The sequence below is a fragment of the Chlorocebus sabaeus genome, chromosome 1 (assembly GCF_047675955.1).
Source record: "Chlorocebus sabaeus isolate Y175 chromosome 1, mChlSab1.0.hap1, whole genome shotgun sequence".
Taxonomy (NCBI): domain Eukaryota; kingdom Metazoa; phylum Chordata; class Mammalia; order Primates; family Cercopithecidae; genus Chlorocebus; species Chlorocebus sabaeus.
In genome coordinates this window covers 55,933,291-56,172,427 of record NC_132904.1, presented here as the reverse complement: position 1 = coordinate 56,172,427, position 239,137 = coordinate 55,933,291, and the positions used below count along the sequence as shown (strand labels likewise).

At 45.4% G+C, this 239,137-nt stretch overlaps 3 protein-coding genes and 1 long non-coding RNA gene across 18 annotated transcripts; 2 read left to right on the top strand and 2 right to left on the bottom strand.

Moving 5' to 3' along the window:
* Positions 1–1,745: 1,745 nt before the first annotated feature.
* Positions 1,746–178,431, bottom strand: DENND2B (DENN domain containing 2B). 10 transcript variants are annotated; one of them, XM_037999747.2, is made up of 22 exons: positions 178,292–178,431; positions 146,746–146,786; positions 119,129–119,217; positions 58,154–58,258; positions 38,146–39,405; positions 34,304–34,440; positions 25,886–26,037; positions 23,814–24,029; positions 22,820–22,916; positions 22,365–22,409; positions 20,889–21,073; positions 19,466–19,575; positions 19,184–19,253; positions 16,177–16,254; positions 15,483–15,623; positions 10,929–11,077; positions 7,607–7,784; positions 7,326–7,367; positions 5,950–6,061; positions 4,834–5,073; positions 3,862–3,948; positions 1,746–2,526 (listed from the first exon to the last, which is right to left on the bottom strand). In XM_037999747.2, exons 4-22 carry the CDS (start codon positions 58,231–58,233, stop codon positions 2,492–2,494), a joined length of 3,414 nt encoding a protein of 1,137 aa, XP_037855675.2. In that variant the 5' UTR covers positions 58,234–58,258; positions 119,129–119,217; positions 146,746–146,786; positions 178,292–178,431; the 3' UTR covers positions 1,746–2,491. The 10 variants fall into 10 exon arrangements, with proteins under 10 accessions (XP_037855675.2, XP_008005711.3, XP_037855678.1 ...); XM_008007520.3 differs by lacking the exon at positions 146,746–146,786; XM_037999750.2 differs by lacking the exon at positions 38,146–39,405 and having other exon boundaries at positions 178,292–178,418.
* Positions 26,287–27,740, top strand: LOC119624499 (uncharacterized). The gene is made up of 2 exons (XR_005240676.2): positions 26,287–26,438; positions 27,286–27,740. It is a non-coding gene; the product is annotated as an uncharacterized lncRNA (long non-coding RNA).
* A 35,321-nt stretch (positions 178,432–213,752) lies between the features above and the next one.
* On the top strand, positions 213,753–222,434 carry AKIP1 (A-kinase interacting protein 1). Of its 6 annotated transcripts, XM_037999742.2 has the most exons (6): positions 213,753–213,833; positions 214,054–214,281; positions 215,062–215,142; positions 217,468–217,572; positions 219,948–220,028; positions 222,010–222,434. In XM_037999742.2, exons 2-6 carry the CDS (start codon positions 214,060–214,062, stop codon positions 222,151–222,153), a joined length of 633 nt encoding a protein of 210 aa, XP_037855670.1. In that variant the 5' UTR covers positions 213,753–213,833; positions 214,054–214,059; the 3' UTR covers positions 222,154–222,434. The 6 variants fall into 6 exon arrangements, with proteins under 6 accessions (XP_037855670.1, XP_037855671.1, XP_037855672.1 ...); XM_037999743.2 differs by lacking the exon at positions 215,062–215,142; XM_037999744.2 differs by lacking the exon at positions 219,948–220,028.
* Positions 222,435–222,715: 281 nt separating this feature from the next.
* On the bottom strand, positions 222,716–235,335 carry C1H11orf16 (chromosome 1 C11orf16 homolog). The gene is given in 8 exon segments (XM_008007484.3): positions 222,716–222,804; positions 223,653–223,874; positions 227,826–228,308; positions 228,311–228,466; positions 229,266–229,500; positions 231,669–231,825; positions 234,437–234,621; positions 235,210–235,335. Coding segments are annotated over 6 exon segments (1,398 nt in total). The 5' UTR covers positions 234,604–234,621; positions 235,210–235,335; the 3' UTR covers positions 222,716–222,804; positions 223,653–223,674.
* Positions 235,336–239,137: the final 3,802 nt, after the last annotated feature.

The following is a 239,137-nucleotide window of genomic DNA, read 5'->3' as shown; positions in this document are numbered from 1 at the left end:
CCTATTCTAAGCCATTATATGCAAGTACTGATTTTCTGGATTGGGACCAGAGCTGCAGCCACAGTAGCGGGTAGGCATACCACTCTGGTATTCACGTAAGGGCATACTATATTTTAAAGATATGTAAAAGTGGCAAAATTTATGAATAAGGCCGGATGTGGTGGCTCATTCCTGTAATCCCAGCACTTCAGGAGGACTGCTTGAGCCCAGGAGTTTGAGACTAGCTTGGGCAACACAGTGAGACCCCATTAATGCAAATTTTAAAAAACATTTTACACATACACATCTTGTGATCTGATCGCATGTCTAAAGGTTCTTTGAAAAGAAGGGTGGAGGAGAATGGGGGAGGAAGGGAAAGAGAGAGAGCGCATGTACCTTTTAGGAATTAAATCTGTATTTTTCTTTTTTTTTTTTTTTTTTTGAGACAGTCTCGTCCTGCGCCCAGGCTGGAGTACAGTGGCACAATCTTGGCTCACTGCAACCTCTGCCTCCTGGGTTCAAGCGATTCTCCTGCCTCAATCTCCCAGTAGCTGGGATTACAGGCATGCACCACCATACCTGGTGAATTTTTTGTATCTCTAGTAGAGACGAGGCTTCACCATGTTGGCCAGGCTGGTCTTGAACTCCTGACCTCGTGATCCACCCACCTCGGCCTCTCAAAGTGCTAGGATTACAGGCATGAACCACCGCGCCTGGCCTGTATTTTTCTTATTAAGGAATCTGCTTCTGTGACTATCCTAAGCCCAGGCTGAGTTAAGAGTGACGAGTTCTGGAGGGAACTACATCCCACTCTGAGTCTTCTGGTTGTAATCCGTCTTTTCTCTTGATCCGAACTGAAGACTCGCGAGGCTTCAATCCCTGTCCTAGTCCTGGCAAATGGCAGAGCCAGAAAATGACTTTGCCTTCCCAGAAGACAAACCCTCCACTTTATTCTGTGAGGCTGACAGCAGGCCCAAACCATGGACAGGTTGAGGCCTGCAGAGGCCTCAGTGGAGATGGGGAGAGGGAAGAGGGGAAGGAAACTTAGGATGGGATCATCTCTCAACAAGGGTGGAAGGACAGGAAAACTTTACTCATGGTTCAAATCCTGTCAGACCCAAACACAATACCAAGGAAAACGGTTGCAGCTTAATGCCTCACTTGGGAGTTTGCAAAGTCTCTGCTCTCCCAAGGCCTTGGTGGGTGAAAAGCCTAAACCATCCTTATTTCCCACCTTGTTCCTCTCCTTCCTCTTCTGTGGAATGTAGCAGTACTTTCTATATGAAAACCTAAGGTTCCAATGGAAAAATGATTCACAGAGTGACATGGAAGAGTCACAGAGAGTGGGTCAGGGCTATGCCCAAGCCTGAGTTGGCATTAGCTGGGCTTCACTCCACCAATGTCAGGACACTCAAATGACATCTTAGGGGCTTCAGGCTGAAGAGGAAAATGTTAAGATTTACCTAATAATGGGGCCAACGGGCAAAGAGCATTCTTTCCATCACTGGAAACACCTAAGCACAGGCTGAACACTTGAGGGAAGCTGAACTACTGCAATGACTGGGTATCTTCTAACTCTTAAGACCAGTCATGCAACTTAGGCTGGAGAACTCCATTTCAGGGGAGGTCAGTGACTCACACTAAAGCTAACCCTTTAATCTAGTACTCAGTTCCCTGTGTGATGATGTTTCATCTCTGACTGGCCAGTCCCAGCCCACTCCAAGGAGAGAGAACTCTAGATAACAAAGCCAAGGAACACATGAGGCTCTGGGCCCAAACAACTGTACACTGTTTATTGAGAACACCCGTAGATGGGAAGGAGGAATGCCCTGTACCGCATCGTGGCCACCACTGACTGGGAGCCAGGCCCAGAGAGCACTGGCAGAGCTGGGGGTGGGCTTCCCATGACACACTGACCATCTCAGAGGCTGGGAGGAATGAGAGGACTAGGCCTAAGACCCTGGTGCCATGCTGCAAATGGGGACTGATTGGCCTTTGCCTTTCAAAAACAGAGGGTATGGGTATGGGGACTACCAGGAAAAAATAGAAACTCTTAAGTTTTTTTAAAAGGTCCTCCTGTACATAACAAGACAGCATCTGCTCTCCAGGGCCTGAGACTGGCAGCAGGGGCCTCAGGCAGGCAGGCAGGCCGAAGGCCTCCAGGGAAGATCAGTGGTTTGGCTGAGACAGTCAGCTGCACAAAACTGGCCAGTCACGAGCACCCAGCAAAACTTCATCCATGCTCTGGCAGGACAGGAAAGCACCCGGCCCCTTGGGAATATACAAATATTTACCATATTCTCTTTGCTTGTTACAAAAACAGTTAAGAAAGCTTACAGCAGATTATTTACAAACAGTATCCCGGGATATGATGAAGGCAGAGGTGGGCTGGCTTAGAGGATGGGATCTGTGGGGGCAGAGGAGCCACAGCAGCCCAGAGGATCCCAGGCTGGGCCTTCTCTCCAGGCTTCAGGCTCTGCAAGGCACTGGACTCTGCTACTGAGAAGGCGGCTTAATTCTTCTTGTGGAGGAACTTCATTTTGTTGCCTGTGGGCCAGAGAGGACAAGAGAGAATGTTCAGTGTTATCCCTTCCAACCTCCACTCCCTCTCCTCCTTGTAGCCATAACCCTCTTAGTGGGAGAGGAAGAGGATTAGGAAGACTGGATTATAGCTGTGATCTGATCCAGGGTAGGGAAAACACGTGAGAGCTCTAATTAGGGCACTGGTATTAATCGCTGTGTGGTTTTAGGCAAGCCACTTAACCTCTTTGGTCTCAATTTCTCTTTAAACAGAAACATGCTATAATTCTCTGATCTGACGGGCTGAGCACCCTGCAGGGAGGGGAGCATTTTGCAGGAAGGGCACTTGCACTGCTGTGTCTGCAGACCTGTTATGGTCTAGAGGAAGGCTCACTGGCTCTAATGGCCTTCATATTCATTCAGGATAGAGTGCACACAGAAAGACCTGATGTATGTGGGAACCTGGGATTCCGCTTTGTAATGCAATATGGTAAATACAGCCTGCCCTCCGTATCCATGAGTCCTGCGTTCATGGGTTCCATGTTTATAGATTCAACCAACTGGAGATCAAAGATATTTGGGGGAAAAAATGAATGGTGGTGTCTGTACTGAATATATATAGACTTTTTTTTCCCTCATCATTATTCCCTAAACAATACAGTATAATATCTATTTACAGCTGGGTGCACTGGCTAACGCCTGTAATCCCAACACTTTAGGAGGTCAGTATGGGAGTATTACTTGAGCCCAGGAGTTTGAGACCAGCCTGGGCAACATAGCAAGACCTCATCTCTACAAAACAAATTTTAAAAATAGCCAGGCGTAATGGCATATCCCTGTAGTCCCAGCTACTCAGGAGGTGGAGGAGGGAGGATCACATGAGTTCAGGAGTTTGACGCTGCAGTGAGCTAGGATTGCACCACTGCACTCCAGCCTGAGTGACAGAGCCAGACCTTGCCTCTAAAATAAAATAAAATATAAAATAAATAAAATAACACGGTTTATATTGTATTAGGTATTATAAGTAATCTAAAGATGATCTAAAGTATATGGGAGGATGTGCACAGGTTATATGCAAATACTATGCCATTTTATAGAAGGGACTTGAGCATCTGTGGATTTTGGTATCTTTGGGTATCCTGGAACCAATCCCCCACAGATATTGAAGGACCATTACTGTGCAAAATGCCCTTGGAATTCTGGCTGAGAACCACCTCATCACTATGGGATGTCTACATCCTGTTCTGTCTACAGCCCCAGTATAACACATGTGGACACTGATTTAGAGTATTTGGGGGCACAAATCCCCCAGCCCCTTCCTTCTTGCTGAACATCTATCTCATGAGTAACAAGGCTACTTACCCAAACCTCGGAGAAACTTATTCATTCCACTCTGCTCAGTGTCTGGGAGTTCTTCTAAGTACTGTTCCACTCGCTGCTCAAAAAGACCTGGGTAAGAGAAACAGGCACAGGGAAGAGAATAGTCATTGGAGGAAGGAAAGGGAAGGAGAGGCCTACATGAAGGGAACCATGGAGCACAGATGCCAAAAAACGAGAAAGCAAGCATCTGGGATGATAATTTGCAGGAGCATCTTACTAGAATTCAGACTGGCTCATCAAAGCAATCATTAGTGACATCTTGCTGGGGTTCGCTGCTGCCACCCTGCCTCCCCATGCACATTCCCAAGCTGCACTAGGGTGAGGAGGCTGCTTCTCAGTTCAGAGCTGCCCCAAGTGGACATCTCTAGCTTCCTTCAGACAACTCTACCATGTTTTTCCAAAAAGGTTGTTACACTAAATGGATAGTATTAGAGGACAGAAGAAATACTAACCCTGAGGTTAGAGAGAAAGATTGTGATGAGATGAAAGAGTCCTAGAATGAGCTGATGAAATAGCAAAAAGCGAGATAACCATCTGCCTTCAATGAAGACTGCCACCAACTTACAACAGCTGACCCAGTGCTCTCTAAGGGAATTCCCAACCCCTGGGTTCTCAGAACCCCCAAAATTGCTCAGTCTGTTCCTTTTCTCTGGATAGAAGGGCTTTCTTCTATCCTTCTCTTTGAGTAGGGGGTGGGCAACCAATAGCATGCTGCTCCTAGGCGGAGATGAGTCCCATCTCTAGCTATGTGGCTCAGCCTGTGCACAGCCTTGTGAAGGCATTTACTGGGACAGGAGGAGAAGAATGCTCCCTTGGAAGTTTCTAACAGAAGTAAAGGGATGTTAAGAGGCCTGGCCCTAGCTTGATGTCCAAGAGCTTCCATCATAGTGCCTGGTTCTTCAGCCCTGCTGTGGGTGAAAAAATTGGAGAAGAGAGCTGATAAACAAGCCTTACCCTTTGCCCGACACTTTCTTAGCTCCCTGTCTTGGATGAAGCCCGCAAACATCTGAGACTCCATAAAAACCTCAAGAAAGCGGCGGATGCTTTTAGAGGCCACAGATTTGCGGAAGGCCTCTCGCTGAAAGGCTCTCTCTCCCTTCTCACTCTGTGTCAGAAAGAGGGAGTAGTGCCCAACGGTCTCCACAAAGAACCGGATAAACACCTCCGACACCAACCCATTGAGGGTATTACATTCTGGAAGGGAAAAGAAAATCTTTGAGGTTCAGGTCAAGAGCCTGCAAAGCCTTCCTCAAATCTTCACCTGGTGTAGTCTTCCTCTCCCCAACAAGACTTCCAGCCAGTACCACTCTTCTGTTCTGGAAGCTCTTTTTGAGACTGAGTTTCACTCTTGTTGCCCAAGTTAGAGTGCAGTGGTGCCATCTCAGCTCACTGCAACCTCCACCTCCCAGGTTCAAGCAATTCTCTTGCCTCAGCCTCCCAAGTAGCTGGGATTACAGGTGCACACCACCACGCCCAGCTAATTTTTCTATTTTTAGTAGAGATGGGGTTTCACCATGTTAGCCAGGCTGGTCTCGAACTCCTGACCTCAGGTGATCCACCCGCCTCGGCCTCCCAAAATGCTGGGATTACAGGCGTGAGCCACTGCACCCAGCCTCTGGAAGCTTTCTCTCTTGTGCCCATGGCCTTGTAACTAGCCTACAAGCTGCCGAAGGCCAGAAACTATGTTCTGAACATGGAAATTGAAACATAATTGCTGAATGAATTAAAGTAGAAACCAGAGCACCACTTTTGTCATATCCCTCACCCTAAGTGATTTTTCTGGCTTCCAAGGAAGAGGAAGTTCCTTTCATCTCCTGCAATGGCTTGAGGTAAGGCCTGAGAGGGAGGAATAATTAGTTTTCTGTCAGCAGAAAGTATCTTTGGGGTTGCCACATGTCTTTGGGTTTTCATTCCCAAACCACCTGGGGTAAAGACGCTAGAGTGAGACCAAGGTCCTCATCAGCCAGAAAGGGTTTGGTGCGCAGAGGCAGAGTTCTGGCCCTATGGGGCCCTGACCCGGAGCAGAGGGAGCCTGGAGCAGAGCTGACCATGCCCGGGCACTATCCTCACCATCGTCGGAGTCACTGTCGGAGTCCTGGGAGATCAGCTCATTCTTCCTCTCCAGAGCCTGCTCCAGAGCTGCCTGTAACTTCCTAGGTAACAATGTGTCCTCGTCGTCCATCTGCAGGAGAAAGAAAGCAGTGACAATCATAGCTGACGCTGACCTCTTACTGTGTGCTAAGACCTGTTAGAAGAGCTTGAGTAGATAATCTCATTTATCTCTCCCAATAACTCATAACTATCATCAACCTCATTTTAAGATGAGGAACTGGAGCACAGAAAGGTTAGGAAACTTGCCCAAGATTACAGAGATTAAAAGTAGTAGAGGGCCAGGCACAGTGGCTCATGCCAGTAATCCCAACACTTTGGGAGGCTCAGCGGGAGGATCACTTGAGCCTAGGAGGGTGTTCGAGACCAGCCTGGGCAATTTAGCAGGTCCCTCTATCTGTAAAACACACACAAAAAAAACAATTAGTCAAGTATGGTAGCATGCACCTGTACTCCCAGCTACTTAGGAGGCTGACGTGGGGAGGATCACCTGAGCCCAGGGAGGTCGAGGCTGCAGTGTCATGACTGTACCACTGCACTCCAGCCTGGATGACCGTGAGACCCTGTCTCAAAAAAAAAAAAAAACAAAAAGGTGGTAGAGCCAGTGGCCTTTGTGACCAGGACTAGCCAGGGGTTCCTGATTAGGTCTCCCCAATTCCTCCATCATCAGCTCAAGGTAGGAGGCACAGTTGGCTTGGGGCAGGGGGACCGTGGCCAGCCTGTGTCTCAGGAATGAAGTTAGACTGTTGTTTCAGTCTCTACACTGTGTTTCTGTGTCCACATCACTATGCCTGGTACCCAGGGAGTCCTCAGCTCCATCACTGGTGTGTAACAGACAGTAAGTACATTTCCATAGGGGAGGCACTGGGTTGTGCTCCTTGGTAGAGAGCCAGGAGGATTTCCATGACTAACAAAGGCTTTTTGTAGTTCACAACAATCATTGCAAACCTGTACGTTACACAACAATCTATAGTTATTTGTGTAACCCCCAGCAACATTTCAAGGCAGGTGTTGTCACCACCTCTGCTTTAGAGCTCAGAGGAATTTAGAGGCCTAAGACCATGTGGCTCAAAGTGGGCAAAGTTCAGTGGTCAAGTCTGTGGACTCCCAGGCAGTGTTCTTCAAGTTCCCACACTGCCTTCCAGAAGCTGATGATGCCACTGGAAAGGCAGACCCTGCTGAGGTCAAGGATTCCAAGACTAGCTTCTCCCCACCCTTGACTAGTCTGTGAGTAGGTATGGAACCCAGAGAGCTCAACAGATTGTGAAGGTTGAGTAGTGTGTGTGATGGTGCAGGGTGCTCAGCAGCCTGATTCTAGCAAGCACCCACCCTCTTACCTGTCGGATGAATCGGTCAGATCCCAGATTCACCATCAGCGCCTGAGAAAAGGAGTCATTAGCAGAGTGGCTCAAGGCATGAGTCCCGCAATGCCCTCTGCCAGGCCTCCAGACCTCCCAGGTTCCCAGGGTCAGATAACAGGAAGAACTCCAGCCGGGGATAGACCTCCCAGGGAGAAAGGATAAGAGCCTGGTAAAGAGGCCAAGGGGCCACAAGTAAGATCCCAGCACCTGCTTCCCCTTCCACCCTTCCCCCCAGCTGGTTCCCCGTTGTGGCCCACCTCCTCCACAGGCAGCTCCTTCAGTTTGGGGAGGGAGCTGGAGAGCAGGCCAACCAGGAAGGGGGTGGGACAGCAGACGATGTCAATCATGGAGGCCGGGAGAACAGGAATGAAGGTGTGCTGCCAGGAGAAGGGGTAGAGCAAGGCCACCACCGCGTGGGAGCAGCTGGAGAGGGTACTGATGGGCAGACAGACAGAGAGACAGAGCACCTGAGCCCAGGCCCAGGACCTTAGAGTTCACTGGAGGCTCAGGACAGCCTTTGATCGTAAACCTCCCAGTGCAACAAAAATGCTAATGGGGCTCAGGGACCCTGCAGACTGGTGAAGCCCCCACTTTCCCACTGCGTAGCGCCTCAGGGACAACAGTGCTACTCTCGGGGAAATGCACTTACAAACAGCCAGGAAGGTATGCAGCAGCCCGCAGGACAGTCATCTGACAAAGATCTGGAAAAGGGCTGTCTTGGGTTTAGGGGGCACATTACTGGGCCCATGGCTGAGGAGGCAGGAGGTTTTGTAAACCCCTAGGGCCAGTGAATGCAGATCCTGGGTACCCTCTCCCACCCCACATCAGAACTAGGCAAGAGGGACAAAGAACTTGTGGAAAACCTAAATCATCATCAGCGGAACATGAGCTGGCTGGACCTACCCCTCCCCTCTCCAGCCAGAGGCAGACCCCAGGCAGAACAGGAAGGACATCTTTTCCAAGACCCCAAATTGGCAGAACTTGAATACCCGGCCAGGCCAAGAACAAGACCTTGGGATCATCCCTCCCAGAATGGTCCTGGAATGTGCTCAGAGGCAGCTGCAACCACAGGAAACAATAGCTGTATTCACAGCCCCATGGGAGCTGGGCTGGGGGGCGGGGTGGCAAAGAGGAGGCTCAGCCATGCATTAGAGGGTAGAACCTTCAGGAAAAGAAACCTCACGGTCCAGGCTCTCTTAGGGGCCACTAAGGTCAGGCCAGTCCAGGGCACCAAAGCCAGGCAGTCAGGGGCTTTGTTGGCTGACAATGACCATGGCTGGCACACAGGAGGGGCCTCTTGGAGCTGCTGTACCTAGCTCATTCTAGCTGTTGGGCTAGATTTCTTCACAGGGGCCTGATGGGCCCACAAAACACCTAGAACTGTGAGACACGGAAGCACTGAGGCTGTGATGGGAACAAGTGAGGGGCAGTTTTCCTTTCTAAACCCTGGCGCTCTATGGAAAAGTCAGCAGCTCTGGTTTTTCTTCCTCCTTTCTTCTCCTGGGCTGAGGATGGGCCTGGGTTCCTGTCCCTATGAGGGCAATCGGGAGTTCATTTCTCGGGCTCCTCTCAACTGCTCCCTGTATATACGGAAGGAAATATCCCAGGGATTCAGGACTTATTGGAGGGCAAACCAGAAGGGGGATTTTCCTTCACTGCCCTCCTCAGAGCACCTGACATTAAGGTGGCTTAATCAATGTCCAAATGACCACTCTAGAGAAGCCACTACTTGGGATGGATTCTTTGACCAAAACAATACATAACATGTTGCCAATAACCCATCCTGTTGTTGTAGGAGTTATTAAGAAATTATTTTATGCAGAGAGGAAAAGTTTTTGTTTCTTTTTAATTTTTAATTTTTTATTTATTTACTTATTTTGAGACGGAGTCTCACTCCCAGGCTGGAGTACAGTGGCACAATCTCTGCTCACTGCAACCTCCACCTCCCGGATTCAAGCGATTCTCCTGCCTCAGCCTCCTGAGTAGCTGGGACTACAGGCACCCGCCACCACACCCAGCTAATACAGGGTTTCACCATGTTGGCCAGGATAGTCTCAATCTCTTGACCTTGTGATCTGCCAGTCTGGGCCTCCCAAAGTGCTGGGATTATAGGCGTGAGCCACCGCCTCGTTTCTTTTAAAGCAGCTAGTCTAGAAAGCAAGCCCTGGCTCTTACAGCCAGGCAGGCAACCTTTGATATGCAAATACAGACCATTAGAAATTGGGTCCACCCAACACGGCAGTTCTCATCGTTGTCTTCTTGCCCTTGCCCCCACATGTGCCTAGCAGCATGGCTGCCCCGCATATTCCCACGTGTGTAGAACATCAGGCACCCTATATTCGCATATTAAAAGGCGAGGATGGGCGGGCCAGCTTTTTTGGGGGCCACATGAGTGACATGCCAGGTCAAACCAATCCCCTAAGCCCTATGCAAATCAAACACCGCCTCCTCCAGCCTACTTGTAAAACTGGCTGGTGTCCACAGCACTTGAGGTTCCCTCTCTTGGCTTTGGAGCCTCCCTCCCTCTGTCTCTGTACTTCTCCTTTCTGCCTTTCTTCTTTCCTTCTTGCCTATTAAACTCTCCGCTCCTTAAAACCAACCCCACCTGTGTCCGTGTCGTTTTATCTAAACCAGCATAAGAACCAAAAGCCCTAGTGTTCCTCCACTCATCGGAGCCGTATCACTCTCCCTTGCCTGTGTCACCCCCCAACCACCACTGACATAAAACTTTTTTCTTTTTTAAACCTTGGCCGTCTAGAAGAGCTCTCACTTCTTCCTTCCTAAAATGCCTCAGGTCCAGTGACCATCACTTCTGCCACCCGTCTCATGGCCACCACCAGACCTTGACACCTCTACCCTCTAAAGTCCTAAATGCCAGCATTTCAGACCAAGACTTGTGACCCACCCAGCTCTTTTCTTACTCCTCCTAAACCAGCTCCCCCACTTCCCTGGCACCTCCAGGCCCTGCACATCGTTTCCTGGTGTGGGCTGGCCAGCCTTCCTCACCCACTCTCCTCTCTGCACCTCAATGCCCCCATGGCATCCTTCTCCCCAGCCTTCCCAGTGCCCAGCCCTGGGCCACTGCAGTCGCCTTCTCCAGGGGACACCCTCCACAGGACCCTCGCTGGCTGGCTCAGCACTCCTCACACTGTCCTCAGTCAGTGCTCTTGCCCCTTCCTCACAGCGGCTCTTTCCTTAAACTCAGCATCCCATTGAGATGGCTTTGCCTCCCCTTCCAGAAGAAATGCAACCATCCGCCAAAAATCTCAATTTCTTAACGTTTCCCCTGTACATATACTGCCATCTGCACAGTCTTGGCTGTTGCAAAGGAAGAAATGTCCCTCCTTCTTCCCTCAGGCCAAGCCCTCCACAGGGTTCTCAATCCCGCCATCTGTGTGCTCCCAAACCCTTCTCCCTCACCCACGCAGGGGTGCTACCTTTCTACCTAGTCTTTATCTCCCTACGCACAGCCCCACTCCAGTACCAGCCAGCAAGGGCTTAGGCTCCTGAACACTTGCTGATTCACTTGTGGGCGTGCCTTCCCCCTCCCCTCTTCTTCCTTGCCCAGCTGGGCCCTACCTGAGCTTATCTGCCACAAAAATGACCCGGCGCTCCAGCAACAGTGAGGCAAAGATTCGGATGAGCTGGCGCACACTGAGGCAGGTAAAAAGGCACTCAAAGTCCACGTGCTCCAGCCGTGAGTCCATGGGCCGCCGCAGCTCTAACACCTGCAGGAGAGCGATGGGAAAGTGGGCCTGGGCCAGCCAGGTGGGTGCTGCCCTCCGGCCCTCCACGAAGCAACTGGAGGCTGCTTTCCCCTTCCCACCTGCTCTTTTCCAGGTCTCTCGCCTATCCTGCTATGCAGTAAACCCCTCTCCTCCACCCCTCAGACTACAGCTCTGCTCTCATAGCACTTGAACACCCAGGCTGTGGGTGAGAGGGCTGCCTGTGAAAGAGGGGAAGGATCCAGAAGGAAGGAGTTGAGGGACTATCCATCGGGACCTCAGGAAGAGAGGAGAGCTGACTGCTCTTAGGGAGAAGCAGGGAACCACACAGCCACATCTCTAGGGTCCTCCTGCCCACCTCCCCAGACAAAGGTCTAAGCCCTTAATGCTGACTAGACCCCACTGCTCTCCAGGCAACTCCGCATCCCAGGACTCTAATCCCAGCCACCTCTGGAAAGGCAATGCTGGTGTCCTTGTTGCCCTGTCCCCCTCCCTTTCCTGCTAGAAAGAGTTTCCTTCCAGAGGCTATTTGTCCTGCCATCCTGGCCTTTATCTCCATCACCCTAAGTCCTGTGCCAGGCACAAAGAAAACACAAGCAAAGGGCTGGCCATTCTGCAACCTTGCCACGAAGCAGGACTGTCTTATCAGGGCTAGGCCTAGCCTTCTTTCCTCCAAAGGCGGCTCCCAAGGTCAGTGCCACAGCTCAGAGAGCCACTTCTCTGGGGGCAGTCACGGGGGTGGAAGGTAGCGAGTGACCCCAGTGGTGAGGGCAGGAGGCACTGCTGACGCTCAGGCTGTGCCAAAGCAGCTGTCCCTGGGGTCTGCTTGGCCTCATCCTTGGTCCCACACCGTGTGTGCAGCATAGATGTGAAGGCCTCCTGAAAACTAGGGTGAGAAACCAGTTCTCTCTCACTGCCCGATGGCATCAAAGGTAATGCTTTACAAGGAGTTTTTATACCCACATCATCTCATTTGTTCCTCAGAGTCTAAGCAAGTGAAGGCATTCTGATTCCTAACTCAGCATCCATCCTTCTGGGCCCCAGAGAAGCAGCAAAATGGGCACAGGGCACAGTAGCGGTCTGTGTCCACTGTCTCTCCCACCTGATGGTGTACTCCTGGAAGGCCCGGTGATCCGCCAGATGCTGGGTACACCCCAAATGGTCAGTGAATGTGGGCTCAAGGAAAGAAGTACCACAATGATGCCAGAGCCCTTTATACCTGCTCCAGGCCCTGTCCCTGCCCCGGAAGTCACAAGCTCCCTGCATGCAGCCCAACAGGCTCTGCTCTCTAGCACCCAGCCCCACCCAGTCCCTACTGTCCCTGGGGCCCAACCCTCCCCGTTCCCCCAGGGATTGAGAATTCACACAGGCTGCTCCCACTCCCGGCCTTGTTCCATGCATCCCTGCCTTCAAGGAGATCAGGCCCAGGGGTCTGACGGAGCCGAGCAGTTACAGTCTGGGAGTCCGGTGGGTGTGACCAACATCTGCACAGGGACAGGCAGGACATCTAGGAGGGCAGCCAAGCTCATGTGCGTGGGGAGGGGTCAGGGAAGCCTTTCAGAGCACAAGGTACTTGACTCCCCAAAGAGAAAAGAAGGGAAGTGTCTTCTAGGCAAAAGGAAGTAGGGTTGAGGGAAGACTTAAGTATCAAGTCAGAAGATGAGAGCCCAGTGAGGTGGCCAGTGCCAGACCACGAAGAGCTCCCAGGCATGATGCTGGGCTATAAGGGAAGGGTCACCTATCCTGTGCCCCACAGCCACCACAAAGCCTAAAGTTCCTCTAAATGAAGGGGAGAAAAGAGGCGAGGAGAAAGCCCTCAAGCTAGGAGTTGCCACTGCTCAGCAAGCTTGGTATGCTTTTTTGGTCAGTCCTTCTCCCATTCTCTACAACTAATTTATTTACTCTTCCCTCTCCTAGAACCCAACATCCACCTGTTACTCTCAAAGAATGACCTTTTCTATATATATATATATATATTTGTTTTTTTTTGTTTTTTTTTTTTTTTGTTTTTTTTGAGATGGAGTCTTGCTTTGTCACCCAGGCTGGAGTGCAGTGGTGCGATCTTGGCTCCCTGCAACCTTCACCTCCCGGGTTCAAGAGATTCTCCTGCCTCAGTCTCCCGAGTGACTAGGATTACAGGCATGCGCCACCACACCTGGCAATTTTTTTTTTTTTTTTTTTTTGTATTTTTGGAAGAGACGGGGTTTCAACATATTGGCCAGGCTGGTCTCAAACTCCGGACCTCAAGTGATCCCCCCACCTCAGCCTCCCGATGTGCTGGGATTACAAGCATGAGCCACTGTGCCTGGTCTGACTTTTTCTATTTTGAGAAAATCAAAGCCATCAGATGAGAATCCAAAATCTACTAAGCCACTCCCTCCTCTCCTAATAAATGCCAAGCCCTCCATGGAGCCTAACACTCACATCTTCTCAGTACACTCTGTTAGCCCCTCCTCCTCCTGTAGCTTGAACCTCTTCCTCTGGCAGCCATTCCCACCAGCATACAAACAACCATCCCTAACAAGCTTCCCTAGTTCCACATTTCAGTTGCTGCCCTCTTCCCTATTTTTCTCCACAGCCATGCAATCTTGAGAAGATGTCTACACAGGCTGTTTCCACTTCCTCACCCCCATCACTTCTCAACTCACTCCAGCCCAACTTCTGGGCCCTGCACTTGTCAAGATCTTCCACACCTCATCCTGATCTCTTAGTGGTACCTGCTTCAGATCATGGCTTCCTTTTTGAGGTGCTCCTCAGCCGAAGCCCTCCCCTGGAGTTCCCCTCTCCTCAAACTTCAGGGCTGTGGCTCCTCTCCTGCAGGGTCTCTGCATGTTGGGGTTCCCCAGGACTGAGGAGGACTCCATACTGGGCTCTCTTCTCTTCCCTATTTACACTCTTTGCTACTACATATCTTCTATTGGGGGTCTCGGGGCATCTCAAACGTGACATGTACACATTTGGACTCTTCCTCCTCATTACCTGCTTCTCCTTCACGAGCTCCCATCTCAGTACATGGCTCCATCATCTACCCTGGGGCTCCAGCCAGAAAACTGGGAGTCAGCCTTACAGTCTCTGTGACAACTACGCCCTATTTCCAATCAAACACAAAGTGCTACTGGTCCTAATTCTAAAATCCATCTACTTCCCTTCTTCTTCTACCACATCTTAATCCAAAGCTGCCATCATCTCTTGCCTGTAGTGCCGCAACAGTATCCCTGCTGGTCTCCCTGTTTTCACTCCAACCATTAGCTACAGGGCTGCCACAGTGGGCTTTGAATACATGTATCAGCTGGCCGCAGGTGGCTCATGCCTGTAGTCCCTACAGTTTGGGAGGCAGAGGTGGGAGGATTGCTTGAGTCCAAGAGTTCAAGACCAGCCTGGGCAACATGGTGAAACCCTGTCTCTATAGAAAATACAAAAGTCAGCTGGGTATGGTGGTGCACGCCTGTAGTCCCAGCTACTCAGGAGGCTGAAGTGGGAGAATTGCTTGAGCCTGGGAGGGTGAGGCTGCAGTGAGCCATGATAGCACCACTGCACTCCAGCACCACTGCACAATATGGGCGGCAGAGTGAGACCCTGTCTCAAAAAAATAAAATGAAAACATGTATCAGATCTTATCATACCCCTGCTTTAGATAAAATCCCCAAATCCTTAACTTGGCCTAGCAGGGACATCGTGATTGGGTTCTTGCCTGCCAACCCACCCCCCTACCCCTACCCCGTCAACCCTCTGACCAGCACATGCACTTGCCCAACTTTTGCCTTTGCAGATGCTGGTTCCTCTACTTGGAATAATCTTCTCCCATTCATATCCTTCTCTTTCCGTCTCCCTCCTCCTGCTTCATTTAGTTGCCCCCACTCACCACTTAGGTCTCTGGTCAAGTGTTACTTTCTCAGAGGAGACCTTCCCTGGCCCCTAATTTAAAGCAGAACCCTTGTTCCACACTCTCATAAGGTCCTGTGCTTTCACTTGGCTCGTAACACATTTAGGAATTATCTATTTATATGTAAAAGTGTTTACTATAATATCAGTATCTCCCACTAGACTACAAACTTCATGAGGACAGAGCCGTGTCCCTCTAACTCTGACTCTGCTCTGAGGTCTGGCACAATCTCTGACTGTGAGATGGCACACATTCAGTAACTGTTCGATGAATGAACAAAAGGAAGGCAGATGGAATGCAGTTTAGTCCAAATGGGTCAAGGAAGGCCCCTGGGAGGAGCAGAAGGCTGGGCAACATGTACATTCCTATTGTTCGCTGTTGTGGTCCCTAGTGATTGGGTACACTGACATGGTTGAGCAAGGAGGAGCCGTGCTCTGCACCCCTCAAAGACTATGACCTTGGCTAGCGTGGTCCTCCTGCCACCCCAGCCCGTAGCCCAAGAGAAGAGGGTGCAGAAATCCTTACCTCATTGCCAGCACCTGGCAGGAATGTCTTCACTTTGATGGTCTTCCCTGGGGCTGGGAAGGGCGACTCCATGAGACTTCTCATGAAAGGATAGACCAATGCCGCGGAGATCCCACGCCGGCGCTCCACCTCATCTAGGACCTGTGCCCACCGCCAGCAGCCCAAAGAGGAAGGGTGTCAGGGCAGTGCCCTTCCCCCCTCCTGGCAGAGAAGAGGGCAGCCAAGCATCTGACCAGGCTGGCCCAGAAGCTGGGAGATGGGAAGGCGGTCTTGCCAGGATCTGCACGCTCTACCCTTCCCGTTTTCCTTGGCACTCAGTGATTCCTCTGTTCCTTAACTGGCCTTGCTTCAGTCCCCAAGAGCAGAGTAGCTGGGCAAAGGAAATACCACCCAAGAGTCAGCTCCCTGGGCGCTCTTGCTTCCCCAAGGACTCTGGCTCTGCCCAGGGCCCAGGGTGGGCTGTGACAGGGGCAGACACTGCCAGCACAGGAGCTGGGGAAATGCCAGCCGGCTGGGTAGAGGGCCAGGCTAGGGAATGGGAGGGCGTCACAGAGCTCACTGGTACTTGCTCTTGCATTCTGTCTCCCGCTTGCTCACAACTCACAGGTGGTTTTCTCATCTAAGCTGCCTGCAGATACTCCTGTGGGAGCTGTCAGCTGGGGGAGGGGGAGGGAAGCCTGCCAGAGCTTCTTACCTTGGAAAACAAGCCGAAGCAGCCAAGGCGGCTGATGACACAGTACACCTCTGGCAACCGGGGCCCTTTCCCACTTGGCTGGGCCAGGACAAGGAGGAGGAGGAGAGAGACAGACACAGAGAATGCATGATTACCATTTCTGGCTCCTTTTCCTTGGGAACTGAGGAGTAAGGACTGCGCTTCTAGTGGAGGAAGACTCTAAGCCTCCTCTAAACCTCTCTGCAACCAGGGCCCTGAAGGAAAAGCCACCACTCTCAGGACAGGCCTCAGCTCTGCAGGGTCTCCCAGCACCAGGTACCAGGCTCCTGCCAGGCTCCACACAGGCTCTGCCCTTCCTCCCAGGAGGATGCTGATGGGCTGGCAAAGGGCAAAGCAGTTTGGCAGAGGCTACAGGGTGATCGGTGGATTCATATCCCTGAGGCTGGGACCCCAGCAGATGGGAAGGACTAGGGTACATCCTTAGGAGCAAGCCATTGTAGCTTTTTAGCCCCATAGGGCATATTCGGCATAACATTCTTTTTTTGGTTCTTTTCCCCCTTTCTTGATCCACCTCCACTGTAAGAGAGCAAACTGAAAACAAGAGATGGGAGCTATGATTTATTGAACATTTGCTATACCTGACTTGGAACTCTACAAGAGATTTGTGAGACGGGGATTATTATCCCCTTCATAGATGAGGCAACTGAGTTCAAAAAGATTAAGCCATTGCCTAAGACCACCTATCTAGAAGCTGTGGAGCCAGGAGTTTGCTTTGGCCCTGTTTGGCTGTCTTACCCCTAAAGCCTGCTGCTTTCTGACAGGAAGGAAAGGAAACAAAGACAATTGGTAGAGGTTTGCTATGGAGTAAAGGAGCACAAAGAAGAACAGGACTTAAAAGGTGGGCATGGCTGGGCGTGGTGGTTCACGCCTGTAATTCCAGCACTTTGGGAGGCCGAGGCAGGTGGATCACCTGAGATTGGGAGTTCGAGACCAGCCTGACCAACATGGAGAAATCCCATCTCCACTAAAAATACAAAATTAGCCGAGCGTGGTGGCATATCCCTGTAATCCCAGCTACTTAGGAGGCTAAAGCAGGAGAATTGCTTGATCCCGGGAGGTGGAGGTTGCGGTGAGCTGAGATCACGCCATTGTACTTCCAGCCTGGGCAACAAGAGTGAAACTCCGTCTCAAAAAAAAAAAAAAAAATGGTGGGTAGCTGAAGGGGAGACATGCACTGAGAGCTCCCAGGCCCAGAGACCCCATGCAGGCTTCAGTGCCTTCTCCAGCAGGGCTCAGAGGCCTGGAGGGCCTGGCAAGTCCGAGTCGGGAGGGAGCAGAGCAGCAGGTGCTGGCCCCTCATGCAGGCTGCTAAGCAAATGCAGATGGGGCTATTTCAGTCTCCAAACCTGCTGGCCACACGTCACAGATCTAGAGAAGGCAGAATCTGTTTTTGTCCATATTAGGCCTGAAACTTACTCCTGTCTCTTTCCCTCTCCCCCGCCTCCCCTAAAGCCCCAAGTGATTAAATCAAGTATGTGGGATTTGGGTTAGAATCATTGTGTCCAATCTGCAGGAATGCCGAGCTAGTGCCAGCCCCCTTGGCAGGGACCCAGCCCAGGCCCTCTCTGAGCACGCCAGGACAAACACGCTCTTCCCTGGGGGCAGCAGCCCCACTGCAAAGGAGCAGCTCTGCTGCATCTATGTTCCAGCAAAGGCAGCCTTCGCAACACTCCTTCCAAGCCCAGGAGGCCCAGGCGGCCAGAAGCTTGCTGGCCTCTGCCTGGCTGACCACCTGGCATTGCTCGTGTGCATATGCCCTTCACCCCTCCCTGGGCACTCTACCTCCCAACACCCCCTCTCCCCATCCATCCTCTGCGGGTGATCCAAGAGTACCCGATTGGTGACAAACGACTTCCCTTCTGGTTCTGTGTGACCTTGGGCAAGTCATTCTACCTCTGAGTTTTGACTTCCCAATCTATGGATCAGGGATAATAATGGGCTATGGTGATCATTTTTTAAAAAAGACATACTTGAAGCATCTAGCTTGGAATGTGACAGGTTCTAAGCAATGTCTATTCCCTTGGCCTTTCTCTCCTGTGTTGAAAGTCCAATCTCCTGTAACAGGCCATCTAAAGTTCCTTGAGAGAAGATCCATGTTAAACTCATCTTTATATGCCTTTAGCACATGCCTGACTCTCAATAGGTCAGGGCTTCTGATAAGGGATGATAAGTGTTTCTGAATGAATGAATGACTGGCCCCAAATCCTTCCTTCAGGGCTCCTGCCCCTTCATCTACTCCTAGACTGGTATCTGGGGAGGCTTTCTCTTGCTAAGGCCTGGAAACCCCAAAACATTGTCAACAACCCAGTGCTCCAAGCGAGGAGTGCAGCAGGGGCCAGGCTCTGGGCCTCTACCCTAATCTATTTCCCAGGACTAATGGGAATGGAGATGGTGAAGGACTTCTCTTTACAAAATGGCTAACATTTTCAAAACCCAATCCCTTTCCCCTAGATTCAAGGTATCTCTCTCAGATTCCCAGAGAAGATATGTCACTGTCCCTTCCCAATCTCCAGCCCTACCACACCACAGACAGGCCTCCTCCCCACTACAGCCTGGCCAGGTTGGAGGTGAGGAAGGTTGTCCCTCACCTAATCTGATGCATATATACATACTGCTGGGGGTGATTCGATCCTGCAACCAGAGACCAGCAATCAGAGCCCACGATCCCAAGGGAAATGAAGAAAAAGTAGAGAAAAACTAAAAAGACACAAAAACCCACTCCCTCCCCTTATTCCAGATAATCTCCGATCCTAAGGCCCCCTCAGAAGCACCATTCTGAGCCCTGCTCTCCCAGGGTGGCCTCACCTGTGAAAATGTGTGTGTTGGCAGGGGGTTGGGGGTGGCCTCAGGGAGCAGAACATAGGATTTCATACAAGCTAAAGTTGCAGAAGGGCACACACACACACAAACACACACACCCTGACCTAGCCCCTGCCTGCCAGCCCGAGGACCAAATGGCCTCACTCACCAGTAAGCGCCTGCAGTAGCCAAAGCGTCTGCTGCCGTCTTCCCCAGTCAGCATGAAAGAAAAGGTCTCACTGGAACAAAGAGAGGTCTGGCGTCAGGGAGGTGTGAGAGGACCTAGGAAACAGCCCCCAAGAATAGGGACCGTCATCTTCAGGATTGGGTGAAGGGCCAGGTTGCTGTAGGAGAGGAGGATGAGACTAGAGCAGGCCCCACTCAGGTGCCCACTGCTATGGGGGTAAAGAAGGCTATGCCCCTTCCTCCCTCTGGTCAGGCCAGGCCTCACCTGCTATACTCTGACACAGGGAGCCAGTCCTTGGCATCAGGGAAGCAAAACTGGGGAATGGCTTTGAGCCTTTCCTCTGCCTCTCGCATCTGCTTGGTGGGTCGGTCCAGCTGCAGGGAAGAAGGAACCAGGAGATGACATGGAACCTGAGGGCGGGTGATGGTGGCTGAGAAACCCCTCCTCCCGAGGACCCTAGATGCCACTGACCAGTGGGCATGATCTCAGCAACCGTTGTCCCACTCCGAATTCTTACAGAGCCCTGAGTCATCATTCATTCATTCAATAAATGCCAGCAGAGTGCTTTCTGTATGGCATCTGACACAGTGCTGTGCGCCAGGGCTCTTGGCTCTCGACGGAAAACAAAGGGGACAAGGTCCCCGACCCTGCACATTCTGGTCAGCATAGTGAGCTGGTCAACCACAACATCTCAGAGTGGGGCTTAAAAAAAAAATAAGCAGGGTGGCCGGGCGTGGTGGTTCATGCCTGTTATCCCAGCACTTTGGGAGGTCGAGACGGGCGGATCACCTGAGGTTGGGAGTTCGAGACCAGCCTGACCAACATGGAGAAACCCCATCGCTACTAAAAATACAAAATTAGCCAGGAGTGGTGGCGCATGCCTGTAATCCCAGCTACTTGGGAGGCTGAGGCAGGAGAATCGCTTGAACCCAGGAGGCAGAGGCTGCAGTGAGCCGAGATCGCGCCATTGCACTCCAGCCTGCGCAACAAGAGTGAAACTCTGTCTCAAATAAATAAATAAATAATAAGCAGGGTGATGTAACAGAGCAAGCTGGGTAGGGGTGGGGCTCCATGCAGGCGTCTGGACAGACCTCCTGAAAGAGGTCCTACTTGAGCAGAGCCTGAGAAATGAGAAGGAGCCAGCAGCCATGTGAAGAGCTGGAGAAAGCACATTCCTGGCAGAGGCAATGGCAGTGAGAGAGGGGTTGAGTGTGAGAGGAAGAAGAGGGAGGCCAGGCTGGCTGGCGACAAGCAGGGAAGGCAGAGTGAGAGACAGGCTAGTGGGAGAAGTGTGGAGTGACAGCTAGTGGGTGCAGAGTTTCTCTTTGGGGTGATAAAAATGTTCTAAAATTGATAAGTGGTGATTGCACAATTCTGTGAATACACCCGAACACTGAACTGTATACATTAAGTGGGTGAACTGTATGGTATTCAATCGTTTTGGATTTTATTCTAAGCACACTGAGAGGTTCTCTCTCAGCCCTCATCCTTTGAACAAGCACTGGCCCAAACCCACCCCCGCTGCAGCCCTGTCTTCCCTCCTGGCCGAGAGGAGGCAGGTTCAGGGCTGTGGCAGCTCGGTGAGGAGGTATGACGAACAAGATCTCTCTCCTTCCCCAAATAGGCCTGGCGGATAGAGGATGGAAGAGGGGAAATATGGGCAAGGTTGGGAGAGAGAGGGCCTCACCTTGGGAAACTGGTAGGAGACTTCGGGGAGGTAGGTGTTTCGCGATGGCTTCTTCTTGAGGGACACCACCACAAAGTACTCGAAAAGCTCCCGCTCCTGCCACTCCAGCAGCTCCAGCTCCAGCGTGCGATAGCTGGGCGCGCGCTTCAGCATCGACTGGATGTGGACCAGGCGCTGTGTGTGGGCTGGAGGCAGGTTGCACATCAGGGAATGGACCCTCACAGGCCTCATGTTAGCTCTTCTACTCCTAGCTCAGGGCTCCATCGCTGTGGAGCACTTTTAAGGGCATAAGCCTAGTCTGATACCATCCCCAGCTTGCAGTGCGGGAGGACTGGCAGGCACGAGGTGCTGACCCCTGCACAAAGACTCTGCCCTGACACAGGAGGCTGCGGGCCTGGTCCTCCTGGAGCGTCTGGAGACTGAGCTGGGGCAGGAGGACTGCCGAGGCCACGCAAACCCAGGGATGCATCTTGGCACCCACTCTGTCCCTGTACCAAAAGGACCAGAATACATGAACATCCACAAAGGCTTCATCCCTGGGCCCCTAGCAGTACTTGAGCCTTGTCCGTGCTCCTACATCCAAAGTCTACTTGCCATTTGCCTGGGGATGAGAGGATAATCATCCAGGAAGGCCTAGGCAGGGTTTCCCAGTAGAGAAAGCACAAAGATTTATCCAAGGACCCTGGAATGTGAAGGTTCCAGAACCTTTTCAGGCTCCTCTCCGGGGAGAGGGGAGATGGGGGGGCGGGGCTGCAGGGCCTCCAGAGAAACAGTTTCTTCGGTCTAAGGCGCATTTCTTGCCAGAAGAGGTCCTTGTAATCTTCTGTACCCATCTCTTACCCTCCAGATCTACAACCTTTTTTTTTTTTGAAACGGAGTCTTGCTCTGTCTCCTAGGATAGAGTGCAGTGGCCTGATCTCAGTCAGCTCACTGCAACCTCCGCCTCCCAGGTTCAAGTGATTCTCCTGCCTCAGCCTCCCGAGTAGCTGGGATTACACATGCCCACCACCGTGCCTGGCTAATTTTTGTATTTTTTTTTTAAGTAAAGATGGGGTTTCACCATCTTAGCCAGGCTGGTCTCGAACTCCTGACCTCGTGATCTGCCCGCCTTGGCCTCCCAAAGTGCTGGGATTACAGGCGTGAGCCACCGCGCCCAGCTGAGATCTACAACATTTACCAGGCAAATCTAGCACCCAATTCCCATGGACAATGGCTTGGGACAGTTTGGGCAGGGCTCCACCCTTACATTTGGCAAAGAGAGACATCTGGATTTAACCTTACAGGGCTGAGCTCACATGTCTATAAGGACAGACTTCCCTGTGGCTCCTGCTGTGTTGTTCTGGTATCTGGCCTGTCTGTCGCCTCTCCACATCAGGCCAGTTAGGGACACTGGAGCCACACATGCATCGACAGAGAAGGCTGATTCCCTGCAGCCCTGCTGGGAGAGCTTCTGTGCTCATGGGAGCTGTGTCTCACCTTTGAACCTGTCATCAGAGTCGCTCTCGCTCTCACTGTTTTCATCTGGAAAAGGAACAGCAGAGTACATACTTGCTGGACCCCACAGCCAATGTTTTCTGCTCCCCTACCACCCCAGTTTTCTCACAGGGGATGGTCTCTACCTTCTCTGGGCCCATGGTCAGGCATCCTGCCTCCAGGAGGCCAAGATTTGAAATGGGAAACAGACTGCAATGCTCAGTGAGTCTGGCCTTTCCTTTTGCAGAAGCCGATTCCCACACCCACCTCCCTACTAAGGCCCTCACAGCCCAAAGTCTGAAGGAACCCATCCCAGACCTTTCTTCCCTCTCTGCTCCTCCCTCCTATGTGGCCATTTCCTGGCAGGGCTCTACCCTCCACAGGCAAATTGATGCCTCTCCCATTCCTAATGCCCAAGGGCCCCAGACACCTGAACCAGCTCCGGCACCAAAGCCTACCTCTCAGTGATGCTGTTTCAATGCTGGACATAGACAACTTTTTTAATCTCTTCTTTCCTCTCTTGGCATTGTAAATGGAGTTAATTCTTTGGACAAGCTGGGTGAGAAAAGCAGGGTGGGTGAGGTAACCTTAACACCAGCTGCCCCACTTCCAAGAAGGCTGAGTAGGAGCTCATCCCTGCCCTTAACGGTACAAGATTTCTGCATTGCACCCGCTGGGTCCAGGACTGGTCTAACTGCAGAACTGACCCCAAGTGGTGACTCACCAGCCATGCCTGGTAGCTCTCCATACACCTAGTCCCCCAGGAGTGGTCTCCTGCCCCAACACAAGGACACTAAACTTAGCTCCCCAGAGGAAGGAACTGTGATCAAACTAGACAGGATGGTAGCTCCTGGGTCCCAAGAGTCATTGAACCAACTGAGACAAAGAGCTTCTGAGATGCAATAACAGGAACAAGGATTCTAGCCTTTCCCCTCTGGGCCATAACCTGGGGCCCCGACAGGAAGAATCTAAATTCCCAATATACCCAAGCATTGTTTGCAGGCTAAAAATACCATCTGGCTAAATCCTGCTGCTTTGGGCTGGGGATTTGGGTCTGGCTGCCTATGTGTGAAAATCATTGCTGAAAACCCTTCAATGCTGTGAGTTATAGGAAGAACCCTTGTTTGAGTCCTAGGTCCTTGAAAGCCTGGAAATGCTTATGTGTGCAGATACCCCAAAATTCATACACCACACTTACTAATGGACAGCCTTGGCTAGCCTTTCCTTCCTCTAACATCTGAGCACCAAGATTCAGTTAACGCATCTTTATTGATAAGAAAGGATAATTAATCAGATGAAAAAAAGGCTAGTGTACAGACCCAGAATTTATTCAAAGGGAATCGAGGAAGCAGTCCACATTAGGGAAGGAAGGAAGCTAGGAAGGAGAAAGAAAGGCTGGCTGCCTGCCCGCCCACCTGCCCAGCCCCAGTGGGCTGCCTCTGGGGAGGGTACCTTGGGAATGCGGCGGGCCCGGCGGCTAGACAGCAGCTCGCTGGTGGTGCTGAGGCTGTCTTCGTTGAGGCTGGAGGGTGAGGATGGCAGGCTCAGCTGAGCCAGCAGCAGCATGTCGTCATGGCTGTGCCTCTTGGGTAATCGTGGCAGCCGGTGGCTCTTCCTTTCTGACCAGTTCCCACTGCGCAGGGACTGGCTGTTGGGTTTCAGGGAAAGCTGGCATGGGGGAGAGGACATGTGAGAGGGGCTCGCCACAGAGGCCTTGGCTGGTGCCTCTCAGCTGGGATGGGGACACAGAGGCCAAGGGCTGGTATCCCTGGCTCCCCACAATCTTGCCCTGGAATTTCCATATCTCTCTTAAGACTTTAACTACTAATCAGCCAGGTCAGGGCTAGATTAGATACTTGCCTTCCCTAAAGGAAGCTTCACTACTGCCAGCAAAAAATGAAAGCAGAGGCTAAAAACACCTGTGCTCTTATCTGAATGGAACAAAAAGGCAAAGTGGGAATTTTGGGGGCTCCTCCTGAGCTTTGGGACAAGGATTACTGGGTCTGGGTAATGCAGCCAGTCTTCCAGACCTCTGCCCCTTAGCCAATCCTAAAAGGTTTCAGACAGTAGAGGCCATAACCTAATGGCCAGCCTGCTGGGCTGGGAGATCCTGCAGCCTGGCCCTCCTAACTGCTCCCATGGAGAACACAGGGGCTCTGGGATCTGATCACCAAAGCTGGGCCAGGCAGGCCTCACACTGAATTGGCTCCCACATTCACAAGGCCCTGACTGCCCTCTTCCCAGCCCTGATCTACTCTCTGCCTCTCGCCATGTGCGCTGACCTCTCAGCCAAGGGCACCATCCTTGTTGTGGACCCTGTGGGGAGGCAAGTATCCCACAGACACCCAACCACTGTCTGGTTCTGGAATTGCCTCTCCTCACTCTTCAGCAAATCCTCCTTCCTCCACAGCCCCCAATTTCCTGTTCTCACCCAATCAATCTGGCAATGCAAACTCAGAGGAAGCCTGTTTGAACAGAGCCCTAATTAGAGGGTAAATCTCTCTTTTTTTTTCCTTTTGAGACGGAGTCTCACTCTGTCACCCAGGCAGGAGTGCAGTGGCGTGATCTTGGCTTACTGCAACCTCTGCCTCCCGGGTTCAAGCAATTCTCCTGCCTCAGCCTCCCAAGCAACTGGAACTACAGGCATGCGCCACCATGCCCGGCTAATGTTTGTATTTTTAGTAGAGATGGAGTTTCACTGGCCAGGCTGGTCTCGAACTCCTGACCTCAGATGATCCGCCCACCTCGGCCTCCCAAAGTGCTGGGATTATATGCGTGAGCCACCACTCCCAGCTATGGGGTAAATCTTTTATAAAAACAAACACCTTATTCCAAAGTCAGAAGAAATCATTTTTATATTATCTGGCCAATGCTATACAGATCCTTCCATTTGCAAAGATAATTAGAGTTACCTGGGGAGGTCAGAGAAGCCTTTCCACCTGCCTCTTGTCATCCTGGACAAGGACAGAAGGAGCTGAAGTCCAAGAGCTTCCTTTGGCTTTTCACCTTTCCTCTCGTTCTGCCTTCTCCCCATCCATTCCTTAAAGATTCATGTTTACTCTCTCTCATAGGAGTGGCTCCAGGTGTCACAGACATCTGTCTGGCTCTCCCAATGTGGTTTGGGGGCCTACAAATGGCCCCCTAATGCCAGTACTGAGATGACTTCTGGCAAAGTTGCAGAATGCCAAGACTCCCACTAGGCCCTGTCTTCCTGTTTCCCACAGGGTGATAAATAATCAGACAGGAGACTGCAAGGGCTCCTGGCTGAGTTTTGCAACTCAGAGCTTGTGTAGGAAGGGAAAGAAGATAGGACAGGATGCCCCTCAGAGCAGGTGCCAGTTGTCCACAGGGGTTTCGATATGGTGGATGTCCCTGAGTGCAGAGCCCTTTGCTGAGGAGACCTCCTTTATCAAGTACTAGTGAGGGTAAAAGCCTGAATGGAAGCTCGGCCCAAGCCTTGGAAGGGCAGGCCCCTACTGTGGCCCTCACGCGAACGCTACAGGCCCATGTCGGGGCTGAGTTACCTGTGTGGGTGGGCTGTTGTACTTCCTGTCCTGAGGACTCCACATCCTGTGCAAAGAGTCCAAGGAGTTCTCAGACAGTTGCTGGGATTTTCGTCCTGCTCTTCGGTTCTTTAAGTCCACATCCTCATATGGATTCTCCTTGGGCAGATCTCCTGCAGAGGAGGAAGAGTTAGAGAAGGGGGAGAAGGGAAGAAGGAAACACACGAACTCGCACACACACAAATAAACAAGCAGAATTCCTGTGAACCAAAGAGAATGGCTTCTGCCTGGCCCCTCAGCTCATGAGTCATGCAGCTGCCCGTCTGCAGTGGGGAGGCTACAAACAGATCCTGGCTCCAAGTCCAGCAGCAGAGCCCACCCCCCCGCCCCCTGCCGCCCCCCCCCCCCACCCCCAGCCCAGCTCAGCCTGGCCTCTGCTTTATAAATTCAGGGATTGCACAAGACTGGCTCAGCCACCCCTGCCTGTGCCCAGCCAGAGGACAAAGCCAGCACCAAGAGTCTTTCCTTGGCTCCTTTCCCTCTGCTGCAAACACCCCAAAGAACACAGTTCAAGGTAGGAAGGGTTTTCAGGTCACATGGCTGTCCCTTCACCCAAGGCTCAGGGGATCTCCCTGGGGACCTACTTTGGAGGGTGGGCATGGAGGAACTCACAGAACTGTCGAGAGCAGAGCTTCACCAGGCCCCCCTTCTCACCTACAGTGCCATTCAACAAGTCTCTTAGGGCAGGGTTTTGTGTTGTTCACTGAGGCAACCTTGGAAGGGAACAGTGATTAGCAAGGAGGAAGTGTTCGGTAATGCTCTGTTCAATGACTCTCCTACTGTAGTGTGTCTATTCCCTCTACCGCTGATCTCAGCAAAAAGAGAACCATCAACACTCCCCTTTTGGAATAAACTCTCCTGCTGTGACACAGGGGAGGTGTGAAAGGCTTGGAAGGAGTCTGGGCCAAAGGATGGGGGTAAGGGGAGTTCTTGCTTCTCAGGACTAGTTCTAAAAACTCTGGCAGCGGGCACTGTATTGGCATTACCAGAAAATCTCAGAGAAGTCCAAAACACAATCCCTGCCCTTCAAGATGTTGAGTGGCACTCCTTTCCACAAGCTGTATCTCCTGCCCCGACCCCTACAACATACACCTTTTCTAAAATACAGTAACAACATGGGCCGGGTCGGTCCTAGCTTGATCCTGGTGGCAGAATCCGTGGGGAACTCAGAACACAGCCCTCTCTGTGTACCCCTTTCCCCATCTTGATCCTGGTGGCAGAATCCCTGGGGAACTCAGAACACAGCCCTCTCTGTACCCCTTTCCCCATCTTCCTGCTGCAGAGCGGGACTCACTCCAGCACCTCTGCTCAGCAGCAGGATTGAGCCTGGGTGACCACTGAGTCCCACACTTGTCCTACAGATGTCTGAATGTGCCTTACGCCCCAGAGGAACTCAGACCCCACTCCTCAGGAAGCAGGCAGAAGGAGCTGGAGGACGAGAAACAAAGGCTGCCGAGAGTGAAGCTTTCCTAGAGAGGGCACAGAAGAAGAGCCAACCCCTATATGCTTGCAGATCCCTCCATTCCAAAGTGGAGCTCCCTCCACATTGAGGCATCAACTTAGGCAGAATCACAACGAATTTAGGAAATGCTCTTTCAGAGTCAGGGGGCAGGTGTGAAGAAGGGATTTCAGTGACAGCTAAATAGACTGCAGTAGGAGTAATATAAATCTCTGTAAATTTATGAGTCAAAGATGGGTCACTGGGATTTGGGAATGGATTAAGTGATTCCCAACTCCAAGCAGAGTCCCCAGCAATGGAGCAGACCTTTTCCTGTAACACAGTCATGCTATTAAAATGACTTGTCTCCATTCCAGAGCCCTGACTAAGCGGGGTTGGCCCAGCAGCCCTGTCGCAAGAAGCCAAATAGCAAACCTGGCACCCCCTGCATGTTTTCTCCAGCCTACCCCACCGTGGAGCACTTAGGGAGGCGTTGGGGATGGATTCTCTACTTCTTGGTCCTTCCGCAACATATGTCCTGCAGGAGTGAGGGGGTGGGGGGACTAAGAAGGGAGAATGCCAGAACACAGTCTTCCTGATCCCCTAAAACAGGACCAGAGCATCACTGTCCACATCAGGGCAGGGAGAACACTGATGCTAAGCTCATCAAATCCTTGGGCTGCATGATCAGCCAGGGCCTTTATTATCATCCCCAACCTATAGGAAGCGTTGTCCCAATCCCAGGGGTTTCTCCAAGCCACTGACATTTGGGGTTGAGTAATTCTTGTTATGGTAGACTGTCCTGTCCATTTTTAGGATGTTTAGTGGCAACCTTGGCTTCTATCCACCAGGAGACATTAGCATCTCCTTAGCTATAACAGCGCAAAATGTCTCCAGACACTGCCAGATGCTCTCTGGAGGGGGACAGAGGGAAGAAAGGAGGGAGAGAGAGGGAGGGAGGCAGGAAGGGAGGGAGGGAAGAGTGAAGCTTTCCCCCTACTGAGAACCACTGCTTTAGATAGAGCTTTCTAAACTTCCAATGGCTTCTGAGTGTGTGACATGAGTCCCAAGACTAGCCCTCTTTTTTTCCATCCTTTCTTCCTTCACCTCACTCCCTCCTTCCTTCCTTCTTTTCACTACAGTAAGAGCTTTGAATATTGATACAAAATTCAAAGCTCCAAGAAAAAGGTGTAGGATACTGAGGCCCAGGGAAGTAATAGATGTACAAGGCTGGTGCACATCACTGACAACCCAGGGGAAAACAGCCAGCAACAGCAGGTTCTCAAGATAGGTCCTGTCTCTGGAAACTCGATTTCAGGAAGACCTGCTCCTGCCCAGCCCCTTGTGCCAGCCTCTCTTCTCCAGCAATGTTTAACATCCTCTCTGATATAACAAAGCCACTAATCAGTTCTCCAGCAAATAGACGGCTGGCCCCAGCCCACACGCTGCCTCCCCAGCCTCAGCTTGGTCCCTTCACCACCCTAACTCATCTGCCACTCCCAGCTTCCTGGACCATTCCTGACTGCCCTGGAGGAGCTGTCTCAAATAGATTGTCCCAGTCATCTCTCTAGGTGGACAGAGGGCCAGGGCATGGAGACGCACAGAGACAAGTGGACCCTGAGTCCTGGACCACTAAACTGAACCAGCTGAGAGCAAATAAATATCAAAGCAATGGCTCAGAGCTGGAGGAGATGGTGGGCTGGGAAATGGTGTGCAGAACGTCCTACAGAGGACAGAGCTAAAGGAGCTAGGGCTGAATGGGAGATTCAGCAGGGGCATGAATGGGAGACAGGGAGCCTGGCAGATTGCAAATTTCTACCTGCATTCCTGCCCACACAGCTTTCTTGGGACAGTCCACACAACCCCTGGAGAGGGATGAAGAGGTGGACCCTCTTCCCTGAAGGCCTGGCCCTCAGCAGCCCCAGCTCATCAAGCCCAGCTGGAGAAGCCAGAGGTCTCAACCTTTCCCAGCTTGGATGACGAAATAAGGGACAAAGGCATCACCAAGAATTTCTGCTTTGCACTCTTCTAAAAGGGGTTTGTCAGAGCCCAAAAGTGTCACACTAATCCTCTTAAAGGAAGAATCCAGCCCCTCTGGGCCCTGCTCCCACTCCTCCTCACAACCCTTCACTCCTCCCCATAACTCCTTTGGTCTTAACCACACATACAACACTCCCCCACCCCAACCTAACCGGTAAAACCAGTTAGGAAAGGGGTGTGTGTATGCGCATAGGCACTGAGAATTTCTCCAAACACAGTCCTAAGCTTCCTGGACCACACCCCTCACTAGGGTCCTGGGTCTGCAGCTTCCCTCCCCAACTTCCTGTGGTTCCAACCAGCTGTTTCTCCTGGTTCTCAGCCTTTTTCCCTCTCTCACACAGGACAGAAAGGGCCAGGCTAAGAGCCCAACTCCCCAGCAACAGATCAGATTGGGGCCTCTAAGGGGCCGCTGTTGCCCACCCTCCAAGACTTGACACCATTTCTCGACAGCCCCGGCACCTTCCCTGGGCTGCACCTCTTGGCTGTTTTGTTTCCCACTGCAACCTCCATCCCAGTGGGTGTCCTCTGCTCCTTACTGTTTCCAAGCCTGGGGGCAAATAAGGGAAGCAACCAGAGACAGTGGAGGCTCAAAAGGCTTTTGCAGTCCAGGCTGACTGGCCCGGTCCCCAGCTTACATCCCACTGAAGTTCTTGGAAATGCTCCCTCAGCCCAGGCTAGCTGATGGGAGTGGGAATCTGCAGGAATGCAGCTCAGGCGCCGAGGCCACTCCACATAACTCCTTAACAAGCTGCTTCCTTGGGTGCATTTTAAGTGTCAGGCTCAGAATGCAAACATAAGGCCTTGTAGAATAGCAGCATCTTCCAGGGGCAGATGTCAGATGGGACAGGCGAGAAATAGCAGCCCCAGGAAGCAGCAAGGCAGTAACTTTCTTTCCGAACTCCTTTTCTGCAAGTTAGCAGGGTAAACCTCGGTATTTTGGGAGTACCCCACCCCAGCTCCTCAGGAATCATGCCTAGCGTAGGCAGGAGTCCAGCAAACCCCCCACAACCCCCATTGGAGTCCACTGCTCACAGAGAGACAAGTTTGTCTTGGGGCCAACTGGCCCTCCACCTCTGACAGACAGGACTCCAGTCCAATCACCAGGACCCAAGATGGAGATGAGCACTAGGCTCTCTGCCTCCCAACAGCTCCATCCCTGCATGCCTGCAGGAGCCTGATCCAGCAGGGTCAGAGTCATCCTTCACCCCACAGAGCACAGGCTGGGCCCAGACCAGACAGATGGCTCCCAGGAAGTCCAAGCCACTGATCAGTCCGAGGCAAGATGGGAAACTGCCATTCTGAGTTCAGCAATAAGACACTCCCTGAAGCCTTGTGGGGAGCTCCAAACTCTCGGGCTTGTCCCCAGGGAATGAAAAAGAAACCCACCAGAATCTAACAGAAAGGGACTCTTTTCCTCTGTGTTTCCCTCTGGCCTCCCTAGTCAGGTCCCAGAAATTCAGACTGGGCTGCTGTGGGGACATAAAAAACGAAAACATGCACAAGGCACTGTCCTAACTGCAGACTCCGGAAACCACCCCCACCACCCCACGAGGCCAAAGCAAAACCTAAACATCCGATGTAGTGTATTCCCAAACTGGTGCTTGGGTCGCTCCCCTCCCTTTCTCCCGCATCCTCTCCCTCTCTTCTTTCCTTGTCCTTTAGGTGTTCCAAGATCCAGAAGCCAGGTGAGCAGCTACCTCTACCTTTTGCCCACACAGCGCTGACCCCTAGCTGTACTAAGCCACCCAAGAAGCAGCCAAGCTGCTCCCATATTTTTTTAACTCCTCATGCAACACCCAGAGTGGAAGAGAGTCCTCCCTAATGAGTGGGGAGGCCACTCTGTTGCCCAACCCACTCCCTACCTCCTGTTGCAGGGTACATTCTCATTCACTCTAGTTTGGCAGAAACTGTACTGTGTCAGTTTGTTGCCCAGGACACTGGGAGCACCCAGTGTGGCTGCTGCTGTGGGCAGAGAGGACTGTGGTTTTCTGATGTCCCTTGACTATGCTGGGTGCTGGCAAGCCTGTGGTCCTCCCATTCTCTGTTCTCTGAGAAGGATTTCCTGTGGGATACGTTCTTGGATCATCTGAATTGAAATAATTTGAGAAAGGGACAGCTTCAACCATTTCTCTCTGTCCAAATTTCCACCATCCAGGGCTCTGTTCAGGATTTTTTGGGGCAATGTTTGGGGGGCAGAATTTTGGAAGAACTGAGCTGGCCAACAGAGCTGTTCCCCAGGCCTTCTTAGGTCAGGTTTGAGAGAAGGGAAAGAGGAGGGCAAGTGTGTCTAGGCCTCTGCCTACTCACTCATTCAGGAGGACTTTCTTCCACTCCAGGATGTTGGTATTGCACAAGGAGGTGAGAAATACAGGAGCAGCACTGGCTGCCTCTTGGGTGGCTGAGTAGAACTGGGGTATGGGCTGGAGTTGGGGCATCTTCCTTAACTGCCCACCTGGCTTCTGGATCTTTGGTTCTGATGCCCCTAGCTCTTGACCTCTTCTCTGGGTCGCCTGTGGGTACAAAGCTGTCTTTTCCCCAGGGATAAGGGAAAGGGCCTCCCTCCCCAAACTCTTTTGCTGTTCTAGGGACCTCACTCCTACAGTCTTCCAGCTATGACCCAGTTTTGCGTGACTACATACTATACACTCTGTTCCTAAGAAAGCAGTGTCCCTGCGGGTCCCGGCATGACTGCTGTCTCCCCAGAAACGCTGGCCCAGCAAGTGGCAAGGAAACGGCTATGAAACCGATGGCTCAGATCAAATGAGGGAACAGATGGCCCTCTCTTCATAAGACTCCAGGCTTCTGAGCCAGCTGGGCGCGGTGGCTCACGCCTGTAATCCCAGCACTTTGGGAGCCCGAGGCGGGTGGATCACGAGGTCAGGAGATCGAGACCATCCTGGCTAACACGGTGAAACCCCGTCTCTACTAAAAAATACGAAAAACTAGCCGGGCGAGGTGGCGGGCGCCTGTAGTCCCAGCTGCTGGGGAGGCTGAGGTAAGAGAATGGCGTGAACCCGGGAGGCGGAGCTTGCAGTGAGCTGAGATTGCGCCACTGCACTCCAGCCTAGGCGACTGAATAAGACTTCATCTCAAAAAAAAAAAAAAAGATTCCAGGCTTCTGAGAATCTGGAGGGTTCTCTCTACCCCGGGCCACTTCTCTCTCTCATGTATTAACTAACAGCACATTCTTCAGATTCAGGGCCTAAGACAGAGGCAAGACAGGGGCCCAGAGAGGGAGCCGGCAGGCAACACACAGCCTCTCTCCTCCCCACTAACCAACACTGACACCACACTTCACCTGAGCAGAATCAAAGCCCCTTACTGAAGAGGATGCTAACAGAATTGAAATGAACGCCAAACAAACAAAAAAAAACAAAAAAAATGCAACCCAGGCTAGAGCATCTATCTTTCGTCTGATCTGTGAACACAAGTTTACCAACACCATGTCTTCCCACCTGTTGGAAGACAAATCTCAATGGAGTCTTGCATTTCTGCCCTTCTTCTGAACAAGAGGAACTGACTGTTCCAGACTATATTTTAAAGGGTATTTATACAGCAAACAGCCTTGGAAGACAGAGATAGTGTCTCCCTTCAGGGCAGAGGCAGATTTGTTTCCTGACCAGAATGATAAAGGTAATGTTTTCTCCAAGGACCAAGGTTAGGCAGGTTTGCCAGCAGTCTCTGAAAAGACTGGGGTTTCCTACGCTTGGGCTCCCCAGCTGGGACATGGACCTGCAGTGTCTGCAGCTTCCACCTGGGCCTTCTCCACACCGCCCCATGGGACTTACGCACAAGGGGAAACCTGTGTGAACACGAAGCTTATGCTGCCTGCTATGCCATGAGTAATAAAGTCCTTTGTGACCCAGGGGTCTCATGTCTTCTGCCAGCACCCATGAAACTAGGGCAATGAAACTTCTTAGCTTGTACAACAGACTGAATGTTTGTGTTCCCCAAAATTTCTATGTTGAAACCTAATCCCCAATATGCTGGCATTTGTAGGTGAGGCCTCTGGGAGGTGATTAGGTCACGTGTGCAGGGCCTTCACCAATTAGGGCCCTTTTAAAAGAGACCCCAGAGAACTCCCTCTGCCCCTTCCACCACGTAAGAACACAGAAAGAAGATGGCCATCTCTGACCAGGTAGCAGGCCTGCACCAGACACTCAGTCTTATTTAATTCTAACAACAACCTTATGAAGTATTATTACTTTTTTTTTTTTTTTTGAGACGGAGTTTCGCTCATGTTGCCCAGGCTGGAGTGCAATGGCGTGATCTCAGCTCCCTGCAACCTCCGTCTCCTGGGTTCAAGCGATTCTCCTGCCTTAGCCTCCCTAGTAGCTGGGATTACAGACGCCCGCCACCATGCTCAACTAATTTTTTGTATTTTTAGTAGAGACGGAGGCTGGTCTCAAACTCCTGACCTTAGGTGATCCACCAACCTCAGCCTCCAAAGTGCTGGGATTACAGGCATGAGCCACCATGCCCGGCTGGAAATGTTATTACTATTACTGTTGTTGTTAATATAGTCACATCATCATTTTATAAGAGAAAAACAGAGTCTTCACAAAAGTTAAGTGATTTGCCTTAAGGACACACAGCTAAGGAAGAGGGTCTGTTGGACTTCAAAGCCTTCCAAAAATAAAGGAAAGGAATAATGTCGTTTTCTCCTTCTCGTGTCCCCAAAGGTCCTTTGGATTTCAGTTCATTCAAGAGCCAGGCTTTTAATCACAAAGCTGCTCTGTCTTTGCTAAGGTGCTTCGCCCGATGTCCCATTTCCAGGAGGAGTTCCAGAAGGTGGGACCATGCCTGCCCACAGTGAAGGAAGTCAATCTAGGTGTTTCCTCCTGTTCCTGTTCTTCTGTAGCCCCTGAGATGACCCAGCCGCCACCTCTGCCATTGCTTACCCACAATATCTTCATAGGCATTTTCTTCTAAAGTGCTTTTGGATCCAAACTTGGGTTGGTTCTCAGTACCATTCTCAGTGGGAGAAGAGGGGTACAGGGACTGGAGACTGGATGCATCCTCAAACTCAAAGGATTTTCTGTGGATAACAAGAGCAAGAGTCATTCCTGCTGAATTAGATCTCTGCTGCCTTGCTGGGGAATGTCCATGGCAACAGCAAAGACCATAGGCCCTCCTCATAAAGCCAGCTTCTGAAAGAACATCAAGGTAGGTCCAAACTTACCATCCAAATTAAGAGACAGATGGTCTGAAAGGCCCCAGCCTGGGTGCCTGCAATGTGCCTTTCCTGAATAATACTGATATTAGGTAACAACAACTACCCCAGCTTAAAAGCATGCTGTTCCAGGTGCTGCATCAAATGCACCTTTACATGTGTTATCTCATTAATCTTCACAACAGTGCCACCAGTATTGTGACATCTTGTGAAAGAGGAGATGGAAGTGACAGAGGCATGATTCTCCCAGACGATGTCTCACTCCAGGGCCTGAGCTGTTAACTATTAATTTTGGCCTCAAGCCCTAGAGAATATCCTCCTTGAGAAGTGTCTGTGATTACACTGGAATCGAGTGCCTGGTCTGCCTCTGGGGTCTCACATCCTCATCTGCATCCTAGCCAGGGACTCCTGCCATTGCACTAAGCAGGTAGGAAGGCTCAACACTGGGAGGGTCTCACTCAGGGCTGTCAGGGGGTTGGAAAAGCAGTCGTTGCTGGGTGGTTTGTTGAAGCAGGAAGGGCTGAGCCCTTAAAACAAATAAGACCACTGCCAAGGTGGAGCTGGGAGGACAATTTGCAGTCAGAAGCTGCTTCCAAGACCCAGCTTCCCTTCAGCTAGTAGTTTGCTCCTTTCCATCCCTTGGACAACCTTCCTCTCTACTGTACAATTTCAAGACCACAGCTTGCTGTCTCCTAAGACTCCCTGAGCCTACAGCACTCTCTGCTCCTCTCCTTCATCTGAGAGGTACATCCCTCATCTGAGACCCCAAGTGCATCCTCTCCCTCTCCAAGGCAAGTCCCCACAGGCTCCTGGGGAGGGAGAGAAGGCAAGGCACTGACTGGATCCCTCCTCCCACCCATGAACACCTCCTCTTCTTTCGGGCACCATCAGACCTTTCAGCCAATAGAGGCCTTTTTCTCTTGTTTCCTAACAGCTTCTCCTGAGAGTCCTACCATGCAGGGAAAGGGCTAAAAGTGTCCTGAAGGCTACAGCTTGTTCTTAGCTTGCCTGTCCCTGCCCTGCCCCAAGCACTCAACACAACCAAACACTCTTTATATTGGCATCTCCTCCCTGTGCCTCTATGACACATTCCCTCCTGGCTTTCAACTTTTCTTTTCAACTCCTGGCCACTACTTTTCAGGCTCTTATGAGGGGTTCTCCTTTTCCATTTGCTTTTTAAGTGTCCAGGTCTCTCAGAGTTCTATCTTAAAAACTCTTTCTCACTCTGCACTTTCTAGGGACCAAATATCCATGGGCCATTGCCATATCTACCATCTCTATCTTGATGACTCCCAAATTTCTGTCTTTCGCCCAGATTCTTAACTAGATAAACATCCAATGGCTGAGCACAGTGGTTTGCAAATGTTGGCCCAGGACCAGAGTTAGTATGAGAGCAAGTTTTCTTTGGCATATACAGTAGACTCAGCATCGTATGCAGGTAGCCCTCAAGTCAGTAAATAAGACACAAATCATGTTCAGTCAAATTATCCTTGAAAATCCCCCAGGAAGGTGTCATACTGAGGACCAACATGCCATCTCTCATTAAAACTAATAGTTTCTCCCCAGGAATTTTTTTTTTTGGGGGGGCTGAATTCCAGAAGAAACACTTGGCTAACATTTTACACACACTACACACACACACACATTTTTTTGAGATAAGGTCTTGTGCTGTTGCCCAGGCTAGAGTGCAGTGGTGTGATCATACCCACTGTATCCTCAACCTCCTAGGCTCAAGCTATCCTCCCTCCTCAGCCTCCCAAGTAGCTGGGACTACTGGCACATGCCAACACTCCAGCTAATTTTTAAATTTTTTTGTAGAGATGGGGTCTCATTATGTTGCCCAGGCTGTCTCGAACTCCTGGTCTTAAATGATCCTCCCATTTTAGCCTCCCAGAGTGCTGGGATTACAGGTGTGAGCCACCTCACCTGGACTGCATTTTTTTTTTTAAATAAAAAAGTATATTAAATGTAAGAATCACACTTGGTATAACAGACACAAACTTACCATCTCCACTCCTCATGGAACATGTTCACCATGTGAAACGGCATACAGAACAGACTGCACTTCTGGAACTGTTTCTCTTTTTCCAAGAGCACAGATTTAAGTTTGCTAAGTTAATTCTCACACGAAGGGACTCCTCCATATACGGTATATGTGTGTATATACTATATATAAATGCAGTGTGGGGTGGAATATGTGTAAAATCTTCAGGCTGATGAATTCTACCTCCACTCCCTTTGGTCACTTAGTAAACTGCTTTTGGCTCTTCTAAATTTAGCTCAGCAACTCCCTCTATGAGGAGCCTCCCTTCTCTCCCCCATCTAACTCACATGTCCCTCCTCTGGGTCTCTGCGGCCTCCTGCACTGACATGAGTTAGGGCACATATGACATTATCTATAATTTATCTGTGCATCAGACCACGAAGTCCTTGAATGGAAGAACCATGTCCTATTTGCCTCTGCATCCTCTTGACCAGCACACTCTTGGTGCACAGCAGGCTCTAGATGAATGTTTATATAAATGGATGAATAAGGACAAAGCAAACACTCTTGGCGGGCCGTTTAAGAATTAAAGAGCCAGTGAGAATTCTGGGGTGGACTCAAACATGGGATTACCCTTAGCCATGGGCTGTTCCAGCTCAGGGGTCTGAATCTTTGAAATTTCTTCCTTTCTGCACATGGCAGGAAAGTTTATATATAAGATGGGATATGTTAGATGAAGCCTGAAGTGTGGGGACAGACTAAAGAATCCCCAGAAGTGAAACAAACCTGAATACCCATCTGTCGTGGGGTTAGATGAGAAAGGCAGTAAGATGTAGGAGGATGAGTATTCCGAAGGAAGCTCACTCCCAGCCTTCCCTGATTCAGAGAATAAGACGCCTGCCAGGTTTCACCAATTCCAACAGCTCCAGCTCCAAGTTACTGGGGAGACAGCCCTTGGTAATCTGGGGTTAGAAATCCTGAGAATGACCAGGAAACCAACGTGAGCCTTGGAACAGGCTCATTCCTGTTTTACTCCTTTTTTCATCAATTTCCCCAATAATCCCCTCTTGATATAGGCCCAGGGTTTGTATATGGCCTGGAGGCCCTCAGGAGAGAGGGAAATGTGTTAAATTTGCCAATACTACCATGTTAATGACAAAATGCAGTATTCAGATAATGCTTCATTCAAAGAAAATAATTTCTAATGCTGGTACTTCAGGTGGTAGGGAGTCCGCAAAGGACTGCCTGCTTTACCTACTCCCAACAGAGGACTGAGGAAGCTCCGACAGGGGCGGGACACAGCCCAGCTCTACCCCAAAGGCCAAATCCAGCCAATACCTTCAGTGACCAGCACTCAGGTCCCAAGTATCCTGTAAGCATTCCCACTCATGTCAAGTATCTTGTAAGAGCAGAACAATCTCATTTTTCACTACCACAACTACCACCTAACAATTATTCAGTACTCTAGGGCTTACAAAGCACTTCTGATTGTGACCCACCCTACAATCTGTGCTTGCACTGTCCATTTAAAATTTAAAAGCAAGCCACGGTATTCAGCTACAACACATCGGAGGCGCATGCATTACCTGCTCTGGGACTTGCGGTGACCACGAATGTCCTTCTTGGGTCTCCGGGTGACAGGCGGGGCTGGGGTGGAGGGCAAGGGGGGTGGAGCAGCAGGTGTGGGTGAAGGAGGTAGACCATTGCTGGGCTTACTCTTGGGGTTCTTGTCAGCCTCGTATTCAAAGGTGCGCTTGGGTTTGGGGACAGGGTTCACAGCGGGATCGGGAGAACTCTTTGATGGCAGCCGCTGGGAGCTAGGGCTATTTCCAGGGGTCCCGGGTTTAGTGGAACCACTGCCTTCCCTCTCTGGGGGTGGGCCCGCCTCCCCGCCAACTCCAGCCACTCCGACTGCCCGGCTGCCAGCGCTCACACTCGCGCCCCCTGCCGGCTCCTCCAAGACGCCCAAGGTTCCAGTCTTCCTTTTCCCCCGGTCCACGCTGTAGCAGCTGCTGGGGAGCTGGGGGAGCCCCCGGCCTGGCTGCTCCTTCAGGGCCTGTTCAATTTTCTGGATCCGGCTCAGCACTGCTGAGCTCTCCTTCCTGCTGCCATGCCCCCTGAGGAAGGCGCTGGGCTCACTCCGGCCCAGCCGTTTCTCCAGCCGGTAGAAAGAGTCCCGGACAGGGAGTGCCTCTCCCTCCTCCTCAGTCTCTGGGTAGGAACACTCGGAGAAGGTCCTGCTCATCCTCCGGAGGCCCTTGAAATCAAAGGTCTTTTCTGAGCTGCAGGGGGACGGCACCACGCTGGGACAGCCCAGGCTAGGGCAGTCCTCACTGGCCGCCCACTCGCCCCCAGAGCCCTCCCGCTTCTCTCCACACATGCTCATCCTCGGCGACGCCTCTCTGCGACCTTCCCATGCTGAGATCTTCTCCCGGATGCCCAGGCTGTGGGCGCGGGTACCGGTACGGGTCAGCAAGACGCCCCGGGGGCCAGCCGCTGGCCCCGGGAATGGTGTGCTCTGGGCAACGGGGAGGCAGGCAGCTACCCCTACTACATCCTGGGCTGCGCCTTGGACATTCTCCTTCTGGGCTTCTCTCTTGCACGCCGAAGGGCTTCTGTCCAAATAACCGAAGCTGGCGGTCTTGAGCGGACAGGTGGGTGGGGAAGTATCTGGGGAGGGATCTTGAGGATTCTGGGGTGAAGGAGCTGGGGGGTGCCGGTCCTTGAGGAGCACCCGGGAGCTGGAGTGGCTGGGGTACCTGCAGGCTGAGGTTTCACTATCACTGAGTGGGTAGATGGGACTCCTTGGTGGGGAAAGAACTGGAGGTGGAGAGACTGACTGAGACCTGGGGACAAAACAAAACAAAGGAAAAGAAAAAATGGCAGTGAGTGGCTGACCAACCAGGGGCATCCTGTTTCATTCCTACAGAACTCAGCATCTTTTTCCTGGAGGACTCTCAAAGAGTATTCTATTCAAGTAATGTACCTTGAAAGCTGTCTTCATGGAGAGCAATAGCTCCTTAATCACAGCAGGCCAAACTCAACAGGCCTCTCTGCCCAAACCATCCCCAAGCACCCTGAGTAATGTCTGAAACACCTGTTCTGTGCCAAGCGAGAGTATCCCAAGAGTCTACATCTGCCAACAGGAGGACAGAAAGCCCAGTGGTGTGCTGCGACATGCTTAACAACCAGTTCTCAGAAGGTGTGGTGGCTCACACCTGTAATCCCAGCACTTAGGGAGGCACAGGCAAGATCACTTGAGCTCAGCAGTTCAAGACCAGCCTGGGCAACATAGTGAGACTCTGTGTATGGCAAAAAGAGGGGAAAAGGGACCAAAAAACCCAAAACCAAACAAGTTTGAACAACCGGCTGTCTGGGGGCAACAGCAGATTGGTAGCACTTGCCAATATTGGTAGTATAAATATTCCAACTCTGGCTGAGTTACCAATGTGACGTCATTGGCTGTGGAGTTGAGAAGAGATGCCACTGATCAGCTCTTGTGAACTGGTGCAAGATGGTTCTCCAACACCACTCCCTTAACAAGCCTCTGTCTCCCCTGGGACTTCTGCTACTAGACATACGTCTCGCTTCTTCATGTTGGGTTCTGACAAGAATTAGAATTCCTGAGGGCCTCAGAAAGGTCAGAAGGGCCTCTCAGGAAAGAGTCTTTTCCACTCTGTCAACGAGGAAGCCAATGGGGTGGGGAGACCAACTCCTTAAGCAGCTCCACCCTCCAGGAGTGGCATCACATCCAATACGCATCCACCATGTCCCAGCTCCAAATCTACATGCAGATCTTGGCAAATACCAGGAACAGTTCTGAATAAATGTTTTTACATATGTTAACTCATTTAATCTTCCTGAAAATTATATGAGGTTATTATGTTTATTGTCTTCATTTTACAAATAAAAAACACTAAGGCACAGAAAGATTTAATATCTCATCCGAGGTCACTCAGCTGGTAAGTGAAACCAGGACATGAACTTCCACTACACTGGGCTGCCTCTCTGAAGAGGCAGCAGTGCCTCTGCCACTTTCTGAACCGCCAGGGCCCTGAGGCAGCTCTACAGAAATCCCCACAGCACTTGGCACACCCCTGCCACAGCACTTGTAAGTATCAAGGGACTTCTTGGTCTTCCCTACTAGACCACAGTTTCTTCCAGGCCCAGGGACAAACAGTGTTTGGAAGGTGCTCAGTGAATGATGAACAGCAAAAGGAAGGGAAAGGTGAGCTTATTGAAGAGAACCATGAGCATACTTCCTCTTGGGCACACTTTGCTACTTGTCTACTAGTGTAACCACTGTCAACTTTCAGAATTCTTTACAAACAGTTTCAGTTCAAAAACAGCAGGATTTGCCAACACTGCACAGTACAAGGCCTACCTGACCCTAAGGCCGTGGCCCTCAGCTCTGGGCTGCCTAGCCTCTCAGGCTCCGGAATGCCATGCCATCCACAGGAAGGCAGCCAGCTGCCCCTGAGCCAGGCTGCTGTCACTGCTTGCTCACACACAGAAAACCGGAGCTTGGGTGAGTCAGGGATTGGCTGACAATTCCCTGCTGGGTCACAGGCCTCTGGCTGCCCCCTATCAACAGGAAACCTCAACATGCTTAAGTTGTTTTTCAAAGGGCAAGTCAAACAAGAGCCATCCCATGTGTATATGGGCACAGATGAGAGAAATGCAGTGCCCAGCCAAGCAGATGACCAAAGAGGCTCTGCTCAGTGAGAAGGTGTGAACAGAGTAAGCCCCGGCACTCCCTGGGGTAGGGAGCGGCAGGGCAAGGCGCCAGGCTTGAGGCAGGGGGAGATCCCAACTTCCTCACAACTGATGGAGGCCTCATGTCTCTCTTATTTTATAGAACCATAAATACAAAAAGGCCATCAGTCTAGCCCCTAAGTGAATGACTGCTTGTGCTACACAAAGGACTCTGTTTTAGTTCTCAACTGAAGATGCATTTGACAGAGGACAATTTCATTTGTTTCTTCCTTCAACAAATACTTAATGAGCACCTACTCTGTGCTAGGCCTGTTCTAGGAGCTAGATATAAGAATAAACAAAACAGACATAAATTCATGTCTTCATGAAGCTTATATTCTACTGGGAGATGGCAGGCACCTAATGAGACTCACAATCTCTTGGGAAGCCTTTTTAAACTATACCTGCCTCACCTGCTCAGGCACTTTGATATATGGTTCCCTAGGGCTGTGTCTTCCCAGCTGCCCAGGAGAGAATTCACCAGTCCATGGAACCACTGTTACTTATGGTAGTGTGGGGCATGGCTCCTTGGGATAGGAAAATGATTCAGGGCCTCTGGTCCATCTGATCCCAGCATGCTTTCAGAAAGAATGATTCTATAACTTCCCTTAGTGGTTCCAGCACAAATAAATCTACACAGGTTAAGAACTTTCTCTCAGTGCCTACCCCACTTGAACTGAGGTTTCATTTCTCTCCTCTCATGCAGTATAAAGTAGAGAGTAAACTGTCCCTTTCCTCTGCAGGTCCTGTCTTTGGTGTCACTGCTGACCTGGGGCCCATAGCTTCACGTGCTACCCTTGCCCCAGCCTCCCCACAGGCCAGGCCCAGTGCACTGCACCACAGAGGAGCTGCCCGTGCTGACCTGGAGCCCAGGAGCCCCGGGTTCATCACAGAGAAGGCACCAGTCACTCACTCCAAGGTCTGGTAAACAATAAAGATAAGGCCCTGCCCTCCTGGGTGTGACATTCTCACTTGAGGGTAGAATTCTCTGTTATCTGTCCGCATGTTCCTGATTCTACCTCTTATTAGCAATGGACTCACACTCTGAACATCCAGTTTCATTTCTTCAAAACCATTCCACATTTTACATCACAGGGTTGTCATATTGAGCCAATGAGACCATGGATGTGAAATGCTCATTATCATTAGTAGTTTTTTTTTTTTTTTTTTTTAAATCAGGTTATGGCTAGCCAGTCGGTCTCAACAGAGGGTAAGAACATCACAGCCTTGGTGTTCAAGATTCAGTGTAGCCACTTATAAGCTTCATGACTTTGAGCAAGTAATCTTCTCTCCCTAAGCCTCAGTTTCCTTAACTATAAAAAATGGGTGTTGGAAGATCACGTATCTTGGCTGGGTGCAGTGGCTCACGCCTGTAATCCTAGCATTTTGGGAGGCTGAGACAGGTGAATCACCTGAGGTCAGGAGTTCAAGACTAGCCTGGTCAACATGGCGAAACCCCGTCTCTACTAAAAATAATAAAAATTAGCTGGGTGTGGTGGCAAGCACTTGTAATCCCAGTGACTCGGGAGGCTAAGGCAGGAGAATTGCTTGAACCCAGGAGGCGGAGGTTGCAGTGAGCCGAGATCATGCCATTGCACTCCAGCCTGGGCGACAAGAGTGAAACTCTGTCTCAAAAAAAAAAAAAAAATCACATATCTCAGAGAATCTCTGTGAGAAATAGAGATAGTACCTGTCAAGCGTTGAGCTTGGGGCCTAACACAGTGTTCCAACTTAGCTTGATAATTACTAATATTCATATGGGGCTGACTCTTCAGAGTAATCACCTGGGAAACTTGGTCAGTTTGCCACTGTCCATGGATCCTGAACATTGTCGGGGCGGGGGGAGGTGAGCGGGGAGTAAATCAAATATGGCCATGAATTCTTGGCAGCTCAAGCTATAGAAAGGCGAAGTCTATTTCTCTGCCCCTCGAATCTGGGTTGATCTTGGTGATGTGCTTTGAGTATAATACAATGTGGCAGTGGAAACTAAAAGTTGTCCAAATTCTAAACTTGAGGCCTCAAGAGGCCTTGTAGTTTCTCCCTTTACCCACCTGGAATGCTGCCCTGCCACCATCACATAAGGAAGCCAGTCTAGTCTTTTAGAGGACAAGAGGTCCCATGGAATGTAACCAAGGCACCTCTGTCAATAGCTAGCCTACAACTGTCTGACTCATGAGTGAGGCCACCTTGGACCCAGACCCAGCCGGACACAGCTACATGAGTGCGCCCAGGGGAAACCAGCAGAGGAACCACCGGAAAACCCACAGAAATGTGAGAAACAATCAACTGTGTTAAGCCACTAAGTTTTGGGGTGATTTGCTCCACGGCAGTACTAAAAAGATGCAGGTGGGAAAGGCCACACCTGCGTGTCATTGGCCCATCCCATCCCAGTGCAGAGCCACTGCCCTGGCCTTCCTCCCCCACTTCCCCACAGGCCAGCTTAGCTTCCATGGTGTCTGGATTGGATCTCTCTCTCACTACTACAGGCTCTGATGCTCTTATGGGGGCATTCCCTGGAAGTGGAGCTAGTTCAGCCACCCTAAGAATCAGCTTCCATCAGTCTTTGCTCCCAGGCTGAAGGAGGGTCAGGAGAGTCTGTCACCGAGAGAGGGAACACTAGGGAAGCTTCAGGAGGGACACAATGGGGCCAGGTGTCAGGATGTCTGGATCCTCATAACAAAGAGTTGCACAGCAGGTGGCAACCCCTGGCATGGATAGGGGAGAGTGCTCATTCCTGGGCTTCAGTTCCACTCTGTCTAGTTGTTTCCTAGTTCCTCAAACTGAGACTGGGAAGGAAAGTAAGATCATTCTCCCCTGTTGGACAAGAGGAGACCACGGCCATGAGAAGAGCAGGGCCTGGATCCAGGTTGCCTTCACACGCCACCACGGGAGCAAAGCCACTGAGAGTCTCTAGCTTCACTTCTTCCTGGTTCCTAGGCCAGCTCCTTGCTAGCCTTCTCTGCATCTGAACAAAGGAAGCCACCTATCACCCAGACCACAGTGTGCAACCCCACCAGGCCGGAGATACATTTTGGCTATCTATCCATTCAACCAGATACATTGAGAGCCAAGTCTATTCCAGGCACTGTTTTAGGCTAAGGTGGGAGGACTGCTTGAGCCTGGGAGGTCAAGGCTGCAGCGAGCCATGATCGCACCACTGCACTCCAGCCTGGGCAACAGAGAGAGACTCTGTCTCAAAGGAGGGAAAAAAAAAAAAAGGATCAGCAGAGACTAAAAACAGACAAAGTCTCTTTTTCTATAGGTTACATTCTGGTGGAGGTACATGAAGTTGCCTTATTTGTTTAGAGTGAGTAGATAACAAATCAACTCTGTGAGATGGTTTGGGGACCAATAAAGAAGAATAAAGAAGGGGAAAGGGATCAGAGATGAGCAGTGGGGATGAGTTGCTGTTTTACATAGGGAGGTCAGGGAAGCCCCTCTTGCCAGGGGACACATGAACACAACCCGAAGGAAGTGAGTAATATGTCTATCCAGGGGAGGAATGTTCCAGACAGAAAGTGCAGTAGGGCAAAGATAACCACATGCTTACTGTATTCCAGGGGCAACAAGGAGGCCTGTGTGGCCAGAGTGCAGGGAAACAACGAAGTGTGGGCTAGAGATGAGCCTGAGAGACACCAGAAGCCACACCATGGAAGGCCCCATGGGCCACTGATAAGACTTGGGCTTATACTCTCAAAGAGAAGGAAGCTCTTGAAGGGGTGTGAGCAGGACAGTGACAAGATCTGACTTTACATCAGAGGATGACAGGCAGGGGTACAGGGTGGCAACAAGGAGACTATTTAGAAGGCCACTGCAGCAATCCAGACAAGCGATTATTATGATGACTTGGATCAGAAGGGTAGTGGTAGAGACGGAGCTACTTTGAGGGCTAGGCCAATGCAATTTGCTGATGGGTTAGATGAGCAGTGAGAGACACAAAAGGGAAGTCTAGGACAGCATCAGGATATTTGGCCTGAGCACTGGTAGAATAGAGTCTGGTTATAAATTTCAATATGAGAGTCATTAGTGGCATATAGAAATATTTAAAACCATGTGGCCAAATGAGATCCTCTAGAGCATAAGGGTAGTTAGAGAAGTCCAAGTGCTGGTATGTTCCAGTGTTTTGGGGTCTGGACAAGGAAGAAGAACTAGCCAAGGAGACTGACTGAGAACAGCATTTAGTGAGAAAAGAAGAAAATCACGAAGAGTGATGTCCTGAGACGCTCAAGAAACAGGGAGTGATCAACTGAGTCAAACCTGCCAACAACTAAGAGAAGGGCTGAGAAATTATTTGAAACATAGAGGTCACTGTGACCTGACGAAGAGAGGTTTTGGTAGAGAGGTAGGAAGGGAAGCATGACTGGAAAAATTAAGAAAAAGGGAGGAGAAGCAGTGGAGACAGAGAGTTCAGACAGCTCTTTTAGAGTTTTCCTAAAAAAGGAACAAAGAAATGGGATAGTAGTTGGAGAAGAATATGGCGTAATAGAAGCTTCTCCTCTGCTCTCTTCTCCTCTCCTCTCCTCCCCTCTCCTCCTTCCTTCTTTCCTTCCTTCCCTCCTTCCTTTCTCTCTCTCCCTTCTCTCTCCCTCTCTCTCTCTTACAGGGTCTTGCTCTGTGGCTCAGGCTGGAGTACATAGCTCACTGTAACCCCAAAATCCTGAACTCAAGACATCTTCCCACTTTAGCCTCACAAATAGCTGGGATTACAGGCTCATGCCACCACGTCCAGCTAATTTTTTTTTTTTTTCCACAGATGGGGGTCTCACTATGTTGCCCAGATAGGTCTTGAAATCCTGGCCTCCAGTGATCCTCCTGCCTTGGCCTCCCAAAGAACTGGGACTGTGCAGACGTGAACCACCATGCCAACTTTGCAACTATAATTGGAATGATCCAGTAGAGAGGGAAAAGTTGTCAATGCAGACACAGAGGGCACAAATGCAGAAATAACATCCTTGAGCAGGCAACGAAGAGATGGGGACCCAATGCCCATCTAAAAGGGCTGGCCTTACACTAGCACCCTCTTTCCCATGTGCCTGCGCTGGACGTCTGCTCTCATGGTCTCATTCCCATGTTGCTTTATGCTTCCACCTCCCCTGGCTTTTACTGCTGCATATTTTCTCCAACTCATTCCAAAGAGGGGATAAAAGGTCAGAGTTTGTTCCCCTCCTGCTTCAAGCATCTGGATCCAGCCCTCTCCCCAAACCCATTGATCTACTTGATGACTACGTCCTATCAATTCTACTTCCTAACATCTCCCAGGTGTGTCCCCCTCCTCCCCATCCCTACTGCTACTGCTACTTCTTTGGTCTCTTTCTGCCTTCAGTCTTAAATCAGTTCTGGTTCATCCTCTCATCTTCTGACCTCTTTCCAAAATGAAAAGCTGATCATGCTTGAAACTCCTCATATCTACAGAATAAAATGCAAATTCACTGGCATTGCTGACAAGGCCCCCCATGAGCTGGTCCCTGCCTATTTTCCCCTTCATCACCCCACATTGTTTTCCCTTCATATCAATCCTGTATCCCACCCTTAGGCACATCAAACTCTTAGCTTTTTCACACCCTACCCCCTTTCAGGTAGAGATGGCCTATGCAGAGGCCTCCACTGGGAAAACATCTACGATGGCATGTATAACACTGCATTGCACCAGACTGTTTCCTCTCCCTTACTAGACTATGAGTGAGCTCACCTGAAGGTGGTAACAGTATCTTGTTAATCTTGATATCCCCTGCAAAGTGCCTAGAACTTAAAAGGAATTATTATTTGTGTTGAGTGACTAAAAGAATGAAAATGTAAATAGTTAAAAACCTAGGCCTCCTGTATGCCTGCTCACGACATGACATTGTATCTGCAGACTTCCCCGCCTCTCTCTTTGTGGTGTATGGGCTAAAGAACAACAGAGAAAGGTACACAAAGCACTCGGTGCAGTCCAGTATTGCCGCCAGTCCCCGAAGTCCTCTCCCACTAGGCGTGAAAGCTACACACTGGCTGGGTCCTGGTCCCATCACTTTCTGGGTGTGCTCATGGGCAAGCTCTCTAAGTTCTCTGTGCCTCAGGTTTTTAAACTATCAACATGGACAACACTTAGTCTGAGTATCCTCACATACTAGCTGTGTGGCTAAGATGATGCAAATCTCTAACAGTGTTTGAACACTATAAATCATTCCATAAAGGTAAAATAAATAATTTTTAAAAGTAAATACAAAGCAGCCATCAGACACCCAAGACTGCTGTTCTCTCTTATCATCTCTCTGTTATTCTACAATCCCAGAGTATGCCCCTGGGAGGCAGGCACTGTGGAACTGGGCACTTGTGCCATGGCCTTGTCAGCAGGCAGCCAGTTCTGCCGCTCAACACAGGCATGGATGCCAACACTGCAGCATGCGACATGCCAGAAGCAACATTTTAAGGAGAGATGAAGTAAAATGAACAGATAAAAGAAAGCAGGGGAGAATGCAAAGGATATTTAAAAGAAACAGAGAACCATAAATGCACGCACACACACACACACAAATATGTAAGATACATAATTAGGATGGAAAGAATATGAGCTACAGTATGGAAAGAGAAATAAATTTAAAGAAAAAGTACTGTGGGCCAGGCATGGTGGCTCATGCTTCTAATTCCAGCAGTTTGACAGCCCAAGGTGGGAAGATCACTTGAGCCCAGGAGTTGGAGACCAGCCTAGCCAATATGGCAAAACTCCATTTCTACAAAAAAAAAAATTTTTTTTAATTAGCTGGGTGTGATGACACCCCCCGTGGTCCCAGCTACTCAAGAGGCTGAGGCAGGAGGATCCTTGAGCCCAGGAGGTCAAGGCGAAGTGAGTCATGGTTGCACCACTGCACTCTAGCCTGGGCAACAAAGTGAGATCCTGTCTCAAAAATTAAAAAGGAAACAAGAAAAGAAAAAGCATCATGTGTATGTGTGCACATGCACATAGACAGAAAGTGAGAGTTAAAGTGCATAATATTCCCTCTGGTACTGTCTCATAGGAACACGCCCCAATCCCCGGGCTAGTGATACAGGCCCCTCTTCGGTAACACAAGAAGTATTTGTGCTAAGGAATATCCCATGTATTGTCAGGTGCCACGAGGAACTTTTTTGGAGGGAAGGCTGTCTTTAGTTCTTGATGAACTTGGCATGCTCCAAGTTGCTCTGCTTTTTCTGGTCATAGGGCTACTACAAGTGTTAGTAACAAGAAGGGACCAAGCTGGAGCTAGTTGGGAAAAAGTCCTAGTAGTCCTGGAAACAGCCTGAGAGGTACCAGGATGTGTTATGAGTGCCATGAAGTAAGCCTGTCTGCAGGTGAAGGTTATACAGGGCTCAGTGTCCAAAAAATGCTTCCATCCCTACTAAGCAATGTCTTGCCTGCTTCAAATGAAACTGCCTGGAAGGTGGCCAGTCATTCAGCATTCTTGGGCTTCTCAACTAAGGACCCTGTTGGCTTAGCGGTATCACCATCCTCCTGCCACCCAGTGACTGCCCCAGTTCTGGGGATGGCATTCTCACGGCGCTACCCCAAAGCCATACTCTGAGCATGGAGGAGGAGAAAAAGGAGGAAGGCTACCTGAGTCAGCAAGTCCAAGAGTTTGTTCCCTAGCCTAGAGCAGAAGCTTGCCCAGTAACAAGACATAGACATCCCACTCCAGAAAAGTCCTGAGAAAAAGTCAAAGGACAGGGTGATACTCACAACTTGGCTTTCTTGCTCCCAAAAAAAAGCATCTCAAACAATTGCGAGTCCCCAACAGGGTCCAGGGCAGCCTCATCCCCCAAATGGGGCTATATCTAGGCCACCGTCTATAGAGATTCTCCAGGTCCCTACGGCTTGTCAGGGTAAGTGAAAGGTAGTGAGAGTCACGGCATAAATTGAGTTGCCTTTTCACCTCCAGAAAGCACATCTAAGAATCTACGGAAGCCGCGCCTGTCTGTCCCCAAGCTGATTTCTAAGAAAGCACCAAGTGGACTGCTGAGTTCTTCTCTGGAAGGGAATGATGAACCGTCTAAGTAGCAGTGGCAAGTGAAGGCAGAGAGAATACTGACATTGCAGAAGCCCTCTCTGAGGTTACCCATCCCTGACAGGAACATCCCCAGTGCCTCAGTCCAGTAAAGACTGGGCTACTGTATAAAGCAGAGCCAGGCATTAGACAAAGCCAAGAGGGAGGCAAACCTAATTCCAGGAAACCATGCAAATGGCACTTCTGATGGCTTTAAAACGTGGTCCCCAAATTCTTTGACATGCCTCCTGTCAAAATAACCCCTCCTCTTAAACTTGGGCTCTGTGACTGCTTGATTGATAGCATACAATACAAGTGATGTGGTGCTACTTTTCAGGCCCAGGCCTAAAAAAATCAGCAGCTCCTAATTCCCGTCTCTCATGCTAGGAACAAGCCCAGGCCATGTGGAAAGGGTACATGTAGGTGTTCTGGCTGCCAGTCCCAGGTAAAGTCCCAGCAACGGCCAGCATCCCCCTGATGTGAGGTTAAGACATTGCCAGGTGATACCAGCCCCTAGCCCTTGAGCCGCCCTAAGCCTTGAAGTCTTTTATTCATTTATTTATTTATTTTTAGAGACAGTGTCCCACTCTGTTGCCAGACTACAGTGCAGTGGCAAGATCTCAGCTCACTGAAGCCTCGAATTTTTGGGCTCAAGAGAGCCTCCCGCCTCAGCCTCATGAATAGCTGGGACCACACCTGCATTCCAGCACACCGGGCTAATTTTATTATTATTACTAGTTTTTGTAGAGACAGGGTCTTGTTATGTTGCCCAGCCTGGTCTTGAACTCCTGGGCTCAAGTGATCCTTACACCTCATTTAAGAAATTCTCATTTCTTAATTTGAGAATTTTTTTCCTGTCCAGAGAGACTGTCAGTGAAAAACAGTTTTATTTTTTGATCCAGCAAGCCCTTTCTCATTTGTAATTGCTTTGTAATTTTAACAACGAAACAGCTCCTTCTTAGCTTACCTGTTTTCTCTTTTTTACTATAGGCAGCTAGAGCAAGTCAGATGGCACCTTCAGCACTTTGCCTGCAAATCTCCTTAGCTAGTTCATCAGATTTATTAGCTATATTTTCTGTTATCTATGTTACCACAAGTGACAGACTTTTCAACACTATTAAGGGTTCCCTTTCCTCTAACTTCTAATAACATTTCCTTACTTTCCATTAAGCCCCTACCGACAGCCCAAAAGTCACTGTTTTAAGATTTTGTTTCAGTAGCATCTCTCTTGCAGGTACCAAAATGTATTCCAGACATCTACTGCCAACCACCCCTCTCAAAAAAAAATTTTATGGCATAAAACAACCATGTTCTTTTGCTCCCAGACTCCGTGGATTAGGAATTCAGACAGCACTGCAGGAGTGGCTTTCCCCTGCTCCATGATGTCTGCCTTGGCTTAAAGAGACTTAAAGGCTGGCTGGGCACAGTGGCTCACGTTTGTAATCCCACACTTTGGGAGGCCGAGGTGGGGGGATCACCTGAGGTCAGGAGTTTGAGACCTCCCAAAACCAACATGACCAATATGGAGAAACCCCCTCTCTACTAAAAACACAAAATTAGCCGGGCGTGGTGGTGCATGGCTGTAATCCCAACTACTTGGGAGGCGGAGGCAGGAGAATCGCTGGAATCCGGGAGGTGGAGGTTGCAGTCAGCCAAGATCACGCCATTGCACTCCAGCCTGGGTGACAGAGTGAGGTTCTGTCTCAAAAAAAAAAAAAAAAAAAAATTACTTAAAGTATTGCCTCATAGAAGAGACAGACACACAAAAGGTCTCCTAAGTATCTTTTGATTGGGTCCTACAAATCCTCTCTGAAGACAATAAGGCTCCTAAGAATCTTAAAAACCTTTGTCCCATAGCAATCTCACAAAAAATCCAAATCGAAGTAGAGAGGGGCTTATCTGTTCTTTTTTTGTTTGTTTGTTTTTGAAACAAGGTCTGGCTCCCAGGCTGGTGTGCAGTGGCTCCATCATGGCTCACTGCAACCTTGACATCCCAGGCTCAAGCGATCCTCCTACCTCAGCCTCCAGAGTAGCTGGAACTACAGGTGTGCATTACCATGCCTGATTAATTATTTTTTTGTAAAGATGGGATCTCACTATGTCACCCAGGCTGGTCTCAAACTCCTGGGTACAGGCAATCCTCCTACCTCGACCTCCCAAAGTGTTGGCACTACAGGTATGAACTACTGCGCCTGGCCAAGGGGCTTATCTTGAAGTGATTTGTATGTGTGCTCTTTGCTATTATAATGGATTATAAAATGATTCGTAAGAAACCCATGAAGTTTTGTTTTGTTTTGTTTTGTTTTGTTTTTGAGATGGAGTTTCGTTCTTGTTGCCCAGGCTGGAGTGCAATGGCATGATCTCAGCTCACTGCAACCTCCGCCCATGGGTTTGAGCGATTCTCCTGCCTCAGCCTCCTGAGTAGCTGGGATTACAGGCACGCGCCACCACGCCTGGCTAATTTTTATATTTTTAGTAGAGACGGCGTTTCTCCATGTTGGTCAGGCTGGTCTTGAACTCCTGACCTCAGGTGATCAGCCCCCTCCTCGGCCTCCCAAAGTGTTGGGATTACAGGCATCAGCCACTGCACCCAGCCAACCCATGAAGTTTTTAAAGGAAGTATATCAGCTTGGAGTAAAATGGGCAGAGACAGTACAAAATGAAGAAAAGACTTTGGGCCCTTAATGTATTATGGGCATGAAGCAGATGGAGAAACTACTCACCTGCAATAATGAGCTACTTTTATGGAAAAGAAGAGTCAGAGGGCAGAACCAAAAGCTCAGAGTGTGCAGCTAGAGACAGGGTAAATGAACCAATACCTAGTCAAGGAATTAGCAACAGCTGTCCCACTGAATATAAGAAATACATCAAACCAGTGACTGCTGGGTGCCTCTTGTTTTCCCCTTTTTGAAAAGCATATTCAGTGGTTACCCTAGGCCTGTCCCACCAGCGTCTTTTGGGTAGCAGATATACATTCTCTTTAAGTTACAGGTCTTCACAGCAAGAGAAACAGTACTTAAGGAGCTGTACACAAGGAATGATCCTGCGCCCCAAAAATCTCATCTACATCTGGACATGATTTTTTTTTTTTTTAAGACAGGGTCTCAGTCTATTCCCAAGCTGAAGTGCAGTACAATCTTGGCTCACTGCTACCTCCATCTCCTAGGCTCAAGAATCCTCCCACCTTAGTCTCTAGAGGAGCTGGGACTACAGGCATGCACCACCACACCCAGCCAACGTTTTTTATTTTTGGTGGAGAGGGGGTTTCACTATGTTGCTGCTCAGGCTGGTCTTGAATTCCCAGGCTCAAGTGATCCTCCCACCCCAACCTCCTGAATAGCTGGGACTATAGATATGTACCACCACATCCAGCTAATTTTTGTATTTTTTGTAGAGACAGGGTTTTTCCATGTTGCACAGGCTGGTCTCAAACTCCTGGGCTCAAGCGATCTGCCTGCCTCACCCTCCCCAAGTGCTGGGATTATAGGCGTGAGCCATTGCACCCAGCCCTATCTGGACCTGATTTTGGTGACAAGATTCCATTGTAACAGACTTCAAGCTGATGCCATGAATAAGATGAGATCTGAGATTTTAGGGGAGAGATTGAGTGTATTTTGCATCTGGGAAAGACGTGAATTGCTGTGATCAGAAGGCAGCCTGTATTTTTAAAAAATAGGTACCACAACCTATTCCATTCTACGTATCTTCTTATGAAGAGATATTGATATTCCTCTCATCAGGTGGTAGAAATTATCTTCTGTATTTTTAAAAAATAGGTACCACAACCTATTCCATTCTACGTATCTTCTTATGAAGAGATATTGATATTCCTCTCATCAGGTGGTAGAAATTATCTTCTGTTCTCTTGAATTTAGGCAGCCCTTTGTTACTGTCTTAATCAATATAGTACAATAGAAGATAAACTATCTGACTTTTGAGGCTAGGTCATTAAAATGCCATGCATTTTTGCCTTGTTCTCTTGGGATTCTCACTCTTGGAACCCAGCTATCATGCTATGAAGGCATGTTGCCAAGCATGGAGGTGACATGCAGGTGTTCCCCAGCTTTAGTCCCAGCTGACCACCAGCATCAACTGTCACACATGTAAGCCTTCAGATGATTTCAGCCCCTAGCCATTGAGTCACCCACAACTTTCAAGCTACCCTAACTGATGCTGCAAAGAACAGACACAAGCTTTCCTTGCTGAGCCCTACCCAAATTGCAATTGGTAGACAAAATAAACATTATTTTAAGCCACTAAGTTTGGGGTCATTTGTTATGTAGCAATAAATAACCAGACCTGTACTGACAGCATCATGGTTAGATTCTAGGAAGCATCTTGAGTAATAGGGGCAGAGGTCACAGGTCCTCCTGAGGGGGGCCTGCCATGGCCAGGACAGGCCCTGCAGCACTGTCTTTACCCACAGCTACTCAGGAGATTTTTCTTCTCTTTAAGCTCTTGGTTTCTCCCTGATGTAAGACAAAGGGTCCAAACCTGTGCCTGCACTGGCCATGGAACCTTAAGACATCTCTGGATTTCACCATATCACAAGCTGAAGCCACTCTCTTTACAAAAACCTGCAAATATGAGTTGAAATTATGGCTCCACTACCAATTAGCTGTGTGGGCTCACAGGTTCCTCATTTGTAATGTAAGTTAATGAGCCAGATATATCTCAAGATCCCTTCCAACTCTAACATCCCAACAGAGAACGTATCGGGCCTCCAAAGAGTTCCAACTGAGTAGGGGAAAAAAGACCCACACAAACATCCACTTTATGAGATACTATATGATAAGTGCCATTTGGCTGTTTTCAACCAAAGATTCTGAGTGTATGCAGAGGAGAGAGGGATTTGTCTTAGTTGAGTGGTCTAGAAAAACACTGGGAGAGAAGAGAATATTTGCATCCAGACTGGCAGAAATGTAAGGTTTCCACTAGAGAACAGTGAACTCCTGGGCAGAAGGAAAGACCAGGGTCAGATCATGAAAATCCCTGCAAACCAGGCTAAATTTGACTTTTTCATGGACAGCAGTACTTTGGGGGCAGGAAGATCCCAGGAATGCTCATAGGAAGGGAATGTGGTGGGATAAAAAAATAACCGAAGGATCAAGAGAGGCAGGCTTGAGTTCCTCTTCCTACTAGTTTTGTATCCCTAAAGAGTACCTCCTCTTTTCTGTGCCTCAGTTTCTCAATCTGTAAATCAAATGGGTTAGACTGAAGAAGCTCTGAAGCCCCCTCTGCCTTTCTAAGATCTACAGATTACATGAAAACAGAGTCCAAAGCTAAGATGACCCATTAGGAAGGTACTATAAGGATTCAAGTAGCACAACAGCCTATGCTCTAAGAGGCTGCTCTCCCATCTAGTTGACTAATCGACAAATAGCTAATGGCTTCTATGTGCCAGGCATTGTTCCAGGCTCTAGGAACACAGAAAGACATCAAAGTCCTTGCCCTCGAGAATTCTATATTCTTACAGACACTCAGATTTTCAGCACCCACCACAAGCAAAGTTCTCAAACTCAAGGCTGATAAAGTCTGTTATTTCCAAGTTGCAGTGACCCAGGTGCTGGAGTTTCATAGTGAAGAAGCTGTGGAGGAAATCAGCAGGTCTTCAGAGAAGAGCCCCTGCTGCCTGCCAGGTCTTACTGCACAAGTGAAATCTCCTGAGAGCAGTAAGTGACAAAGTTCACCCTATCTACACAGCTGAATTAGCTCTAAACATAATACTTCCTTTTTTGCAAGTTACCAACCTGCTTCCAGTCCCGCCTCAGGTCATCAATACCAACACAGTAAAGGCTGACCTCTAGAATTCAGAAGAGATTTGAGAATCCCACTCCCGACCCCCATAGTGGGAGGCAGTCATATCTCGTGAGCTGAAGTGGGAACAGCCTGTGGGGAGAGTGTATCTGGCAGGTAAGGATGAACAGTATGTTCATTCAGCCTCATCAACAAAAGCAAAGACAAGGAAACCTGCTCCAGGAGACCAAGACACAGCAAAGAACAAAACTGAGGCGGTCACATGAAAGGCTTAGATTTTCTCCTACACATTCCTGCCAAATCAAGACTAAGCTGCAAAGGAAAAGGAATACATTAGCAACACACCTGTGAAAACCTAGGGACTGGAATCCAGGGTCTTAAACTCAAAGACTGGCTTGGCACCAGGTGAAGTCTTACACAAATTAAGGGTACAGTCCTTCAAATACACACCGTGACAGTTACACAGGGCCCCATCTGCCCACCCCCACCAGTTTTCCTTGCCCAGACCTCCCTCTTCCCCCAAAGCTGGACACAAATACCTCTTAGAACCACTGGGTTCCTCTGCCTTCATGTGGATGATGTGGAGGTCCCCAAAGTAGCCAGAGTGTCAAAGGCCCAGCTTTCCAAGGCCCCGACACCCCTCCCCTCCCCAACTAAAGCTCTGGTCACACCGAGGAGGCTCCTCCTTGGACTCATGTGCTGGCAATTATAAAAGGGCCCCAGGTCACCACCAAACACCTATTGAAAGGTCAAACTAAGAAATTCAGGTGCCAAGATCATCAATCCAAGTTGTAAGTACCTTGGAGAAAGAGAATGGATCATCCCTCTTTGCCCTCCAGTGCCCAGCACAGAGCCTGGCACCCAGGAGAACCCTGAGTTCACTGACAATGCCTTCCTAAATGAACCGGTGATTTACTGCCTTACTTAGCCCAAAGAACACAACCAGATGTGGCCGGGGTGAAGGCAGCCAAAGAAACCACCAGATCACAATGTCTAAATAATACCTACACCCCAGGGGTAGTCTCTGAGAGAAGGGTGCTGCTGGCCACAGAGGCCTGCAACTTCACACCAAAAGCCAGACTCCCAGGAAAGAAGGGAGGGAGGGAAGGAGAGAAGCAGAAATGTGGTAGGAAGGAAGCGAAGACTTAGAAGGGAGACAGGAAAGGTGCTTTTTTTAGGCACATCTGAGGCTCAGATATTTACAAACACCATTTAGCATGTTATGATGGCAAGCATGCTGAGAAGCTAAAGGAAGAGCAATTTCTGAAAACACTTAGAAGTAAGTAGGCATTTACTCCAAATAGAAACTGGAGCACCTGTCAGCAGTCTTGAGCCGGCTTTGAAACTTGATGTAAATACTGCCCCTCCCACCCCTCTACCCCATTCCTGCATAGTGGAAATTAGAAGGAAAAAAAAAGAATATTTAAAGGAGTTGAGGGTTGCTGGGAATGGTAATCTCCATGTCAGGTCCTAAATATATAATTGCTTTAAAATTATGAATAAAATGACACGATCACATATATTTGTTTCACTCCTACAGTAGTGTGATACTGTAAAAAATTGGAACCTTAGTTCCCAGCCCCATCTGCCAGCTCAATCATGGTAAGAATGCCACCAGGCTGACAAGAGCCCGGCAACGTGGTTCCCAGGAGCAGGCAATGGGACACAAGACTCTGAGACCTCGACCTGTTTCTGCGTTGGACACCGACATGTTCTGGAGGAGGTGTTTCTCCACCTGCTTTGCCCAAGAAGCTGTTCCTTGCCATTCCCAGCCTCACTCAGTACAGGGAAGCTGGTATGCCACCAAGCCCAGTCTAAATGAGAGGGATTGCCCGGGCAGGCGGTGTTCCTATCAGTCTTGCTGCTGCAAAACGAATAATCAGTTTGCTTGGCTAAGTCCCAGGGTCTTATGTACTTAACAAGTCAGAGTCCATCAAACCCTGTTTGGCATAGTCCATCCAGAATGTTTCTATTGGGACAAAGTCCTGTATGTATGGTGTGAGGAACCCCTGCCTCCTTCATGACAGTCACTCCCCAGGGGCTACATCCCGTGCACTATTCTACCAACTATATCTGGACTCCAGCTCTGAATGAACCAAACGTTTACCACCACCTCTGACCAGACCCTACTGGACCCAGCCTAGCAATGCACAGCCAGATATCCAGAAATGAACTAGCCCTGACCAAACCAAAGCTGAGCACCCTTCTCAGAGTTATCCATCCTAGAGGCAGAGGCCGCAAAAGCCAAATCTGTCCACCTGACATTCAGCAGAAAGGGCTACGAAAGGTACACAGCTTTAATAAGAGAGACTAAAGGTTCTTTTAAGATATCAGTGTCCAGCCTTGGCCAAGACCAGAGAAGCCCTGGTGAGAGTATTGTGCATCTATCTGTGTATCTGTGAGTTCCGGAAGCTTTGATCTCATCCTCAAAAGGCGGTTAAAATTTATTGAGTAGCTTTATGTCAGCCATAATGCTAAGCATTGACATATATTATCTCATTTAGTTCTCACAGCAACTCTCTAAGATAACTACTATTATTATTTTATAGATGAAATAATGAAGATTTTAGAGGGCCCAGGGAAACATTCTGAGAGCTATTTGGTTAAGTGATTAGGACTTGGATTTGAACCAAATCCATGATTCCAAAATCCACAGTTTCTCTAAACTCTTATAAAGCCTAGGCTACTGCTTGGAATTTGTGCTAATATGCATAACTGCCTCTCTACCCTTAGTCCAATGTGGTCAGCCTCCCTCACTACAGTGCAGCTTAGCTCAGGCACAGGCCCCCAGCTCTCCCCACCATGGGAAAAGGTTACAGCCAGAAGAACATCAGCTGCTTCTTGCTGGCCCCATCCTTAGAATGCTAGGCACAAAGCAGAGCTTGTTCTAGGGTTATTGTTTGTTATGTTACATGGAAACTTATAGAACTGGAAAATATCTTCTGCCTAATGGTCAGCATGAACTGGCCTAGACCAGTCACCTGGATGACTGTCAGTCAAGATGATGACTACTTACATTTTGGAGGGATCCCACCCAGGACCTAGGTCCCTTGCTGCCATGCCCCACAAGTGCTTCCTTACCCACCTGCTCAGAGTCCCCCGAGGGGCCTTAGTGCTTCCGGCTCCGTGGGTGATGCTGGAATTCTTGTTGGCAGTCATGGTCATTTCGGCTCTCTGCAAACCCAGAGCCCTGCAAAGAAGACAATGCCGGTAAGCCAAGTTTCTATGGGCAGCCAAAAGCACCTTGAACATCTTCCAGATGACCTCCAAAAGTGCCAAGAGGGTTTCTGTGGCAGATGGTAGAAACTGCTTTCCCACTTAATGTTTAACTCCATGTGTTACAGCTTAAGAGCCCCCAAGAAACCCCTGGCCGGAATAGGGAAGAGTATGAGCTAACATCATATCACTTCACAGAAAACAAAATAAACAAGCCCAAGAAACTCCATCTCCATTCATCTCTCCTCATTCCTTAAGTCAGAGTTTCCTAAACCTCTATCATTCTATATAGTCCATGGTTTTTGCCATATTTGCATACCTCCTGACATACTATTCAATATTTTTCTTGAATATACTTGAAACGACTTCCTTTACTTAAAAAGAAAAAAGTAACCTTATTCTAAACAATAAACTATTCATTCAACAAATATTTACCTAGCACCCATGTCCAAGGCAAATGTGATCCGGCGAAGAGTAATACAGTATCTGACCTCATGCAGCTTACATCCCAGTGGGGAAAAACAGACAATGAGCACACACAAATTATCACGTGTGTGATAATAAGTGTATCTTTGTGTATAATATGTAAGGTGATGATAAGTGGAATGAAAAAAAATTAAGCAAGGTAGAGCCGGGCGTGGTGGCTCATGCCTGTAATCCCAGCACTTTGGGAGACCAAGGCAGGCAATTCACTTGAGGTCAGAAGTTCAGACCAGCCTGGGCAATATGGTGAAACCCCTTCTCTACTAAAAATACAAAAATCAGCCAGGTGTGGTGGCAGGCAGCTGTAATCTCAGCTACTTGGGAGGCTGAGGCAGGAGAACTGCTTGAACCTGGGAGAAGGAGGTTGCAGTGAGCCAAGATTGCACCATTGCACTCCAGCCTGAGTGACAATTCTGAGACAGAATTATTTTATTTATTCTGTCTCAAAAAAATTAAATTAAATTAAATTTTAAAAAACTTAAGCAAAGTAGAGGGAAAGGGAGTGGTGAAGAGGGTATCTTATTTTAAATAAGATGTTCAGGGAAAACCATTATGATAAAGTAACATTTGAGTACACATCATGAAATTGAGAGCTAGAAGTGCTAATCATATTTTTTCTAATACCCATTAAAATAAAAGTAATATACATTAAGGTATTTAACTATTTAAAAGTAAAAAATGTCTGTTCATGTACCATATATTCTTAGCTAATATATCACCAGTGGTAAATGCACTATCCTTTCAGGAACACTATTTTATGCCAAGTAATAAAAGGAATACAAAGATGAAAATTTAAGGGTACATTTGGGTTGGAAAGAAGGAAGTAAAACTATCTCCATTTGCAAATGGCATGATTTTGTATGTAGAAAATCCTAAGGATTCCACTAAAAACCTATTAAACTGCTGAGTGAGTTCAAGTAAGTGTGCAGGATACAAAATCAATATTAAAGATCAATTTGGGGTCACGCACAGTGGCTCACATTTGTAATTCCAGCACTTTCGGAAGCCAAGGCAGGCAGATCCCTTGAGAACAGGAGTTCGAGACCAGCCTGGCCAACATGGCAAAACCCCATCTCTACTAAAGATATAAAAATTAGCCAAGTGTGGTGGTTCATGTGTGTAATCCCAGTTACTTGGGAGGCTGAGGCATGAAAGTAACTTGAACCTGGGAGGCAGAGGTTGCAGTAAGCCAAGATTGCACCACTGCACTCCAGCCTGGGTAACAGAGCAAGACTCTGCCTCAAAAAAAAAAAAAAAAAAAAAAAAAAAATCAATTTTATTTCTATATACTAGCAATGAACAATCTGAAAATGAAATGAAGAAAACAATTCTATTAACAATAGCGGCAAAAATAATAAATCACTTAGAAATAAATAAAAGAAATGCAAGACATGTATACTGCAAATTATAAAACATCATTGAAAGAAATTAAAGACTTAAAAAATGAAAAGACATACCATATTCATGGATCAGAAAATTGAATATTGTTAAGATAGCAATTCTCCCTAAATTGATTTACAGACTCAACAGAATACCCATCAAAATCCCAGCTAGCTTCTTTTCAGAAATTGGCAAGCTGATCCTAAATTTTTTTGGAAATGCAAGGGATACAGGACAGCCAAAACAATCTTGAAAAAGAAGAACAAGGTTAGAAGACTCTGAGTTGCCAATAAAAAAAAAAAAAAAATACTAACAAGTAACAAAGACAGTGCAGTACTGACATAAGAATAGAAATAGAGATCAATACAACAGAATCCAGAGTCCAGAAATAATCCCTTACATTTATGGTCAACAGATTTTCAATAAGGATGCCAAGACAATTCATGGGGAAAGAAGAGTCTTTTCAACAAACTGTGCTGAGAAAACTGGATATCCGTATACAAAAGAATAAAGTAGGGCCCCACTTCATACCATATTTAAAAATAAAGTAAAAAATGTGTATAGCCCTAAATGTAAGAGCTACAATTACAAAAGGAAAGCTAGAAGAAAACAGAAGTAAATCTTTATGACATTGGATTAGGCAATGGTTTCTTAGATATAACACCAAAAGCACGCACGCGCGCGCACACACACACACACACACACACACACACAGGAAAAAGGACATGAATTGTATTATGTCAAAATAAAGAACTTTCGTGCTGTAAGCAATACCATCAAGAAAGTGAAAAGACAGCCTAAAGAATGGGAGAAATTTTTTGCGAATCATGTATCTATTAAGAAACTTGTCGGCCGGGTGCAGTGGCTCACGCCTGTAATCCCAGCACTTTGGGAGGCCGAGACGGGAGGATCACGAGGTCAGGAGATCGAGACCATCCTGGCTAACACGGTGAAACCCCGTCTCTACTAAAAATACAAAAAAAAAAATTAGCCAGGTGCGGTGGTGGGCGCCTGTAGTCCCAGCTACACAGGAGGCTGAGGCAGGAGAATGGCGTGAACCCGGGAGGCAGAGCTTGCGGTGAGCCAAGATTGCGCCACTGCACTCCAGCCTGGGCGACAGAGCAAGACTCCGTATCAAAAAAAAAAAAAGAAACTTGTATCCAGAATTTATAAAGAATTCTTTCAACTCAATAATAAAAAAGTAACCCAATTAAAAATTAGACAAAGGATTTGGAACAGAAATTCTCCAAAGATATAAACTTGGCCAATAAGCATATGAAACAATGCTCAATATCATTAGTCATTAGGGAAATAAAAATCAAAACCACATGAGATATTACTTCACATCCACTAGGATTGCTATAACAAAAAAAAGACAGATAAAAACAAATAAATGCTAGTGAGACTGTAGAGAAATTGGAACTTTCATTCCTTACTGGTAGAAATGTAAAATGGCACAGCCACTCTGGAAACAATTTGGTGGTTCCTCAAAAAGTCATACTCAGAGTTACCATATAAACCAGGATGACCCACTCCTAGGTATCTGTTCAGGAGAAAAGAAAATACATGTCCACACAATCACTTGTACATAAATGTTCATAACAGAATTACTCATAGTAGCCAAAATGTGGAACTAACCCAAATGTCCATCAACTGATGATAAACAAAATGTGGTATATATCAATACAATCGAATATTATTCAGACATAAAAAGGAGTAAAGTACTGATACATTCTACAACATGAATAAACCTTGATTCCTCTTTTGTGAAACGTCCAGAACAGGCAAATCTATAGAGACAGAAAGTAAACTAGGAGCTGCCTAGCACTGGTTGAGGGTGGCAGAATGGGACATGGCTGATAGGAGTATGGGGTTTCTTTTTGGGTTGACAAAAATGTTTTGGAATTAGATAGTGGTAATGGTCGTACAACTCTTGTGAATATATTAAAAACCATTACATTATATAAATGAATTTTACAGCATGTTAATTACATCTCAATATAGACATTAAAACTTAAGAGCTAAATAAATCTTTTTAAGTGCCTTGGAGAATGGGTGTGAGCAACAACACAAATGACACATTAAGCACATTTCCAATGTCCAGGTGCACCACAGCCTAGGCCACCACCACCATCACGGAAGCTGAACAGTTCACCAACAGTAGTTCTCTCCCTCTGACTGGCATCCTCCATCACATTGGCCAAAATGAAGTATATCTGGATGTGAAAGTTAAACACATTTATTTATGGCCACTGATGACCTTAATCCTTGAGACCATCTTACCTTGGTGCAAATAAGTGATTGGTTCTGATAATAAAAATAAGTCAAGTCCTAATTCTTGATACCATTTATACTTCTTTCCTAATCTCAAGATGAAATGTACTAGCTCTAATTTCTTTAACTTCGCTTACTAAGCGCTCAGGGTTGTGGTTTTGGTGATGGTGATAGGGAGTGATATGGTAACCGGAAAGAGAGGAAGCAGCCAGTAGGCAGGGGATGATTATCTGATAGTGACAGCAATGAAACATCCCTCCAAGGTGAATACGGCAGATGCTTCTGGAAAAAAGAAACCAACTCTCAGCCTCACTTTTACCCTTCATAAAATGGAGTTGGTCCAGCTAACTTTTTTCTTTTTGGTAGAGACGGGGTTTCTCTATGTTGCCCAGGCTGGTCTCGAACTCCTGGTCTCAAGTGATCCTCCTGCCTCGGCCTCCCAAAGTGCTAGGATTACAGGTATGAGCCACCATGCTTGGCCCTATAAGTTTAAGTCTATATTCATCAGCATAACACTAGTGATGATGATGATGACGACGATAAAGTCAATCTTGCTCCCAGGGCATCTATGCACACTGGCTGTAGTGAGATACTCTCTACCTGCACCAGTCCAGTGCCAAGTAAAGTGCTTGGCATATCATATGGCTGCATGTACAACAGAGAAGGGACAGAAAAGGCAACCTCTGGAAGTTTTATCAGGCCAGTTTTCAGGTCCTCAGGAAGCACAGTGCTATAGGAACCAACTTGCTAAGCATCAGCTTTCAACTGTAGCAACGGTCACAGTAACCATCGCCATCCATGAAAACAACACTTGACCTGCTCTATCACTTCCAGGGCAGGCCCTTGGAGAAAAGGCAAAAGATTTGTGGCATGACCAGAAACTGAAATATGTTAGAAGAACATGATGAAAAACATATTCTTTCTTTCCCTGAATTTCTGCTTTTAGGAGGGTAGACTCACTGCTCTGAAATGCTATCATGTAGTTGTATATGAGAACACAGAGCCAGCTTACTAAGAAAGAGAAATGTAGTTGACTCTGACATCTGGGTGGCTAAGAGGAAAAATCCTGTGAAGATGTAACCAAGAAAGAAGCGGAACAAAACTGCCTCCAGGCCCATGACAGGGACCCTTAGTCACATTTGTCCAAGAGTGCAGCTGCCATTCTCAGAAGTGGCCTGGGAATTCAGGCATCTTGAGCCAGCACTGCTGAGAACCTCAGAAGGGCACACGAGATTAGAAAAACAGAGATGCCTACTCACCAGCCTCCCTACCAACTGCTCTCTCTGGGCCAGGTCTATCAGGATCAGAGAATAATTTGGGACTTGAGGAGCTGAAGGCCAGGTTAACCCTTTACACCTGAAGCTCAGGCTTGAGGATTCTCAGCATTCTGGCTTCCTGGGCTACACCATTTCTCCCCACCTCCTAAAAGCAGCCCCAGGCCCTCATCTATGCTTTTAGCCTGATATCCTGGCTAGTCAGGCTGCACGGAGAGAAGATGCTCCTAAAGCAGAGGAAATGCCGATGGGAATGGAGCAGAGACTCAAGCATGAGGAGAGGTTTCTTTGCTAGTTCCTAGGCCCATCAATGGCAAAGTCCAGGCAGAAACTGCATGTTTAGAAAAGGAAATTGTTCAATTAGCATATACCATCAATCCAAAGTTCCTCAAAAACACAGCTCTGACAAATTATAGGCAACTATCTCAAGAGTTACGATTCAGAGAAAGGAATGGAATAAGGTACCTCTGGAACTTTTCTACAAACTGCATCCAGACAAAGAGGCACAGTGGCAGGACCCTAGGGGCAGTGGGAAAAACATCAGCCTTGAGTCCAGCCCTGCCTTCTGACAACCACTAGTTATGTGACCTTGCTCCAGTGAGGGTCAAAGACTCACTTTGTCACTATAACAGCCATAATAGCAACATGATCTACCTCCCATGATTGCCCTGTCTGGCAACAGAAGCTTAATAAATGTTTGTTCTTCCAGATCACACTTCCCTAGGTATTTGGAAGACAACCTCTCCATTCACAAGTGTGAGTCATCTTTCAGACTCCCTAGTACTATCATTCCGTTCACTGACCCTATGTCAGGCACTGTGCAAGGTACTAGGATATTAAGACGGAAAGACACAGTCCCTGCCCTGGAGAAGCTCAATGTGAAGGGAGATGAGAAAGTAAAAAGTGGACTCCGGGAAGGCCTCATCAGGAGGTGATATTTGAATTAAGCCTTAATCTGTTACCCACAGTAAGGGGACCTAAGGAAAAGCAAAAGAGCATTTATTATGAGACACACTGCTGGACTTTTTATACACGTAATTATAACAGTTAAAGTTACAAGCACTTCACGTATATTAAGTCATTTAACCCTTTAACAACCCTGTGAGATGGGTACTATTAATATTTCACAGGGTTAGTTACACTTTACCAAGGAAACCAAGAAAGAGGGCAGTTAACTAGCTTGCTCCAAGCCACACGGCTAAAAAGGGGCAAGGCAGGGATTTATGCCCAGGTGGCCTGCACCAGTGCCCCAGCTCTGGGCCAGGACCCTGTACTGCCTCCAACTGTCTTCTAATTTAGTTCTCACCATTCTACAAGGTAGTGATAGTACAGTCTCTTTTTTTTCTGATCAGGAAATTTAAATTCAGAGAAATTAAACGACTGGACTAAGGTTACTCACCTAGTGAAGGAATAGAGCAGGAATGTAGACCCAGCTCTGTCTCACTCCACTGTCCACTTACTTTCTTTAACATTGATGGGGTGCTTTAAAATGCAGAGTCCCAGGCCCCACCTGCTGAATGGGAATCTGTGGGGCTGGGGCCTAGGAATCTGCATTTTAGTAAGTGCTTTAAACCAAGCTTATATGCCCTTAAGTGCAAAAATGTGTGTCCCACAGCATGTTCTCTAGGGACTTAGTGGGGTCACGACTCACGATCTTCCCAAGAATCTGCCTAGCTATGTGTAACTAAAAGATGGGCACTCAGCCCCTCTTCCTCCTCCCCCCATCCCATTAGCTTCTTCCACCACACAGAGAACCACTGGTCGTCAACCACAAAGGAATGCGCACACCACAGGATCCAGTGAAAGCATTACCAACGGCTCATCTAAGCCATTTCCTCAGTCTCCAGGTGTGCTCCGTCTTCCTGTATTTTAAAATTACTCTTCCTGCCAACCACCCTGATCTCTTCTCTTGCTTTCTCCTCATTTCTAAACTCCTGGGAAAAAGAGTTTATGTCAGAAGTCATATACCTGCGGTCTGCAGAAGCAAAAACATGTCTCATTTGGCCTTCCTTTTATTTTTAAATAATTTGAATTAGTTGTGAAGCTTAAGAAAGCAGGTGAATAGAAAGAAAAATTCAGATTCTAGCTCCTTTTGAAAAATGAGAAAATTTGCCATCACTGTGTGCTCTCCTGTATGACAACAGTTGGCCAGAGCTGAGCACAAGTGACCCAGTTAGATGCAGCGGGCTCCCTCCACTGCAGTGCTGTGCCTCCTCATCCATGGCCTCCACCTGGTCCACTCGGCTCCAACCTGACCTCCCAAGCAGCAGGTAAGTGTCGCAGCTCTCTAGCCTGCGTCCCAGCAGGAAGGGTTAGGAGGCATGGCATTGGGAACAGCCACACAAAACCTACTGGACGGCTGGGCAGGAGCAGTGCAGGGCAAAGCCTCCTGACTGCTTGAAACCCCCATCAATTCCCCTTACTGTCACAGGAAGAAAGACCTTCTGGAAGGCTGACAGCTTTTGCTCAGTCCAGCCTTCACCAGGCAACTCTCTCTAGCATCCTAAGTGCTCCTTTTCCCTCTGACCCGGTCCCATCACCTTATCCACAGAGGCTCTCTCAAAGGTCCAAGAAGGGACCGATGAGAGGTCAGTCTCTGAAGGGAGCTCTTTCTGAGGCGTGCCCCACCTCTAAGAATGAACGTTCCTATCCTAGAGCAAAAAGCCTATCTGTCCTTGTTTAGGTGACATTTCTAAATGTCTGTCTGATACTTTTCTACAGGCATAACCGTGGATGTGACAGTATGCCTTGCTCTTGAAGCAGGAGACAGCTGAGCCCTGAGCAAACAGGAAGAAATGGCAAGCATTTGGAGGAAAGCCTCCCATTCTGCTGAGGTTAACGTCGCCACTGAGAGGAAACGTAAACACTGCACAGCACTCTGCTTTATAGCCGAGGTAAGAAGTCAAGACGCCCGAAAATAGGAAACCTCTCAACCACAGGAGAGAATTTCTGCTACATCTACGTTCCACTACTCTCCTAAGCAATTCTGCTCACATGGAAGTCAAAGTTAAGGCAGTGGCCTAAAGGGACAGAGAAGGTGGGAACGGGAACAGAGCTCTTGTGTGTGTTCTGAGAACATGGTAAGAGCCAGGAGAGGGCCAGCAGTACAATGACAGTACAGTGACCCTACAGTGTGCAGCTGTCATCTGACTGCCCTGGGGCCAACCTGCTTACTCATCCTGCCCAGCAAACACCTCTTCAGACCCTCTTTACCTTCTTGCCAACTCCTTCCTGCACCTTTCCTCATCCATGGGCCCTGGCCAAGGACATGAGGTACAGACTGGCAGCTCCCCAGACGAGGGCTGCCAAGAGTCTCAGCAACCAATACTGGCCCTCAGATTCTAAGGAGCTTAACAAATGCAACTAAATCAGGATGATCCTTCTCTGCATGGTCGAGATCCTTCTCGACCTCATCATCAGCCCCTGTTCTTCCTGAAGCAGCAAGGCCCCCTGCTAAATTCCTGCAGAAAAGCTCCCCTGCTTCCTAGAAAGAGCTATAAGCAAAGCCCACCAATGCTGTAAGCAAAAGGCACAGCCCCTCCCTGCCTAACCTCCCAACTGATCGACCACTTGCCTGGTTCTCAAAGGGATAAAAGGGCTCCTAGAAACAGACTAAGAAAAAACCTGAGAAAAAGCTATGGCCCCTTTCCTTCTATCTTCTCAGTGCTGCCTCCTTCTCTCCCTTCCCCCCACCTGCACACACAACCCAGAGCCACCGCAAGCTTCAGTAACCTTAGATTAAGTTCCTTGTAAGTACCCAAACCAAGGTTCTCAAAAATGTGAGCTTTCACCTGTAACCCCAGCACTTTGGGAGGCAGAGGCAGAAGTACTGTTTGAGCCCAGGAGTTCACCAGCCTAGGCAACAAGTGAGACCCTGTCTTCACTAAAAATAAAAAATTAGCAGGGTGTGGTGATGCACACCTGTAGCCCCAGCTACTTTGGAGCCTGAGGTGGGAGGATCACTTGAGCCCAAGAGTCCAAGGCTGCAGTGAACTATAATCATGACCCTGCACTCCAGCCTGGGTGACAGCGTGAGACCCTGTCTTTATAAAAAAAGAAAAGAAAAGAGTGCCAGGAAGGATTTTCTCAAGACTGTCCCATTCCCTACAAAATAGTAAACCTTTTCTCCTTCACTACTTTTATATACTTCACATCTTAGATCTTTTCCATTTCAGCCCCAGGTCCAGAAAGCCCTTCAAGTAAAAATGTGGTGGGGATAGTGAGCCTGGTCAGGTGGAGAGAAACCAACATTTGTTTTGCTGGGAGGTCAGAGGATAGATGGGTGTTTTACAGGTACCCGTGAGGCTGAAATCTCCCTCAGCTAGCCACGGGAAAAGACGATTTTTTGTTGTTGCATAATAATCAGAAAAAAAGAACTTTTTCCATCTCTACACTGTCCACTTATCATTCCCACATCCTCTTTCCCAACCCTCCTCCTCAAAGAAAGCCCTTTAAGTCTGCTTTTTCAACCTCAACCATATTTCAGTCCCTTTTCCTGCCAGATGGTCCTTCTCCACTTCAGTGCAGATCCTGCAGAAGTTGAAAGCTGGGTTTAAATACTTCCTGAAAGCCTGAATTGGAGTGAGGGCTTGTTAGGCAATTCCAGGCCAAAGGAAATCTGGTTGTTTCTCACATAGTTTTAAAAACCTAGACATGGCTGTTTCTGCCATTCTGGAAACTCAGCCTCTCAGCAAGTGGCTTATCCTAGCTCTGTCAAGACTATGGCACCTACTCTGCCCAATGTCTTGTCACCACTTGGAAAAAGAAGGCAGATTGGAAGCCTGATCCATAAAAAACCCTGCTCCTGGGGACCAACCACTGCTCTCTTTCGCTCTGGCAAGGAGAACATGGTGGGTCCTGCAACTGCGACCATCCAGAGGCCACAGTCCTATCTGACAGCAGCACCTTTGCTCTGGCCAGCCACATCTCACTGGATGACATTTCCTGCACATGCCAGGAATGTTCATGCCGCCAAGCTTTTGTTCAACTAATTCCTTTGATCTTCAGTGTCCCTTGCCCCGCATTCTTTCTTAAATATCCAGTTCAAGTGTCAACTTCTTCCTGACTCTAAGTCTTGACCTCCTTCTCACCCTTCCCACACTCTGTGGTCTAGCTGAGCTCAACTTGACTGATGGCAAGATGCCTCCTCTGCTCTAGAAGAAACTTACCATCCACAAGCTGCACCTTCTCCAAGGAAGACTAGGAAATAATAAAGGCTAAAGGCACTGGGTAAAATCCTAATACCTCCGTTTTACCACAGATAGCTTAGGGGGACCACCCCACCTCTATAATGAGAACACAAAGACCGATGAGAAGCCATCTACAAAGAACAGTGGGTACTCAGAGCCCAGTGGTACTGGAAGTCTCCACGCTGGGGTTTAGCTTTCCCTCCAGCTCTCAGCTTCAACACCTACTCCCTTATCCTCACTCTTAGCTGCTTCTGCTTCTGATTTCACTAAGAACAGATCCTCAATGAGCTACACCCATCACATGTACTCCCTACCAACATCATGGTTCCTGTCACCCCATCTATTCAAAACTCTCAAAACCATAGCTCCCATTACTAAAAGTAAAAGCCCAAATCTTTACAAGGACTTATTAAGCCCTCCATTGTCTGTGTCCCTTTTATATCTCTGGCCCCATTTCAACTACTCTTTCTCCCTCACTCTCTCCACTCTAGCCACACTGTCCACTTACTATGCGCTCAAACACACCAGGTGAGTTCCTACTCCAGGGCCTTTACACCTGCTGTACCCTGTAACTAGAACAGCCCTCCCTAGATAGGGTGAACAGCGGTTGGGCTCCACAGTCCAGGTCCATCTCTAGTCCCCTCTGGCCTTCCCAGTGAAGGGTCTAACCCACTTACAGCAACCACAACCATTCAGAAAATTCCAAAGGGGGCCTCCCCCTGTGAAAACCCAAACGATTCTGGGCAGGAGTGGCTTCAGCCCAATAACTCAATTAAAATTGCTCTCTGAAAAGCTTATAAGACCACGCCCAGTGGCTCACGCCTGTAATCCCAGCACTTTGGGAGGCCGAGGCAGGTGGATCACCTGAGGTTGGGAGTTTGAGACCAGTCTGACCAACATGGAGAAATCTCATCTCTACTAAAAATACAAAATACAGCCAGGCATGGTGGCGCATGCCTGTAATCCCAGCTACTCGGGAGGCTGAGGCAGGAGAATCGCTTGAACCCGGGAAGCAGAGGTTGCGGTGAGCCAAGATCGCACCATTGCACTCAAGCCTAGGCAACAAGAGTGAAACTCCATCTCAAAAAAATACGTATCTATATAATGGTTTTCCTATTATACACTGCAAAGGTACTTTCTCTGAGCTTAATTAATTCCAGCACCTTCCTTTCCTGATGCCTACTGTTTTGGACACTGCTGATCAGCCCTCCCTGAAACACTGTAATGTAATTGACTCTCAATCTAGAGCACCACCCCCCCGCCTCCCCGGAGTGTGAAAGATGTTTATGTTCATTAAAAGAGGACACAGGTTAAGAAAGGCTGGGAAGTAGTATAGGAAAACTAAAGAAAGAGAGAGAGGTGAGGGCATTTCATTTACCTATTTACTGGAACCCCTTGAGGGGATCTTCCCAGCCAGGCCCCCATGCTGCTGTGCCATGCTCTGGTCCTTGCCCTTGAGCAGCTCCCCACCCTGTCTGAGATGAATAAGTAAAGATTCTGGTACAATGTAACAAGAGCTGTGATAGAAATATGAACACAGAGCTCTGGGAGAGAGGAGAAAGGCATCTAATCAGGTGGAAGGATGGATGCTGGGGAGGATTTCTAGAGGAGACAGGAAATTACACTGGGCTGAGTCTTGCAGGATTGGAAGAGATAAAGGCAGAAGAAAAAACAAGTAGAAGAAAAACCATGAGCAAAAGCCAAGATCTTGGAGCAAGTAGAAATTTCTTAGAAGGAAACAAAAAGTGATAACCATAATGAAAAACACTGACAAATTAGACTACATTAAATAAGAACTTTGTTCATTTAACAAATGCCATAAAGAGAGTGAAAAGCAAACCTACAGAGTGTAAGACAATATGCTCAGTAGACCATCCAACCAAGAACTCATATCCAGAATATATGAGGAACTTCTACAAATAAATAAAAAACAACTCAAAAGAAAAATGGCAAAAGAATAGAGCAGATACTTCACCAGAGAGGATACCCAAACTGTGAAGAGATATATGAAAAGGTGTCCAACTTCATTAGTCATCAACAAAATGCAAATTATAACTGAGATGTGATACTATTAACATACCCACTGGAATGGATAAAATGAAAAAGAAATACCTACTGTTGGCAAGGATGTGAAGCAACTGGAATTCTCAAACACTAACAGAGGAAGTGTAAATCAATACTACTACTTTGGAATAACGCTGGGTATCACAACTAAAACTAAATATAGGTATACCCCGTGACCCAGCAATTCCTTTCTTAGTTTTATACCCATCAGAAACGCATACACATGCGTATTAGAAGACAAGTATGAGAATGTGCATAACAACACCATTCATAATGGCTATAAACTAAAAACTCAAATGCTCATAATCAGAAGAAGAGAAGGTAAATTTTTGTATTTTACATAATGATTACTATACAGCAATGAGAATGAACATCTACAGCCACACACAACATGGATAAATCTCTCCATTATTCTGAATAAAAGAGCCAGAAACCAAAAATACATACTAAATGAGCCTATTTATAGAAAACAATAAAACCCAAAAATAAATCTATGCTATTAGAAGTCAGGAAGACTGGAGGGAGATTCTGGGATATTGATAATAGTCTGTTTCTTGATCTGAGTGTTGGTTACATGGGTTCGGTTGTAAAAATTTGTTGACTTGGATACATGTATAGTATATGTTCGTGTTGTATGATGTACTTCATTACAAAGTTTTAATATAGCAAGCAGGACACAGAGCTCAGCAGATTTGGGAAAATTAGATCCACAGAGCAAAGTTATTAAGAAGCAGTAGAGAGGCCAGGTGCGGTGGCTCAAGCCTGGAATCCCAGCAGTTTGGGAGGCCGAGATAGGTGGATCACTTGAGGTCAGAAGTTCGAGACCAGCCTGGCCAACACGGTGAAACCCCCGTCTCTACTAAAAATACAAAAATTGGCTGGGCATGAAGGCAGGTGCCTGTCATCCCAGCTACTCAGGAGGTTGAGGCACGAGAATCACTTGAACCTGGGAGGTGGAGGTTGCAGTGAGCCAAGATTGCGCCACTGCACTCCAGCCTGGGGAATAGAGCGAGAATCAGTCTCAAAAAAAAAAAAAGGAAAAAAGAAGCAGTAGAGGGTAACTGTGGAACTACAGATCTTAGATCATTAGGGCTCAATTTGCTTTTGGAGGAAAGCCCTTTTTTCCTCAAATTTGGAAGTAGGAGAAGAAAGCTTACCTATATAGCCAGGCTCTGCTTGTTCTATGCATGTATTTAGCTTGTGTAATCTTAATTACAACTACATGAAATAGATGCCATTATCTCTATTTTATGGATGAAGAAGCTGAGGCTGAAAGGTTAAGTAATTTGCCTAGCGTTTCATAAGTAGCAGAACCCAGAGTCTGGAAAGGTTGGCATGAGGCTCTAGAAGTGATACCAGAGCACATTAGTCCTTTGGTCTCTGTCATATCTTGTGGCAGGAAGCCACCCTCCATCCCAAGTACACCCCTGCAGGCCCACTCTATCTGGATAAAGAATTAGAAAAGAGGCTGGGCATGGTGGCTCACACTGGGCATGGTGGCTCACATGGTGGTAATCCCAGCACTTTGGGAGGTCACGAGTTCGAGACCAGCCTGACCAACATGGTGAAGCCCCATCTCTACTAAAACTACAAAAATTAGCTGGGCATGGTGTTGGGCACCTGTAATCCCAGCTACTCGGGAGCTTGAGGCAGGAGAATTGCTTGACTGTGGGAGGCAGAGGTTGCAGTAAGCTGAGATCACACCATTGTACTCCAGCCTGGGTGACAAAGTGAGACTCTGTCTCAAAAAATAAAATATAAAAAAAAAAAATTAGAAAAGGATATTAGCAGAAGGTCCAATGCCTGGCCCCTGAATTCTGGTTGTCAAAAATCCCATTTTTCTTTAAGCCATCTAGTTCAGAGGGCTCTGAGTCAACAACAAATAAGCGTAAGAGATGCCTATCATCATTCTTCCCCATCGAGGGAAAGGGATTCACACACACAGACCCTGGTCAAACGAAGACCTTCCCCCTAACAATGCAGTCTGCTAAAGCTGAGACTGCAGAGAAAGACAGTCTGTCCATCCACCTGCCCAACTCCTTTAAGGGCCATGATGACGACAGAACTTGCCTCTTCTTCCTCCTTTAAACAGAGCAAGTGCTACTTGGCAGTTTCAGGTCTGTGCTTCACAGACTGTGTGCTGAGGTGCCCCAGAGCACCATGATGAACTCACAGGGATGCTGCTAAATATTTTAAATTTTTGAGGGAAACAGAGCAACACTCAGCATTTGTTGAACACCCCATGAGTTCACAGTTTCAACAACAGACTGCATTACATTCTTTTTGATGATGTCATTTCTTTCTGAGGCTGGGTTTTCAGCAGTTGCTGTGATAAAAAGCCAGTACCGGCCGAGCACGGTGGCTCAAGCCTGTAATCCCAGCACTTTGGGAGGCCAAGACAGGCGGATCACGAGGTCAGGAGATCGAGACCATCCTGGCTAACATGGTGAAACCCTGTCTCTACTAAAAAGTACAAAAAACTAGCCGGGCGAGGTGGCGGGCGCCTGTAGTCCCAGCTACTCGGGAGGCTGAGGCAGGAGAATGGCGTGAACCCGGGAGGCGGAGCTTGCAGTGAGCTGAGATCCGGCCACTGCACTCTAGCCTGGGCGACAGAGCGAGACTCTGTCTCAAAAAAAAAAAAAGCCAGTACCATGTGAAAAGCCATGTGGAACAGGAAATAAGGATGGCACTAATCAATCTGGTTCCAAGGTCTGATATGCTATGCAGTACCTAGTACATTCCATTAGTAAGTGTGGTTATTTAAGAATGGAATACAAATATTTTTCCTTTCAATTTCTGTATATCATTTTTTTTCAGATGGCTACTCAGATGTTAGGATATAAATACTTAATTGTTTAAACCTACTTAAGGCCAGGCATGGTGGCTCACCCCTGTAATCCCAGTACTTTGGGAGGCCAAGGCGGGTAGATTACCTGAGGTCAGGAGTTTGAGACCAGCCTGGCCAACATGATGAAACCCTATCTTTACTAAAAATACAAAAAATTAGCCAGGAGTGGTGGTGCTTACCTGTAGTCCCAGCTACTAGGGAGGCTGAGGCAGGAGGATCACTTGAACCCGGGAGGCAGAGGTTGCAGTGAGACAACTGCACTCCAGCCTGGGCGACAGAGTGAGACTTCATACAAAAACAAACAAACAAACGAACCTACTTAAAAAAGAAAACTTAGGTATTTCTTTTGGGCTATGGACACTGTAAAAAAAAAAAATTACTGAAACACTAAGGCCCATGAACTAAGAAAGTCTGGGAGTCTCTGCAGCAGGCGTTTTTAAGTCTCTGTTCACGGAGCCAAGAGGAGTTCCCAGGGCAGGCCCAACCCAGCCCCAGAAGTGGGCAGGAGTCAACATTCAGGCCTGTGGCAGCACACTCAGGCTTCCCAGAGTGGCTGGTAGAACACCCCCTCTGCCTGCATAGCAGTGCCTGCACACCAGTTATCCCTCAGCCCAGGCGCCTGCACATCCGCATCAGCCTCACCCTAGGCTCCCAGGCTCCCCTCTGAACTCCCTCCCTGAAAAGCTCTACTCAGCTCCAACCTCATGAATAAAACCCAAAGCCAGCCCAGAAGCCTGCTGGCCAGCAGGGGCCTTCCACGCACGCTCAGCATTTGGCAGTGTCCATAAGCCAAATCATTAATCCAAAGAGACAGGGAGTGATGGGAACCAAGGAGAGTGCTTCCACTGACAGACCATCCACTGGAAGGTCAACTCAGGCTTTCTGGGTGAAGACCTGCATGAAAATACCTTCTTTTTTCCCATGGGGTTTCTTGCCAGCTATACTCCTTCCCTCCATTCTTCCTTGAAGTCATAATCCTGTGTTGGTGACATCACAGTTGTTGACACAATAGCCAACTGTTGTGATGTCACAGGACTCAACTTTTGTCATTTTAGGTGGGGGTGCTGGGGTGGAGAAAGTGACAGAGGACAAGAATACAGTTATAGAACTGCAATTCGTTTTTTCATGCTAATTTCCCTGGTAACAAAGGGCAGTGACTCAGAAAAGGAAAGGCAAGCCTCTGGCAACAAGGCTGTGTGTAGATTTGTCTATACCAAGGGAAGGATGGTGGGGAGGCAGGGAAGAGACAAAAGAAAAGAATTTCGAATTCCAGGATTGGCCAAATATGAAGATGCTCTCAGTCTGGCCAAGTCCAGGCAGGACCTTCTCTTTCCCTCACCTATCGCCTGAGCCCAGAGTAAGGAGAGGCTCCAGGCTGGAACACTCCCTGGAAATGAATGTGTGGGAGGTGGTATTCTGTTATGGACTCCAAACTGGCTGAGGGACAGACTGTCAGTTTGGACTGCATGCTAAGTGGGCAGGATGGAGAGGGCACTCAGAAATGAAGCATGTTGCAGGAGAAATGGCGGAAGGAACTGAGGTTTACCTGGAGAAGAGAAGGCTGTGAGGGGGAGGCTGATCGCTGGCTTGGGAATCCGGAAAGGCTCTCGTGTGAAAAAGGGATTAGATGTGTTTTCTAGGGTCCCCCAAAGAGACCTCAGAAAATGAGAGGCCCAGAAAGGCCAAAATGAGGAAAAAGTTTTAATTCTTAAATTCCATTTGGAGACTACAAATTCTTTTTAATTCCTTATTTCTCAATTACAGAATATGTTCCAGAGGACAAGGACTGTGTTGTTCATCACAGTATTCTAGAACTTAAAAGGAACTGGCACATAATATTCGTCAAAAAAATGAACAAACGGGGCAATGACAATGGTCTTGTGAAGCTGCTGCTATTTACAGGGACTCACTCATTCCGCAAGTATTTTTTGCATCCCCTACCACACTCCACTCAGTTACATGCTGGGAATACCACAGTAAAGGCAGATAAGGTTAGTCCATTCCCTTGCCTTTGAGATGGGCATGGGTGGCACCTAAGGTCGCTTTCAATACTGAGATTCCTACATTCTTAGAGTTGACTAAAAAGTTTAAAACTGGGAGGAAAGAGTACTCCAAGGGCCACAGATTAACCCTTCCTTCTACTATCACCACTAGAGATCTGGTAATGAAGGGCGGTGACTCCGAAAAGGAATGGCAAGCCACTGGCAGCACGGGTGTGTGTAGACTCATCTACACCAAGGGGAGTTGGGAGGACAGGGAGGGACAAAAGAAAGAGATCTAGATCGAGCTGTTGCTTCTTTCTGAGCTGGGAGAGGCCTCTCGGTGAGAAAGCACTGCCAGACCAGACCAGAGCAACCAGGCTGGGCACTTATTCAAGTACCCCTCCCTACCCGGAGACAAAGTGGGCTCCCTCAATCCAGCAATAAAATCTGTATGGCCCAGTTAGGTAATATACGGTATTATATATGACCTCACTTCCCTCAAGGATCTTTTATTTATTTATTTATTTATTTATTTATTTATTTATTTATTATTGAGAGACTAGGTCTTGCTCTGTCTCCCAGGCTGGAGTGCAGTGACACAATAATAGCTCACTGCAGCCTCAAACTTGGGCTCAAGTGATCCTCTTGCCTCAGCCTCCAGAGTAGCTGGGACTACAGGTGCGTGCCACCACAGCCAGCTAAGTCTTTTAATTTTTTGTAGAGATAGGGGTTTTGCTATTTTGCCCAGGCTGGTCTCAAACTCCTGGCCTTAAATGATCCTCCTGCCTCCCAAAACGCTGGCATTACAGGTGTGAGCAACCGTGCCTGGCCAAATGTGCTATTTTCTAATGTGGTTTGTAAACTGGTCAGGAAACAATTCCCAAACAGGAATCAAATCTACCATCAGGTGAGCAGACCCCTTTAACTGGGAAACTGCAGGTATGACTAGAAGGCTAGGCTACGGTCACAGCTTATACTTCCCCCTTTTCCCAAAGTCCTCAATCTCCCTGCAGGAAGCTTGGGGAATGTGCCTCCTGCCCTCTTCTGGACCTGCCAGCATGCTCACCAAGCACACTAAAGCCACCCACGTCACAGCTGACTCATGCCATTGCTCTCTGTAATGAGGTATGACATGTTTCTAAGCTCTTGTATATTTTCATATTTGTAGCCTATAATTAGGCATTTTTGAGGGATGTAGCTGACTAGGGGTTCTGTTCAGTGACCTATAATTATACACTCAGGCATGATGGTCAATCCAGGCAACCCTCAGGCCTGCAGGCACTGTGAGCTGCAACCTCATGGAGGAAGCCACTTGGCTCGAAGAAGCTCCAGAGAATACTATAGAAATGTGGCTTAGAAGGGCCACACTGCCCCTCCTTGCAGCTCTTGGAGGCACTCCCCCTATGTCCCCTTTATCCCCCTTATCACTCACTGCCTGGCTCAGCAATGCCTGCCAAGCCCAAGTGCTGACACATTTGTGTATCTAGTGCCAGCAGAGGACCCTTTGAGGGACACAGTCTCCATTGCCAAGGTAACAGCAATGTAAAGCAACTTCTTTTTTTCTTTTTTTTTTTTTAAGACAGAGTCTCATTTTGTCACCCAGGCTGGAGTGCAGTGGCACAGTCTCAGCTCCCCACAACCTCTGCTTCCCAGGTTCAAGTGATTCTCATGCCTCAGCCTCCTGAGTAGCTGGGATTACAGGCACATACTACCACTCCCGTCCAATTTTTGTATTTTTAGTAGTGACAAGGCTGGTCTCGAACTCTTGACCTCAAGTAATCCACCCGCCTCAGCCTCCCAAAGTGCTGAGATTACAGGTGTGAACCACCACACCCAGTGGTTCTAAAAACTCCCATAAGTGTCTCATCTTAGAAAAATGGGGTCACACACCCCCTGCTCATGGGACCCTGCAGTCAGCGGCTGTGCCTCCACTCTGAGCCAGGCTTTTCGCCACCTGCTGCAGTGGCCCCACACTGATCCTAATCCTCCCCCATGCAAACGCCTACCGCCCAGCTTTACCACTATTTCCCTGGCTGGGGAAGAAGGGCTGGTTTAGCACAAAAAATCTGTCCCTTATGACATTTCACATATACATTTGGCTCCAATAAAATTCATTTCTTGGGCCAAGTGCGGTAGCTCATGACTGTAGTCTCAGCACTGTGGGAGGCCGAGGCAGGCAGATCACCTGAACCCAGGAGTTCAAGACCAGCCTGGGTAACATAGTGAGGCTCCATCTCCACAAAACATAAAAAAGAAAGAAAGGGGCAAAAAAAGACTTATTTTTTTTAACAGCGGCTCAAATCCTGGCATTTAATCAGAGATTGCCAGTAGCCCACCTTGTGTAGCTGTGACGTGCAAATGTGGCCCACGCTCAGAGCAGCATCTGCATTAAGTATGAGCCCAGTATCTAAACTACAATTACTTTGCAAGTTTCCCTTCTTCCTCAGTGCAAAGTACTTTAGAGCATACTTTTCAAAAACACTTTCTACCAATAAGCCCAAGAAGATTAAATGCAAAAGGTATCTTCTCCGTTTCACAAAAAAGGAGACTGGGGCTCAGTAGGGCTAAGCGTCTTGCCCTCAGTTCACTCAATTAGTAAGAATAGAACCAGGTCCAGAATTGCTCTGCAATCTTCATAAATCAACAATTAGTAGTCATTACTTCACAGAGACATTGTAAGGATAAATGAATTAACATATGTAAAGTGCCTGGTATACTGTCTGGCTCATAGTTAGGACTATGTTATCATTATTAACAGTATAATCACCACCACCCAGAATCCTCAATTCCAAAGCTACAGCTCTTTTCCTTCTATCCTGCTGTCGTTTTGCAAAGACTGCTCAGAAAGTAGTTTCATCTCACCTTGAGTAAGTCCAGACCTAATCCCTATAGTCAGTCCATGGAACCCAGAACTCACTGGGCTTTTTTTTTTTTTTTTTCTAATTTATTTTAAAAATCTTTTTATAAGCAGGGTCTTACTCTGTCACCCAGGCTGGAGTGCAGGGGCATCATTATAGCTACTGCAGCCCTGAACTCCTGGCTAAAATGATCCTCCTGCCTCAGCCTTCCCAAGTAGATGGGATGACAGGTGTGCACCACTGCACAGACTATCTTGCCACTCCACGAACGACTCCACACTTGTGTGCACAGGGAAGTACACACACCCCACCTTTTCTGCCAGTCTGACACTCATCTCCTAGCCTCTCTGATGGCACTTATGCCATGTTAGACACCTTTCTGTAGTTTGCCCTGCCTGCAGTACATGACCTTCACTCAGATCCAACTCTTCATTCATTTAGTTTCTTTCTTCAACAATCATTTCACAAGCACCTACCCTTTACTAAGCCCCGTACTAGAGGCTTTTCCTTGAAAACTTATCAAATGAAACGTGCAGGAGCAGTGGGATGCACAAGGAATGGTGACAGCACGAAGGTGCCAGAAAGTAACCGTCAGCGGGCAGCACAAAAGATTTCAGAGGAGGCAAAGCTAAAATGGGTTTTAGAGCAACTAGAGTGCTCTCAGCAGACAAGGGGAGAAAAGGACATTCATTCCATGCTATGGGGAACAGTGTGTACACAGGGATACAAAGCAGAATCATATAGAGTATGGGGTATACAATCTCACACTACGAGCATGCAGGGGCTGTGAGTGTGTGTGTGCGCACGTGTGTGCACATGTGTGTTACTGTGAGATAAGGAATATATATATACACATATTCCATATATATAATAATGAATATATATCTATATATAAGGAATATATATATACACACACACACACATATACATACACACACACACACACACACAGAGAGAGAGAGAGAGAGAGAGGGAGAGAGAGAGAGACAGCACCTTCTTCCCAGTTCTGGGCACAGCTTCAAAAACCCTTGGCATTTCCCAAGGGATGGGGGTGAGAGAAGCCTACTTTGTGATTTATAACAAGTCCCTCTACTACACCTGAATTTATGCTAATGAAGTGGGGATTTATTTCTTACGGTTCCAGAGGCTGGGAAGTCTTAAGATTGATGACTGACTCTGGCAGGCCTCCTTGCTGCATCATCCCATAGCAGAAAGGCAGAAGGGCACAACAGCACACACAAAAGAGAGAGAGGGCAGGAGGGGGCCGGACTTGTTTTTATCAGAAATGAACTCTAGCAATGACGGCATTAATCCATTCATGATTAATTGGGCCCTCATGGCCCAACCACTCTGAAGGGTCCTACCTCTTAATACCATCACAATGGCAATCAGATTTCAACATGAGTTTTGGAGGGGACATTCAAAACATGGCATGCTGACATAGTGAAACCTCCATAAATACCTGAAACTTCTGAATTCAGAGAGCTCCCAGGTTGGTGAACACATCAAGGTGCTGGGAGGGTGGTGCACCCTGAGAGGGAATGGAAGCTTTAAACATATACACACACACATACACCCCCTCCCAAAACTTTGCCCTATGCATTTCTTCCATTTGGCTGTTCCTGGGTTGTATCCTTAATAATAAACTAATAGTAACATAATACTAATAGTAGGGTTAATAGTAAGTCAACTGTTTTTCTGAGTTCTATGAGCCATTCTAGCAAATTACCAAACCTGAGGAGGGGGTTGTGGGAACCAATCCCTCCAACTTTATAGTGAGTTGGTCAAAAGTATGGGTGGCCCAGGCTTGTGATTAGCATCTGAAGTGGGAACAGTCTTGTCCCTACTTACTCTGTGGAGATTATGCTAGCTCCAGGTAGTGTCAAAATTAAATTAAATTGTAAGAAACCCCAGTTGGTGCCCAGCAAGTTTGGCAAGTTGGCCAATGCAAGAGAAAAAACCCCACACATTTGGTGTCAGGAGTGTTGTGAGTAGCAATGTATCATACTAATAGTAGAGTGAGTGTGAGAGTGTGGGTGTGTGCACGAGACAGAAGGAAACAGAGAGAGAGGGAGAGAAATTAGATTAGATTAGATATGAGATGGTGCAAAATGAGGCTAGAAAGGCAGGGATAGGCCTTGAGTGCCATGACCAGGAGACACCTGGGCGGCTCCAGTGTTCCAGCAACCTTACACACTGAAGCCTCAAGGGCATCTCCCTCCAAACCGCCTGGGGGTGGGAGGCAGCTGGGACAACAAACATCAAGCCTGCCTTTCCAGGGGTGAGTGGCAATCCCGACTCCTTGGGTATGCTTACGGCACACCAATTTTCAATGCAAAATCCTTTAACAACTGTTTTCTCTCTCTTTCTGTCTTTCCTTCCCCTCCTTCTAAAGAAAAGCTATTTATCCCTCTTCTCATTTCTGCCCTGCTCTGAGCCCTGAGTTTTAGTGCCAGTGCTTTTACACAAATCCAGCTTTACATCTTCAGTGAAATATAATTTCATAGGAATGTAATTCTGGAATGATCTCATTGAAAAAGCACATCCAGCAAAGGCCATGAACAGACTTTAGGCCAGCCCATTCACACCCAGAGCCAAGAAGATTGCAGACCCCTTTCCCTTAAATGGAGAATGTGCCTGGGACCCAAAGCAAAGCACACCAGCTACCTAGGGATATTCTCCTGCCTACAGCCAGCCAGCCTGCCTGCCTGCTTGCAGACCACAGCCAGGGCCCACAGCAGCGACCACCATGAGCCACTCTGGCACCATACAAGGACAGACTCAAGAGGGCATCCAAGCAAACAGGCCTCGCCGCAGAGACATTGCCTCTGGCCCTCGGGAGGGCTCTGGCTCCATGCCATCAAACATTAACTGAAAATATTAACACTCCCCTGTCATAGCCCCATCGGAGACAGAAGAGTATCCAGAACTCCAGCTGCTAAAGATCCTCCCCACACCTACCTGCCTTCCTAACTCTCTGAAACCCAATCACCATCTGACCCTATTGAGAGAGAGTCAGAAAGTGGGGCATTTGACTCTGAAACTAGATGTCAAAGCCAGGCCCAGCCCAGTCCAGCGGAGCTGAGGCAGAGCAGAACTGGGGAAGAAATAATACAGTCTGATGGACGCTCAAATAATCCTGCTGAAAAAAAATCACCAAGTTGGAATCTCTGGAAAAAAAGTCCTCGTTCCTAATCTGTTCCCCACCCCCAATGAATTCTCATAAAATGGACCAGAAAAGGAGAAAAAAAAAAAAAACTTAATGGCTTGCAGGATCTATGGGAACTCTCTGTACTATCTTTGCAACTGTTCTGTAAATCTGAAACTATACTAAAATGTAACATTTATGAAAAATAATGGCTTATCATGGTTTCCTCTGTAAGAAACAATGGGAAAAGCATGATATTTGGGTATGAAACTCTGCCTCTACCAGCTATGAAGCTTTGGATGCGTTGCCTACCCTTTCTAAGCTTCAGTTTCCTTATCTGTAAAATGGAGACAACAGTTCCAACCATGAAGTGCTATTGTGCAGATTAAGTAAGATAGAGCATGCAAAGGACTTACCACTGCTAAAAGTGCTTTCTTGTCTGGGCAGCAGCAGTTTCTCCGCTCAGTCAGCCTTCACGATGGGTTCTTGACAACTGCAGCTGGGGACCCTACCTCTACCCTTCAGCCCTACCTGTCTTTATGACTAGCAGCCTGTTCCAGAAACAGCAGGACACTTTAATCCCAAAGCACAGTAATCACCTGAAGGGATGAAGGCTGCCTGACAGCAAGTTCTGACTAGTGAAAGCACATCTTTGTTGACAGAAACATGTTCTCCTTCCTGCCTTCCTTAGAATTCAATGTCACTGCCATTAGCTGAATGACTTTCCTAAGGGTTACAGGGATCCATCAGAAGGAATGCCAGAAGCTGACAGAGTTGGGCTTCTGACAGAGAGGAAATCTCAAAATCGTCACAGAAGATTCTTCCCCTTCAGTAGCACCACTACCATCCACCATCTCATCACCACCACCCCAACTCCGGGCTGTGCCCTTCTCCCCATCCTGGCCCCACATGAAGCTGGGCTGATAAACTACAAATCCACAAGTCAAGAGGCACAGCAAGTTCCCCAAAACCAAGACATATGTCTCAAGGCTGGGCAGGAAGTTGCCCCCAGGCCCTGAAGCCTGACCCCAGAGCCTCAGCCACCTTACCTCTTTTCTACATGATGGTGTTACTTGCTTCTCTGGAGAGACTGAGCTGAGTGGGCAGTCTAGGAACCCCATCTAGGTCTTTTTTTTTTTTTTTTCATTTTTTTTTTAAATTTTCACTTTTTTTTGAGACAGACTCTCGTTCTGTTGCCTAGGCTGCAGTGCAATGGCGCGATATTGGCTCACTGCAACTTCCACCTCCCAGGTTCATGCGACTCTCCTGCCTCAGCCTCCTGAGTAGCCGGGACTACAGGGGCCCACCAACATGCCTGGCTAATTTTTGTATTTTCAACAGAGACGGGGTTTCACCATGTTGGCCAGGGTGGTTTCGAACTCCTGACCTCAAGTGATCTGCCCGCCTTGACCTCCCAAAGTGCTGGGATTACAGACATAAGCCACCGTACCTGGCCCCCATCTGGGTCTTATAAGTGGATGGACTAGAGACCAAGGAAAGAAATCAGATGAAGAAGGGTATAGCTGTGATATCGTGTTATCTCCTTGAAAATCACTGACAAGAATGTCAGATACTTAAAAAAAAAAAAAAAAAAAAAAAAACTCTCCCAAGACAAAGGAGAAGTCCAATCTCACCCTGAAAATTTACTGTCCAAATAAGGGAGCAGTCAGTGCTAGAACAGTCAGGCTGTTCCAATTCTGAAAAGCCCTGGGAGAGAGGCAGTTCCCCGGCTTCAGATTCCACTGACAGGTTGTAACCCCTCGAAGCCACTAATGGGCACATTCTAGTGGCTAATTCCTCTGACTTTCCAGATGGCTGGGTTGGGGACACACCCCAGCCGAGGCCCAAGGACATCGGTTCCTGGCAGGGAGTATGCAAAATCTCAGCAGCTCCAACCAGACGAGATAACAGTCCCATGCTCAAGGACGAGCTGCCAGAAGCAGGACCCAGGAGGAAGACGTCCTTGGAGCCATTTCTTCTTTAACCAAATAAGAGCCAAACATAGCCAAATATGAAGAAACAATGTCATCGTCTTTGAAATTTTTCTCCAGTTTATCACCTCATACCTAGTTTACTGCAATGGTCTCTGGTTATACAGAGAGCACTTTATCCAGTGCCAGCCCACAGGAGGCACTAAATAAATGTTAAATGGTATTACTGAATTACAAGCTCCCCTTTATTCTTCTACCTCCAGTCCTCTCTGCTCATAAGCGACAGACTAAGCATCCTGGAATGTCAGTATCATCATATCATTCTTCTGGGCTCCTTAACTGCCAATCACACCAGACTCAGGTTCCCTTAATTGGTTCCAACCAATCTCACTTTCCAATTCTTCCTTCCCTCTTCAGCCAACCCTGGCCCTACCTTCAGCCAGCCCTGGCCCTACCACCCTCCCCAGACCTGCCCACACAGAGATACACAGACTTGTACATGCACGCATGCACACAGACACACACACACACACACACACACACACCCCTACCTCTCTCCAGGCAGGATACCTTCTGCTCCAAACATGTCCACATGTCCATTTCTGCCCCATGTTTCTGGGCTCAAATCACTGGCAGCCTGGAGTGCTCTCCTTCCTCTCTGCTTATCCAATTCCTAGTATGTTCCCAGATCCAGGCCAAGGTCCCCTGAAGCTCAGGCTGAGAAGCCATTCAATCCACAAACAATGGCCAAGCACCTGCCTTGTGCAAGACACTAGCCCAGTCACTGAGGACACAGGAAGGAAAACAACACAGTCCTACAGGCTCCTGACTGGTGGGAGGGGCTTCAACATGAACTGCCCTGCTCAGCTGAACCATGCAGGCAGCAGAGTCAACCACCAGACATCACAGGCAGCCTGCTGTGACACTTGCAGAGGTAAGGTGAGGGCAGCGCATGAAACCCAGCTAGATGGGGTCTTCTTACCTCTCAAGACTCCAGTCTTTCAAAGAAGCCACCAGGGCCTAGTGGCTTAGAATATATTCTATTCTAAGAACCTTCATTCTCCGTGACCACCTTGGACTGCCCCATCTCGCTTTAGAGTTTTATCAGCTAGGCTGCGTCCAGCCTCACTCAATAACAGCCACGGTCAACTACCTCTCCTTAGGGCCAGGCACAAAACTCACGTCCCTGCTCTAAGCCAGGGAACAGAGAGACAATATCTCCTTAGGGGTTCCTAGACCTGATGCCACTTGACTACAGAGATGATGGGGGTCACATGGGAGCCAACCCTTAGGCCTCTCCAGGGAAAAAGGGTAATCTGCAATTCTCAGACCATAGAAGTAACTCCACCTTTCCCTCTCTTATTTAAGAAAGCTTATGAGAGAGTGGATGGGCTTGCTACTACTATAGGTATAATCTTGCATACCATCTAAATTATAAGAATAGGTAACCCATTTAAGTTTACTTTGGTCCTTTAACTCCTGTAGTAACAAATGCCATGTGATACATGCCTCACATGTGATACATGCCTCTAATCCTAAACTGCTAGAGAGTTACAGTGCCTGGAGAGAAACAGCTGCTGTGAGCTTCCAGTGTGCCGCCAACCCCCAGGCACCCCACCTTGGATAGCCAAGAGGGCTACCTGAGTAAAAACAAGATCCTAAGACAGATTTGTAAGCTCAACCCAGAGGGTAATCCTAATTCATTTCCCCCTGCTCAGGGGAGACAAATGCTGCTATATCAATGACTGGAGAAAAGGCCCACATAGTTTTCATGTCTCACCCTCAGACTGGAGTGGCGTCTCACTGTTTCCAGAAGATTGGAACTATTACTGACATGGTATTCATACGGATCAAGGGTACTTCCTGTTGGACATTCCTTAGGCCTGTCACACATGGTCCAAGAAGGCAGTAAGATGGAAAAGAGAGACCAGCTAAGAGCTACTCCAAACGCCCACACCATCAGATGATCATCCCAAGTGTCAGAGAATCTGTGAATCAAGTGCTCAAAGCTACGCACGTTGGGAATGCTCTAAAATTCCCATCAATACAGTTATTATTTTTCCCAGAACCAGGAGAGGCTCTCTTGATGTAATCTTAGATACCAGGGAATATAATGTTCAATCCAGGGGAAAAAAAGAGAGAACACCTAACCCATCCCTACTTCTAATTCCAGCAGTAGAGACTCACAGTCTTCCTCATCATCCATCCTCCCTGTAATCTACCTGAAACTCAAGTCTCTGAATAAGCTTATCTCACATGTGACTTAGCTGTTGCTTTTTATAGCATGAACTATTCAGCCTCCTACTAAGACCGTTTTTCCAGAGAGGCTGAACGGGTCTCAGTCTCTACTAAAGAAGCTCACATCCTTCAGGAGCTTACCCCAAACAACAGTCACCTATTTAGGCATGCTGGCTTGTACAGGTCAGGTCAGCCAGAAAGGCCACAACAGCTGCTGACCAGTACACCACATGTGAGCACTAACGGGGATCAATGAGTCAAGCCTTAAACAAAGGGCAGAATACGAGGAAAGAAGTTGCCATTGGCCCTTGGATCACCAGCAACTAGCTCGGAAGAGTCTGCCTGATGAGGACTGCATCCAGCCATAACAAGCACCTAGTCTTTGAAGCCTGTGGCATCCACACCGTATCACTTCCTACTTGACTGCCTTCAGAGGGGCCTCCCACACAACCACCCCTTACACTACACCCATCTCCAAGGCTGGAGAGAACACCCTTAGGGCACATTATCTTGAGAGGCTTAGCCACACATTTTCAGTCTCCGTCCACATTCACCCTCCCCGCTGCCCCTGACAGCTCAAATATTCAGTCTCCACATATGTGTCTATGTGCCTGTGTGTCTGTGTTTTATTTATACTCCCCATGTCTGTTGTTAGCAACAGAAACAAAGTACTTTAAGGCAGAAAAGGCAAGTCTGCCAATTGGCTTGCTGCTCCCCGCCTGTTTCCAGCTCCGGGAAGGGCTGGTAAATGATCCTTCCAGCTCCAATCTACCATGTGTGCCTACAGCTCCCATGTACCTGGGGGCCGGGAGGCATGGTGCCAGTTTACCCCACATTAGTCACTGCTGCATGGGGTGCTGGCCATCACCTCTCTCTCTTCTTCACTGGAGGGCACACCCTGAACACCTGATTCTCTCACCTGCCTAAATGCTGATTTCTGTTGAAAGGCAGAGCTTCAGAAGCCAGAATTCGAGAAACCCATGGTAAAGATGAAAGGGAAGTGCCACCCCAGACTCAGATTCTGGAGAACTAGCCCAGACTAAGTTTTACTTTCACATCCTTCCATTTCCACTTCAGTTTTTCTGCTACTGATAATCTTCCAAGTTCCAATAGCAGGCTCCCTAATAACATTGACAGTAATTATTGATCACCACTTTGTTTCAGCTGAGAGAACAAAACATGAGATGTGATTCTTGCATGTGAGGAGCTCACAGACAAATGTAAGGCGATGAGACACAACAGCAAACAATGCAAGTGTGGGACACAAACTAGAAAGACAAGACAATGGGGTGGTGGAGGGGACAGAGCAGCTCTGGACAGGGCTTCTGTAGGAGAGGAAATGTGAGCCAGGCTGTAAAGGACAAACAGTAGTTGGACAGAATGAGACACAAGACTGCTTGAGATGAAGACTTAGACTATGACTCAAGGTCCCAAGGCAGAGAGAGTGGCAAATATCACACCCATAGTGTTTTTCTCACATTCAACTGAGGCTCAGCCCTAGTAGGTATGGAGGAAGGAAAGTGGCGTGGCTTGGTGAAAATAAAACCCTCCCCTCTAGGTTACCATGCTCTCCAGTTCCTTTGCACCTGCCTCTGCCAAGAGCATGTTCAGGGTTCCCTTCTTCTTCCCTTTTTTTTTTTTTTTGAGATGGAGTTTCATTCTTGTTGCCCAGGCTGTAGTACAATGGTGCAATCTCGGCTCACTGCAACCTCTACCTCCCGGGTTCAAGTGATTTTCCTGCCTCAGCCTCCTGAGTAGCTGGGATTACAGGCATGCACCACCACACCTGGCTAATATTTTGCATTTTCAGTAGAGACGGGGTTTCTCCATGTTGGTCAGGATGGTCTCGAACTCTTGACCTCAGGTGATCCGCCTGCCTCAGCCTCCCAAAGCGCTGGGATTACAGGCGTGAGCCACCGTGCCCAGCCAGGGTTTCCTTTTTCTGTGCTACTCCAAAATCCTCTCCCCTGCACGGCATGGAATGCAGCCAGCCTAACTCCCTAAACCCAAAAACATCCCATTGAAATTCCTGGTACTCAAGGCTCCTGCTCCCACAGTAGGACAAGCTTCAGGCTCCCCCAGGTGCAATGTGGGCCAGGAGCTTGAACTATTCCTCTGTTGGCCTGGGTCAAGCTGTGAGTCTGATTCTTTTCTCGCTAGAGAAGGAGAAGGGGGCAGTATGAAATTCTAAGTATGGTTCCTGGAAGCCATCTTTCCTCCTTCCATTCATACCTACAGTCATGCATTCATTCAGTTAATACACACCGAACACCAACCATGCATAAGCCAATATGCTTAGCACTGTTTGGGACACTAAATGCATCAGATATGGGTCCATCCTCAAGGAGCTTCCACTCTGTAGGGTGAATACAATAGACATATGAACCTCATAAATACCAGGAAGACTATGTTAAGTGCCATTAGAAAGATGAAATTAAGTGCCACTAGAGAGATGCCATTAGAGAGATACAATGTTGAAGCTTAGGTAGAAGGAGATTACTTCCAAATAAAGGATCAAGAACACTTTACAGAGAGGGTGGCCCTTGTGCTAGGCCTAGAAGATCAAATGGCAAAATAATACAGGGGTATTCCCAGACAGATGGAACTACACGCACAAGGACTTGGAGGCAGGAAAGCAGAAGATGTATGAAGGACAACAAAGTGTTTGTCAGTCTGATGGGAGTTTAATTCAAAGTAGACCAGGGAGAAAGAGAGTTGGAAAGACAGAGACATGTCGGCTCTAAGAGGCCTTTGAGAGCCAAATTAGAGATCTTAGTTTTTCTCTGGGGAATCACAGAAGTTTTCTGAGAAAAGAATGATGGGTCAGAGATTATGCTTCTGAAAGATGAAGCAATACTCAGAGGTCTAGGGGCTATGGCAGAAAAATCTGTTCAAGTGGTCCACGAGGGTGATGATCACAGGAGGGACAAGGGAGAGAGAGAACTGAGGTAAGTAGCAAGTGCAGGATGAGAATTCCCACCTTTGAGGTTCAGGCTGAACAGAAAAATCAGTAGGCAGTGGCCAGGGTGGCTAAGAGGCTACACAGGCAGAGAAAAGCTGGAGAGCCAGCTCTTGGAGGGGACAGTGAAGGAGTGGGAGGTGGAAACAGACAGGAGACTGGGGAAGGGAAGGGAACCTCCGAGTTCAGGATCCTAAAAGTGAAATTGCTCCAAGTGATAAAGCCAAAGGTACCCGAAGAGGAATGAAGACGGAGTCCTTAGAGTTGGAAGGACAGAGGGACTGTGAGGCCAGAGCATTGAGGGATTCTCAGTATGAATCCTCAAATCCTAATTATGCCAAAAAGAGGACATATGAAGAAGGTTGTTAACAGTTAGCTTGAAGTCAATAGGCAGGTAAGGGCACCAAGAGTGAGCAGAGGTGGGACTAACTTCTCATGGGAAAGGCTGCCAGACAGGGCTTGGAAGCAACGTCGGGAGTTCAGAGCGAGAGTTGGGAGGAGGTGAGGTGGCTTCACTGGAGAGGGTCACAAGGAAAGTAAGATCTTCAGGGAAAAGCCAGTTTTTGGCTATAACAAAGAGGTAGGAATGTTCTAGGAAAAGGCACCAAAGAAGCGGCAATACCACTTTTTGTCTAGCACACTAGGCAAGATGATAAAACTATTCCCAGAGTCAGGCAGGGTGTAGCAAACTGGGCACTCTCATACACTGTTGGGTGTTCTGCAAACCAGTACAATTTTTATGGAAAACAATTTAGGAATACACACACACACATATCCTCACAAGGATAACCCATACAAAGTTAAAAGATAAGCCACAGACAGGATGAAAATAATTACAAAGCACATAACTGACAAGGGATTAAAAATCAGAATATATTAAGAACTCCTAAAGGAAAAAGACAAAAACCCAACTGAAAAATAAGTAAACGATATAAACAGAGAATTCAAAGAAAATAAAATATTGCTCAATCTCTTTGATAAACTGGGAAAATGAAAATTCTGGAAAATACTGAGAAGCATGGTATCTCCAAGGGTTAGCAAAAATAAGGGGAAATGAACACTTATATACATTGGTGGTAAACACATACAACTACTAATAGAGCATAATCTGGAATTAGAAAAATTACAAAAATTAGAAAGACTTTAACCATTTCTCACTGCCATGTAATGGTGCATTGTACACCAATTAAACCGAATGATTTTATATGTGAAAACTTTTTTAAAATGACCTTGAATGAAAAAAAATCAACCTGCAAAAGGTTGCCTGCAAGAATGGTACCATGTGTATAAAATTTTAAAACATAATACTATACATTATTTATGGACACATGTATGTAAAAGGATAAGATATGCACAGTAACGAGGCTTTTATCAGTATCAGGAGGAGGAAAGGACTGCAGAAAGCTTTAGTCATATTTGTCCAACATTTTCTCTTGAGCCTCCAAGCATGAGTACATATTTGTCAAATTTTTAAAAAATTTAAGTAACAGATCTGAAGCCAATATGGTACAGTGCTAATATTTGTGAAATTTCGAAGATGGGTACATACATTTTTGTTATATTAACCTTTTACTTTTCCATATACTTTTCCAAGTTTTAAAAGATACTGTTGACCAGGTGCAGTGGCTCATGCCTGTAATCCCAGCACTTAGGGAGGCCGAAGCAGGCAGATCATGAGGTCAGGAGATCGAGATCATCCTGGCTAACACAGTGAAACCCCTTCTCTACTAAAAATACAAAAAAATTAGCCAGGCGAGGTGGTGGGCACCTGTAGTCCCAGCTACTCGGGAGGCTGAGGCAGGAGAATGGCATGAACACAGGAGATGGAGCTTGCAGTGAGCCGAGATGACACCACTGCACTCCAGCCTGGGCGACAGTGCGAGACTCTGTCTCAAAAAAAAACAAAAGCAGCAACAACAACAAAGATGTTGTTAAGTAATTTAAGTATATTACATACCTTTTGAACCAGTGATTCCATTTTTAGAAACTTCTAGAAATAACTATCCTGAAGTTATACAAGTAGGCACAGTTACACAGATATGTAGATATTTTCCACCACATACCTTCTTTTTTTAAAAAAGAGAGATGGGGTCTTGCTCTATTGCCCAGATTGGAATGCAGTGGCAGAATCACAGCTCAACGTAGCCTCCGACTCCTGGGTTCAAGTGATCCTCCCACCTCAGCCTCCTGAAAAGCTGGGACTACAGGCATGTAGTACCACAGCAGCTAATTTTTTACTTTTTTCTAGAAATACCATCTCACTATATTGCCCAGACTGGTCTCAAACTCCTAGCCTCAAGCAATCCTCCTGCTTTGACCCACATAGCTTTTAATAACAGAAACAATCCAAAAGTCCATTGTCAGGTTAACTAAATAACAATTCATCCATACAATATAATTCTGTGCAGCATTAAACATTATAGAGTAGCTCTATATGTACTGTCTGTGGAATACATCCAAGTAATATTAGTCAGAAAAGTAGGTTACAAAATATAAGTGTAAAATGATGGCACTTTGGGGGAAAAAGCAATATATGTCAACACATATGAAGAAGATCCCAAAGGACAAGATACACCAAAAGTTAACAATAATTATGCTATAGGCGATTATGTGACTTTTACTTTCTTCCTAATATTTTTTGTTATTGTCCAAATATTCCTCAATGAGCCTGTATTTCTTTAATTAGAAAAATCAATAAAGTTAGTTAATTTTACACAAAAAGAAAATAAGGACTATCTGGTAATAGCAGATGAGTTTTACTTGAAATAAGGGAAAAGGCAAGCAGAAAAAGAGGGAGATATCATAGACAGAAGTATAACAAAAGCTCTACCAGAACAAAGAGCCGGGAGGAAGAGCAAGGCTTATAGGTTTTCACCCAGGTTGGGAATTTTCAGCAACAAGAACAAAGAAGGCAAGAGGGAGGAGGTCAGCTGGGGAGCTGTTTGTGACTGAAGGGCAGAGAGTACAGACAGAACTACACAGTTCTCAAATTCCATATAAAATTTTAATACATTTCTCACTTCACAGATTCTGAACCTGCCACAGAACCTTGGTGTAGTGTGAGCGAAGGAAAGATTCTTGGGTAGAACTTCATAAAGTCTGTCATAAGATCAGCCCCCAGAGGAGGAGACTTTTCAGATCCCATCCCTCATACACATTCAGAAGGCCAAGGAAACACCCTCAGGATTGAACTATGATAAAGAAGGTGAACAATAGCCTGGACAACACAGGGAGACCCCATCTCTACCAAAAAATAAAATAAAATTAGCCAGGCACGGACATGGAGGTGCCTGGACTGGAGGTACATGGACTGTTACTTGGGAGTCTGAGGTAGGAGGATCACTTGAGCCCAGGAAGTTGAGGCTGCAGTGAGCGGTGACTGTGCCACTACACTCCAGTCTTGGCAATAGAGCAAGACCCAGTATCAAAAAAACAAACAAACAAAAAAGGGGGTGACAAAGGAGACAAAAGCAATGACATCACAGTGGCCTTAGTTTAGCCTACACAACCAGCAACTCTATTTCTCTTGAATTGGTGAGATAATGAGAAGCTGAAGAAACAGAGGGCTAGGTGGGTGGGTCACGCCTGTAATCCCGGCACTTACGGAGGCTGAGGCAGGTGGATCACCTGAGGTCAGGAGTTCGAGACCAGCCTGGCCAACATGGTGAAACCTTGTCTCTACTAAAAATACAAAAATTAGCTGGGTGTGGTGGCACACATCTGTAATCCCAGCTACTTGGGAGGCTGAGGCAGGAGAATGGCTTGAACCCAGGAGGCAAAGGTTGCAGTGAGCTGAGATTGTGCCACTGCACTTTAGCCTGGGCAACAGAGTAAGACTCTTTCTCAAAAAAAAAAGGAAAAGAAACAGAGTGAGAAAAGTGAGCTGGTAAGCCAGAGGGTAATCATAAGCCAATCTTGTGTTTAGGCAAATACGAAACTAAACAGGAAAGTAACGTCTGTGTGGTCACCTATGACGCAGCATGTTCTACTGGCACATGTCTTCTTTCCGGATATAGTACTCCCTCTAACACAGCTGCCACATGGTAGAGTAGTTGCTAAAAAGTCAATGGAAGGTACAACATCTGAGATGCCACAGGTGTCCACTGAAATTAAGCCATTCTTTTACCTTTACCCCTAGGCTTTTGGACTTGGACCTCATCCAAGGAGCTGGTTGCCTGCACTTTCACAGACAGTCAGCTTCATCCCCAGGCCCCAAATCCTGAATTTGCCCTATGTCAATGAAAAACCATCATCAGCTTTTCTTTACATTAAAAACTGATTGTGATCAAAGCAGTTTTTCCTGTTTTCTGGGATCACTGCTGCAAAGAGGAAAAGTCACAAGAGGATAAAATGACACACACGCACATTCCCCTGTGGCTGAAATTCCCCTCACTCTTCCTGCCTCTAACCAAAAAGGAGGATACAGACCAAGCAGCACTTCATGAAGGTAGTCAAATGCCCACCCTGCTGTGTTTCACCTTCAGGAAGAATCACCTCCTACTAGCTAGAACCTCTCCTTGGTCACTATAATCCCATGATTTGTAATGTGGGCTTCACACCTCAGAAGCCCAGGGTTGGTGTTATCTAGGAGTGACGGCAGTCATTTCCAGATCATGAGCAGTCACACAAATAAGGAAAAGGGCAACTCCTGCCTAGCATGTGTGACCCAAGAGATGACAGAGAAGAGAAGAGAGGAATGCAATCCTTCACCTGGTCCCTCAGCACTGAGCCAGCCTCCCATTTGCACATGGAAGGAAAGGCCAATACCCAATACTTAAGAAAGAATTAAATGTTAGGTCAGCCCCCTTCCCTCCCAGGGCTAGTATAAGGATTAAATAAGACAATGTTCTAATAGAAGCAAGAATACAAATTACATGGCTCTAACTTGGCTACAATTTCTAGCTGGTAGGAAGTCAATCCTTTCATCTGTTTTCCAAAGTCTATGGATCTGCCTTTAGTTGGAAATACAGAATAGAGTATAGAAGATATTATAGAACTTGGGGCCTTGAATTACTGTCCAACTCTTCACAAAATTCCATCTGAAAGAAGTGATATTTAAGGAACACTGTCTAAGGGGTATGATGTAAATCCATGCCCCTGAGTATTTTAGGCTCCATTTTCTAGCAGATCACCTGAAAGCTACACAGATGTCATTAGCTCAGCTCCTGACAGAGTGGTTTTCACTAAGTGACAATTTCATGTAAAACATTTGCATTTTATCTGCAGTCTCTATGAGAGCTATAGAAAACTAAGATTGCATAAGCACTGGTTATAAAAATAGCAAGGAAACTGTTGCTGTAGTGGTAAAAACAATAAATAAATAAATAAATAAATAAATAAATAAATAAAACATACTTCTTGCTTTAAAAAAAGTAAAAATTACTATTATATCATTCAATATTGCCTTACATATCCACATACATTTCATTAAAATATAAAACTCATTTAAAAAACTTTGTCCTTTGAGAAAGTGGTATGTTGACTGCCAAGGAGAAGGCCATTCATAGCAATCACGTTAATGAACAGGATTAGGAAGGCCAGGCACAGTGGCTCATGCCTGTAATTCCAGCACTTTGGGAGGCTGAAGTGGGAGGTCTCTTGAAACCAGGACTTTGACATCAGGCTGGGCAACATGGCGAGACCCCGTCTCTACAAAAAGTTTAAAAATTAGCTGGGCATGGTGGTACACATCTGGGGTCCTAGCTACTCAGGAAGCTGAGGTGGAAGGATCACTTGAGCCCAGGAGGTGGAGGCTGCAAGGTTGCAGTGATCTGTGACTGTGCCACTGCCACTGGAGTTCAAGTCCAGCCTGGGTGACAGAGCAAGAAAATGTCTCAAAGAAAACAAACAACAAAAAAAAACACAAGATTTGAACAGCTGCTTGCTCTTCTTTTCTTTGGTGCTGATGTTATTTCTGTTTCTATGTTATTAACATGACTAAGGCCTCGCTTTACCAGTTATCTACTGTGTGCCAAGCATTGTTCCCAGGTGTTAATTATGTTAAGTTCATTTAATACTCTAACACAATCCTGTGAGGTAGATGTCACCAATTCTATTTTACCAAACAGAAAAACCAAGGCCCAAGTCATATAGCTAGTAAAAGGAGGAGCCAGAATTCAAACCAGGACTGATTTCAAAATTCTCATTCCTTCTACTATGCCATGGAAAGTACAGTAGGGTGTTTTTATGTCAACTGCAGCCAGACACATCAATTTTCTCTTCTGAGAAGACAGGATATAAATCTGAAGAAACAATGTATATGAAAATATGCTATATGCTATAAGGCAATATTCATATGTAAATAACTACCATCATCCTCCAGGAAAAGAATGCATAAAGCAGAGCTGACAGTTTTCTTTCTCATTTTTTTTTTTAAGAGACAGGGACATGCTATGTTGCCCAGGCTGGACTTGAACTCCTGGGCAAAGCGATCCTCCCGCCTCAGCCTGCTGAGCAGCTGGGACTACAGGCACATGCCATCATGCCAGGCCAGAACTGGCATTTCTACTGCACACACACCGGCAAACTCAGCAGGAAGTGAACTCTACACATAGCCTAAGAGGAGAACTTTTCTCTCAACACTAAAACTCATAAAAACATGTAAGCAAGTGTGTGGGTCAGTCACAGGTGTCTGGCAAGATAGTGAGAAATCATCCCACATCTAGTGTCCATGGGCACAGACTCCTGTTTGCTTCAGAATCCAGGAGATGCTGGCATTTGGCCAGGTAGGCCTTCTTTTCTCTCAACTCCCTTTTAATCTCATCTCCTTCAGTGATGATCATTCTCAAAGAATTATTTCAAGAGACACTATCTTTGAGAAGAAGAATTATTTCAAGCTTTAATTTCTAGCTCATCTACAAATCCATGACTTTTGGAAATCAAAGCTCTCCAAAACTCTGAAATCTACAATGTGCTTCTTTCCTATAAGTTTGATGGTTATTACCTAGGAGACAAGCATGCCTTCCCTGGTAGTTTAAGAGACAAAGTTTGGAATATGATGTGCTCAGAAAAGGGGTCACTCTACCTCTAGTCCTGGGCTTCAAGGGCTTTCTAGATGTTTAAGAGGCAAGTGGTCACCAGCAGAAAGAAAACGTTAGGGTGGGTTCTCTGGACCACTGCTTCACTCAGGGACAGCCACCCCTTCTCTACTCAACCCATCCAAACCCTGTAAGTGAAGTGTAAAGAATGCAACGCAGATCTACTACCTACCAAAACAAACCCCAACCAGAAAAGCATTGGGGGTACTATGCAAAGGGATCCCTCAGAGATAAAACAGGAAGAGGGGTTCACTGCGTCTCCTCTCAAGGGCTCCTGCTTCAACCCCACCTATGTATCACAATTCTTTTCCTCTTCAGTATCAACCCCCTACCTCATTAATTTCCTCCACTCCAACCAATGGGGAGCAATGTCCAACAGAGCACAATAAATTTAAAACTGTTTAAAATGGGTGTCTTGCATTTTTCTCACCTTGTCTTCTTCCACCACTGGCTGAGCTTTCAACCCATTCCACAGTGCCCCAGCTCTGCAGTAAAGCAACTACCCCACGTCTTCAAACTCTTCACAGAATCATGCACCATCTCCTGCCCTAACACATACCAGGCTCTCCCCGAGGGCGTTCTCTCCACCCTGGCAACTTCAACACCTATGTGGGTGGATCCACTCAAAACTCTTATCTCACAACTGATTCCCTGACATCAATTCCACTTCCACTTGAGTCACCCATACTTTTGCACAAACCCTGAACCTTGGACTACCCATTTCAAAACCTTGCCCTCTACTGTCTGACCACAATTTCCCTTACTGTCTATCTTTTGACCATTCACTACCTGACAGCTGCTCTTTGACCTTGGTCAGGCCTCTGTTCCCTTAAGCCTTTTTCCTAGTGTATATCAGCCACCTCCTGGCCTTTCCTTCTGCCAATCCAGGTTGGAATCCATGATTCATCATACATGGATCAATCTCAAATCCACAGCTCCTTTCTCCTTCCACTGTACCTACCTAAAAAGCCCTAACTATGGTATTCTCCATTCCTTTGTCAGCACACCTAAAAATTGCTAGTCAGATACCATACAACCAATACACTTCTGAAAGGTCTTTCGGAGATACATTCTGAAGCATTTATGAATGAAATGGTATGATGCCTGGAGTTTGCTTCAAAAAATTCAGTGGTAAAAAAGGAAGAGTAGTGGACAAGAATAGAAATAAAACAAGCTAGTTCACATGTTAATAGTCATAGTTATTAGTTAATAGTTACAGATAACGGTTGAAGCTGGATAACAGACACAACAGTGGTCATCTATTCTGTCTACTTTGGTTATGCTTGTTATTTTCTGTAATAAAAAGTTTAACAACGAAACAACGTAAGTGCTAGATTAATGGGGAACAATGCCAAAGGTGACACACAGACTACCTGCTAGTCACAAAATGAAAACTATAATTTCACGATGAAGAAATATAACTGATCCTACCTTAACCAGTAATCAAACTTAGCGTCAATAATAATGGGCCAGCCAAACATCAGGTGCCTCTGATCTGCTGCATCATTTACAAAGGGTTGTTTTCTCCCCAAAATGCTTAACCTAAATCTAATCAGGTCTCTAGATCTAATTTACAGTTTATAGAATACACAGGGGAGAGAGGAAGAACCTGAACAATACCCCAAAGAAACAATCAGACAAATCCATAATGTGAAAAGTGAATTCAGGTTAAGAAATAAGAAGTGTCTAAAACTGGGCAACACAAGAGCCTCATCTCTACAAACGATAAAAAAAAAAAAAAAATTAGCAGATTTAGCAGAGTGTGGTGGCACATACCTGTAGACCCAGCTACTCAGGAGGCTGAGGCCCCCACTATCTAACTAAAACTACCCAAGAAGACCCCAGCCTTTCAACAGCCAGCCCCGAGACCTGTCTCTGGAGTATTAACTTGACATTCCTCACTCTACCCTGCCAAGGACAACAAACATGACCAACTGGGACTTCCCTGCACACTCTACACTTACAGCTTCACTCCTGTCTTTGTGCACGCAAATCCCTCTACCTGGAATGCCCCTCCCTGCCCTGTCTCCTTATAAAAGAACTATGCCTCCTTCGAAATCTGTACCAGCACCATTTCCTCTGTGAAACCATGCCCTCCTTTTCCCCACTCTCCTCCCACCAGTAACTCAATTAATCCTCTCCTCCCAGTGAAACATCTAGGGTAGCATAAATTGCAAAGCAGTATACTGGCTTTTCATATGCCTTGTTCAATAAACTATTAAGTCCCATGAGGAAGTGCTATGTGTCTATGCGCTGGTCCTGCAGGGGCCTAATGAATGTATGCTGATTGGAAATAGTTTCTCCTGCTCCCTTACTTAGCCTATTTCTACTAAAAACATTTCTGGTCCAGGCACAGTGGCACACACCTGTAATCCCAGCACTTTGGGAGGCTGAGGTAAGAGGATCACTTGAGTCCAAGAGTTCAAGACCAACCTGGGCAACACGGCAAGGCCCCATTTCTACAAAAATTTTAAAAATTAGCCAAGCATGGTGGTTCGTGCCCATGGTCTCAGCTTCTCCAGAGGCTGCAATGGGAGGATCACTTGAGCCCAGGAGGTAGAGGCTGCAGTGAGCTGTGATAGCATCACTGTACTCTAGCCCATGCAACAGAGCAAGACCCTGTCTCAAAAAAAACATTCTGTTTAAGCCCCCGGCTGATGGAGCAGAAATGATGCACTCTAAATCCTGCTTTCCTCGGTCTCCTAAACTCTAACTTTCCTTTTCTGAGTTCGCAAGTTCACAACCCTTGGGAACAACAACACTAGGTTGATCCAGCACTAAAAGCTGCCTTTTAAAATATAGTTAGATGGGACCTGACTAGCTTAGTGTCTGGGACATAAGTAGGTACTCAATAAACATTATTTCTTTTCCTTCTCTTACTTCAAAAACCTTCCAGAATCTGTTCGCAAAGCAGCTACATTTCCTCACATCTTTCAAGCTGCTCTTCTCCGAAAGCCACGCCCTTTCTGGGTCTTAATACCTGCTTAGACTTTGGCCTACTGCCTCTCCTCAGTACCAGCTGCCCACCTGCTGCCACCTCAGCCAGGGTGAGCTCAACAAAGCAGGTATAATTTTTAAGGGAGAGACTTCTATGTCACAAGATCTAGGTCCAGTGTGTCAATACAATTGCATATAAGAGGCACTGGAAAGTTTTGCAAAGAGGATTCATGCAACTATCCCCAAACATTAATAAAAGAAACCTGGTTGTGTCGTATTTAGGATAAGAGAAAGCAAACAAAAAACAGGATTAGGAATCAGAAGAGTCGGGTGAAATTTTTAATCTGCCTCTCTCATTAAAGGCTTTTTGTTTTTTTGTTTTTTGTAAACTGAATCAGAAATATTCTAAGCCAGGTGCAGTGGCTCACACCTTGTAATCCCAGCAATCTGGGAGGCCAAGATAGGCGGATCAGTTGAGGTCAGGAGTTCAAGACCAGCCTGGTCAACTAGTGAAACCCAATCTCTACTAAAAATACAAAAAATTAGCCGGGTGTGGTGGCTTGTGCCTGTAGTCCCACTTACTTGGGAGGCTGAGGCATAAGAATCATTTGAACCTGGGAGGAGGAGGTTGCATGAGCTGAGATCATGCCACTGCACTCCGGCCTGGGCTACAGAGCAAGACCCTGTCACAAAAAAAAAAAAAAAAAAAACACACTACTTTGAATGTCACAGAAAATGTTTTTAATTGTTACAGTACATCCTTAAGTGAAAAGAAGTTTACAAATTTTACATAAAGAAAAAAATTAATAGAAAAAAATGTTATCTTAGGTTTTCTTATCAACAAAATTTAATTCCTGCTGATACAGGCACAGTGGCTCATGCCTGTAATCCCAGCACTTTGGGAGGCCAAGGCGGGTGGATCACCTGAGGTCAGGAGTTCAAGACCAGCCTGGCAAACATGGTGAAACAACATCTCTACAAAAACACAAAAATTAGCTGGGTATGATGGTGGGTGCCTGTAATCCCAGCTATTTGGGAGGCTGAGGCAGGAGAATCGCTTGAACCCAGGAGGCAGAAGTTGCAGTGAGCCAAGATCACACCACTTCACTCCAGCCTGGGCAACAGAGCGAAACACTATCACACACACACACACACACACACACACACACACACACACACACAAAAGAGGAAGAAAATTTAATTCTTACTTCTCTCCTTACAGCAAAATTAATTACAGTTTAAATGTAAAAACTGGAACCATAAAAACACTAAAAGAAAACATGAACCACTTTTTTTGTGTGATTCTGACAAGTGAAGGTTTTTCCAAGTATGACAGAAAATTCAACTCCACAGCCAAGAAGGGGGATGGGTGGAAGTGCTTTGAAGGAAAATATTTGCCTAAATAAAAATGTAAAACATGTGAAAGGCAAATAATTAGCATAAACAAAGTCAAAAAAATTTTTTTATTGGGGAAAAATTATCAGCAACACATATGGCAAAGAGTCCTAATGCAGTATGTATGTAAAAGCTCTCACAAGTCCACAAGATAGAATAATGACCAAACAGAAAAATTAACAAGGTATTTGAGCAGAAAATTTACAAAGGAATAAAATCAACTATCAGAAAGATAAAAAGATGCTAATTTCATTAATAACTAAAGACATCCTAAATAAAGTAACAATAAGAAATCTTTTTTCACCTATCAGATTGGCAAAGAGTAAAAAGATGTATAACACCTATGTTGGCCAGGGTGTGGTGGAAAGAGGCACCTCCATACACTGCTGATGAGAAGTACACTGATGCAACTTCTTTGGGAGGCAGTTTGGCAATATTTATTAACATTTATAATGAGCACACCCTTTGATCAGCAAATCTTTCCTTCTAGGAATTTTGCCTAAGGAAATAAAATACAAGTACTAGGACACATGGGCAAAGACAGCTGGATACTGCTGTTCATTACAGTCCTGCATATAATAGGAACAACTGAGAAACAATTCAATTGTCCATCAAAAGGGGTTTGATTAAATAAATTATGATATATTTATCTAAAGAAATGCAATGTTGCTCCTTAAAAGCACATACTGAGGTGGAAAAATATCCTAGGTAAATTACAAGTGATATGTTTTTCAGTACAGTATAATCTTTTCTTTCCATTTTTTAATTGCAGTAAAGTATATAAATTAAGAGTGTACAATTCAGTGGCATTAACTATGTTCACAATGTTGTGCAACCATCACCACTATTTCCCAAACGTTTCCAAACAGAAACTCTGCAATGATTAAGCAATAACTCCCCACTCTCCCCTCTCCCCAAGCTCCTGGTTTACCTCTGATCTATTTTCCTATCTCTATGAATTTGCCTTTTCTAGATATTTTATATAAGCAGAATCACAAAATATTTGTGCTTTTGTATATGGCTTATTTCAGTCAGGGCAGCATTTTCAAGGTTTATCTACATTGTAGTATGCAACAGAACTTCCTTCCTTTCACAACTGAGTAACAGTCCGGTTTGCATTACTGTGTTCATCCATTTTGTTTATGCATTGTTTACACATTTTGTTTATTCATCACAGTGAACTCTTGGGTTATTTCCACCTCGCTGCTGTGAATAATGCTGCAATGAACACTGGCATGCAAGAATCTGAGTCCTTGTTTTCAATTATTTTGGGCATATACCTGGGAGTGGAATTGCTGGGTCACATGGTAATTTGGGGCTTTTTGGAGAATAATCAAACTTTCCCACAGCAGCTGTACCGCTAACACTCCCACTAACAATCTATGAGGGTTCTAACTTCTCTACATTCTCACCAACACTTTTTACTTTCCATTTTTTTAAATTAAGAGTATAAACTTTTTGTGTAAAACTAAATGTATATAAAAATGTATCATTTAAAGAATCTGTTATGGCTCAAGGATGTTAGTTTAAATATATAAATAAAAAACATAAATAAATAAAAAATCTGCTGCTACCCAACTGTTCACAATAACTATTTTTCTGGGGCATGGGTTTATAGAAGATGCTCATATTCTGCCTTACATATTCCCCATTTTGCAAAAGTTTTTAGAACACCTGGTGTTGCTTGTGTTATTTTAACAAATATCTTAAACAACAGTTAGCCAGATAGACGGCTTGATGCCTGCCTGCTGATCTGAAACACAGTTTCAATGTTACATACACAGCAAGGCCCTAAATCAGCAGAGGTGAGAAGGCCCGTGTCCCAGTCCTCACTCTGCCACCCTGAGCACTCTGTATTCTCACCTCTCAACTCCCAGGCACCCAGGACTGAATCCAAGTTCCCAGCGAGTACCCCCAAAATAGACGACAGCTGTATGGACCCACCCATGTGGTCCTTCCACCCTGGGGACCGCACTGAGGCTACAGAAGCCCCGGGAGGGTTGTCTCAGGCTACGTACGGGTAGCCGTCTCCCTTTATCTAGTATGCCTTACAAAGATTAAGTTGGGCAGCACCGTGCCAGGCAGCCTGTAATATCCCTTCCCACACTGAAACAGAATTCCACAGTTGTACTGAACTAATGAAAGAAGGTAAGAAAAGGACAGCTCGGGGAAAACCTGCGAGTCACGGACTATGAAGGAAAATGAAGGCCTTTCCTGCAAAGAGAGAAGCAAGCCCAGAAAAGAATTCAAGAAACAATGATGCCAAGGAAGAGAGGGCAGCTGACATTGACTAATGCAAGTGTCTCACCTGAAGCCACAGGTGCTGAAGTAGACAGCAAAGGGCAGTGCCTGGAGCCACACTGCTCTGTGGGAACCATTCCAAGGTCACCTGCTCAGGCAGCAACAAGGAGAAAACCCAGCCTCTGTGGGAAGAGGCACTGAGGCCTGGGGAAGTGAAAGTCAAGTGAAACCCTTCCCCTCTTCCAGGTGTTCTCAGCCTTTCGGCTGCCAACTGTGAACTTTGCCCTTGAAATTCAACTCCTGGCCTAAAGAGATAATCTCCCAGGCATGTCCTGTGTAAATTTGGCTAATCAACAGAACACACTCTGTGCAGCCCGTGCTGGCTGTCCCTGAAACAGCCCTGCCAGTCAGAAGCAGTGCTGACAGGAGGAGGGAAGCTTTTCCTGGCATAAATATCACCAATCCTAATGAAATCAAGTGCCCAGGATGGACATTTTCCAAAAATCAGACAAGCATCTGTTCAAAGAGGAGCACATACCTGGAAATCTTATCCAGAAGTGATACGGATTTGGTGAAAAGAGTCATTGAGAACATGGACCTCTTACCAGGCTTTGTTGATGTTTAAAAGTAAGCCACCTAAGAATATCTAAAGTAAAGCTTTGTAGACATGAAATTCTGGGTCAGTAAAAGAAAGCAAGCCAATTAACATCTGACCCTCACACCCTTATTGGCATCTCAGCTGCCAAGCCTCTTAAGCAGTGGTTCTCAAAGTGGGATTCCCAGCCAACAGTAGCAGCATCACTTCTGAACTTGTTAAAAATGCAAATTTTTACCAAAAAATTTCTACTAAATTAGTTAACAAGCTCTCCAGGTGAGTTTGGTGCACAGTCAAGTCTGAAAACCACTGCTCTACGGCTCCAGAAAGCTGAAAGCTCTGCAGTCTGGAGTTCTGATCCCACCCGCCCCGAGACTTCCCTTACTTTCTGCTCTAAACGAATTTTGAGGGACTGGAATATCACCCTCCAGTTACAGCCAATAAAATAGGTGAGTTTCCTCCCATTCCAGTTCCATTTTCTACATGGTTTCCTAGCTTTCTTTTCCACAAACCATATCCAACCGTGTTTCCTTTCTGCTTCCTGGGGAAAGTGATTCTCCGCTTTCTGGATGGTTCAATCCCTTAAAGATCTGACCTTAGCCAGTCTTTCCAGCCTCACCTTCTAACCCATCTGTGTGTACCTGCTCATGGCAGATGACCATTTAATGTCTGCTCATTGTGAATCAGTGATGAAGATCATCTGAACAATACCCTCTAAAGGAATCTTTCCCAAGTACATTATCTTTCCTTCAGAAGCAAGTGTGTTACTGAAACAAACTGGGAAGGGGAGACAGGAAAGCAGAATCCAGTGACTTACCAAAGAAATTTCCTCTATGTTCTAGCAATCTATGCTAAATCTGAAATTCAGTTTCACCCTGCTCTGCCCTTCACAAACTATTCCATCTAAGCAGGGTGATTAGGCTGACCACAGATTTCATGAACATCAACGAATGAGAGTTTATAAATACTGCATACATTTTCATTTCAGAATCCTGGGCCTTCACTACTGATAGAATCCAAACAGGATCAAACCTTTAGAAAAAGAAGTATGGGACAGGCTCAGTGGCTCATGCCTGTAATCCCAGCACTTTGGGAGGCCAAGGCGGGCAGATCACCTGAGGTCAGGAGTTCAAGACCAGCTTGGCCAACATGGTGAAACTCCGTCTCTACAAAAATACAAAAATTAGCTAAGCATGGTGGCGCATGCCTGTAATCCCAGCTATGTGGGAGGCTGAGGCAGGAGAATCGCTTTAACCAGGGAGGCGGCAATTGTAGTGAGCCAAGACCATGCCACTGCACTCCAGCTTGGGTGACAGAGTGAGAATCCATCTCGAAAAAGAAAAAGAAGTAACAACCCATAGAAACTAGTCAATGTTCAATTTCCAAGAAGTGAAAGTTGTGGCCTGATACATTTCTTTTCTCAAACATTTCCAACAAACTTGAAGACGCTAGAAGATATCTGCACACTGGGAAATCAGGGTTTATATACAAACACTAGTTTACTGACAAATTACTTATTTTTTCCAAAAGTAAATTCCATCTTCTTATACAATAGGGGGAACTGCAATCTAAGACATCTAACTACTTACGGAGCGTTAAGGAGAAAGGCCATTTTCTTCCTGCCCAGATGAAGAGATGTAATTCAGGTTAACTGCTTCCAAGTCTTGCCACAGCCCCACCCTCCCCAGTTATTTATATGGACTCACATTCTCAGTATTTAACCAGGTACCCCTTTCAGAGAAAGCTTTAAAAAACCTCATTCAGTTCTGCAAACATTCACAATGTGACCATAAATAACACATAATGATTCAAAGGAAAAAACTCATTAGATGTTCTAGATAACCACGGAAGAGCTGCATTTGATATACCAACCAGAGTGGAGGTGTGGGAAGAACACATGCTTGGAATCAACAGCCTTAGATTTATATCTTAAGCAAGTTAGCTACTCCATGTCCCTGCAGATGTTACAACATCAACAAATTAACTCACAGGTCATCCTAAGGATTTACTAAAATAATGAAATAAAAACACCTAGTATAACACAATGCTTAGAACAGAGTAAGCATTACACTAAAGTCTTACCATAAACCTAAAATCTGCAGATAATTTAAAAACACATAGTGCTTGATCCCAAGAAGTATGCAGACTATATTAATTTGACTTCCTTAGCTAAGCAGGTACTGCCTATGCCCACTCCAGATCCCTTTTGTTTCCTCATATTCTTATCCCCTTACCCTTTACCCCTTCTTCCCCTTTCTTCCCCCTTCTTCCCCTTCTTCCTCGTTCTTCCCCTTTCTTCCCCCTTCTTTCCCCCACTTCCCCCTTCCCCCTTCCCCCCTTCCCTCTTCTCTTCTCTTCTTTGAGACAGAGTATTGCTCTGTCTCTTCTCTTCTATTCTTTTATTTGAGACAGAGTCTTGCTCTGTTGCCCAGGCTGGAGTGGCATGATCATAGCTCACTGAAGCTTCAAACTCCTGGGTTCCGGCAATCCTCCCGCCTCAGCCTCCCAAAGCGTGGGGGTTACAGGCATGAGCCACCATACCTAGCACCATACTCCTTTTACTGATTCTTCTCAATCAGATTCAATGTTCCTCTCTCTCCCTCTGAAATTTCCATACCTTATCCCAAGTTGTGCCACATCTTCTACCCCGACACCCCCTTGCTCTGTATATCCTAACAATGATGACTTCCTAGGTGTCCTTTCTGCATGTCAAGCTCTTTCCTACCTCAGGAGCTTTGACTGCTGTTCCCTTTTCCAGAAAGGAACTTTCCCCAAATCTGCACATTCACAGCTTCTTCTCATCCTTGAGTTCACAGTTCAAATGTCATTCTCAGAGTCCTTCTCTAACCTCTCAGGTTCCTGTTACTCTCTCTATTACATTACCATTATTTCCTTCCTAGCTCACAGCACTATCTTGATCTCATCTATTGATTTGTTTACTTGTTTACTGAAATGCTTCCCTACTCACTATGCGTTAAGCTCCATGACAACAAGGACTTCAATGTCTTAGTTCTCTCTACCTCCTCACATACAGAACAAAACCTAGAACAGAAGGAATACTCAATAAATATTTATTGAATGAATAAATACATTCAGCTTCTGAAGCAAGAGAGGCAGAGTTAGATTCCCCCTCACTCCTTCGCTTTCTCTAACTGGTGACAGTAGAAGATGGAAGCCCAGGGAAAGACTGTAAATTAAAAAGAGAACAGACTGAGGATTGACTTTTGGGGAACACCAAAAACTAAAAGCCATCCCAACCCCCCAACTGACAAAACATTAAGGGGTATCAGGGACCCAGGAGGATGGCACAGGTGTTGCAGTCTCCACTGCCTTCTTTTTTTGTTTCTACAGCTTTCCAGAAGAAGCTCAGCTTCTTCCTGCAAGGCCATGTAGACATCTGGCCTTTGGTGTTTTTCAGATGAAAAGAAGTCTGGATATCACTGCTTTCAAAACCCATCTGGGCACAGAAGCAGAATAGGCACCTACATCTAAATGGAGGGGAAAAAACAGTTGTGGGTCCTGCAACTGGAGCGGGTGGGAAAGAAACTAAAAAGGCTTTTCTATTTCCATTTAACGAGATTTAAATGAAACAACAATTTCCGGTTGCTTTTTTTTTTAAGACGGAGTTTCACTCTTGTTGCCCAGGCTGGAGTGCACGATCTCGGCTCACTGCACACATTGCAACCTCCGCCTCCCAGGTTCAAGTAATTCTCCTGTCTCAGCCTCCCAAGCAGCTGGGATTACAGGCAACCTGCCACCACACTCTGCTAATTTCGTACTTAGAGACAAAGTTTCACCATGTTGGCTAGGCTGGTCTTGAACTCCTGACCTCAAGTAATCCACCCACTTCAGCCTCCCAAAGTGCTGGGATTACAGGCCTGAGCCATTGCACCCTGCCCTGGTTGCTTTCTTTTTAACCTGGATCCCTGCCACTTCCCCTGGAATTGAGTTGACAAAACCAATAGCTCTTCTTTCCTCCAGTATCTTCACAACTGGCTCTCCCAGCATAGCTAAGCCAAGAGTAAACCCTGAGCATCGGTGATGACTCCAACGCAGAGAGGCAGGGACTCAGAAAGGACAGTGCTACGTGTACCATTTATGTTTCACCCCAAAGGGGTGAGTCAATCAGGAGGTTGGAGAGAGGCAGAGAAAATAAGAAACCTCAGTATTGCCTTTCCTTTCTAGATTCAAAAGCCTCAATTCCCCGAACATAGCAACCAGAGTCAAAGCCACAGATGGCAAACCAAGGTCACTGCCATTGCCAACCTTGTCTCAGATGTCCTAGCTATTTTGTTTTTCTTCTCACACTCATGTACCATCCTCCTTTTTCTCTTTTCCTTTTTTTTTTTTTTTAAAGAGACAGTGTCTTGCTATGTTGCTCAGGCTGGAGCGCAGTGTGTATTCACAGGTGTGATCATTGCACAGGACAGACTCAAACTCACGGGCTCAAGCAGTCTCCTGCCTCAGCTTCCTGAGCAGCTGGGACTACAGGAGCACAAACCCAGAGAATACTCCTTTATAGTTGCTGGGGTCATTCAAGTTGTTTAATTTCCTTTCCCTACTGGCATTCCTTTCTGCCAAGTGGCAAAGTATATATACACAAGTCAGACCTTTTTGTCCTAAGGTCTTTGCAAATAAGTACAAAGTTCCATGTGTAGTGTCTACAGTCCTCAGTCTTCACCATTTTTTATTATTATTATTTTAGAGACAGGATCTTGCTCTGTCACCCAGGCTAGAGTGCAGTGGCACAATCATAGCTCACTATAACCTTGAACTCCAGGGCTCAAGCAATCCTCCCACCTCAGCCTCCCAAGTAGCTGGGACTACAGGCATGTGCCACCATGCTTGGTTAATTTCATTTATTTTGCAGAGATGGGGTCTCATTATGTTGCCCAGGCTGGTTTCAAACTGCTGGCCTCAAGCAATCCTCCTGCCCTGGCCTCCCAAAGTGTTAGGATTACAAGTGTGAGCTACTGTGTTCGGCCTTTACCATCTTTTAATTACTCTATCAGAACACATATTAGGTCACAGATTGCGAATAAACTAAATGGGAGGGAGATTCCAGCATAACTCTGCCAAGGAAACTTATCTCCACTAAGGAGTATGGGGCACTGTTTTAAGAGCTCTATGCACCATTAAGGCTGCGCTTCTCCTGGTTCTACAGGGAGCTACTGTCGAATCTGAGCCCCTGCCTGTGGGAGCCTGCAGAAGTAAAAAAGCTGAAGAACAGGATGTTTGACCATCATCTACAGAGTTTGGTCTTCTAAAGCAAAAATAACCTTACATTGTAAACAGCCTCACTCAAAGAGTAAATTTGTGAAGCCTCTACTCTTAGGAACTCCCCATTCTGCCCTAGGCCTGTCTGGGCTCAGCAAGTCCATAAATTGGCACTGTTGATATGACCTTTCCAGGATGCATTTCAACAAGAGATAACAACAAAGCTCAGAGCTTTGGTAGCACTCAAAGAAGATTTGAGGGACTTAAAACACATTGCTAAATTTGGCAGCAAAAGTTCCTATTCCCTGAAGTTGCAAAAGAAAATCTCTTTATAATTACACTTGCAGATAAGGAGCTACTCATTCTCTTTAGAAACAGATTAGAACCTCCTCATCCCAATCCACCACTCCTCTGAAAGAGGAGTGAGACTGCTGGGGCAAGTCTCACCTGGGGCTGGGATCAGGCTATTTCTTGGGAAGAAGAAGTACCAGGAACTTACCTTGATGCCAAAGGTATCAATGCCACAAATGCCCAGAGACATTGGCCACTCTTCACTATCTAGAGCCGTCTGTCTCCCTCACCCTCCCATCAGCCTTCCCACTTCCCATCCTGCTCTTTGACACCGGGTCTGCCATGTCCCTATCCCTGTTGTTCATACAACACATATTACTCCTCAGAGAGGGCCCGCTCAGCCTAGAGGCTCTTTTGATTCGGCCAGATTCCTCCTCTGGTTTATAATTTCTTTACAAAAGCAAGGTACAGAAGCTCCAATCTATATGCTGACTGGGGGATGCTTATCACTGCTCTGCTGATACCGTCTGCCCAAGACACAGAGGAATGGGATATCGCCTTGCATTTCTCAGCAGAACAAACCCAACAGACAAGCCACAAAGAAAGAAACTCGGCTGCCTGGCGCAGTGACTCACACCTGTAATCCTAGCACTTTGGGAGGCCGAGGCAGGTGGAATGCCTGAGCTCAGGAGTTCGAGACAAGCCTGAGCAACATGGTGAAACACCGTCTCTACTAAAATACAAAAAATTAGCCAGGCATGGCAGCATGTACCTGTAATCTCGGCTACTTGGGAGGCTGAAACAGGAGAATCACTTGAACCTGGGAGGTGGAGGTTGCAGTGAGCCGAGATCATGCCATTGCACTCTAGCCTGGGTGACAGGACAAGACTTTGAAAAAAAAAGAGAAGAAAAAAAAGAAGAGAAAAGACAGACAGGCAGACTGCAACACTGCTGAGGCTGGGTGCAGTAGCTCATGCCTGTAATCCCAACACTTTGGAAAGCCGAGGTAGGTGGATCACTTGAGCTCAGTTCAAGACCAGCCTGGGCAACATGAAGAAACCCCATCTCTCTAAAAAATAAAATTATACAAATCAGCCAGGTGTGGTACACATTTGTTACTTCAGAGGCTGAGGTAGGAGGATCGCCTGAGCCAGGGAGGCAGAAGTTGCAGTGAGCCAATATCGCACCACTGCACTCTAGCCTGTGTGACAGAGTAAGACCCTCTCTCGGCGGGGGGGAAGGGGTGGCCGGGCGCGGTGGCTCACACCTGTAATCCCAGCACTTTGGGAGGCCTACGCACGCGGATCATCTGAGGTCAGGAGTTCAAGACCAGCTTAGCTAACATGGCGAAACCCCATCTATGCCAAAAATATAAAAATTAGCCAGGTGTGATGGTACACACCTGTAGTCCCAGCTACTCGGAAGGCTGAGGCAGGAGAATCACTTGAACCCAGGAGGTGGAAATTGTAGTGAGCCGAGATCGTGCCACTGCATTCCAGCCTGGGCGACAGCGAGACTGTCTCAAAAAAAGAAAAAAGGAATAAACACTACTTGGTTTACAAGAGAATAATAAACATAACAATAACTGCAAACATTTTATTCAGCAAGGAGGCAGGAAGCACTATTTTAGGCACTTTACATTTAGCACTTAGGTTTTGTTAAAACCCTATGAGATAATGCTACCAACTGCCTCACTTTTACAGAAGAGGAACTGTGGCAGGGACAAGTAACTTGTCTAAAGTTACAGAGCTATTAGATGGCAGAGGTAGAATTTGAACCCAATCTGACCCCAGAGCCCAGGCTCTAAACACTACTTTCCTATTGGATGGCTCTTCCCCTAAGACACAGATTTGTCTCTGGGCATCAACTGGCTCACCCTAAACTCTAAAGGAGAGGGGATTGCTCAGAAAACACTGGCATTTTTCTCCACTGAGAAAAGGAAACAGTGATGGCAATATTTATTCAAAGAGCTGGTCTAAGGCTACAGAGCAGAACAAATAAGTTCCCCAAACATCTGTTGACCAAAATTTTCCCAGAGCACCAAGAGAAACCTACCTTCTTACTTTCTAAAGGCTGAGGCCTCCTTGTACTGCTCTATGCATCTGAAAACAAGATTCCAGCCTCTGAGTGGTGAGAACCAAGTCAAAATGCTCCCTATAATCTGGTTGATGGGGTTAAAGAAAAGTTACCCAAATATTTTTTAAGCACCAACTATATATGTTGGCCATTTGGGGAAATAAAAAGTATAAAATATTACACTTGATTTCATACAACTTCAAGGAATCTAGTTGAAAACACAAGATATACACATTTGAAAAGTCAAGTCAGGGCCAGGCACGGTGGCTTACATCTGTACTCCCAGCATTTTAGGAGGCCGAGGCGGGCAGACCACTTGAGGTCAGGAGTTGGCCACTAGCCTGGCCAACATGGTGAAACCCCATCTCTACTAAAAATACAAAAATTAGCCGGGCGTGGTGGCATGTGCCTGTAGTCCCAGCTACTCAGGAGGCTGAGGCAGGAGAATTGCTTGAACCCGGGAGGCGGAGGCTGCAGTGAGCCAAGATCGTGCCACTGCACTCCAGCCTGGGCGACTGAGCAACACTTTGTCTTAAAAAAAAAAAAAGTGGCAAGTCAGGATGTCAATGAGAACACTGAATCCATGCCTTCTACTTTCTGGAAGAGGAGACTGAACCCTAGAGAAGTCAAGTTACTTCCCAAGATCACCCAGCAAGTTAGAGACAGAGCTGGAACCAAAATTCAGAACTGCTGACTACCTGGCTGGGGCTTTCTACTGCTATACGTAGGCAAAGAAATTCACAGGAAGGATGGATTACTAACAACAGTAGCAGCTAACATTTATAGAGAGTATATCTGTGTCTAGAACTAAGTCGAGTGCCTTATGTAAATTAACTCATTGAAACCTTACAGTAACCCTTTGAGGTGGGTAATATTATCACTCCCAATTTACAGATGAAAACACTGAGGCTTACGGAGATGAACTCACCAGAAGTCCACAGACAGAGGAAAAAACCAGACTATGAACCCTCAGAGCTGGCTGCAAAGCCTATTCTATGCTCTAAGCTGCATCTGGAAGGGTACAAGGGCAGTATTTGTGGAAGCAGGGGTAAGGAGGGCTGGAGCAGAGGCCAGGGTCTGGAGCACTGAGAGCAGCTTGAGAAGGGCCTCCAGTGCCACACTGAGAAAGACCTCGGGCCCCACCTAGGCTGGCCAGCAGGAAAGGGGCAGGCAAGAAGCAGTTCCGGATGGACTGGTCTCCCCTGCCTGTGAGGGGTGAGCATCCCACAGCAGGAGGAAAGAGCTGAACCTGTGAAGCTGGGTTGACAAAGACTACCTCAGACTCAGGATTTCTAGCTTCTCCAGTGTGAGCGGCTGCCGTGTCCTCAAAATATCATTGACCCCTACTCCTTCCTCTTAAAGGACACTCTCAAGTACCTTCCTAACATGTAGGGCCAGGTCTGAAAGGGCAGTCCTCCTTGGCTGCTGGTGACTTTCCAAAGCAACTGTCTTTCTCTCCTTACCTTGCCCATGGCCCCCTGTGCCCTTTCTTTGATCCTTCTGCCTGATGCAGCAGCCGTAAGACATGGGGAGCTGTCCGTCAAGTGGCAGGAACTGAACACAAGCAGCTTTGTGCAGTGGGGAGGAAATCTTGTGTTATTAGGAAATCTCTTATTATTACACACCCAGGACTGCACAGACCCCAGACCAGACTACCTGGGGTCTTGACAGAAAGATGAACCAGATCCAAAATAGCAGCTACATTTTTTTTTTTTTTTTTTTTGAGACGAAGTCTTGCTGTGTCACCCAAGCTGGAGTGCAGTGGTGCGATCTCAGCTCACTCCAACCTCCGCCTCCCAGGTTCAAGCTGTTCTCCTACCTCAGCCTACTCAGTAGCTGGGATTACTGATACACACCACTATTTCCAGCTAGTTTTTGTATTTTCAGTAGAGACAGCTTTTTACCAGATTGGCCAGGCTGGTCTCGAACACTGACCTCAAGTGATCCACCCACCCCGGCCTCCCAAAGTGTTGGGATTACAGATGTGAGCCACCGTGCCCAAACAGCAGCTACGTCTAAAAAAAGAATCTGGTTTGTTCCCAGCATAGTAACATCAACCTGACTGAGAGACACCAGCCCACTCTCTTCAAAATGCTGCTCTAAGTTGATAATAATATACTGGAAAGCATTGAACAGTTACTATGCACCAGGCACTGGCCTATTTACATGCATCATTTCATTTAATCCTTACCACAACTCTATCAAGTACTATTACATCCATTCTACAGATGCCTCAAAGAAGGCTGATGCACGCAGAGATTAAATAACTTACCCAAGGTCACACAGCAAGGTCAGGTTCTAAAGCTAGGCCTCTAAGACCCCTGAGCTATAGCTTTTAATCACTGCACTGCACTGCACTGCATGTCAGATACTCACATTAAATGCAAATGATTCCATCAGAATTGCTCTAAGGCAGCACCATGCACTCACTCAGTACCTAAGAGTCACTGAGAGTTGAACAAACATACTACAGGCTAGTTCATTTGAAAACAATCTATAAAACTCAGTTAGAACTCCATAAGGTAGCCTGTGTTCCAAGTCACAAGCACACCAAAAATCAGTTCCTCAAACAAAACTAGAGTTTTAAAAATAGCTGACTTGATCGTTTCTTTCCAACTTTCCCATTTCCCCTTTCCTATGATTCCCTCCCACATACCCCACCCTTTGACACTGTCAGAGAAGCTTCAACACAGGCCTAGAACCCGTACCCCCCTATTTCCAGTCCTTCAGTTGGCTCTCTTCCTTCATTCAAATAGTGCTTGAAATCAGTCTCTTGGATCCTGCTCCTTTTTCCCAGCCTAAGAGCATGAGATGGTCATTAACCCGACCATCAAAACTCAGAACTGCAGCAGGTCTATGCTGCTTCTCTCTTAATCACACTGAGAGTTCGGGAGAGAGGGGAAGAAATAACTACAACACAACATCTATTATAATATGACATAGATAGGAGTAAGGTCCATACTTGATACTCCTGCGTTCCTTCCCAGATCTTGGCCCAGACACTCCGTATTCACTGACTAAATGGGTGAACAGACCAACACTGCATAGACGGGCGCCAGAGATGCCTCTGAGCCAAGAGCAAAACACAGAGGTGTTAACCCCAATGCCAGCCACCCCTACCCCCTCCAGTGCTTCTGAGGGCCTGCACAACACTGTACCCCTGAGTGCCCTGAGGGCAGTCTGGCCTTCTGCTAAATTGTGTAGGCCTCCGAGGTCAGCCCTTTGCTCGATCACCATCTGCTGCTCCTGAGAACTGCCTCCGGCCAGGGCCCCTTGCCCAGCACCTCACTCCTGCTTCCTTCCAGTAGCCTTCCTCCTGCCTCAGATCTTGTCTCCTGTAACCCTCAGTTTATCTCATTTTTTCCCAGTTCCAAATAATCCTCCATCCACTAGGTGATTTCCTACAGTCCATCTCCAGCTCACACACAACCCCTTTGGTGATGACAGCTCACACAGAGGAAGAGTCTGGAGCTCTGAGAAACTGTGGTGGTTTCGCGACAAGCCTGTAGGAATAGGTTCTGCTTTGGTTAAAAAGGCTTCATACGCTAACAGCATATAATTCACTCTTTTATAAGGACAGTGAAATGTAACATTCAGGCAGTTTTAGATGAGAAGAGTATACTAATAGTTTCAACAGCCTCCCCAACAACAGTATATTCATTACATCAGAGCCAAAAAAATAACAGAAGTGGTCTTTAGAGAAATTCTTCAATAAGGTAGTCTAGACTCATTTAACACCCTCCTCTCCCTTCAGAAGACACACACACACACACACACACACACACACACACACGCCCGAGCTTTCTGGGACCTATGGCTAGAAATAGAGACCTCAGGTTTTTTCTATCAGCACAATATTATGTGGCATGTCCCCCTAAGACAGATGCACCCAGTAGTTCCCCCGACCCACCTACTGAGACAGACACACAGAGCACCTCCCCTCCAGGATGAAACAAATGCCCAGCCTCCCCAGCCCCCGCCTGCCAGGAGAAGACTCACACTAATGCAAGTTTTCCCGCAGGCTTTAAAGACAAATCTCTGCAGACTACGCCAGATGGTCTTTTTTTTTTTTTTTTTTTTTTTTTCATTTCATGCCCTCCTAGCCCCTTCTCCACTTTCCACGGTCCCTCCAACTCAAAGAACTCAATTATCTGCCTGCAGATTTTCCCTTCCCCTCCTCACAGCCTGCCCTAAACACACACCCGCCTCCCAAGCCCAAGCAGAGGCACAGAAGGAAGGCCAAGCCAGAGCTCGGAAGGGCTGCTGCCAGGCCTCCCCCAGCCTCAACTATGTGTTCCCTGGGCTTGGCTGCCTCAGAACACTCTCTTAGGCCCAACAGTGCAAATGGGGACACTTCCAGGGCAATGATAGTTAACAGCTAAGAGGAGTGACAGGAAGCAAGACATATTCTTCAATCCTTTAGTCCCACTTGCCCCACAGGAAGGTGCTTCAGAAGGTCCAGGCCTCAGACCCTCCCATCTCCCTGAGGTGCTAGGTGGACCTCCTGTAAAGCAGTTCTTAGAATCAGATGCAGCGGGGAGTGGGGTACAGCTTCTCTTGGGTCTAGGCTACCAGTGGGGCCATGATACTTGGATTGCCCTCCTGAATCTGTACCCCCACCCTTCATTCCAGGGAAAGAGGCTGAACCAGCAGAACCAAGGGTGCCCTTGGCCTGTTCTCCAGTGTATTTCAAAGTTTCATCTTCCCTGGGTGACTGATATCTAATGTTAGAGAGAGGGAGCCCAAGGGGAGAAGGTACAGGAAGGGGAGTAGAAGAAGGAGGAAAGAGGGAGTGAGAACAGGAATGTTACTTTTTAATCCTTAAGGAACATAGACAGATCCAATTTGTGACTCAACTCGGGAAGCTGGACTGCTGGGAGTGGGGAACAGCTGCAGCCCCAATCTAAGCTGTGGGCAGCTTCTCCTTTGGGCCTTAGAGGCTGTTGTGACATGACTCACCTAGAAGGGGAGCTGCTTGCTTTGTTTCGTTTTTGTTTTGTTTTTTTCTTTAATCTGCCTACTATGGGTCTGCTCAAGGGCTTCTTCCCAGACACCACTCCGGGACATGGCTGGCAGGTTTTCCCCACCTTACAGTAAAGCTGGGGCTGTGGGTGAGGCACTCTAGTATGCCATACGCCCTATCAACTCACTGAGGACAGGCCTGGGACTCTCCTTGCCTGGAGTCTCCCTTCCCCTGCTTTTCCATTCCTTGGCACAGTCCCACGGCATATCAAGAATCTCTGCCCTTGGAATTCCCACTTCCTTGTTTCTTTTCTTTCCCCAAAAGCTGTAGCCTTACGAGTTCCTTAAAGACCTGCCCAGCTCCCAAGAAGTCTTTCAGAGCAATAACACTTTCTCCCAGTTAGAACCCTGCCTTCTAAACCCAGAATGGAGGAGAAAGACCTCTTTGCCCACTGCTGAGTCTCCCCAGCAGGACCCAGCTGTATGAGGGAAACAGGCCTGGCACTCATAGCCTCTCTTCCAGCTGCTAAAGTGTATGGTGCCACAAATACAGGCAGCTATGGGACACAGGAAAAGCGACGGGTCTTTTGGAATACCTCTCCTCTGTACTATATATAAACACATGAGTCAGGTGACCAAGGAAAGCTTCCTCTCGGCAGGATCGTCTATGAGGCTCCAGGTCTACGGTGAACGTCACTCTTATGAAATGATCCAACCCAAGGAAAGCAACATTTGTTTCCTTAAACATCCTGAAGAAGTCTTTTCAGATTTTTCCCATGTTTACTTATAAATGCAGAAATGAAGAAGGCACTTTATAAAATGAGAGAACCAGAACCGAGAGGCAAAGTGACTTTCCAGAGAGAGCTGGGTCATTCCTCAAGCTTCAATTCACAACATGTTACATTAGATAGGATGTGACTTGTTTCTAACTACTTTCACGGAAGTTATCCCACTGGCTCCTTCCAACAGTCCTGTGAAGTTGTTCTTATCATTCCCTCCATCTCACAGGTAAGAATCTGAAGCTCCTATTAGTTAAGATACTTGCCCGTGGCCACCCTATGGGAACAGAATCTGGCCATCAACTCAAGTCTAGCAACCCAAATCCATTCATCTTTCTGCTATACCAAAAGAAAGAGCACCAACTCCTGAAACTGGGTCTCTGCTAGCCCTCTTCACACATGTGGGGATGGTAAAATTGAAGAGCTCCAACTACACACACGAGTAGAAAAGGCGGCTGAGGTTCTGGATTTACACTGCCAACTGAAGGGCCCACTGGCTCAGTATTATGCCATATCCCTCCAGCAAAATGTAGGTTTCAACTAAGCAGAGGATCCCTGGAGTGTAGCAAAAGGAGGAATAACTTCCGAAGTGGCCCATCTGAGGTCCAGGGCCATGGAGTTCACCCTCGTGGACCCTCAGGCCACAACCATGATGCATACGTGTACACATTTAGGGAGCCAGAACTGGGGACATGGCCAGTGCTTGCATTGGCAAGCTGACCCGAAGTTAATCAGAATGCCCCCTCATTGTTTGCCAGAATACAAAAGACATTCTGTTCAGAAAGTTCAAGAAGAAAAACCGAAGAGCCAGGACAGCAGCTGTTCCCTCATCCCACAGAGAAACCAAAGGCATTTGCAAAGTTCCCTGAGGCCAAGAAGTGAATTTAAGACATAACATGGCTCAAGTGGAAGCACATTCCGTGATGGGTCTCCCTTGCAGGGAGTGTTTGCTGCATTCATCCTCCTAACAATATTACTGACAACCCCACTACCCCACCACCTAGAAAACTGCCTTTCTGGGAAGGTCTCCTTTCCTAGGCCACACTGAGCTCACCACGTACCACTCCTCTAGGTCAGAATAAGTTTTACCAAAACTTCGGACAATCAGTGTAGGAGTGCACAGCGTGGACACTGTGTGCCCTGAGATTTGGTCAAAATGTAACCAAACGAATCCACCCCGCACAACTACAGTGCCTCATGTCCCCCAGCTCTTAGCAGCTGCCGCTGAGAGCTGACTCTGGGACATCTGTATGAGAAACCTGTTTGCAGGCCCCCCAACCCCAAGCCAGCCCCCTCCCCCACCTCCTAGGAAAGTCTGTGATCGACCTTTTAATGTGGGAGAACAGCTTGATTCTTACCAAGCTGCCTGGAAGAGAGTGTGCAAAACCCCAGCTCAGGCATCCCTCTGTCCTAATAAATGCTCTAGAGGAACTTGGAACTCACCACAGGCTCCTCGCTGAGCTTAATTAGCTTTTTTTTTCCCCCCCCCCATTACAGGTCAGACATAGCAGCACCAAGAGACAAAACAGACAGTGTTCACTAGGATGAACAAGTGGCTCAAAAGGCACTGGAGTTTCCCTGTAAGAACTACAAACACCACGGGAGTGATGTTAACTCAGTTTCTTCCATATAAAAGATTCTTCCTGTAAAAATATCCTGTCCCTTTGTGCTAAATAAAAGTAAAATGATGCTTTTTAGAGTGAAGTCTAAACACCTCAGATTCAGCAAGAGTGAGATCAGCTAGATTTGCAAAGTCAAGAAAATTGGCTGTTTCCCTCCTCCTTAAGCTAATAGAATCCAACTGTTGGAGCATGACATCATTCCTGAGCCCCAAACCCCGAGCAGGGACTACAGACACTCGCCTGCCTCCCAGAAAACAGCCGGAGAGAAGGAGAGAAGGGCCAGGAAAGAAGGCCAAACGATCCCAGCCCGGAGCTGCCCTTACCTGAAAGTCTGGCTGCTTTCCTGCCCACTCCATTCTCACACCACAGCCGGCTAGGGAGCCCACGGCCCCCAAATCCACTGGCTTAAGCTCCGATACCTGCTGCGAGCTTCCCACAGCTCCTTCCTCTGACCTTTCGCGGCGCTCCTCGCAGCCAAGTGAGCAGAGCACTGCTAGCCGGCCAGGCCAGTTGTCATGGAGACCCTGTCCTCGCTAGGCGGGTGCGCGCACAGCAGCGCGCTTTTGGCCTAGCGCGTGCACAAGGGCGCTCTCTTTTTCTCTTTCTCTTTCTCTCTCTCTCTCTCTCTCTCTCTCTCTCTCTCTCTCTCTCTCTCAGTTCTGGGAGGCTTCCATAAAACAGCACTGTCTTTTGATCAGCTCGGTTTTTGCACGCATTCCACTCCTCCTACCTCCCTTCCAGTCCAACAGAGGCTCTGAACTGCTCCTGGGAACTTGCTTGAACAGCTCAGAGGGGAGAAGGGAGAAGACAGTGAGTGGACTTGTTTTCTTCCCCTCCAGTGTCTCATTTTTTATAACTTGGAAGAATCCCTGCCAGAGGGGGAGGGAGCTAGCTGAAACGCTTGGAGGGGAAGCCAGCCCTTCCTCTGGGTCCTGGAGCTCGGGTAGGAGGGACCCTGATGCGCTGCCTTGACTTGTTTGTGCACTTGGGATTTTTCCGGGCACAACTGGGGCGGAAATGCACTCATATCCCAGGAGCTCGCCTGGACTGGCCTCTCTGCTTACCTTGCTGCCTGTCCAGGTTGTGGCGATGGCTTTAACCAGTGCAGGGACTCATGGTACTAGTGGTGGCGCCTAAGCAATCTCTCATCTTCCTGAAATGGAGAGCAAAGACACTCGGTCAGGACCAGAAAGAATCCTGGGCAAGTCGAGAGTCACAACCCAGATGACAAACCTGATACAAATACAGTCTTGTCTCTCTGCCCTGCTCAGGGTCTGCAGCTAAGGCACAGGCTTCATGGGAGCTGCTGTCACAGTCAGTAATAATAATGCTCCTGTCAGAAAATAAGCACAGTCCCCGGGACACGGCAGACCCCCTAAGTTTAGTCCCATCCCCATCCCCATCCTGTCCCTTCCTCTCCCCACTCCCCAGCATACATTTCTGCTTTGTAACATTCTTTTTACATGTATCATTTTGTTTGATCCTCATAACCTTTTAAAATACACTGCACAGATATCTTTATGACCATTTTTTCAAGTTTATTTATTATCTTTTTAAATTTCTTTTAGAGACAGGATCTTACTCCGTTGCCCAAGCTGGAGTGCAGTGGTGCAATCATAGCTCACTACATCATCAAACTCCTCAGCTCATGTGACCCTCCTGCTTCAGCCTCTGAAGTAGCTGGGACTACAGGCATGCACCACCATGCCTGGCTACTTTTTTAATTTTTATTTTTATAGAGACAGGGTCTCACTATGTTGCCCGGGCTAGTTTTGAACTCCTGGCTTCATGCAATCCTCCTGCCTCAGCCTCCCAAAGTACCGAAATTACAGGCGTAAGCCAGCATGCTGGCCTTAGGGCCATTTTATAGATGGAAAAACTGAGACTCAGAGAGATTAAACATTTGATCTGCACTTATACAGTTAGGCAGTCAAAGAACTAAGAGAAGAAATCAGCCAAGTTCCCCGTAGTCCAGCACACTTTCCACTAAAGTATATTGCCACCTGATTTCAAAAACTGTCAACTTTTTGATAACCGGTTATGAGATAACACTGGGATCCCAAGGGAAGGTGGAGCATCCTTGTTAAGTTGTGGTGAGATACACTGACTACCATCCTTTCAGCCTAAAGACCTAAAGACAGCATCTCTGAGATATAAAATGTCCCGATGCACCAGCCCTACCCCACAGCTATGTATGACCTTACACTTTCCTAAACTACTCTCAAAATCTTGGCTCATCTGTTGGACATGACAAGTCTGAAAGTTAGGGCTGGCATTATTATACTAATTTAACAGATTTTTTAAAACAATTCTACAACAAGTAAAATTACTTGCCCCAGGTCACGGAACCAGGAAATAAAACCTAGAAACAATCCCCAAGCCTTTCAACTCTCTTGAGTACATCAAGCACAGTGGTTGCAACAGCACCAGGGGTCAGAAGACCTTGGCAGTGGCAGTGCCTGACTCCACCAGTAACGGGCCACGTGCCACTGGGCAAGTCACGTGACTTCCCCCTTTTCACCTGCAGAGTCTACTGACAGGGCTGGGGCTGAGCATCGGAAGAGATGCTGTCCTTGAAAGCACTCTCAAGTCAGGCACTGAACTAAGAACTTCGCTCCTCTCAGCAACTCCTCACCAAAAACCAACAAAAAACACTGGGACAGTTAATACCCTCCCCAGGATGAGGACACTGAGGCTTAAGAAGGATATTTTCCAATGTTGCTCCCAAAAACAGTGCTAAAGGTCCTGATGTTATTTATTTATTTATTTATTGGCATGAGGTCTTACTATGTTGCCCAGGCTGGTCTTGAACTCCTGAGCTCAAGCAATCCTCCCACCTCGGCCTCCTGAGTAGCTGGGAATATAGGTGTGTACCACCACACCCAGCCTGATAGAATCTGTAATGCATCCTATGCAGAATCTCATGGTTTTTTTTTTAAATTAATTTCCAGCATATCACAACATTCTCAAAACAAGATTCTAATTGACTTGAGTTTAAAAGGTAAATATATACCAGAAGTTAAGGTGGGAGAAGTGCTATAAAATCCAACAGGAAATGACAGAATGGCACAAATCCTAAATGGGGGGCACTACTGCTTTAGTGAAGCAATCAGAGCTTCAAAGGGAGTGAACTTAATCACCCACTACAAATCCCCAACCTCACGCAAGCCCCAGCTGAAGAATCCCAAGTCTACAAAGAAAGACAAGATAGAAGGGCAAACGCAGTATCATCAAATCACTAAAATTCCGCCTCTTCCTTTTCCAAAAGGCATCCCTCTGCTCTCTTCCTGATGCTCAAAATGCACATTCCACTTGCCCAGTCTCCATCCTGAGAAAGAAGAGGTGATTCCACCCCTTTCTACAATAAGATAATATTAATAATACAGTAGTAACACCAATTAACACTTATTGAGCACCTACCATATGTTAGGCATTCTTTTAAGCAGTATGAGGGACAAGGGGTCAGGACTGAGTACTAGAGCTGATACAAGTCAGTTACTGAAGGAATCCAAACTTAAAAAGTCCTCCAAACCAGACCCAGAATGCGGGCCATGCTCCCCCTAGTGGCATGCTGGAGTTATGGAGGCTCCTTAGGGCCTTGTCCCGGAGGAAGGGACAAAGGAAGGGCCCGTTAGTGAGAGAACTGGAATGCCTGCTTGGGTGATGCTACTGTGTACATACTCCTGGAACTGGGCAGAGCCAGGGACAGTTGAATCCCGCCACTGCCTCTGCAAGGCTGGATTTAGACCAATCCTACCTGACCTTTCTGAAGGATAAGGATCTGACAACCTTATATAAGCTCTCTGCTGTCTGCTGAGAGGCCTGCAAGCATACGTGTGCCAGAAACCCTGGAGACATCCTTGACTCTCCCTTTTTCTTTTTCCCCACATCCAATCCATTTCCCAACTGCAAACAATTCTACTTCCAAAATATCTCTTTTATCGGTCCACTTTTCTTCACCTCTGATGCTACCCGTCTCTCAACTGAATTATTGCAAAAACCTCCTAATTGCCCCAGCTTCCACTCTCCCCTCACAAAGCCATTAGAGCTGTCTGAATCACCTTTTTTTACACCAGATCAGGTCATTTCCTGCTTAACACACTTCACTGACTTCCCACTACACTTAGGATAAAATCTAACTTCTTACCAGGACCTACAAGGCCCAGTGTGATTCTCCTCCTGCCTTCTTTCAGCACATTTCCTGCCCTTCCCTGACTGTGCATCGGCCACATACAACTGCTTTTAGTTCCCCCGAAGTGTCATATTTTTTTCCAGGTTGTTTTCCGTTGCCGGGACACTCCCTTCCCAAGCAGTCTTTGCCTGGATAGTTCTTACTCACCTTGCCTCACCTTGACTCTCCTGTCTCTTGACTTTCACAATCGTCCAGTCTAAATGAGGTTGCCACACTTATCCTTCAGAGCACTCACCACACTGTGTAATTATGCATTCATACAGTTATCTGCTTAATCTCAGTCTTCCCTCATGAGTTCCTTAGGATACGAACTTTGACTATTTTGCTAACCACCAATATTCTCTGCACTAAGTGCAGGGCCCAGCTCACAGCTGGCACTCAATAAATATCTGCTGAATAAAGTGCATAAAACCCCATTTCTTCCTGTCCAACAGGAAGAAGAAACTTAGAGCAGCTATTTCATGTCACTCATTGCCTCTTTTCATAGACTCACAAACTATAATTACATTTCTTTTCCTCATGTGCCTTGCCTGTGGGCACGACCAAAAATTCCTGTAAAGTCTCCTTGTGGTTTGTTTCCCAGAACTTTCCTGGTCACTCTCCTGCGGCTGCCCTCCAGGGTTTTATAGCTGCTTCCATTACTAGTGCCCACTCACAGGCCTCCACCACCACTAGGTCATTGCCAGAGCACTGTGTAGGAATGGCCCAGCTCCCACGATGACAAGGTTCTCTCAGGCCAGCAGCTCCAAGGACAAAACACCTCCTCTCCCCTGCCCCGGTGCAGGCCACTATGATTGTAAAAAAAATACATTTTTACTTAAAAAAAAAAAAAAAAAAAGGTCTTACATTTTATAATTTGGAGATGGGTGTAAAAAGTTCAGAAAAAAAGGGGTTCTATTACTAAAAAGAATTTTCAACACTACGGTCTAGAGGAAAAATGAAGGTCTAAACAACAGCAACAGCAGTGTGAATACGTCCAGCGTTCCCTCTTCTGGCCTACGCTCCCACCCAAATCTGAAATCCTCTGGCTTCACCTCTTGCCCACACCTCCCCTGCTACCAACCACCCCATTATAGGCACAACCACAGGACACTGCCTGGTTCTTTGAACACTGCCTGCATTTTCCTCTCCCTCCCTCTATGGCTCATGCTGTTACCTTTATCTGAATGCCTCTCCTTCCCCCACTAACAAAATCTTACTGCCTTCAAGGTCCAACTCAGTTATCACCTCCTCTGTAAAATATTTTTCAATCTCCTGACATAATCTGTTTGTCTCTTCTGCAAATCAACAGCAGTTTAAAGATGCCTTTATTATAGCGTTGATATCACTTTATCACTGTTACTTGCACACCTGTCTCCCCCACAGACCTGAGCTCCTCGAGGTGTATCCATTTTAGTCTTTTGTTTTGTTTTGTTTTGTTTTTTGAGATGGAGTCTCGCTCTGTCGCCCAGGCTGGAGTGCAGTGGTGCGATCTCGGCTCACTGCAAACTCCACCTCCCGTTTTCATGCCATTCTCCTGCCTCAGCCACCTGAGTAGCTGGGACTACAGGCACCCGCAACCACGCCCAGCTAGTTTTTTGTATTTTTTAGTAGAGACGGGGTTTCACCTTGTTAGCCAGGATGGTCTCGATCTCCTGACCTTGTGATCCGCCTTGGCCTCCCAAAGTGCTGGGATTATAGGCGTGAGCCACTGCGCCCGGCCCCACTTTAGTATTTCATTCAATGTGTACAGTAAGTGTCTGTGAGATAAATGAATCATTGAAAAGACTCTCCAAACAAACAACAGAAACAGCTATTTCCTCTCTAAGGTGAGGGAATTTGAATGGATGGCCCTACATTGCACAAGAAAATACATATATGTAAATGATGATCGGATTCCAGATTAGGTCACTAGAGGGGTTTATAGTACTTTCTTGTCTCTTTAAAGACAACTGAAATTCTGAACCTGAAAACACAGGAACAGAGTAAGTCTTTTTAAAGTCACTCCTTACTTTGGGATCAAAGAAATTCAAGTAAAATGGGCTGTTGTTTCAATATTATTGGTTGGATCTTAAAATGCCTAAGAGATGTCTAATTTCAAATGCCTCTGGGAAGCCTAGTTCTTAATGCCCACCAGACTGGGGTCCAGTGGTATTCCCACTGAAAACATCCAGTTCTACCAAATTAATGGGTGATCAGGTCAAGTACAGTGGCTCATACCTGTAATACCAGCACTTTGGGAGGCTGGGGCAGGAGAACTGCTTGAGCCCAGGAGTTCAAGACCAGCCTGGGCAACATAAGGAAACCCCATCTCTACAAATAATTTTTTAAAATTGGCTGGGCATAGTGGCACATGCCTGTGGTCTCAGTTACTCAGGAGGCTGAAGTGGGAGGATCGCTTGAGCCTGGGAGGTTAAGGCTGCAGTGAGACATCATCACATCACTGCACTCCAGCCTGGGTGACACAGCAAAACTGGGTCTCAAAAAAAAAAAAAAAAAAAAAATGGGGAATCAAACATGCTCCCCTCCACCAATCCTCCTACACTGGGTTCTAGCTGCCATTTATGGAAGAGCCCTTAAGAGTTTTATAATTTTCCTCTTCTGCCTGTGAATGGCAATGTGCTAAGGAGGGAAGCTTTTAAAATTCAGTAGTAGACAACTAGCAGGCTGGAGCCCAGTCCTGGCTTCCAGCTTTCTGGAATGGTAAAATCCTGGGCAAGTCCCTGTCTCCCTTAGGGCCTTTGCTTTTTCCTCCACATGAGAGGGCTGGACTAGCTGTTCAAGCATCCTTCAGCTTGACTGTCCTACTGCATCGTTCTACTGCAGTCACCCAGACCTACTGCTTTCTGAGTAAGTCCAAAGCAGCAGAAATACTTCTTGCTTTCAGGGGCTACAGTCTTTATCCAACTCTCAGCAGAACCCCGGGCTTGGGGCTTTGAGGTCAGACAGAGGACCATCACCAGTGAAAAGTAGCCTTTTTTGGAAGCAAAAAATGGGAGATTCAGGCTTCCTGCCTAAGGAGGGCTGGACAGAGAAGAAAGGTACTAAATTACAGGATGGAGAAATTAGGATATGGCCTGGGAAGTACTTGGAAGAGAACTGAGGCTCCTGCTGAGGTCCTTGCTCAGACTCACCCCTACCCCTAAGTCTGAGACAGAGTTGCCTTTACAAAGCAGATATTGAACAGCTGACAATACCTAAGTTCTCTTGGAAGACAATCTGTCTACTGCAAATCAAGCAGTCTCTACCTGGGTGCTATGAGGGCCTTCAGATCAACAAAACAAATCTCCCTCCAGATGGCAATCCTGGGCCCCCTCCACCTGGAAGTCACATCTGGCAGGACCTCCACAGTGTTGGCTGCTGCCACACAAATTTTGCTTGCAGACTTCCTAGGAAGGTAGAGAAATACCCATTCTGTGCTCAAGTCCTAGTGTTTTATGATAGGAAGTTTCCCCAGGTCCTTACTCCTGACCTAATTCTCCCTGCCTCTCCTACTAACACCACCCAACCCCTGACGACCTTAAGACTCTGAACCAGAGAAGTGTGGAATTCAGCCTATAATTCGCCTAGACCCCACAGCCCTGCGGTGAAGCAGCTACCACACACCTTCACGCTGGGTTGTGCCCCCTCTCCTTCAGTCTGATAACCATCCCGCCCTAGTTCACCTCTGCTCAGCTCACAATCCTCCGTATAAAGCTCGACGTCCAGGTACTCACGACACAGGTACTCATGGCTTGCTCCAGTTTCTTGGAGTCTCTGTGATAACGTTCGTATATGAGCCAATTATCTGAAATCTCTCAAATCCACAGGCCCCTGACTGCTGTTCCTCATTAAGCCAGAGCATTTTAACACTGGGCCACATAAACATAGGCTTGGGGCCAGGAAAGAGTGGACCAAGGAAGCAATACCCTAGACCCCTAGGAAAGCACCATTTTATCCTTCTAGAATAGGCTTTCTGGCCGGGTGTGGTGGCTCACGCCTATAATCCCAGCACTTTGGGAGGCCAAAGCGGGCAGATCACTTGAGGTCAGGAGTTTGAGACAAGCCTGGGAAACACGGCAAAACTCGTCTCTACTAAAAATACACAAACTAGCCAGGCATGGTGGCAGGCGCCTGTAATCCCAGCTACTCAGGAGGCTAAGGTGGGAGAATCACTTGAACCCAGAAGGTGGAGGTTGCAGTGAGCCGAGATCACACCACTGTACTCACACCAGTGGGCAACAGAGCAAGACTCTGTCTCGAATAATAGTAATAGGCTTTCCAAGCTTAGCTGGCTCATAACTCTGAGTTCAACAATGACCTTAACGTATCATGATTAAAAGCTTCAGGACTGGAGAGGCAAGGTGCAAAGTGGAGGGAAAGGGAAGAGATAGGGGATTAAGAGGAATGTGGACTCAAGCTGCTTTTCTATGATCTACCCAGGAAAATACCTTGAGCCTGAGAAAGAAGTACCCCTCAGAGTAAGATCTGGGCAAGGCTATGGGAAGTGTGAGCCCAGACTGTGTCGACCTCCTCAATCCTAGCTCCCCTCATTCTCCCTGGCTAGACTGATTCTCTAGCCCTACCCCCAGTACTCCTCAGAACAGGCTGCCACTCCAGCGCCAACCATGCCCCACTGCCTTGTGTGACTGCACCAAGCTCATTCAGCTTATTTCTCCTGCTAGCCGTAATGTTCTTTAGAGACAGAACTATGTCTTAACTCTGAATTCTAGCTTAGGGCTGTGTACCAAGTACAATTAATAAATTTTTAAATGAATGAACTAATAAAACCAACCAACTGATCCAACTAAAAAGGGTATTAACAGTGTCACCACAGAACCTAGACCACTTGATGCTTAACACCTCACAGTAGTCCAGAGTTTCCAAGGTGGGGTGTGTATACAAGATGATTATAAGTGGTATATGGACAAACATTTTTAAAATTTTTAAAACTTTTATATTATCTTAATGTATAGAAGAACAAAGATAGCCAGCTACTAACCTCATTATTACCAATCTCATTATTAGATCAACACTAAAGAAGTTACATTTTCTATTTGCTTTTAGTATTGTTTTATAGCAGGTAGAAGTTTAAGGAGAGGCCAGGCTTGGTGGCTCACGTCTGTAATCCCAACAATCTGAGAGGCCAAGACGGGAAGATTGCTTGAGCTCAGGAGTTTGAGACCAGCCTGGGCAACGTGGCAAAACCCCTAACTCTACAAAAAATAAAAAACTTAGCCAGGCGTGGTGGCACACACCTGTGGGCCCGGCTACTTTTGAGGCTGAGGTGGGAAGATCACTTGAGCCCAGCAGGAGGTCAAGGCTGCAGTGAGCCATGATCAAGCCACTGTACTCCAAAGCCTGGGTGACAGAGTGAGACCCTGTCTCAAAAAAAAAAAAAAAAAAAAAAGAGTTTAAGGAAAAATGGGATATTTGTGTAACCTCAAAGTATCTCTCCCAGAATATGTATTAATTACAAAGGCAGAAATAGTTAACCTCACAGTGGAGAAATTGGCAGATATCACCTTAATCAAGTGATCAACGTTAACACTACATGCAATAAGACATATTGACACCATGTGCCCCAATACCATGCGCTGAGAAGGGCATTTCACCTCTGTGGTGCTCTTCCCAAATCCATGACCTTAATCTAATTATGAGAAAACATCAAGTAAACCCAACCTAAGGGATATTCTGCAAAATACCTGATCAGTACTCCGCAAAAGGGCCTGGGTCATGAAAAACAACGACAGACTGAGGAACTGTCACAGATTAGAGGAGACTAAGGAGACGCAGCAACTAAATGCAACATGGGATCCTGGATTCGATCCTGGAATAGAAAAAGGAGTTTCATAAGAAAAACTGGTGAAATCCCAACTAAGTCTATATCAGTATCAATTTTAGTTTTGATCACTGTACTGTAGTTACACAAGATTAGGAGAATTTGTACTGCCATTGCAACTTTTCTCTAAGTCTAAAATTATTTAAAAGTAAAAAGTTTTTAAAAAGCCAAATTTAAAGGTAAGTAAATAAAAGTACATATAGTATGTGGTTATAGGAGAAAATCATAAAGGTAGGTAAGACTGACTCAAGTTTGGGAAGCACTCAAGTATTTACCCTACCCCCAAGAAAAGTTGCCTCCAGAATGAGAATCACTGCTGTTGAAGAATATTTCGTAAAAAGGGAAATGTTCACTTTATGTTACTTGAGGGTAAAATTAATAAATCATCCCTTTCTGTTAAAAAGATATATATCACATATATTACCCATAGAAAACAGTCTGTGTTAAAATTAAAATAACCTATGCTAAACAAAGCACAGATGACATTTATTAACTAGTAAATAGGATATGGCTTTTGGAAAGTAACTCATCAATTAAAATGCTCACAGACTTTGACTCAGTAGCCTCACTCAGGGAGAGTATCCTAAGAGAAAATTCCTAAGTATGCAGAATAAATGTCTGTTTCCAGCATTATTTATAATAATTTTAAAAATTAGAAACAATCTCCATATCAGTCATTCCTAGATCAGTATTTTTTTAAACTGCAACAACCCAATAAAGAATATTTTACATTGTAATCTAGCACACGCATGTGTGAGAGGGTGTGTGCATCTGCGTGTGTGTAAAAAACTGAACCAAAAAGGTTTCTCAAAACAACACTATCTTTACTATATGTGATGCTCTCTGCTATTTTCAATCCTAATCTATGTTATTAGGAAATTAAGAAAACAAAGTATATACAGCCCCACTAAACTGATTTCCTGACCCAAAAATGGATTATGGACCTTAGTCTGAAAAACTGCACTAGATGGACTATTGTGCAGCCATTGTAAGAGATGACTATGGCTGGGTGCAGTGGCTCAACGTCTGTAATCCCAGCACTTTGGGAGGCCAGGTGGGTGGATCACCTGAGGTCAGGAGTTCGAGACCAGCCTGGCCAACATGGTGAAACCCCACCTCTACTAAAAATACAAAAATTAGCCAGGCATGATGGCGCATGCCTTAATTCCAGCTACTTAGGAGGCCGAGGCACGAGAATTGCCTGAAACCAGGAGGCAGACATTGCAATGAGCTGAGATCGTGTCACTGCATTCCAGCCTGGGCAACAGAGACTCAGCCTCAAAAAAAAAAAAAAAAATTAACTAAATTAAATTTTGAAAATTTAAAAGAGACTACTATAAACCACAAACTGGTAGCAGCAATGGGTTCTAAGGAGAAAAGAGGGTGGGAGGAAAACTTGCTTTTCACTGTATATCTTTTTGTACCTTTTTGAATTTACAACACAGGTTTTTTATTTAAAAATTAACTAGCTGGGCACAGTGGCTCACACCAGTAATCCCAGCACTTTGGGAGGCCAAGGTGGGAGGATCTCTTGAGACCAGGAGTTCAAGACCAGCCTGGGCAACATAGAGACCCCGTCTCTACTAAAAATAAAAAAATTAAAAAAAAAATTAGTACAAGCCTGTAGTCCCAGCTACACAGGAGGTTGAAGTGGGAGGATCACATGAGCCTAGGAGATAGAGGCTGCAATGAGCAGTGATCACGCCACTACACTCTAGCCCAGGAGACAGAGGGAGATCCTGTCTCCAAAAAAAAAAAAAAAAAACTAACTTTAAATGGCAATTACAAAGACTTTATCAGCATGGGAGACAATGCTAATTATGCATAATAAAGCTATAACTATACTGTAAAGACATATGCAAGTGAAAAAGAAATTTATACCAAGCAATAATCATGTTAGCAATTTTTTTCCTTTTTACTAAATTCTACATATTCTACACTGTTGCTATTGTAGATTTGTTTTGTTTTGTTTTTGAGACAAGGTCTGGCTCTATTGCCCAGGCTGGAGTACAGTGGCAAGATCTTGGCTCACTGCAACCTCTGCCTCCCAGGCTGAAGCAATCCTCCCACTGCAGTCTCCCAAGTAGCTGGGACTACGAGTGTGCACCACCACACCCTGCTAATTTTTTTATGTTTTGTAGAGATGGGATTTTGCCATGTTGCCCAGGCTGGTCTCAAACTTGCGAACTATTTTTCTACCATTCAACATACCTTTATCTTCTTAAATTAAATCAATTATTGGTAAGGACACAGGAGATTTTAAAGTTAATGGTAGCGTTTTCTTTCTTAAGCTAGGTGGTGGGTCACTTAAACTATACATATAAAAATAGATATTCTACATATTTTAAATAATTTCTCAATTTTTTCCAACTTTATGAGTTATGATTGATAAAAGTTATATATACTAAAGATGTACAGCATAATTAGATATACTAATACACTGTGAAACGATTATCACAATCAAGTTTACACATTCATTATTACCATACACAGTTACCATTTTGTGTATGTGATGGGGAGAGGTGAGGATACTTAAGACTTACTCTCTTGGCAAATTTCAAGTAAACAATACAGTATTAACTATAGTCACTATATTGTACATTAGATTCCCAGGATTTATTTATCTTATAACTGAATGTTTAACAACATTTTTTTAAACAAAAGATTTCAAAAGTGGACTCTTTCCCGAAACCTGCCTCCTTGACCTCAAACTCACAGAGCCACTCCAACAAGGTACTGAGATAGGATTTAAAACTGTCAGTCAACTGGATACTTTCTACCTACCTCTGCGATGAGAATCTAACATGGACTGTACCATCCCCATGGCTTCTAAACTCTGCAGGTGGGCTAGTTTCGGCATTCTATTCACACTCAGGACTGTTCTTTTGTTTTTCCTCCTTTCCCCACCAAGCTATTATTCATTCCCTTACATTTTTAATTACATGTAATCTCTTCTGAGCATATTCATATTTGAATTTCCAACAGGCTGTAATGCAGTACTTTCTTTGTACACAGCAAGTGCTCAAAAAATATTTCTTAATCAATATCGTAGGCAAAACTCCAGAAAAGAATATATAAAAAGTGACAAGAACTCAGAGAAGGAAGATTAAGTACAAATTACATCAAGAAACATCATTACTTTTAGTTAATGAGGTTATTATATAATTATTGTAGAGAATAAAATAGATAATACATGTAAAACACTCAGAAATAGCTAGTAAGTGACCCATAAATAACAGATTGGGGACTTAAAAAGCAGTATCCATACATATTTACACAATATATATTTGTATATAATATATATCATAAATTTAAATACACACATATGCACATACATATGGCAAAGAATGTCAGGGACATAATTTATCTGGACTTCAGAAAAATCTCTCTTGATCTTGTAAAAAAAAAAATCAGAGATACACTGGCAGCTGGATGGATTGGTAACTCAGGACAGCTGGGTCCAAACAGTGCTATGAAATGAATCAATATCAACTAGGAAGAGGAACTCTGGAACTCCTAGAAGTTTAGGCACATCCCATCTGTTTTATCACATTTATTGATTTGAATATGTTGAGCCATCTGGTATGGTTTGGCTGTGTCACCACCCAAATCTCATTTCGTAGTTCCCATAATCCCCAGGTGTCATGGGAGGGATCCAATGGGAAGTGATTAGATAATGGGGGCCATTTCCCCCATCCTGTTCTCATGATAGTGAGTGAAGCTCATGAGATCTGATGGTTTTCTAAGTGCCTGGCATTTCCCCTGCTTACACTCATTCTCTCTCCTGCCACCCTGTGAAGAGGTGCCTTCCACCATGATTGTAAGTTTCCTGAGGTCTCCAAGACATGTGGAACTGTGAGTCAATTAAACCTCTTTCTTTTCTAAATTACCCAGTCTCGGGCAGTTCTTTATAGCAGCATGAGAATGGAGTAATATACCATCCTTGCATCCCAGGGATAAATCCCATTTGATCATGGTACATGAACCCTTTTTCTTATTTTTTTTGACTTGAGGCCACTGTTCAAAATCATTCTTCTGATTTTTTTTTTTTTTTTTTTTTTTTTGAGATGGAGTCTCGCTCTGTCGCCCAGGCTGGAGTGCAGTGACGTGATCTCAGCTCACTGCTACCTCCGCCTCCCGGGTTCAAGCAATTCTCCTGCTTCAGGCTCCCGAGTAGCTGAGACTATAGGCATGTGCCACCACGCCCAGCTAATTTTTTGTATTTTCAGTAGAGGCAGGGTTTCACCGTGTTAGCCAGGATGGTCTCAATCTCCTGACCTCGTGATCTGCCCACCTCGGCCTCCCAAAGTGCTGGGATTACAGGTGTGAGCCACCATGCCCAGCCTCTTTTTTAAAAAATTTAACTTTTAAGTTCAGGGGTGCATGTGCAGGTTTCTTATACAGGTAAACTTGTGTCATGGGGGCTTGTTGTACAGATTATTTCATCACCCAGGTGTTAAGCCTAGTACTCATTAGTATTTTTCCTGATCCTCTCCCTCCTTCCACCCTTTACCCTCAAGTAGGCCTTGGTGCCTGTTCTTCCCCGCTATGTGTCCATGTGTACTCAATGTTTAGCTCCCACTTATAAGTGAGAACAAGTGGTATTTGGTTTTCTGCTCCTGCATTAGTTTGCTAAGGATAGTGGCCTCCAGCTCCATCCATGTTTCTGCAAAGGACATGATTTCATTCTTTTTTTATGGCTGCATAGTATTCCATGGTGTATATGTACCACATTTTCTTTAACCAGTCTACTGTGATGGGCATTTAGGTTGATTCCATGTCTTTGCTATTGTGAATAGTGTTGGAATGAACATACATACGCATGTATCTTCATAATCAATTTTTTTTTTTTTTTGGAGACAGGGTCTTGCTTTGTCACCCAGGCTGGAGTGCAGTGGCACAATCTTGGCTCGCTGCAGCCACCATTTCTCAGATTCAAGCAATTCTCCTGCCTCAGCCTCCCAAGTAGCTAGGACTACAGGTGCGCAGCTCCGCACACAGCTATTTTTTTTATATATATTTTTAGTAGAGACAGGGTTTCGCCATGTTGGCCAGGCTGGTCTTGAACTCCTGACCTCAAGTGATCTGCCTGCCTCGGCCTCCCAAAGTGCTGGAATTACAGGCATGAGCCACTGCACCTGGCATCTTATAATCAAATTATTTATATTCCTTTGGGTATATACCCAGTAATGGGATTGCTGGGTGGAATGATATTTCTGTTTTTAGGTCTTTGAGGAATCACAACACTGTCTTCCACAATGGTTGAACTAATTTACACTCCCACCAACACTACATAAATATTCCTTTTTCTCCACAACCTTGCCAGCACCTGTAATTTTTTGGCTTTTTATTAATAGCCATTCTGACTGGTGTGAGATGGTATCACACTGTGGTTTTGATTTGCATTTCTCTAACGATCGGTGATGCTGAGCTTTTTTTCATATGCTTGTTGGCCACATGTATGTTTTCTTTTGAAAAGTGTCTGTTCATGTACTTTGCCCACTTTTTAAAAATGGGATTTTTTTTTCCTTGTAAATTTGTTTAAGTTACTTATAGATGCTGGATACTGGACCTTTGTCTTATTAGACTCAATGTGTGCTGTTGAATTCTATTTGCTACTGTTCTGTTAAGGATTTTTGCATCTATATCCATCAGAGATGTTAGCCTAATATTCCTTTCTTTTCCCATTTGTTCTAGATCCCATTATGGTTACCCCTTTTATCATTGACTTGGATAAGACACAATTATCAAATATGCTTATGATAAATTAATTGGGAGGGATAATTAATATACTAGATATCATCAGAGAGAAAAGCCTCCACAAACTGAAACCATAGGTTAAATACGGCAAGATGAAATTTTTAAAGGGTAAAATATGTAATTTTACACTGAAGCTTAGAAAAATACTGTAAGACAACAGGATAAAGATGGTTATTAGTGAAAAAGACCTGAGGAAAGGTTCAATATGAGTCAACTGGTGAGCAAATGTGATTCTGAGTTTAGCTGACAAAACACAGGGCCCAGATCAAATGAGATTCATGTCCTACCGTCCTCCATTCTGCTTAGAACAAAAGTGTTTCCAGGGGACATATACTATATTTGCAGTCCCAGGGGTAAATGGAGTCGTGAATAACATTTCAGACAAATATATTGAAAGAAAAAATGGAAATCAAGTATTTTGGAGCCCCTTAAACTGAGAAGTAAGATAACACATCTGATTTCATGAGGTTGTAGTAAGTTCTCCTGCAGAACAGGAAGATAGAAAACTACCACTTTCATCCCCATGGAGTCATCTCTGGGGAATAAAGAACACTCACAGAAAGAAGAGACAGCTGGGCCCTGCCTGACCTGCTCTTTGTCCCTCCTGCTAGTCACATCAAAACCTCCCAGTCGGGGCTCTGACCATCCAAGCTTTATCAAGGATACAGAACAGCTCAGGAATCCAAACAATTCTGACCCATCATCTCCCCAAACCACGGTTCACTACAAGCAGAATCACAGTGATATTTTTAACTATCAGAGTGAATTTTTGTAGATCTTTAACCTCCTATACTAAGCTGTTATCTGATAGCTGTTGTGAGCAAGGACTCAGGCTTAAATGCTGTAACTGAAACATTACATGGTAGGAATGCAGCATTTCAGCTTCTTTGGGGATTGCTGGGATACAGACATACCAGCTTATCGCCTGTAAAGGGACCCTATGATGCTTCTTCTAAGGACCTGGGGAGAGAGAAGAGCAGTGGCCCTTCAATATCCAGTTCTTATCCTAGGAACATGGAAGGCGACCCTGATCTACAGATGAGTCATACTAAATAAACATCAACATCCTACAGGAGAAGATGCCATTTTTTAAACCATCTTCTCTTTCCCCAAGGTTAAGAACTTAGAAGTTCCTAATCTATGCAATGATTAGCTCCTTTCCCAATAAGACATGCACTGGGCCCATCCTATGTTTATGTGGAAGAGAGCTAGTTTGCCTTTGTGTAAAAAGAGGGCCTCATGAATGTTCATTCACTTAGAGATCAACATTGAACAACTTGTGCGATAGAGAAATCAATTAGACCCCAGAATGCAAGGAAGGGAAGATGAGGGAGATGATGAAAGGAAAAGCAGAGGAATGTGGAGGGAGAGGGGAGAGTAGAAAGCAATTTAAGATCCTGAAGGACAGAAACAGGAGGAAGCTTGTTTGGAAGTCTCAGAGTGGCAAATTTGGGGGAATTCCTGAGCATTACTCTCAGGGATGTGAAGGAACATACTTGAGCACCACTTAGCCTTTTGAAAGTGCAGGAAAGAAAGAATTCAGAAAGCCTTTATTCCCTCCCTGTCTGGGGCTCCTTACCCTGGGGTGATACAACTGTCTATACCCCACTTAGCTGGTTGGCTGAGCTGTGAACGACTGAGAGGAGGAAGGCAGAGTGAAAAGAACAAAGGGTCAAGGACTACTGTCCCCCGCACAGCTCGTGCCAGCAGAACACTTCCTTCTTACGAGGCCATGGGACTCCAGAGGCTAAAACTGGTAGATGCTAGCTCATCTCAAACCCAAGCAGATAAAGGAAGTCAACGATTTCACAGTCCTCCTGAAGGCAGTAAAGATTATAGCCACTCATCTCCAATGCAGACAGCAAATACCATCAGTAAAGCATGACACAGCTCTTCTAAGAAAAAGGCCCAGAGGAGATGAAGAAGGGTTGCATACTCTGGGAAAATTTGGCAAGATGAGGCTTGACTCTCTCTGCGTGCTCCCAAGACAGTTACCAAGTTACCACTGCTTTAACTAAGTCACAGAGGGTCCAAGACCCAGAGAGACACGAGAGTTGTCAGAGGCAAAGATAGAGACTTGTGTGGTTGGGATTTGGGGGCTTGAAGTGGTTTTTGTTTTGTTGTTGTTAGTAAATAAGACTGTCTCAGCAAGCTTCTGAAGGGTGAACCCTGTACCTCTATTTTATCCAAGATGGCTAGGAAGAGAGACAGCTCAACGACATCTGACTTAATCTGCTGCTCTGAGTGGCGGGAGAGAATGGGATAGACTTTCCAAATAAAATAACAATTTGCCAGCCACAAACTTCCTTCCTCTACTATCCAGGTAGTCCATTTCCTCCTTAAATCCCTATTGCACCAGACTGGAAGTGGGGAGGGGGGACGGGGGTGGACTGTGGCAATGTTGTGTAGAGGAGACAAGGACGAAAATGTGAGACATGGACCCAACTGCTGGCTATGGAACTTGGGATGGACCCCAAGACCAAGGCCATTCAGACTAAACTCAGGGGACTATGAAGTTTATTACCTTGAGAACCTCTTGGAAGAGAGCTGCTCCTGCCTACAGTGGCTAGGGCAGAGATCTAAGGCAAGTAAAGGACCAGACAAATGCTGAGAACCTAGAAGGAGCACACAAAGCCTAATTCAGCCTCATGACCTCAACTTCCTCTTCCAGGAGTGCCTGGACACAGCTGTGCACCTTCCACAGCACAACTCAGCCGTTAAGGCTGCGCCAAAATTCATTCAGGAGCCCAGCCCTGGGCAAAGTAAAGCCTCCTGCCCCACAGGATGCAGCACTTCTCTGGTTTGTCTTCAGGGGCTCCAGTGCAGCTGCATCTGCAGGGAAGCTTGGGGTCAGGATGCAGACCACAAGAACCCACTCTGTGAGGGGTCACTGCTTTCAAGGACACGCCGTGTGGGGCAGTGAGAATGGGGACAAGCAGGGCGGACCGAGCACTCTTTTAGTAAGAAACAAGGACTCGGGAGGTGACCAGCTGCAGAAGTGAGCAAGGCTCCAGAAGGACTCCAGCTTCTGACCCGGATGGCTGAGTGCCGCCACCATCTCAGGGAACACTGACCTAACAGAAGATTCCACGCTGCTTTGCTGTGGTCATGTCTGAGTTTACCCAAGAGGGGAAGCTGCTCCAACAGAGGAAGTTAATTAGACCAGACAACAAGAGCGTGGAGCAGAGATGGAAAACAGGGATGGGGCAAGAAAGAGTGGAGGACAAAAAGTAAGATGAGTAAGTTTCTCTCAGCTCTCAGAGAGACTGGTTTATCACCTAACGTTATCCAGCCAGACAGACTTTCTGCTAACTGCACACTCTCTTCCGTGCTGCTGTTGTCTTAGAATTGTCTTAGGAGAGACAGGCCTAGATGGCGGGTCCCGCTCCACCACTGAATAGCTGTGTGCGCTGGGAATAGTCGCTTCCCTTTTCTTCCCCAACCTCCCCTTCCATAAAACGGAGCCAGATTAGATGAACTCTAAGAGCCCAGACAACGCTTTGCTGAATGAAAAAGTGCTTTGAAAAGTCCAAGTACTTCGCAAACAGAACATGTCAGTATTGGTCAGTTCTCACAGGTCAGAAATGTCGGAGTCTTCTGTCTTTCCCCTCAAGTTCATCCTTCATGTTAGTCCTGCCTCGTCTACTCTGGAATATTCTCTAGGACTCGCCCCCTTCCTCTCTCCTGTTGCTGACCTGCCATGCCCTTTAGCAGGCTTCCTCACTGCCTTTCTCTGGCCTCTCCAAAATTATCCTATTTTCATCTATCTACAAGAGAGATTTCCACAAAACTCCACCTTCACTGCGTCACTTCACATCAACTATGTAATGGCAGGACTTCCAGAGCTCAGGTCCCTGGCTCTGCTCTGCCACACCTACCCTTCCAAGGTAGATCATTGCCTGACACTGGAGTGAACACCTCTCTTTTCCCTACAAAGTTGGCCCAACTTTAAAGACCAGAAAAATCCTGCCTCCTCCAAGAAAAGTTTTCTGTGGTTGTATAAGATACAACTTTCTTGTTCTGAACTATAAATATATCGATGATCCATAAACCAACACAGTTAAGATCTTGGATATTCTCTACTTGTTTAACAAATACTGTCTCTCCAATAGCTTATAAATTCCCTCAGGTCAGAAAATAAGCTTTATATAATATTTGCCTCACAATGTCAGTGGAGCTGAAAAATTCAGCGAGGGGTGCATTGCCTGATAGTGGAAAGCAAGATCTTTATTATCTCTCTAGCCCTTGACAACTCACAGGGAATGGCGGGGTACAGAGGAAGGAGAGAAGAGGTGGAATTAATACCCTCCCAACTCCTAAAGTGCCTTCCCACCTGTTCCTCCCTGCTTTTACCCACTCTGGTGGGGGGAAAGGAGCCCCCATCACAGGCTCCAATCCACCTTTTCTCTGAAACTGAGCCTGAGCACATCAAAGCAGCATGCAGACAGTTCTATTTAGCTCCATTCTTCATGTTCTGATCCGCCTGTGTGACAGCAACGGCTGCTCACAGTGCCTGACAGTAGTGGGAAGATAAAAGGAAGAAAGAGACACATAAGGAAGAAAAGCCAAGACCAGTAGTCGTCGTCTAATATGTATTTCAGATCTGGGTCCTAGAGGGAGATCTGCTTCAAATTAAGCCCATCTGTTCTCAAGACCCCAAAGAGGCAAAGCACCCATGAGAAGGGCTCTACATCCTGCCAAGGCACAGACACCAGTGAAGATTGGCAGCTGCAAAGAAGGATGGCAACCTTGAGGCAGCCAACACACTGGGAGGTGGAGCCTCTGGCTGACCAGCCCATTCTCAGACCCAGAGTCTCTGCTCTACAACACACGACCTCAAGACCTCCCTGATAGGTAAGAATCACATAAGTATGTAATGGGTATAAAATGGGGAGGGTTGTCAGGAGATCAGCCCAATTCCCAGAGGAAAGCATTCCTGGCCATCATACCCAAGGTACTCAGCAATGCAAGCATAACCTAGCATGCCTAAACCCACCTTCCCCACTACTCCTGGCTTCTGGCCACTTGGGAGCAAATACACCTCTGCAAAAGTCCCAGCTTTTGTGCTCCCCACAGTCAGGCCCCACCATCGTCTCTCCAGATCCTCTCCAGTTTATTAGATGCATTCACTCCTACTCTCCACTTCCAGACACACACACACACATCCTTGGGTAGACACAGGGCAATGAGCCTCCCTCTCAGGCTCAACTTCTGGGTTGGGCACAGCGGGGTGGCTCACACCTGTAATCCCAGCACTTCGGGAGGCTGAGGCAGGAGAATCATTTGAGCCCAGGAGTTCAAGACCAGCCTGGGCAACATAGCAAGACCCTGTCTCCTTTAAAAAATGATGGAGAAATTAAATTTAATTCTCTAGGGCTCACTCACACCCTAAAAAATTAAAAATTTTAATTTTAATTTTAAAAAATCAGGCTTAACTTCTACCGAGTGTGTGTTCATGCTCCCTTAGGCCCTTTCTGCTTGCAGGAGCTGATGATGCTGGGTGCACTCTGAAAGACTTCAAACCAGGTAAGGATGGTACTGGCTTCAGGGGCCAGGGGATGCGTTCACAAATCATCCAGAAAGTCAACACAGCCAGACTGCGGAGATGCCCAGTTATACCAAGACCAACAGGCAGATTCTCTCCCCTGCCCCTACGCTCCTTCCTCACAAAAGGTATCTGCCACACCCATCTCTAGTGCCAAAGATGGATCACAGCGAACTAAGCCTACTCTCTCTCCTCCTACCCCTCACCCCCACCTTCCAGAGTGACAGGGAGACAGGAAAGCAAGCTGGAAAATTTTTAAAAGAACCAACACCTCGGCTAGGCACAGTGGCTCATGCCTGTAATCCCAGCACTATTAGAGGCCGAGGTGGGTGGATCACGAGGTCAAGAGATCGAGACCATCCTGGCCAACATGGTGAAACCCCATCTCTACTAAAAAATAAAAAATTAGCCGGGCATGGTGGCGCACACTTGTAGTCCCAGCTACTCGGGAGGCTGAGGCAGGAGAATCACTTGCACCCGGGAGGCGAAGGTTGTAGTCAGCCGAGACTGCGCCACTGCACTCCAGCCTGGCAACAGAGCAAGACTCCGTCTCCAAATAAAAATAAAAAAGAACCAATACCTCATCACAATCCATGAAAAGCTAGCTCCTGGCTCCAGGACTGCAAGAAAAGGGAATTCCACCTTCAAACTCCCGGTTACCTTCGATGGCTGGTCTCAGTGGAACTGCAGAACTGCACTAGCATTCCTCCTCACAGAGGCATGAAGCAGCCACACCCCACACAGCCCCAGAGGCAGAGTTGGGCAGAAAGGAATGCAGATCGTTTCCCAGAAGTGTCCGGCTGAGAAGGAAACCAAGAGCTCACCCACAGCTTCCTGGGCCCTGAAGGGGAGGCACTGGGTTCTCAGAACAAGGACTCTGGCAACTCAGGGATGGTAAGGCCCTCGTATGTGAAAGCCCACAGGAGGCGAGAACACAGTGGTGGGGAAAGGCCCCGACAGAACAAGCCTGGGCTGGCCCCAGACGGCTTGCAGTAAGCAGCAGCTGCACTTGAGTGTGAGCAAGGGTCTTAGGGAGACCCGCAGCAATCCAGTCACAGGGAGGCCGAGGCAGGTCCACGGATGTGACATTGGATCCTCTTAGCATAAGCTTTGGTGTCATCTGCTTTCCAGGCAGCAGGCTTCGTTTTCTAACACATCTTGAGGGAGGAGGGAAGAACCGGAGGGGGAGCCCAACATCCAACAGGCCAACAAAGCTGGTGAACAGATGGGCTCCAATGCCTCCCAGCTCGATTCCCTCAGTCATGCTTCAGAGGTCATAAGGCTTTTTCCAGTCCTACTGTTAGTACCACAGCTCCCAGAAGCCTGTGCTTCCTCCAAATACACACAGAGACACATATAGACACATGTCTGTTCTTCAGAGCTTTGTTCTGGAAGCCAAAGATACAAGACCCCTTCCAACTTCATGTCCCTATGTCAACACATAGACACAGAGTTAAATACGGTTTTTCCCAAGCAAAGGCCTTGGCTGCTAATAGGATTAAGGGTGGCTCTGGACACCCCCACATGCAGGAAGAAGGCTAAGCACCTGGAATCTCCCCTTTCCCCACAGCACCAGTAAATGAACTGATGTCATCTCTCTGGTAGCCAAACATGTCTGTCTCCCAGCCCCTAGGATTTCACCCATCCTCACCTCAAAATTGCATAATAAGGGTCTGCAGCTGGTTAGTTCAGTTACTCACAGCCTGGTGCCAATGAAGCAAAGGTAAAAAGTTGGCTACTTAGAGCCATTAGTTTCACCTTACCCTGTGGCCACAGATTTTAACTGTTTAAACCTAGATCAAAATGCATGCTGCTTTTCTCTCAGAGAGACAAGACCAAAGATGAACTCAAAAAGAGCATCCCTGGGCACCACAGAAAGGACAAAGATAAAATCAGCTGTGACTGTACTTCTTTGGAATGGGATGACACACACTGATCCCCAAGCAAGAACATCTGGATAAGCTTTCCCACCCTCACGGGAAATTTTCAGTCACCTGGAACCTAGTACAGTTTGGAAAGTCATTCCATTTTCCTGAACTGTTCATTCCACAAGGAGATGCTGCAGTTTACACACAGCGCACTGGGACATCTTCAGTTTTCGTAGTTTTCGTAGATTAGCAGCATATGCATTCTACAGGAAAGGTCCGTAGCTTTAAATTAGACGCTTTCCATCCTAAGGCCTGATACAGCATCGCAACAAGAATGTATTATTTCCTCGTCAAAAATCAGAGGAGACAATTCCACTAACCCCACTAAACAGTATGTTTAAAGAATGTGATCCTGTCATAATTATATCATGATTTTCAAAGTGGTGGAACACTTCATTGGGTGTTAAGCTTAAGTATTTCCCAGTGTGATACATAGTGCGAAAAAGAAAAGAGCTTAGGCAAAGTTAGGCATGGCACATTCCAGTCCCTCTAGTCTAGAGACTAAAGAGAACAGACCTAGCTTTCCTGACCTAGCTCCGGACAGCCCTTGGAAGCACTTTTCTTCCTCTTCATATGATGGGAATAGAGTCAGTCTCTTCTAGAGCAACATCACCAGCAGGGGCCAGAAGATGAACAGACTGTGTTTTCACTAAAAGCTCCTTTCTCAGGCAGTCGCCCTTTACAGGTTGAAGACAGTTTCCCACAGAAACAACACCAGACATGGTAGCCAGATGTGCAGACAAGCTCATTAATGAACAACATGGCTGAAATACTGTTTATACATAATAAAGACACAAAACAATACCTCTGTAAATACTAGCAATAAAACAAAACGTAAGAGGAATAAAATTAAATCATTTTTGGCCAGGCACAGTGGCTCACACTTATACCCCCAGCACTTTGGGAGGCTGAGGTGGGCGGATCAATTGAGCCCAGGAGTTCAAGACCAGTCTGGGCAACATGGCAAAACCCATCTCTACAAAAAAACAAAAATTAGTTGGGCGTGGTGGTACGTGCCTGTGGTCCCAGCTACTTGGGAGGCTGAGGTGGGAGAATTACTTGAGCCCAGAAGCAGAGGTTGCAGTGAGCTGAGATCACGCCACCACACTCTAACCTGGGTAACACAACAAGACTCTGACTCAAAAAATAAATAAATAATTTTTACATATTTCAAACTGTGGTCCTGGAAGAAGGAGAGGTTAATTAAAAGATGGATATCTGGAAGGATTTTTAAAAGCATTCTCAAGAACAATAGTGATGGCACTGATTCTTCAAACCATCTACTTTCATTCCCAAATGTCTGACTGTCCTTTCAGAAGTATTCTTGGTTTCACACTTTTACCAGCTATCATCAAAGCTAGCTTTTATCCCACAGGCAAAGAGGAAAGGGGATAAGGAGGGTGTTTCCTGAGCCAATTAAGCAAAATCGTAAGTACAGAAAGAGAAGGAAAGATGAGGATTAAAGAGGATGTGAGTAGGATCTGAAGAACACTTACCTGAGGGAGACCTCAATTACCTGTGATTGGTGAGAGATACAGAAGCCAACCGGTTCGTGAGTACTGAGAATTGGAGTGCCAGGGAGGACACACTGGATATTATGTGACAGAAACCAGTTGGGTCACCTGCCTAGGACAACTGAAGATCAAAGAATGGGGGAAAATACCAAATGCCAGACGCAGGCTCACAACTCTTATCTAGCCCCAGATCAAACTATTAGTTCAACCAGACATTGTTGACATTCATAAGGAACACATCTACAGAGCCTATGGGGAATGCTCACTGCCTGTTCTCCCGAGCTGGCTGGCTGGGAGTACCGATCTATCTAAAGAAAAGAAACTACCCCAGAGTTCTATGTCACCTAGCTCTAACAGTCTCAGGAAAGTAGGAGGCATCCTCATGGGGGATGCAGGTCACAATGGAGTTAGGGCTTATGGAATACATAAAAACATGGTGAATATAGGGCCGGGCGCAGTGGCTCACGCCTGTAATCGCAGCACTTTGGGAGGCCAAGGTTGGCGGATCAGGAGGTCAGGATTTGGAGACCAGCCTGGCTAACACGGTGAAGCCCCGTCTCTAGTAAAAATACAAAAATTAGCTGGGAACCTGTAGTCCCAGCTACTTGGGAGGCTGAGGCAGGAGAATAGTGTGAACCCGGGAGGTGGAGCTTGCAGTGAGCCAAGATCACGCTACTGCACTTCAGCCTGGGCAACAGAGCAGCCTCTGTCTCAAAAAAAAAAAGAAAAAAAACAACAACAACAACAACAACAACAACAAACCATGGTGAGTATCAAAGGGGCTCAAAGATAAATAAAGAATTGCAAAATAACAGAGAACTCCTACTTGAAAGTATACGGAATCAATTATGGAACTCTTCTGCCCAGAACTATTCTACTTAGCTCCAAAACTTTCTCTAGCAAGTTTCAGCAGCCTGAGAGCCTCCCAGGGTTGGGCACAGCAACGGTGAGCATGGATCTTCATCCTCATCACTAACCCTGAAAAGACAAGCATCCTTCTGTACTTCTTCTTTTTTTTTTTTTTCTCAGACGGAGTCTTGCTCTGTTGCTCAGGCTGGAGTGCAGTGGTGCAATCTCGGTTCACTGCAACCTCCACCACGTGGGTTCAAACAATTCTCCGGTCTCAGCCTCCCAAGTAGCTGGATTACAGGCATGCGACACCATACCTGGCTAATTTTTGTATTTTTAGTAGAGATGAAGTTTCACCATGTTGGCCAGCCTGGTCTCAAACTCCTGACCTCATGATCCACCCACCTCGGCCTCCCAAAGTGCTGGATTACAGGCGTGCGCCACCGCGCCTGGCTACTTTGCTGTTGCTTTTGAGACAGGGTCTCACTCTGTCACCCAGGCTGGAGTGCAGTGGCACAATCTTAGCTCACTGCAGTCTCGACCTCCCTGGGCTCAGGTGGTCCTCCCACTTCAGCCTCCCCAGTGGATGGGACTATAGGCACACACCACCAAACCTGGCCAGCCTCCCCAGTGGATGGGACTATAGGCACACACCACCAAACCTGGCTAATTTTTACATTTCTTACAGAGCTGGGGTTTCACCATGTTGTCCAGGCTGGTCTCGAACTCCTGGGATCAAGTGATCTGTCCACCTTAGCCTCCCAAAGTGCTGGGATTACAGGGATGGGCCACTGTGTCCGGCCCTCAGTACTTCTTTAGGAGAATTTTTGCTTTACAAAGGACCACAGAGCAGCAAAATACTTTGGAGATTGTCTTTGTCCAACTCATTCTGTACTGGAAGAAGCCAATGCAAATCTTTCACTGGAACAACAAGAAAAAAGTCTAAACTATGCAAGATCTGATTAAATCTCAGTCATTTCAGAAGGGTACAGGGATAAGGAAGAAATGTAGCTCTGCCTATCTGAGTATGTGTATTTGGGGAGGAGGGCTGGGGATTACACAGACAGAAGTTAAACCATTTTATTTCTTCTTCAAAGGCCTGCGTCTCAGGAACACCAAAAGGGCACCTACTCAGTTGTTTCCCTTTATTTCTTTTTCTTTTTGAGATGGAGTCTCGCTCTGTTGCCTAAGCTGGAGTGCAGTGGCGCGATCTGGGCTCACCACAACCTCCACCTCCCAGGTACAAGTGATTCTCCTGCCTCAGCCTCCCGAGTAGCTGGGACTACAGGCGCCTGCCACCATGCCTGGCTAATTTTTGTATTTTTAGTAGAGATGGGGTGTCACTCTGTTGGCCAGGCTGGTCTCGAACTCCTGACCTCATGATCTGCTCACCTCAGCCTCCCAAAGTGCTGGGATTAAAGGCGTGAGCCACTGTGCCCAGCCGTTTCCCTTTATTTCTTAGTTCTTGATGACAGGGTCCCCCAAATACCCTCCCCTTCCTTACTGGAACCAAATCATACCATCCTCAGGACACAAGAATTTGAACATAGCCATGTACAGAGCCAACAATCAATAAATGTAGAGCTTGGACATGTTAGCAAATAGCAAAGGTCTCTGGAAGCTACAACTTCCAAGGACCAATCTCCACATGATGGAGAAATCCAAGCCAGGTGAAGATCTGGGCTGAGTTTCAAATATTCCTGAGTTTATGAAGGAGGTGGAAGGTGGGAGGAAGAATTCTGGAACTGAACCCGCAGAAGGCCAAGCCTCCCACATCCCAAGGGTGACAGCAAACAGGTGTGGACCCGCAGCACGCTGAGGGATAGATAGGCAGTTATCTCCTGAAGCGATCCTTGTCAGAGAATTTCCATCAGTTTTTCTTACCATGTTTTATACTTTTTCAAAGTGACTACATATATTACTTTTATCTGTTTGGAGTCATCTGAATTCCCTTCCAATTCCACTAAGGATGCTCACGGTAATGGTTCTCTGCCTCTTGCCTGTCTAGTCTCTCCTGGATCTTCCAGGCTTACTCTTTGGATTCCCATCTCATACCCAGAGAGTCCTATCTTCTTCATCATGAAATAAGGTCCCCTCTAACAAAAGAAAATTCAGACATATAAATATGCCTTGTGCAAGATCCCACCACAAACTAGTAACACTGCAGGGATTAGAATCCAATTCTCCGAACTCGGGTCCACTACTCCTTCCAACTGACCACAACACCTCCGTTATAGGAGAAACATCTGCCCTACAGCACTAAGACCAAGAATCAAAACAGTTTACTGCATGTCTTTTTAAGCAAAACAACACAACCAGAATGTTTGGCAGGGACTAACTAAATATTTCCTCTGTGACCTACACCAGAGAGGAAAACTGTGGGAGTTGGGTAGGCACAGCACAGAGGGAAACCGAAGAGACCACTGCAAAGGCCAGCAGATGGGTAACAAAAGAGGAAAAATGCAATCCTAAACTGAGGACAAGCTGGGAACAAAGGAATTCGAGTTTAAAAAGTGGTTGAGATCTAAAGATAGGATTGTAGGTCTAAATGAGAATATTATCTAAGAGGGAAAGCATTACGGAAAACTTAGGAGGACTATCTTCATGACCTTGGGGCGAGAAAGGAATTCTTAAAGGATACAAAAAGTGCTCACCAAGACAAAGCTTGATAAAAAGGATAAGGAGCTAAAATCTCATAGCAACATAGAAGCACTGACCGCTCTTAGGCCTACAACACAGATGTATGCTGAAGTAATATAACACAGGAACAGCACCAAGGTCTGAACTGAAACCTAGCTTAGAAAGAAAAGCCCAAAGGCAAAACATTAACTTTCCAGTGAAGAAAAGAGGAGGAAGAGAGAGAGAGAATGGACACTAATTTGGCCTAATAGAAGCTGAAATAAAGTTTGAGACATGATAAGGTAGACAGGAATCTGTGGGAGTGAGATGGAAGCCCTGGGAAACCAGGAGCATCATCAGTGGAACTGGGAGGAAATTCAAGGGACCCGAACAAGGATCTTTGCTGGGGGAATTGAAGAAGTCACTGTACGGAAATAGGTCGACTGATGTAAAAAACAAAACGTAAAAACCTACCTGAATTATCCAAGAAAGAAACTCTCCAAAGGGTGTGAAATCTGTGAAAAGAGTGGAAAGGTTGTTACCACCAAGTAAAATTCACTTACACTTTCCAGTAACCTTTAAGAAAGGGCTTCAAATAGGATCCGTCAGTTCTCTCAGAGGCTCTGATAACAAGACTGTTCAACGGAACAAGAAAAGGTGGGCAGGGGGGTTCCACAGAAGAGCAAAGAGGTCTGAGGCCACCTTTTTACCCATGCTTAGGGCAACAGGCTTTCCCTCCTTTTGAGGTGACCACACCAGCAAACTGGGCCACCAGTGGTCACCCTCCCCAGTGACCCCTCCTTCCTCTCACAGACATTACATACAGAGTGGGGAAGAGGGAAGGAAAAAACTTGGAGCTCTTAACCTCAAAGGGTTTCCATTCTACTCAAAGTGCCAGGGCACACATTCCTAAGGTCCAGGAACCCTTGCATCAACACTCAGCTCAAGAAGCGCCCAGAAGCAGACCAGACTCTGGGCTGGGAAGACTGTTCGTTTTCTTAGGAAGGAGTGCTGACAACTACAGCAGAGACAGTAGAATGAGAAAAGGCCTAAGAGAACCCAGGGGAAGGGAATTTCAGGAGACAGATGAATTGCTTCCTCATTATGAACTGATCCACTTACTGGGCAGTCTATGAGACAAGGAGTTAAGCTAAGGGGAGTTTTGGTTTTTTGGGGTTTTGTTTTGTTTTGTTTTGTTTTTCTTCAAGGCAGCTCTTCCCCAGGTGGAAAAATTGAGAGCACAGATAAAAGGAAGGAGTGACCTCCCTGGAAGCAGGGAAATCCCCCGCCCAATGCCTCATTTGTAATCAAGGGCAGTGAGGATGAGACTAATGTAAACAGGCCAGGGAAGCTAGCATGCCCTTCTCCAGAGAGGCCAACACACACACTTCCCCCAGCATGGCCCCTGGAAAGGCAGAGGTAGGCACTCTCTTGGACAAAAGAGAGGGGACTTGGGGAGTTCCCAAGGTGCTTTCAGGCTTTTCTGTTCCCAGGCACTCAGCATTCACCAAAATTCCAGGGCACCAAGACCACAAAAAAGGTGAAGCTAAGATTCTGCTGCTTGGAGGAAAATGCAGTTTGCAAAAAGTCCCCACAAGAAAGGCTCAGAAGAAAATAATGGGGCTGAACAGCAGGACCACTCCCACATCTGAACACCTAGGCCTGAGTCCGGCAAGCTTCCCACACCCCTCCCAGCACCAGCGCAATGAACAGCTGCCCTGGAGAAAATAATGGGGCCTTTGTCTGGGCCTTCTCCTGTAGATCTCTTTTCGGAGAACCAAACAGGATAATTCCTTTACAAGAGGGACTCTCCTAAATATCAGTCCAGGCCATGATGAAAGTTTTTACCATCCACAGCATCCCTCTCAAATAGACTCCTACTTGTTTCATATTGGGCAAGAAGGGTGCTATGCAGCCTCTAGCCCCACCCCATATAGAAAGCATGGGCAGACAGGTCCTTGCAGCCCCTTCCTGCAGCCCTCACCAGTCACATACAGTAGCTGCTACTCCGGCTTTCTTCCTGGCCTGGCCACGGAACTGAAAGCCTAAGAACTGTTCTCACTCTCCTTCTTGCCATCTACCAGAATATTCCATATTGAGTGAAATTACAATGCTTGTTGATACTGTTTTCATCAAAATCTGAAATTACAATGCTTGTTGATACTGTTTTCATCAAAATCTGTCAAAATGGACTCCCAACAGTAACTATGATTTTTACAAAAAAGCATGAAACAAGCTCTACAGTCAAACTTCTCTTAATGTTGCACTACTAAATAAAAATTTCCAAACTGACAAATATCAAGAAACTTATGCTGTCATTTTTCATGATTCAAAACATCTTAAATCTAACCTTCCTATATAATAGATAAGTAGGTCCTTTCTTTGCTGTCTTGTTAGCCTATTTTCTTTGTTTTTAACTTATTATTTTGGTTTGCAAATGTCTCTTCTTACATGTCGTGAAGATGGTAATAGGTTTGGGGTTTTTGTTTTTAGTCCCTTTCCCTAAAAAAATTTAAAATTTCTCCTATGTTGGTCCAAATTAAGAAACAAACAAACAAACAAAACATGTGTTTTGTGAGGCCAGGTGCCTCACGACTATAATCCCAGCACTTTGGGAGACCAAGGTTGGAGGATCGCTTGAGCTCAAGAGTTCAAGGCCAGCCTGAGCAGCATAATGGGACCTCATCTCTACAAAAAAAATTTTTTTTAATTATCCAGGCATGGTGGCACACACCTGTATTCCAAGCTACTCAGGAGGCTGAGGCAGGAGGATTGTTTGAGCCTGGGGTGTCGAGGCTGCAGTGAGTTATGACTGTACCACTGCACTCCAGCCTAGGTGACAGAGGAAGGCCATGTCTCAAAAATAAAAGAAAAAATGTGTTTTGTAAAATCCCATATACCACATTTCTCCCATTTTCCTTCATTGGGTAACTGGTAGCAGATGAATTCAGGACCCACTTCTTCCAAACCACCACCACAGACTAGATGCCATGACACAAAATTCCCTTTCCACGAAATGGAGACAGTCCGAGCAACTCCTGGTGTCTTTCTTCTCAATTCCTCTGTTCTAACCATCATTCTTCCTCTCCCCAAACACCTCCAGATCAAGGGTACTTGGGTTTTCAGGCCAGTTAGCTGGATACCATGAGTTCCCCAATTCAATCCGGAGTATCCCCCATTCTCCATGATTTCAGCACAAGAAGGCGTCACAAAGTAGTAGAAAGAAATCTGGAATCAAATGAACAAAGGTTCAAATCCTGGATCTTCAGTGATTTACATAATCTCTCTGAGTCATGATTTCCTCCTGTCTGAGACAATCCGTTTATCAAAGTATCAAGTTGTGAATGGCACATAGTAGGTCCCCTGTGCTGACTCATTACTTCCTTGACAGGATTCTCTCCTGTCCTCCCAAAAAAAAGATAGGCTTTTCTGAGACTTTTTTAAAAACAGGAGCTGGAAATACTGATATCAATAAGAGATTGTTCCCCAAGGAATCAAAGCTGTGCAATGTCCCTTACCTTGCTGTGCTGGTGACATTCCGATGACTGCTCTCAATTCCTTTCCAGCCTCTCTTAGGAAAGGCCCAGGACATCTATTTAATGGTATAAACCTGCATTTCTCCCTCTCAAGAGTCTGGAGTTATGAATTATTAGATGGCTCAGGGTTCTCTAAGGGCAAGGCTTTCAGTGTCATCATGGAAAATATTAAAATGTGGAAAAACTGCTCATCCCACCACCTCGTGTTTCTGTGTGGTATCGACTCAACCCTTTATGGTTTCCTCTTGGAGTGCAATCAATCTGCCCTGCGCAAACACCACATCAGGTCTCTCTCACTGTGCTAAACAAATGTTCCAAATGGGAAAAAAATTGTCATCAATTTTTTTCAGGACTGTTCACAGTCTTATCTCACAGCACTTATTTCAAGTCTTTCACTTATTTCATGATGGAGACATCATGAAAGCCAAAGAATTCCCTGTAATTCCCTGTACCAGAAAAGTGTTACGCGTGCTACCTTTCCTGAGACCACAAAAAGTTTATATAGTTAAATTCTTTACAGTAAGGGTGATTTAGTAAATACATACATTGAGTTTGATTTAATGTTTAGGACTCTATAAAGGCTTCTCATGTAAGCAAATTCAAAAAGCAGGACAAAAAATCCTGTACTGGCCTAAGGATCCCAAATTTTGGCTCCAAAATTAGAGTAGCTCTTCTTTTCTCTCTCTCTTTTTTTGAGATAGAGTCTCACTCTATTGCCCAGGCTGGAGCGCAGTGGCATGATCTCGGCTCACTGCAACCTCCGCCTCCCAGGTTCAAGTGATTTTCCCGCCTTAGCCTCCTGAGTAGCTGGGATTACAGGCACATGCCACCACACCTGGCTAATTTTTGTATTTTTTGTAGAGATGGGTTTTCACTATGTTAGTCTTGAACTCCTGACTTCATGTGATTTGCCCGCCTCAGCCTCCCACCGTGCCCGGCCATAGTCACTCATCTTAATAACAAGCTGAGGCTTGTTATTTATGTAAATAAATATTTACATTTTTAAATTAAATACAACATTACTCTCTTAAATGAATCTAAATGATCCAATGGACTTTAAATGTCATAGTGGATCATCTATTTAAAAAACATACATTTTATACTATGCCTTTTTGTTAACTCTTCCTTTTATTTCCTCTTCAGAATTTTATCCTCATATTTATGCTTCAAAATCTTTTATTGATCAACCTATATTTCTCTGCAATATATCTATTATTATACATATATACATATAAATGCATAAATTTTTAAATTCTGCTATGATTATAACCTCAACTTTTATCCTGTTTATTATATATACATACATACACACACACACACACACACACACACACACACATCTTTTTTGAGGCAGGGTCTCGCTCTGTTGCCCAGGCTGGAGTGCAGGGTGGCGTAATCACGGCTCACTGCAAGCTCCGCCTCCTGGGTTCACGCCATTCTCCTGCCTCAGCCTCCTGAGTAGCTGGGACTACAGGCACCTGCCATCACGCCTGGCTAATTTTTCATATTTTTAGTAGAGATGGGGTTTCACCATGTTAGCCAGGATGGTCTTGATCTCCTGACCTCGTGATCCACCCACCTCGGCCTCCCAAAGTGCTGGGATTACAGGCATGAGCCAGCGGGGTCTTGCTGTGTCACCCAGGCTGGAGTGCAGTGGCATAATCATAGCTCACTGCAGCCTCAAACTCCTGAGCTCAAGCAATCCTCCTGCCTCAGCCTCCCAAGTAGCTAGAACTATAGATGCCCACCACATTGCCCAGCTAATTCTTCCTATTTTTTATTTTTGTAGGAACAGAGTCTTGCTTTGTTGCCCAGGCTGGTCTCGAATTACTGGCCTCAAGTGATTCTCCTGCCTCGGCTTTCCAGAAGTGTTGAGATTACAGGTGTGAGCCACCTGGCTATAATCTGTAAATGTTAAAAAAAAAAAAAAAAAAAAAGAAAATTCTTCTTCTGGATTGGGTTTTCATTATCTTTATTATTAATATGCAAACAATCAAAACATAATTGGTTTAGAAATTGGTACTATTATTAAGCATAAAAAGTAAAATTTTATTCAAAATGCATTAATTTTTCATTTTTATAGTGGTAAGCACCAAGAAACTTTGTTCATATAAATAACTAAACAGAAGTGAGAGTCTACAGCCATACTACCCTGAATGTGCCATCTCGTCTGATCTCAAAAGTTAAGCAGGATCAGGCCTGGTTAGTACTTGAATGGGAGAAGTGAAATAAATTTTGATACAGAAATATCAGTATATTTAGAATTACAAATCAAAATCATGTCATGACCTATAATCAAAAATTATTTTTAATTATCTACCAACTGACAATGTCTTCAATTTTGTTGAAAGCAAGAATTGGAAACCATCTGACTTAGAAAAGGATTTGCTACTCACAGTCATTCACTTTCCTAATAATAGTCCTAATTGTTCCTTTGCTTGTTAATCTGGAGGCTTTCACACATCAGGCACACAAATAGCAAGACTCCGGATTAATAATGACTATGTCTTCCTTTTGTAAAGTAGGAGAAGAGTGATTGAGAAAGGAAACACCTTGAGTGCAACTGTATTGTCAGACAGATCAGCCTTTGGAAAGGGGACACAGAAAGTCAAGGATCTAGAAAATATCCCCTGTCTGAAGACTACTAGCTTATCTGCCTCTCCCACCAAAACAGTGGCATTATCAAAATTAACATTAAATTATGTTTATTCATGGATAATTACTGTTATATTTTAACAGAAAGAGACTGAAGATAACCTAAATGTGCTCAATAAAGGTCTGATTAAATAAATTACAGAGTGTCTAAAAACCAAAAATACACGGTTTCCCTTCAGGACTGAATCAAGTCCCTTCAGAATCAGGGCCCACACTTTATTCCCACAGCCTCAGCTCCTACAAGCCCTTCTAAGGTCCCCATGTGTATCATTCCCCACTGCAGGGGATGGTTTCTAGACCAGAGACCATGGTCTACAGAGCAACAGACAAGGACGTGCCAGAGGGCATAAGGACAGCAAGGCCTAAAGTGTACTGCTGAGGCTTGTTATGAACACTCATGGAATTGCAACCTGGAAGCCTATGTCCGGGGAAAGGGGGAGGGGACAGTGTCTACGCTGAGAGAGTAAGTAGCAAGGAGCCAGAAGAAGGCTGAGCATGGTATGAAGGAATCAATACTCAAGAAGTTGGTAAGGTTGGTGACATCGGAAGGAAGATCCCCCCACAGGTTGCTGGCCCCAGAGGTCAGGGCACTATCTATCCTTGGAAGAAGACAAGTGGAAGACAGTATCATCCGAACCAAAGCAGCGCCCAGGCTGAAGGGCCCACTGGGCAGACACTCCAAGAGAAGGCTCATAGTCATCATGATGGGGAGGAAGGGAGGAGTGAGCCAAGATGTGGCTGCTTGTGGAGGGGGCAGAACCTACAGATGGGAACAAATGAACCTGGTTTCATAAAACAGCTTCCCTCTTCTGTGCCCCAAAGGAAGTCCCCTTTGTCTTCCTCTTCACCAAGTAAAATCCTGCCAACCTGCCAAGGGCCAAGATGATGCCCCTTGTTCTCCATGCAGCCTCCTTAAACACTTCTGCTTATAGCCAGTTCTTCTACCTCTAAACCCTCATCATTCTGTTTATACCAGAGGCAGCCTGTAATATTTCTAAGCTGCTCCATGATCCATTTGTATTTTGATATTAATCCTTAGCTCTTTGCTGTAGGTGTTTTAGGCCTCTCTGAGGATAAGGCTTGTGACTTAGACATGTTCCTATCCCACAGGATGAGCCCTCAATGCTTTACTGTGCAGGACACCTACTTGCTCACAGTTCCAATGGACACACTGTCTCCTGCCACCCATCCCAAATGTCTATGTCTTTCACAGAATTAAAGGTTCACTATATACATGTGGATTCTGAATTTTTGGGTCTTTCATAGTCTTTGGCTTAGGGCTTCACGCTTGCTAAGCACTCAGTGAAACTTCTCCAGAGTCAATCATTCAGCTGCTGCTCTACCTGAGGCTCTAGTACCAATGAGCCAGCTCTCCAGAGATACGCCCACATGGTACAAACCACGTCCTAGTGGAGAGGATTCTCCCATCATGGGAAGCTCTCCCTTCAAGCTAATCTTAACAAGAATGAAATGGGAATTTGGAATTTCGTTTCCCTTATACAAAGTCACTTCCTAAAATGGGGGGATTATAATTAGGTGATCATTAATTACAGTCGCCATCACAAAATTCAAAATACCTCAATTCCTTTACTTTTTATAACAAACCTAAAGTGGGATCTCAATAGTATATTTAAAAGAACTTGTCACAAATCTCAGTAAATACAATACAAATAAAATAGTTTGAAACTATGAAAGGAAGATCAGTAAACAGAGAAGAATGAATATATAGGAAAAGAGTATAAGCAGTCAAAGAAAAAGCTTACGGTAGAAAAGTAAAGCTAATCCCTGTAATGGAATGCCTTCCTCACAGTAAGCTCTCAATAAATATTTGTCATCAAATTTACAGAATGGCTGATATCGATTCTCAAGGCGATGAAACAGACTACGCAAGTGCTGGCTGCAAAAGAAATAGAAACATAAGGTCCATACTAAATCAATGAATTGACGGATGCAATAAAAACAGAAGTGATGCTACAGAAAAAGCTAATCAGAAAAAGACATAAAATACAAAAATACTTTTTTCAATAAAAGAAACAGATTCAAAGAATGCACAAGATGACAAGCACAAGAAGGAATGCAGCTCAGAGAACCACCCTGCAAATGATGAAAGTCTTTGAACAAATGGCCTCAAATCTATAATTTAAAGTTTAATAGAAAAAATGCTATCTAAAAACAATAGAAGGATTTGCTCTGAATATAAAAGATTTACAAAATCGACAACCAGAGACTACCACTATGACATTCTCATATTTTTAAGCATAAGAAAAAGAAAAAACTCAGCAGGCAGAGAAGATGCAAATCCAAATTTCTTCCAGTTTTGCAGAGGACACAATTAAAGTCCAGAGATGCATATAAAACTCTCAGAAAAAGTATTTTTACCTCCAATGTAACAAGGTGAGTAGACTCTTTGAGCAAGTGAAAAAGAAATATCTCTTAGAACTTTGATCATATCAAAGAAATTTACCTATCACATACCTCACTTTAAATTATGTCCAAGAACAACTTTAAATGAGACTTAAATGTTTAAGTTTTACAAATAAGACCAAATAACCCAAATCAACAATTTCTCATTTAAAAAAATAATACCAGACAACATTGAGACAACTGAGTACATTAAAATATGGCCTAATAACAGATGATATTAAGGAATTATTGTTAGTTTGGTTAAATGTGAGAGAGTGGTTATAGATTTTTAAAGTTCTTACTAGATATGCTTCCTGAAATATTATTGGGTAAATAATATAATGTCCAGGAATGGAGGATATAGATAAGATTGGCAAAATGTTAATAATATTTAAAGCAGACAAGGAATATATGGAGTTCATTATACAGATGGGAACAATGGCTATCACCATAATAGCCAAGATACTGAATCAGTTCTCCTGACTTTTGTGCATATTTTGAAATAAGTTGTTTTTTAAATTAATATTTATTGTGCGTCTACTGAGTATCAGGTATTGCTTAGGTATTTGACACAAAAATAAAATGGCCTCAAGAAAAAAAAAATTAAAGCAGATTCTTAACCCAGGGTTTATCCAGGGAAATATCCACGATTTCTATGGGTGACTAAATCACAGATATTGCCATTACTACTGTGTTTTATTGCCCTATATTCATAATAGAAAGAAATATTAAATTTCAATCAGGGATGGATGAAAATTATGTCATTTTTTTTTTCCTGTCCAAGTTGCACGCACTCCAGCCTGGGCGACAGAGCAAGACTCCACCTCAAGAGAAAAAAAGAGATACTACTACAGTCCCTAATCTACACAAATTAAAACAGTGTAGCACTAACACCAGAACAGTCAGAGAGCTCTGGTTAGCATATGATTAAAGCTGGCATTTTCAAAACAGTGGGGAAAGAATGGATTCCTTAACAAATGACATTAGAACAATTCTTTAGAAAAAATTAAGTTAGCAAAGTAGATAAGGGCAGGGACTGTGGGACTCAACTATCTTAACCTGTATCTTATCTTTGCTGCTTACTAGCTGGGCAACCTTCAGCAAGTCAATTTATAATGATACTAACAGGGAAAATAACAGTACCTACATCATAAGGTTGTTGAAAGAATTAAACAAGTCAGTACATGCAAAGCATTTAGATTAGTACCTGGCATCTAGTATACACTCAGAAACATTCGCTATTTCATATGGTCTGGATGTGTGTTCCCTCCAAATCTCAAGTTGAAAAAGTGACCTTCAATGTTGGAGTTGGACCTACTGGGAGGTATTTGGATCATGGGATTGCATCCCTCATGAATGCCTGGGTGCTGTCCTTGCAGTAAGGAATGTGTTCTCACTCTATGAGTTCATGTGAGATCTGGTTGTTTAAAAGAGCCTGGCACTCCCTGCACCCCACCACTCTCTCTTGTTCCTTCTCTTGCCATATGACATGCTGGCTCCCCATTGCCTTCCACCATGACTGGAAGCTTCTTGAAGCCCTCACCAGAAGTGGATGCTGGCACCATGCTTCTTGTATAGCCTGCAGAACCACGAGTCAAATAAATCTGTTTTCTTTATAAATTACCCAGCCTCAGGTATTCCTTTATAGTAACCCAAACAGATTATTAATACATTACTATTATTACTAATGATTATTACTTCACAATAGAGTAAATTCCAGATTGAGTAAAGGTTTAAATGTTTTATCTTTTTGTTTTTATTCAGAGTGCCAGAATTCAAAAAGGTTTAAATGTAAAAAAAAAAAAAAAAAAGTAGCATCATAAAAGAGCTAGAAGAATATATACTAGATATTTATCTCATATTGGTGAAAGCAGACCTTTCCAAGAATGACACCACAGGAAAAATATTCTCTAAAAGACTGTTAAGACTGGGTGCGGTGGCTCACACCTGTAATCCCAACACTCTGGGAAGCCAATGCGGGTGGCTCATCTGAGATCAGGAGTTCAACACCAGCCTGACCAACACGGTAAAACCCTTGTCTCTACTAAAAATACAAAAATTAGGTGGGCGTGGTGGCGGACGCCTGTAATCCCAGCTACTCAGGAGGCTGAGGCATGAGAATCACTTGAACCCAGGAGGTGGAGGCTCTAGTGAGCTGAGATCACGCCATTGCATTCCAGCCTGGGCAACAGAGCGAGACTGTCTCCAAAAAAAAAAGAGAGACTGCTAAGGCCGGGCATGGTGGCTCATACCTGTAATCCCAGCAGTTTCGGAAGCCAAGGTGGACGAATCACTTGAGGTCAGCAGTTTGAGACCAGTGTGGCCACACAGTGAAACTCCATCACTACTAAAGATACAAAAATTATCTGGGTGTGGTGGCAGGCACCTGTAATCCCAGCTACTCAGGAGGCTGAGGCAGAAGAATTGCTTGAATCCAAGAGGCAGAGGTTGCAGTGAGCTGAGATCGCCCCACTGTACTCCAGCCTTGGTGACAGAGGGAGACGCCATCTCAAAAAAAAAAAAAAGGACAGATAAGGCTGGGTGCGGTGGCTCATGCCTGTAATTCCAACACGTTGGGAGGCCAAGGCAAGCGGATCACTTGAGCCCAGGAGTTCAAGACCAGCCTGGGCAATATGGCAAAACCCTGTTTCCAGAAAAAATACAAAAATTAGCCAGGTGTGGTGGCACGCGCCCAAGGACCCAGTTCCTCAGGAGGCTGAGGTGGGAGGATCACTTGAGCCCAGGAGGTCAAGGCTGCAGTGAGCTGTGATCGTGCCACCTCACTCTGGCTTGGGTGACACAGTGATACCCAGTCTCAAAAAAAAAAAGAGAAAAAGACTGATAAACTTCACTACATTAAATTACTAAAAATTTTGGTATGTGGAAAACAAAGTTAAAAGACAAACGGAAAAACATACGTAGTATATATGAGTTGTTCTTAATATTTTAAAAGTTGGTAAAATGCATTACATAAAATGTAAAACTGCTTGATCTGTTAAGGGGTTAATACCCAAAATATATAAGGAATCAACTCAATAGTATGAAAACAACTTAATTAAAAATGGACAAAGGACCTGAATAGACATTTTTCAGAAGAAGACATACAAATGGCGAACAGGTATATGAAAAAAATGTTCAACACCACTAATCATCAGGGAAATGCAAATTAAAACTACAATGAGATAACACCTCACACCTATTAGAATGGCTACCACCAAAACGACAAAAGATAACAAGTGTTGGAAAGGATGTGGAGGCTGATGGGCATGTAAATTGGTATAGTCATTCTGGAAAACAGCATAGAGGTTTCTCAACAAATTAAAACTAGAACTATCATATGATCCAGCAATCTCACTACTGAACATATATCCAAAGGATAAGAAATCAGTATGTCAAAGAGCTATCTCCACTTCCATGTTCATTGCAGCATTATTCGTAATAGCCAAGATATGGAGTCAACCTGAGTGTCTATCAGCAGATGAATAAAAAAAGAAAATGTGGTTTACATACACACAATGGAATACTATTCAGCCATAAAAAAGAAGGAAATCTTGTCACTTCCTACAACATGGATGAACCTGAGGACACCATGTTAAATGAAACAAGCCAGGCACAGAAAGAGAAACACCACAAGATCTCACTTATATGCCAAATCTAGAAAAGTTGAACTCACAGAAACAGAGGGTAAAATGGTTACCAGAGGCTAGGGGATGAAGGGACTGGGGAGATGTTGGTTAAAAGAACACAAAATTTCAGAGAGATAGGAGGAATAAATAAGTTCAAGAGATCTACTGTACATCATGGCAACTACAGTTAATAACAATACATCACATACTTGAAAATTGCTAATAGATTTTAAGCGTTCTCATCCCCAAAAAACGTATGTAAGATAATGTATGTTAATGAGCTTGACTTAGTCATTCTAGATATATATATAAATAAAAACAGCACATTGTACATCATATATATAATTTTTGTCAATTTAAAAATAAAATGAAATAAATACACGAACATGTGAATCATAAAAGAAATAGGAATTAAATGGCCATTAAATATACGAGAAAATATTCAAGCTCCATAGCAATCCAAGAAATGGAAATTAAAACAGAAATGCAATACCATTTTTATCTTATCAGATTTGCAAATACTGATTATCTTCCTTCTTTTTAGTTTGGCAAGAATGGCTGGAAACAGGCACTCTCCCTCACCCTAGTGGAAGTGTACACAGGTTAAAGACTTTCCGGAGGGCAATTTGGCTTAAGCACATCAAAAGCCCTTAAAAATGTTCATCCCTTTTACTTCTAGGAATCTCCAAAATAATCAAAGAACTGCACTAAAATATGGGCATAAGGATATTCATCACAGCATTTCTGCAATAGTTTAAATATGTGGTGGCAGGGGGACAAACCAAACAACAATAATAGGAGATTAAAGCAGATCAAATATTTAGTATTTTGTGAATGTATTTTTTGTTTTAAAGTATTCCTATATATTTCGGTATATATGTAAACAATTATTATCTCTGTGTGGTAGGATTGTGGGTGATTTTTTTCCTATTTTCCTATTTTTCTAGAAAGACCATGAATTACTTGTATGAAATTCAACTAACTAATTAGGGGGGAAATGCCCCATCATCCCTGGGCTCCCGAAAGCCCAAAGCCACCAGTACAGGAGAAAAATGTTATGGGTATAAAAGCAACTCCCTATAACAATCGTTGCCTCTAGAGTGCAGAGAAGGCCTTGATTCTGCCTGGAGCTGAGTTTTGAAGGATGAATTTGCCAAGGAATAAAGTGAGGGCAAGAGAATATCAAGTGCAAAAAATGGAAGCACCTACTATGTTGATAAGCTACACGCAATTTCGGCATGGCAGGAAGGGCAGGGTGCGAGTGGAGGACTGAAGTAAAAGCCAGATCACAAAGGCTTCTGAATGTCATGTCAAAGGGTGGAATTATCCTGTCAAAGAAGAATCAATAAAGAGCTTTCATGGTTCATTAATATGAGGATCAAAAAAAGGTAAAACAGCCCAGGTTCAGTGGCCTATAATCCCAAAACTTTGGGAGGCCAAGGCACAGGAAGATGGCTTGAGACCAAGAGATTGAGACCAGCCTGAGAAACATAGCAGGACCTCATCTTTACAAAAATAATAAGAGAAAAGAAAAAACAAACGATAACAAGAGTGATTGGGATAGCAATGTGGATAATGTCTGGGAAGAGGCATCAGGCGACCTTCTGAGATGCTAGAAATGTTCCACATCTTGATCAAAGTGGTGGTTATAGGAATGTATGCAAATGTTGAAATCCATTAAGCTATATGTTTAAAATTTGTGTACTTTACTGTGTTACTCCTCAGTAAAAAAGCAAAGAGCTTTTAGCAAAGAAGTATCATAATTAAACTATTCTAGAAAGCTCATTCATTCAGCAGCCTGGGAGACTGAACACCCTGAGGCAGCACTGAGAAATAAAAGCTGCATTCTGGCAAAAGAGGGTCAAGACTTTGGCTGTATTGGAGGCAGCAAGACAGTAAGGAGAAGGACGATTCATGACACATTTGGGAGGTGGACCTGATAAGCTTTTATGAGTGTGATTGCTAATTAAACTTCATGATTAAAATTCATGTGAAAATCTAACCCCAAGGTGATGGTATTAAGAAGTGGGGCCTCTGGGAGGTGATTAGATCACCAGGGCTCTGTCCTCATCAGCAAGATTGCTGTCTTTATGAAAGAAGCTTTGGCCAGGCGTGGTGGCTCACACCTGTAATCCCAACACTTGCGGAGGTGGGTGGATCACCTGAGGTCAGAAGTTTGAGACTGGCCTGGCCAACACGGTGAAACCCCGTCCTTACTAAAAATATAACAATTAGCCAGGCGTGGTGGTGGGCGCCTGTCATCCCAGCTACTTGGGAGGTTGAGGCAGGAGAACCTCTTGAACCTGGAAGGCGGAGGTTGCAGTGAGCTAAGATCTTGCCATTGCACTCCAGCCTGGGAGACAAGAGCACAAAACTCTTGTCTCAAAAAAAAAAAAAAAAAAAGGAAAGAAAGAAAGAAGCTTGAGGGAGCCCGTTAGCCCCCACTGCCAAGTGAGGACACAGCTAGAAGGTCCTACCTATGAAGAACAGGCCCTCACCAAACACAAATCTTGGGCTTTCCAGCTTCCAGAACTGTGAGCAATACGTTTTTGTTGTTTACAAATTATGTAGCCTAAGGTATCTTGTTATAGCATTCTGAACGGACTAAGACTATGGGAAAATCTGAATATGGTCTGAGTATTAGTTAAAATAAAAAGTTACTGAATTAGAAAAGTGAATGTAATTGAAAAATAAGATAGAATAAAAAACAGTATGTATAGTACAACCTTACTTTGGTAGAAAAACAATATAAATATGTATATCTGTATGTATAGAGAAAGACCTAGAAAGGAGAGGACTAAGATTTTAATAGTAGAAATCTCTGAGTGTTGGGAAAGTGAGGTTTTCATTCTTTAAGAATGTACTGCAAAGCATACATTATATATATATATATATTTTTTTTTTTTTTTTTTTTTTTTTTTGAGACGGAGTCTCGCTCTGTTGCCCAGGCTGGAGTGCAGTGGCCGGATCTCGGCTCACTGCAAGCTCCGCCTCCCGGGTTCACGCCATTCTCCTGCCTCAGCCTCCCGAGTAGCTGGGACTACAGGCGCCCGCCACCTCGCCCGGCTAGTTTTTTTTTGTATTTTTTTAGTAGAGACGGGGTTTCACCGGGTTAGCCAGGATGGTCTCGATCTCCTGACCTCGTGATCCGCCCGTCTCGGCCTCCCAAAGTGCTGGGATTACAGGCTTGAGCCACCGCGCCCGGCCTATATTTTTAATTTTTATTTTTAGAGACAGGGTCTTACTCTGTTGCTCAGGCTCAAGTGCAATGGCACCATCATAGCTCACTGCAGCCCTGAACTCCTGAGCTCAAGCAATCCTCCCCACTTAGCCTCCCAAAGTGCTGGGATTATAGATGGATGCCACTACACCCAGTTAAATTTTTTTTTTTTTTGTAGAGACGAGGTCTCACTTTGTTGTCCAAGCTGGTATTGAAGTCCTGGCCTCAAGCAATCCTCCCACCTTGGCCTCCCAAAGTGCTGGGATTACAGGTGTGAACCACCATGCCTGGCCATATATTACATTTTTAAAAGAATCTATCTACCTACCTACCTACCTACCTATTTGTTTATGACAGAATCTCACTCTGTCACCCAGGTTGGAGTGCAATGGCGCAATCTCAGCTCACTGTAACCTCCGCCTCCGGGGTTCAAGCGATTCTCCTGCCTCAGCCCACCAAGTAGCTGAGATTACAGGCGTGCACCACCACAACCAGCTAATTTTTGTATTTTCACTAGAGACAGGGTTTCACCATGTTGGCCAGGCTGACTCAAACTCCTGACCTCAAGTGATCCACCTGCCTTGGCCTCCCAAAGTGTTGGGATTATAGGCGTGAGCCATGGTGCCTGGCCTAAAAGAACCAATTTAAAGTTGAAAGGTGAAAATAATGCTCTATTCTGTAGTTTTCTATTAAAGGCGCTCACAGACACAAAGAAAGTAGCAGCCGCTGGGCATGATGGCTCACGCCTGTAATCCCAACACTTCAAGAGGCCAAGGTGGGAGGATCACTTGAGCCCAGGAGTTCAAGACCAGCCTGGGTAACATGGCAAGACTCTATTTCTACAAATTATTTTTCTTTTTCCAGAGTCTCACTCTGACACCCAGGCTGAAGTGCAAAGGTATGATCTCAGCTCACTGCAACCTCTGTCTCCCAGGTTCAAGCAATTCTCATGCCTTAGCCTCCTGGGTAGCTGGGATTACAGGCATGCACCACCACGTCCAGCTAATTTTTGTATTTTTAGTAGAGATGGGGTTTTGCCATGTTGGCCAGGCTGGTCTCAAACTCCTGGCCTCAAGTGATCCGCCTGCCTCGGCTTCCCTACAAAAAAAAATTTTTGAAAAAATTAGCCAGGCATAGTGGCCCACATAGTGGTCCTAGCTGCTCAAGAGGCTGAGGTGGAAAGATCACTTGAGCCCAGAAGGTCAAGGCTACAGTAAGCTATGTTCAAATCACTGCATTCCAGCCTGGGCAACAGAGGGAGACTCTGTCTCAAAAGAAGAAAAAGGAAGAAAGGAGATGAAACAGGATGGGATGAGATTGGTGGGAGGGAGGGGAGAGGGGAGGGGAGGAAAGAGAGAGGGGAAGAGAGGAGAGGGAGGAGAGGGTTGGGGGGGTCCCTGGATGCCTGACTCCCCAACCACTATACTGGGCAGCTCCCCTGACAGAAAGGCAGGCCCAGGCCCTCTCTGGGGAGCTGCTCCCATTCATTTCCATCTGTTCCTTCAGTCCCTCCTCACTCCATCACTATTTTCTTTCTTTCTTTTTTTTTTTTTCTTTCTTCAGACAGATCTTGATTGTCGCCCAGGCTAGAGTGCAGTGGTGTAATAATGACTCCCTGAAGCCTCGAACTCCTAGGCTCAAGTGATCCTCCCACCTCAGCCTCCCGAGTAGCTAGGACTACAGATGTGCACCACCACGCCCACCTAATGTTTTACTTTTTGCACAGATGGGGTCTCACCATGTCACCCAGGCTGGTCTAGAATTCCTGGGCTCAAGCAATTCTCCTGCCTCAGTCTGCCAAAGCACTGAGATTACAGGTATGAGCCATTGCACTTAGCCCCATCACTATTTTCACACCAGTCTAATGTTATCTTCTGTCTCTCCTGTCCTAACCTGGCCCAGGAATCTGGATACTAAAATGTCATTTATAGTCACATACAGAATTAAGGCAAAATACCAGGTCTCCTCTTTCTTATCCCCAAACTCTGTTAGAAAGCTGAGTATACACATCCTACCTGAGAATTTTATGTCATTTCTCCAAAAACCACCACAAATCTCTAAAAACAGAAACAGAAATAACTAAAACGATACTAGGCCCTTAGCAATAATACCTGGATTGTTGCAAGGGCCTCCTAACTCCTCTTAGCTTCTAGTTTCCTCCTCAATTCCAATCCATTTTCTATACTATCCATTCTGTCACCATCCCTGTAGAGAAAGACAGAACAATAGTCAAAGCATTTTCACATGCCTCCTCATTCCAAACTCAAAGTCTTCAAGATGACATTCAAGATCACACAGGATCTGACTCATCTTACACAGCCTGGTCTGTCTCCAATGGGTTCCTTTATAAACCTGCTAATTCCAAAAGGACCACCTATTTCTAGCTCCTACAAGCCAATATCTTTTCTGCCTCTGGGCGTTTGCTCATGCTGCCCCTAGTTACTCCCCGACTCCCAGAGTCCTCCTGGATTCTGAAGGCAGTACTGTGTAGAAGAAAGGGAACTAAACTAGGAGTCAAAACACCTGGATAGCAGACGTGATTCTGACATCAACTAGTTGTGTGCCTTTGGGCAGGTCCTACACCTCTCTGGGCTCAGTTTCCTGTCTACAAACAGAAAGGTTGGACTAGTTCACCCTATAGCCCTTCCACCTTTTAAAAAAAAATTATTCTTCGGCCGGGCACGGTGGCTCATGCCTGTAATCCTAGCACTTTGGGAGGCCAAGGCGGGTGGATCACGAGGTCAGGAGATCAAGACCATCCTGGCTAACACAGTGAAACCCCATCTCTACTAAAAATATGAAAAATTAGCCAGGCGTGGTGGTGGGTGCCTGTAGTCCCAGCTACCAGGGAGGCTGAGGCAGGTGAATGGCGTGAACCCGGGAGGCGAAGCCTGTAGTGAGTCGAGATCATGCCACTGCACTCGAGCCTGGGCGACACAGCGAGACTGTCTCAAAAAAAAAAAAAAAAAAAATTCTTCGAGTCCTATATGCTCAACCAAATCCAATCTCTCCTTCAAAGTCTGCAAGTCTTCCAAGAAATTTCTCTGAGCACTTCAGCCCACACTATTCTCTTCCCTTTGTGTGGAATCCACAACAAATTACATAGCGCATTCATTCAACCAAGATTTCTGAGCATTTTCTTGGCCATGTTACAATGGTAAAGCCTTGGTCATAAACATAAAGCCAGTTAGGACCCAGCTTGTAGCTATCACCTGTACATCCCTTTCCTCTCCACTATTTTTACCCAAGTGAAGTCATGAACAGCAAATGAATGCAAAAGATACCATTTATTCATTTATTTAATAAGTATTTAAAGAAAACCTTCCATGTCCTATTCTAAAAAGTAAAGATACCAGTAACCAAATGGATCAAGTCCCTAACTTCATGGAGTTTATTTATTTGGGAAAGCAGACAGGAAAAACACAGAAATATGTAATATAATTTTAGGAAGAGAAACAAAGGAGGGGATTAAAGAGTGACTCGGAGCAGTTTTACATAGGATGGGAAGAGAAGGCCTCCCTGAGGTGGCACACTAGAGCCCACACTCAAATGAACTGGGTGACAAATCAGCAACATTCAAGGAGAAGAATATCCTAGGAGCAAGCAAAGGCCCTGAGACAGAAGAGATGGGAGGAAGGCAAGAACAGATGGGAGAGCTGGGGCTTAGACCACACAAGAACTTGGTAGTAAATGTGCATTCTACTTCTGAGTGTGATAGGATTCCATATGAGGGTTAAATATATATATATATTCTCAGTGCTATGTGGAGAAGAGACTGCAAAGACAGGAGCAGAGGAGCCAGGACCAGCTGAGGATGGCTGTACTGAAGCAGTTGAGGGCTTGGCTGGTCCCCTAGCCTAGGTCACTTCCTGGCTCTCCAGCTTATAAGCTGTGTGAGCTCAAGAAAGTCCATCTCTCACCTGAGTTTCTACACCTTTAAGCAAGGATAATAAAAGTACCTATATTATAATGTCGTCTGGAAGGCTCGATTAGTGCACAGAAAACCCTTAGAACAGCCTCTGGCAGAGAGTAAACATTCCATGAATGCTAGTACTTCAAAGCCAGGGGATCACCTAAGAAAACTGAAGACAGAGACAAGAAACAGGCTGAAGACTGAGCCCTTTGGCACTCCAAAAGGCCTCCATTTGTCCCAAGATTTGCCATAAGCCTGCACGTCCAAAATCTTGTCTGGGGCTCCAAACCCCCTGTGTGTACCAATAACTCAAAACTTAGAGCTTATGATGTACTGCTTTATATCGTTCTTTAGGTAACAATTGTATGTTCTAAGTTTACGTTATTTTTTTTCCTCGGTTGTATCTACTACCAGGCTTGGCATAGGGTTAGATAAACACTAACGTGTTTTGCAAATACTCATTCATGGATTATATCATGTATATTTCAAAGAAATAAATGTAAGGCACTATACTTCCTTTTAAAAAAAGAATCATCTTCTCTTCAAGGAATTATATGAATTATAAGTTATATCTTCAGCACCGCCCCACTACCCCCACTACCCCATCAGTCCCATCTTGGCAGAGACAGGCACGTTGACCAAAGAAGTTACACCATCTGCCATGCCATTTTCCCACCTGACTTCCTGTCCACATGCTTTGTGAACAAAGTTTTCTGTCTCTTCTTTCCTGGAGATTTCTCAAACTGTAAAAACTTCCCATACCTAGCAACATGTCACACCAGTCCCTGTCCCCAGAATTCCCCATAGCCCTTAAAAAAGCCTAAACAAGGAAGCCAAAATATTCCCAGAAAAACAGGAGCATCAAAACTTAGGAAGAAAAGTGGGAAAGAAAATGGGCATAACCCAAATAAACACCTAGAAAATCATCCAGCAGGGTTCTTCCCACCAAGGTACAGGAGTCTCAGTGCCTTCAACTAGTTACTATGAACATTTATAAAATGACCTTAGGAAGTCCTAGCCAGAATAATCAAGCAATAGAAAGAAATAAAGGGCATCCAAATTGGAAAACAGGAAGCCAAACTATTTCTGTTTGCTGATATGATTGTACACTTAGAAACCCCTAAAAGACGCCTAGATCCTCCAAAAGACTCCTAGATTTGATAAATGAATTCAGTAAAGTCTCAGGTTACAAAATCAATGTACACAAATCGGTAGCACTGCTATATACCAACAACCACCAAGCTAAGAATCAAATCAATAACTCAATCCTTTTTAACACCTTCAAAAACAAATAAAATACCTAAGAATATATTTAACTAAGAAGGTGAAAGAGCACTACAAAAAGAACCACAAAACGCTGCTGAAAGAAACCACAGATGACACAAACAGATGGAAATACACCCCATGCTCATGGAATCAAAGAATCAATATTATGAAAATGACCATACTACCCAAAGCAATCTACAGAGTCAATGCAATTCCTATCCAAATACCAACATCATTTTTGATAATGTTAGAAAAAACAATCCTAAAATTCATATGGAACCAAAAAGGAGCCCAAATAGCAAGCAATCCTGAGCAAAAAGAAGAAATCTGGAGACATCACGTTACCTGACTTATACTGCAAGGCTAGAGTAACAAAACAGCAATGGTACTGGTATAAATGTAGATACACAGACCAGTGAAACAGAATAGAGAACCCAGAAATAAAGCCAAACACTTACAACCAACTAATCTTCAACAAAGCAAACAAAAACATAAACTGGGAAAAGATACCCTAATCAATACATGGTGCTGGGAAAACTGGCTAGCCACGTGCAGAAGAATGAAACTGGATCCCTATCACTCACCGTATACAAAAATTAACTCAAGATGGATCAAAAATTTAGACCTAAGACATGAAACCATAAACATTCTAAAAGAAAACCTAGGAAAAACTCTTCTGGACATTGGCTGAGGCAAAGAATGTATGACTAAGACCCCAAAAGCAAATGTAACAACAAAAATAAATAAATAAATGGGACCTAATTAAGCTAAAAGGCTTCTGCACAGCAAAAGAAATAATCATTAGAGTGAACAGACAACCCACAGAATGGGAAAAAATATTTGCAAATTATGCATCTGACAAACAACAAATACCTGGAATCTGCAAGGAACTCAAATAATTCAGCAAGAAAAAAACAAATAATACCATCAAAAAGTGAGCAAATGATATGAATACACATTTCTCAAAAGAATATATACAAATGGGCACAAAATATATGAAAAAATGCTCGACATAACTAATCATCAGGGAGATGCAAATTAAAACCACAATGAAATACTCTACCTTACTCCAGCCAGAGTAGCCATTACTAAAAAGTAAAAAAACAATAAATTTTGGCATGGATGTGGTGAAAAGCAAACGCTTATGCACGGCTGGTGGGAATATAAATTAGTACAACCTCTACGGAAAACAGTATGGAGATGTCTCAAATAACTAAAAGTATATCTACCATTCAATCCAGCAATTGCACTACTGGGTATCTACTGAAAGGATGCGTCACTATATCAAAAAGATGCGTGCACACATATGTTTATCACAGCACAATTCACAACAGTAAAGATATGGAACCAACCTAAGTGCCCATCAACCAATGAGTGGATTTTAAAATGTGGTATAGGCCGGGCGCGGTGGCTCACGCCTGTAATCCCAGCACTTTGGGAGGCCGAAACGGGAGGATCATGAGGTCAGGAGATCCAGACCATCCTGGCTAACACGGTGAAACCCCGTCTCTACCAAAAAAATTAGCCGGGCGTAGTGGCGGGCGCCTGTAGTCCCAGCTACTTGGGAGGCTGAGGCAGGAGAATGGCGTGAACCCGCGAGGCAGAGTTTGCAGTGAGCCGAGATCGCACCACTGCACTCCAGCCTAGGCGACTGAGCAAGACTCCGTCTCAAAAAAAAAAAAAAAAGTGTGGCATAGGCTGGGTGCAGTGGCTCACGCCTGTAATCCCAGCACTTGGGAGGCTGAGGCGAGAGGATCACGAGGTCAGGAGATTGAGACCATCCTGGCTAACACGGTGAAACCCCGTCTCTACTGAAAAGACAAAAACTTAGCCGGGCATGGTGGTGTACTGCGCCTGTAATCCCAGCTATTCGGAGGCTGAGGCAGGAGAACGGCGTGAACCCGGGAGGCGGAGCTTGCAGTGAGTCGAGATCGCGCCACTGCACTCCAGCCTGGGCGACAGAGTGAGACTCCGTCCGCCCCCCAAAAAAAAAAAAAAAAAAAATGTGGTATATATACACCATGGACTACTCAGTCATAAAAAAAGAATGAAATAATGTCTTTTGCAGCAACTTAGTGAAGTAACTCAGGAATGCAAAACCAAATACTGTATGTTCTCACTTATAGGTGGTAGCTAAGCTATGGGTATGCAAAGGCATATAGAGTGGTATAATGGACTGTGGAGACTCAGAATGGGGAGGATGGGAGGGAGGGAGGGGAGATGAAGGATTAAAAAAACTACATATTGGGTATCATGTACACTACTCAGGTGACTGGTGCACTAAAATTTCAGACACAATTCATCCATATAATCAAAAACCACTTGTACTACAAAAGCTATTGAAAAAAAAACAGATATTTTAAAAATATAATAATAATGAAACATTTAAAAATAAATACATAAATAAAATGACCTCAAGTGATAAGGGTTTCCAACAGAACAAAGGTCCAAATCAGTGAAGGGAAAAAGATTAATTTTTTCACTCTTTTTTTTTGTTTTTGTTTTTTTTTTTTTTTTTTTTTTTGAGACAGGGTCTCAGTCTGTCATCCAGGCTAGAGGTCAGTGCCACAGTCTCGGTTAACTGCAGTCTCAACCTCTTGGGCTCAGGTGATCCTCCCATTTCAGCTTCCTGAGTAGCTGGGACCACAGGTGTGTGCCATTGCGCCTGGCTAATTTTTCTAACTTTTGTAGAGATGGGGGTTTACCACGTTGCCCAGGCTGGTCTCAAACTCCTGAGCTCAAGATATCCACATGCCATGGGCTCCCAGAGTGCTGGGATTACAGGCGAGTGCCACAGTGCCTGGCCAACTTTTTCACTTCTTTATTCAGTTTCCACAGAACTATCTGGTCTTCCGTTTTTCTTCCCTGTCCTACCCACCCATGCTCCCACGTGCCTAGCCTGGGTGATAAGCCATGGAAAATAATGCTGACCCACCAGGACCACAGCTCTTGACGTGGCTTCAACCAAGCCTGAACCTCATATCCTGAGATCTACCCCAGCCCTCCAGGGACCAGAAACAGTGACAAATACATGGGAACTATGTAGGCGACTCAAACGTAGACAGAGCTGGGCACATCATACTGCTCCCAAATTGGCTTTCTTGCACAAACCTAACCTGAAACAGACAAAAGCTGCTAGATGTTACTTTGCCAATATCTTCTGGCAGAGCTATTTCTAGCTAATTCTGATCACTGAACTACTCATGGAGGTTTTAATCCTACCATTTTGGGAGGCAAAGGTGGGAGGATCGCTTGAGCCTGGGAGTTTGAGACCTGCCTGGGCAACATAGGGGGACCCCGTTTCTAAAAATAAATAAATTGGTCGGGCGCGGTGGCTCACGTCTGTAATCCCAGCACTTTGGGAGGCCGAGGCGGGCGGATCATGAGGTCAGGAGTTCAAGACCATCCTGGCTAACATGGTGAAACCCCCGTCTCTACTAAAACTACAAAAAATTAGCCGGGCGTGGCGGCGTGCGCCTGTAGTCGCAGATACTCGGGAGGCTGAGGCAGGAGAATGGTGTGAACCCAGGAGGCGGAGCTTGCAGTGAGCCGAGATTGTGCCACTGCACTCCAGCCTGAGTACAGAGCCAGACTCCGTCTCAAAAAAAAAAAAAAAAAAAAAAAAAAAAATTAATTAATTAATTAATTTAAAATTTTTTTAAATGGTCCTCTGAAACAAGATATAAAGTGGCCTCTACCCATGTCCCATGACTCTTACGCCTTTTTTTTGAGATGTAGTCTTGCTCTGTCACCCAGGCTGGAGTGCAGCGGTGTGATCTCAGCTCACTGCAAGCTCCGCCTCCCAGGTTCACGCCATTCTCCTGCCACAGCCTCCCCAGCGGCTGGGACTACAGGCGCACACTGCCATGCCCAGCTAATATTTTTGTATTTTTAGTAGAGACGGGGTTTCACCGCGTTAGCCAGGATGGTCTCGATCTCCTGACCTCGTGATCTGCCTGCCTCGGCCTCCCCAAGTCCTGGGATTACAGGCATGAGCCACTGCACCCGGCCTCTTAGGCCACTTTCTATGCAAACACTGTGATCCTGAGTGCTATTCTAATTCAAAAGAGTGACCTGTCAATACACAAATAGGGGAAAAAAATCGCAAAACAGATTCCTCACAACTGATATTGCTGATTAACTAGACATGAAGGATTCAATTAATATACTTTGATCTTGTCATTTTTCCATGTTAACCCACAGCACCAAACACTCATTTGCAAGTTGGGTTTTCTTTATCTCCAGGTCTCTATGTACAGATTCTAGTGACTACTGAAAAGTACAAAGCTTTGATTCCCCTCCCATACAATTACACAATTTTCAAGAGAACTTCCCTGGGACTTGGTCCCAGTAGAAGAAGCCTTTTGGGTCTAAGTACTTAGAATGCACCCATCCCTGGCTCAAGAGGCAAGACCAGACTTTCAAGAAAAGCTTCTCCAGGCAGTCCTGGAGAAAGAGAGCTATTGAGTGGCACTTCCTAATTCAAGGGGATATTATGCTAACTAGAGTTCCCAGCAACAGTAAATGTAATCCAACATGACTAATAGAAAAAATAACTGACTAGGCCCTGTTTACTCACTAGAAAGTATATCCCCACATATTAAGCCTTAACAAAGGTCATCTCAGCTCCCAGAGACCAGAGTGTTGTAAAAACAGTTGCTTCCCAACAGCAATATTTGGATCGGGAGGTACCCAACACTCATATCCAAAACTAATTTCCCATCTAATTTCTTTTGTTGTTGTTATTTTCAGACAGGGGCTCGCTCTGTTGCCCAGGCTGAAGTGCAGTGACACAATCTCGGCTCCCTGCAGCCTTAATCTCCCAGGCTCAAGCAATCATCCCATCTCAGCCCCCCGTTTAGCTGGGACCACAGACACGCACCATCACACTCGGCTAACTTTTGTATTTTTTTCATAGAGACGGAGTCTCACTGTGTTGCCCAGGCAGGTTCAAACTCCTGGCCTCAAGCAATCCTCCCACTTTGGCCTCCCAAAGTGCTGGGATTACAGGTGCGAGCCACCAGGCCCGGCCTCCATCTAATTTCTTAACTTCATCCACTCATTGATTCATGAAACCCCTAACATTAAGCATATTCACTGAAGAAAGGTAATAAGAGAATAAAGAGATGCCTGTACGCACCCCAGTGCTTTTTACGCAGGAGATATTCAAAAACCGTAGGACACGAGAAAGGAAAAGTATATAAACGATAGTAATACAGAGCACTTCCCAGAGACCAGTGTCTTGACAGTCTCAGGACACTGACTCTGATAAAAGGTACTTTTTACCCCACTCTAGTTAGCCACCTCCAAAAGGAAGAATGGAACAGGACGGAAAAAATTCAAAAATATCTAGATTCAAACTTGTCCTTGGCTAAGTTTACATCCAAGATCCCAACTTCACATCAAAGAAAGAAAAAAGCCACTGAAAGTGACCCTTGCCTACTCAAAGGAGCTTCCAAAACATTAACAAACAGGAACAAATTCCCAGCATATTCTAATTACTATGACCTTTTATCATTAAGAGGCCCATAAAAAAGGGCTTATTTCTAATGTTACTAACAAAGGGTTAAGCAGATTATTTCTATCATATTTTCGTGGAGATCCTAAATTCCAGTTTAAACAAATGATTCCCAGACTTCTACAAAGGCCTTTAATTGGGCTAATCTGTTACTTTTAGTGCAATCTTGCCAAGGCTGGATTCTTCTTAAGCCCTTAAAGGACTTGAGTAAAATTCTTTTGGTGGTAATTTTTTTAAAAGATCATCTCCAGAGTTTACATATATTCCACAATTACTTATGCTGACAGAAAAATATATATATATTTTACTCCAAAAGGCTCCTTCCAATTTGAAAGCTCTAATTGCCAACATATCTCATATGAACTTCCTGCATAAAACAAAACACAAAGCAACAAGTATAATCATAGGTCTAAAAAGAGAGACTTGTTAAGGAAAACAGAGAAAGCTCAGCTTGTTTAGCCAGAGGAAGGGAAGGAAAGGATGGGTACAGATGGGACAGTCTGTACATCTGATAACTGCCTTTACAGTCCAGGAAAGACAATTGTTCACTCTATGAACATCTGTGCATTGAAGAGGGATAGGAAAACAGTAAAAGTAGGAAACATTAAAAGAAAACTTAAGCTAACTACAAGGAGATAATCTGTGATCATCAATCTGGAAACCTTCCTTAGAAAGTGTTTCCCAGGGAAATTGTGAAATCTCTTTAAGAGAGATTAAATCTCTTCAGAAAGATTTAAGGATATTTGGAGGTGGAGGAGGTCAAAATAGTCAAAGTTCTACCATACTAGGAGATTATATCTGAGTATCAAAGGGATATTCCAGTCCCTGGGAATTGTCCAAATGTCATCCCCAATAAAAAATAATTTAGACTATTTTTTTTTTTTTTTTTTTTGAGACGGAGTCTTGCTCTGTCACCCAGGCTGGAGTGCAGTGGTACATCTCAGCTCACTGCAAGCTCCGCCTCCAGGATTCATGCCATTCTCCTGCCTCAGCCTCCTGAGTAGCTGGGACTACAGGTGCCCGCCACCATGTCCAGCTAATTTTTTGTATTTTTAGTAGAGACGGGATTTCACCGTGTTAGCCAGGATGGTCTTGATCTCCTGACCTCGTGATCCGCCTGCCTCAGCCTCCCAAAGTGCTGGGATTACAGGCGTGAGCCACCGCGCCCGACCTGGAGTCCTATTTTTCTAAGCTGTTAGCTATCTTAGAAAACCTAAATCACCTGTTTAATAAATTATTAAAATGACAAATACCAAATATAAAAACATTAACTGTGCAAGCAATGCATCAAAAATGCAACCAAACATTTCCGACATTTAAATAAGGGCATTGCCAAAGTCTCTTCTTGAGGCCCTAACTCTCAAAACTAGGCTCAAGGGCATTCTCCCAGGAAGACATACCAAATGATCCCCAACTAGCAATGAGCTTTGCCATTCTCTGGAGGAATGACCATGTAACCTATAACCAGAGGCTACAAAGAAAATAAAATGACTTTCAGGTGACACAAAATACAAACTGGGAGAAGGAACCAAGGTACTAATCAGGGTGTGACCATCTCTATCTGGCCCTAAGGGATTACCCTGATCTAAAGGAACTAGGAAAACTGAGCTCAGAGATCCCTCAAACATCAAATTCCAGGAACTTCTGAATAAATGGCAAAGCTGGAACTTTAACCCAGCTTTTTGTACTCCAAATCCCCTACACTAAGAGGGGTCACATTCCTCAGAGGTCCAAAACACAAGCTGAGTCATATCCTGACCCATGTAGAGGTCCTGGTGATAATTTCACCTATCAAAGCCCCATTTGGTAGAGCAAGCTCTCCAAGGTGTGAGAGGCTCTTAAAGGTAAAAATGGGTGTGGAGAACTGAGATCATATTTTGATTTCGCATTTTTTATCTGAGAAAAAAACACAGGTGACTCTAACATTAATTAAAAGAAAACTTCTTTAGTTGACAAACGTCAACTAAATTTTTCTGCCTGTCAGCTGCTCCTCCTTAGTGAGCCCTCCTGCTAGGGGATATTCCTTGGCCAAACAACCAAGTCTCCAGAGCACTAATAAGTTCAGAGGAAATGGCGTACAAGTTGCACAAGAAATAGCAAGAAATCCAGATTGTATTTAAAGTGGCAGACTAATTCTAGTAAAATGTCTCCACCCACTGCTGCCCTTCCTGAGCCCATTATCTGCTGAGAATCAAAGGGCCTGGCTATAAATGTGGGTGTCCAGTGTCCTTGTAAGCTCCCTAAGCTGTATACATGAACAATACAATTAACTGGTAAGAAATGTGGAGGGGTAGGAAGGCCTTTGCACATCTCTAAATCCTGGCTTTCCTATCCCTTCTAAATCCCCATGCAGGAACTCTACAAAGGCCTCCTGTTTTTCCTCCATAACAACAAGTGAAATAAATGTGCATTTTATGTTAATCTTTCTCATAATTAAGAAAGGTAATCTAAATTCACTTTTACCCTACTAGTACCAAGTTTTAAAATTCAGCTTTTTTTTTTTTTTTTTTTTTTTTTTGAGACAGGCTCTCGCTGTTCACCCAGGCTGCAGTGCAGTGGCGTGATCACGACTTACTGTATCCTTAACCTCCTGGGCTCAAGTGATCGATCCTCCCACCTTAGCCTCCTGAATAGTTGGGACCACAGGCACATGCCACCATGCATGATTAACTTTTGTATTTTTTGTAGAGACGGGGTTTCACCATGTTGCCCAGGCTGGTCTCCAACTCCTGAGCTCAAGCAATCTGCCTGCCTCCGCCTCCCAAAATGCTGGGATTACAGGTGTGAGCCACAGCACCTGGTCAAAATTCAGCATTTTTAAGAAATAAGAGAATATGAGAGGAAAAGGCACATCAACTTACATAAGATGTTTAGGGCGAGGAAAAGCTTTTAAACAAATTACAACATTGATCTACCTCTCAGGGTAGTCATGAAAGAAAAAAACCAAAGCATTGCGAAACATGGGGGAACATAAAGGACAAACCAGCAGTGGCATTGATCCATATACACATTCCATTTCAGCGTGTGCCTGGTAAGATTCAGCTCTTTTCTGATCCAGAGCGGCCCCATGGTCACTGCAACTAGTTCTTTATCCAGTGAACCAAGCTACTCACTGCAGGGTACAGTGAGACAGGAATTGAAACACCCAGATATCTTGGCTACATTCCCTTTTTTAACCTCCTCATTAGGAATTATGACTTGCACATGACTTGTGATGAGCATGTCACATTCCTGTACATAGATGTCACCTTAATCTTCTAAAATCACTGCTTTACCCATAGCTTCTTTTCTCAAAAATCTTTAAAACCTAGACAATGTCTATAGGATAAAATTCTAGCCCTTGAGCCAGAATTGAAGCTGATCACAGTTCGGCTTCCACGGGACCTCCCACTGCTCTCTGGAGAAGGCAGCTGTGAAAGCACCCACGTTAGTCTGAGAGCCAAGCATTGGAATTCTAGCTCTGCCACTTTACCACTTGTGTCATCCTGAGCCAGTTACGTATCTTTTTGATCTTCTCTTTTTAAAAATAAGAATTCTCTCATCTTTAAAACAAGAATTCCCTCATCTTTAAGACAAGAGCAACAATACCTATGTCACAACACTGAAGGATGAAAGAGCTGGCAGGTGGCATAGAGCAGACGCTATTACTTTTCTCTCTAGGTCCAGTCCAAATGGTCTGCTCTCCATTCTCTTGAAAGCTTTCCCCAGCAACTCTCCACCAGTTTCAGAAGCACACTTTGCTTCAAGGCCCTCCCCTCTTCTATGAAACCTCCCTGCCTCAGAATCATTTTCTCCTTGAGCTTTACAATTCTTAGATTCTAAGCCAAGTTTGTCCAACCTGCGGCCCATGGGCCGCCCTGGATGGCTTTGAGTATGGCCCAACACAAATTCGTAAACTTTTAAAAAATATTATGTTTTTTTGGGATTTTTTTTTAAACCTCATCAGCTATTCTGAGAATTAGTGTATTTTACATGCGGCCCCAAACGATTCTTCTTCTTCCAGGGCGACCCGGGGAAGCCAAAAGATTGGACACTCCTGTTCTAAGCCAATTGATCTGAAATTATCCTTCACTCAAATGTCACTCCTCTTTCCCCAAGGAGTCCACAAACACAAGACCAAGGGTTTCGCTAATTACCAAGCCAATCCAATCTAAGCGTTCAGTAAAAAAATACTTTTAAGGTAAGAGTTGCCTTGGAGTTGTCCACCAAAATGGTGTCCTTCTGGCCTAGTTAAGGGATAACAACACTTCCCATATATACACTTAAACAATTTTTCTTTCCCCACATCTTGGGGACTTTTTCCAAAGGTAATATTTGTCAGATAGCCTGGGCCCAGTGGCTCAGGCCTGTAATCCTAGCACTTTGGGAGGCCCAGGCGGGTGGATCACCTCAACTCAGAACTTTGAGACCAGCCTGGCCAACATGGGGAACGCTGTCTCTACTAAAAATACAAAAATTAGCCAGACATAGTGGCAGGCACCTATAATCCCAGTTACTCAGGAGGCTGAGGCAGGAGAATCACTTGAACCCGGGAGGCAGGGGTTGCAGGGAGCCGAGATTGCGCCATTGCACTCCAGCAACAGAGAGAGACTCCGTCTCCAAAATAAAAAAAAGAAATTTTTAAATAAAAATATGCCAGATAAATAAAAAGGAGGGTTAAATCTATGTTAGTCACCTAGGAGCTCTCTGCCAGACCAGCAGAATTTAAGAAGCCTTCATTTCATGCATTCAACAGGCTCTTCTTGAGTTCTGGCTTTGTGCGGTCCTTAATTCAGCAATGGAGATAGACCGAAAAATTCAGTCTCTATCTTGGATTAGCTTTCTGGAACCTAGACTATGTCTGATCCTTTAGAAACCCCTAATTCTGGTTAAAAAAAAAAATCAATTAAGGGATTCACCTTCTGAAAAATATTAAAACAATGCAGCCCTTTGGGTTTTTAACCCTGCCGCCCCATCCCAAAATGGCCAGTTGCAGTGTGTGCAGCTAAGAGGTAGCTGAAAACAGTCTTGCAGATGGGATAATGACCTCTTCGCCATTCCCAAGACCCTGCTGTCCAAACAGCAGAAACACCTGGGTGGTAATAAAAGCAAGAGCTGGACTAAGGCAATACTAAGGCAAATTTTCTCACTGAAGAAGTTATTTTATTCACATTGATCATCAACTACTTTCATATAAAGATCCCAGGAAAATGCAATAAGCCCTCTTCAGAAACACTTGAAAACACTGTCTCTTGAACTCTATACTCACAGTTACTAAATTATTGGATAAGGTGCCATAAACGTTGACTAGAGTGTGGACCCTTTAATACTTAGTGCGCGTCTGCACAAGGGCAAAAAGTGAACCATCCACAAATAAACATAGCTTAACTTGTTGCAGTAATAGCATGCAAAGTTAATTTTCCTTTGTTTGAGTTCCGCGTGTGTGTCTGTGTGTGTTGTGCGTGTGTGTATGTTTGTGTGCCCGCGCGCGTTCTTCAAGGAGCCTGCATACAAGCTGCAACAGCTCCAGGTAGGAGTTCGAGTGCCGCCACCGAGAGGCGAAGCGGTGCGCAGAGCCCGCTCCCAGGGCGTCCCGAGGTCGGGTCTCCGCTCGGCACCAGGCAGCTCTTCACCGCCGGACCCTGGCCGCGAGGTTCCCCACCCCCAACCGCGCGGCCCCAGCCTGGCCGGAAAACAGAGCCAACCGCTCCTGACCGCCCGGGAGGGCGGACCGTACCGGCCCCGCTCCTCTGCGCCTGCGGCGGCCCCCACGCGCGTACTCACGGAGCTGGACGCCGCCGCCTGGGCCGGGAGTCGGGAGAAGAGGGAAAAGGGCTGGGAGGGCAGGGGCGGGACCGGGCGCGGCACGCGGGAACAGGGGCCACCCGGCCCGGAGGCGCTTACCTCTGCGCTCCCTAGCCGGGCCGGGCGCGGCGCCTGGATGGGGTCTCGCCGGGAGCCGCGCGGCCCCTCCTGCAGAGAGGGCGGGCGGCGGGCAGGCATCCGCGCCCCGGGCTGCGGCCTGGCTGCAGGGAGAGAGAGGGGAGGGAGCGCAGATTTGCGTGGAGGGGGCGTGGAGGATGTGCGCCTCCACCCAAGACAGAGAGGGTGGGCTGCTGGAGCCCGGCGGAGGGGAGCGCTCAGAGGCGCCGGAGGGAGCGAGAAAGCCGCGCCGAGAGTGTGCGAGGGAGGGTGGGGGACAGGGGTGAGGGAGGCGGGGGCCGGGGGCAGCAGGGACGAGAAGTTGGCCCCCAGACTGGACGGCCCTCACCTCCGCACCATCCGACCAAGAGTTGTCTGGGTCTGGAGCAAAGCACAACGGGGTCTGAAACTTTATGTCATTTTCTCATACACACGTGATCCCCCTGGAGTCCAGATGGTTTCAATCACTGGAGGAAAAAAGCGGCTCTTCTGGTATGCGTGAAAAGCCGGAGCTGGGAGAGTCTGGGAAAAGCTGCCTGCACAGCCCGCCGGCCTTCAAACAAACCGATGAGCTCTTTCCCTTCTCCCAGTTCTCAGCCTCGGGGGAGCCCTACAAAACACAAACGAAATTCAAAGAAGCTACTTTTGGTACTGCAGCAGTAGCAGAACTCCCAAAGCACTAGGGTTCCAAAGAGCCTGGTCTCAACCGAAAGCTCCAAAAGGGATTCTGAAATTTTACTTTAAATACTCCACTGGTTTGCAAAACCAAAAACTAGAAAAGGGTGCCATTTAATAATAAAGCAATGGAATACCAGCATTGAGAGTCTGTGATTTATTAGTGGAATTTCAAGGAAATCATTAGCCCAGTATAACAATCAACTTGGAAAAGAAAAATGTAAATTACTTAAGATCCAAACCCATACTTACTTAGTGAGATGTTAGAAAACCGTGTAATCCATTTTTTACTCACGTAAATCACTGTAAATAAAATTTGATATCGAAATGCAAAACTGAGCAGCAATGAAAATTGACTTTTGAAGTTTCAGTTTTACACTGACTTTACAAATTTACATTTCGAAGGAGCCAGTGTGTATGAACATAAGCAGGCTGTAAGGCCAGGACACGTTCCAACATCCAAGCCAATTCAATTGTCACATATCCTAAGGAGGTATTTACTCAGCTGCAGGACAAGCATCAAATATAATGATAATGAGTTTAAGATACATCCTGAGGCTGGGTGCAGTGGCTCATGCCTGTAATCCCAACACTTTGGAGGCCAAGGTAGGCAGATCACTTCAGGTCAAGAGTTCAAGACCAGCCTGGCCGACATGGTGAAACCCCATCTCTACTAAAAATACAAAAGTTAGCCACAAGTGGTGGCAGGCGCCTGTAATCCCAGCTACTAGGGAGTCTTGAGGCAGGAGACTCCCTTGTACCCAGGAGGCGAAGTTTGCAGTAAGCCAAGACTGCACCACTGCGTTCCAGCCTAGGCAACAGAGTGAGACTCCATCTAAAAATAATAATAATAAAAAAATAATAATAATAGATAAGATACGTTCTGGAAATAATTTAACTTGGTCAAGATCGAACACAAATAATGGCAAGAACCAAACTGATAAAGTCTATTGTTCCTTTGCCAAAAACGGATATTACACATGAATTACTAGTATTAACTCCTTGTCTCCAAAATACTGAGGCCAAAGGACAGTTTGGCGTTTCTAGCAGAGGGCCTTATATGCGATGTGATGCAGTCTGCACATGAAAAATAAATCAGTTCCTCGCTGAGTTGGTTCTACATTAGGAAAGCCCAAGATTTCAGCTGTTGTTGAGGCACACTGGAAAACATAAAGGCCAAAAATCAGAACAGGTTTTACTCCAAAAATCAGAACCGTTTTACTTTAATCAGAACAAGTTTTACTCCAAACTCACAATCTAAGTGAGTTTCTACTCTAGTTCACTGAAGTGCTTGAACCCTTCAGGAGACCTGGGCCATATTTGGATGAACTTAGCCCTCTCCAGTCTTTTCCAATCTCTCCAATCTCAAATTAGGATGATTCTGCTCCAAATGTGGAACAAGAGAACTCATGAATGTAAAGGCAAGCCACAGAATTTAGCAACTCTCCAGGTAAATTCTACCTGCAGCTCTCTGAGCTCTGTAAGGAGGTTCTTAAGTCTCTCACTTTCAAAACTATTGGAACTTCTACTACTAAAGTCTTGTTTTCCTTGTAGCATCTGTAAGGAAAGACAACTCTACAGATAGCATCAAGATTTTCTCTATTCAGACCCAGGACAGTAATTATTTTCATCATTGGCAGCTGCTGCTGCTGCTGCGTCTTATATATGCTGAAGCAATGTAGGAGGGCAATAATGAGATATAAATACTTGTTCTTTTTGTTTGCCAATTCCATTGCAAATTATGCATGGAACTGTTTTAATTCTTAGGATAAAAACTTCATTAGATCTGCTCTCTCAGAAAGAAAAGTAACATGCCTTAAATTGTCTAAATATAGTCTAAATATAGCCTTGAGTCTAAACTTCACATATGTGACTATTAGTTCATCTTAATACTGGCCAAATATTTATTAGAGACACCGACATCAGAAATGTTGGTAATGCTATATTTTAAATAGTAGTAATATAGTAATTTGCATTAACTTAATGTTCACATCACTTGACAAACAAGGTCAACTATGTATAAGAGATAGCAAGCTCTTTGAGGACAGCAATCTGGCCTGTCTTGCTAATAATTACATCCTCTCTGCCTAGCACAGTGCCCAGCATGAAATAAGCGCACAGTAAATACATGCTGTCTGAATAAATGAAAGATAAATAAAAACACTCCTCATGAGGTTACAATCCTGTTGTAGAGACATGTGACTTATAAACAACAGAATGAAATAGCCATGGGAGGATACTAGCAACAAAAAAGAGGAAGGGATCATTAGCATTAGCCAGCTTTGGACTTTAATCACAGCATATATTCAGAAATGTGCAGAGACTGCTGAAAATAGGAAGCGCTTGTAGGAAGAATTTGGTAAATTTACTGCCTAATTTAGGGGTCTGAGATATACTTTCCCATGTTCCATTATTCAGTCCCATCAACACAGAGCCAAGACAAGATTTGAGCATAAACATCCTGGCTCTAATTTGGATAGTATGAATACCGTTCCTTTCATCCTCTCTCATATGTCTCCTCCACTCCCAAGCCATTTCCTCTGTACTGTCTTCTGTCAGTCTAATGAAAGTTTCCTAATCTTTAGAAGCAGTAGCTTTGGTTCTCTTTGTGCAGAGAAGTACAATATGCCCTGATTACATGGTTATATTCCATACAGATGCCTGGCAACACATCTTATAGCTAAGGGTCTGTTTAATATTTTAACTCTGAGAGCCTTATAATTCAACTACTTTGTTATATACCAAAATAGAACTTGACATCACAAAGATGAGCTTTACTTCCTTTTGCTATTTTAAATCCTGCACTTAAGCATGGTGAGTTGTCTGGGTTTTCTGGTTCATGAATTTTGCTTTGGCATGTTTTGTTTTTTCCTTTGAGAGACAGAAGTGTTAAGATTTTCTAGGAAGATTTTCAGGTTTGCAGGTCTAGCACTCACAATGTTTTCCTCCTAGGTACTCTGCCTGTAATATTATATGTGTTCATTAAACAGGCAGTGAGAGTCGGGTTCAGTGGCTCATTTCTATAATGCCAGCATTTTGGGAGGTCAAGGCAGGAGGACCTCTTGAGTTCACGAGTTCGAGACCAGCCTGAGCAACATAGTGAGACCCTAGTCTTAAAAAAAAAAAAAAAAAATTAGCCGAGCATGGTAGTTTATGTACACCTATAGTCCCAGCTACTCAAGACATTGAGGTGAGAGGATTGCTTGAGCCCAGGAGGTCGTGGCTCCAATGAGCTATGATTGCACCACTGCACTTCAGCCTGGGCGGCAAAGTGAGACCCTGTTTCAAAGAAAAGGGGTTGGGGCTGTGGGACCTTATTTATGCTTCATGATCCAAACAACTAGTTTTCTCTAAGGCAGACACCTGGGAAAGGTGTTTGGCCTAGATGACTTTTAAGTGTTCTAGGCCGGGCATGGTGACTCACGCCTATAATCCCAGCACTTTGGGAGGCCGAGGCGGGCAGATCACGAGGTCAGGAGATCAAGACCATCCTGGCTAACACGGTGAAACCCCATCTCTACTAAAAATACAAAAAATTACCCGGGTATGGTGGTGGGCACCTGTAGTCCCAGCTACTTGGAAGGCTGAGGCAGGAGAATGGCATGAACCCGGGAGGCGGAGCTTGCAGTGAGGCGAGATCGTGCAACTGCACTCCAGCCTGGGCTACAGAGTGAGACTCTATCTCAAAGAAAAAAAAAGCAAACTACTTAATTTTCTAAATCGCAGTGAGTAGGAAGCCCAGAAACCAAAACTGCATGCAAAAATTTTTGACACTGTGATTTGTTTTTTTAAATTTTACTATTCTTATTTTTTTGAGAAAGAGTCTCTGTTGCCCAGGCTGGAGTGCAGTGGCACAATCATAGTTCACTGCAGCCTCCCGCCTCAGCCTCCCCAGTGGCTGGGACTACAAGCACATGCCACAACACACAGCTAACTTTTTAAAACAGAGATTTTTAAAAATCTCTATTCTGTAGAGATAGGAGTCTCACTGTGTTGCCCAGGCTGGTCTCAAACTCCTGGGTTCAAGCGACCCTGCCACCTCAGCCTCCCAAAATGCTGGCATTACAGGCATAAGCCACCACCACTAGCTGACATTTTGACCTAAAAAAATTTTTTTATATGTAGGTAAGATATACACCAGGTAAAAACTTCAGAAACAATTTAAAAGAATATATAAATGATCCCCAATATATGGTGGTTCAACTTACAATCTTTTGACTTTACCATGGAGCAAAACCAATACTCATTCAGTAGAAAGCATACTTTGAGTCCCCAGACACCATTCTGTTTTTCACTTGCAGTACAGTATTCAATAAATTACATGAGATATTCAACGTTTTATTATTTTATTTAGCTCTACACAGAATTAAAGGAGAAAATTAAATGTAGTACTCCTGGTTAATATCATTAACGTAAGTTACAGGGTTATTAATCAAGATCTTAAGAGAAGAATTAAGATATACTATAGGCCAGGTATGGTGGCTCATGCCTGTAATCCTAGCACTTCGACAGGCCGAGGCAGGAGCATCATTTGAGCCCAGGAGTTCAAGGCCAGCCTGGGCAACATAGCAAGACCTCATCTCTATTATATTAAAGTACATATATATACTTTAATCTTGTCAAGCTGGTAAATCTCATTTGGACTTCAAGTGTTATTACTGAAGTTTTAATAATTAAAAAAAATTTTTAAATTAAAAATAAAGTATTCATTTTCTTAAAATATATAAGGAATAACTAATCTGAGTTGTATTACTTATGTCTTTTTTTAATAGTAGATTATATTTCCTGCCTTGGATACCATGCAGTGCCTTTTGTTCCCTCCCTACTAAGTGTACAAAAGATAGGATACATCCAATCAAAGTTCTTTTTCTATTATCAGCTCACAAAAAGGTTCACTCCAATCCATTTATTTTATTTTATCCTGTTATGTTGTTTGGGGTTTTATTACAGATAGCAAGCTATCTAATACTCATTTAGACAAAGTACAGTGGCTCATGCCTGTAATCCCAGCACTTTGGGAGGCCAAGGTGGGCAGATCACCTGAGGTCAGGAGTTCAAGACCAGCCTGGCCAATATGGTAAAACCCCGTCTCTTCTAAAAAGGTAGCGAGCACCTGTAATCCTAGTTACTCAGGAGGCTGAGGCAGGGAGAATTGCTTGAACCCCGGAGGCGGAGGTTGCAGTGAGCCAAGATTGTGCCACTGCACACCAGCCTGGGCAACAGAGCAAGATTCTGTCTCAAAAAAAAAAAAAGAAGAAAGTAATAAAGCAACTTGACTGCTGATGGTGGGCAGGCTGGATATGAGAGTAAATGAAATGAGATGCCAGGTGGCCTTTAGATGGACAGGAGACAAGAAGAAGCTCAGAAAGGTTCATCCAACCTGGATGGTCCCCTCGCTCCTCTGTCTTGCTAAGTCGTCCTTTTTTTTTTTTTTTTTTTTTTTTTTTTGAGACGGATCTCAGCCCACTGCAAGCTCCGCCTCCCAGGTTCACACCATTCTTCTGCCTCAGCCCCCTGAGTAGCTGGGACTACAGGTGCCCACCACCACGCCTGGCTAATTTTTTAAAATATTTTTAGTAGAGATGGGGTTTCACCGTGTTAGCCAGGATGGTCTCGATCTCCTAACCTTGTGATCCGCCCGCCTCGGCCTCCCAAAGTGTTGGGATTACAGGTGTGAGCCACCGCGCCTGCCGTTTTTTGTTTTTTGTTTTTTGTTTTTGTTTTTTAACACTAGTCAAATGAAGCAGTGGGAGCGGAGAAGGGACAAAGAAATCTGTAACTGGTTGTCATCAATTAGTTGTAAACATCACCGCACTTGAACCAGCCTGGAGATAATTATTTATTGGAAGAAATTAAAGTCCAAAAACTTACTCATTTGAAACACTAGTTACCAATCTTTGTTCTAATGGTATCAGTCTTAGATTTAATGAATTATCTCCAGATGAAATAATGATTTATATTTGTCACTGAATTCACTGAATTTTACCCAACATGCATCCCTGAAACCAGAATTGTGAAATGTAATATCATCTTGTCATTCTCCATCTTACTGGCAAAACAAAAATCCGTAGTTCCCCCCGCAAAAAAATCATGATTGTATCCATAGCTCCTTATTCATTTGTTTATTCATTCAGTAAGCACTTATTAAACATCTGCAAAAGACTGTTTTTGACACTGGGGGGAATAAAAGAGAAATAAGTTGTGTAAGCAAATTTAAAATCTAGTGATAAAGGCATTAATTAGCAACTACTCAAAAATAATAGCACACAAGAGATAAAGAGGAGGAAATATGGGAATGTGCAGAAGTAGTAGAGATTCTTACTAGAATTTAGAGAAAGAGGGTTGGAACTGAACCTTCAATGAATGTCAGAATTTTTATTTCAATCAATAGAAAAGAAAGGGAGAACATTTTAAACCAAAGGAATTTCCTAAGCCATGAAAATGAGAAACTAGCTGTAAGAACAGTGACTGGTCCTCATTTGACTGAAGTAGGAAGTTAAAAATGTAAATTAAGTGGGAAACAGTTTGGTGGTTCCCCAAAAAGTTAAACATAGAATTACCATATGACCAGCAATTCCACTCCTGGATATATACCCAACAGAACTGAAAACAGGTGTTCAAATACTTGTACACAAAAGTTCATAGCAGCACTATATACAGGACCAAAGGTAGAAATAATCGTGTCCATCAACAATTGAATGAAAATTTTTTTTTTTTTTTTTTTTTTTTTTGAGACAGAGTCTCACTTAGTTACCCAGGTTGGAGTGGCGCAATCTTGGCTCACTGCAACCTCCACCTCCAGGGTTCAAGCAATTCTCCTGTCTCAGCCTCCCAAATAGGTGGGACTACAGGCCCCCACCATCACGACCGGCTAATTTTTGTATTTTTATAGAGATGGGGTTTCACCATGTTGGCCAGGCTGGTCTTGAAATCCTGACCTCAGGTGTCCTCAACCTCCCAAAGTGCTGGGATTACAGGTGTGAGCCACCACGCCCAGCCAGGAATGGATTTTTTAAATGTGGTGTATCTATACAGTGGGATATTATTCCACCATAAAAAGGAATAACATTCTGATACATGCAGTGTGAGTGAGCCTTGAAAACATTATGCTAAGTGAAAGAAGCCAGACACAGAAAGTCACATATTGTATGATTTTCCATCAATCCATAGAGACAGCAGATAAGTGGTTGCCAGGGCTCGGGGGGAGAAAGAAATGGGAAGTAACTGCTTAGTGGGTATGGGATCTCCCTGAGAGTGGTGAAAATGTTTTGGAACTAGAAGTGATGATTGCACAATATTGTGACTATAATTAATGTCACTGAATTATACACTTTAAAATGGTTAGGTTTTATGTTGTATAAATTTCACCTCAAACATTTTTTTAAAAGGTAGACTTGGCTGGGCGCGGTGGCTCACGCCTGTAATCCCAGCACTTTGGGAGGCCGAGGTGGGCAGATCACGAGGTCAGGAGATCCAGACCATCCTGGCTAACATGGTGAAACCCCATCCCTACTAAAAATACAAAAAATTAGCCAGGCGTGGTGGCGGGCGCCTATAGTCCCAGCTACTCAGGAGGCTGAGGCAGGAAAATGGCATGAACCCGGGAGGCGGAGCTTGCAGTGAGCCAAGATAGAGCCACTGCACTCCAGCCTGGGCGACAGAACGAGGCTCCGTCTCAAAAAAAAAAAAAAAAAAAAAAAAAAAAAGGTAGACTCACTAGTGCTCACTGTTATACTTCCCAGTCGAAAGAAGTCTACCATCCCAGTCACTGTGCAGTTAGGCTGGGCCGTGTGACTGTCCAACCCTTGTCTAGCCAAGAGGCTGTGAGCAGAAGTGACACACGTCACTTCCAGGCCACAGCATTGAAGAAGGGGTGAGAGATGTCCATGCCTCTCTTCTCTGCCACATAAACCCAAAGCCATGTAAGACTGTAGCGGACTGGTTCCCTGAATAAACCAGTATCTCCCTACTGATCCATGCTGGCCGTGCTGGATATGTACAAAATATCCTCATTGTCTTAAGCCACTGAAATGTGAGAAGCTGTTATTGCAGCATAAGCTTAGCTCCTCCTGACTGATACAGGATCAGATCTAGGAAGGCCATGAAGGCAATATGAAGGAATTTGAATTTGATTCTGAAGGATGTGGGGAGACAATATTTTTGAGAACAGTGATATGATGTGCATTTGAGGAAAATAACTCTAGAAACAAAAATAGCTCTTAACCTTTGCTGCATGTCAAAAATCAGCCAAAGAGAACTGTAGTCATCTTCCAATTCCTTTATAAATTCTTTAAATAATAAAATATTTGTCCTCTGGAGAAAAAAAATCACCTGGGAAGCTTTTCAAAACACAATGCTCTGGTCCAAGACATCTCCAGGTATCCTGAATCAGAGTCTTTATGCTAGGCACATATGATTGAAAAAAAAATTATGGGAAATTCTAGACTAGAGGTTAGAGGCAAGGAGGAGATGTCAAGTTCAGAGATGACCAAATTCACATACTTAGTGAATTCAAATAAACATTCTAATAAAATAATGGAATGATAAATGCTTAGGGAGTTTCGACTGAAATAGTAAGTTATGAAAAGGTTAGTCACATTAACATTTGTACAACCAGAGTTATTACTTTGAACATTTAGGTACCAATAGAATGGTGGTGGTAGTTTTCAGGCATCTACTCTATTACTAACTAAGCAGCAGCCTACCCCAACATTTCCATTATGCTGGGGACCATGGTTGACATACCACAGACAAAGGACAGAGCCATCTTCAGTCTCCTGGAAGGCCAAACTGTTACATCTCCTTTCCTTCTTTGCTTCCTTTTTCCTTTTCTTTTAGGATAATTGGCATTCTGTGCTGTTCTTAATTCCTTCCTCCTAGGTACTCATCAGTCAACTTTCAACTAATCAAGACTTGAAGAGCCAAAATATTTAAGAGCTCAAAAAGCCTAGGTTACAGATGCATTGTAACTGTCACTTTGAACTCTGTGTGTGTGTGTGTGTCTGTGTGTGTGTGTGTGTAGTTTTTACTACCAAATGTGATTTATTATATGTAATTGCTAAGAGTCTCAGCTTTCCAGAACAGAGTTTTCAATACTGTGAAGAAATAAATCGTTTTCTGACAATAATTCAGTTTGTGTTGCAAAATGCATCTTCAGAGCATCTCAAGAGAAAGTGATCTCCAATAAATAGCACTAAAGCTGACTGACAGAAAAACTATCTTCATTTCTAAAATGGACAAGCCTTGAAGCAGGAGGATAGCTTGAGGCTAGGAGTTCGAGGTCACAGAGGCTATGATCATGCGTGTTATCTCCTGGAGGTAGCAATAATAATAAATAAAACTAATAAATAATAATAAATAAAATTAACAGGCTTCACTACAAACCTCCTCCCAATACTGAATACTGCTCAACAATCCTTTTATTCCTAGTGATTTCGATCCTCTTCTTGTTCCCCACAGCAACTGTGCCAAGTCTCTCTGTTCCCAAAACTTCCAACTACTCACTCTCAGGAGGTAACCTTGCCTTCACCACTGAGAAAGGAGAAGTGTAAATTCCCTCAACTTTCCCCTACCATGTCCAAATGTATCTTCATTCCCCCATCTCCTGTCTCAGAAGCATGCTCACTCTACTTCTTTTGAAGAATGACCCTTACCTATGTTGAATCTCCTGTTTCCTTCATCTCATGTCTTCCTCTTTCCTGTTCTTCCCTTTCATTTTTGTGAGTACCCCCTCCAGTGGTTTTCTGTGAAAGGCTGCAGAAGAGGTAAATTTTTTTTACCAGCTGGGAAATATAATGTTTTTTTTGTTTTTTTGTTTTTTTGTCTTTGGAGGCTTGTAGGATCTTTTCCTGAAAATTCATAGTGATGTGCCTTAGTATGGGTACTTTTTCAAACATTGTTCTAAGGCACTTGGTAGGCCTTTTTAATCTGGAGGCTCATGTTCTATAGTTCCAGGAAATGTTCCTGTACTGTTCCTTTAATAATTTCATCCCATACAATTTCTCAAATTTCTCTTTCTACAACTTCTATGACTTCTATGTTGGACCTCTTTGATTGATCTCCTAATTGTCCATCTTACTGTCTTTTTGTTCTACTTTATGGGAAATTTTGTAAATTTTTTCTTCTAATTCTTCTATCAATTTTTAAAATTTAAACTATGATATTTTTACTTTCCAAAATGTCTTGTTCTTTTTGTTTGTTTGTTTTTGAGATAGTCTTACTCTGTTACCCAGGCTGGAGTGCAGTGGCATGATCTCAGCCCACTGCAACCTCTGCCTCCCGGGTTCAAGCGATTCTTGTGCCTCAGCCTCCTGAGTAGCTGGGATTAACAGGCGCCCGCCACCAAACTTGGCTAATTTTTGTATTTTTAGTAGAGACAGGATTTCACCACATTGGCCAGGCTGGTCTCGAACTTCTGACCTCAAGTGATCCACCCACCTTGGCCTCCCAAAGTGCTGGGATTACAGAAATGAGCCAACATGCCCAGCCAGTCTTGTTCTTGTTGTTCCTTTTCTCTAGAGTATCTTGAGCTTCTTACTTAACTTCTCTATTCTCTTAATATCTTACTTAACTTCTCTATTCTCTTAATATCTCTATAAACTCCTGTCTCTATGACCACTCTTTTTCACTGTCTTTCATTTACTATCTCCTTCTCTGTATACTCTTTAATTGGAATTTTTTTTCTTGGCTCTCTTCTACACAGCCCATCCTGGGCATCTTATCTATTTGCATGGTTTCAATTAAATTTAGCTGATATTGCCAAACTATTATCTCTAGCTCTGACTTCTCTCTTTTAATTTCTAGACCTGAACTTCCAATTACCTTGTGGATATCTGCACCTGGATGTTCCACAGACACCTCAAACTTTACATTACATTGCTAGCTTCCGGCATCCTATGCTCCAATCTCATAAACAACTTGTCATTTCCCAGAAAATATTATGAAAGGTAACATCTCTGATGGGCCCAACTCAAATGTCACCTTTTTAACAAAGCCTTCTCCAACTTCTTCCTACTCCTTGGCAGAATAGATTACTCTCTCCCTTGGCACCCAAGGCTCAGTTCATAGCCCATAACAGTTGTTCATAAGCATTGCTCACCATGAGCCAATCTGCTGACTGCCAGATTGTCAGCCTCTTGAAAGCATCGGTTATTTATCTATCAGTATAAGCTCCATCTTTAACCTCTAGCAAATAGCTGTTAATAAATAGCTGTTGAATTACAATAATTTCAGGTGAACATACAGTATAAATATTTGACTATGTAATCATTAATCATAGTATGTAACCAGAAACCCACTAGAAAAATACTACATAAGTTTCAAAATGCATCTATGGTTATTTTTAATTTTAAAATATTATCATTTTTTGGTTGGGCACCGTGGTTCATGCCTGTGGTCCCAGCACTTTGGGAGGCCAAGGTGAGTAGACTGCTTGAGCCCAGGAGTTGGAGATCAGCCTATGCAACACAGCAGGGTCCTGTCTCTAGAAAAAATACAAAAATTAGCCAGGCATAGTGCTGCATGCCTGTGGTCCCAGCTACTTGGGAGGCTGAGGTGGGAGGATCTCTTGAGCCTAGAAGGTTGAGACTGTAGTGAGCTGTGATTGCACCACTGCACTCCAGCCTGGACGACAGAGTGAGAGTCTGTCTCAATCAATCAAACAATTTTTAAAGATTATTTTTTAAAATAAACATTCTCAATCTTATCTAAAGGCGCATTCTTTATAGTCACTTGCACAGAGTTACTTGCTCAGAATTCAAAAAGCTAATTCAGTTTTAAATCATCTGCTCACCCAGGTGGGCACCTGAACAGCTCTTAGAATACAGAACACATTTTGTTGTTGTTTTCATTTGGGATAACTACACATAAAACCAAAGAAAAGGCAAAAAGAGATCTCTTTGGAATATATGACCCATATAAACATATTAATAGTGGTTAGCCAACAAGCATTTTGATCATTTTTTTTTTCCAGAAATGTCAAGTGATTAAAGAGTGAAGAAAACAAAGACACTCTAACTAGAGCGCTGCTACTAAGGGCATTATGAAGCTGAATGAAGAATGTTCATTCCTATGCAGGGATTAAGTGTCATTAGGGGTTTTTTGTTTACTTTAGTTTGATTTGATTTTCTTTTTCAAACTAAGCCCTAATGCCAAGTCTTACATTTTTTTTTCTTTTTCCTGTTGAACTGATGCTATGTTAAGATATAAGCACAAACATCTCATAAGTGTTTTAAATCCATCCAATTGTTTGAGAAGACATACGTGCTGGGCCTATGAAACCAAAACATTAGAGCTAGGAATTTTGATGAAGATAATAATTGCTTACAGACCAGCTTGTTTTAACTTGCTGAACAAAGAATACAATTTTATACCACATTTTCATCAGAGGCTTTTTCTCTACATAATCACTACTATAATGAGCACTTTAAAAAGGGAGATTATTTACAGGTTACGGAGTAAAGAACTTATCAATTAGATTCCATCATCTTCAAAATTTCACTTACTCAAACTTTAGATTAATAGAAAAACTTTTTTGGCTGACTTAAGTGATGTTTTGAATCTTTACAAACCATTTGTTTAGTGTACACAGCATAAAATCTAGGAATGAAGACACCCGATTCTTTCTAGTACTGCCCTCAATGGTTCTATAGCCTTGGCTAGGTCAGTAATTTCTTTGTATCTTAGTTGACTTCTTGGATTTTTCCTGTATAGAGATATAGTTCCATCTCTCTCACATCGTAAAAATGCATTCAGGCTCTATGCCTGTGTTAGAAATTGCTCTCTCACTCCTTTCATTTGGTTACTTTGATCACTTGCAGACCCTCTAATTCATGATTCAACCAACATTTATTAAGGACTTTCTCCATGACAGGCAATTCAGTGAAGGTGGCGATGAGATCAGTCCCTAAAAGGATACTAATACTAGTTTACTAACAGAAAAAAAAATCCCAGCCATCCAGTAATTCTGTTGTTTCACCCTAACTCTTTGGACTTCCTTTTTTTTTTTTTTTTTTGAGACAGGGTCTGTCATCCAAGCTGGAGTTCAGTGGTACAAGCATAGCTCACTGCAGCCTCAAACTCCTGGGCTCAAGTAATCTTCCCACCTCCGCCTCCCAAGTAGCTGAGATTGTAGGCACGAGTCACCACATCTGATTTAGATTTCCTATTCTTTATTTCCTCTAGAATATTCAGCTAGACATTTTTTTTTTTTTTTTTTTTTGAGACGGAGTCTCACTCTGTCGCCCAGGCTAGAGTACAGTGGCCGGATCTCAGCTCACTGCAAGCTTCGCCTCCCGGGTTTACGCCATTCTCCTGCCTCAGCCTCCCGAGTAGCTGCGACTACAGGCGCCCGCCACCTCTCCCGGCTAGTTTTTTGTATTTTTTAGTAGAGACGGGGTTTCACTGTGTTAGCCAGGATGGTCTCGATCTCCTGACCTCGTGATCCGCCCGTCTCGGCCTCCCAAAGTACTGGGATTACAGGCTTGAGCCACCGCGCCCGGCCTCAGCTAGAAATTCTAAGAATTAAGTTGTGGTAGGTTTACAGGATTGGGTTAAGGCAGTCATTCAGTGATGGGTGGTTACAGGGCCAGGCAGTCTAGGAGTCAACATGGTTTCAAAACAGAGGTAAGTCATGGAATGGAGCAAAGTCACCAATTTCACAAGATGAAGATAACTCTTCATGCATGGTACCAATGATGACCCTTGGTTTGCTGAATCCTTTGGCCTTATAACTCTACCCTTTAAGGCAGAACTCTCTAGACCTCACTCTGCAAGCTATGTTGACTTCTGATTCTCTTAAACAGGGAGCCATTCATCTCAGCCCGTAAGTCTTCAGTATCAGTGTGTTAAAGCCAGAGTCATGTCTTCCAACTAAGTCTGAAATCTTGTAAACAGAGGAAAGGGAGGTGGGAAGTAAGAGATCTATGTTGTCCAGGAGGACTACGGGGCCATTTTTTAATGGCAGAACTTAAATTTGAAACTCCCAACTTCGGATATTTGCTCATTCTTCCCCATCTACCAATTCCATTGGTACCTGTGTGACAACCTCCTCCTCCGCTTTGTCTCTGACCTGTCGCTTGCCCTGATCCTTGCCATTCAGAGGCCATTTGGCTCTGATCCATGACCTTGTTCTAATCTTGGGTCACGGATATGCTACCAATCTAAAATGTTTATCTGGTTCCTGACCCCCAGCCTAGGCCTGATCACAAACTAAATTATTCTCTTGCCACCTGTCCCATGACATGCATGTCAGTCTCATCACAGTTTCTTGTCCTGCTTCCCCACCCACGGCTGCCTATAGTTCTAGTGCTGGCCAAAGTTATAGAATGTTTTTTAATTCATTCTGGAAGGACAAAGTAATTAAGAGATAATTAGTTTATGTGACAGCAATATGCAGAAAGGACATAAATTTGCTCACAATTAACTGTAGTATGTGCAACAAGTTATTATATCTTTCCACACCTCAAGCTTTCAATCTCTAAATTAATACATTTGCTACCACATTCTCTCAAAGATATATTTATGCATACTTAATTAACATGTACTCTGGGAGTGCAATAAAGCTATAATACATTCCTGCATTCCTAACTATATAATAAGTATTTAAAACATTTAGAAACAAATTGGCTCCCAATAAGGAATAAAAATGTTGAGTAACTTATTTTTCAAATATAATATCTATGCCACTTAACTGAATATTTCTGAAATGTTATATAAAAAGAAAAATATTATAATTGAATCAAGAAAAGCATACTATTCTGAAAAAATTCAGTGGTGTATTCTTTTTCATGGTAAAGAAGGATTTTGGAAATGTTGACAACTATCCCATAATTAATAAGTTTTATATGTTCAGCTATAATTACATTGAGTTTTCAGAAAGAGAGACTAATATGAATAACATTATAGGAAAGGAATATTCTTTTTTTTTCCTAATTTTTTTTGGTGGGGAGAACAGAGTCTCAGCTCTATCACCCAGGCTGGAATGCAGTGGTACAATCATGGTTCATCGCAGCCTTGACCTCCCAGGTTCAAGTGATCCTCCTGCCTCAGCCTCCCATGTAGCTGAGACTACAGGTCCACACCAGGCTAATTTTAAAAATTTTTTTGTAGAGACAAGGTCTCACCATGTTGTCTGGGCTGGTCTCAAACTCCTAGGGTTAAGCAATCCTCCCACCTCAGCCTCCCAAAGTGCTGGGATTACAGGCATGAGTCACCATGCCCGGCCTAGGAATATTCTTCTGAGTACATTTTATTAGGTTAACTTACTTTAAGGCTTTGCGTTTTCTACTAGTGAAGCACTAAAACATATCCATTTTCCTTTTAATTTAAAGACACAAAGATTTTCATTGCTCTTACATGAAAAGCATTCTAAAGTGTTAGAATAAAGTTTACTTCTAAAATGTGAAAAAGTTAAAGGAGATTCTTCACCTCAATTCTTAGGAGATACTGTATCTGGAAAGGGTAAACAGAAGCAAACAGTTTCCTGAAATTGTGCCAAGGCTACATGTCAACTGCCTGGCAGGAAATGCTTTGGAGGACCTAGATAAACAGACTATCATCTTTCTCTGGCTTTTTATAAAGCAAATGTACTGAGTTAAACTAGCATCATAGACACAATAAGCAGAAAAGGGCACCAAGAAATTTTAAATAATAGTCCTGTAGGATTTATGACAATTAAATAAGTGGTCTGTCTGTCACTTTTAACATACATGAACCTCACTGCTCAACAAACATGTACTGAATACATGTCTGTTGGATTTTTGCAGTAAATTAAATCTTATCATTCCATTAATTTTCATCATGATTTTGGTGAAGATTTATCTTTTTTTTTTGGCGGGGGTGGAGACAGAGTTTCACTCCTGTTGCCCAGGCTGGAGTGCAATGGCGCGATCTTGGCTCACCACAACCTCCGCCTACTGGGTTCAAGCGATTCTCCTGCCTCAGCCTCCCAAGTAGCTGGGATTACAGGTATATGCCACCACACCCAGCTAATTTTGTATTTTTAGTAGAGATGGGGTTTCTCCATGTTGGTCAGGCTGGTTTTGAACTCCCAACCTCAGGTGATCTGTCTACCTTGGCCTCCCAAAGTGCTGGGATTACAGGCATGAGCCACCGCTCCTGGCCTGTGAAGATTTATCTTACAAGAAATTTTCATTTAGCAGCAGCTGTTAATATTTTAGCATTATAGAATGATAAAGCTTTCTTACATTTATATAGTGAATACGTTTTCAAAATATTTTGCATTATCTTCATTTTTTCTAACATCTCATTTCATAAGTGCTAGCAATAATGCTTAGGCAGGTTAAACAATTTGGTTGTAGTCAAAGATTAAGTTAGTCAGAGAACCAGGTTAAAATCAATTTGCCTGAAACATTTGCCAGTATTTTCCCTCTGTCCCCACTACATAACAGAAAATAGATTTGAAAATCCCACTACTATTTTACTAAAATAATCCTCCTACCTCACCTTATTTTACTTTACTTAACTGCAAAAAGGATGATAATCTATGTGTTAACTGAGAAGATCTACTGTCAACCAAATAAATCTGCCTTGCATAAAGTCTACTCAGCCCTTCTGTACTTTTTTTCTCTCCACCAGCCACATGATCTATTCAGCTCCAATCCTAACCACCCATCTTCTCTTTCTGCTTTCTCATACTAGAAGCATCCTCTGCCCCACATACCTTATGCCCAGTCTTGCAAGGTCACAAAGGGGAGCAAAACTTCCCTAATTAAAGGAATAAAGTAATATAAAAGGTGACATACCTCTCTACTTGCTATATTCTTTACTCAAGGCACCTCAGATAACAATTTGAGCCACTTCAACCCTGAGGTCTTTCCCCATGATCCACAACCACCATCCATGACTTCCAGTATACACCCAATCTGCCCCTCCCTCCCAAATGGAACATCTTAGCCTTCATTACTACTGGGGATGAGGAGAAAAAAATAAACTTTGTGTGGAGGCCAGTTATGTTCTCTGCACAAAAGGTGGAGAAGGAGAGAGCATTCTGGTGGAGTAGGAAGCCGTAGGAATGTCTCTCCCCAGCTAGACAACATTTGCCCCAGCAGCATCTGTCTGATGTAATTATTTTCGAACTCTGGAGTCTATTGAAGGTTTGTGACTTCCAGGAAAAGGTTTGGACCTAAATTGTGGTTAATTTTGGTCAATTTCGGCTCTTAGTGTAGTAGACGCTACCCATGCCCCACCCCCATGGCAGGCAGCTGTACACATTTCCTGAAACAGCTTGCTGGAGCCAGGATGGGCAACAAGGACTTTGTCCTTCAAATGTTGGTGATCTGTGGTCTGTCTGCTGATTGCTGCTTCTGATCATAGATGTGCAGAGAAAGAGGCAGGTAGCCATTGTTGCAAGAATGAACTTGGACCCTTACCTAATACCTATACAAAAATTAACTCAAAATGAAACAAAGACTTAAATGCAAGACCTAAAACAATAAAATTCTTAGAAGAAAACATAAGGCCAAAGCTTTAAAACATTGAATTTGGCAATCATTTCTGGGGTATGGCACAAAGGCACAGGCAGCAAAAGAAAAAATAGATATATTGGACTGCGTTAAAATTAAAAATTTGGCGGCACCAAAGGAAACTATCAACAGAGTAAAAATGCAGCCCACTGAATGAGAGATATTTCCAAATCATATATCTGATAAGGGATTAACATCCAAAATATATAAAGAACTCCTAAAACTCAACAACAAAAAACAAACAACATAATTAAAAAATGGGCAGAGAACTTGAATAGCCATTTCTCAAAATAAGATATACAAATAGCCAATCACTATTTGATCAACATCACTAATCATTAGGGAAATGCAAATCAAAGCTACAATGAGATATCACCTCACATCCATTAGGATGGCTACCATTAAGGAAAATGAAGGCAAAATAAAAGTAACAAACGTTGGTGAGGATATGGAGAAATTGGAACCCTTGTACACTCTTGGTGGGAATATAAAGTGGTGTAGTCATTGTGGAAAACAGTATGGTGATTCTGCAAAAAGTTATAAATAGAATTATCATATGTTCCAGCAATTCAACCCTGGGTATACACCCAAAAAAACTGAAAGCAGAGTCTCAAAGAGATATTTATAAACCCATGTTCATAGCAGCATTATTTGCAATAGCTAAAATGTGGAAGCAACGAAAATGTCCATCAGTGGATGAATGGATAAGCAAATATGGTATGTCCATACAACAAAATATTATTCAGCCTTAAAAAGGATGGACATTCCGCAATATACTACAACATGGATGAAACTTTACAACATTATACTAAATGAAATAAGCCAGTCACGAGACAAAAAATACTGTATGAGTCCACTTACATGAGGTACTTATAGTAGTCAAAATCATAGAGACAGAAGACAGATTGGTGGCTTCCAGGAGCCGGGAGTAGGGAAGAATAGGGAATTATTGTTTAATGAGTACAGAGTTTCAGTTTTACAAGATGAAAAGAAGTATAGAGATGGATGGTGGTGATAGTTGCACAACATTTTGAATATATTTAATACAACTGAAGTATACACTTAAAAATGCTTAGAAACGTATATTTTATTTTATGTTTTTTAAATTTATTTTTGTTGTTGTTGTTAAAAAAAAAGATTCATTCTTTTAGAGATGGGGTGTCACTATGTTGACCAGGCTGGTCTTGAACTTCTGGCCTCAAGAGATCCTCCCATCTCAGACTCCCAAAGTGCTGGAATTACAGGTATGAACCACCATGACTGGCCTATTTTATGTGTATTTTACCACAATTTTAGAAATCAGGAAAAAAATGTGGAGGGCATGGTATATGACTGGAAAAAGAAGTCACAAAACTGAGGGACATAAATACTTGAATGCTAACAGTATATTTTCAGTAATATAATCACAGTATAACTTATATTTCTTAAAGTAGGGTATACTTATAATTAGGTAAACTTAGTATAAACTAGAAGATATAAAATTTTATCTAGAACTGGTATAATATTAACCCTAGAGATTTGGCTACGTACTCTACTTGTCAGAGCTTCCTGGAGTGGAAATACATTCCAGTATTAATGCACAGCAGAGGTTTAATAAATGTCCATGGAACAAATAAATAAATATTGATAGAAGGAATAAATACAAGCTTTATCCTAAAATAAAATATAAAAGTAAGCCTTAAAAGAGTCCAGAATTATATTACAAAAAGGTTAGGAGGAATATAAAATTGGAAGGGAACAGGAATTAGAACATATTAATTTTTGAAAACTGCTGGATCTGTCGGGAAATACTGTGATCTTTTTTAGGACACTAAAACTCTACACAAGGGACACTTCCAGAATGGCAGAGTGAGGAGGCTGGCAAATCATCTAACATAAAACCACAATAAAACTGTACAGGTAGTCTCTGACTTACAAAGGTTTGACTTCGGTTTTTTCAATATATGATGGTGCAAAAGCAATATACATTCAGTGGAAACCACATGTTGAATACCCACACACCATTCTGTTTTTCACTTTCAGTAGAGCATTCAATAAATTACATGAGATATTCAACACTTTATTATAAAATACGCTTTGTGTTAGATGATTTTGCCCAACTTTAGGCTAATGTGAGTGTTCTGAACATGTTTAAAGTAGGCTGTGCTAAGATACAATGTTTGCAGATAGGTGTATTAAATGCATTTTTAACTTACAATATTTTCAACTTAAAATGAGTTTATCAGGATGTAACTCCTTCCTAAGTCAAGCAGCATCTGTACAAAACTGTTAAAACAGTCATTTCAGGATTTTGAAAACTGAGACTGGGCTCGGTGGCTCATGCCTGTAATCCCAGCACTTTGGGAGGCCGAGGCAGGTGGATCACCTAAGGTCAGCAGTTCAAGACCAGCCTGGCCAACATGGCAAAGCCCATCTCTACAAAAAAATACAAAAAAAACAAAACAAAACAAAACAAAAAACTAGCCAGGTGTGGTGGTGCATGCCTGTAGTCCCAGCTACTCCGGAGGCTGAGGCAGAAGAATCACTTGAACCTGGGAGGCAGAGGTTACAGTGAGCAGAGATTGCACCACTGCACTCCAGCCTGGGCAACAGAGCACGGCTCCATCTCAGAAAAACAAACTAACTAACTAACTAGAGGCACATGACAAATTAAAAAGCATTTATAAAGGAAAAAAAAAACAAACTATTGAAACTTGGTAAGAAAAATATGAATCTATGGTATTTTGAGTTTTTCCAATCCCTACACTCCCTACCCCCAGCTCCAACATAGTAGTTCTATCAGGACAGTAAAAGCCATGAAAATCAGCAGCTCTGCAATGTAATTTGGTACGTAGGACATTGTCAGAAACAAGTGATCTTGGTGGTAAATGATGGGGAAAGTCAGTATCATTGCTGGTTGAAATTGTAGTTTTGGTTGGGACAAGTAACAGACCAGTCAGAAATTTAACAGGTAGATGTAGGGAAAAAGACAGCCATAGTGGAACCTGACACCCTGTCTGGAAGGCTGTGTACAAGTGCATGGTTATGCATATGCCCAGGACAGACCACAGTGGGCTACAGATGTTAATGGCTGAATGTGAAGCCTTGCATACATAGAAATAAAATTGGGGCAGACTTGACTGAATTCTATTTCTTTGTTCTTGTTTTTTTAGAGATAGGGTCTCACTACAGGCATGCACCACCATGCCCAGCTAATTTTTTAAAAATTTATTGTGAGGACAGGGCCTTGCTGTGTTACCTGGGCTGGCCTCAAGCTGTTGGTCTCATGCAGTTTTCCTGTCACAGCCTCCTAAAGCACTGGAATTATAGGCATAAGCCATAGCCACATGGCCTTGACTGAACTTTAAGTGTGTTCCCTAAACCATACACAGATTAATTAGCAAACAGTAGAGCCTTACTAGGCTTAAGATTAAGGTTAAGTACAATCTCTTCCCAGTTATTAGCTGACCACTAGCTATGTTGACCCAGGGGCAATTCCTAGGAATCAGACTTAAAAATAAAACCAAATTGGGCACAGCAGCACACATCTGTAGCCCCAGTTACTCAAGAGGCTGAGGAGGGACAACTGCTTGAGCGCAGGAATTCAAGTCCAGCCTGCACAACATAGTGAGACCCCATCTCATAAAAAATAAAATAAAATAAAGTAAAATAAAATAAAACAAGAATTAGAAACAAAAAAATTAAGGAGAGATGTCAGTAGCTACACACTACAGGGAAGAAAGACTACAGAATCAGTCCAGTCAACTCACTAAACAAATAAACCAACAAACAGTAGCAATCTCAACAATCCTTAGGTAGGGGTGGAAATCAGAATCTGGAGTTGCCATTATACATTACTTAAAATAGCGATCAGCAAACTACAGCCCATGGCCTAATTATGACCTACTGCTTGTTTTTTAAATAAAGGTTTATTGGAAGACATCAACTTTCATTCACTTATATATTATCTATGGCTACTTTCACATTACAACAGAGACCACATGGACTACAAAGCTTAAAATATTTTCTATCCAGTCATTTATAGAAATAAATTGTTGACCTCTGATCTAAAATGTTCAGTTTTCAACAAAAAATTGCAAGACATACAAACAAACAAAAAGTGGGGCCCATATACAGAAAAAGGTGCAATTAATGGAAACTTTTTCTGTAGGGGCCCAAATGTTAGACTTAGCAGACAGACTTCAAGGCAGCTGTTGTAAATATATTCAAAGAACTAAAGAAAACCAAATTTTAAAAATTAAAGGAAAGTATGGCAACAGTGACAATATAGAATACCAATAAAAAGAAATTATAAAACAAAACAAATAGAAATTATGGAGTGAAAAAAATAATTGAAATGAAAATTCACTAGAGGAACTCAAGAGCACATTTGACATTACAAAAAAAGAATCAGTAAACTGGAAGATAGATAGATCAATAGAGATTATACAATTTGAAGAAAAGAAAAGAAAAAGAATGAAGAAAAATGAACAAGCCTCAGAGATTTGAGAGATACCACCAAACATACTAACATATGTATAAGAAGAGTCCCAGAAAAAGAAGAAAAAGAGAAGGGGACAGAAAAACTATTAAAGAAAAAATGGCTGAAAACTTTATAAATTTGAGGAAAAACAAATCTACACATCCAAGAAGATCAAAAGAACTCCAAGTACCATAAACAGAAAGAGGTCCATACCTAGAAACACCAAGGTTAAACTGTTGAAAGGCAAACACAAAGAGAAAATCTCATAAGCAGCAGAGAAAAATGGATCATCATTTATAAAGAAACCACAATCAAATTAACAGATGACTTTTTATCAGAAACAATATAGACTAAGAAAGCAGGGATCAAAGTATTTAAAGGAAAAAAAATGTGCCAACTAAAAATTTTACATCCAGCAAAAATAGCCTTTAAAGGCTTTAAATGTGAAGGTGAATTCGACAGTTGATAAAGACTGAAAAAATTTGTTGTTGCCAGCTTGCCTTACAAGAAATATTGAAGGAAGCTGTTCAGGCTGATGGGAAGTGATTTCAGAGTTACTCGAATCTACAGAGAGGAATGTAGAACATCAGAAATAGTAAATTTGTGAGTTAATATAAAGGACTCTACATTTTTTTCTCATAACTTCTCATTTATTAATATAAAGGACTCTCTCTTTCTCATAACTTCTTTAAAAGCCATAAGAGCATATAAAGCAATAATTATAACACCATCTTGTTGAATCTGTAACATATATGAATGTAATACAACAGCACGAGAAGGGGCATATGGAGTTATATGGAGAAGTAGCTATATTTTACCTAAATTAAGTTTATATCAATCAGTAGATTGTGGCCAGGCATAGTGGCTCACACCTGTAATCTCAGCACTTTAGGAGGCCGAGGTGGGTGGATCGTTTGAGCCCAGGAGTTAGAAGCCAGCCTGGGCAACATGTGAGACACGATCTCTACAAAAAACACAAGAATTGGCTGGGTGTGGTGGCTCACGCCTGTAATCCCAACACTTTGGGAGGCCGAGGCGCGTGGATCAAGAGGTCAGGAGTTCGAGACCATCCTGGTTAACATGATGAAACCCTGTCTCTACTAAAAATACAAAAAAAATTAGCCGGGCCTAGTGGCTGGTGCCTGTAGTCTCAGCTACTCAGGAGGCTGAGGCAGGAGAATGACGTGAACCCAGGAGGCGGAGCGTGCAGTGAGCCAAGATCATGCCACTCCACTCCAGCCTGAGCGACAGAGTGAGACTCCGCCTCAAACAAACAAACAAACAAACAAAACCACCACAAAAATTAGCCAGGCATGTTGGTGTGTGCCCGTAGTCCCAGCTACTCAGGAGGTAGAGTTGGGGGATCACTTGAGCCCAGGAGGTGGAGGCAACAGTGAGCCACACTTGCGCCACTGCAGTCCAGCCTGGGTGGCAGAGCAAGACTCTATCTCAAAAAAAAAAAAAAAGAAAACAAGAAGAAGAAGAGGAAGAGGAAGAAAGAAGTAGATTGTGACAAATAAAGATGCATATTCTAATTCCTAGAACAATCACTAAAAAAAATTTTTTAAAGGCCGGGCGCGGCGGCCCATGCCTGTAATCTCAGCACTTTGGGAGGCCGAGGCGGGTGGATCACCTGAGGTCAGGAGTTCAAGACCAGCCTGGCCAGTATGGTGAAACCCTGTCTCTACTAAAAATACAAAAAAATTAGCCGGGCGTGGTGGTGGGCACCTGTAATCCCAGCTAATTGAGCGGCTGAGGCAGGAGAATCACTTGAATCTGGGAGGCAGAGGTTGCAGTGAGCCGAGATCACGCCATTGCACTCCAGCCTAGGCAACAAGAGTGAAACCTTGGTCTCGAACTCGTGACTTCAACTGATCCACCCACCTCAGCCTCCCAAAGTGCTGGGATTACAGGCGTGAGCCACCATGCCCGGCCCCTAGTTTCTTAAGGTAGAAACTTAGGTTATTGATTTGACCTATATTCTTTTCTAATATAGACATCTAAAGTTTGGCACTTCCCTCTAATCACAGTTTCAGCTGCCTCTCATACATTTTGATATATCATATCTTTGTTTCCATTCAGTTCCAAACATTTCCTAGTTTCCCTTGTGATTTAGTCTATAACCCATGGATTATTTACATATGTGTTGTTTAATTTGCAAATATTTGCAGATTCCCTGAATTTTCTATTGTTGATTTCTAATTTAATTCTATTGTGGTTAGAGAACATAACTGGTATGATTTCAGTCCTTTTAAATTCATTGAGACTTGTTTTATAATCTAGTAATGGTCTGTTTTGGAGAATGTTTTGGGAGTATTTGACAAGAATGTATATTGTGCTGTTGTTGGATGGAGTTTCCTATAGGTGTCAAGGTGGCTGACAGTATCATTTAGCCTTCTGTGTCTTTGCTGATTTTCTGTTTGTTCTATCAGTTATTAAGACTGAGGTATTGGGCCGGGCGTGGTGGCTCATTCCTGTAATCCCAGAACTTTGGGAGGTTGAGGCAGGCGAATCATGAGGTCAGGAGTTCAAGACCAACCTGACCAACACAGTGAAACCCTGTCTCTATTAAAAATACAAAAATTAGCCGGGTGTGGTGGCACGCGCCTGTAATCCCAGCTACTCAGGAGGCTGAGGCAGGAGAATTGCTTGAACCCAGGAGGCAGAGGTTGCAGTGAGCTGAGATCACGCCATTGCACTCCAGCATAGGTGACAGAGTGAGACTCCGTCTCAAAAAAAAAAAAAAAAAAAAAAAGTGAGGTATTGAAGTCTCCAACTACCACTGTTGAATTGTCTATTTCTTGCTTGAATTTTGTCAGTTTTTGCTTTGGTATTTTGAAGCTGTGTTGTTAGGGTCATGTACATTTGCAAGTGCTATATCTTCCAGATGTAATAATTTGTCGTTTTTATGATTCTGATATGCCCCACTTTGTCTAGTGATATCTCTTGTCTTCAAGTCTATTTTGTCTGATGTTAATACATTTACCTCAGTAATCTTTTTTTGGCAAGGGGAGATGCTTAAAGCAACACAGGTTTATAATTTTAAGGTTCTGGAGGTCAGATGTCTGAAATGGTTTTCACTGGACTACAATCAAGGTATTTGCAGGATTCTGCTTCTTTACTCCAGCAATAATATGTGTATAGTTTATATGGTATATATTTTTCCAATCTTTGACTTTCAACTTATTTATGTGTTTGACTATAAGTTGTGTTTCTTGTAGACAGACAGTTGGATCTTGCTTTCTAATCCAGTCTGACAATCTCTGCTTATAGAATGGGCTGTTGAGACCATTCACATTTAACACTATTATCGATATGGTTGAATTTACATTTGATTGCAGTGACGTGATCTCGGCTCACTGCAACCTCCACCTCCCAGGTTCAAGCGATTCTCCTGCCTCAGCCCCCCGAGTAGCTGGGACTACAGGCATGCGCCACCACACCCAGCTAATTTTTGTATTTTTAGTAGAGACGGGGTTTCACCATGTTGGCCAGGATGGTCTTGATCTCTTAACCTCATAATCCGCCCACCTCAGCTTCCCAAAGTGCTGGGATTACAGGCATAAACCACCACGCCTGGCCATCTGTATTTTTAAAGGTTTTATTTATCTATTTATTTTTTGAGACAGAGTTTCACTCCAGCATAGGCCAACATGGTGAAACCCTGTCTCTACTAAATATAGAGAGGCTACTTATATTGTAGCCTTATATTGTAGGTGGTGGCATGCACCTGTAATCCCAGTTACTTGGGTGGATTAGGCAGGAGAATCAATCACTTGAAGCTGGGAGGTGGAGATTGCAGTGAGCTGAGATCACACCACTGCACTCCAGCCTGGGTGAAAGAGTGAGACTCTGTCTCAAAAGAAAAAAAAAGGATATTAAAAGTTGACAAAACTTTCCCTAGACTGACCAAGATGTTTAAAAAAAAAAAAAAAAAAAAAAAAGCAAGATAGAGAAGGCACAGATTACCATAATCAGATCTTAAAGAAATAAAAAATATTGTGAGGGAATATTATCAATAGCTTTTGTCAACAAATTAGACAACTTAAGTGAATGGGCAAATTCTTAGACACCAAGTATTGAAACTGACTCAATATGGAATAGAAGATCGCTTGAGTCCAGGAGTTCAAGACCAGCCTGGGCAACATGGCAAAACCCCATCTCTACTAAAAAAGTCTCAAAAAAATTAGGTGGGCCTGGTGGTGATGCATGCCTGTAGTCCTAGCTACTCGAGAGGCTAAGGTGGGAGAATCACCTAAGGCCAGGGAATTGAAGCTGCAGTGAGCTGTGATTATGCCACGGCACTCCAGCCTAGGCAACAGGAGTGAGACCTTGTCTCAAAAAAAAAAAAAAAAAAAAAAAAAAAAAAGAATAGAAAATATAAGTAGACCTAAAACAAGGAAAAAAGTTGAATTAGTAATTAATTTAAAATCTTCGGCCGGGCGCGGTGGCTCAAGCCTGTAATCCCAGCACTTTGGGAGGCCGAGACTGGTGGATCGCGAGGTCAGGAGATCGAGACCATCCTGGCTAACACGGTGAAACTCCGTCTCTACTGAAAAATACAAAAAACTAGCCGGGCGAGGTGGCAGGCGCCTGTAGTCCCAGCTACTCGGGAGGCTGAGGCAGGAGAACGGCGTGAACCTGGGAGGCGGAGCTTGCAGTGAGCTGAGATCCGGCCACTGCACTCCAGCCTGGGCGACACAGCAAGACTCCGTCTCCAAAAAATAAAAAAAAATAAAATAAAATAAAATAAAATAAAATCTTCCCACAAAGTAAAGCCCAGGCCCAGATGGTTTCAATCAAATGCTTAAGAATAATACCAATTCTACACACTCTTCCAAGAAATAGAACATTCCTAAATCATTCTATGAGGCCAATATTATCCTAATACCAAAAGAGACAAAGACCACAAACAAGAAAACTAAAGATCAATATCTCTCATGAATATACACAGAAAAATCCTCAGTAAAATACTGGCAAACCAAATTCAACAACGGAAGATTGGCTTAATATCCAAAAATCAATTCATTCAACACGTATTAATAGAATAAAAATGAAAACCACATGATCACATCAATGGATGTACAAAAAGCATGTGACAAACTTCAACAATCATTTACGATAAAAACTTTCACTAAACTCAGAATAGAAGGAAACTTCTTCTCAACCTGAAGAAGCTAATTAAAATTAATTTTTTTAAGATAGATGAGAACTGCCTTAACCTAATAAAGAGTATCTACAAAAAAACAAATATCATACTTAATGGTAAAAGGCTGAATGTTCTGACTCTAAAATCGGGAACAAGGCAAAGATGTTCCCCTTGCCACTTCTATTCAACATTGTACTAGAAGTTCTAGCCAGTGCAATTAGGCAAGAAAAAGAAACCCTGACTGAAAAGAAAAAAGTTAGTCTTTCTTTATTCACAGAAGATCTGATCCACTATGTAGAAAATCCTAAAGAATCCACAAAAAAATTATTAGAACAAGTAAATGAGTTTAACAAGATTACAGGATACAATATAAATATGAAAAAGTCAACTATATTTCTATATACTAGCAATAATTTCATCTGAAAATGAAATTGAGAAAACAATTTCATTCCCAACAGCATAAAAATACTTAATAAATTTGTTAAAAGAAATGCAGTATGGACTGGGCGCAGTGGCTCACGCTTGTAATCCCAGCACTTTGGGAGGCTGAGGCGGGGAGATCACAAGGTCAGGAGATCGAGACCATCCTGGCTAACACAGTGAAACCCTGTCTCTACTAAAAATATAAAAAATTAGCTGGGCGTGGTGGCAGGCACCTGTAGTCCCAGCTACTCGGGAGGCTGAGGCAGGAGAATGGCTTGAACCTGGGAGGGGGAGCTTGCAGTGAGCTGAGATGGCCCCACTGCACTCCAGCCTGGGCAACAGAGTAAGACTCCATCTCAAAAAAAAAAAAAAAAAAAAAAAGTGCAATATGTACACTAATCACTACACAACATTAGTAAAAAAAAAAAAAAGAAAACTGAAATACATGGACAGACATTCCATGTTCATAAATTCAAAAACCCAATATTGTTAAGATTGCAATTCTTTCTCAATTGATCTATGAATTCAATATAATCTCTAGCAAAACATCAACAGTTGTTACACAGAAGTTAACAAACTGAATTTAACTTTTATGGAAATATGACTGTACTAGAATATAAAAACAATTTTGAAAATGAAGAACATAGTTGATATACTTCCCAATTTCCAAACTTACTTCAAAACTACAATAATCAATACAGTATGATATGGCATAAGGATGAATATATAGATCAATAGAACATAATTTAAAGTCTAAAAGCTAACTCTTACATTTATGGTGAATTGGTTTTTGACAAAGGTGCCACGGGAATTTAATGAGAAAAGGATAGTCTTTTATACAAATCGTACTGAGAAAATTGAACATCTGCATGAAAAGAAATGAAGCTAGACCTTTACCTCATAACGCACACAAAAATTAATGCAAAATGGCATACAGTTAAATGTAAAAACTAAAATATACAACTATTAGGAGGAAACATAGAAAAAAATCTTCCAAAAAATTTTCATGACCTTAGGTTAGGCAAAGATTTCTTAGATGTAACACCAAAAGCACAATTTATAAAGGAAAAAAATGTCAGAGTTCATCAAAACTTTAAATGTTTGTGCTTCAAGTTACACCATTAAGAAAATGAAATACATGACACAGACTGGGAGAAAATACTTATGAATCATACATCTGGTCTGGGTGCGGTGGCTCACGTCTGTATTCCCAAGAGAAATGAAAACATGTGTCCACACAAAGTCTTACTACGCATTATCAGTGATAATAGCCCCAAACCAGAAATACTTCAAATGACCATCAACCAGTAAATGGATAAACAAAATGTAATATATTCATATAATGGAATAGTATTCAGTCATAAAAAAGAATGAAATACTGATACATGTGTGAGCCTCAAAAACATTATGCTGATTAAAAGAAGCCAGGCAAAAAAAAAAAAAAGAAGGTCACACATTATCAGATTCCATCTATATGAATTGTCCAGAAAAGGCAAATTCATAGAGACAGTAAGCAGAAAAGTGGTCACCTAGGTCCAGAGGCAGGAGCTGAGAACTGACTGCACATGGTGTACACTAGAGATTTTTCTCAGGTAATGACAATGTTCCAAAACTGCATTTTAGTGATGTGGACAACTCTGTAAATTTACAAAAAATATTGAAGTATACACTTAAAACAGGTAAATTTTATCATATGTACATTATACCTCAATAAAGAAATCTTTTGAAAAAAAAAAGCTACATGAATTTCAACTGTTTATTTTCCAAATACTATTCATTTAAGAAATATCTTCCAAATACTATTCCTTTAATCTCTGACTTTTAAAAATGACAACATTTTAATCATTCCTGTTCTGCAACCAATTTTTCAACTCCCAGTACATTTTAAACAGATTGTAAAAGTTAATTCTCAGAAGTTTGATTCATTTACTTTAATCTACATCATCAAGATGACAATTTTGATTATGAATTCCTTCATTCCCCAATAACCCAATGAGTTCATGTAATCAGGCAAAATGAATGATCTAATGACTCAGACTGTAATACTATTTTACAAAGCTGTGATGATTCCAAAGCTCTTAAGTCTGCTGGAGAAATAACAATACCATTTGTCAAATAAAATGATTTATACAGTTTCTGGTATGTACAGTATAAATCACTGTCTAACTCTGGCACAGTACCCACTTTTGCATCCTGGATTTTTAGCCCTTTTTGACCCCCTTCACATAAAGAAAAGGGATTTACGTTGCTCTTCACTGGACTTGTTTTTTCTCCCCAAAAAGTCCCAAATACTGTACCAGTCTCTTTCCCCATTTCACAATTAAAGACCTCTTCCAACGCATCTACTCCAAAACATGGAACCCTGACAACTAACTTTCATCTGTTCTCCATAGTGAATTGACCCTTGTGAAGATAGAGGTCATTAAAAAACTCATACCAATAGTTTATTTTTCTGTCAATACTGACAGTCTATTTCTCTGTTGACCAGGCACATTCCTAATTAGTTGCCCTCTCTCCATTTACAATTCCATTTTCAATTCTCACCAGTGGCTTTCATTTGGTGTGGGCTGTATTTGATCCACAAGGGGCCTGATAGTAGGTCATGTTCTATCATTATTCCCAGTCAATCTTAGATAAAAAAGAGTCTCTCAAGTCTCTCAATCTGTGGTTTACAGAATGAATCTTTAAAATTATAAATATACACATATAAAAATATATTTACAAGTAGAAAAATAAAAACAAATGCAAAGATTTAATTTAGAGTCTTCTGGCTTCAGTCTCATTCCAAGCATCTTCTTTCCCATACATTTCTAAATGTTAAATTCTGAGAAAATGTAGTTACAAATGAATATTCATTACATTCATTAAAGTGCATGTACACAGGTGGTTTTTAAATAGAAAAGTCAACCCTTTTTTTTTTTTTTTTCCTTAAAATAGGGTCTTACTCTGTTGCCCTGGCTGGAGGGCAGTGGCATAATAATAGCTCACTGCAGCCTCAATACCCTGGGCTCAAGCAATCCTCCCATCTCAACCTCCTGAGTAGCTGGGACTACAGGTGTGAGTCACCATGCCAGACTAATTTTTTAATTTTTAAAAAAATAGAGACAGGGTTCTCACTATGTTGCCCAGGCTGGTATCAAACTCCTGGCCTCAAGTAATCCTTCCACCTCAACCTCCTGAACTTCTGGGATTACAGGTGTGAGCCACCACAAAGCCACCTCTTTATCTGGGCTAACAGAAGTCTATTTAACTTAAAAATTAAATCAGAGTAATTTCAACAAATGCCTATTGAACACCCCCTCCCTATTTAACGGGCCCTGGAATGTTTAGGGACAAATAAGGAACAGTTTCTGCCTTCAAGGAGTTGAAAGGCTGTTGGGAGAGAATAAACCATAACTACACATAATATAAATTAGATTGGAAAAGTACATACACAAAAATTTTTTTAAGGCTATGGCAACAGAGGTGGCAACTGGGAACCACTGGGAAAGGTTTCAAAGAGTGACCTGACAAAAAGAAAGTAGTGCCTCAGCTGGAATGCCTAAAATAGAATGGGGAAGAGAGACAAATGAGATGAGGTGTGGCTATGATACTGGGTAAGTGAGAGCATATTTTGGGAGACCAGGCTGAAGCTTAAGATAATAATACTAGCTAATATTTATTGAGCACCTACTATGTACCAGGTACTATTAATGCACTTTATATATATTAACTTGCTTGATACTCACAATAACCCTATGAGGAATGTGCTAAAACCTTGAAATCCATAAAAAATAAAGAGGACCAAATTCTGTCCCACTCCAGCCACACTTATTGTAAACGCAGTTAACAGGTCTCTCATCTACCTCTTCTCTCACTAATTCCTAGGTCATCCTTCAAGGCCTAGCTTGAAAACTACATTCTCTGCAAAACCTTTCTTGATCCTCCCAGCTGAACACAGTCTCCTAAGCTTGATAGCATTTTATCTGTGTCAATCTTATGGCATGTCCGAATATTTTGTTCTTGGCATTATAGATTTTATGTGCATTCTTCCCTCTTTTTTATTCTCCGTTAGTCTGATCCACATTCTGTTCCTCACAACTCCTAGGGCAGTGCCTGGCACATACTAATGCTAGCTAAGTCTATGGAGCACTTTGTCTTTGCAGGGCACTGTGCTAAGCATTTTACAGGAATTATCTCACAAAATCCTTATGGCAACCCAATTCACACACTCAAGAGCTGTTTTCAGTCCTTACTGTGACAGACAAAATAGTAAATACTAGGCCGGGCGCGGTGGCTCAAGCCTGTAATCCCAGCACTTTGGGAGGCCGAGGCGGGTGGATCACGAGGTCAGGAGATCAGACTATCCTGGCTAACACAGTGAAACCCCATCTCTACTAAAAAAATACAAAAAAAATTAGCCTGGCATGGTGGCGGGTGCCTATAGTCCCAGCTACTCGGGAGGCTGAGGCAGGAGAATGGCGTGACGCCAGGAGGCGGAGCTTGCCGTGAGCCGAGATCGCGCTACTGCACTCCAGCCTGGGCGACAAGGGAGACTCTGTCTCAAAAAAAAAAAAAAAAGAGAGAAGAAGAAGGAAGAAGAAGAAGGAGGCGGAGGAGGCGGAGGAGGAAGGAGGAGGAAGGAGGAGGAGGGAGGAGGAGGGGGGAGGAGGAGGAAGGAGGAAGGAGGAGGAGGAAGGAGGAGGAAGGTGGAGGGAGGAGGAGGGAGGAGGGGGAGGGAGGGGAGAGGAGGGGGGAGGAGGGGGAGGGAGGGGAGAGGAGGGGGAAGGAGGTGGAGGAGAAGGGGGAGGGGAGGGGGGAGGAGGGGAGGGGAAGAGGGGAGGGAGGAGAAGGGGGAGGGGAAGGAGGAGGAGGGGGGAGGAGGGGGAGGGGGAGGAGGAAGGAGGGGGAAGAGGAAGAAGGAGGGGGAGGGAGGAGAAGGAGGGAGGGGGAGGAGGAAGGAGGAGGAGGGAGGGGGAGGAGGAAGGAGGAGGAGGGAGGGGGAGGAGGAAGGAGGAGGAGGGAGGGGGAGGAGGAAGGAGGAGGGGGAGGGAGGGTGAGGAGGGGGAGAGGGAAGAGGAGGGTGAGGAGGAAGGAGGAGGGGGAGGGAGGGTGAGGAGGGGGAGAGGGAAGAGGAGGGGGAGGAGGGAGGAGGAGGGAGGGGGAGGAGGGAGGAGGAGGGAGGGGGAGGAGGAAGGAGGAGGGGGAGGGAGGGGGAGGGAGGGTGAGGAGGGGGAGAGGGAAGAGGAGGGGGGAGGAGGGAGGAGGAGGGAGGGGGAGGAGGAAGGAGGAGGGGGAGGGAGGGGGAGGGAGGGTGAGGAGGGGGAGAGGGAAGAGGAGGGGGAGGAGGAAGGAGGAGGAGGGAGGGGGAGGAGGAAGGAGGAGGGGGAGGGAGGGTGAGGAGGGGGAGAGGGAAGAGGAGGGGGAGGAGGGGGAGGGGGAGGAGGAAGGAGGAGGGGGAGGGAGGGGAGGGGGGAGGAGGGGGAGGGAGGGGGAGGGGTGAGGAGGGGGAGGGAGGGGGAGGGGTGAGGAGGGGGAGGGAGGGGGAGGGGGAGGTGGAAGAAGAGGAGGAAGAGGAAGAGGAGGTAGAGGAAGAAGAAAAAATGGAAAAAAAAAAAAAAAGACGGCAGAGCCAGAATTCAAACCAGCTCTCCGGAGTGGATATACAGGACCCCATGCACGTATAACCACTATGTGCTAAAGGAGGCACTTGATGAACCTTTATTGAAGGAAATGTTTTGGAATACCACTAAAACGAAAAATCATGTCAAGGATAACAAAGGGTTTCACTCACTGTCATTCCTTTTTATGAGGGGAAAGCAGAAAATTTGCAAAAATTAAATAGTACAGACGGAGGTCGTATTGGTCTCCTACTACTCACCTGGTACCTCATAATTGCTCATCAAGCCATCTGTTGAGACTAGGTGACGATGGAGGGTTTCTTTCTTTGCTGTTTCATGAACCACAGAGGAGACTTAAAGGAGGATTTCTTTGTGTCCCTTAAAGTGACCCCCACTGAGCGTGTCCTTCAAAGGGGACCTTCCTAAGCATCAGCGCTTTGCTGTGCGCTGGGTGGTGCGGCTGAGTCACTAATTAGCAGTGACAGCCTGTGTTGTATCTCCTATCAAATAACCAGCGGAGTGGAGTGACAGGTCCTCACTTAAACATGGTTTAAGTAAGCATTCACAGTTCCTTACTTAAACATGATGCAGCCTTCCTGAAAGATGGAGTCAGACCCCAAGAGAACAGGTCTCCAAAAATGTGTGAATCCGTACTTAACCCTGGAGGGGTGAGAAAGCTGCAGTAAGGGATTATAAGAGACCCTACAACTCCTCAGGCGCCCTCTGCCCCGGGGGCCAGGAACATCTGCAGACAACCCCACCTCCGTCTCGCCTCCATCCCGAGCTGTTCCCTTCTCCAAAGGCCACCTTGGCAGCCACACAGTTTGGCCTAATCACCTCCTCAAACAAAAGTAGCGACACCCCAAAATGTAGACCAAGCAGAAAGAGGCGCTGGAGGCACTTGCCTTGTTCCCCATGATGTTTCTGAGACGGAGTCTCGCTCTGTCGCCCAGGCTGGAGTGCAGTGGCGCGATCTTGTCTCACTGCAACCTCCGCTTCCTGGGTTCAAGCGATTCTCCCACCTCGACCCTTCCGAGTAACTGGGACTACAGATGCGCGCCACCACTCCTCCTACTGTGTGTGTGTGTGGACACAGGTTCTCGCTATGTTGCCTACCTAGCTGGTACCCCATAACCACTCCTGGTTAGTGTGAGTGTGTGTGTGTGTGTGTGTGTGTGGACACGGGTTCTCGCGATGTTGCCTACCTAGCTGGTACCCCATAACCACTCCTGGTTAGAGTGTGTGTGTGTGGACACGGGTTCTCCCGATGTTGCCTACCTAGCTGGTACCCCATAATTTTTTAGCCCAACAGGAGACCACCTGCCTTTATACCCCAGGTCCATCAACTTAAGCAGCGCAGTAGCCCTCTAAGGGCCAGCCCCACACCCAGGGATTCCTCCGACAGCGCAGACAGATGTCCTGGGAGGCTGGCTCAACTCGGTCCCCAGCCCCCGGCCCCCGGCTCCCAGCTACCGGCGCCCCGCCTCCAGCGCTCAACAGTTAACAAGGCAACCCGCGCGCAGACGCCACGGCCGCGGCGCAGAAGGCGTGTTTGGCAGCCCCGCCGCCCCGCCGCCCCGCCGCCCCGCCGCCCCGCCGCCCCGCCGCCCCGCCTCCCCGCCTCCCGCGCCTTCCGCCAATGGCCCTACTGCGCCGGCGCCGCCGGGAGCGCCAGGCCTCGTCCCGCCTCCTAGGATAGCGCTGCGCGCATGCGCCTTGACGAGTGAGCCGGGTGAGGGGGTTCCCTGAGTAGCGGAAGGGGCAGATGGAAATGGAAGGGGTGGGCGCGCTAGGCCTTGTCCTGGCTAGGCTCCCGCTGGAGTTTGCGTTGGGGGCGGACCAGGAGCGGTGGTCTCCAGGGAGGTCGAGGCTGGGGCTCCCACCCGGATTTGGAGCAGGGTTGCGGCGGCCCAGCTGACCCGCCGGCGTTTGTACGTTATGTGCCCACTCAGGGAGCCATGGACAACTGTTTGGCGGCCGCAGCGCTGAATGGGGTGGACCGACGTTCCCTGCAGCGCTCAGCAAGGCTGGCTCTAGAAGTGCTGGAGCGGGCCAAGAGGAGAGCGGTGGACTGGCATGCCCTGGAGCGTCCCAAAGGCTGCATGGGGGTCCTTGCCCGGGAGGCGCCCCACCTAGAGAGACAGCCGGCAGCCGGCCCGCAGCGCGTTTTCCCGGGAGAGGTGAGGGTCGCCGTGCCGGGGACCGCCCCAGTCATTCGCACCGCGGTAGCCCGCTGGGAGCCAGGGGCGCGCAGCGCAGAAGCACCTGAGGAAACCTCCCCTTAGCGGAAGCTGGAAAGGATCAGGACAATGAATGAAAAAGTCCTTTCAAAACTCTTTACATTTGACAGGTTCTTGTTGGGTAGCTGTAGAATAACGGTAGTGTTCAGCCCTGGTTGGTTACTTAAAAAAAAAAAAAAAAAAGGCCGGGCGCGGTGGCTCACGCCTGTAATCCCAGAATTTTGGGAGGCCGAGGCGGCGGATCACCTGAGGTCGGGAGTTCGAGACCGCCTGACCAACATGGAGAAACCCCGTCTCTACTAAAAATACAAAATTAGCCGGGCATGGTGGCGCATTCCTGTAATCCCAGGTACTAGAGAGGCTGAGGCAGGAGAATGACTTGAATCCGAGAGGCGGAGGTTGCGGTGAGCCGAGATCATGCCATTGCACTCCAGCCTGGGCAACAAGAGGGAAACCTCCGTCTCAGAAAAAAAAAAAAAACTTACAGCTGTCACCTGATAATAGAGGAAAGCCTGGAAAGCCTGCAAACCTATCTCTTAGGTCCTGGATAAATTGCATGTCTATCTTTTAGAGTTGGAATTCTTTCTCAGTAACATCGTTCTTTCTGACATAAACTTGCAGAGCCTTTCGAAAAGTAAAAAGGAGGCTATTTCCGAAATGGCTTTATTCTCCAGTAGGGAATCCTAGATCTAACCTGTGACGTGCCATTTATTCAAATAGAGAGAAGAGAGGCCCCCAACCCTTAGTGCTTCCTTCAGAACAATGGCTGAATTCATGGACTATACTTCAAGTCAGTGTGGGGTAAGTTGGTGTGAACCAAAGCTATGTCCCATCACCTGCTAATGGACCACAATGGGGATCCTTCTGGAATTTAGGGAGAATCTGGAGACTACCTGTTTCTCCTGCCCAGCCTTCATGGTCAGATTGTAAACAGTCAAGGACTTAAACCAGGGGGTAAATCCAAGTTAGAATTCACTAAACAAATGTTTATCGAATGCCTAACTCTGTAGTTGACAATATAGCTATGAAAAGTCAGAAAAGGTCTTCTGCCCTCAGTGATCTTTCAGTCTAGTGGGGGGGGAAATAGCTTATTTGCTGAATTCCATAGCAAGTAAGTTAAATATTAGGGTTTATTTATTTTTATTTTATTTTATTTATTTATTTATTTATTTATTTGAGACAGAGTCTTGCTCTGTCACCCAGGCTGGAGTGCGGTGGCGCAGTCTCGGCTCGCTTCAAGCTCCACCTCCTGGGTTCATGCCATTCTCCTGCCTTACCCTTCCTAGTAGCTGGGACTATAGGCGCCTGCCACCACACCCAGCAAATTTTTTTTTTTTTTTTGGTAATTTTCAGTAGAGATGGGGTTTCACTGTGTTAGTCAGGATGGTCTTGATCTCGTGACCTCATGATCTGCCCACCTCTGCCTCCCAAAGTGCTGGGATTACAGAGGTGAGCCACCGCACCTGGCCTTTTTTTTTTTTTTTTTTTTTTAATTGAGACAGTCTCACTCCATCACCCAGGCTGGAGTACAGTGGCTCAATCTTGGCTTACTGCAACCCCTGCCTCCTGGCCTCCTGGTTCAAGCAAGTTTCCTGCCTCAGCTTCCCCAGTAGCTGGGACTACAGGCGTGTGCCACCATGCCTGGCTAATTTTTGTATTTTTGGTAGAGACGGGGCTTCACCATGTTGGCCAGGCTGCTCTCGAACCCCTGTCCTCAAGTGATCTGCACACCTTGGCCTCCCAAAGTGTTGGGATTACAGGCATGAGCCACCATAACCAGCCAAGTCATCTTTCGATACTCGGGGAAGGTTGAAGGCAGGCCAGAAAACATTCAAGGAAATTACCTGCATGGAAGGCACTGTCTTCTAGGAATTACAGCAGACTCTGGCCTCATGCAACCTTAACACTTCGTGAGTCCTACATGGTTGTAAGGAGGCTGATCCACAAGGGAGATGGAAGAGAATACCTTGTTTCTGCCCTGCTTTTCAGTTTCATATGTTAAGGTCTCAAAACACTCTAATCTTTCTACATCTTTTGTAAGAATCCCTGACTCCAAGAATAGGACTCCAACCAGTGAGGAATAGTTCAGGGAATATTTTTATCTTATTTGTATTGTTCAGTGGTTTTAGAAAAATCAGTAGCTTCAGCTCTACTGTAAAGTGATTAAACCCTTGGTTCATGGTTCAGTAAAAGCAATAATATTTGTCTTTCGTTTAAGGTTTAGCAAATTGCTGTTCTTCATTTTGGTTTTCTGTTCATGCTTCAGTTCAAGTCTCTGTTATGAAATGGAGCCTCAGAACCCCTTGGCTTTCTAGAGATAGAATTAAGAATTGTGTACTGGGTTTGCCTCCACAGTTTGAAGCAGCTACTAAAACACATCTTTAGGTCTATGTCCTCAAGTGCTTTCCCCAGCTTCTCATTCTTCTGGTCACATGTGTTTTAGACAGTGTCCCTACCCTGTGTTCAAAACAAGCAGGGCTGTGATGTCCTCATCATTAGTCATTATCAAGGGCAAGTCTAAGGCTAACTTTGAGGGGTAGGAAGGAAGCAGTCAAGAGAAGTGTAACTGTTTTCCGATCTTTTGGAAGATTCTTCTTAAATTAGAGACTTCTCCCTCCGCTCCCCTGCGCACGGGAAGCACAGAGAAAAGGGCTGCAGAGCTCTTGGGTTTATGTTTCATTTCCTGCTGTGTTTCTAAATTTCAAGAAAATGTACCCGTCTCTTCCCATGTCCTTGTCTGAGACTTAGACAATAAACATGGAACTGTTCATCCACATTTTTTAGGGGAGGAAATGAAAGGATATGTGCATTGGACATGGGGGCAAAGATGTGAAATTTGTTTAACCTGGCAGAGAGCATGGTCCTGCCTACCTTAGTTAGCCAGCGTTCTTGCCCTACAGAGGCAGCAGGTGGCAGCACGAGGATGCCAAATGCATTTCTTTCTCTGCAGCCACTTTGGGTGGGCTAATGTTTGTTGCATGACTTCAGAGGCCTGTCAGGAGGGCAGGTAATTCACCTTTGCTCTCCTGCCTCCCTCCTCAACCGTACTTTGCCCAAATATCAGGGTTTTTTGAAAATTTGACAAGACAATTTGGTTAGCTAACATCTTTGACATTACTTCTCTAGAAATATTATTCATCTGTGCCAGAGGAAGGAGGGGCAACCCATGTCTATCGTTATCACAGAGGCAAGTCGAAGCTGTACATGTGCTCGGACATAGGGAATGGTCACGTAAGTGTACTCAACTGTCCGGCACCATGCCTTCAGTCTACCAAGATATGACACCCTATATTCAAGAGCCCTTGCTAGACTTTGTGTTACTGGATGCCAGTGTGACTTGGCATTACAGGGCTTAACATAAATGTATAAATTCATAACCTTAGAGAACTTACAGCAATGAACATGAAATAGGAGGTTGTCAAAAATATAAGATTGATGCCACTGTAGGATCTTTAGGTGAACCTGCAGTCCTGGGCCATGGGATTCTCGGCCAGGTTTAAAGAAAAGAGCTTCCAAGCCTGGAACATGTTGCATGCAATGATCGCCCCTGTGACTAACCCCTGCACTCTATTCTGGGCAACATAGACCCTTTCTGTATTTTTTTAAAAAAAGAGCTCCAAATATCCTCTTCTACATCTAGGGATAGGATTTTTTTTTTTTTTTTTTTTTTTTTTTTTTTTTTTTTTTTTTTTTTTGAGACAGGGTCTTACTCTGTCACCCAGACTAGAGTGCAGTGGAGCAATCATGGCTTACTGCAGCCTTGACTTCCTGGGCTCAGGTGATCCTCCCACCTCAGCCTCCCAAGTAGCTGGGACTACAGGTGCATGCCACCACACCCAGCTAATTTTTAATGTTTTTAATAGAGATGGGGTTTTGCCATGTTGTCCAGGCTGGGGGAAAAGATTTTTAATAATTACATTTTTTACTGTAAGGTGATAACTGTCATGTCTTTGGTAATTTTTTATTTTATTTTATTTTATTTTTTTGAGAGGGAGTCTCACTGTCACCCAATGTGGAGTGCAGTGGTACAATCGTGGCTCACTGCAACCTCTGCCTCCCAGGTTCAGACAATTCTCCTGCCTCAGCCTCCCAAGTAACTGGGACTGCGAACACCTGCCACCACGCCCAGCTAATTTTTGTATTTTTGTTTTTTTGTTGTTGTTGAGACGGAGTCTCGCTCTATTGCCCAGGCTGGAGTGCAGTGGCACAATCTCGGTTCACTGCAAGCTCCACCTCCCGGGTTCATGCCATTCTCCTGCCTCAGTCTCCCGAGTAGCTGGGACTACAGGCGCCAGCCACCACGCCTGGCTAATTTTTTGTATTTTTAGTGGAGACAGGCTTCCACCGTGTTAGCCAGGATGGTCTTGATCTCCTGACCTTGTGATCTGCCCACCTCGGCCTCCCAAAGGTGCTGGGATTACAGGCATGAGCCATCACGTCCGGCCCATTTTTGTATTTTTAATAGAGACAGAGTTTCACTGTGTTGGCCAGGCTGGTCTTGAACTCCTGATCTCAGGTGATCTGCCTGCCTCAGCCTCCCAAAATGCTAGGATTACAGGCGTCAGCCACCGTGCCTGGCCCATGTCTTTCATAATTTTTAAAAAGAAAGTACAAGGGAAGTGTGGTGACGGGGGTCTCGTTTAACAAAATACTTTTTTGTAAAGGTAGTAACAATTATGGGCCCCTCACTACAAACTTACCTTTTACCACATGTCATTCTGGGGAAGCCAAAGATTCTGTTTATTGAACTGATTCAAAGGAGGAGGTGGTGGTGGTGGTGGTTTCTGAGGAGACTAGGTTTTTGCTTTTGTTTTAAACTACCTGCTTGTACTCAAAGATAGCAAACTGAAGTCCAGAGTTGATTCCGGAGTCTAAGTTGGATTCTTGACTTCTTTGGTCTGTCAGCCATTTTGGGGTGTTAGAGGGAGGAAGTTTAGGACAAGGATTGGAGAGTGGACACAGGGACATGAGCAGGGGCTGAGTGTACACTTGAAGCACCTCCCACACAGCTCCCCTGGCCTGGGAGGTGTGCCAGAGCTTGAGTCCTGAGCCCCCTTTTCTGGCCTAGCCTGAACTCTCACCTAAGTGCACCTGACCCTAAAGGGTGTACTTAGGTACCTGTGGGGAAGAGTCATTCCCAACTCTCCTTTTAAAATGTAAGTTCCCTCTAAGGGAAATTGGCTTTATCAGTCAGCCTGTTGCCTTCTAGGACCACCCCTACTCCTAGAAGAAGCACAGAAGAGAATGTATTGAGAGCCTAAGTGTCACTTTTGCATTTTAAATTTTCCCTGCAATCCAAGAGTCCCATGTTACAGACTGGAAAACCAAGGCTCAAGAGAAGTTAATCTCTCTTAGTAAATAGCAGAGATAGGACTTAAACTCAGGTGTGTCTGATTCCAAAGCCCATGTAAGGATGAAAATTATAATAAACATCTGACTAAAAATACCTTACAGAATTCACTTAAAAATGCCTTAATGACTTAGATGACAACTTAGAAAAAGCTGACAGAACAATTACTAACTCCTCATAAGGTAGAAGAAAACTTCTCTTTACAATCCAAAAGTGAAAGTTTGGGCACAAATCAGTGTTCTACTTGTCTCTTCAGAGAAAAGACAGAAAAAAGACATCCCTTGGTCCTGGAGGCATCTATCAAATATCAGAGTGTGCTCCAGAGGCATCCCAGCCTGTGAGTACAGAACTGCTTATGCACTGGGTTTCACCACCATTACAACTCCATGAACCAGTTGACATGGTTCTTAGAGGGCTATTTGAATTGGGTCTATAGTATTTTTAAGTTGAGATGTTCTTACACCTAAGAAGGGAGTGCACAAAATTTTGGTTCAGTGTAAAACTGGGTTTTCTTGGTATTCTTCCTTCACTCAAAGCTTCAGGGATACTCTTTGTGCCTGAACTCATAGTTGTGGTTGGAAAGAATGTGAAGTATTCACATCTCGGTTCCTACCTACAGCTCAGCTGAGCTGGCACTGGGTCCTGCTGGAATTCCACCATCTGTTCAAGCAGCAGGAGGGGCACGATCCTCCTGCTAACAAAGTGAAAACCATTGCTGAAATTCCGAAACATACACATTTGGTGAGATCAGGTTCCACAACAATTGAAGGCATTTGTTCTCATTTTCCACAAATGTTTCTCTGTAAAAACATATAATGAGTTTTTCATTTTTAAGGTAAAGTACTCATTAGTTCATGAAGCCAGGGGATCCTTTTTGGAACTTGGAAGGGCTAGAATTCTGAGGAAAGGAACTTCATCCAGCACGGTGCCGCAATACATTTCTTACTTTTTGTTTGTATACAGTTTGCTACTAGTCAGGATTTGGATTATACTAGAGTTATTAACAATTCAGAATATTCTGCTTCTAGTACAAATATAAGTTGTTAAGGCTTAGACGCCTCTCAACACTTGCTGACTTTTGGTAATACTGATGTTCCACGGTGTTGGAGTTCTACAGCCACATGCCAACCTTACCTCTATGTCTCCTTGTGTGCAAATGAAGCATCCTTGGCTTTCTGCAATTCTGATACAACCATATTTTCTAAAAGTGACTTCTATTTACATGGTTGACAACCAATAAATAGTTAATGACATTGTTATACACATTTACATCAGTTAAAGGATTATAGACTTCCAATTTTGCAGTAACTGGACAGGCATGCAAGAATACAACATTAAACAGCTTTGGAAAAACTTGACTTCAAATCCATCTGCAAGGTAGGAGGAATAGAGGAAATTTCATAAAAATGTAAACATGATCATTTATTCCTCTGAGTGCAATTTGCTGGCCAGTAGTTTGGCTTTTCCTGTGTGTGGTAGTGGAATCTACAGCTTTTGCCTGTGACCCCGTCTCAGCATTAAGCAAACATGTAGTGGCATCCCAGCTGTCAATCTGGCCCTTAATTACAGGCTCTTTTTTGGTTTGTGACTTTGTCCTTTTGTCATTTGAACTGAGACCCATCCTCTGTCTGCACACCTGATGTAACCTGCCTCCCAGCCATGAGTGAAGTCTACCCTTGGAAGACTGATTGTACTCAGTTCGGCTCTAAATAAAAATCTTTCTATTAACTCTGGCTTCCAATGCTTTGTACTCTGGGAGAACCAGTCCTCCAAGGGAAAGTTTTGTCAGCCAGCTGAATTGCTGCTTCAGTGACAAAATGGAATCCACTCAAATTGTTTTGAGCTTTAGGACAAAAGAAATGCCTATCAACTTCCTAATAGTGAACTTAGCAAAGCACAGTTTAAAAGAATGGCTCTCATCACTCCCGATTACCTTGCCATTACTGCTCATCTGTGCTAAGTGCCACTGTCTACTTCTGATCCCCAAAACAGTGGCCTCTAGCCTTTCCCTCTGCCTAACTCCAAGTAGAGTGTTCTTTTTATAATCCTTCATGTTCCTGTAACACTTTAGCATTTACAGAGCATTTTCACATGCTTATTTGGGAGGTATTATCACAGTTCTAGAAATAAGGAAAGGCTGAGACCTACCAAAATGACAGTGTTGTACGTGAGCAGGCTGAGCCTTGAAAGCAGGACCTGTCTCCCACATTAGCACTTCATTCCATCACACCTCTGCATGCACAGGTAGCCTGCTGGGGGGCCATGGTGGCAGTGGGGTATAAAATCTCTAAACTGCTAATATCCTCTTTTCCTTCTAGGCTGAGAACATTTCTAAGGACCTCTACATAGAAGTATATCCAGGGACCTATTCTGTCACTGTGGGCTCAAATGACTTAACCAAGAAGACTCATGTGGTAGCAGTTGATTCTGGACAAAGTGTGGACCTGGTCTTCCCTGTGTGATGTTGACCATCACTGCCTTCACATCACCTTTTTTTAAGTAGTAAGAATAAAGCCACTGTATGATTCTCTTGATAGCTATACATTAATCCTGTTTTTAATGCTGACTGGGTCAGCCTTCCCAGGAACTGGAGTCTGTCTTTTTCAGTGCCTTTTTTAACTTGAGGTGTAGAAGTCGTCCATGCTTGTTTGCCTGAAAGTAATATGATTCGCTCTCTGAACAGGTTTTACTGCTTGCTTTCCAAGTAGAGGTTAATTATGATAATAAAGAGACTGGAAATGAAGAGAATTCATTTTTATTGAGAGGTAAAACAAAAATGTCACTCATGTACAACTGTAGGCTTTATGGAAAGGTGGCAGAGTGGCTGTGGACACATTTGCCCAAAGCAGGCTGACCCTCTCTTCCATGGAAGAGGCATCTTAAAGCAGTCTCACCAGGGCCCTGGCAGGGACCCCCAGGGCAGGACCCCCACACTCCTATACCCCTCACAACAGGTGCCTTCCTGCTGCTTATCTGCAGGGAGGTCTTCGTGGGGTGGAGATACTGCTGGTTATTTGACTGTTACCTGTGGCCTGTCCTCTGCCTCCTTCCGTTGAAGGCCTTGTCAGGCACTCTGTATAACTCTCCTCATGTTATACATGTTTATTCTTTACCTATAAAAGGGGAAAAAATCCATAGATTGTTATGCTGACTGTAATTTTATTCAAAAGTCACTGATTTTAAAAAGTCATTGATGTGCTGAGTGTGGTGGCTCATACCTGTAATCTCAACGTTTTGGGAAGTTAAGGCAGGAGAATCACTTGAGCCCAGTAATCAAGACCAGCCTGGGCAACACAGTGAGACCCTATCTCTACAAAAAGTAAAAAGTTTAGTCAGGTGTGGTGGCATGTGCCTAGTTACTCAGGTCCTAGCTACTCAGGAGACTCAGATGGGAGGCTCACTTCAGCCCAGGAGTTCAAGGCTGTAGTGAGCCATGATTATGCCACTGCGTTCCAGCCTGAGTGACAGAGTGAGATCCTGTCTCAAAAAACAAAAAAAAATCATTGCTGTGTCCCAAACGTCTTGAAGCTGCCACAGCAGTACTGTGACATCTCCCAGTTTCATTGCCTGGTTCTCTCGTTTTGAACACAAACTTTTCCACCTTTCCTTGGGAAAGGTGCCAGTATTTTATATGATGGAAATGAAGTTTTAAGTAGAGCTATATTACCATTGTTAGTGAGGAATAGACTCCATATTCAGAGGGCCTAATAAAGCAGACCCCTACCCAATACCATAGAACAGAGGGTCATTTAAATGGGGATCCTTGCACCCCCAAGAAGCCTGTGATTAAATTCATAGGTTCCATAAGCATTCTGAAATTACATGCAAAATTGAGGGTATGTACATTTTTCTGGGACAAGGGGTCATAGGTTTTACTGTTCTCAAAGCGGATGTGACCCAAAAAGTCTAAGACCCATGTGAGAAGTCCTTAGGAAGCCCCTTTCCAGCCATTCTGCTTTACCTAGATTCTCAGGGCTCTTAGTCTAAGGGGAATTCTTGATCCATGGACCTATTGCAAGGCTCTGACTCTGCTTTCTGTGTTCAGCTTCCCCTGGCGGGGTCTGCGGTGGCTTCGTGTTGGTTGCCTTCAAGACCAGCTCCGTGGTAGTCCCCAGTACTACAGTTTGTGCTCTCTGCTGTTTGTGATCCTTTTCTTCTTTCCAGGTGTTGGAATTTCTTGTTCCTAAACCCAAAAGTCAATTACTTAGGTTGAATATGCCACCATTTTGATGGGATAAGTAGAACTAAAACAAGGATCACTGAAGTATCTGTAAGCTCACAGCATTGTTTTCTTTTCATTTATTATGTATTTGAGACAGGGTCTTGCTATATCACCCAGGCTGGAATGCAGTGGCATGATCATAGCTCACAGCAGCCTTGACCACCCGGGCTCAAGCCATCCTCCCACCTGCCACCCCCTCTTCACTACAGCCCCCAGTAGCTCGGACCACAAGCGCACACCACCATGCTCAGCTAATTTTTTAGTTTTTTATAGGAACAGGGTCTCGCTATGTTGCCCAGCTGGTCTTGAACTCCTGGGCTCAAGCAATCCTCCAGCCTCAGCCTCCCAAAGTGTTGCGATTACAGGTGTAAGCCACTACACTTGGCCTATTTTACCATCATGCAATGTGTCCATGTAATGTTTTCTATTTTTAGAGAAAAAATTTTTTATCATTTCTAGCCCTTATGCTTTTGGGAAACATTACTTGATACCCAAGATTTGGAGTAGTGAAGAAGTTATTGGATGTGTTTTCTAAACTGCCATTAGGGCAAGTAAAGGTAACTGACTGCCACCAGTTAAAGGAGCTTCGACACCTTCACTGATCACTGATAACATGGACCATAAAGAAGAGACTACAAGCTGATGGAAAAACAAGTTTTAAGAAATTGAACTGGGTGCATTAGTGCACACCTGTAGTCTCAACTATTTGGGAGGCTGAGGCGGGAGGATTGCTTGAGCCCAGGAGTTTGAGGCTGTAGTGAGCTATGATCATGCCACTGCACTCCAGCCTGGGTGACATAGTGAGACCTTGTCTCTAAAAATAAAAATAAAAATAATAGGGCAAAACAAAAATAATGGGAGATGTGACTTCCTGAGGAATAGACCAATCTAAAAGGGAAGGAACGCTTTTTATGTTTCTTTTACAACTACAGATTGAATCCTGTTTCAGTTATAAGCAAAGGAGGCAGAAAGCACCTCCTTGCCAGCAGCTGACAATCTGGCCTCCCTAGGACTGTTAGAATCTAACTGTAACCTCTCACTGCCTGTAACTGAAAGTAAGGGAAAGTGTGGAGGACAGAGAAACCTATGCAAGAGCTTTTGTGAGAGGCAAAGCTCAAAATTGAGTGTCGAGCATCAGCACTCGACGGAACGGATATCGAGTCCTGAGAGCAGGAACTGATTAAACATCAAGCATGTTTAGGAGAAGCAAAACAGCATATTTCCTTTAAAAGATACAAAACCTGGAGGGGAGAAAAGCAAAGCGCTGGTATTTGCCTTGTTTCAGCCCTGACCCACATGTGGTTTTCTGTGCTTCTCTTAACTAGTGAGCTGTGACAGGCAGTCCCACGTGTGGGGTAAAGGCTGGGGATGGCCATGTCTCCACACCCCCTCTCGGGCATGCTCTCTATATATTTGGGAACATGCTGACGATGCTCACGGGTCAGCCCCAGGAACTCTCCCTAGAGCATAACACAAGATCCAGTATTTAACGGGAAAGCTGGGCCAACTACCTGAAGATACTATAGTTCTTTATAGTCGATTATTAGAATTTATTTCGGGGGAGAAAATAACTTTGGAGTGGATCTGTTTAAATGTGGTGATGGAGAGAGACTGTAGGTGTAGGCTTCGGGCAGTAGCAGTAAGAGCTGTGTAAACTTAGGGCCAGGGGAAATTTGTTTGTACTTAATCAGGTTTGGAACCCTTCTAGAGATTGCTATGGAGCAAGCCACAGCAATAGGAACACAGATGTGGTACCTAGGGCATCTCTGGCCCCCATGGCCCCTCTGGTTGTCCCTCTCCCCTATGCTGGGCTTGGTATTGTCTCAGTTGCTCCCCACAGACCCTTTTCTGTTGGGTAGGTACAGCTTTTCTTTCTCCAGGCTCTGCTGGAGCAAGAGGCATTGGGAGCTATGGAAAATTTAGCATGAAAACGCTAGAGTTTGGTACCATTTTCTTTATGCCCTCTCTACAAGTGATAACATAAAGAAAATGGTGCCAAACTCTAGTGTTTGCATGCTAAATTCTCCATAGCTGCATTTCTTTCAAATGGAGAAAGAAACTGGCATTTCTTTCTTTCTTTCTTTTTTTTTTTTTTTTTTTTTGGAGACAGAGTCTCACTGTGTCACCCAGGCTGGAATGTAGTGGCTCACTGGAACCTCTGCCTCCAGGGTTCAACTGATTCTGGTACCTCAGCCTCCCAACTAGCTGGGATTACAGACGTGCATCACAGCGCCTGGCTAATTTTTGTATTTTTAGTAGAGACGGGGTTTCACTTTGTTGGTCAGGCTAGTCTCAAACCCCTGACTGCAAGTGATCTGCCCCCGCTTTGGCCTCCCAAAGTGCTGGGTGAGCCACTGCACCCGGCGAAATCACCATTTCTGAGTGGCTGCTGCCAAGGCTTGCCATTGCAAGATTGGAGTAACCCATTTCACAGAAGCCTGGGACCCACCTCCCCATTTTATATTTTCAATATAAAGTTTCCTCCTGGAGAGTGGAGGACGAGCACAGCTGGGTCTCTGAGATATAGGGGGAAAATCCTCATATAAAATTCAAGTGCAGCAGACATACCCCTCCCCTCCCAAAGCCCAGGGGTTCAGAGGAGTCACCAGGAAAGCTTCTCATTACAAACAATTTCTCAACTTTCTGGAACCAAACACTAATAAAGTCGTTACCCCTGGGGCAAGATTGAAATCTTCATTGGTGCCAGCTTGATGGTTCATGCCTGTAATCCCAGCGCTTTGGGAGGCTGAGGCAGGCAGATCACTTGGGCCAGGGGTTGGAGACCTGCCTGGCCAACATGGCGAAACCCCATCTCCACTAAAAATACAAAAGTTAGCCAGGCATGGTGGCATGCACCTATAATCCCAGCTACTGGGGAGGCTGAGGCATGAGAAACCTGGGAGGCAGAGGTTGCAGTGAGCCAAAATCATGCCACTGCACTCCTGCCTGGGCAACAGAGTGAGACTGTCTCAAAAAAACAAACAAACAACAACAACAAAAAACTCTCATGGGCTAAGCAGTCCTTCTGGCTCAGTGACTGTGCTAGAAATAGGGCTATGGTTTCAACCAGGGAACCCTAGTGGGTCCCAGTGTGGGCAGTGCCTAGAGATCTAAGCCCTTAGCAATGGTGTTCCTTCACCTCACAGCCTCCCTGCCCCAGATATGTTCAGTGACCCCAGGACCCCCAGAATCTTGTCAAGGGCCACCTCCTTCACACAGCTCTAACAGGCTTCTGCTCTTTCCGGGCTCCACTGGGAATTTAGATAGAATGGGCTCCCGGAACCTAGCAGGGCCCGCCACACAGTTCTCAGCTGGAGGTGATGCAGTGTGGGGCTGGCTGCAGACTGCCAGCAGCAACAGGACACGGCTTTCCTGTTGGCCATGAGGGATAAGAAGCATATCACAGTGCCCAGGTCCTCCCCGCTGACTTACTGAGGGGCCCAGCAGGAGAGTGGGGCCTCATGACCAATGCTTAAGACCAGTTTCTATGCTTCAGTGCATCAACTCTCATCAACACCAGGAGGCATTTGTACTGTTCATCTAGAGAAAAACCAAGGCCTCCAAGAAAAAAGGAGAGGGCTAAAAACAGACAATGGCAGTGCCCTGTCAGTAGAGACTAGTGAAGAAAGAAAAAGGCAGGCATTAAATAGGGATGCAACCTTAGCACAAAGATCAGTTCATCCTTCTGCTCCTGTGGGCCTCATAGCTAAAATGGAAACCTGCTATTTCCCTTTTCCCACAGCCTCCTCTTCAGCATGACCAGACTCCCCTTCAGCATGACCAGACTCCCAAGGATTACTGTAGTCCCAACAGAGTGGACACGTGCATCAGCTTCCTAAGGGACATGTGGGAGGGAAGGGAGCCGGGGCCCCAGCCCCTGCCTTAGAAGGCAAGCCCACTCCCCTGGCATACCTGGCTTCCCAGGGCGTGGCTCAGGCCCGTTTCTCCTCCAATACCTCCACTCAGGCTGGCAGAGGCCACTCTGCCTCAAAGGAGTCTCAAGAAGGATGGGATCTGTGTTGACTGCACTGTTTACCATCAGTCTCTGGGGAGGGCCCATCTCCAGATCATTCTCCACATCGTCTTGTTCACAGGAGGAGGAGGAGGAGGAAACAGCCAGGGGAGCGTGCGTTGCTACTTTTTCCTCTTTAGGACCTTCCAGGGGCAAAAGCTGTGCTGGGGGCTCCAACTCTGGAAGTTCTCTGGCTGTGACTTCTGAGGTCCTGGTTAGAGGCCACCAAGTGGTGCCACATGGGGGGCAGCCACAGAGGCAGCCCTGGCACAGCAGCTGGCAGCAGGCATGAGGGTGGCAGAGAGGGCACAGGAATGGAGTGCCCGAAGGAAGCTCGTTAGTGATGTGCCCAGTGATTGGCCCCAGCAGAGAGCAGCATGGGACCAGTGAAGGGGCCTGGGGTGCTCCCTGATGAAAGACTTGTGCAGCCTCTCCACAGCCTTCTTCCAGATGGCCAGGGACACTGACTGGACCCCACCTAGGGGCACTTTAGCGGCTTTGCCATTCCAGAAATGAACAGTGATTTCTTCTTCCTTTGATGCTACATAACAAAAAATGGCAAAATTTTGTTATAATTATCAATTACCTTTTTTTTTTTTTTTTGAGACAGGGTCTGGCTCAGGCTGGAGTGCAGTGGCACAGTGATAGCTCACTGCAGCCTCAACCTCCCAGGCTCAAGCCCTCCTCCTGCCTCAGCCTCCCAAGTAGCTTCCACTTCCTAATCGTGGGATAAAGCCTCTCCTATCCACACAGGCAAAGGCAGAGCTTCAGCCTGGCCCCTGTGCTCTGGCTGCCTGGCTCCTCACATGCACCTCTCCGTGGAGAGCCTGCCAGGAACATCCTTCACCTGCATCATACTTACCTCCACTTCCCGAGGACTTGCCTGAGCCTCCCTGCCTCCTGGACTACAGTGGCCTGCAGGGGCTCACTTTTCTTGTCAAAACCAAAATGCATTCTCAGTAGAAGCCTCATTCTGTCATTCTCTGAATTACAGTGGTGCTGACTGACCCGGCAGAAGATGACTGTCCAGTCCCTGGAGGACCTGGTGAGAGCTGGGTCGTGAGTAGCTAAACCATGGTTTAGCTAACCAACATAGACATAGAGTTTTAGGCCACTTACCCTGATTACAATTTTTTTTTTTTTAATAATCTGAAAGATACAGTGTGCATCTTGAGGCATCTGTTGCTGCCTCAAGATTAAGCAGCAGGCAAGGGGGTAAAAATTATCTTCTTAATGCCTTAGAAACCCCTAAGCTGTAGACGCACCCTTGGCTCTCTCATCTGGCCTGATTATAGCCTGGCTCCTTCTGGGGACTGATGAGTCAGAGCAGCTTCTCTTACCTCTCCAGGGATCTCTCATCTCCAAGCCCAAAAGAACAGTGCCAGGACCATACTACTGTTGTCCTGGCTGCCAAAGTGCCAGCACCTTGTCCCCTGGTCTCAGTGAGTATCCTACAGATGGTGAGAGAGGAATGACATCCTCTTCTAAGACCACTCTCTGCTGCTGGGCTGGCAGCTTTGGGCCTGTGACAAGAGGAGCCTCAAATTCCACAAGCAGGACCCCCTGTCTCTCCAGCTGTGGGAAAGAAAACACTCAGAATAAGAACTGGCATTACAAAGTACAAGAGGGAGCACCCAGGTTCCCTACGATGCCCCTAAACCAGGTCCAGGGACTGCCTTCCAAACAGTGACAGGCACCTAAAGAAGGGATGAGGCACATGCTCTTTCAAGCCAGTCATAGCTGAGATAGGCAGGCTGTGTGGCACGGTTGGGCTTCCCTGAATCCCTTTCTTCCTCGGGCAACACTTCTTGCCTCTCCCTTTCCATTCCCTTCCTTTGCCTGGTTTTCTTTCCTCCTACCAAATTTTTGACCTGCAATTGCCAGGAGTAACCTGGGTCCTCCCTGGACCTTTTCTCAATGTAATCCCCTCCTTCCAGCACCCCCAAGAAGCATCACTCCCGTGTCCAAGACCAACCAGGGATGGATGGTTGTTCACCTGTGAGGCTCATGTAGGCGAGGAGGGATTGTGGCCACAGAGCTGCCCTCAGCACCGCCCTTATAGTCGACGAGGAAAGGGTTAGCTAAGCAAGTGAATAGCAAAAGTGAGAGAACAGTGATGCAGCTACTTAAAAGTACAGGCTGTTTCACGTACTCTGATTTAGAAGAGAAATAAACTGGTTATAAATTATTTTTACCAAATCACTGGACAGAAACTATATTCGAGCAAAGTTTTGCTAGAATTTCATTTTAATTCACATATTACTTGAAAATTGACCTTTTTTTTCCCCCCCGATGGAGTTTCGCTCATCACCCAGGCTAGAGTGCAATGGCATGATCTTGGCTTACTGCAACCTCCGCCTCCTAGGTTCAAGCGATTCTCTTGCCTCAGGTTCCCAAGCAGCTGGGACTACAGGAGCCCACCACCTTGCTTGGCTAATTTTTGTATATTTAGTAGAGACGAGTTTCACCACATTGGCTAGGCTGGTCTCGAACTTCTGACCTCAGGTAATCCACCCTTCTTGGCTTCCCAAAGTGCTGGGATTACAGGCATGAGCTACCACACCAGGCCAAAAACTGACTTTTGATTGGAAATTCTGAAATTCATAGTTTTAAAGAATTTACACTAGTCTTCCCTTCATAAATCTACATTCACAAAGTAAGTCTGACTCTGAAAAAAAGAAAAAAGAAAAAAAAAAAAGAAGTGAGTAGCCACTGAAGTACAGGCCAGGCCTGGCCCCCAGCATGGCAGGAGTATGCTTCTCTGTGTACCAGCACACACCCATGCATGTGAGCAAACACATCTCGTTCCTCTTTCCCTTAAGCTGGTATTCACTCAACACACGGAATTTTCCTCAACAAAGTACTTTTAAGGTACATTTTCTTCTCTGTTATGCATTGAATTGTGTCCCGTGCCCCACCTCCACCCTCCTCCCACAGGCTGGAGTGCAGTGGTGCCATCAGTTTGGAGCTCAAGTGATCCTCCTGCCTCAGCCTCCCAAGTGGCTGGGACTACAGCCATGTGCCACCATGCCTTGTTAATTTTTAAATTTTTTGTAGAGACAGGGTCTCGCTATATTGCCCAGTCTTGAACTCCTGGCCTCAAGCAATCGTCCCACCACCACCTCTCAAAGCGCTGGGATTACAGGCGTGAGCCACCATGCCTTGCCCCCTGCCAAATTCATATGTTGAAGTCCTAGACCCCAGAATGTGACCTTATTTGGGAATAGGGTCATTGCAAGTGTAATTAGATGAGGACTGAATATGGCAGGTCCCTAATCCAGTGTAATTGATGTCCTTATAAAGGGGGAAATGTGGGCAGACACACACTCAGGGAGAAAGCCCCGTAAAGGTAAAGACAGAGATCAAGGTGATGCCTCTATAAGCTGAGGAGCACCAAAGCCTGCCAGCAAGCCATGAGAAGCCAGAAGCGGCGCATGGGAATGATTCTTCCTCACAGCTCTCAGAAGGAACCAACCTTGCCAAGCCCTGGACTTCCAGCCTCCAGAAATGGGAGATGACACATTTCTGTGGTTTAAGCCACTCTGTTTGTGGCACTGTGTTAGGTAGCCCTAGCAAACTAACGCACTCAGTGGTATTACATGTTCACTGCTACAACATGGCCATGAGAGAGCTGTGCTTATCCAAAACACCAGCCTGCTAGACACACACAGCTAAGGCATGTCAGGTATGACAGGGCCACCCAGAGGAGCATGCCAGGGAGATACTGGGGGTCAGGGACTTGCCTCAGGAGCAGCCTTTATTTGAGCCCAGTAGTAAAAGCCATCTGCTTCCCTTCTTGCCAGGACCCATGTGTTGGCAGCATCTCCAGCTCTTCCCAGCCAGCCAGGCCCTTGCCATGCTGGGCCGGCCATGTGGAGACACGGGCAAGAAGTGGTGTGCCTGGAAAAAAGCAAATGGAATTAGTGGATAGAGAGTAACAAGCCCTAAACACATCAAGAAGCATGTTTCTCAGGTACATCTGAGGTGCACCACAGCACACAAGGCATGTGGAACAGAAATCCACATGGAAAGTGGCAATCTATGACTTCCAGAAGGATAAGATAAACCTCCGGGAGGGGCAGTAGGAGAGGACAGTGAAGGGAACCATCCTTGGTGGATTGGGAGTTAGTTCAAGGCAACCAAAAGGTAATTTGCCTTGATACATTCAAGTTAATTAATGCTTGTTCCTACACTAGACAACAGACTGGAAAAGTGTGGCTCTCGCCTGTAATCCTAGCACTTTGGGAGGCTGACGCGGATGGATCACTTGAGCTCAGGAATTCAAGACCAGACTGGGCAACATGGTGAAACCCCATCTCTACCAAAAATACAAAAAAATTAGCTGGGTGTGGTAGTATGAGCCTGTGGTCCCAGCTACTCAGGAGGCTGAGGTAGGAGGATTGCTTGAACCTGGGAGGTAGAGATTGCAGTGGGCTGAAATGACACTACTGCACTCCAGCCTGGGTGACAAGGTGAGACCCCCTATCAAAAAAAGAAAAGAGCGCCAGGGGCCAGGCGCAGTGGCTCACGCCTGTAATCCCAGCACTTTGGGAGGCCGAGGTGGGTGGATCATGGGGTCAAGAGATCAAGACCATCTGGACAATATGGTGAAACCCCATCTCTACTAAAAATACAAAAATTAGCTGGGCATGGTGGCAGGCGCCTGTAATCTCAGCTACTCAGGAGGCTGAGGCGGGAGAATCACTTGAACCCGGGAGGCGGAGGATGTGGTGAGCCAAGATTGCGCCACTGTACTCCAGCCTAGTGACAGAGCAACACAGTGAGACCCTGTCTCAAAAAAAAGAAAAAAAAATAGTGCCAGGAAGGTAAATCTTAAGGTGGCGTGTGGGATTCCAGGATGAGGCGTGGAAGCTTGGGTAATAATACCAAGGGTGTGAAATTGTAATACCACTTGATGCTGTGGGGTCAGAGGGATGAGGAAGTGTTTGGGCAGGGACAACCCAGAGGAGCTAAGGGGTTGTGGGACAGAAAAAGTTGATGCTAGTTCCGGATAATGTTGTGGTCAGGGCCAGTTGGTCTAGGGGAGTTGTTGAGTCAGGGTTTGGGTTTTTGAAGAAGCCATTTTACTTTGTGGGCAAGGCTGAATACAAAGGGGGCCTGCCTGCCTCCTGCTGTCATCAACATGCCGTCACAGCACCCAGACTGTTCGTGCTGAGGAGCTCCTGCAGGCCCATGCTGGGCTACCCTCAGTCCCCCTCAGCCTCCCTCCTGTGCTTGTTGGCATCTAAAGTCCAATGCTTAACTCTAGCTTTGAACAGGATGGTCCACCGGGTGAGTCACGAAAGGGAGCCATTAAGGATCATTCAAGCTGGCATGTCCCTAACATGGGCACAATGGATCAGGCAGCAGGAATGCGAGTCCCTGGAGCTGACACGCTCCATGTGTGCATATAGGCTGTGGTGCCTTTGGCCTCTTGTATCCACGCTTTAGAAAGCGGACTGAGGATCCTATTTAGGAAAATCCTGGACAAAGGAGGAGTACTGAGGGAACCTGAAGAGGGACCTGGAGACCCCCCCCTTAGCTGATTTCTCCTATGGTGCCACAGCAAGTCTCATTTTTTTTTTTTTTTTTTGGTTTTGTTTTGTGTTTGAGATGGAGTCTCGCTCTGTTCCCTAGGCTCGAGTGCAATGGCGCTGTCTCGGCTCACTGCAACCTCTGCCTGCGGAGTTCAAGCAATTCTCCTGCATCAGCCTCCCAAGTAGCTGGGAATACAGGCATGCACCACCACGCCCAGCTAATTTTTTTTTTTTCTTTGAGACAGAATCTCACTCTGTTGCCCAGGCTGGAGTGCAATGGCACGATCTCAGCTCACTGCAACCTTTCCACCTTCTGGGTTCAAGCAATTCTCTGCCTCAGCCTCCTGAGTAGCTGGGATTACAGGCACCTGCCACCATGCCTGGCTAATTTTTATGTATTTAATTGAGACGAGGTTTCACCATCTTGGCCAGGCTGATCTCGAACTCCTGACCTTGGGTGATCCACTCGCCTTGGCCTCCCAAAGTGCTTGGATTACAGGCGTAAGCCACCATGCCCAGCCAATTTTTTTTTTTTGTATTTTTAGTAGACAGGGTTTCGCCATGTTGGTCAGACTGGTCTCGAACTCCTGACCTCAAGTGATCCACTTGCCTCGGACTTCCAAAGTGCTAGGATTACAGGCGTGAGCCACCACACCCAGCCAAGTCTCATTGTTGATGGTAAAATGAGCTATAAACTTGGTAACTGGCTATCCCTAACTGCCTTCTCTCCCTCATGCCAACTGTGGCATCTGCAACTCTGCTAAAGCCGGATCAACCCTGGAGGGCTCTGGGAGCACAGTGTAGGCTGGAATGACAGACCGCACACAGATACACCAATCATAAGCCAAACAATGAAGACCCCTTTCCACCTTCTCAGGAAGAAAGTCTCTCCACCAAGGTCTACCACCAACAGCCAAGAACAAAGGAAAAAAGAAAGGGGCACCCACTTCCTCCAGAGGGGCAGAGACAGGTACCTTGCGAGGGGCTTGTGCCCGGTGAGCCAGGGTGCTTGGAGGGCAAAGGGCTAGGTGAAGGAAAGGTCCCACAGTGGAGCAGCACCGTCCCCGCCAGGGGCCTTCAGGCTTGTGGCCACGCTGCAGTATTTGAGCAAAGGCATCCTGGGCCCCGTGGAGGATTCCATGGCCTTCAGAGGATCCACCTGAGAATAGGCACCACCACTCCCTGAGCTGCAGCTTAAAGCCAGCGGTGGCCGCCTGGGCGAGGCAGGGCTCAGCTCTGCAGTTAGCTGACTCTGGGGACAGTTGAGTCCATGCACGACCCCACCTGCTCCCACAAACTCTCACAGTTTCCTCCTTGATTCACCTGCTTTGGGAACCTCCACTCAGGAAACAGGGAAGGGATTGGAAGAGCAAGAACTGTGAGTTTAGAGCAGCCCAGCTTTAAATCCTCCCTCACAACCTGCTGGCTGTGTGCTCACTTAACCTCTGCCCTCCAGTTACACTCAGGATAGAATTCATGGGATAGAATTCATGGAAGGCACCTGGCGTATTCAGCAGCTCAATTTACATTAGTATTTTTCCTCCTTCCTCCTCCCCGGCCACCTACAAGGCTAGTTCTGGCCCCAGGTGAGCTGAGCTCTCAGGGCCATCTATCCTCTTTCTAGCTCCGTTCAGAGGAGACAGCTGCCACCAGGGCCCAAGATCAAGCCGCACCGCCGCAGCCCACCAGAGCCCTGTGAGGATCCGTCCCTGGCTAAGTCCACAGGTCTGACCCCAAAAGGACTTACCCACAGCCCCAAACTCCCAGCCTCCACCTCAGCCTCAGGCCCCTTCTGACAGTTGGGGCTCAGGGCCTCAGCACAACCGACTCCTGGTTGCCATGCCGGTTGCTGTGGGTGCAGCCTGGGGACGCTGTCGTCTGTGGCCAGTGAGTGCACTGAGCATGCAGAGAGGCCAACAGGAAGCCTTTGGAGGCAGGGGTGGGGCAGGAAATGATGGGGGAGGGGGTGTTCTCCAGGTTTCCCTCTGGAGAGAAGAGGAGGAGGAGGGAGGGAGAAAGGCCAGCGTAGCCTCAGTTCTCCAAAACTCAGGCTGCCCCACTGCTAGAAGAGTCAGTGGTGGTGGGAAGCCCTCAAGGATCCCAGGGGACTCCTATGAGGGAGGAGCCACCTCCACTGAAACTGAAGGCCTCCTCCCTGTACACACTAGAGGCAGGGGTGGGGGAGCCACTGGTGGCTTGGGGACTCAAGGGTAGAATTTGTCCCTAGTCTAAACCAAAATAACCAAAGGTGTGGGCCTGTTTGTCTATAACAGGCAGGACTCCTTTGAGGAGCAGAGGTGTTGTGACCATTTGGAGGCAGCGGCGTGGACACTGGCAACAAAGGAACAGAAGTCCAGATTCCGCTCATGGGAGGGGCTCGTATTTGGAGACCTCTGACAGTCACTGTGCACTGGTTATGTTCCTGGTATGCAGGCAAGTTTGGAGGTGTCCCCCACATCCATACCCCGCTTCTACCAGGTTCTGTTACAGTTGGCAGATCCATGGGAATAGGGAGGCCAGGGTACCACCTCCAGGAGTAGAGTGGTGTCAGTCACCCCTTCCATCCCCGTCTGGCCCCAGGGGTTGGTTAGGCAGGGGCGTGTTCCTGAACCTCTCCAATCAGCAGGAATCTGGAGACTTCGGTTGAGAATCCTGGGATATAGGCTTTCTCTTTCTTCCTATGCCTGAAGGAGAAAGCTGATAGTTCTGAGAGCTTCTGACAGCCTTTTGGAGAGACTGAAGCTATTCCCAGAGAAAGAGAGGCTAGACCAAAGGAAATAGAGGGTTGGTTGGTTGGTTGGTTGGTTTTGAAACAGGGTTGCCCAGGCTGGCCTCAAACTCCTGGACTCAATGGATCCTTTTTCCTCAGTCTTCCGAGGAGCTCGGACTACAGACGTGTACCCCCACATCCAGCTGAAAATAGGTTCTTGGTGACAGTATTGAGTCCTATCTGCAGGCAGTGCTGCTACTCTAGGCCTCAGCTGTGTGAGCCAATAATTCCCCTAATTGATTATGCCACTTTGAATTGGGCTGTTTCTTACTTGCATCCAAAAGCCTCTTAGCTAATGACTGCCCTCCCAGAGTATCACTTCATAGTCAGGAGAATGACTGCTGCACAGGACCATATACCGAGGCTGAGTTATTTGGCACACAAAGTTAAAGTCTGAGAAAGACCCATGGCCGAGTGCGGTGGCTCACACCTCTAATCCCAGCACTTTGGGAGGCCAAGACAGGTGGATCACGAGGTCAGGAGATCGAGACAATCCTGGCTAACACAGTGAAACCCCATCTCTACTACAAATAAAAAAAATTAGCTGGGCGTGGTGGCTCATGCCTGTAATCCCACCTACTTGGGAGGCTGAGGCAGGAGAATTGCTTGAACCAGGGAGTCAGAGGTTGCAGTGAGCCGAGATCGCACCATTGCGCTCCAGCCTGGGTGACAGAGAGAGACTCCGTCTCAACAAATGAAAAATAAGTTAAAAAATACCCATGAAGTCTCTGGCAATGAAAGAAGGATTCTTGAATAAGACAGAGGGATTTCAATGAAGGAGGGGAAAAGGAGAATATTCCAGTTTAGGTAGGAAGCAAGAGAGAAGATAGAAGGATACATTTGCAAGAGTGATTTTCTGTTTGGGGGAAATGGGTTCAGCATGTGCAAAATCACCCTGAACTTGCTTAGAAGTCACATGAAAGCAGACTCACATCAGGGTTTGGGTGTGAGAGTAATTCTGATTATAGATTACAGAGGCATCATCGCTAACCCCATCAGATGTTATCTTACATGTAGGAAAAGGCCAAAACTCGGGTCATTTATCTTTTAAGGAATGTAGCGACTCAGGCAGGAGACGGGGTAAAGAGGGAGAGGGGCGTGTACTCTGTCCTGTCCTTCAAAGCTTCTTTTCAAAGAGGGAAAGAGCTGCCCGTGGTAAGAGTCAGGGGCATTGTGAAATGTTGCTGGCAAGCAGAAGTGAGAAAACACGACTTCTTATGTTTGCTGCTTTGTTTTGCAGTAGGGAACTTTGAAAACTAAGCTGATAAATTTAAACAAGATGGCATTCAGAAGGCAGTCATCAGGCAGCTTAAGCGACGAAGTGACATGAAATACTTTCAGAGAGAGTGAGGGTGGAGCCTATTGAGGACACAGCCCAGGAGGCCAGGCAGGAGACTGCTACCAATGACCCAGACACAGGTGATGGGATTGGAATAAGAAAAAAATAACAACGGATATTCACCAACACCTTCCTGATTTGAGGCTTTTTGCTGGGTACTAGGAATAGAAGATGAATAAGGCTGGATGAATTATCTTCAAGGAGCTTGCAGTCTACTGAAGAAGACAGAGATAGGTGTGTGAAGTGTTTAAAGATAGCAGGATAGCAACCATAAGACAAATATGTATATGAAATAAAGGAACAAGTAACAGCTGGGATAGGAAGTTGGGGAGGACTTCACAGAGGCATAGCAGTGGAGAGGAACATGATAGACAGTGTGTGATGGGTCATTGACTGGGCCTGGGGACAGATGGGACTTGGTAGTTAAAGGAGAAGGAAGAGCTGAAGCTGGCCATGGAAGCAGAAATAGACACATTTTGAAGGCAGACCCCCCAAGATACGGGGCAGGGACTGTCCTTCCCAGGTATGAAGGAAAGGTCTGGCAGCTCCAAGTTTTCTAGCTTAGGGAACCTAGAGAATGGTGATGCTATGGACAAAATAAGATAATGATAATAATAATCGGTAATGGTGGCCAGGCACAGAGGCTCACACCTGTAATCCCAACACTTTAGGAGGCAGGGGTGGGAGGATTGCTTGAGGCTAGGAGTTCGAGACCAGCCTGGACAACATAGCAAGACCCCATCTCTAAAAAAAAATATGTTTGACTGGGAGTGCTGTCTCATGCCTATAATCCCAGCACTTTGGGAGGCCGAGGTGGAGTTCAAGACCAGCCTGGCCAACATAATGAAACCCCATCTCTACTAAAAATAAAAAAACAAAATAGCCGGATATGGTGGTGGGTGCCTGTAATCTCAGCTACTCGGGAGGCTGAGGCAGAGAATTGCTTGAACCCAGGAGGCGGAGGTTGCAGTGAGCCGAGATTGTACCACTACACTCCAGGCTGGGTGACAGAGCGAAACTCCATCTCAAAAAAAAAAAAAATAGTTTTAATGATTATGAATACTTTTTACATGTCAGGCTCTGTTAATCATCATCATAAACACATGGGAATTGCTGCTGTTATTCTCATTTTGTGGAGAAGAACTGAGACATAGAGAAGAGGTAGCAGAGTTATACTGCAAATACAGGTCTGCCTTCCTTTTTTTTTTTTTTTTTTTTTTTTTTTTTTTGAGATGGAGTCTCGCTCTGTCACCCAGGCTGGAGTGCAGTGGCACAATCTTGGCTCACTGCAAACTCTGCCTCCCGGGTTCACGCCATTCTCCTGCCTCAGCCTCCTGAGTAGCTGGGACTACAGGCACCTGCCACCACGCCCAGCTAATTTTTTGTAGTTTTAGTAGAGACAGGGTTTGACCGCATTAGCCAGGGTGGCCTCAATCTCCTGACCTTGTGATCCGCCCACCTCGGCCTCCCAAAGTGCCGGGATTACAGGCATGAGCCACCGCACCCAGCTACAGGTCTGCCTTCTTGGACCCTATACTGAGCTGCCTGAAGAAGTCTGCATGCAGG

Bases quoted from the DNA above. Each gene is read 5' to 3' on its own strand.
- AKIP1 (XM_037999742.2), top strand. From the start codon at position 214,060: ATGGACAACTGTTTGGCGGCCGCAGCGCTGAATGGGGTGGACCGACGT. The intron at 215,143-217,467 runs GTAAGTTGGTGT...TTACTTCTCTAG, and splicing joins ATACTTCAAGTCAGTGTGGG to AAATATTATTCATCTGTGCC. The intron at 220,029-222,009 runs GTGAGTACAGAA...TTTTCCTTCTAG, and splicing joins CTCCAGAGGCATCCCAGCCT to GCTGAGAACATTTCTAAGGA.
- DENND2B (XM_008007501.3), bottom strand. From the start codon at position 84,301: ATGTTTGGAGCAGAAGGTATCCTGCCTGGAGAGAG. The intron at 58,259-84,266 runs GTAGGGGTGTGT...TCTTCTTTGCAG, and splicing joins GGTATCCTGCCTGGAGAGAG to GGCTCTGGGTTTGCAGAGAG. The intron at 5,074-5,949 runs GTGAGGATAGTG...TTTCCCTTCCAG, and splicing joins CGACAGTGACTCCGACGATG to AATGTAATACCCTCAATGGG.